At 45.2% G+C, this 288,358-nt stretch overlaps 1 protein-coding gene and 1 long non-coding RNA gene across 3 annotated transcripts in view; both read right to left on the reverse strand.

Moving 5' to 3' along the window:
* Positions 1–482: 482 nt before the first annotated feature.
* On the reverse strand, positions 483–164,966 carry ECHDC2 (enoyl-CoA hydratase domain containing 2). 2 transcript variants are annotated; one of them, XM_078670527.1, is made up of 10 exons: positions 164,577–164,966; positions 133,396–133,463; positions 130,991–131,078; positions 116,693–116,779; positions 67,073–67,165; positions 31,563–31,619; positions 31,208–31,395; positions 22,191–22,241; positions 15,711–15,758; positions 483–2,170 (listed from the first exon to the last, which is right to left on the reverse strand). In XM_078670527.1, the coding sequence occupies exons 1-10, from the start codon at positions 164,956–164,958 to the stop codon at positions 2,093–2,095; spliced, it is 1,140 nt and encodes a 379-aa protein (XP_078526653.1). In that variant the 5' UTR covers positions 164,959–164,966; the 3' UTR covers positions 483–2,092. The 2 variants fall into 2 exon arrangements, with proteins under 2 accessions (XP_078526653.1, XP_078526656.1); XM_078670530.1 differs by lacking the exon at positions 116,693–116,779.
* Positions 164,967–169,310: 4,344 nt separating this feature from the next.
* LOC144799304 (uncharacterized) overlaps positions 169,311–288,358 on the reverse strand; it is a 175,471-nt gene continuing 56,423 nt past the window's right edge. The window contains exons 3-5 of the long non-coding RNA XR_013603789.1: positions 239,547–239,602; positions 239,244–239,356; positions 169,311–170,308 (exon numbers count right to left, since the gene is read on the reverse strand). This is a non-coding gene — a long non-coding RNA (uncharacterized LOC144799304). The remainder of the gene's footprint in view (positions 170,309–239,243; positions 239,357–239,546; positions 239,603–288,358) is intronic.

Below are 288,358 nucleotides of genomic sequence, written 5' to 3' on the forward strand. Positions count from 1 at the left end.
GAGAAAAAAAAGCTGCGCTGATGCGTAAGGACACATGGGCTGTATTCATACAAATGAAATCATACACAATGAGCCGTTATGCACCAGCAGCCATTTTTTTGGGTGCGGGGTGGGGGTAAAACTAAATCCTATCAATCTTGCCAATGCTTGTTACTTTTGTCTTAAATCATAACTTGTTTTATTTCAAAATATTTTTTAAATATTGTAATCAATATTTTTACTTTTACCTTTGACCTCTTCCATCAGCCTTTCTTCTAGTCCTAACTAGTGACTTTCTCATGCTGTTGCTATGGGTCGAATGTCAATGTCACCACTTTCAGCATCATCAGCTCCTACCGAGGGATACTCTGCAACATTTAGAGGGAATTGGAGTCATGTTGGCACAATATAACTAATGTGTGCCCAACATGGCTCTAGGATGGAAGAACACATAGTGGTGCACAAACAACTAACAACCATGCAAAAGAGTCCAAATCAAAATGTAGAATGTTCCTTATCTTCTTTATTTTGCTTGTACGATAATCATATAAGTCGAAACGCTACAGCCAAAAACAGAGCCCACGCGTTTTGTTCACCACCGTGAACTTCTTCAGGGCATTCATATTATGTATAACCAACATGTCATAATGCAAATCTCGTGAATATATGTTCCACCATGAAAGGATTTCCATGTGTATGTGGGGTCCCTGTTCTGTTTCAAACCCTGGATCCTTTACATTTCAGGCCAGGCTGCTCCCGTAGTTGTCACCGCAGTCCTTGTCCCAAATGATACACAAGCCACAACTCACACCACGTAGATCCAAAGAGGAAAGACAGGCGGATCGATCCAGATTTCACCCTGCAGCTGGAAAGCAGGTCCACAAAGGTGCTGCTTTTACAGGACTTGTGTACAAGAATACTGAAGCTGAACCTTGAGGGCCCAAGCATCAGGCATCATGCCAGTGGTCTGTTAATTATTTCTGCTGCAGGTGTAGACATGAAAAATCTTATGCACCACCTTCTGGAGCTCTTCCACTAGCCCCGGGGCCTGCTGTGCGCAGGCGTGGAATGATCAGCTTATTAGCTTCTAAGTACCTCTGACTGACAGAGGCTTTGAGCTTTCCACCATTACTAAGACCATATCTGTTACTTTATAGAAGCAGTGCTTAGTTTGTAATAGAAAGAGTGCCAGTGCCCAAAGCTCCGCGTAGAAATCTGCGACAGGGGCTTTTAAACATCTGCACACCGAATACTCAGGCTGCCTAGGCTTGAATCAATCTCATAGTGTACCATTCACTACCAGACACCTCCCCACCCCCACTTTAGCTCTCCTGCAAGTTCTTGCTTTCTCCTTTTGCAAAGATTTTTCCATCTTTCTCTTACTATTTTCTTCTTTGTAGTTGTCCCCCTCTTACTCGCGGCCAATGTCAAATGAGGAAAAATGAGTGTCCCCAAAAAATGGGTGGTGGCCCCACCACCAAATTAAACACTGTATAGAAGTGAGTAAGCGACAAGCACAAAATAAACTGCATGATTTGCTGTTGGAAAATCTACAGAGAACTGGAAAAGGGATCTGCTCTGACTCAGTCACCTGTTGCACAGGGCTGAACAGCCATGTCGTGTATGGCTTCCCTACCAAGCCTTCAGAGTGTACAGGAGTTTCAAACTGCGACCTTTCACTGCTCGCACATCACAGCTCTGAAAAAAAGAGAATTCTATTTTCCAAGTTAAATTAACCATGTTTTAGCTAGCTGAAGATGGAAACAGTACACCAAAGTATTTTCAAGAGAAGTAAGATACATTGTATTTGGTATCTCTGTACAAACTGTTCAAAATGTTCAAGAGCATATGTAAATATTTACATTTGCTTTTTCAGGCTGCAAACAAGTTGCCAAAACTTGAATTATATTTATTGTACTGTGTTTAAGCACATTACAGTATTAGGAGCTAGACAAGCGTTTTTATTTTTTTTACGAAAATGCCACTACTGTAGTGCATGGTTATTTTCAGTATTCTAAAATATACACTGTATTTTAGACTATAAAGGTTGTGTAGTTGAATGATTTGTGAGCTGTGAGAGCATCTACGGTCGTCTCAGCCAGGCTTCATGCCTTTACTCTCCCGTGAAATGCGGAAGTCGTTTCTCGGAAAAAGCAGCCATTCCTTCGATGCGGTCCTTCGTAGGAATAACCTGTGTTTTGAGGAATAAAAAAAACGGTGTGGTTATTTGGTGGGGGAAATCAAAATGTAACTTACAAATCATTAATTGCATGTAAGCATGACAAAAAAAGACAATTCTTATAATACTGCAGCTTGTGAGAAGGTCCACAAAGTGCCAGAAATCAGTTAATTATTTACATTTTTTCAAAGATTTCTGCTGCGGCTGTTCATATGAAATAACTGTTATGCACTGGTGCTGTTCTACTGGCCACCAAGTCCTGATCCAGAGCAGTGGCGGTTCCTCCGCTAAGGCAGAGGAGCGTTGCCTCAGTGCTGCAAGAAAGAACAAATAAAATGATACTAACCAGAGGTTATTATCATTGCATTTGTTCCTGCTCAGCAGTTTTACGGGGCAGGAGGGGCTGCTCTGCTCTCAGGGCAGGGGAGGAGCAATCTGCATACTCCAAGGCCAGTCATGCGCACTTCGAATGTTCTCCATCCAGGTTGCATTACTGCCTGCAAGGAGAACATGCCCAGGCCCCCTGGCTGAATGACGATCCATGGCTCAGACCAATCACAGTGCTGCATTGCAGCACTGTGATTGGATTTGGGGAGGGAACCTGGCTGCTTCCTGTTCCGGCCACGGAAAGACTGAGACAAAATGGGAGAGAGCGGCAAGAGGTACGTTTTTTTTCTTTTCTTGGCTCAATTTGCAAAATATATTTAGCGAGAGTGTGCAGGGGACAGCTCATGACACTGTGGGGGAGGCTGAGGCAAAACCAAAAGATTTTAAAGAGGTGTAAGCACCAAGTGGAGGAAGGTGCTGATTTCAGTACAAGAGCGGTTCTTTTGAGTGGAAGGCAGGACTCCGCGTGAATCAGAGGGAGCGCTGGAATCCCATTGATTGAGATAGAGGTAGCTGGCTGGAGAGTGTGCCTACTGGGGTCAAGGCCCATGGGCATGTGAGGAGCAGGAGAGACGGGGCAGACAGAAGGGAGGACATTAATTGTCTGGTGCAGATCACACAGTGCGACTAGAGTTTAGGTGGCAGGTCAAACCCTGCGGTGTTGGTAGCTGGCTTAGAGTGCAGCAATGAGGATGAGGGGGATGAAGACAGGGGACTGGAAGATGCCTTTATGCCAAGGAGGGGTGCATGGCAGTCAGCTCGGGGGAAGCCCCCTTTGAAGGTGTATGATAAGTCAGGACAGGAAGGTGCAGGGAAGGGAGTGGTAGTGGGAGCGAGGGCCGGTGTTCCCCGAGTCAGGACACAGTCTGTTAGTAGTTTTAGACTACAGGTTATTCCCCGGCCAGCATTTATGGAGTCACGAGCGGTGTAAGTTAGTTAGCATGAGTTGGCGGAGTCACAGGTTTTTCAGAATAGGGGTTATACTAGCACACCAGGCCTGTGTCCTTTTCCGCAGGACAATAATTAAGCTGGGGGTTTGCAGACTCAGGGGAGCCTACTGTGACTTGTTGACTCTGAGGGGGAGAGAAGGCTTGGCCTCGTGCAAGCAGCTAGACAGCGACATTGGACGACAAGATCACCACCTCCAAGAAGGACTGTTGTGACCTCGGTAATGCAATGCAAAATGCGGAAGGGTTTAGTGCAACCGGCACTAGAAGCCAGCTGACCGGTGAATGGGATGAGTCGTCCTACATCATTGGAGAGGTTGAAAGGGCAGGATCCATGATGCATTGGTGCAGCATGATATGTAGTGGGCGAATGAAGATGCTCAGCGAGTGGTTGAAAAACACGCTGTAAATTTTGATGGCGATGAAGAGAGTTTGGAGGACGGGGAAGTGCGGGATGAGGATGAGAGTCCGATTGTGGAGTCGAGATGGTGACAAAAAAGCTCGGGCAGGGGTTGCCACTAATCAATCTGGCTGTAGTTTCTCACAGGATACAGGCTCTCTACCCTTTCGAGACGGACGTGGTTGAACCCCGCGGCAGGAAATGATGGCGAGGCCGCGGGCCCCCGAGCAGGCACTGACCTTTGTGCCATGTAAGGTAACAAGGGGCGGGGCGAACACCACCAACATGGAATCTGTTTGGGTGGAGGCAAGGAAGCCTCATTTGAGCTGGTAGCCCTGCCGACGGAAAAGTGTTTATGTAAGGGATACTGGTGTTGGTACCGAAGAGCATAACCTAAAACGGCAGTGGCACTGGTGCCGAGACAAGGGGAACACAAACAGGAGGTCCTGGGGGCAACAGGAAAAACTGGATCGGACAAGGCACAGCCTGGATCTGGAGCTACAGTTTCAGGGAAGATTGCAAATATGGAGGGTGGGTGTGAACACCGGGAAAAGAAGACAGAGTTGGCAGGGAAAACAGACAAGCTGGAGAGCAAAGAGTTGGAAATCAAAAAGCTGCCTCATAAGGTGATGTCTAAACCATTAGGGGCTCACCTCATGCTGGACACTAAGGAAAGGATATGGAAGGAGGAGTGCGTTGGGATGATCAAAATCTTACATAGGGAACTAAGGGCCAAGGAGGGTGCTGGAACCAAAGAATGATCCTCTATAGGCAGGGCACGTAGGTTTTATGATGACATTTATTCGAAGATAATAGTCCCTATTATAGGCTGCAGATGTCATGTAAATGCTATTTCAATGTCTAACCAGGAGCAGCCTCCTGCTGCTCAGCCTGCTCTCTCTAACTGAGCTCTCAGGCATACATAAACATACCATGGTATAACACACAGAGGTTGAGCAGCAGGTATCATGGCAACTAGGGAGAGAATGCATTACACAATTACAGGATATAACAGAGGATTCAAAGGAGGAGGAATTGGAGCTGTACAAGTGGCCAAAGGTGCCAGTGACCATAAAGAATTGGACGACAGCATTTCTGATTTATGCTAGTGTGTACTGTGAGAAGTACCTGGGGAGGTCGATCACACTATTTAAGTATATGGAATTCATCCAAATAAATTACAAAGGTTGTACGTGGGTGCAATATGGTAAATAATTTTGGGCCTGTATGGCCATGTACCCAGAGGCACAATGAGGTGAGCTTGAAACTGACTTATGGAAGCACACTATGGGGCCCACAAAATTTGGTAAAATGCTTTTTACGGCAAGCAGTTTGCTGATAGTCAATAAGCCCTTTCAAGTGTTGCTCCACCCACGGAGGGGTGGGAGGTGTACGGAAAAGGACAAGGCTGGGATTTCAACAAAGGTCTCTGCACTGGAGAATATTGTAAATTCTGGCATGAATGTTCCAAGTGCATTTGAAAGACACACCTTGGTCAATTGCTTCAGGGATGGAGTTGAAGCAGGCTACTAGGCAGGAGATGGGAAACAGGGAACCATAGGGGCAAAACATCGAAGTCAGGCAAAGGGTTTACAGGACAGGGAAGGGTGGACATGCATCTGCTGGCAAAGGCTCATAACGCTATTAAGTTGGACAGGTTAGAATTTTACCTTTCCCAAGACGAATGGAAGGATAACGCCAGGCTATTGCTACAAGGATTTATTTGGGGGGTTCAGGCTGGGTTAAGAGGATCCGAGGGTGCACCGCTGGGTGGCTAACTTGAAATCAGCCAGCGCGCACAGACAAGTGGTGCAGGACAAGCTGGTCAAAGAGATTCAGAAATGCAGGATGGCAGGCCCCTTTGACAATTGGCCAATGGACGACCAAAGTGGTACCCAAAAAGAAACCAGGTCAGTTCTTGTTAATACAACACCTCCATGACCGTATGCCAATCAGTTAATAATTTTATACCAGAAAAGCAAGTTTCAGTGTCCTATTCCTCAGCTGATGAGTCCTTATTCTTGGCGGAAAGAGTGGGACAGGGCTAATGGCTGAGAGCGGCATTAAGTCAGCTTCCTGTTTGCTTCTGGTACATCCTGCCAACGTTCAGCTTTTGGGAATTCAGTTTGAAGGAAAATGGTATGTGGATACTGTGCTCCCGATGGGCTGTTTCATTTCGTGTGCTCTCTTTGAGTGCTTCCTCACATTCTTACAATGGCTCTTCACGTGGCATACAGGGATGAGCATATTACGCATTACTTGGATGACTTCTTTTTTGTGGGGAACCCCAGTTCCCAGACTGCCAGCGTTTGCTGGTAGCTTTCCAGGAGCTCCTGGGGGACCTTTGGGTGATGCTGGCACCAGAAAAGACAGTGGGACCCAGTACGGTGCAGTCCTTTCTTGGCATTGTTATTGATTCAGGGGCTGTGAATGCCAGAGGGCCAGAGGATAAAAAGCCAGAGGATATAAAAACTGACCATGCAGCAGCTGTTAGATGCAATGCTTGCAAAAGCCACGGTGTTGGTGAAAGAGATGCAGGTGCTCATTAGGCATTCAAATTTTTTATGCTGGGTGGTGAAAGCAGGGAGGGCTTTTTGTAGGAGGTTGGGATTGTCACTGTTGGGACTGCCTTTACCACATCATCATGTGAGGCTGTCAGCTGGTGTCAAAGAGGACCGTAGGATATTGCAAGTCTTTGTCCAATTCTTCAATGGGAGTCCATTGACTGCCTTGACGGAAGTAGTCTGATATGCACAGATATTTTCAGGTGCAGCAGGAAGGTTTAACTTTGGGCTGTATTGGCAGGGTCAATGGTGCACAGAGTAATGGCCATTGGAATGGAAGTGGGGTGACTGCAGCATTAGTGTTTGGGAATTATTTCTCTTGGTGGTAGCAGTGACATTACGGGGAGACCAGTTGTCAAATGAGAAATGTTTCTTTAAGATTGATAATATGTGGTACAAGTGGTCAGGTCAACAGGCCGTCTGCTAGGGATGCACACGTTTTGAAGTTGATGAGGGTCTTTGAGTGGAGATGCCTGAAACTGGACATTGTTTGTTGGGTCAGACATTTGCTAGGTGTGAACAACGACATTGCTGATGGTTTGTCTCTTTCACAGAGGGAAAGATTCCATGGGCAGGTCACGGAGGAGAACACAATCGGGACCCAGATGTGTCAGGACCTTCGGACAAAAGAAGACAGGCGATGCTTACGTTTGTAGTGCTCATCCATAGGCTTGGTCGGAATTCTTAGCAGATGGGCCTCAGAAAAGGAAGGAGGGGGGCTTGGACGGATGATTTGGTGTAATTTATCATGTCACTTGTAGAAAAAGGCCATTTCTGGGATACCGTTTCAGAGAAATTAAAGGGTCTATTCTTTATGGGGACACTTTGGTGGGGTTATGTCCCTATGGCCAGTGAGCTAGGGACATGCATTCTAGAAAGTTGGGTTAGGGAAGCTGGACGTTTTGGTCCAAAGAGGAGGACGTTGACTCTGGGTATATTGTGTGAGGTGATTAGGTTTCTGTCAAGGAGAGGGGGAGACTGTGTTATTTTCAGCATTGATGACCTGGAGGTTCTTCGGTGCGCCGTGGGTATCTGAGCTTTTAGGGTGTAGGGGGAGTCTGGGGTGCTCTGGGAGGAAGTTTTGCGTTGTGAGGAAGGCCTACAGGTATGGCTTTACAGGACCAAGATGGATCAGAGAGGGCAGGAGGATACTGCGCCGGGTTTACCATGTGAACACACTTTGCCTGGTCCGCTGGGGTCAGTTCTTAGGTTTCAGAATGTTCCGGGGGTGGGGGGGGGGGGCAGTCTTTCAACTTGGGTAAGCCAGTGACAATGTTCCAGCTTTTAGCAATACTGTGCAAGGTGCTGGTAATCCTGGGCCTGGATGGTCAAGGTTTTGGGACACATTCTTTCCACATAGGCATGGCAACAGAGGTGGGTAGGTGGGGTTAGAGTCAGGAAAGGATTATGGGTCTGGGAAGGTGGTCTTCAAACGTTTTTCAGTGCTATGTTAGAGCGGGAAGGGGGTATTTTGAGTAATTCTGCTGGTTGTCAACTCTTGCTTATGTTTTTGCAGGTTCAGTTCCCGGTCCAGAAGTCGTCTGTTTGAATATCTGGATGGTGGGCCATTCTCTCATAAAGTGGGCCGAGAGACATGTGATGAACAGCAGTCATGGTGCAAATTTGGGCTTTGATGCAGACATGTATTCTGGTAGCTGGTATGGGAAATGGGGCATGTGGCGGAGGAAGCTTTCTTCCATGTCTGAATTGGCTGTTAATAGGAGGCAAGTGTCCTGATAGCTTGTTGGTACACTTAGGAGAAAACAATTTGGTAGTGGAGAAAGGTTTGGCATTGATAAAGTCAAAGAAGTAGAACGTAAAGGAGATTTGGAGGCAGTGGGCTGGATGCCATGTGTTATGGACACAGTTTGTGCCCTGGAGGGTCTGGCGTGGGGCCCTAAGGCTGACAGTAACAGACAGGGCCTGGCAATAGCTCAACACAGAGATGCACTAATTTTGTAAGGATGCTGGTTTGGCTGGAGTGGAGCATTCGGATCAGCATTATGATAACCGGGAATATTCCGAGGGGATGGAGTACGGTTGTCTTTCATGGGCAGGGAGTTGTACTTGTTGCAGTTGAAGTTAGTCAAGCATCCCAAGGTGGACAGGGGGAGGGGGGCAGAAAAAGTTGCAGCGGGGGCCCTCCCCCCTTTTCCTGGGTGGCGGGTTGCAAGAAGTTGCCATGGTTTACCAAAGTTTATTGCTGTTAAGAGCTGTAATGCAGGCTGACAGGGAAAGGGTAGCAAGTTCACACCAGGAGGAGCCAGGAAATTAAAGGTTATGTAAGATGTTTAGTTAGTTAGAGGTTAATAGTTGTAGGAAAAAGGGAGGGGAGTTTAAAGGTCTCAGTTGCAGTTAGTTGATCAGCTCTGGAACAAGTACACAGTTACAGAATTAAGTTATGTGGGGTATATTTAGGAATGGGGTTAGCTTAACATAGGTGAACAACTTTGAACAATTTTGTATAGTGAGGTTTGTAGTTTTGTAAGGCAGAGGCCCAGGTAGTTTTTGTGATTGTGCACCTATTCCAATAAATGGGCCTTTTTCAACAAACCTGGTGTCAGTGGTAGGTGCTGCTCCCCCTCTTCCCCAGCCGCTCTCTCTCACAGAGCCACAACCAAGGTACACCATCTCTGACTTTTATAGAATAGAGAGGGGCTTCCATTGGTGGTGGTGGTGGTATGGGGGAGGTGAATGCACAGATATGGTGTAGAGATGTAGGAGGATACGAGAATTAGCTTTTTTGATCATGCCTTTAAGGCTGCTTCAGCTGTCTAGGCAGAACTGCTTTCTTAAAAAAAAGAAAATCAAACATAATATCCATACAGAGAGGGGGTTTTGCTGAGTGGGCTTCACACATTGGTCTGTTAAATGGTCATTCACATTTTACTACCACCCACCTCAGCACACAACAAGGGACAGTGGCTCAGCCCACTTTAACCATTGTCTCCCATCTCTTTAAATGAATGCACAAACCCTCTGCACATTGTTCTCAAAACCTAAAAATCGTTAATTTCTCTTCCCTGACAAATCTGGTTCAATCTGTATTTTCTTACATGATTTATTTTACATACTAAGTTTAAACACAGTTTTTGTATGTTGTCTGCACTTCGGGTACCCAAATAAAATGGCAATTTAGCAATTGGATGGGATAAATAATAAAAAATATCCAAATACAAATTCACCGAAAAAACAAAGGGTAAAGCGAAGCGGAGGTTAGCTTTGGTTACAACACTTAAATGTAGGTTTTTAAAAACCTCAGATATACATTGAAAAAACTAAATTAAAATAGAGTTATCGTTACAAAGTTGAAACAAAAAAAACACTGAAATTCTCAACCTATGGTTAGGATCACAATTAGTAACTCACAACAACCATCCAAACCATAACTCACACCACCAAATGCAATGTTTATGTCCTCCTAAAATGTATGCCTATTAATAATAATAATAACTAAAAGCGCCATGTAATTAAATAAAAACACATACTCAAACCAACAAATGATAGTACTGGATACTGGTCTTTTCAATGTGAATTCTTTTAGCTATGTTGTCTAGCAGCACAACTGCTGTTTACCATGGCTGAAAGACCCTGAAAGCCCAGAATCCCAGGATGTTGAGCCAACGCCGAGTCTCTTTGCCTCCCATATAGAGTGTATTGCCCTGCCCCTCGTAACACATAAAAGCGCTATGACATGACCTGTGCTGGCAGTTTCATAGTGCTTTTTTCAGTGACTTTCAGCGCTGCTGAACAGCAGATGTGCTGCTAGAAAACATGGCTAAAAACATTCACATTGACAAGGCCAATAGCTCTGGCATTGCCGAAATCTACTGGCTCAGCCAATGCTTGTTTGGTGTTGAGGTGACTTGATGAACAAATGTGTAAGTGATAGTGAAAACAGTTGAGGAACAGTGTAAGGAGACATGTAGTTGGTCAATGCGCTATGAGAAGGCCAAACAAGAAGAGGGCTTGACGCCTGCATGCCATCAAAGAAATTGTGAGTGACGCTGAATTATACCAGTGGTATGAGATGGGCACCCTGTAAGCCCACAGATAGAACACAGCATGTCTGTTCGGGACAGCGCATGCGCTGTTTAGCCGTGCAGCGCATGTGCTGCCTAGCCGAGACCTAAAAACAATAGATTTCACCCATGTGAAACCTACTGGCTTTGCCAATGCTTGTTGTCTTTAGAAATGGGGAGATTAAGCGGTTTATCCATAATCACAAATTGTGGAACTAAGTCTGAGGCTAGGGAGATGGTAAAGAACCCTTTCTGGAGAGGATGTGGCATAAGGCCCAGAGCTGCCACTATGGAGCTGGTACACCAGGTTTGAGTTTTGACGTCAGCTTAACATCCTTGATTTTGGGCAAATCACTTAATCTTGTCATGTCTACAAAAATTAATGTGACCTTGTGTAAAGTAACTGGTGCTAATGTAAAGCACTCCAATACCTTCGGGTGATTTGGGTGCTATATAATACTGCACACAAAAAAGTAACTCCCGCTAATGTAAAGCGCTTCAATACCTTCCAGTGGTGTTGAAGTTATATAAAACTGCACAAAGAATAGTAATTGGTGCTTATGTAAAACACTCCAATACCTTTGAGTGGTGTTGGCGCTACATAAAACTGCACAAAAAGAATGTGAAAACGGAGTCAGTGGAGGAGGGGATCTGTGCAATGGAGTTCAAGGGGACAGGCAGCATCGGGAGGAAGGTGAATGGGCAACCAACAGCAAATGCGGGCAGCCATGGGGAAATTAAGTGCTCTGGCCGTAATCACAAAATGTGGAACTGAGGCCGAGGATAGGTAGACTATGTGGCATCCTCTTGGGAGAGGATGCACCTTAAGGGCAGTAGCTACCGACTATGGAGCTGGGAAAACTAGTCTAGTCTGGGTTTTGGTTTCTGCTTAACACCCATGGCTCTGGGCAAATCACTTAATCTTCATGTGTCTACAAAATTTAATGTGTCCTTGTGTAAAGTAACTAGTGTTTATGTAAAAGCTCCAATACCTTCGGGTGGTGTTGGTGCTATATAAAACTGCATACAAGATACAAATGTGAAAAGCAGAGTTAGGGGAGGAGGGGATCTGGGGGAAGAGGAGATCTGTGCAACTGGAGTTTAGTGTTGGCAAGCAGCAACGGGTGGGAGGAGGATGGGCAACCAACAGCAAATGCTGGCTGCCACCGGGAGATCAAGTGATTCAGCCTTAATAACAAAATGTGGAACCAGGCTGAGGCTGGGGAGGCGATGTGCAATATTATGGAGAGAGGAGGTGGCATAAAGGCCAGAGCTGTAGGCTATGGAGCTGGGAAACTAGGTTTGAGTTTCAGCGTTGGCGTAACATCCTTGATTCTGGGCAAATCACTAAATCACCATGTGCCTAAAAAAAATGAATGTGTCCTTGTGTAAAGAAGCGTGTGCTAATGTAATGCGCTCCAATACCTTCGGTTGCTGCAGTATCCAAACACACTTAATCACAAAGAAAAAAGTAGTACCATAAAAAGAGGAGGACATGTTCAAAGCGAGCACCTGGTCGAAGCTCCACTGAGAAGAAAACATACAAAAAAGACGAACACAACTGGAAATAGCATACTTCAACCAACAGCAAGCAAGGAAAACAGAGTGGCAAGCATACAAACAAATGTAAAGTAAATGTGGGCTGTAAGCCCTTTTTAAGATTCTTTTTTAAAATACAAAAGACTTTGCCAGCTCAGCGCAACCACTGTACAGGTGAAACCTAAAAAGGGGGGTTCTCAACTGATTTACCTTGTTAATTCCTATGGCAAACTTCAATCACAGATACAGAAAACAACAGCTGAACAGAATATCATATCTGGCAAAAAGTCAGAACTGATTTTGGAAAAGGGGGGTGGTGATGGACAGAGTTTCTGAATGATGCAGAATACTCTTACCAAGTCAAGAGATCATGGTTTTAATCCATCACCGTTATTTAGCTCAATGCACCATCCCAGCTCAGAACTTGGCTATATGCAAATTAGTCTGTTCCTGTCCCAGTGCATGCTGGGAACAGGGCAAACCAAACTACCAAGCCAATTCTTACACTGGGAAGGAAACAAGCTTCCGGGGACCGGTTTCTGGCATCGCAGCCTTCTTCGGCCCGGCTTGCTTGAATCCTGATGGTGCAATGAGCAAGGGACTCACGTCTGAGCATACCCTCCCACACATAGTGTGGATAAAACCGATTTTGGAAAAGGGGGGTGGTGATGGACAGAGTTTCTGAATGATGCAGAATACTCTTACCAAGTCAAGAGATCATGGTTTTAATCCATCACCGTTATTTAGCTCAATGCACCATCCCAGCTCAGAACTTGGCTATATGCAAATTAGTCTGTTCCTGTCCCAGTGCATGCTGGGAACAGGGCAAACCAAACTACCAAGCCAATTCTTACACTGGGAAGGAAACAAGCTTCCGGGGACCGGTTTCTGGCATCACAGCCTTCTTCGGCCCGGCTTGCTTGAATCCTGATGGTGCAATGAGCAAGGGACTCACGTCTGAGCAACCCCCTTTTTCCAAAATCGATTTTATCCACACTATGTGTGGGAGGGTATACTCAGACGTGAGTCCCTTGCTCATTGCACCATCAGGATTCAAGCAAGCCGGGCCGACGAAGGCTGTGATGCCAGAAACCGGTCCCCGGAAGCTTGTCTCCTTCCCAGTATAAGAATTGGCTTGGTAGTTTAGTTTGCCCTGTTCCCATCATGCACTGGGACAGGAACAGACTAATTTGCATATAGCCAGGTTCTGAGCTGGGATGGTGCAATGAGCTAAAAAACAGGTGATGGATTAAAACCATGATCTCTTGACTTGGTAAGAGTATTCTGCATCAATCAGAAACTCTGTCCATCACCACCCCCTTTTTCCAAAATCGATTTTATCCACACTATGTGTGGGAGGGTATACTCAGACGTGAGTCCCTTGCTCATTGCACCATCAGGATTCAAGCAAGCCGGGCCGACGAAGGCTGTGATGCCAGAAACCGGTCCCCGGAAGCTTGTCTCCTTCCCAGTATAAGAATTGGCTTGGTAGTTTAGTTTGCCCTGTTCCCATCATGCACTGGGACAGGAACAGACTAATTTGCATATAGCCAGGTTCTGAGCTGCGATGGTGCAATGAGCTAAAAAACAGGTGATGGATTAAAACCATGATCTCTTGACTTGGTAAGAGTATTCTGCATCAATCAGAAACTCTGTCCATCACCACCCCCTTTTTCCAAAATCGATTTTATCCACACTATGTGTGGGAGGGTATACTCAGACGTGAGTCCCTTGCTCATTGCACCATCAGGATTCAAGCAAGCCGGGCCGACGAAGGCTGTGATGCCAGAAACCGGTCCCCGGAAGCTTGTCTCCTTCCCAGTATAAGAATTGGCTTGCTAGTTTAGTTTGCCCTGTTCCCATCATGCACTGGGACAGGAACAGACTAATTTGCATATAGCCAGGTTCTGAGCTGGGATGGTGCAATGAGCTAAAAAACAGGTGATGGATTAAAACCATGATCTCTTGACTTGGTAAGAGTATTCTGCATCAATCAGAAACTCTGTCCATCACCACCCCCTTTTTCCAAAATCAAAAAGTCAGAACTGTACTCAGAAAGTGTGCGTTTTGTAATTTTGTGTGAAATTCGCCCTTTTAAAAAAAAAAATTTGCATTTAAAGAGGTGATCTGGTGGTCACGAAGGGGACTATTAACACCTTCGGTGCCCATAACCGCTCCCGGCCGTCATGAGTCACAGTAGACGTGTGCTCATGACGGCTGTGAGCCGTCAGAACGTTGCCGCTCCACCCACGTGCGGTTAATTCCCTGCCTGTGGGCAGAGTTCTGATGGCTCTCCGCCGTCATGAGCACACGCCCACCATGATTTATGATGGCTGTGAGCCGTCATAAGTACCTGAGCGCCGTGCCACGCCCAACCCCGCCCCCCTCGCACCACGGCGAAATTCGTGCTGCAGCGAAGGGGTTAAGCTCTGATTGGCTGAAGGTTGTAGTCAATCCTGATTGGCTGGCCAAAACATGACAAATATGTAGAAGCAGCCATTAGAGGACTCTAAGACATTGTTCCTGTGTCCTGAAACTGAATGAATAAAACATATAAGAGGACAAGGTGAGCATACCCTAACCCCCAGGGGCATGTGGTTGATCCCTGATGGAGCTCCCATGTTGTGACGGCCATTACATGACTCAGGGTCACCATCCTCACTGGAATGCATTCAAGTGAATAGCAGGTTTCGAGGGTCACAGATTCAGCAAAAAGGAGTGTTGGGTCCAGAGCCTAGCAATGAGTCCGAGTCCTATGTGTGTTCTGGCCGAAGGCTATGACTGAGATGTTATGTTTGGTGTCATTTAACATGTCATAAGTGATGTAATATGTGAGGTCATAAACAGTGCATGATGGAGGAGCAAGTTCTATTTAGTACACTAAACTAGAAATGTCGTATTTCAGTGTTTTTTGTTGCACGTTAGGTTGTGCCTCATTCCAACACCTAACTATAATGTCACTTTAACCGCTGGGATTTTCCATTTTAAACATTATTTGTGTGTGTGTATCTATAAGATTAATAACGCCCAGCACTACAGTTGAACTGGATAGATGGTTGACAGACAGTAAGGTCAGATCCTAGATAGTAGCTAAAATCTCCCTTACCTCAGAATCGCACAATATTATTGACTCAATTTTGCCAAAATAAAGACATAAATAGCAATCCATCATCCATAAATATTTCTGTTCCACAAGCAGAGGGATCTGTGTGTTGGCTGCAAATATCTAGAAAGACAGATGCCGCTATTCATTTACCTATGGCAGTGAATGCACAAGGCGCTAAATGAAGCGGGAGATGGAACATAGACCTAGCACTTGAGAGATCCAATGGACTTAATGCCTAGGTTACTTGGATACAGTTCTCAAGGAATGATTGGGCCACCTCTAGGGAAGCTCCTGAAATCCCATTCAGCATTCAAGGAACATCAGAGCTGTAGGTTAACTTTCATCTAGGGAGTCCCCCGTATGTTTGCAAGGTGGTTGCCTGGTCTGTGCATACGAGTAAATATTAGTGGACATGATTATACAACAGCACAGATGTAAACACATCAGTTGCATAGACTCAGACTGGCAACAGCATTCATGGACAAATATTCAGCTGCCTTCCATCTAGTGGAGTGCAGATGTCAGGTTGCACCTGCAAAAAAGGCTACCATGAGCATGAAATGCCTCATAGGTTTAGGATTACATACCTGTGCATAACACATTCCTTCGATAGACATTCCTGATGCAATGTCAACCTACAAAAAACGATGAAGTGATGATTAGAAATTATACAATTTCGATATGATGTAAAAACAAAAGCCTTAGAAAGATGTTCGCATTAGTTCCCATTACATTTACATTCTGGACTTATGAAACATAACTTACAACAGCTCGTATGCAAAAGAAAAACCACCACCAGACAATTATTCTTTTAAATGCATTTTTCAGTTGTCGTCGGCATACATGACTACCTTTAGCACCTTTCGGCATAAAGGTAGCCATGTATGCCGACGACACCCAACTGGTTGTTTCCCTAAACCAGTCAGCCCAGTGTCAGGAAAACCTATCCGCGTGCCTCATTAACATCTCTAACTGGATGAGCGAATCTCTCCTCAAACTTAATGGGGAGAAATCCGAGATCCTATTGTTAGGCAATCCATCCAAACTCCCCACCAATCTTGTGTGGCCACCCTGCATGGGAACAACCCCCACCCCAAAAAAAGAAATAAAGAACCTAGGTGTCTGGCTCGACCAGGACCTCAACTTCCACACACAAGCCAGGAAAACCGCTGGAACCTGCTTCGGCCTCCTGCGCACTGCACGCAAAATCCTCCCCCTCAGACCCCCTCAATCCAGGAAACTCCTCATTCAGGGCCTCATTATGTCGAGGCTGGACTACGGAAACGCTCTATATCTTGGCGCTCCGAAATCGGTCATCAACAAACTCCAACATGTCCAGAACGCAGCAGCCAGGCTGCTTACAGGCACAAAACACCGATGCTCTGCAAAGCCCGCCCTTAACTCCCTACACTGGCTTCCAATCTCTGAAAGAATCACTTTTAAAACCCTCTGCATCACTCACAAAATCCTTCAAAACAAGGGACCCCCTATCTTGAGACCCCTGGTCAAACCACACAAAGCCAACAGGAAGCTAGGATCTGACCACCTCTCCCTGGCAAGCGTCCCCAGACTCAAAAGAGCACGATCAGGGGGACGTCTCTTTTCATATAATGCCCCTAGGCTGTGGAACTCCCTACCCCTCAACATCCAGAGGGAAACCAATCTACTAGCTTTCCGCAAACTATTGAAAACTTGGCTGTTTCCCTAGGTCACTCCGATCACAGACACAATCTGACGAGTCCAGCGCTGGGACGCCCACGGGTAGCTACGCGCTTTAGAAATCCACTTCCAATTCAAGTTCATAGTTCAAGATTTTTTTTTAAATAGTGTCAGTTTTTTATATATATTTGTTTCATATAGTAGAAATATATAGTTGTACTCTGCATTTCTTGATGCTAGGGTGGAAATTAACAGCAGTTACGGGTCTGTATCCTGTGCCTGACAGCAGCAGCGGCTCCTCCAAGCAGTAGTTAAAGGAAAACTAAAATGATAATAACAAAGGAAGTGTGTCCTTTTACTTCCAGTTGAATGCTAGGCTCAATTTTGCAGACCCCACACACTGTAAAAACCATTTGCCACTCACACTTAGCTTTTGCCTTAGGGGGAAGTGGGGGAATCCTTGGATATTACCACCAAGTGTGTAATAAGTCTCCTATGGCATCACACCCCCTGCAGCATCTGGGATTTGCATTAGGAAACATCCAGTAAGGACAGAGGGGGAGGTGTAATGCCGCCGATATCATAATTTGCATGGGAGTTCCCTGCCTGCTATGGATCTGAAAGTCCCTGGCCCTGCCAACTCTCTTCACTCTAATCGAAGGCCTGCCTACTCTGTATCCATTCCCATTCCCTGTTGTGTCGTCAATGTTGCAATGTCTAATGTGCAACTAATTCCCAATAAAAACTTTAAATGCTGCCTGGGTACCTATTAGTTCAAGGAAGAGTATCTCAAAAGCCATCTTCTCTTTAGTAGCTGCCTGTCAGATGCATGGATAAGGGATTCAGTGTCTGATTTATGCATGTCGTAGGCATTCCTTATAGGGAGGCATAATTCAGCTTTGGATTGTTCAAAACGTTTAGGATAGGTAAACCAATACATGCCAGACATTATTCCACCCCCCCTCCACCATTGCGGGACTGTCCCACTTAGCAGGGGTAAGTTCCCTTGATTACCCATTAATGTGGATGGGGGTAGGAGACCACCGATGACCACGCTGTCCCAGATCAGTATGGTGGTAATAACTGGTGTACTCAGATAGGCACTGGGAGGCCCGTGCTTCTAATTGGCCCATAATTAAGTTCCTTAAGGGCCTATGTATTATTGCATGGTCCATATGGATACAATTCTTCCAGATTCTGCCTTGGACCATTCCACAGCTATTCTCAATTGGGCCATAGCGTAACAATGGGGAATACTAAGCAGGATAATCCCACCATTGTCTCTTGCATGAATGAAAACATTCTGGGAGAGCCTAGGGTTCTTATCCCTCCACACAAGCTGGGAGACAAGCTTTATAATACTATTCAGATAACGTCAATCTGCCCAAACCAGGAGGGCCTAAAACAAATATAAAAGCTTCAGGAGGACATTTATTTTGATAGTGCTAATCATTCCAAGCCAGGAAATCATAAATAATCTCCAGGCCTCTAGGTCTCATTTAATGGCGGCTATTAGAAAGGGGTGGTTGGTGTCTACAAGAGCTGTGCAAGATTGAGTGATATTGTCCTCTAGGAATTTAATGTTTTACTTGTCGCATCAGAATGGAAGCAACTGTTCTAATTCTTTAGCTTCATCTTCTGGAAGGGTTAGATTTACAGCCTCAGACTTCTCATAGTCAATCTTGTAGCGTGAGACTTCTTCAAAAGATTTAAGAAGATCAGTCACTACCAAGAGAAGAGTGTGGATTCCAGTGCAAGAAGATCATCATCAGAATAAAGAGTAATTTCGTGTTTTTTGAGGTGCACCTCTTTAAAGAACACAACATAATGATGAAGTAACAGTCCACTTTCGCTCTTGGAAATCAGCTACCACTCGAACCAACACTTTGACTGCGTCTGTCTTTGACCCTGTGCAGTGCTAAGCTGCCTTTTGGCTAGGTTTGTGCTGTATGAATACCAAATACTTACACACACACACACACATGCATGCTATGTGTCAAACTGAAGGGAAATGTTCTTGGAGGAAAACTGTTTTGCAATACAGAAAAGTGTTTCTGACATGAATGAAGAGGGATTTCTTAGCAACCTGTGTAGCAAAGCTGGATGAAAACAAATGGGCCTTAAAAGGGGACTTTATACATATTTGGGAATATCAAAATCTGTAGACAGCTCCACAGAGTTACCAGAACCCACAGGAGCAATCACTTGAAGTGCAGAACAAGAAAGGAAACCCAATGTCCCACTTCTTGTCATTTACAATCCAGAAAAAGAGTACCAACACAATCATTCAATTAATCAATCAGTTCTTGTATAGCACAGCTGATCACCCATGAGGGTATCCAGACGCTGTGCTGCAGGAGTTTATTCGAAGAGCCAGGTCTTGAGTCCTTTCCTGAAGTATGTCAATGATGGTGCGGTTTGGAGGTGAAGAGGAGAGCGTTTCAGGATTTGGCGGTGAGGTGGGAGAAGAAACATCCTGACGGATGCGGGATATCTGGGTGAGGTGGACGGAGCAGACATTTCTGGGTGGTTGGTGTAAGTTCACTCGGTGGTTCATGTATGCAGGTCCTTGGTCATCGAGCGCTTTGTAGGCATGAGCTTGAATTGGCATCTCTTCTTGATTGGGAGCCAGTGGAGGGGTCTCAGGTGTTGGGTGATATGGGTCCTTTTGGGCAGGTTGAGGATCAGTCAGGCTGCTGTTCTGGATCATCTGGAGTCTTCTTATGAGTTTGCTGTTGGTTCCTGCATAGTGTGTGTTGCCGTAGTCGAGCCGGCTGATGAGGGCCTGTGTCACTGTTTTCCTGGTGTTGATGAGTATCAATTTGAAAATTCTATGGAGTATGTGGAGTCTGATGTAGCAGGTTGAGGAGAGGGAAATGTCCTGTTTCATGGAGAGTCCGCTGTCAAGGATGATGCCACGGTTGCAGGCATGTGCTTTTGGAGTGGGTGCAGGGCTGAGCTCTGATGGCCACCTGGAGTCATTTCAGAGAGTGGTGTGTCTGCCGAAGATCACACTTCAGTCTTGTCCATGTTGAGCTTCATGTAGATGTCTTTCATCCAGGCTGGGCGCTCCTTATGCAGTTGTGGAAGTTGGCTTTCATTGCAGTGGGGTAAGCTGAGAGGATGAGTTGGGTGTTGTCAGCATAGGAGATGATGTTGATGTTGTGTGTTATCAGTGAAAAATGTTTTAGTGTGGGCATTAATGGAAACAGCTTAAGAAGTACATGAGTGAATGAATCACCACAGCTTCAAGAAACAAAGAATATAGCTTGAAGGGTCAATATTTTTCAGGGCCCACACACAGCATCTGAGATTTGAAGATTGTATAAGGCAAAATGTAATTTCAAGACAGACGGAAAGAAAAATATAAGGGCAAGTGACTGTTCAATATATTTAAAGACGGCTAGGAACAGAAAAGGCATCTTCGTGATTAACTGTCTTCAGTATTAAAAGTCTACCACTCCCCCTCACAGGCTGCAGGATTCTGAACTGACATTTTATACCTTACTGTCTGAGGCACTTCTCCAACATGATTGACCCCATCCAAGACTTACAGGCATTCTCCTAACATGCCCTAGTCAAGACCAGCCCTATTATTCTAATCTTCAGATATACAGGGCTTCTTGAAGACTGATGCCACCAGATGCATGATTCAAATTGCTCAATCCCAATCAACAATCTAGAAGCTTTCGACCAACATGTGACTATTTGTGACTCTGCAGCCTTCCAGAGCCACTGATATGACATGTGACTGACAGACATAGCATAGCCAGCCTTGCAGAGGAATGCTAGATGGAATGTGACGGTCTCCACCCTAACCCTGTCCTCTCCGGAACCTCTGCCTGGCAAGCGATTGACCTCCTTTAGACTTTGAAGTCCCCAAAGGCTTTGGCCTGATACATGAACGACTTTGGCATAAGACCATAGTTTCCTATGAGACTCATTGCTCCTCAGCCACACAGGTCCTAACTTGGCACAGACAGGACATAACCGTAACTACACCCATGTAAAGCAACCTTCTAGAAGCCTCAAGTGTGCATTCAAGTGACACTAGATTTTAGAGGTGCTAACCAGAAGTGCGACTGTCTGGCTAGCGATCTGAGTGGTCTTTCAGCGGTATCACCCACAGATGTGATCTGCTCTGCCCCATCCGTTTGGAGACATCACATAGATATTTGATTGATTCTGCTTCTCAGAGGAGGTAAGTCGCGTTACTTGTAGTCTTCATGACAGCCAGAAATGCCTCCTATTGGTTCTCTTTCTCCGCCACATTTCAAGACACACTCCACTAAATTCTATCCTTAGCTGTCCTATTGAAAAGTTGGATATCAGGATGTTTACAAACCTCATACAAACATGAGATAATATTATGTAAATTGATGCATTTATTAGGCTCCAGCGAATAGGAATTACAATATGTATTCTTTAGTACTTTTCCATCATAATGGGTAAGGGGATAGTCTCCCTCAACATTACAACATTAAACATGCCAAACTTCAATTTCTCCCAGTGAATCGCAGGCTTCAAGAAAAACAGAAATAAGACATCTTGCAGTATAAAGCGGTACATATTTTTTCAGAGACCATTATTGCGCTACTACGCATCTAATTATCAGAGAAGATTGCACAATTCTTGTAGCCTAAACAGGGTACACATTATTTATTTTCAATTAAATGAAATGATTACCCATGGGTGCTGATGCAGAAAGATTTCACTTCCAGAAGACATTCCTTAGTCTCCAAACAAGGTTCTACACTATTGAACAACCATCTTCTTCTCCATCGCTCTATGTAAGCCACTTGAGATTCGATCCAGTTAGCCAATAAGTGATCCTTGCTTCACAAAGACTAGCCCAACTATGTGGCTTGACGCTTAGGAGTCAATATTCTAATTTCTTCACAGGCTAAATATATTATCGCTTAACTTTTATTGCTCAATCCAATGAAATGTCCACCATGAAACACTTAGACCATCTTCTATATCTTTCGTAAATCCTTTTTCAGCCCGGTAAGCGCCTAAAGCAGATTATAATCTGGGTATAAATTGTGCATACAGGAGCTTTAGCAGGACAATTTTTGACCCGATAAAACCTGAAACAGGGGATAGCATGCACCACTAGCACATCATTCCACATTCCAAGGTGTATTTATCATGATAATACACAAATTGCAAAGCCATAAACAGAGACCCCCACGCATGCCATTGGTATTTATCAGGTGTGTTATTTGCACCCAGGATTGTGCCACCATAGTATAGGCCTTATTATGCTAAGAGTTAGCTAAGGATGTATCTGCTTGTCACTCATAGTTAAGATCGGGTGAAGTAAGAAAGAACTGTTATCCGAGGTGTGCAATTATCAGTTGCATACTAGGTCACTTGTTTTACTAATATCAGACATAACTAATTACCTCAAAGCCCTTGTTCATGGAAAGTTTTGCCATTTTCACTGCCACTGGAGCCTTTTGAAAAAAAGGAGAAACAGGCATAAATATAAATAAACAATTCAATGGACTTAAAAAAATGTTGCTGGGTAACACAAATAGTTTGAGAAACTCCAACATTCTGTCGAATGCAATGCTGGCTGCGGCTAGAATTCAATATACACTTCCCCAATAAACATTAAGATGCTGAATTAAATTTAGCCCGATGGAGTAAGTACCATCCCCATGGCGGAGTACTCCATCCGCTGTGCTCAGAGATAACGCGCTACCTTTGCGGCTATCTCTTGTATTTCCTGCAGCCGCTGTTTCAGCGGTCCCTGGGAATGCACTGAAAGTTTGATGGGCCACTCAGTCAAGGTCTACACACTGAAGGTCCACCCCACTCTAAATAATGCGGTGGAACTTTAGGTTGGCGGAAAGGGTACTCCGTCATCATTAGGAAGTACCCCCTTCTGCCAACATATAATTCAGCCCCTACGTCTTGTGTGTACCTATGCAACTATGCACAAGACTGAGTGTACATGTCTGTGGATTTGCCCTGATAGTGAGCTGGGCCTTACACTCTCCTTCCACCTGGGGTACCCCAGCATCAGAGCCCCTCTGCCACTAAATGCCCCCTTGAGGTGGCTTCATCCCTCTTACTCTGCTGTTCATTAAACAGGGGCGGCAGCCTCACTTGTTGCAGCAGTACCAACGCTAATGTTCCTATCAAGAACAGTGTTCTGTCCTCTCTTACGTATATTTGGCTTCAGGGCTCCACATTCTCCAGCTCACGGATATTAATCCTGGAAGAGCTCACTCAGAAGTACACATTATACATGATTTAAATCATATGCTCAGTGGCACCAAACATCTGTAAACATCGTTAAACCTGCAAAGTTCGTTGTTTCTTAGTACATAATAGAAAGTCAACATATGTAAATGCAGATAAAGATAAACGTCCATCAATGTGCTTCCATACTGTCACGCAGTGGTATACATTTCTGACGCTTGCAAGGAAGACTGCCTCCTACATATCTGATTTGTTTTCTAAACGCGGTGACGTATCCATGAATTTATTCACTATGGATACACCAACATTAGGACATTTTCCTCTCTATCGTTTGTTTTTTTATGGCATTTCGGGTCTGCTAAAGCTTTCTTGTTACAATAGAACATTATTTCTACCCTGTCAAAGCTTGCGTGTTACAGGAGAACAATGCTTTTCGTTCTGTAGGAGCTGTCGGGTTATAGCTAGGGTGACCAGGCGTCCCCGTTTTGCCAGGACGGTCCCTGTTTTTAACCAGCTGTCCCAGCAAATTTCAGGAAATTTAGCTCATGTCCCCGTTTTTGAAGATGGTCGACTGAAAATGGTGGGAGGTGTTTTTTATGTTTTACAAAGCTGGGATACTGAGCAGTTCTCTGCTGAGGGGCAGTCTCATCGCTTGAAGTAAAATTGTAGTCCTTCTATTTTTGTGAAATGTCCGAGTTTTTGGCTTTAAAATTCTGGTCACCCTAGTTATAGCATAAACATGTACGTGATTCAAGCGAATGAATAAAACATGCATTGAAACCACCTTAAAACATCAATATACTCCCGATATTAAAATTACAAAAAACAAGTATAAACTTTAGTAAATTTATCAGAAAGTAGCCGAATGTTTCTAAACATGAGAACTCTAAGGGACAATGACAACTTAGGTTCACCCTGTGGTAACGTTCTAGTGTTCCGCAGCAGGAACAGGAAGGGAAGAGCACAGGAAGCGGAAGGCGGCCATATTGTGGTGGCGCCGACCGCTGCAGCCAGTCGCATTCTCCCGGCGCTCCGGGAATAAAGACTCATAAATCACCCCAACGTGTGTGCATTCTTTAATTTTACAATGGCGACGAGTTACGGGATGTAGTCCCAGAACACACGCGACAGCACCACTAGCTCACGCATTCCGCGTGAGTGCAGAATATTCTACCGGAGCGTGGCAGAGGAGCAGAAATTGGCGCGCAAGAGGCAGACAAACCCCTGAGGCCACCGCAGCACTCCAACCACGTCCAGGGCAGCTGAGAGAGCCCCTACTCCATACTACCCGGACCTAAGTGCACCGAGGGTGCTGCAAAGCAGCTGGAGACCGCCCACTCCATAGAGGCACCCAGAACCCGGACCAGCAGACCATTGGGGTCCCTGCAGAGTGACCAGGCACCCTGGCAGACAAGCAGGTACGGGCGGAAGCATCAGGATCCTCGCACCCAGGTACAGGAGGCGGCTCGCTGACTACCCCACGAGGAGAGAACAAGGGGAAGGGAGTGACGAGGAGCATAGAGAAGAAGACGAGGGGGAACAGGACGCTCCAGGGAGTCCAACTAGGCGGGCAGGTACTGCGGCAGGAAACAGAAGAAACGCGCCAGCGATGGCAGCCCAGAGCACGTCCCTCACTCAACTTGTACCATTCTTGACGAAATGCGGCGAACCAGAAAGAAAGTGGGAAGACTGGAAAAGGTACTTTCTTAACTATCTGGAGGCGCTAGAAGAGGAAGGTGACACCCCGTTTTCCAGCAAAAGAAAGAAAAAAATCTTGCTCCACATTTAGGCCCAGAAGGGCTCAGGGTGTATGACACCATAGTCAAGAGTGAGAGAGATGCCGGTGACGCCGAGGTATTCGATCACGCCATCGCGGACTTAGATGCACACTACAGACCGGTGGTGTGTGTCGCCATAGACAGATTCAATTTTTTCCAAAGGAAGCAAAAAGGCGGCGAAACGGTGGACGAATACGTGGTGGCGTTAAGGAAATTGGCTCTCACGTGCAAATTTGGCGGGCTGCAGGATGAATTCATCAGGGACCAAATCATTATGCACACTTCAAGCTCCCACATTCAAGAGAAGTTGTGGGTGAATGGCGATGCCCCACTCAAAGAAATATGGGCAATGGTCAAGAAAGCGGAGTTATCAAAAATGTGCGCTCAGGCAGCGAAGAAGGAGGCCCAAGAGTTGCAGGCTGTGTGCAAGATAATGGCGCCAAATAGAAGTGAACGTTCGAGACAGAACGAGACGCGGAGAATCCAAGGAGGCGGAAGGTATGACAACTCCACCAAACATCAGACGGAAAGCAGGTCCAATAAAGGAGGAAAACCCCAGTGTTACAGGTGTGGTAGCTATGCCCATCTGGGCAACGACAAGGCATGCCCCGCTTTTAGAGCCAAATGCTCTTACTGCAATATTTTCGGACACTACGAAAAGGTGTGTCGCAGGAAACCCAAGAATGCCACGGTACGATTAGTAGACCAGGAACAGAAGGAGGAAGCTAGCGACCGGGACGACACGGCGGAAGAAGAGGAGTTCCTGTACATCGATGTCCAAATACTAGAAATGGATGGTTCGGACTCCGACAGACCCCGACTCGACATGCACATTGGGGGCATGCCACTAGAAATGATAGCAGACAGTGGAGCGCCCATTTCCATCATTCAAAGGCGAGTTTGGGAGGACAACTTTGCGTCACGAATCAAAGAAACTCTTCAGCCCATGGATGTGAGGCCAGTCACGTACACGGGGCAAAAGATTCCCATGTTGGGGTACTGTCCTCTCATGTTTGAATTCAGAGGCAGGCATGCAAATTGCAAGCTGTATGTCGCGGAGAAAGGCCCATCGGTGCTGAGTTGGAAAGACCAAGGGGCGTTAGGAATCCAGCTCAACCCGGGAGGCATTGAAAAGATCTTGCTCATGGACATGGAGGTAAAAGAAGATGTGGCGTTGTGGCAGTCGGCGTATCCCAAAGTATTCAACGGCCAGATCGGGGAACTAGGGAAATACACACACCTCAAAGTTGAAGGAAGGTGCCGTGCCTGTGGTGCACAAAGTGAGAAATATCCCGTTCCGAAGCAGGGAGGCTGTACAAAGTGAACTGGACAGACTGGAAAGGGAAGGCGTTATCAAAGCCATTGAGAGCGCAGAGTGGCTTTCGCCCCCTAGTCGTAGCCCAAAAACCCAACGGCAAGGTACGTCTCTGTGTGGACCTCAGAGAGTTAAACAAAAACATCATCATAGACAAGTTCCCCTTGCCACGCATTAATGAGATGTTGACGATGACAAAAGACGTCAAATGGTTCTCCACGGTCGACCTGTCATCGGCCTATCACCAAGTGAAGCTTCACCCATCATGCAGTCACCTTACGTCATTTATCACTCCATTTGGGTGCTACGAATTTGTGCGGATGCCCTTCGGCCTGGCCTCGGCCGCAGCAGTTTTCCAAAAGATCATGCACAAACTGTTGAAAGACTTTAAGGATGTCCTTTTCTTTCAGGACGACATCCTAATAATGGGGAAATCCAAGCATGACCACAATACGAAGCTCCACAAAGTACTACAGAGACTGCAAGACAACGGACTGACCGCGGAATGGTCCAAATGCAAGTTGGGAGTCCAGTCCGTCACATACCTTGGCCACGAGGTGAGTGGACAAGGCATCACTCCCAAGAAGACGAACATGAAGGCCATCCTGGAGGCACCCACTCCGGAAAGAAAAGAAGACGTTCGGTCATTCCTCGGAATGGCCGAGTATTACAGCAAGTTTATTCCTCATTTTGCAACGAAAACGCACTTCATTCGTCAACTACTCAAAGAAAAGAACAGATTCCAGTGGGGAAAGGAGGAACAGATGGAGTTCGAAACCCTCAAACAGGAGATGAGCAAGGCCATTCCCCTCAAGGGATTCGATCCGCATGCTGAATCCATTCTAACCACAGACGCCAGTGACCGAGGCCTAGGGGCAGTACTGATGCAGAAGGAGAAGTCAGGGGAGCTGTCGACTATCTGTTTCGCTTCCCGCTCGTTGGCCCCCAACGAAGAGAAGTTCAGCGTGGTGGAGAAGGAAATGCTGGCCGTAGTTTGGGCGATGGAGAAGTTTAGACAATATTTGTGGGGAGCCAAATTCCTAGTGAAGACGGACCACAAGCCGTTAGTCCAGGTCCTCACATCAAGCGGTCATGATCACGCAACGCCCCGAATCGCCAAGATGACCCTCAGGTTATTGGATTTCGTCTACGAAGTGGAACATATACCAGGTCCACAAAACAAAGTGGCGGACTTCCTGAGTAGGGCAGCGGCCATGGATGAAGCAGGGAGTGAAAGGAAGCAGAACTGGGAAGGATATGTAGTGGCCACCATCCAGGACGCAGAAGACGTCATAAGTGTCCAGGACTGGGAAAAGGCCTACAAAGAAGACACGGATCTGGAGGCCGTTAAAGGGTATGTAGTACATGGATGGCCAGAAAAGAGACACCTGAAGGAAGAATTGAAGAGGTACTGGGAGGTCAGAGATGAACTGTCATTGGCAGAGAACCCGGTTTTCCTACTCCGAGGCGACAAAGTGGTCCCGCCACAGAACATCCTGGATCGCCTGATGTCTTTACTCCATGAGGGGCACCAAGGGATCACGAAAACGAAAGCTTCGGCCCGGACGGCGTACTGGTGGCCGGCCATAAATGCACAGGTGGAACGGCATGTGCGCACGTGCGAGTCATGTGCGAAAGCTGACAAGACTCAGAGTATGCTAAGACCGCCTTTAGGAAAGTTCCCTATCCCGGATGGCCCGTGGGAAATGATATCTGTGGACATAATGGGTCCGGTCCTAGACAAAGAAGGGACTCAGAAGTACGCAGTAGTGGTCATTGACAAATACTCTAAATGGCCGGAGTTGGAAATTGTAGAACATGCAGACACCGAAGCAGTGATTCGCTTCTTACGTGCCACGTTCGTTAGAGAGGGCATTCCAAAGGTCATCACTTGCGACAACGGCCCCCAATTCACGTCAGCCAAGTGGACTGCTTTTACCGACAGAAACGGCATCGAAGTGAAGCACACGCCTATTTATCATCCAGCGGGCAACGGCCAAGTAGAGCGTTTCAACCGTGTGATAATGGGCACCATACAAGCAGCCATTGAGGATGGACTGGACTGGGAGAAGGAGTTGGAGAAGATGATTTGGGCCTACAGAATCACACCTGGGAGCACAGGCTACAGCCCCTTCAAGGTTTTACGAGGCAGAGAAGCGTTCACGAAGGACAACACAGCGTGGAGGAAATTGGTGGTACAGAGCAAGTGGTCGCCAGCCGTAGTCAGAAAGAATCTGGAGAGAGCACAAGCAATCTACACTGCACAATACAACAAGAGACGTAACACCAGAGATGCTGAACTAGCCAAGGGTGATTGGGTTAGAGTGAAGCAAGCAATCATGAAGAAGAAGGGAGAAAGCAAGTTTTCACCACCCCTCAAGGTAGTGGAACCCTTTGCCCGGTCGGCCCTCCTGAGCGACGGAAAGGTTTGGTCCATGGACAGAATGGCGAAGTGCAGCAAAATACTGAAGTGGGAAGAGGACGTAGAGGAAGGAGCGGAGCAAGTATTCGAGGATGGAGGAAGTGAAGATCGAGAAAGGCAAGGAGAAAAGATCTATGGTGCGGAGAATCCGGCGGCAAGTGGTGAAAGGGAAGTGAGAGAGACTACGGAGGGAGGAAGTAGAAGCAAGGATGGAAGTAATGCAGTTGTGAAGGACAGAGAAGAAGGGGCGAAAGAGAAGACGGAGAGCAAGGCGACAGGAAAAGAGAGAGACAATGAGAGAGTAGAGACCCGAGCAGGAAGAAGAGTAAAGGTACCAGAGAGATTCAAGGACTATGAAGTGGACTGGAAGTAAGACTTTTGTATACAGTTTGTTGTTGTTTAAAGGGGGGAGATATGTGGTAACGTTCTAGTGTTCCGCAGCAGGAACAGGAAGGGGAGAGCACAGGAAGCGGAAGGCGGCCATATTGTGTTGGCGCCGACCGCTGCAGCCAGTCGAATTCTCCCGGCGCTCCGGGAATAAAGACTCATAAATCACCCCAACGTGTGTGCATTCTTTAATTTTACACACCCGTGTTAAGGGTGGGACTAAAATTGCTACACAGCGCAGAGAACTCTGCATAATACACCTATTTGGCACCAGACCTGGGGTGTGTTACATAAGCGATGCAATACAATAAAGCCCCTATTTGATAAAGCAATGGCAAATTACTTTCTCCACCATCATGCGCGGCCCATAATCGACTGGATGAAGGGCAGAAACAATGCAGGCACGGAGGCAAACGTTTTTATGTGATGCTACAACTCATAAATGTGAAAAACTGCCGATTTTGTATGGAACAATTCAAAGCTAAAAAGTGATGTTTATGAGTGAGAGAAGTTAGAATTAGGAAAGTTGTTATCAATGTGTCCATGTGATCTTTTGGGCTTATGTCACTGCCAAGTTACACAATTGCTTGGTATTTAGCCATGTGATGAAGTCTGAACACTGCTTCCGCCCATGAGCACTCTTCTCTTCCTCGCTTTTTAGAAGTAACAACTCTTTGATCTTCTAACCTTCTGCTCCAAATCACGGACATGAAAAAAACAAGCTTTAGTAATTGCATTGGTTTCGCCTATGGGATTCTTAATAAGAGGTATGGGAGCAGTGTATGAGTGCAGGGAGAATTGTATTAATGCTCTCTGTGCAGGGTGAGTGGTGCATGAATGAAGGTTAGTAAGTGTGGGAGTGCACGGTGAAAGTGCCTTAATGCACGGTGAGTGATATGTGTTCAGTACAGAATAAAAGACTTGTGTCAGTGTACATTGTTCACCTAACTATAACGTTACTTTAACCTCTGGTTTATTCAATGAAAAAATAAATGAATAAAAAAGCAGTTTCTCGAAACAACAGTTTTCATTCATCAAGTGAAGAGGAGCAAGAGGAAGAAAGAGAGATGGGGAAAGCAGCTGACAGCGACTGAACAGGAGAAGTGGACACGGTCCTTACCTTCTCTGGACAGGAAGGAAAAGAGAGAGTCCTTTTCCTTCCTGTCCATCCTTCCCGTCCCCGAACGGCCGAGCCTCACGCCGAGGACTCCCTGTTTCTGCCGTCCTGGGACGCATTTTTAAAATAAGAAAGAGTAGGGGAGCAGATTCTAATAAATTGAAATGATGATGTACACATACATCGAGTTCAGACTTCTAAAACGACAAGGATGACGCTCAGTCTGTATACTGATGTGAAGAGGGGGAAAAGAAGTATGTACCGCTGCGATTGTTATGCTAGCCCGTTGTCAAATTTAATTTAATAAAATAAATAAAAATGTGTTTAAAAGCTTTTGATGTAAGACCCTTTGAAAGGATGCAGTGTAGGTGTAATTTTGGTCAAGGGAACATAGTGTACGCTGTAGTGCTACTTTTATTGCACAACGTTGCTGGAGGGTTGGGTTTCTTTTCAATGGGCCATCCGCCTTTCGAAACATCTTTACCCTACCTTTGCAAAGTTAAAAAAAAAAAAAAAAACATCTTCCGTAAGTATACTTTACTTTTTCCCTAAGCACTTCTTATTTATGCTGTTCACCATTTTGTGGCCTGGCTTTATCCTATGCATCTCGAAGTAACAAAGCACGATCGGAAGTGTCTTTTCTAGATCCATTAGATGATTAGAGCAACAAAGGCGCAGAAGAAAAAATCTAATTTACTTGCTGACAAAGTAAAAAAAATAATTATCTTTAACGCTGCACTTTGGCCGCTGTTGGAGCTCTGAACACTGAAGCCCAAGTCCTTCTCTGATGCCATTTTATGTTCCAAAGGTTGAAGATAGCATCCAACTTGGCAGACAACATTTGCAACAAATACAAAACAGGATGAACGGAAATATCCTTGTGGCCCCTTTAAAGTAAAGACTCAGGCACGGGGAAGCAATGCAATGAAGTTCAACTGGAACAGAAATACCTTATTTTGTCAAGAACTAAACTGTCACAAATAGAAAATGCTGCAATTCAATAAAAACCAAATCCAAGTGGGTATATCCAATTGCATATGCTAAAACACTATGTACATACAGTGATAGAAAGACGGCCCATTGCACATCACACAAAGCGTTGATCAGAATTGAATGTAGTGATTCATTAATTAATTAATTCATTTAGTGCACTTTAAGTAAGCCATTAAGAAACAAAGAGATAAGATACTGACCTGAGGAACAATCTCCTCCGCTAAGGCCATTGCCTTATGGTAAGCGGCGTCCCCAGACTCCTTCTGTGCTACTGCGTGGTTAACAAGCCCAAGGGAGAGTGCCTGGTCGCCAGTCACCTGTCTTCCGGTAAAAATTAGCTCTTTGGCAAGACCCAGTCCTATGAGACGTGGTAAACGCTGACTGCCCCCTGCAGACAAACAACACACACCAGATAGTACCTGATAACGCCTATGATGTCATTTCAATTCTATCAACTCTTGGGGAGAGATGTACAATTTGACTAGACCAGGATGGAATCCTGCACCAGTCTCGGACTAAAATCTACAAATAAATAACTAGGTGACAGTAAATTACCTGCACCAGGGAGAAGTCCTCTTGTCGTCTCAATGAGGCCTATTTTTGCTGACGATGCTATTTGGAAACAAAAAGTGCCCATAATAAGCATAGCAAAGTTTCTGCTTTTTTAACACAATTTTCCAGAAACCAATTGAGTGTACACGTCCTATGAGATGACTAAGTGGTTTACTCAATAGTAACATTGACCAGACATATACATGGTAATATTACAGTAACAGGTCAGAAAAACAGCGTATGCGATACCGTACAAAGTTGTGATTGCAGTTTGTTCACATACATGTCAAGAATTACAAAATACAAATCCTGAGTGTGATCACATACACTGTCTGACTCAATATAAAACAATTGAACTTAAACAATTTTTCAAGAACTTGAAAATATGCATTTCATGTATTGCTTTAAATGTTTCATGAGGGGTTTTGCTGGTTTGAGGAGGAAATACAGTTCCATATGAACCCACCAGAGGAAACATGAGCTAGGCATGTTTGATTTCTAGTTAAAGGAAGCACCAGAAAGATTCTGAGGTATAAAATAAACAAATTCCATGACAAATAATCAATATTTGAAGCAAGTATTTCGGGGCATTGGTGTAAAAAGCTTAGTGAATGATAAAACCATTCTAAAGATACTTAATTGTCAAGAGGACAGAGTTGAGGTGCTTGAAGTATAATATTTTACAATAGAAACGTCAGACTACAAAATATCATACCACCACATCAGGAGGTGGTACAGCTTTAATAACCCCTCAATCGATATTGCTTACCATCACATCCTGCCAATTTTGTCAATGCTCTTAGGCAGTGGTGATACATTTTGTGCCTTCTACTTTTACCCTTCAAAATTATCCTCCTCTGTAATTTTCCTGCGTCAGAACCTCCTTGTTGCCTTATCTATTGATGACTTGATCACACGCTATGTATTCAAAGCAATGTAAACTATAATATTGTGTCATGAATGCGTGGATTAAACTTGAATCATTTAAAAGCTAATTTGGAGCTAGCGACACTCAAGCTAGTCTCAGGTGCGGCATACTCTTGATTTACTCTTTGCTCCAGAGTGCTTGGCATCATTTGAACAACCTACTATGCTTGTGCTTGTTGCAGTGGCGGCTGGCAACATTAATTAATGGTGAGCACTCTCAATAAATGCTGCCGGGCACTCCAGACAGAGGCTCCTCTCCCCATGCCGATCCTGGGGGTTGTGCATGGAGCAGGAAGGAAAGGGAGGGACTTTATTCCTTATTTAACGCGAACCCAATCAATCCTGGAGCTCCAGTCCTCTTCGGTTCTGCCACCGGTGCAGAAAGTGTTCTGATAAGCTGGAGATCAGGTGCCACATGTGTAGGTCTTGCTAGCCAGTGGGTGGGGTTGACTCCTGCAGACTCTCTAACAATTAAGGAAAAAGTTCCCACGGGCAAACCCTCCCACTTTTGCAGCACATCCTGTTTGACTTAATGCAACCTGTCCCACAGTGCCCTATTCTAAGTGAATTCCAATATAATAGAATCCTTTTGATTTTGGAAGTGGCTGGTGTCCAAGCCAGGGGAATGCCTAGGGAAAAGTTCAATTCCCTTAATCACAACAAACTGGTTCGAAGACCAGCTCCCTCTCCAATTGAGCTGGTACCATGCTGGCTGCATTGAATCCTCGGATCAAGGGTTTTTCTTCCCCAAGTTTTACTTTAGACTTAATTACCCATGGGTAGGTCACCGCATCTTTCCTGTCAAGATAATGCCATTCCTGAACTAAGAGGAGTCACATGGAGTCCCCTACACTAGTAGATCCCTCCTCAAAACCTTTCTGTTTACTGAGGCTTACAATTAGTCCTGATCCTCACTTTTTTTTCTCCGTTCCCTCAGCACAAGCGCCAAGAAACCTTCAGGTGTTAGTTGCGCTATATTAAATTTTTTTAACATAACATAACATAACACATGTTATGTTATGTTATATGTGGTTTTGTAGCGCGCTCAAATACTCAGGAGTGTCCTGGCGCGAACTCATGCAGAGAAGCATAAGAAGTGTGAATTATAGCGTCATAGTAAAAAGATGAGTTTTTAGTGATTTTTAAAAAAGATTAAGGTCCTGGATGGCACGAATCTGCGCAGGAAGAGCATTCCATGCACTGGCTGCTTTCACGAAGACGGATTGTCTGCCTAGACGTGCCTGGTGAAATCGTGGCCTAACCAGCCGGCACTGGTTAACCGACCGGAGGGGGCGGTTAGGTACATACAGAGAGAAGAGTCTCCTCAGATAGAGAGGTCCTTAACCGTGAATGGCTCTGAATGAAAGAACCAGGGTCTTAAACAGGACCCGTTGGACCACTGGCAGCCAATGCAGACTACGCAGATGCTGCCTTACACTAGACCTCTGCGAGATGTTAAAAAGAAGTCTGGCTACAGCATTCTGGATAATCTGAAGGCACGTGGTCAAGTAGGCGTGGATGCCAATAAACAGGGCGTTGGCTTCACACTCAGGTTTTCGACCTAAAGTCCTTAGCCATTGTTTCTACTCTGGAAGCAGTTTTCATACTTCATTAGGAGAAACACACTAAAAGGGAGCAACTACTGTCAGGCTTATGCCAATTAGCCTACTTGAGCAGTAGGAAGGCAAAGTCTTAACTTTCTAAAAAGTATGTTTACTGAATATTTAACAAAAATCTACCTTCACCATTTAATTTGATTTTTAAAAAATAACTATTAACAATAGTGGTTGAACCATTTCTGTAGCTTATCCCAAACCAAAATTGAAAATAGAATTTTATTTGAACTTTAGTTTTTCTCATAGCATCAGCTGTAGACTTTTACAGTGAAAATTGTGTTTGGGGGCTTGTCACTTTAAGAACATGCCACGTTCTTGCACCTACTTTGTGGGCTAAAAGGCCTACTAAGGGACTACTTACTTAACATTAAAAAAATAGGATACCTGCCTGTTAAAAGGGCTATGCTGAGAGGTCTGTCTGCAGGATTAAAAGCTGCAGCCATCAGGCCACATGTAGACCTGAAACCAGGTTTTTCCCTCGTCAGCATAGTGGATGGTACAATAGTTGCTGCAGTGACATTTAACTTTTCTTGCCATTGGTGAATTTTCCTGCACCAATTACTATTGCCTTACAGTAAAGTTAAATAGTTAACAAAAAATGGAAATGAGCACACAAAAAGGGGGTTGCTCACAAAAGGGATCAATCAATTCTATACATTATGTCACCTTGTAAAGCACCATTATTTGGTCTTTCACAACAATATATATTTTAAGGCTTTCTCCCTTTTTGTGTGCGCCTCTACTGCACACCGGAAAAAGCATGTGATACATCATAACTGATGCTCATGCACGTTTCCCAAATTAAGACAACCAGAATAGTAGGCAGGCCTTCCTCCTGCCTATGAGAGCAACATCCTCTCAAATTGAGATGAACTGATGAATATCTGACCTCTTACAAAATCTAAAGGCAGGGAACATAAAAGGCATAGCTCCTATTGCAGAGGTATGAAGGCCTTTGGACAGGCAGTGTCATTTATCACACCAAATACAGTGAAACAAAAAATAATTAACCAGCTCCTGAGATCAACGTGTGCCATTATAATAAAAGTGACAAGTAACGGAGCCTAACACATTAATAGAAAAGGCCTAAGAACGAACATTAAAATATAGGCACTATGTTCTTCTCAGGCTCTGTGTCCTATTTTGGAAATTATCCTGTTTTACGCTCTGCCAATCAAGGTTAAGGGCTGCTTGTTCTGCCAAAGAAAGGCTTAGCAGCTTCCATTATTTGTGTTTTACTGACATGGTTTAAGAATGTTTTCTTTTCTGTGGTTCTCTTCACCACCAAGGGATTTAGAAAGCTGACATGGCCACTCGGGTATCTGGATGCTAGAGGGTTACTCTTTTTTGCCGGGAATATATACATTATCCTTCCAGTTCAATGGCTGTTGGGAGGTTTTTACATGTTGCTCTGAAAGAAAAACGCTATTTGCTTTTTAAATTAATGTTTTTATACATTATGGTAAATTGGATGCCATATATTGTGTGTGGCTGCATGTGTGTGTGTGTGTGAGAATATATATATACCAGTCAAGTTTATTTTATTTGCTTGGTTACTTGAAACCATTGCAATAAAATACAATAGACAATAAAACCAAGGGCATATAACAATATAAAAGAATATGACTACATGTGTCCGGTATCTACAGCAGATTTGAATAGATTTGAGAATCACCGCCATCAGATAAAGTGTGAGCAGAATTCCAGTCAATTTAACCACACACACACATAATATTTGGTTTATTGGATATATTTGTTACAAATTTTCATTAAATTTTGATTGTATATTGGGTAAAATGTGGAGTAACATTTACCAATGTTGGGGCAAATATGTCCATTGATTTATCTCTGCTAGAATGGTATTGGGTGTGCATATCAGTGTACTTATGCATAGGAACCATTAGAGTTCCCCGGAGCTAACGAGTGGGCAAAGACCAATTGACAAGGAATAGCTCTCGAACAAAAACACGAGCACTCACCATGGTTATAATGTTTACATACGAACCTAGAATATAGTACAATAGAAAAGTTCTAAAAATTAGAAAATAGATGCTAAACATCAAGTCTGGTGAGAAATAGATAGTAACAATGCTGATGATGAAACAGAACAAGTGTATTTGTCTCCTCTACAGTGTGACGGCGAGAGGCACGTCCCAACAGAGTTCCGGGTTCAGAAAAATTTATATGAACTCGTGTAAGTACACTTGACTACACATTGGGCATTATGATAGATTGTTTGTTGATTAGAATGTGAGAGTGTGGTGCTCTCCAGGAAAAAGGACACACGGTCACATGATAGGGTAAGTGTGGGCATTTTTTCGGATGGCTGCTTTTAAATGTGTGTTTGAAATAGGGAGATGGTACACGCATGGTTGAAACTGTTGAGAAATAAAAGGATACACAGAGAGGGGAAACTTGGTTACTACTATGTTCCCTGTACTATGTGTGCTCTATTTAAAACGTTCTCTTTTCTAGGAAGTGGTTCCCTCACAGAAATTCTGGAGAGACCCCAGTGTAAGAAAAACTTACCTACAGACCAAAAGGTAATACTAACCCAAATTGGGTAAGGATTATAACAAAGGTACCAACACCCTGATGAAAGCCAGTGCCACCCATGTGGGGGCCTTGAGTTGGCAGAAACATGTTGGTATTTGCAGTGGGGATATAGGGACCGTCACTTTCCCTTTATACTCCTTTCTTTGCGGTTTTAATCCTTCCAGGGGCCCACAGCCAGAATAAAAATACATATGCTGGCCCTTAGGTTGTTTTAATTAAACAATACTGCATTATATTGGTCTCGCTACAGAGGGGATAGAAATCCTCCCACTCTGGCCTCCTTTTTTGTTTGTGTAATACGTCACGTTAGTTTTCGTGTTGTATGTGTTCTATTACATTTTCTTACTTCCTCTAATCTCATCACTTTTCTTCATCTCCCAAAAAAACTTGCGCTCCATCCAGTGTGTTGGTCTGCACCTGGATGTATGATGCGGCCCAATGATGAAGCATGGCACTGCAAAGTGTGTGAGGGCAGTATTAAGACATGTGTTGTCTTCCCCTAAGTTGTTATATGGTCAGATAAACATTGTACTGATGTGGGCCTTGATGTAATGTTACATGGATCTTCGTTTTGTCTTAGAACTAGGATTAATTTTTTGTCCTGTGTAATAGCACTTCTCTGTTGTGTGAGTTGAAAAAGAAAAGGTTTAACCTCACACACACACAATGTTTGGTTTATTGTATAAATTTGTTACACATTTTCATTAAATTTTGACTGTATATTGGGTAAAATGTGGAGTAACATTTACCAATGTTGGGGCAAATATGTCCATTGATTTATCTCTGCTAGAATGGTTTAATGCATTTTGCCAAAATATCGACACACTGTGTATTCCAAAAGACATAATTCTTCTATGTTGTTTGAAGTATACGGTTGCCATGACAACCAGCCAGTTATAACCTGTCAGCTTTGAAAGAATATAGTTGATGTAACTGTGAGACCAGATGTAGTGAGCAAGGCGGTGAGCTCTGTCGAAACGCGTCTGGGCTGTTGAAACGGAATAAAGAAATCTTACTATGGAATATATTCACAGAGTAAGCGCCTTCTTTGGATTGAAAGTTATGACTGGTTTTGGATATTTGGGATTCACCTTCCTGGGAATCCCTACGCTGACCCTCCTCGCTTCGGTGCTCTGTGTTACCAGGAAATCGAGTGGTATTGCTTTCACAGAGAGAGAAACACAGTGCCCCCTGAAGCCGTTAATCTGGACCAAAATGTACTGACACCGTGCACGGAGCAGCTCAGCCTGACCTCAGTGATTGCTGGAGGGTAATCAGAGTCTCAGGTAAGAGGGTGAGTGTACTGCTTGACAGCGTGCAGGTCCCGCAGTGGTTTATGGGAGAGGTAGTCCCGTAGTGAAGCTAACACGGGCAGTGAATAGCAAAGCGAAATCAAGAATTCCGATAATGGCAGAGGAATGGATTAAGGAGTGGGAAGAGGCAGCTTTGGGCATTTTCAGCACAGCTGATACAACCTCATCCGCCACATCTAAATCTGCAGGCCAGAATGCTGAGCCTACACAGAGTGATGTCAAGAAACTGACACAGGAACTAGAAAAACTCAGCAAAAGTGAAGTCCCTAAGTGGTGGGAGTGTAAATCATCAGAACGATATCTGAATGTGGGGCGGGTGCCAAGAGGACTCAGGATCCTGGTGGCACCAACGTATGAAAACCAAGACCCGGCAATGTTACAAGAGTGGGCAGATAACAGCGCGCAGTTCTACCAGAACATGTTGAATATGCTGATCAAATATGCGCCAAGTGACAGGGAAAAAATCTTAGAATGAATATCGGAAATTTACAAAGAACTAGAGTCACGTGAATATCAGGAAGAAATCCAAAAAACCATGAAGAAATACAAATATGGTTAACAAAATATGAGGAAGGCATAAAAGAAAGGAAAGCGATAAAATTCCAGAGAGATAGAATAGAAATGATTATTTAAATGGAAGAATCTATACATTTTCAAGGAAATTTGGAAATATAAGGTGCCAACAGCTCTCAGCAACTGCAGGTAACCCAAACAAAAATGTGGAACAGAGCGAATCCGAATGGAGTTCGGAGATAGAATCGGATTTAGAGAGCAATGCAAGTAGAAACCCAATGCGCAAGGCACCAACACCAGTGCAGGAGTTTTTTTTTTAACGCATGTAGCGGATGATGATCCTGCGCCCACGGCCACCTCGCCAGGAATAGGTAAAGGGCAAACAACAAAACCAAAAACAAAAAACAGACGCAGAAAGGACAGACGCTGGGGAAACCACAGAACCAAAACAAACAAAAACACAATACAGACTAAACAAACGCAGATAAAGCAAAACATTGACATTGACAACACAGTGATTAATTTAACCAACATGGAGCTTAACACTAGAGAAAAGGAAAGGTTATCTCTTGGACTCACGTACTGTACAGAAACTAACTTTGACTATGAACAAACGAGAATCGACCTCTTCCAATTTGTGCGAAAGTTAAAACTACAAAAATACTTTATCAATACAAACAAAAAGGCTGCAGAAACACCGGCTGACACTGCTCAAAGCGGCTCTCTGATGACAGCAGACATTGGTTTACTCAGAGACCTCACAAGTTTGGATCAAGAAGAAACACTCAGTCAAATATCGCCCAGTGAGGCAGCTGCCAGATCTGAGTTCAACATTTATCAATCAGTGCGCACACCTTTTAAGCCTAAATCAATCTTCATACCAGTGTTACCTAAAGATGGTCTTGATTTATTTGCGGACAATGTAATTAAAGACCTAAAAACTTTGTCACTACAAAGTAATAGGGAATTAAACACTAGAAATCACAAACAGAGACTAGAATACAACAACTTGATCACGAAAATCCAAGCCGGACCGGACATCGTTGTGAGATGGTCAGACAAGGGAGGGAACATAGTCTTGTGGCCACTGACTATGTATAATGACGAAGCTCTGTCGCAATTGCAGGACCAAGAATGTTACAATAGGACCCGTCTAACAAACATTGTGGGGATAAAGGAAAGATATCACAATGAACTGTACCGATGGAGAGGAACAGGGCTCATCAGTAAACCTGAATTTGACTTCCTGAAGAATGATTACCCCATAACCCCCCAGTTATACCTTATACAAAAGGTGCACAAAAACGCAGAACAGTCCCCGGGGAGACCCGTCATCTCTGCCATAGGGAGTCTTTTTGAGAATACAAGCATTTTGTATTCAAAAGCAATGTGTATTCAGGAGCGCAGCGGACGAGCGCAGCGGGCGCGACGAATGCGCGCCGAAGTCGCGCATAAGTCAAGCCCGTCTGCGCCCGTCCGCGGCAGACCGGGGCCTGGGGTCAGAATCCCTGGTCAAAATTACAAATACTCCTCCCTAGAGCTATTACAACTCAGACCCTCAGATAATGCGGTACCCGCCCCACCTGCTTACGCCTTAAAGCGTGCCGCCACCTATGGTATTTTGAACCCCGAGTTCATCACCGACAAAGCCACCAGGCCTAGTCCCTTTTTCTCTCCCTCACCCTCTCTTGACTTAGAGACCACTCTCAAATGCTTTTACTTAAACATTAGGTCCATGGTTAAACACCATATGGACATTTTCCTCCTGCTTCAAGCCAAGCAACCTGATATCCTACTCCTCACAGAGACTTGGCTTAATGCAGACTCTTTGCCCGACATTTTAGCAGCAGTTCCCTCTAATGATTACATTCTGCATGCTGACAGACCTGCTGACAAAAGGGGCGGAGGGGTTGCTGCGATCATTCACAACTCCCATAAAGTCTCTCTTTTACCGCCCCTCGACCTCATAGGATCAGATAACCTGATTTTTAAAATGGACACCAATAGTGGATCTCTTCTTATGATCCTCATCTACCGTCCCCCTCAAAACATGCCCACTTTCGCGGCATCTTTAGCAGAACAGCTTGCCCCTCTAATAATCTCTCACAAAAAAATCGTGCTGCTGGGCGATTTCAACCTTTGGCTGGATTCGGATGAGTTAAGACACTCAGGCAGCAGCGCTGAAAGAGACTCTTTTAGACATGAATCTTACCCAACAGATACATCTCCCAACCCATGAAAAAGGGCATAGCCTTGATCAAATCTGGTCTCAGAACATCTTCCTGGCTATCAATTCCATCACGCCCTGCATCTGGTCGGATCACTTTTTGATCAACTTTACCATGATTACCGGAAAAAGTAGGAGGCCCCCTTCTCAGAAAGGAGGAAAAACCAGAATATGGAAGAATGTCGACATTCCCGCTTTTATTGACACCTTAACTACTTCCCTTCCCCCATTAGACCAGGATATCGAAGAGATCGAAGAAGCCTTTTCTAGGTGGCTACTTCAGGCAGCTGACGCACACGCCCCCTGTACCAACTTTCCCCGCTCTCGCCCCAATGACGCTCACAGGTGGTTTCCACCCCTTTTGAAAACTTTGAAACTTGAAGTCCGTCAAATGGAGCGAAAGTGGCGAATAGCGTACTCAGAACAAGATAGAGCCAACTATCACAAGGCCCGAAAGGACTATCAAAAACGTATCCATAAACATAAAACAGACTATTTCTCGAAAAAAATCCTTAATGCCCACAATAAATCAAGAGAACTGTTTAACATCGTGGAAAACCTTAGCGGCAGCGATAGAACTTCTCTCCCGGTGGTCCCCACTCAGGAGCTCTGCAACTCGTTAAACTCCTTTTTCTTTGACAAAATCTGCACCATTAAACAAAGTATCCCCACCACTCAGTCCCCCCTCCTTCTGGCTGACACCTCTCACAATTCTGCGACCTTGGAATTTTTTCCCCCTATTGATAGTCCCATCTTATCTAAACTCCTTGCCAAGGTTAAATCAGGTTCCCCTGATGACATTTGCCCCCCTCACATTCTGAAAGAAGTGGGAACCAGCATTCCTGCGGGCATACTTTCAATGCTGAATGGATCGCTCGCACAAGGTAAAGTTCCAGACAATTTTAAAAAGGCCCTCTTTATTCCCCTGATAAAAAAAGCAGGAGCCAATCCGCTAGATCCGCTTAACTACAGGCCCATATCCTTGCTGCCTTACTGCGCCAAACTACTGGAGGCTCATGTTTGTGACAGCATTTCCAAATTTTTGGAAGAATCAGAATTTCCCGCACCTAACCAGGCGGGCTTCCGCCCTTGTCATTCCACTGAAGCAGTCATTCTTTCGGTGCAGAATACTTTGAGGCGGAATGTGGATGAGGGGACCCACTAGGCTCTGGTGTTACTGGACCTCTCAGCTGCGTTCGACACGGTCGACTATACCATCTTGGTCGACCGTTTCGAGCAGGCAGGTCTCAGGGGCCCTGCGCTGAGTTGGATCCGCTCGTTCATCACTGGCCGTACTCAATCTGTCAGACTGGGTTCCTTCACTGCCCCCACTATACCTACCATCTGTGGAGTACCTCAGGGCTCCTCTTTGTCACCTTTGCTTTTTAACTTGTATCTACGCCCCCTTCTGTACTCTCTTAGGAAAGCGAAAGTTACCATCTTCAATTACGCAGATGATTTGCAGCTCATCTTCCCTTTAAACACCAAGGACTCAGTGGCAGAATTCCAAAACACCATGTCCCACATCCTGAGTTGGATGAACTGCAATCATCTGAAGCTTAACCCAGGCAAGATCGAACTGGTCTTGCCTGGACAGAGTGCACTTAGTTGGAACCCCAGCTTTTGGCCTTCTAGCATGGGAGCCCCTCCATCCAAGTCATCCTCGGTTAAGAGCCTGGGAATCTTTATCAGTGAGGACCTCTCCCTAAAAAAACAGGTAGGAGCAGTTGTGTCATCTAGCTTTTTCCAGCTGAAGAAAATTAAGAAAATTGCCTGCTTCTTCTCTCCGGCTGCCCTCACACAGATCGTCATCTCCCTGGTCCTGTCCAGATTAGATTTTTCCAACAGTCTCTATTTTGGGCTTCAAACTGGAGAGCTAAAGCGCCTCCAGTTGATTCAGAATCAGGCAGCCAGGCTTCTCTTGAATCTCTCTAAGAGGCAGTCTGTTAGACTCGGCCTGAAACAGCTACACTGGCTGCCTGTTGAACAGCGTGTAGCTTTCAAAGCCGGGTGCATTCTATTCAAGTCTCTGCACGACTCTGGCCCTCTATTCATTAGAGATTTATTCAAGAGATACAACCCTTCCCGCAATCTCCGGTCCACCCACAAATCCCTTCTGACTGTTCCGTCCTACAAGAGGAAACGCCTCGGTGGCAGCTGTTTTGACCATCTCGCAGCTGTCTTCTGGAACTCTCTCCCCCTTCAACTAAAACTGAGTGACAATATCCTCAGTTTTAGACACTCTCTGAAAACTTGGCTCTTCTCTAAGGCGCACTGCTGAGCTGCCTCATTTCTACTGTGACCGACGCGCTACGTTCCTTCCTACAGCGCCATGAGGCCCCCGGGCGTACGAGCGCTTAACAAATCCATATTAACATTAACATTAACATTTTCATTGACTATTTTTTGCAACCATATGTTCGTGAATTGCCTGCTTTTATCAAAGACACTAGTAACTTCTTAACGAAAATATATGACTGTGATTGGAGTGAAAATTATGTATTCATGACCCCTGATGTGCAATCATTGTACACGAGTATCAGACACACTGACGGTCTGAGGGCAGAGAAGAAGTGCGGTGAGAGAAATAGGAAAGATCTCATATTTCCAGCAGGGAGCATTTCTACACACACGAAGGACAAAGGATCAAACAACACCCCAAGACTGATTACAGGCTACAATATGTATCACGCCAACCTACGTAAAATACTGAATAGGCACTGGCCGTTAGTACGGAATGACCCGTGTTTAGGCCCCACATGTGATAAATCTCCATCAGTCACATTCAGGAAAGCTAAATCGATGAGAAACGAGCTAGTGTGCAATGCGCCCACAAACATCAAAGGGACCATGTGGCTACAAGCTCAAAGAGGGTTCAGGTAGTGCGTTAAATGCAAGGCCTGCAAACATGGAGTCAATACCAACTCAGTCAGGCTTCCATTTAGGCACACACCATATACCATCAGAGGAAGCTACACCTGCAAGACAGAGTTTTCTGTCTACGTACTTGAATGCACATGTGGCAAGAGGTACGTAGGCAGCACCATACATCAGGCACATGTCAGAATATTACCGCACCTGAGGGCTATCATAAATGACGAACCAGGCATACCCTGTGGCAAGGCACATGAACTCGCATCACGCAGGAAACACACAGGAATTGATAGCGTACCCAAGAACATCAGGGGAGGCAATCGGCAACTGGCATTGAGAAGACTAGAGTCAAGATATATAATTATGCTAGACTCGAAGATCCCCAACGGGTTAAATGCAGATGAGGCTCTTAATGTGCATCTCTAGTCCTCATTTGCTTGGCCCGCTAACCTTTAACCATTCCGAAAACATCTAGATCTCACCCACTCTAATTTTAATTGATTTTAATTGACACAATGCACATAACACACAATTCTTTCATACAACACATTTGACACTTAATAAAGCACAACAGATGTGATTCACCGCGGTCACTGTCACCACAAGTTCACTAGCGAGCAACAATCACCAATTAACACGAGCTGGAGGTTAGTACACACAAACCTGCCTCAAAACCCACTTGGGTAGGATGTAACGACCAGCTGTGGTATTAGCAGCAAGGGCAATCCGTCATGTAAAGTCTTGTAAGATGCACTATAGATAAGGATAGCACCGGCTTGATTTAAACTTTAATATGCTGTCATGGGAGAGCAAGACATAAGAGGAATGTTCATGATGGAATACGAACGGCTACTGTTGATTATGTGTAGGTGCATGCATGTCATACACAACAGAAAACAGGTGGAGTAAGGCACAACACGAGCGTATCCTCTGAATTATTGTTTTCAGTACAGGTTGTTAAAGGCTGTACGCAAATATGAGCACACCGCTGAAAGGGGTGCTAGCTAGTGACATCACCTAGAATGTTCTTAATAAGTGAATGAGCTGACTCACGAAAATGTTTGGTTTATTGTATATATTTGTTACAAATTTTCATTAAATTTTGACTGTATATTGGCTAAAACGTGGAGTAACATTTACCAATGCTGGGGCAAATATGGCCATTGATTTATCTCTGCTAGAATGGTTTAATGCATCTTGCCAAAATATCGACACACGGTGTATTCCAAAAGAGATAACTCTTCTATGTTGTTTGAAGTAGGACGATACAGTTGCCATGACAACCAGCCAGTTGTAACCTGTCAGTTTTTAAAGTATATAGTTGATGTAACTGTGAGACCAGATGTAGTGAGCAAGGCGGTGAACTCCGTCGAAACGTGTCTGGGCTGTTGAAACGGAATAAAGAAATCTTACTTTGGAATATATTCACGGAGTCAGCGCCTTCTTTGGATTGAAAGTTTGGACTGGTTTTGGAGATATATGTGTGTGTGTGTATATATATATATATATATATATATATATATATACACACACACACATATATCTATATATATATATATATCTATATCTATATCTATATCTATATATATATATATATATATTCGCTCCCAAAAACACCAGCTTGCTGCACTCGAGAGCGGGTGCTTGCTGAGCGGGGGTGTGCCCGCTTAAAAATCACTGCTCCCAGGTTTCGTCAGATCCTCCTCGTCTGATAAAGAAACAGCACTCGCAGGGGGGGTTTACCAACCAAGTTTATTGGAACCCCTAGCACAACAAGACGCGTTTCGGCAATTAGCCTTCGTCAATTGTAACACAGAACGCGCCGCGGTCTCATAGTTATATACACATAGTTTCAACCGCGTATGCACTCCATAGACATAGAAAGGAGACAATCCCTATTTTTACATCGCCATCTTGTAACATGCAAATGACAATTGATACAAGAGCTGTGAATACATTCCTATTCGCTTGATCTCTAACAATATACCACATTGACAAACTGGGTATAGTTGCAATGAGTAAACACATATGACCTTTTGGCCTATGTACGTGCACTCTCGCCCTAAATGGGCTAAATGTATACTTTGTATTCATTCGCATACATTGTCATGAACATGCAATCTCGTCCTGAATGGGCCAAGTCTCTACTTCGTATTCATTAGCATACATGGTTATTCGAAACAACGTGTCAAGTCCCAGATATTCATTTATACTGAATTCATTTGACCAATACGAGAATTAATACCAACATCTGATTTTATCTTATTTTATCATACACATTCCACTATGTCCTTATCCCAGCTACAACTCAAATGCACCGCTAATTCCTCATTGCTGTTAAGACCTGTAGGGCTCTTACTCTGTAGGTCTATTATGTAGCGTGATTCTAAACGCCTAAGTTTTAGTAGGCGATCACCACCTCTCGGATGTGCGGGCACACTGTCTAGACAAAAATAGGCCAATATATACCTACTGTGGCCATGAACTTTGTTAAAGTGTCTAGCGACTGGGTAAGCTTTGTCTATGTTGTTAATGGCCCGCATATGCTCTAATATGCACAACTTCACTGGATTGATAGTGCTGCTGATATATCTCAGCCCGCACGGGCATACCAGACAGTATATTGCGTAGGGTGTGGTGCAAGTGAGAAATTTGTTGATTTTTTTGGGTTATTTAAGACCTGGTATCTTATATACCAGAGTCCGTTTGCTGATTTTACAGGCCTTACATCGGCCACAGGGATAAAAGCCATTCAAAGGTTTCATTTTCGGTGTGCTGGATTTTGTAGCATGATGGCTGTGAACCAAGTGGTCTTTAAGTGCCCTGGCTTTTCTGAAGGTGACTAGGGGATTAGGGGGCAGGTCATCCTTGATGATGTGATCAGTGAGCAGGATACTCCAATTTTTTCGTAGTATCCTTTTCAATTCGCCTGCATTATCAGAAAAGGTCGTAATCAGCCTAAAAGTCCCCTTATCCACGTTGGTTTTAACCTTGGTCTTTAGTAGGTCACTTCTTGATAGATTGTTAACTCTAGTTAAGGCGTGTGTCAGTACCCCCTCACTATAGCCTCTTACTTTAAAGCGATCCATACTCTGTTTAGCTGCCTTCTGAAATTCCAAGTCACTAGAATTGTTTCTTTTCAGTCTCAACAATTCACCATATGGAATGCGGTTTATGAGTTTTTTAGGATGGTTGCTCGTAGCGTACAAGATAGAGTTTCCTGCCGTGGACTTACGGAACAGTTTAGTGTGTAGCTGTCCCTCCTCTATGTACACAGTAAGGTCCAAATAATTAACACTGGAGATACTAATCTCCCCACTGAATCTCAAATTGACATGGTTATCATTTAATACATCCACATATGATGTTGCTTGTTCTATAGATCCCTCAAATATAATAAAGAGATCATCAATATAGCGATGCCATGCCTTAATTCTGTTGTTCCACATTCGATTTGTATCGGCCCAGGCCACCTGCTCCTCCCACCAGCCAACGAAAAGATTTGCGTAGGTAGGGGCGGAGCAGCATCCCATGGCCACGCCCAACAGTTGCCTAAACAGTTGACCGCTGAACAGAAATTTTTTATTGTTAAGGCTAAATGTTAAGAATTCCGTTAACATTTTGTTGTGTTCATAGAACCTCAATTTCCGGGTGTCTAGAAAACTCTGTACAGCTTTTAAACCATAAACATGTGCTATGCTGGTGTAGAGACTAGCAATATCTAGTACGATCATGCAATATCCTTCTTGCCACTCAATCTTGTTGATACAATTCAAAAAATGTGTAGTGTCTTTTAGATATGATTTTAATGTAATCACATGTGGAAATAAGAAGGAATCAATATACATCGAAAGATGCTCTGTCAGACTTCCTTGTGAGGCCACAATAGGTCTTCCCGGAGGATTCACTTTGTCCTTGTGTACCTTCGGGAGGTAATAAAACGTGGGGGTGGTGGGATTCAGACATCTAAGAAATAGATATTCATCTGTATTCAACATGTCTTATTTGTACCATTTAGAGATCATATTATGAAAGTCTGTAATACTCTGCTGGTAATTATGATCTGTAATCTTCATGAAACATGTTGCATCATTCAGTTGACGACAAGCTTCAGTTTCGTACTGGATTTTGGTTAACAGAACAATGTTCCCCCCTTTGTCTGAGGCTTTACAGATCAGGGAAGAGTCGTCACACAGTTTATTTAATGCAGTTTGTTGAGATTTGGAAAAATGTCTAGGTTTATCCTGATGTTAAATATTATGCCTTAATCGTACAAGGTCTTTAATTATTGCATCCGAAAAAGTATCTATGGCATCAATTGATGTGGGGGGTATAAATCCAGAGGCAGGTTTAAACACACTCATACCACCTTTCTGTTGAATATCCATCTCTCCCAACAATTAGGTGTTTCTGAGATCAGTTTCATTCCCTTCATTTACTCCTATTCTAAGTTCTTCCATAGTTCCGATACCACCCAGATCTTTACAGGAAAAAACATCTGCTTCTTTATTGCTTGATTCTTCTGTTGTTCATCTCAAAGGGGCAGGTTTAAGTTTGAAAAATTTATGCAGCTTCAATTTGCGAGTAAACTTGAATAAGTCTATTCTAGTCTGTGCAAATTCTAGATTTTTTTGGGGACAGAAGGAAAGACCCAATTTTAATATAGATTCCTCTTCCTTGGTTAGTACTTTAGGCGTCAAATTAATGATGGTCAAATTGTCTTCTTCCTCTAATTCCTTTTGTTGAAGGTCTTCTTGCTGCGAGTTACGGGAGGTGAGCCTTGAGCTTTTCCGGCCCCCTCCTTGTCTTCCTCTTCCCGCTCTTCTTTTGATGTTCCGTGGTTTACGGGACCGGACTCCATTTTGTTTTACGTTGTTTGAGACGCCATTTTGTGCTGCCCTCACATAGGCTGTGGTAGTAAACGAACGAACAAAGTTGCATGGGCCTCGTTGTTCATGTACATATTAACGTGGGCCTTTTCGACTTGCGAGTGAACTACAAGATGCTGACCCCTTCACCTGTAACTGACCCTTCTACAAAACTAGTTTCGTTAGCCAATAGTAATCTGGAAATCCAATCATTGTTCAGGATATCGTTAGCCTTCAGTTTCTTACACATATCTTATCCTACACTGTATCTGAATTGCTCTTTTCTTTATGTCTTTTCATTACATGGGTAGTGCTTTCAATTATGGGTTTGTCCGGCTCTTGGTAATCGAATTTGGGACAGTCCTAATAATTAACTTGTGGGTTGGTACAATGTAAAGTTAGCTTTTCGGAATGTGATAATGTGTAGAAATGTGTTTCTATTGGTCAGAATTTGCCGCAATGGGTGTGCATTCGTAAAGGGTTGAAACTGAGAATAAAAGAAGATGTCTTGCTCTACCAAAATTGAGCAGGTTCCTGAGTTGTACACCGTGTTGTTTTGCTTGGTTCACTGTTACTAGCTGCAGCTAATAAATTTGATCTCTGACGCCACCTAGAAGTATTCCGTGTCTCTGTTTGCCAGGACAGGAGAACTCGAAGACATCGGGCGTGTCCCTGACGACGCCGGTTCTGAAAAAGACCCGGATCTTCAGTTGGCGCCCAACGCGGGGCGACATCAAGCGGTACCGGTCCAAGCCTGAGGATCGTGAGGAACCACGTGAGGAAATTCTGGAGGAAGGCCGCCACTTCATCGACCCCTGCATGTCGACGTGGACCGAAGGTGTTTTCTGCGAGGCTTCCCGCTTTCCGACGGCTACGAAGGACTGCTGCCCTGACTGTCACCCTGTCTTGGACCCTCGATAGATGCTTTGTAGAGCGAGACGATAGACGGTCTTCTGGTGGCGTGACAGATACCTTGGTTAAGTATAAGTGGGTCGCTCCCACGAATTTGTTTGGTTCTTGGTATTGGTTTGATTCGGTCACTGCAGTAACCGAAACCGAGGGGCTCGTATATTTGCGAGAGTATCGGTAGTTGATAACCCCTCGAAGTTGGAAGCTAGATTAGTGAGCTATAAGATGCCTGGTCTTAGCAAACTTAGAAAATGGTTTCGTTGTGGTTGCAACAAGGATTCCCGACTAGAGGACTCGTGTCCGATACCTCCGGTTGGAACTCCGACTTATGAGCTCTATTCTAAACACGGAGTGGGTCCTATTACTTATAATGAAGTGTGGGTCCGCTATACTAGGAAGGATGGTGTCTTACGATTGCCCCAACATGGCAGCTTTGAATTAAATATTTTAGACAATCTGGAAGTTGCGCTATTTAAGAAGAAAGCCCGGCCGGCAATGTTTGACTCTTTCCGCCTCTGGCGAAAGGAAGCCAAACAGAGAGAAATTAAGCAAGCGAAAAGAGATAGGAAAGATAAGAATATGTCAGTACTACAAGCTGCTAGGCAGTTGAAAGCAGACGAGGAAGATCGAGTGAGTGAAGTGTCAGATAGACAGCGTTGCATGGCCATAGATAAATGTTATCCGGCCTTGCCGTCTCCTCCTCCGAAAGTGACGGAAGACCTTGAAAAAGATCCTTTGAGGTCTCATTTGTTGAGATTACCACCTCCTTATGTGCAGGGTGCTACTGCGCCTCCATTACCCCCGGTTGTTCCAGCCTTTGTTGTTCAACCTCCTGCTGTTGTTCAGCCACCCGGTACTCCACAGATGGTTTTACCTCCTCCTGTGCAACCCGCTCTAGGGTCGCCAGCTTCGCTACCAGCTTTGCCTCAAACTCCTTTGCCTTCTACTTCTACATCTGAGACTCCTACTGTTCTTATTCCTACGCCTTCTTTGCCTCAAAATACTTATTCTCCTGTTCTTATGTCTGCTTCTTCTCCTTCTGTTAGAAAACGAATGACAGAGACTGTTTCTAATTTGTTGTCTCCATTGTTTGGGTCACTAAATATGACCCCTGTTTCAGAACGTAAGCAGAGTCGTAGTCAGCTTCCTAGTTCCGAGGAACGGGCTGTGTTGGATTTGTTGGCTCGTAGATGGATTATAAATGCCTCAAGGTATAGTTTGCCAGCGGTTATGGATGTTTTCTTTCAGTGGGAACCGCCTAAGCAAAGGTATGTTTTTGATGTGATGTGTACTTTTCTGCGTCAGGAATGGGAAGATAATGAGTTGGGTCCGATTCCGCAGGATGTGCTCGAAGTTCAGTCCGATTTTGCTAAAGGGATGATAGTGGAATCTGATGTTACAGATGCTGTAGAGACGATACTTGCTTTTAGATCCAGACTTCCGCCTCAGCCATTGTATGAACCTGATCCTTCTGTTAGGAGGAAAGTGAAGCAGTATCCTATAAGAGAAGTTCCCCCTGTCTGGAGAGAGGCAGTCCAGGCTGATGCCGCTCATAACATTGATGCTGTACCGCCCCATTTTCAACGGGTGTGGGTACATGTTCCTTGGAAACGAGCAGAGGTCTTGGCTCTTAAGCAGACCTTACCTGACCCTCGTAAGAATCCTGCTGGTTACGACAAGGAGTTGTCCCAGACAGTTGAAGCGTGTATCATGAATTTGGCTGATATAGATATGTTGATGGGTAATGTAGTTCCGCAGCCTTTGTGGGCGAAGATTCGTCATGAGAATCATGCGGCAGAATTAGGTGATACATGGGCTAATATTGTTGCCGCAGATGGTAGACAGGTTGGAGGTGCCAAACCTGAGCCTTTAGTTGCAGAACTACCTGGTAGGAATATTATTTTAATTAAAACTATGATGCCTGCTTTACGAGTGAATTGGGACAAGTTAGCAGCATGCAAACAGAAGAAAGACGAGAGTGTGTCTGATTTCTTCACTAGGTTTGAAGAGACGTTTATTGATCATAGTGGTCAGGACATGAGTACGGAAGGTGGGCAAAGATTATTTGTGGACAAATTTGTCTTCAATTTGCTTCCCGAATTATCGAATAAATTGAAGGACTCATAGTTCGTGGGCTGTTTCTTCGTCGGCCCAGATATTGGCTACTGCCCAATAATATGAGAATAGGGATAAAGATGAGAAGGATAAAGCAGAGAAGAAAACTAAAGATTTAAAGACGAAAGTTCTTTTGCAGCAAGCTTATCCGCCTCAGTTTCAGCAACCTCCACAGTTTCAGAGATTGCTACAAAAACCTGAGCCCTATGTGCAGCGATTCTTTCCTGGCCCTAATCAGTGTGCTTATTGTAGAGAGGAAGGTCATTTTAAGAATAGTTGCCCGACTTTGTTACAGCATGTGAATGGTGTGTCTGGTCAGAGAGGTCGTGGTGGTTTTCAGCAAGCTCCTAGAGGTAGAGGACGTGGTGTGATTCCACAGAATGAGCGTTCTTCTTCTCTTCAGAATTCTGCGAATTATTTTGACAGACAGAATGTTCCGAGTGGTCAGTATGCACAGTATTATGTTGAGGATTACTGTGTTGAAGGTGAGTGTGTTGGTTATAATGATAGCTAGGACAGCCATGGGCAAAGTAAGGGAGTAGTGTCAGTTCCAGTAGATCAGAGTGGACCGTATGTTGAAGTGATTACATCAGGTGTGGTAGAACCTTTTCTTTTGGATACTGGTGCGACAAAGAGTTCCATTATGCATTCTAAACTCTCTGGCGCACCTTTGTCTGGCTTGACCAATGTTTCCGTAGGATTTTCAGGCGCCCCAGTTCGTAATCCGGTTTCTAGTCCTTTGTCCCTTTCCATTCGCCCTTGTGAATTGGAAGCGCCACTTATTCTAACGACTGGTTGTGGTGAGAATCTGTTGGGTTTGGACTTGCTGAAAAGATTGTATGCGACATTGCATTGTTCTCCTTCGGGAGTACAGCTTACCCTTGGTAAGAAAGTGATTTCTCCTATGTATTTGTCTAAGGATTGCTTGCCACTGGAATTGCGTTCGCTTCCTGATACGCTTTTGGCTACGGGTCCAAATGATGTTGGCCTTTTGCAGATTCGACCGTATGTTGTTACGCTCAAGTCAAATGCTAGATTGCCTCGTATTCCACAATATAAGATCTCGAGCGATGGTGAGAGAGCTCTTCTAGCGATTGTCTATGATCTGGTTGAGAAGGGTGTGGTTGAGGAAACGAGAGGAAACGTGTGTAATAGCCCGGTTTTGCCTGTCCTTAAGCATACTGATGCATCTAAGCCACCTGTGTATAGGTTTGTGATCGACCTTCGAGAGGTCAACAAGATTGTGGTGCCACAGTTTCCTGTTGTCCCTGATATCACTGCTTTGTTGACTCTGATTCCTGCTTCGGCAGCTTGGTTTTCTGTCATTGACCTAAAGAATGCTTTCTTTAGTATTCCTATTGCTGAGGAGAGAAGAGATATTTTTGGATTCTCTCTAGGAGGACGAAGCTTCAGGTTTAAGAGAGCTCCCCAAGGTTATTGTGAAAGTCCCTCAATCTATAGTCAAGCGTTGAAAACTCAGCTTGATGGTTTTGTGTTGCCTGTTGGTGCGACTCTTATTCAGTACGTCGATGATTTGTTGATTAGTGCTGATGACGAGAAGACTTGTAAAGAGGCTACTCTTTCGTTGTTACAGTATTTGTCTGAACTTCATCATAAAGTGTCGCCTTCGAAGTTACAGTATTGCCGACAAGAAGTAACCTACTTAGGTCATCTCTTGTCGAAGAAGGGAAGGCGATTGACCCCAGAACAAATTCAAGCGATTGCGCAAATGAGTGTACCATCCACACAGAGAGAAGTTCGTACTTTTTTGGGGTATCACGTCGTATTGTAGACAGTGGATCCCCAATTTTTCCCTGTTGGCGAAACCTCTGTTAGCATTGACTGTGAAAGATACTCCGTATCCTCTCCCTTGGTCTGATGAGTGTCAGAAAAGTTTTTCTGAATTACGTGATGCATTGTGTTCGGCTCCTGTGTTAGGTACTCCAGACTATAGCAAGCCTTTCATGTTGTATGTGCACGAGAGAGAAGGTTGTGCGTTGTCAGTGTTGACGCAGTGTTTTGGAGACAAGCAGCGTCCATGTGCATATTTTTCAGCGACGTTAGACCCAGTTGCTAAAGCATTACCGAGTTGTCTGAGAGCTCCAGGGCAGCTGCGGTTTCTATCCGACAGTCTGCTGGTTTGGTATTGGATAATACATTGATTGTGATGGTTCTGCATGCAGTGGATACTTTATTAAACAGGACTAAGACACAGCACCTTACTAGTGCACGTCTTTCAGGTTACGAGTTGACACTGTTGGCTAGTCATGTTCACATTAAAAGATGTAATGTGTTGAATCCAGCTACGTTGTTGCCGATCTCTACAGAGACAGATGCTCAAGAACAGCATGATTGTTTTCTTCGTACAGAAGAAGAAACAAAAGCTAGAGTTGATTTGAAGGATACTCCTCTTACGGATGTTGATGGTACGCTGTGGGTTGATGGTTCGTGTTTCAAGCTTCCGAATGGTGAAACGACTGCAGCGTATGCTATCACAACTTTACATACAGTTGTTGAGACAGCACGCATACCACAGAATTCTGCACAAGCAGCAGAGTTGATTGCATTGACACGAGCGTGTGTGTTGTCCGAAGGAAAATGAGTGAATGTTTATACGGATAGCCAGTATGCGTTTGGTGTTGCTCACAGTTTTGGGCGTTTGTGGAGAGAACGAGGGTTCCTTACTTCCCATGGTACTAACATTAAGCATGGGCAGTTAGTGAATGAACTTTTGGAATCTCTCACTCTCCCAAAGCAGATTGCAATTGTGAAGTGTAGTGCGCATAAGAAAGTTGTGGATGATGTTGGTCGAGGGAATGCGTTTGCGGATGAAGTTGCGAAGGAAACGGCGAAAGACATGATGAGCCGTATGTATGTTGCAGGCCCTGCTAATTGGGTTATGGCTGGTGGAATGTGTGAAGACACAATAGAAAGTGTGAAGATGATTCAGGCTGAAGCTACAGAGAAAGAAGTGAGTACGTGGAGAGAAAGTACAGGTATGTTGTATTCTACAGGTTGTTGGATTGAGTTGTCGGAGCATCAGCGATGGTTGTTGCCAGATGCGTATGTGCTCCCAGTGGTTACGATGGCTCATGGAATGGCCCATATCAGTTCGAAGGGAATATGTAAGTCGTTGGCTCCAGTTTGGCGGAATGCTGGAATTCCGAAATGTGCAGAGAATGTGGTGAAGCATTGCATGATTTGTCTAAAGTATAATCCTGGTAAGGGAACTCCAACTCCAGCTGGTCATTTTGCTCCTCCGACGTATCCGTTTGAGGTGATACAGCTAGACTATATTCACATGGAGAGATGCAACAATCTGAAATACGTTCTTGTGGTTGTTTGCGCCTTTTCTAGATGGATAGAGGCTTACCCCCTAAAGGATAATACTGCCTTGTCTACAGCCAAGGTTTTGTTGAGAGAGTACTTCCTTAGGTAAGGATCGCCGAGAATTGTATGGTCGGATAATGGGAGTGAATTTGTGGGCCAAATCATGAAGAAAGTGTGTGCTGGTTTGGGAATAAATCCGAAGTTCCATGCAGCGAATCACCCCCAGTCTGCTGGACTTGTTGAATGTTATAATGGTACCTTGAAGCTGAAATTAGCTAAGGTACAAGCGAGCACTGGTCTTACGTGGCCGGATGCCTTGCCGTTGGCTCTTTTGTCAACAAGGATGACTGTGCATTCTCGAGTGGGACTTAGTCCGTATGAAATTGTGTTTGGTCATCCAGCAAATGTTTGGGGTGTGCCTCGTCCGAAAGAATGCAGCAGTATTGAGTACCCTATGTTGGTGGATTACTTACATGACTTGACTACTAAATTACGTGTTCTCCACCAACAGGTCTATGATAGTTTGCCGACAGCTACTACAGATCCCGGACACTCCATCGAACCTGGTCACTATATTTTGATCAAGAATTTTCAGCACACCAAGAACTTGGAACCGAGATGGACTGGTCCTTATTTGGTGTTGTTGGTTACTAGAACCGCTGTTAGAGTAGCAGGCAAAAAGAACTGGGTGCATGCCACCCACTGTAAAAAAGTTCCTTTGCCTTTACCGTATGATCAGTGGGTGAGGGATGGTATAGCTGATTCCGAATGTGAACGAGTCCCTAGATTTGTTCCATTTAGGGATGCTCATTTGACATGGACTCGGTCAGAACACGAGGATGATGATGTTCTGCAAGCTGCTGTGCCTCCTCATCTGAAGATTGGCACCACCAATCCGGAACTTTTGTTTCAAGACCAGACTGTGCCTGATAAAGAGTGCTACGAGTTCAGACCAAGAAAGCTTGTACATATGGACAAATAAACGTGAAGCTGGAATTTCTTTTAAAAATAGCGAATTTACACCTTGTCAGATCAAGAAACTTTTTTGCTTTTTCCTTTTTCGAGTCACCATCCGGACTCCGCTGCAGGGTCACGGTAGGAAGTTCTTAAGGAGTGAACCGCGCAGTGACACAAGGTCCGTGGTCCAGGGTTGTTAGTACGATCTTGGCGCACACTTAAGTGAAGAAGGTAACGACCTTGAGCAGCAAGTTAGAGGATGGAGTTTTTTTAGTCTGACCAGAGTATTAGGAAAGTGGATTCTAAGGTCCGAATATGTATATTGGTTCGTAGCAAATGTTTTTTAATAATGTGTTTTCTAATGCTTTTGAATATTGCGTTAGCTTGTGTGGGTTTGATTTTCTATGTCACACAACAGCCGCTTACATCTACCTCCCAACCTACCCTTTCTTTTCCTACTGTTTCTCCACATGAGTTTCATACGTTGCCTGAACATGAACAGACACGAAGATCAGAATTTGTGAACAATTCGTTTATACAAATGTTGCATCAGCATCAGCTAGTCATAAATACTACGAATTGTTGGGTGTGTGGTCTTATGCTACATACGATAGATAAGGGAATGCCATATTTGGCTTTGCCTTTTTCACCTAATGGGTCAGTTTGGGCACTCCAATCGATGTTTATCTATGCGAATGAAGCCTCTCCAGTGCGTTCTGTTAAAGATAACGTGAGTAAGAATGCTTTGATACGGGGAATAGTCGATATGATTAGAGATATCGACCCATATAATGGTATTCCCAAAGATGAGGTACAAGCATATGTTAGTTGGAATAAGACGACATATAGTGTTAGTTTGACTGAGAAAGAGAGACAGAAAAGGTCTCCTCCGATTTGGATTGTACCCCATCGTGGTCATCTTTGTTTACAAGGCAATGGTCAGAATCCGAGAGCTCAGCTTGGTAAGAGTGTGTGTGTTCACACATACGTTTATACGTCCCAGAAATCTCCTCCGTTCGTGCCAGCCAAAGGCACGTATTTTGTCTGTTATGACAGAGCATATACATGGTTGCCGTCTGATTTTTCGGGCACATGTTATGTAGCGTTTTTGCTTCCCCCTACATACACAGCTGCTTTTGACTACCATAAGACAAGGTATGCTCGAGGTGTTATTGATGTGGAAGACACTGCTGCACAAGAAGTTGGAGACTTCTTTAAGGGTTTCCTGCCCTTTTGGGGTCCCATGGCCAGTAGTAGGAATATTCGTCAGCTTACGAGAGTGGTTGAGGGCACTATAAATGAGACCGCAGGTGCCCTTAGTAACAAGCGGATCGCCTTATGACATTACAGAACCGCTTTGTTCTAGATATTATACTGGCAGATAGAGGTGGGGATATGCAAATTGATTGGATCTAGTTGTTGCGTTTTCATACCAGATAATGCCCCGACGGTGTACCAAGCTATCCAGAGGTTGCATAAGTCTGCTGAGTCTATACATGTGGACGAAGGTAACTGGTCGTTGATGGGATGGTTTTGGGAATTGCTGTCCAAATGGGGATGGAAGATTCTAACGTTCCTTGGTATGGTTTTAGCGATCCTTTCTCGTGTTGCTTATGCATCCAGTGTGGTCCTGCCATTTGTGGCCTTTGTGCTACGATTTGTGTGAGAAGACCCGTTTCGAGAGAAGCGAGAGAGAATAAGATGATGTTACAGCAACACCTTGATGATCTGATGAGAATACATATAGACCTGGATTCAGATTGACATGAGTTTAGGTTATTGCCTACGTAATGGCAAAAGGAGGGTCTGAGGTTCCGTGGTTTACGGGACCGGACTCCATTTTGTTTTACGTTGTTTGAGACGCCATTTTGTGTTGTCCTCACATAGGCCGTGGTATTAAACGAACGAACAAAGTTTCATGGGCCTCGTTGTTCATGTACATATTAACGTGGGCCTTTTCGACTTGCGAGTGAACTACAAGATGCTGACCCCTTCACCTGTAACTGACCCTTCTACGAAACTAGTTTTGTTAGCCGATAGTAATCTGGAAATCCAATCATTGTTCAGGATATCGTTAGCCTTTAGTTTCTTACACATATCTTATCCTACACTGTATCTGAATTGCTCTTTTCTTTATGTCTTTTCATTACATGGGTAGTGCTTTCAATTATGGGTTTGTCCGGCTTTTGGTAATCGAATTTGGGACAGTCCTAATAATTAACTTGTGGGTTGGTACAATGTAAAGTGAGCTTTTCGGAATGTGATAATGTATAGAAATTTGTTTCTATTGGTCAGAATTTTCCGCAATGGGTGTGCATTCGTAATGGGTTGAAACTGTGCATAAAAGAAGATGTCTTGCTCTACCAAAATTGAGCAGGTTCCTGAGTTGTACACAGTGTTGTATTGCTTGGTTCACTGTTACTAGCTGCAGCTAATAAATTTGATCTCTGACGCCACCTAGAAGTATTCCGTGTCTCTGTTTGCCAGGACAGGAGGACTCTAAGACATCAGGCGTGTCCCTGACGCCGCCGGTTCTGAAAAAGACCCGGTTCTTCACTTTCTGGTGGCTTGCCTCTGCCACCCTCCAGTTGTTGCTTCCTCATGAGTTTGCACTCCTCGTGAAAAGGAGAGGGGTCCTCCTGTCCTTCTTCTATTCTATTGAAAACCCAGACCTCTTATTATTGGACGCCTGGAAAACATTGCAAGTTAAACATAATCTTACCATCACCAACAACATTTTATTATGTTGAGTATAGTTTAGATTTCGTTCTTTCAAAAAGTATTTGCATGCTGAAATACCAATTACGTTCTCTATATTGGTATATAAGGATACCACATCCATTGTGATTAATGTGTATGTATCTTGCCACGGGGTTCCTTGTAAGTGTCTTAAAAGATCACTAGCATCTTTAATGTAAGAGTTCAAGTTCAAGACAAAGGGCGAAGAAATCTACATTTAGAGTAGCAGGAGGAGTTTCCCTTGCACCTGAGTTGGCCTGGTCCGCATTTGGAGTGGTGGGAGGAGTTACACCTGCAGCCGAATAGGGCTGTGCATCCTTCTACAATGCTGTCTCCAACCCCTGTGGTTTGTCTGGGGCCAGGGCTTACAATGTGAAAGGAGGTTGTTGTGCACTTCTACAATGTGTCTGAAGTGTCCCCAGAACACAGACTTTGGCACTATAAGAACAAGGGCTGTGACCCCATGAAAGAAAGGAAGACACTGCATATACTGCATCTGGCCAGAGGACTGCCAGGAGGAACCGCCATTGGACTGGACTGCTAGAAGTGCAGCCCTGCTGCCTGTTGGGCTATGGGAAGGACTACCACTTTGCCTAGAGAACCCTTGTGCTGGCCTACCTGTGTGCACCCTGCTGGTGTACCCCAGTGAGCTCCCAGGAGGGCTGCTTAGGCCCCTGGTCCAGGCCAGTAGAGCACTGGGTAGAGCTTCTTGTTCCCTTTACTGTCTTCAGGGTGGAGACAGACTGAGCACTATATTTTCGCTGTTCGGAGCGCGCTGAGTGAGCACTGTAAATTCTCTCGCCACGCCCCTGTAGCAAGGAAAGGGCACTTTGTGTAGCCATGCAGCGCATGCACAGCATTGCCTCAGTGCGGTGGTTGAGCCACGGGAGGGGAGAGCTACAGCTGCAGAAGCACTCTACCACATCCCTCTCTTGTCCGGCCATAGTTATTGGTTTTGGTGCAGCCGGGGCTTGGCTATGTGACCAACTGCACAAGGAGAGCAGGGATTCCTGGCCCGGGAAGTCCTCTGGGTTGCCCTACAATGCCCATGTCACAGAGGGGCAGGGTCAACGAGAGCAGAGCCGACGGAGGCTTTGCTCTGTGTTCTGCCTGCTACTGCCCCCTTCACGAAACATAGTAGCTGCACCGCGTGGTTGCGGGCAGCTGCTGGTCAACGAGCCAGGGCGGAAGGCCCTGGCCCATGGGAGACTTTTGCTCTGTGCCTTCTTGGCCCAGAAGGGTGCCAGACTTGAATGCTACAAGTGAGACGCCTGCATTTTTGTGCTCAGCAGCTGCTCTGCGGCATAGCGGGCAGCTGCCTTACGTGTGGGACGGGGCGGCAAGGCCACCCTTGAACGCTGCATTCCTCCCTCACCGTGATAAACACATGCCTTGGTGGGCCTTCTCCTGTTTGGGTGATTTATCCAAGGGGATTACTCGACAGTGGCCCTGCATCATGGAGCAGGGAACCATCCATGAATTACCAGGTAGCATATAGTAGGAGCACCGGTGCCGCTCATTGGGTGGATTAGGGTATATTCTGTGGCACCTTGGGCCCGGATATGACAATATATGTTGTCTTGTCTAACAGTAACAGGTTACTGCTTATTATGTCAGGAAGTGGCCTATAAGTTCAATGATGGTGAGTATGCATAAGGTTTTTATGCTATTTTGTAACATGTGCGCCCTATGAGCAAGGCTTCAGTGCATCCATGTGTTATGACAATGGCCAGACTGGCCAAGTGATTTATGCGATTGTGGTCTAATGTGATTCATGTGCAATACAAAGGATATTTGTATATAGCCTTGTGTGGAGTCTCTTTTTGTGGTGTGCCTAGTGTGTCACTGGTGTGGGAGTGTGTTGCAAAAATGCTTTATACATTACAACTGGAATATGCCTGACTGCTTTGCCAAGCTACCAAGGGGTTATTTTGGGTGTGTGACTCCCTTGCCCGGACTAGAGTGGTGGGTTCTGCCTGGCTTAGCTGCATACCCTAGCCAACCAGAAACCCTATTTCTAACTCTACCATATCCCTAAGGTACACAAATATGCCAGCCACCTCCCCGGATCACTGCACAATATCTCCTAAGGCTAGCCTTCTGGAAAATGTGTCTGTCTATGTTGATTATTATTTATTTCCTTTTGTTAAAGACTTAAGTTCATACATCAGAAACACTAAGGACTTTTTATGTAAGATTGAGCACATTAGGTGGAACGTGGATTTCCTCATGATCACACTTGATATCACAAGTCTGTACACAAGTATTATACATAAGGACGGAGTAAAGGCAGTGGAGTAGTTTTTTCGAAGCAGAGCACTTAAGCACTTTGAACACAACCATACGGTTGTACAGTTCATGGAGTATTGTTTAAACCAGAATATATTCCTATTTGGAGGTCAGTATTACAGGCAAAAACAAGGGATGCTATGGGCACCTTCTTTGCCCCCAGCTATCTGAATGTATTTGTCGGCTGGTGGGAGAAGCAGGTGGCGTGGGGAGATGAGCACCATCTTTTGTATAGCAACTGGTTCTATGGATCTGCTAAATAGATGACCTTTTCATTGTTGGGAAAGGAACGGGACACTCAGTGGAGGAATATACAGCCCTCTTGAATCAAAACTCAATTCGTTTGCATTTTACCAGCTATATAAGTCAGAATGAGGTACATTTCTTTTACACCTAACAGCATATGTTACACCCATTCACATACTGATACATACACTCTGACACCCACACTTACACCAATAGATATACTCTCACACCTGCACATACTTACATACACTCTCATACCCACACATTCATACATACAGACACTCTCACACCCACTCTTACACCTATAGAGATACTCTTACATCCATTCACATACTCATACACTCATGATCACTGACATATACATACAGATACACCCATTTACATACTCATACAGACACTCTCTCACCCACAGTTACACTTGTTCAGACACTCACACACATACTTACATCCATACAGACACTGACACCCACACTTACACCCATACAGACACTCACAAATTCACTCATACATACACTCAGAAGCCCTGGGACTCACCATAGATATACTGACACAACCAGGACACACTCGTACATATACTGAGACACCAAACCGCACACTAATGCATTTGCTGAGTCACTCAGACACTCTGTCGTACATGCCCCTAAACACCCCAAGACACACACATACTTCTAATATTGTGTTTCGTCATCCCCATGTACCGTGGTATTCCACAAAGGGTATACTATGGCCCAATATATAACTATATTTTTGTCCCTTATCACTTAAAAACAACTGAACAAATTCAGATCAGATAACAACAAGCATTGGCATTGCCAATAGGTCTCACCTTTGGGACCTTTTAAGTGTTTAGCCATGCAGTACATACATACACAGGAGGAAGGACACTGAAAAAAAACATGCAACTATGCTAAGAAAAAAACATACTTGGACATCTCTACTCACAAAGACCAAGAGACCTGCAGCCTAGAACACTAACTTACCACCTAATAAGCAGGGACTTTGTGTGCTCGTAGCTCGCCGCATGCTCAAAACTAACAACAAGCACTGCTAGTGTGCTCCAAAGGCTTCAATTATAGCATGGAGTCAAACAGTTCTTGAGATTACGAACAGACTCCTGCTTCACCATAATCAGAGGCCTGGCAATCATCCGTAAAGCATCTATGGACAACACAATCACGTGTGCAGACCCATTTGAAGTACTTGCAGCAATGTGATGCTGAAGGCACAGCAGCCTGTCCTGCAGTGCAGCCCAGGAGGAAGCCACGCTGAGGGCAGTCCCATGGATGACTTGAAGGAAAGGATAACCTTAGTAGCCTTAGTAGCCACAAGCACCAGGATAACGAGTGGAGTCGGAGATATTGTGCGGCAGGCCAACCCATCCCCCTGAGGGCCAGGCATTCACTGGAAGCAGAGTTGAGTCAGGGTGGGGCTTCAGACGACAATAACTGGATGCTTTGAACCCTACCACAATGCCCTGCTACCTTTCAAAGACGGTGTAGGGATGGAGAGCGAGCTGAGGCTAAACAAAAAGTAGTGCGCCCAATGTGCATAAGTGGCTAAAAGTGCACTGATCCATGTAACTGGGTCGGTCGCGGGGGCGGAAACAAACAACAAAATGGCGGCACAAAGACAACAAAAGGATCATTCTAAAGAACCTTTTATAAGTGATGGGTGTGGCCAAACACCACAGATGGAATACACCATGCCTCGCAGAGCAGCGCATGCGTGCTACCTAGGCTTGACCTAGAAAGGACCTTTTCCACGCCATATTCTAGATTCCGGTCAAATTACATGTAAATCTGTTCAGCCATTTTGTCACTATGTCTGTTTAATTACTTTATAGAACATCCATTGGTGGGAAAACGTGTTTTGAAACCCATTTTTTCTTTGCAACCCCTTAACTAATTACCACATAACTTTGCATCATCAGCCAACGTAGAAAAAGGAATAGAACGTTTTGTGGCAGGAGATTCATCAAACAGTGACAAAGTTATTATCAATCACATATCAGGGAAATTCCTAACTTGGATTCCTAACTGTAACTACAGAATGGCTAAATCTGTAAAAAAAGAAGTAAATAATAAATAAAAAATAAATATATATATATTGATTTTTTTTCCAGAGGTAGCCACTCTGTAGAATGTGTGTGTATAGATATATAGATATTTAGTCAGGCAAGAGTTTCCTTTGTATAATAGTACAAAAAATAACATTTAAAAACAAAAAAACAAACACAAAACACCAGGTGTATTTTACAGAGATAAATATAACTTGCACCCCTGTCATGCCCTGGTTATGAACTCACATATTACATCACTCATAACATGTTATATGACATCATGGATTAAATCATTGATGACATCTCAAAATATATCATTGAGGCATCACGGATCACAAGCTGCCATTAATTATGGTAACATTTATGTGGTGCACACTTTAGCTATCTGTGAATTTTCAAGTGTAAGCATGACTTCATTAAACCTAAGTATAGACTCAGTGTAAGAAGAGTCAGTTGCAGTAATACCTTACAAATAGGTTGGGCCTTAATTCAAAAGTCTCTCACTAGAAATATGTAATGAAAAACTAAAGGTTCTCTATACAGTTAATTATTTTCTGTGAACGTGTGTGTAAGCTGACATAAATGAGTTGTCATGTTGTGCCATAGATCGTTCCAATAAAAACTGAAATTTTTTAAAGTGGAAATACTCATTTCCAAACGTTCAGAGGTAAAACTTTAATACTCTATCCAGTTATAGAAAAATAATTGCATGTTTCTGGGCTCTAGAGAAATTTGGCGGGATAAGAAATTTACAAATTTGCACTGACTGCAAGTCACCTGTCTTTATACTTAGTAGGGAGCATGTGAGGCGGTACACGCCCCACAATGTTTGCTTGGTATTAAGGATGTTTCAGTATCATTTTGACATTCACCACATTTCGGGTAGTATGAACCACAAATCAGATTATTTATTGAGATTTCTTCTTTAGGGTGAGGGGGACATTGAAGACAACAATGAGTATGAGAGTTGTTTTATTGTGCCTGTAGCTGTTGAGTGATCCTGTGCAATATCTGAGAATAAGAGGCTTGCTGCTGATAACAATGCGGTGTTACAAGGAATCCATTTTGTGCAAGATGGTTGGCCGAAGAACAGAAATTTCAAGCTGGAATGCAACCATATGTAAAAGTTGCAGATGAGCTAACTGTGGGGGATGGGTTACAGATGCGAGATGACAAGATGGATCCTCTAGAAGATTTGAGACCTATTATTCTCAATATTGTTCAGGAAGGATATGTGGGATTCAGAGAGAGCGGTCTGGGTGAATGAAATACCAAAAAGCAGAACAAGGAAAGTTCTCAATGTAATTTTTTTTTCTGTTCATAGTATTGTACAGACATGCCATCTTATAAGGTTCAGGCACCCATGTTCAACGTAGTTGAATCCATATGTTTTTCATCTTGTCATAGTTTTTCCGAAGCTCCTTAGTTCTAAGTTTAGTTTACCTGTGCCGGGTAAGGACTGTCTGGTGAGGCCTTCCTTGGCTTCATCCTAGACCTGGAAAGCTACATGTGTCATATGGAGGATAGACTAGCCTTAGGCCCACAGCCGACAGGTGGAACTTCTGAGCTTGGCCACACTTGGTGTCGAGAGGGACTGGGACATGAATCTCAGATGCATTTCTGACTTGACCATTTTAAAACCCATACTACATTGGCTCAGAATTTGGCACCTCCACACACTGAAACCTATAGGAGCAGCCTTAAAGAGCTACTAATGACAAATAAGGCATTACACTTTGGCTCAGGCATGTATAAACCTGACTTTACAAGACTGGCATCAGCAACCTGTGGGTTAAACCGGAGACTTACAGATCTATCAATATGGAGTTTAAAATCTGCCTTTTGGAAAGAACATGTGTATTCAACCCATATAGATTCTCTCATAGGCAGTTTAACTATCCAGTATGTAGAGTACAAACTTTTTCCATGTTTCTTTATCATTTCTAGACAGAATTACGCCTTCATTTGGCAAGTCACTTTGTATTAAATTCATGCTGGGTAAACTTCCATTAAATGCTTTCACAGTCAAATGGAAACAAGGTAACTCTCTCATGTCCCACATGTGGGTACCGTCAGGAATCAGTGGAACATTTCTTATTTTTTCGCCCACAATATGGCTACACATGCCATGAATGGCTAAAACCGATTTGCCTGAAACTTGAAATCAATTATTATCTTTCGGCTTTAAGAGTGCTAAAATCAGATACCACAGAGCATATAGTTTTCTCGGTAAGCAAATTTCCACACTCTGCTTGCATAGAAGGCTCAAGGTTTTATCACGTGTGTCCTAGTGGTGATTTACTATATATTGAAATCAATTTATGAATTTAAATACCAACTAAACTTCTATTTTGTATTTACTTTACAACCAATGTGTGATTACTAAAGATTTTTTGAATGTTGCTATGATTGGATTGATGTTGTTTTATGGTCTCCGTTTCCGAAATAAACAAATGTAATTTTATTGGATTTTTGAATTGTGACAGTTGAAGTGGATGCTTGTTCTGGTGGGCACAGGGAGGCCCATTTGCACTTAATTCGTCTCTTACATGCTTGAGGACATCATAGTTATGCTCCTGTGTTTGACACAACATATATATATATATATATATATATATATATACATACACACACATATGTGAAGCCTGAAACGCGTCATGGCGGCCGAAAAAAGCACGAAATAAACAACGCTGCACTAAACAAGTGGAGTCCGATCCGTTATTTCTTTAACTAAGTAAGATGAAAGGAAGTATTGAATATATATATATATATATATATATATATATATATATATATATATATATATATATATATATATATATATATATATAAAAAATCAACCACTACTTAATATATGGCCTACCATGCTTGCTGAATGTGGCTGCATATACAATGCTACACCTCCGACTTAAAGATCATGTATGCCCTGATGACACAGCTTGTCATTTAAAAGATGAAGGGATAATGGAGAGAAAAGAAGCAATTCTGTCTTGGAGGGAGCTGCTTGAGGAAGCGCATGGCATTCTACAATGGACTCTAACCCAAAGTTGAGATCATTCTTGGCTTGGCAGTGACTCATAGAAGTGGTACAGTGTACTGCCAATCAACATCCCTGAAAGAGAACTTAATACTGGAAAATTGACCTACATGCACAGGTGTGGGGGGTCTCCTGGGAGCTCTGCAGTCTCCAAGAGCCTTAGGGTACCATAGAAATGGTAGAATGACCTTATCTAGGGTAAGAATACACCACCAGCAAAAGAGACCACAGTGATTCCTTTACCGCAGTACCTTAGGGTCCCCGTGGCTATGGAAATCTCTGGCAATGCAAGCTGGGGAAATCTTTATAGTTGGGGAGAATGTGCACTAACACCAGCCCCGAGCTGCCAGGCCGCACCATCACCCCACTGCCATCCTTTGTCTTCTCAGCCAAGCCATGTAAAAACAGGATGGCAAATGACGTAACCACATTGCAGCATAGTGGGGGGGGGGGGGGGGGGGCGGGCGCAGCAGGAGACGGAAACACTGTCATATGATTGACACATAACCGCCTCTAGCCCTCTCTTTTAATTAGTGACTGAGAGACTAGCAGCAATAGACGAAGGCTCATTCCTCCTTTTGCCACAGTTTAAATATGTCTCTGTTGGCTGGCTTCAGGCAGTATTTCCGATTTCTTTGCTGCAAAGTCCATATATTCAATAACATTAAGCTGGTATTTGTGGTACCGTTATTTTCAGTTCAGCTGATGGTTTGGTTTTTAAATGTCAAACCATTACTCAATATTTTCAAACAGCAAGATGTTGTAATTCTGTATAACTGCACCAACATGTATTCCACAGTTGTTAGCTTAAAAAGTCCCCTTGAAATGATCTGTGCATACTTGCATCATGCTGTTGAAGCCAAAAGAACAAGAAAAACAAATGTAATAATTCAGCAAAAATGCATTTGGGAACTTGGTTGTGTTGTATTCATTCATACCTGCTGTCCTGAGATCACATGCTAAAGCCAGCTCCAAACCTCCTCCCAGTGCATGGCCATCAAGAGCAGCAATTGTAGGCATGGGCAGTGCAGCTAATAAATAAACACACACACAAAAATAACATTTTAATTAAACCTTAACAATGAAAAGATCCTGCCAAGCAACATTCGAGCCTAGTTCATTAACTTTCACTTGCAATCGGCTTTGAGACTGATAAGCAATGAGAAAAAAACGTTGCAAGGAGTCATCAGAATATTCTATTTGCAGGGCTGACTCTACTTGTCTATTAGAGCATGGATGTGACTTAGGAAGCTCAAGGACTGTTGGCCAAATAGGATCAATCAAACATGGTCTGTTCTGATGCTGCTTTGAGACTGAAGGAGCAGCCAAGATCCGGCCATGAAAAAGCCCAAGACCCTATTCTAGCCACAACTCTCCGCCCGTGTCCACATATGGCAGAGTCGAGCATGCACTGCTGACTCAGAGCAGCTCACTTTTACATGTAGCTAGTTTACCTAGTTCTGGCTTTGAAGAACAAGACGCATGTGACAAACGTTGGCAAAGCCAATAGGTCTTGCCTTTTAACCCGTTCGTTGTGTGCGTCTGCCAACGACCGTCGCACGTCTGTTGGCCAACACAGCCCCACCCATGCACGGACACGTCCGCATCACAGCGGATTCTACGCCGCGCTTAAGGGGTTAAGCGCGGAGGCCCATAGGAATGAAGGGGAAATTTGCGATTAGCAATTTGCTAATCGCAAATTAGGAATATTTTCAAGGGTGCAGGGGTGTCTCAAGAACACCCTGCTGCACCCCTGAAAATGACATGTGGGGGCATATGGCGCACATGCATGCCCTAAGGGCATGCATGAGCGTCATATGGCACCTTTGGTTTTTTTTTAAATAGCTTTTTTTAAAGAATTCGCAACTTACCACCAACTAGAAGTTGGTGGTAATATGCGAATCCTTATGGGCATTTTTGGAATATTTTTTCTTTGATACATTGCATTTAAGGAATCGCAAGATTTGCGATTCCTTAAGTGCAATCGCAAAATAAGGAATAGCAAATTTTGCGATTCCTTATTTTGCCACAAAAATGTTACATACATATCATTTAGCAATTTAGCATTCGCAAAGGCCGAAAGTCGGCGAATTTCGGCCTTTGCGAATGCTAATTAGCTTGATACATATGGCCCTTAGTGATCCAAGTTGGATTGGTGAAATAAAAAAAAAAGGTGCCCCTTTTTTTTTTTAACAAAAGGGAGCTGGAAGGAAGCAAGAAGGAGAGCATGGGTGGAAGCAACATGGAGGCTACCAGTGGTGGGGGGGGGGGGGTAGGGGGGGAGATCTCAGAGGACGGGGTAGGAAGTAACATGGAGGACTGTGGGAGAAGTGCACAACGCAGGCAAGAGAGAGCAACATGGAGCAAAGGGGAACAGAAGCACATGGTCAAGAGAGCACAATGTGGAACAGGGAGAAACCCAGGGGCCCAAAAGCAATGCAGGGGAGAAGCACAGAAGCGCAAGCACAACACGACAGGGCATGAGTGAGAAGCTCACAGGTGAGATCAACATGGAAGGCGATGGAGGGGCAAAGAGAAGTACATAAGGGAAATACTTGGCTACAACATGCACTCTCATGGAGTGCTTAATTAAAAAGAAAAAAAGGAGTGTCTGAAAAGTAAGCAGTGGAAGAACATAAGTTATGAGGATATGCTCCAGGGGAGGGAGAAACACATAAAAGCACAAACAACCAGTCTTCAAAGCAAGATTGACTGGATGTGTAGGTTGCTTTATTAACAGAATGCAATGTAATCCGATTAACACTACATTTTCTTAATCCCACTGCAAAGCAATTAAAATGTACAAGGCAATCAAATAAGAATTTTATGTAACTGTGAATCTGCTCAGCGAGCACTCGCCCTAGGGTTCACAGCAACATCAGACCATAAAGTTCCTTCTCAACGTTCACATATTGATTTCCATGACTGAGGCCAACATGTTGATAGATATAGACAATATGTTATGGGTCTTAATCTTTGATATGAATTCGCTTTATTGGCTAATCAGATGCATAGTTTCAGGCGAGAACAAGTTACTCAAGAGTAAGTACACGTAAACATAGGCCTCAACTTTCCATGAAAACAACATTCAAGTAATGAATTTAGAATGCTTGTTAAAAAATGAAGAGCTTTTATAGGAACTGAGAGCCGTGATTAGTGAAAAGGGGGTGGTGGTTTTGGCAGGGAGGTTAGTGTGGTGGTGATGAGGTGGTGGTAAGGCTGGTGAGGGTGGTAGTAGGTTGGTGAAGGGTGTTGATGGTTAGGGTGGTGGTGGTGGTATTTAAGGTGGTGGTAGTTTTAGGGGTGGTAGTTCTGGTTGTGGTCAGGCTAGTAGTAGGGTGTGGCCATGGTGAGGATGGTGGTGGTTAGGGTTGTTGTGGTAGTTAAGGTGGTGATGGCGGCTGTGATTAGAGTGGTGGTACGGGCATTTGTTGGCTGGGTTGGGGTGATGTTGGTGATGAGGTTAAGGGGTGTGGTTATGGTGGTGATAGGGATGTTTGGTGTCGGTGGACAGGGTGGTGGTTAATAGGGTGGCGGTGGTAGTACAGTGGTGGTGGTAAGGAAGATGGTGGTAGAGTGGTGGTGGTAGGATGCTGGTGGTGAAGAAGGGGAGAGGAAGTGTTGCTGAGGGTGGTGGTGATGGAGGCAGAAAGGTGGTAAAGGGGTGGTGGTGAAGGTAGTGGTAGTGGTTATGGTAGGTTGGTGGTTAGGGTAGGGTGTTGGTGGTTATGGTGGTGGTGGTAGGGCGATGATGGTGGGGTAGGATATTAGTAGGCTGGTTATGGTGGTGATAATCAGTGAGGTGGTTAGTTGTGGTGGTTATTTTGGTGGTATTTAGGGTGGTTGTTAGGGTCAGGAGATGGTTGTGGTTAGGATGGTGGTAATTAGGGTTAGGTGGCAGTGGTTAGGACGGTGTTGGGGGTTGGAGTGGTTGTGATTAGGGTTACATGATTGTTAGGACTGGTGGATAGGGTGGTTGTTGCTAGGGTTGGTAGCAGTGGGTAGGATAGGATGGTGATGGATAATAAGGTGGTGGTGGTTAGGCTGATGGTAGTGGTGGCTCTGGTGTTGTAGTTAGGGTGGTGGTCTGAGTCGGTGTGGTTAGGGTGGGGATGCGGAGGTGTTTAGAGTGATGGGAGGGGGAGTGGTTAGGGTTGTGTGGAGTTGATGGTTAGAGAGGTAGACGTTCGGTGGTTGTTTGGGTGGTGGTTAGGGCGGGGTGATGGTGTTAGTGTGGTTTTAGTTGGGGCAGGTGGTGGTGGTTAGAGTATGGTAGTCGTGGTTAGGGAAGGGTGGTGGTAGTGGTGATGTGGTCCAACGCCTGACAAATGAAGTGAATGCTTCCTCTCTCTCTCTCTGGCTCTTCTATTAGAAGTGGAGTGAGCACTCCTTTCCTTCTCAAGACTCCAGCCATCCGCACAGTAACCATTTATTGCGTTAGCGCCATTTTAGATTTTAACCTACCAAACAGTACATCTGTCTGGTTGCGAAATACTTTTTAAGGACATTCTGAAAGCTGACTTTGGAATGCATTCAGCCTATTATTTACCATTGGCTTTGTGTTTTGTCACTCACATGTGCTTGCTTTCTAGCCATTGCTTTGCTTTTAGAACTTTGAGCATTTTTTTGTCCTTCCGATGGAGCATAGCCTTTTTACCAACTCTCTAATTGGTTCAGTCCATTCTTCCACAACTGCTCGCTTTTCTGGAAATCTTTTGAACTTTTATGCAGCTCTCCATGAGTGCATTTGTTTTTCAGTTGGGTCCGTTATATGCTTCTCCGCTCCTTGTACTCTGTTGTATAAAGCTTTGTGTGCTTCTGTGCACTCCCATGTCCACATTAATGTTTCACCCAAGAGATTCCATCCCCCTCTCCCATATTGCTCTCTCAATTCCATGTGCTTCTCTGCTGCCTCCGAGTTGTTTATTGTAGCGAATAGTAATGCACTAAAGTGCTTGTGCTCTCTCTTTAAAACATAGTAGATTGGGCGTATACCCAATCAGCATATTTAATTTACTTTTAAGACCCTAGTAAAGTGGCACATAATTGTACCCAGTGCCTGTAAATTAAACGTTACTAGAGGATCTGCAGCAGTGATTGTGCCACCAACTTAAGTAGCCCTTTAAACATATCTCAGGGCTGCCGGCTGCCGGCTGCCACTGCAGAGCCTGTGTGTGCAGTTTAATCTGCCATTTCCTGGAAAAATAAACCTTTTGTCAGGCCCAATCCTTACTTTTCAATACATATCTTAGACAACAAACTAGGTCAAGAAAACTCAGAGGGCAGTGTGCAATGTATTTAAAAAAGTAGGACATGCACATTTTTAAGTTTTATATGTACTAGTAGTAAAAAGCACATTTGTTTTTCACTAGAAAAGGCCTATCTCTCCCATAGGATAGCATTGGAGTTGCCTTATTACATTTTATAAGTGTAATTTCCAAATAGGAAGAGATGACTGGTTCATGTTTGGGGTCTCTGGAATCCTAATTTAAAATCCAAATTTATGGCGAAGTCAGATTTAAATTACAATTCTTGAAATGTAGTTCGTCTGGAGGCAAGGCATCTGTGCACTTCAAAGGCATACCTGTAGAAGTTTCTCCTCACTTAAAAGTATAAAAGTGTATAAAAGAAGGACTTCTGAGACTTCCACTTGAGTACATTTCTGGACCTGTGGATACGCTGCCAGGAAGAAGGACTGCTGTGCGGCTGAAGAACTGCCACTCTGCTGGACTGCACTCTGCCGGACTCTGCCGGACTCCTGGTTTGCTGTGCTGACCTGCTGCCTTCCTGTCTGGGTGAGAAGGACTGGACCTGCTGAACACAGAACGACTCCAAGGGCTGGCGTCCTGATCTGAAGCCTCGGAGAAATAACAGGCTTCCAACAACTTTGAATCTGCACCTGGACTCTGCTATCTATGAGACTACCCTTCCAAGTGGGGCCACCCCAGTCCCTGACCCTTGGGAGTGGGGTTGAGGTGCTTTGCCATCCTCTGTGGTTCCAGTAGAACCAACACATCTACTCTGTTGCATGACACAACCCTAAGCAGAACAGATGCATCTCCGCTGCTGCATGAATTGGACCCATCATGAAGACCTGAATCGCCTTGCGACTTACAATGCTTTCAGAACTACCATTGCGAAACGTAGCCTCAGTGCCAGCCCTCGCATCCTTCACCGTTGGCTGTATCAACAACAATGCCGCACCAAGCATCGCAGCCTCACAGCTCTTCAGAACAGGCGTATTGCCCCCACTGCGAGCTGCATCCTCAACACCGGACTTCGCATTGTAAGCCCCAGCAACGGGATCCTCAGCGACAACTGAGGCCCTCGCATCGCAGCCTCACTGCATCTCAGAACTGAGACATTGCTTTGGTTTCACAACGTATCTTCAACGCGGATCCTCACAATGCTCAGCAAACCAATATTTAAAGTTCTTTGTTCAATAAGCCTCATTGGACTTTTGGCATTTTTATCTTGTGTTTGAATAAATTAAGCTCTATTTTTCCTAACATAGTGTGGGGTATTTTTGTATGGTGTTTTCACTATTTTACTGTGTGAAATGTTTCACAAATACTTTTCTCATTGCCTATGAGTTAAGCCTGTCTGCACTGCCAAGCTACCAGGGGGTTGAGCGCAGGTTAATTTGGGGCTTGCTTGTGCTTTACGCTGACTAGGACTGTGGTCGCTGCTTGACCAGGGCTTAGACCCCAGTTAAACAGTAAACCAATTTCTTTTTTAAGTAATATTTATTGAATAACAAACAGGGATCAGGACATAGTTATCATAAGGGATGAAGAAAACATTGCAAAGTGTACAATAAATGGAATCGATAATACATAATATAGATAAAAGAGAGTAACAAGTGCAGCCTTATGTAACAACAAAAAGATAGATAACATTAGGATACCTGGCAAATAATTTATCTGTCTAAATAATTTTGGGTTGATAAAAGAAAAGAAGAAAAAAAGAGGAGTGGGAAGAAGGGGACGATACAAGAAAGAAAGGAAAGGAAAGGAAAGGAGAAGAGAACTCATAGGAAAAATGAATGTAAAGAAGAGTGTGTAGATAGAAAAGTAGTAAAGGGTAACCAAAGTAAATCAGATTTAATTCTTTGAGGTACAAATGAAGATGAAAGAGTAGAAATTCTACGTTTGTCACAAATAAGATTCCACCATATTAATATACATATCTTAGAATTATCTTTCCAAAAAGTAAGAATAACGTTAAATGCAAGTGCAAGAAAAAGATCAAATAACTTCAGCTTAAGCAGAGTATCATGTGAATGAGGGCGGATAGATAGTTGAAAAAACGTGGAGCATTTAGTCCAAATGGATCCCCAAGATTTTAGAACATTAGGACAATGGTAAATCAAATGAGATAATATACCATTGATGGAAAGGAATGACCAGCAAAAAGGGAGGAAGATGCGTTAATTTTGTGAGTAAATATTGCGGTTAGCAGCTCTAGAGGTGGAATAAACGTTCTGCCAAAGTTTATCACATTTTTGAGAAGAAAGAGTGATGGAGAGGTCTAGTTCCCAAGCTAGTTCAATATTGGATTTTGGTCTGTCAGAGATAGAAGTATGTACAAGTTTGTAGATAAGGGTCGCTTTAGGATTGGAATCGAAAGAGATGTTGTGAAGAGGAGTTGAGGGAATAAATACAGTGTCAATAGTAGGTAAACATTAAGATTAAAGAAATGATTGAAGTGCCTGTGACAGTTGAGAGTATTGAGCGAAAGAGGAAGGTACGTCATAGTAATCTTGTAGCGCATCAAAAGGCAAGACTGAATTATGAGATACAAGTTGGTGTGCGTATATAATATTCTTCTCTCTCCAGTGTTTGAAATAAAATGATTTTTGGCGAAACTTGATACATTTGTTGTACCAAATAGATGAGGTGAGAAAGGCTTGGTGAAAGTTAGATCCATCTAAAAACAATGAACTTAGCACATATTTGGAATATTTCAAAGTAGGGTATTTAGATATGAAAGTACAATTGGACATAAAACAGATGTCATAAAAAGAAAAGTCATGTAAAAAAGAACGTTCAAACTTAATCCAACTAGGTGTCGGATCATCATGGTATTGTCTGTCTAATGCAAATACTTGTCTAATTAGAAAAGCAGTATGGTATAGCTTAAAATTGAGAAATCGTACACCCCTTCATTCTTTGGTTTAATTAATTTAGTTAAAGCAATACGAGCAGGTTTATTGTTCCAGAGAAATTTAGTACAAATTTGATTAAAATAGTAATTGTGATCTTTAAAGGGTAACATAGATAACAGAAATAGAATAAGCGGTACAATCATCATTTTAATAGTATCAAACCTGCCCCACCAGGACAAGTGTAGGGTGGACCATGAGGAGAGAAAGTTTTGAATCTTAAGTTTTAAAGCAGTAAATTTATGGGTTTGAGTTTGGGGAATGGTAGAGGACACCATTTAAAATTGGTGTCAGAAAACATGAATTGGTAACATAAAGGGTTTAAGGGTAAAACTGCAGTTTTAGAGAAATTTAATTTGTATCCAAATACTTTAGAATATAAGTCAATCTCCTGTAAAAAAGGAGGTAAGGAAGTTGAGGGATTTGAAAGGTACATTAAGATGTCATCTGCATAAGCAGATCATTTAATTTCATGGGAGTTATGGAGAAAGCCAGTTATAAGCGGGTTATGGCGAATGCGCTCAAGAAAAGGTTTTAGACATAAAAGAAGCAAAAGAGGAGAAAGGGAACATCCTTGCAGTGTACCTCTATTTAAGTCAAAGTAGGGAGATAAAAGACCATTGACAAACACACATGCACAAGGATTAGAGTATTTAATTTGATAAGTGAAATACATTTGGGGCCGAAACCAAACAATTGGAGAGTTTTGAACATGAATTACCAATTTATACGGTGAAAAGCTTTTTCAGCATCAAGAAATAATGCAGCTAGGGGATCAGAGTAGTTCCTCCCCAGCATGATAATGTTGGAGGGCATCCTAGCATTATCAGAGGAGAGTCTACCTTTAATAGAACCAGATTGATCAGGTTTAATAATATGGCGAATAACCCCTTCGAATCTGGAAGCGAGAATTTTTGCAAAGATTTTGCAATCGTAGTTGATTAAGGAGATTGGGCGATAATTTTGACAAAGGGAAAGATCCTTATCGGGTTTGGGGAGAATTACTATAAGAGCTTCGAGAAAGTAGCCTTCAGGGTTGGAATGTAATATAAAGTAGGAAAAGAGCTCAAACAAATGCGGCACAGAAATAGATGAAAAGGAAGAAATAAGTTCAATAGAAAAGCCGTCAGGACCAGGGGCCTTAGCTCTTTTTAAAGATTTAAAGTAAACCAATTTCTACTATCAGGTAATTCTACAATTACTATGGTGCCCTGACCCTGGCTGTAGAAGGGGGAGGATAGTAAGGGAAGAGGCAGGCAATGGGCACTAGGGTATGTGGGATATTGGTAGTGGTATTTACGTTTAAATGAGCTTCACATCATAGGGCAATTTGGTTTCTGGCAAGACAATGGTTCCAAAGATTACTTACTTATGCCTACTACCCTGGGGTATAGGCTATCAACCCGGACTACCACCCATCTCTGTCCTGGGTTTTTCTGTCAATCTAACTCTAGCTGTAACCCATCACCTCCAGTCAGCCATGAGGCCTCAACGCCAGGTGTTTTTTGGCCTTCCTTTTTTCCATTTCCCTTGAGGGTTCCAGGTGAGGGCTTGCTTGGTGGTGGTTGATGCGGCTTTACAGATGGTGTGACCTATCAAGCCTCTGCCTTTTTTCATAATTTTTTCATGAGTAGGGACTGGAAAGTCTGCTGCCATAGGTCATTGTTACTGATAGTGCTTGGCCGGTGGATTTGGGGGTTTTCCTCAGACAGAAGTTGATCAAAGTCCAGACTTTGTTTATGGTGGTCACTCTTGTCCTCCAAGTTTCTCTTCCATACAAAAGTACTGATTTTACGTAAGTGTTGAAAACCTGATCTCGGTTTGCATCATTAGATCCTTGGAGCTCCAGATCTTCTTTAGCTGAATGAAGGTAACCCTTGCTTTGCCGATTCTTGCCTTGACGTCCGATTCTGTGCCGTCCTTTTTGTCTATGACACTGCCCAGGTAGATGAAGGCCTCCACCTCTTCCAGTGAATCACCTGCAAGAGTGACTGCAGTTGTGTTGGCAATTTTAGCCTTCAGGATCTTGTTTTTTTGCCCTGTGGATGCTGTTGTGCTGCGACGTTGTCAATCTTCTCTTGCATCTGCAGATGGGTGTGGGAGAATAGGGCCAGGACGTCTGCAAATTCCATGTCATCGACCTGCATCCAAGGTGACCACTGGACCCCATCTCGTTTCCTTGCTGGGGAAGTCTTCTTAATCCAGTCGATGGCCAGCAGGAAGAGAACAGACAAGAGCAAACAACGTTGGCGGACTCCGATCCTCACTTCGAAGGCTTCTGTGAGATGTCCTCCATGGACTATCTTGCGGGTCATTCTTACGTAAGAGTAAATGAGGATTCTTATGAGTTTATCTGGCACACCAAAATGGTGGTGGAGTTTCCAAATAGTCTCTCTGTCCATGCTGTCAAACCTTCTCATGGGGAGAGGATGAAGGATAACGGCCAGAGCAAAAGACTTTGGACCTGGGGATCCAGGTTCGAATCGCAGCCTCAGCTCATCATCCAGCGATTCTGGGCTAATCACTTAATCTTCCTGTGCCTATGAACAGCGCCTGGATTCCCTCATGGGTGATAAGCTGTGCTCTACAAATCCAAGTATTTATTATTTAGTTATTTATATTCAATGAAGTTGACATGTGGGGTGTAGTGTAGTTCCTATAATCCCAATAAGCTCTGCGCATTGGAATAATATATCCTATAGATTTGAAGTAGGACTTAAGTCAATAGGTCTCTATCGAATATACTAAACTTAATAGTGAGTGCCAGCTAGCTCAGAGGTCACTAGAAACTTTCTCGAATTCACAAGAAGGGATTCGTTTCTGACAACTGCATAAACTTGACAACTTTGTTTCCCAAAAATAAGAATATATCTCTCAGAGTCGTGGAAACAATAGATAAGTATTTCTAAGAGTCAATCGTGCATGCTTCGTTTCTACAGAGTTGCAGAGGAATAGTGAGACGGGCGTTTTCAATAAAAGGTTTATTGAACAGTCTTCTTTCTCATGCAAGAGAGGTGAACTGCTACAATCGTTATGCAGAATGCAAAGTATAATGCGTACAGCGTAAACAGTAATATGAAATAATACTGTAAGAGCATTGTATGGTTTCTAAGTCATATAAAAATACATACATATAAACATAGACTAAAATACTCAACTAGTGCTTCTAAAATACGTCTACCACAGTGTAACAAACCTAAGTCTAGGACGAGGGAGGAAGTAGGTGTTTGTCTTTTAGCATAGGTTTAGTTTTTGCCAAGAATTTACCAAAGGTTTCTCTAGGTTCTAATCAGCTCCATACCTTAGAATGAAGGAGGTCTGGTACCTCTGTCTCGGGACTCGATTTCCTAACACCCCGCAAGGGGAGCTGGAAAAACTGGAGCTGGATTCTCAGCAGAGAAGGGCAGCTTCCTGATCAGTGCGTCAGCTGGAGAGTTGGCTTCCTTTGGCACTTGCTGTAGCAAGCTGCGTCGGGCAAGTAGGTCTTTGAACTGCTCTGAACCACCGTATCTTGCTATAGCAAGTAAAGGTATATTTATACCTTGAAGGTGTTTAGGAATGGCATAGTTTGACGTAAAGTCGGGCATATGAATGTCATTAATGAACCCCTAAGGAATTGATGTTCATTGTAAAACTAACAGTTCTTGGAGAAATCAATATTCAAGCAAGGGGAAGTCCCTAACGGCTTAAACTGTTTTTTGCAAGAAATCGTTGTGATGTTTGGTGAACGGATGGAAGTAGCCATTCCTGTATTTGGGTAGCATGGACTATGCCTAAATAAGGGCTTAATTTAAAATGCCTATATAAGGGCAACAAGAATTGTACCTATATAAGGGCATGAATCTGGAAAATTCAATCGGAGCCTAACACGCCACACAACAGGGGGTAGGAGTTCCATTCCATCGACTGCTCAATGATGATGTGGAGTGGTGCAATCTGGTCTGTACAAGATCTATCTTTGTGAAGCCAGCTTGCTGGTCGCATAACTGACTGTCAACTTGTTCCTTCATTCTGTTCAGGATGACTCTGTTGAACACTTTGCCTGGGGTTCATATAAAAGTTTTCCTTCTGTAGTTTGTGCAGTTACTCAGGTCAACTTTCTTGGGGATTTTGATTAGATATCCCTGCTTCCAATCAAATGGCACCTTTTCCTCCTCTCAGATCCTTCTAAACATGGGTAGAGCATGTCTTCTGATGGTTCAATGTCTGCCTTCAGTGCATCTGCAGGAATGTTGTCAGGTCCTACTGCTGTCCCATTTTTTGGATGCTTGATGGCTTGCCTTATTTTTCCTTGGTTGTTATGCTGAATTTGAATGGCAAGTCCTTGTCAGCTGGCTGTATGTCTGGTGAAGACTGTGGCATCGGCAGGTTCAGCAGTTCTTCACAGTGCTCCACGCAGCTTCATTGTTGGCCTTCGTTAACAATGATTGTCTTCCCATCTTTGTCTTGAACAGGTCTTTCTGGCTTGCTGTATCTGCTGGAGAGTTTCCTTGTTTTGTCAGAGTTCTTTCAAGTTATCATGGCTTGCTGCTTCCTGGGCTTCTGTGGCAAAACCATCAATAAATCGTCACTGGTCTGCTCTTAAGTTTCTCTTTGGTAGCTTGTTGGCTGGAGATTTTTCTTTTTCTACTCTTGTTCTGCTGGTGTTGACTGCAGCTTTCTTTTCCCATTGTGCCATAGATACCAACACAGTATATGATCTATTTACATGATTTACAATGGTGCTGTACAAGCCAGGATAATGGATACGCAGAGTGCAGTGGCACTTTACCTAGTGGAACCACCTCCTGTTTAGAAGATTGAACTCTTCAAACAGGCTTTCCACAAATCAATGGAATCAATGTGAACATAGCTAGAATAATACTGCACAGGGATGCTTCATATTGCATTCAGTTGGACTGAACCTCTTCTATTAATGCTTCTTCGTGCTCCTTCTCTTTCCTGCAACACTCAATAGTGGCCAAAATTACGCATGTTCAGGCACTTTATGAGACACCTAAATACATTAATAACTACTGTGAAAATTCAGTTTGTACAATGAAAACTGTGTGCCACAAACATGGTCAATGTGGGTTCTGTCATATGTGGAAACTAACATTATGGCACTTCATATAAACTAATGGCTAGCTACAGTGGCTCAGTCCTATGACCCTTGACATCAGCCTGTGCACTGCGATTGGCTCCGTACAACAGCAAGAGGTTGCCTGCCACCACAGCAGGACTGACTTTTTTTTGTTGAGCATCAATGATCACGTCTCACAGACTGAATGAATGAATGAAATCTTTATTGTTTCAGTTAATAAAAACCATACAATATCTAAAGAATTTATATTCTCTTTTCCTTAAAATTTTGCAAACGTTTTCAACAGATTATAAAAAAGAGATTTCATACAAAAATATACAGTGTTAATGACTTTTTGGAAAAAACAAAAACAATTCCTTTTACAACCTTTCTAATCTAAAAAAACGATATATCTAACCCAATATATATTTACCAAAAATCAGGGCTTCCATTGCTACTTGTTTTAGTCCCACAATTATAGTCAATGATGCTTTCCCTACTAACAGTTCATATTAATGTTTGCCAAACACTACCCCATCAATGGCATGGTGATTGTGTTATCCTTTTTCATTATTATCTGTTTATATTGTATCAAACATTTCATAATCTTACAATTTAGACGGGGATCTGTTGCGTCCAAACCCTTGATTATTGCGGTTCTACAAGACCTAATGCCCCTCTCAATAAATATCTTTTTCAAAAGCCACACCCGGGTCTGCTTTAAGCCAGGGCATATACAAATAAGATACATAAGGTCTTGCTTCTCGGTGCCACATAGTGTACATAATGTTGGGCCATTGTATCTCCAGACTGGCATTTTCAGTAGTACTCTGGAATACCTGTTTGGAAAACCTTTAAAACTGGCATATTTAGCATCATTTTTTACAGCATTAGATGTTTCATGAACTCTTCACTTGCATTGGAAGACTAGTTAAATTCATGTCCTGATATATAATTTAAACATGGATTTAGTTCTCGTAGCTTTGGGTTTTGTATGACCATGTATTCATTGGGACACATCACATTACATTATTATTGTTTTCTCCAGTGCATCCAGTTTAGTTTTATCTGGTACATATGTCATTTACAGACAATTTCATAATTTCTGTTTTGAAAAAATATTTCTCCTGGCCACTGTTGCAGACCCCAAATTATTGAAATAAATATCTGTCATCCGGGGTTCATGGTATGGCTTAGTCAATGTATGTTTGAAAGATGTGTTGTAAAGTTCACTGTTTAGCCCTAAATTAGCTAGAACTGTTTATTTTGATGAAATACCCCTCAGTTTTCCCGGGATTCAGTGCCTCATTAGCCATTCCGGCTTTGTATGCGACGCAGACGGAATCCTATCTTCAGAAAAATGGCTGCCTGTGCACTTGTTGAGAATGGAACACTGGCAGAGGGGACAAAACCCCAATTGTTATTTTTTATTTTAAATATGGAGTAGACTCCTTGATGGGCAGAAACTCTTGTGACCTGAGAACAAGTCTTCACCAAAGAAGAGATGATATGCACCACACTGGTCTCTTTTAAGGTGAGGCATTGGCAGCCTTGACTCTGGAGGCCTGCACTCTGTGTCAGCAAATGCCTGAAGGGGTCATTTGTTTTCTTTCCTAACTGCTGCCAACAAAGAAGGAGGAGAATGGTCACTTCTGTGGCGTAATGCAAAATGATGGATCACTTGCAGAATGCAGAGTCTCCCATATCTCAAAGATATTCATTCATATTCATTGGCTGTTGGCTGAATGTGGACCCCATGAAGGGTTGCTGCCAAGACCACATGGGCCTCCATTAGGCACCTGATTTGCTCCAAGCCATCTGGTTAAGAACACATCACTTTGCGATAAAACAGTGTTTGTTGGATAGGATTTAAGAGGACTCCAAAAAACGTAACCTGTAAGGTATCATTCCCCCATTCAGATCCACAACCAACAAGATCCATGCTGAAATGTGTCTACTTTGCACTTTAATCCAGTTCTCCTCATTCTGGGAGACTGGTCAATTCCCTAGAATTTGCTTGTGCCTTCCCCCATACACCTACTTGGTCTGCATTTCAAAATAATGAAGTCAGAAGTGTGATCTTGCGCAAACAAATCTACTAATCCAGTGTACTCCAGGTCAGAAAATTCAGGTCGTTTTTAACCTGTGAAGTTGGGAAATTGAGCTTACACTGTGTTGATTGGCCTGCCCTGGTGTCTGTACTGACAAGTAATGTTATTACACTGAGGTTATTTTCAGTTTAATCTACCTTCTGATTGACATAAACTGCTTTTCAATTCTTCTCTTGTACCTCTAACTGTCAACAACCAGTAAACCTTGCGGCCCAGGTGGTACTTATACATCCTACTGCATTCAGTAACCCTAGCCAGTGTGCATATTCACATCCAGTCAGGAGGCTTACTTGCTAACAAAACTCTTTACAAGTAAACTTTTTATAAATCTCTGTCACACTAATGTATAACTGTTTGTGCACTTTACTTCATTTAGGTGCACAGAACGTAATAGGTGGCTGGGTATTGGAGATTTGGTTCACAGAATGAGGATTTGTAGACATTAGCAAATAAAACATTGTGCCAACAAACACCGGTCAGTGCGACTCATTCTCAAGTCATTACTTTAAGAAGCAGTCATTCAAAAAGTTGTGCTTCCATAGAGAAGCAAAGCGTGGCCCCAGTGAAGTCTGTAAGCAATGAATTTCTACACGTACACTTGGTGCCAATAAAGGCTGGCAAACGTGTGTCAATTGGAGGGGGGATAAAGGAAAAGAGAGCCACCAAACCTTCTGTAGGAGCTTACAAGTGTTAGAGTACCATTGAAAATCTACTTTGTTTGGTTTCAACTACAACTCCACAGAATTTTTAAGAACCCTACAAAAGTCAGAAATCTACTTAAATTGATTTCTAGCTTTTTAAATATAGCTTGAGAATTGTTCTCCTGGAGAGCAGTAAAAGTGTTGCCTGGAGCACCCTTACTTAGATAGCTCAAAGTAGTTCGTTTAAATGATTTCACCTTCCCTTTAGGGAGGCAGTGACACTGGATATATCTAGGCACCCAGTGGCTAATTTGTCAACTAAATAATATATATGAGTGCAGGGTCCCAATGTATTTCTTAGGTGCATGGTGCTGTTGAATAGTAAGGCTATTCTTGATCCCATGTCTTGCCTCTTCTTACACCACCCTCTACTTTATGCCCCTTTACCATTCCTGCCTTCTCTCTGCGATACTGTTTTTCTATATTTCGCTTCTTACAACTTTCTCCCTTTTCTGCCTTTCTTTCTCTTGCTGTAGGTCAAGGTCTCTTGGTGAAAAAAGAGCTCCATCCTCAAACATGAGCTTGGGTGCTCACCACCTGTAACCACTAGTACAATTTAAGCACTATGCGTAACCGGGTCGTGTGTAGGACTGTAGCAGCTGTCTGTACATATGCAGATGTCAACATGCATGCTTTCTTTTTGTCAACAAAATGGACTGGGGGGGGGGGGGTTGGTAGAGTCAAGATGGCAAATAGGATGGACAAGGAGTGAAGGAGCTCCATGCCTGTAACCTGGCCGACAACATCCTGTAAACTTCACACTACCAGAGGAGGAACCCGTAGCCACTGCGGACCTCTGGAATTCCAGCTTGCCACAATCCATGAGTCTGGCACCTTTTGGCTTACTTGTTCCTTTTGAGTAGTCTTACACCACCAGAACCCGAGGCACTGCTTCTTTTGTCTCTGGGATGGCAGTGCGACACATTCAGATATTTGGGGATATGTATATACCACTCTGAGTAAGAGTTGGTACATGGGAGCCTGGAGAAGGTGTTGATCAGCACGTGCAACTCCTTGACATTCTAGCGATCACTGACCCTCTCTTCCATGGGCAGAGTGATGATAGCTAAAATGCTAGTATCGCTGAGGCTATTGTAGCATTGCTTCAACAAGAGGAGAGGTAGGGAGAGCTAAGCAACACTCTTATTCCCCGGTGATAATCAGTAAACAAGAAAAGAATGTCAAATGGTTATACCAGGCCACAATCAGGAGCAGCTAAGAAAGGGGTTGACGGCCTCACTCAGGACGTTAAAGAAAGCCCTCACTCACCACCTGGTGATGACATGTTTCATCATTGGGCCCCACCAAAGAGACAGAGTGCCTCTTTGGTGTGCCAGATTTACTGCGGAGCAGGATAGTGAGATTCAGACGTGTTGTGCAAAGTAAATTTAACTAATGAGTGGTGAGGGTTTAAAAAGTCAGTAGTGTATCAGAAATAATTTTATTCTTTGATCACTAAGAACAGGTTTATTAAAATGTATGTGTTGGGAAAAGAGTCCACAATTAATTAAGTGGTAGTTTCCTTACAAATCAGTCGACATGTTTCAGCCATGAAACGGTGTAATGTTACCAGGCATTCTTCAGGACATATTGGTGTATTAAACCCTGGCGGTATGGACGCGCTAAGGCCCACCCTTACCTAGGGACGTGAAAGTGAAAATAACAAAAAAGAGTGAAAAAGTGCAAAACAATTAAGAAGAAAGATTTGCTTCCTAATTACACTACTGACTTTTTAAACCCTCACCACTCATTAGTTAAATTTAATTTGCACAACACGTCTGAATCTCACTATCCTGCTCCGCAGTAAATCTGGCGTTTTAGCACACCAAAGAGGCACTCGGTCTCTTTGGTGGGGCCCAATGATGAAACATGTCATCACCAGGTGGTGAGTGAGGGCTTTCTTTAACGTCCTGAGTGAGGCCGTCAACCCCTTTCTTAGCTGCTCCTGATTGTGGCCTGGTATAACCATTTGACACTCTTTTCTTGTTTACTGGCTATTGTAGAATTGTCAGCGCTACCTGGCCAGTCCCAAAATCCTTCTTTCAAGACCTGAATTCTACCCACACCAAACTGATAAGGAAATCAGGCTGGAGGAGTCAGTGCTGAACAATATGTATGCTTCGCTTGAATGAGGGGGACTGGGAGCCCCCACCTTCAAGGTCTATTATACCGTGCCCCAATTGCAGTGGCTGATCTGGTGTCTATGTGGACCCCAACCCCTAGTGGGGTTGGGGTCTTAAGTTCTTCAGAATTTAAGGGGCTATCAAATAGTGGATGGGCTCCTAGACCTCGGCAGACCCCAACCTGCATTGGCCACATGGCCACGACGGCAAAGTACTGCTGGCGGACATAAATCCAACCTAAACATGATCATGCACCATACTCACTGGCTCTCTCTTTGTGGGAACACACTGATCTTCACACCTTAAAATAACACCATAATGTTGGCCCACAGACTGAAGCGGGTCTAGACACATTGGAAGAATTGTACATGCACACAACTCTACTGATGTCCCAGGAACTTATAGAACAATACAATATAGACGGGGGACAATTTCTCTGACACATTATGAGGATCAGAGGCTCACCCTCCCTTGCCTGCTATAATAACACATGGGATGACAGACAAGCAATCATAAAATACCCTCAGTTCAACTGATGCCAGACATATATCTCGCCCTTGCACATACACCGAATGTTCCTCAGGATTGACCTCATATGCCCCCACTGTCTGTGCCTTGCGACATACTTTTACCTCATGGCGGTGTGGACCTGCCCTGTCACAGCAGGATTTTGGGCATCAACACTATATGTATTGGCTGTAATCACTAACCCATGGCTCTCGACAGTGCATATTAGCAGTGCCTGCGTAAACATTCAAGCACAAATATGTGGTCAAATTTATCAACCTAGCTCTTACGTGTCAAAAAGTGCATAGTGCTGGCTCAACAATCAGTAGGGCCCCCCCCTCCCCCCAACATACTCCTGTGGTTGCAGAACCTACTCAGATGGGCAACTGTGGAGGTCATGGCCTGGTACACATTGCCTAATCTCAGAGAGAAGACCCCACACAGCGATGCATGGGATACATACCTGGAAACGCTAGCTGCAAAAACAGACAGGCCTCCATGAACGCCCACACCATACTCACCTTCGTCACTGCAGCACAAAAAACTAGGGTAAGAGGCAAACTCATTCCATCCCCTTCTCCATTCCCCACCCCTCTGAAGAACCGGGTTTTCAAGTACCCAGCGGCGTCAGGGACACGCCCGAAGTCCTCTAGGTTCCCTTGCCTTGGTATACAGAGACACGGAAACTTCTAGGTGGCGTCAGAGATCAAATTTATTAGCTGCAGCCAGTAGCAGAAATCCCAGTAATACAACATGGTGTACAACTCAAGAAACTGCTCAATTTTACTAAGGTGAGACATCCCTATTTATACACAAAAGGTACATTTAAAATGCACGCCCCTGCACCAAAATTCAACCAATAGAAAATACATGACATCACACAGCATCATACAGTATAGCTCATTTTACAGTGTCCCAACCCACAAGTTAATATTTAGGCATATCTAAATAATAATCTGGAGGGCCCGCACAAACCCTTAATTGAAAGCGTAACCCATGAAATGAAGGAATAGTAGAGAAAAGTAGTTTCAGATAATGTGCAAGATAACGGATACGTAAAGAAACTTAAAAGTTAACAAATGTCTTGGATGATGATTGGAAAAGTAAATAACGATCTTGCAGGGAAATTGGCTTGGCAGGGTCAATTCCTAGGTGAAATTAACTCGAATGCAGGAAGGAATCCTTGGTTAACGTATATATATATGATTCACAAAAGGTCAGACTGCTGTGCTCACAGACTAACTTCTGAGGCCTACATAAAAAGTAACACCAGATGGCAGTCACGACACATGGCAAAAACCCATGTTTCAGAAAAGAAAGTTTTAAGGAAAGAAACCATTTAGATATTGTTTAAGATAAGATATGCGCAAGGAAATTAAAGGTTAACGAGGTCCTGAACAGTGATTGAAAAACTCAGACAACGATCAGCTAGTGAAACTGGTTTTGCAAAAGGTCAGTTTCAGGTGAAAAGGGTTACTCTCTCTGCAGTTCATTCAGAGTCAGAGAAACCCAAATTAATATATGCACGAACTCAGAAGGCAAGGCCACTTGTTTTGGGCCTACTTCACTGGCCTACGTGAGGGCAAAACTAAAATGCAGTCAGGTTTGAGAATTACAGAACCACACCTCCCCAGACTCACACCACTGATATTGACCGCATCATCCTACCCTGCATGCTACTGATATGCACTGAACCACGACGTAACTGCTACTTGACACCAGAGAGCGGGATACCCCCGCTCACAGGGACATTAAAGCAACTCCAAGGACACGTTGTTCTCATGGTTTCAGCCTCCCCAGCCCAACCTTGGTCGATTCATTAGATTACTAGTACCAAACTTCTTTTGCACAGTATGCACAGCCTCCTTTGTAGAAAAGTCAGCCCATAACGCCCCGGATGCCCAGGTTGCTGGCGCAGTGCGACTCTTCGTTTCCATCTTGAATAGTTACCAAATAAAGAGACGGGCACTGAAAGTAGGAAAACAAGAACAGAGTTTATTACTCATGAGGAGAGCCTGTCCTTTGGGACACTCACATAGTGTCTTCGGGAGGTGCTCTAACAAGTTCTCTGAGGTTTCGCCTTTTATACACAGGTTCGTGACACACAGGCATCCTATATTACAATCAATACATTGTATAGTATGAAGGTATTTCAACACGTGGCTACAGTATGGGCCCTTATCCTCCATGCAAGAGGAGGGGCTGTCACGCAGCTGAGTGTTCTGCTGATTCCATTGGAATGTGTGTGTCTGATCGAGTCTCAGGGGGTGGGGTGGCCATGATCAATAGTAGCTTCTTCCAAGAGAGACGAGTGCATAAAGTAGTGGGCAATAAACTGTATCCTCAGGCTAAGGGATGACCAGTGGTCCGTGCAAACATTCAGGCTCAGAGGAAGAGGTCATCAAAGGAGAGATATCCATGAAAGGGAGGGTCAGTGTGGACAATCGAGTGCTGTGGAAGGGTTGATCACAAGAGGGGTATTCAAGGGCGGGAAGGAGGTGTTGGTCAGGCGCGGGGTGCGATTCTTTAGGGACAGAGTCATGCGGGAGGGGAGGGCTCATGACTTGGGCATGAGAGAGCGGGGGCAGTCAGGGTGCACGGGGGATGCTTGCAGGGTCAGGGAAGTGCGCTTGATGAGTGATTGTGGACAGGGAGACCATGGTACCTAAAATGGCTGTCGTGTACGTGTGTGCATGGGTCTATGCTAGTGAGACAACACAGTCAGAGTTTTAGCGATATTCGTTCTGTTTACACCAAGGGGCACTGAGAACACAAATGAACGCCGCTTATGTACATACATATTGCTAATTTTAACACCTTGTCATGCAACATGAACCAATACATCTTCCTTACTTATAATGCAGAGTGAACGAGCTTGTGTGGCCTCACATAATGCATTAATCATGCTATATTATCATGGGATTTTTTAAAGAAGTACTGTGAATTTTAAATGTTCCATCACTGTTGTACCATGAGCATTCCATAATTTAATAAAAACCAAAAATGACTTACAAAAAATTCAGCAGCTTCAACATTTTAATTTAACATGTGTTGTTGAGAGGACATTTCTGTATCATAGCTTTATATTTGACTGGTAATACAGCAAATATATCCATATCTCTTCCCAGAACTTGTGATAGAGCACACCCACAAAGCCTAAGGGCCAGATGTAGGAGGCCATTTACCGACCGGTAAATGGGTATTTCGGATGTAGGGGCATCATTTTACAGATTCAGTAAATTTACCGAATCGGTAAATTTACCGATTCTGTAAAATACCGAATCGGTATTTTTACCGATTCAGTAACGGCCAGATGTAGGTGGGACTCTTCAGAGTCCCTAAAGCCTTACAGATTCGGTATTTTACCACCCAATCCAAAAGGGTGGTAAAATACCGAATCCAGGTGTGCATGCACATGTGTGCATGCACACCTAGCCATGTGACAGACAGACATGCCCTTAGGGCATGTCTGTGTGCCACATGGCACACATGCCCGTCTTTGGGGTGCTAGAGGGTGTCAAAGTGACACCCCCTGCACCCTTGTTGAAATCGGTATTTACCGAATCGGTATTGCCCATTGATTCCTATGGGCTTCAAGGCCCATAGGAATCAATGGGCATTACCGAATCGGTGTTTACAGAATCAGTAAATACCGAATCTTAACGATTCGGTATTTACCGATTCTGAAATACCTACATCCCCCCACCTCTATTTTACCACTTCTTAAATACCGAATCGGTAAAATTCGGTATTTAAGAAGTGGTAAAATAGTATTACGTACATCTGGCCCTTAATTACATCTATACCCTGATGGGGCACATCTGATATTTAACCCTCATTTCCCTACTTATAGTGAGTGTCAAATATTATTGCATCAAAAACTAATCCCCTGGAGGCATCTATTAAATTTGTACAGGTCCAGGAATCGGGGCTCCAAGCGTGTCAGTTAGGGTCTCTGAAGGGGCAGCTGAGCAACTACTATCACAGGAAGACTCACAGGTTACTAAAAACATGGGCTACAAAAGTAACAGTAAAGGGATCCAGGTCAATGGCACAAGTCAAAGCATGGAAGTCAGATACTGTAGCAGCCCAGGACACCCCCCCCCATAGCTACAAAGTAGCACAGTCTTCTTGAAAGCAGAGTCAGAGAGGCTGAAGAATTACCATGAGCTATTGCAGAGAAAAGTGATGTGCTCATTACCCCCTTCCCCATATCAGATGGCCGTCATTTGTCCTAGACAAGGAGAACTTCCCAAAAGCTTCTTGTGCTTTTTAAGTTTAGTTTACAAAGAATTGAAATAGCTTAGATAAGAAAGCTCAGATAAAACAGCATTGTGTATTGAGGGCTGAATTATAGAAACCGGAATATGATGTGGCAGTGGGGCGAGAACATGTAATTTGGTCAGTGCAAAGGAACTTGTGGTACACTGTGTTTTTTTTTGTTACATATTTGCATTACATCTCTTTAGATTCGTGGCACAGAGATAAAGGGATAAGTTAGCCAGAACCACACAATTGCTGTGGTCTAGTCTGAAGCTGGAATTAAAACACGATTCCAGGGTCCATTAGTCACCAAACAAAGTTTCCACCAGAAATGAATTCTGTGAAACTACAGGATACTTATTTGATATGCAGGTAAATTTAAAAGTGTCTGATAGGTGAGTTAGGATTGTAAACTGCGTTGCCTTAAACGCGGTCCATGGGAATGTGAGCAGCGAAAAGGCTAGACAAATAGAGGGCACAAAGGACATGCAATGTAAACTTATGTCACAGAACGCCAAGGGAGGGCTTTAACAAGCAACAAATCTATCACTCTGCCTAGCGCTTCTGTAAATAAGGGTCACTCCGCAAAGCAGCCACTTTCATCAAGTGTCCCTTGACAATACTCAGCTGTAATGGTAAAAAAATGTCACTCAAAATGTGGACTTCTCAAGTATGTTCCTTGAACGTTCTACATAATACGGATGAGGAAGTAGTGCCTATTTTCTGACTTTTTCTTTCCCAGTCAATTTGTGGATGTATTTAACCTTTTCTGTGCGACCGCGATTCCCCCTCCGGTGCTGGGCCCTAATAGAAACGGGCGTGGTCATGACGGAACGGTTCCGTCATGAGCACAGCTCAACCGTAGCTCATGACGGAACCGTTCCGTCATGAGCATGGAAAGGGTTAAATGCTTGCTTGGCTAATAGAACCTTCTGGACTCCCTTTTTCAGCTGTGAAGTTCCTATAACTTCAAAGGGAATCCAACAATCAAGTGAACGTCCGGTCTGTTGCAGTAAAAGAGTCAAGTACACCACTGTAACAAACCTACGATTACCTGGCGTTTTAGCAAATTCCCACTCAGGAGTAATAGCATTGGTGGGAACTCATGGCAGTCATAATCACAAGGAGTTTTGGAGAGTGCAGATTTAGCTGTATTGTTTACAGGCTTGATGTATGATGAGATACAACCAGAGTGAATTAGCAAAAATATAGCCATCAATTTGGATCACTACTGTTTGTCACTGTGTTGATGTAGCAACTGTTGACTTAGTAATGCAGAGCTTTTATCGCATAAGACATATTTTCTGCCCCCTATTATGTGCACTGTAAGGTAACAGGAAGTTTATTCAGATTAAAAACTATGAAGCTATTCAAACATGGGCAGTCATTGGACTTTTGAATAAAATATCCTTTGAATATAAATAGGTATGGATAGCTTGACGGCCATCTTCTCAAAGTTTGTGAACCAATATGAATTTGTTGTGAAAATAATGGCCAAAGCCCATCACCTTTGTTTTTGCAGATTAAGATCTTAATAGCTTATCTTTCAGTCTGTCTTAATTGGAGGTGGGCGGAAAGCGCAGAGTTACATAAAAATTCTGTGGAGGTCCACCCACCAAGCGCAGTGTGGGAAACATGCACTAAACAAGCCCTTGGCAGATCACATCAAGCAACTGCATAGTTACACTCCACTCAGTAATTAGCCCCAGTACTGGGGGAAATCATTTCAGCAAATTATCTTCATTTTTTTACTGGAAGATGGGGGGAGGGGGGCTCACCGGCATCTGCGATGCACTCTTCTCCAAAAAGCTATTACACGGGCACTGAAATCCCTATCTGGCAGCTCGAAGACTCTCTGGGCTCTGTAACCTTGTTGGACAGCTTTGTCTCCCTCCCGCCGCCGCATTTGCCATCTTACCGCGGCCGCTGTGTGGAGGGGGACATCGGACTGCATATCCCGGCTTCCCCTGCTGGGACTGACGTCACCATCATCGCGCCAGGCGGCGCATAAAACAGGCGTAGCCCCGGTGGAGCGGGCGACGCTATTACACGGGCACTGAAATCCCTATCTGGCAGCTCGAAGACTCTCTGGGCTCTGTAACCTTGTTGGACGGCTTTGTCTTCCTCCCGCCGCCGCATTTGCCATCTTACTGCGGCCGCTGTGTGGAGGGGGACATCGGACTGCATATCCCGGCTTCCCCTGCTGGGACAGACGTCACCACCATCGCACCAGGCGGCGCATAAAACAGGCGTAGCCCCCGCTTCGCGGGACGCCAGGCGAAGCCCGGGCAAAGGGCGGGCCCTCTGTAGCCCTCAGGAGCCAGAGGAGGCCGGGCAGGGCCTATACTCTGACATACCGGCCAGGACAGAACGTGCCACATTATAGTAAGCTTACACCTATCACTGTGTGATCATAGGCTTCCTAGAAATACTGTCTGTGCTCCTATTTCTTCTGATATCACTCTTATGCTCAAGTGTGCTTAAAATTGTCCCCGACTAATCTTGCCACGCACTATGACCTCGAGCCTTATTAAAGGAACATTTACATCGGTATGAGGAGCAAATAGAGGAACATTAGACAACTATGTTATTAGGACCACTTCGGACATCGAAAGGGAAAGTATACTTGCAGAGCGACGGGCTGAGCGACGTCGCTCAGTTGAACTTATTAAAAACAAACGCTCTTCTCTGGGCCGGTTACAGCTAGCCACCTCACCACACACGAGTCGTCATACTGATAATGAGGACCTTGACATATCAAGTAACGACAGCATCCCAATGCTCTTGCGAGATACAACTTCTTTACCCGATATGACTAATGAACTGCATAGAAATGTTTCACCTTCCCTTTGTAACTCGATACCAGAGGTAGAAGTCCTAGCTGAGACGCCCTCACCAGTGGTAGAGGTTATTAAAAAAAAATCTAAAAATTCAAAGCAACCTCGAGTACAAGGTTCACCACCAAGAAAAAGGAGAAAGAGGGGGAGCGAATTACAGAGAAGTAAGACTAGCCACATCGACTTTGGTAAATCTTCCAAAGGCCCCTCATCAAACACAGCCACAACATCAGGCTTAGTTACTTTACCACATTGTCCGATAAAAGAAACATCTAGTACCGATTTAATGGGAAGCATGGAACAACTAATTAGATCCTTTACATTGCCGTTAATAGAGAGATTGAAAGGAATAGAGCATCGGCTGGGGACTCTAGAGCAGGCAATAGGTAAAAACACAGGGCTAATCAAGGATCTAGCGAAGCCTGTACTGGCGCCCCCAGCCACTGTATCATCTCCTAATCTTTCTGCCCAAAATGAAGCAAAAATCAATAAGTTAATAAATTAAAAATCCCTAAGGCCAGTATCTTCTAAACTAACACAGCAATCTGTACAAAACACTGATAGAGAGGCTCAGATGGGAGAGAAATTATTCCACCCAGGAAATGCACAAAATAAAAAAGGCGGTAAAAGTCCAGTCAGGGTAATAAAGCCTAAGGGGCGCCAAGTAGAATTGCCACCGGAAGCGGTTCCGTTGGGGGTGGTCCTTACGGGAGTTCCAACACTAGAGGATGGTAAGAGGGAAGGCTACTCCCAGCTAAAAAATAAAGCTATGCATTGGCTTAGCCAGAATCGACCACTTCCCCCAAACATAAATGGTGAGATTTTACACGTCCGGCGTCTTCCCTGGTTGGGAAACAGAACAAAGGATAAAAAGGGGGAAATAATTGTTATTAAATTTTAGAGATCACAGAGCCATTAGTTATATCTTAAATTGGTTCCCAGAAAATTGTAACAACTCCATTACAGCTTGTGAATTGACCTATTTTTATCCCAGATCTTTATCGGCTCCCACAGCCAATCCCGAGGCTCCAATTCACTATCAGGCCAATCGTCCTATACCCCTCAAAAATCGATACGTGGCTCTTTCGGGTCTGGAGGGAGTGGACTGACTTCACTATAAGAGCACAGCGAAGGACACTGTCGACAGACCGTTAGACGTGTCTTTTAAAAATATCGAGTCAAATTCTATTTACAATGCCCTCGAGCCCCAGTTAAAACACATACAGACCCAGGTTATAGCTACTGATTGGTTGGCTAAATCCACTGGGCCTAATCAATCCCTTTCTGTTTCTGCCCCTGAACAGGACCCAAATTCTATACCGGTCATTATAAACAACACTGGGACTGAGGGATGTAAAGAGAGGGGAATTAAGCCTTGTATTTCGGCTTTATTCTGGAATATAGCAGGGCAACGTTCCAAGGTAACAAATGATGAGTGGAAGGCCTTTACTTCTAATTTTGATATTATAGCGCTCCAGGAGACATGGTTACTTGACGCAATACATATAGAAGGGTTTAAAACCTACTTCGCTTCAGCTCAACCATCGACTTCGGGTAGAGCGAAAGGAGGTTTAACCATCTACGTCTCTAACCTCCTGAAAGCAATGGAAGTAGTCCCTATAAAACTGGAGTCTAATTTTCAGATTCTTGGCCTAACTTTAAACAACAGGGACAATTTCCTTATAGTGAACTATTACAACAATCTCCCGGATAAAGAGGCAGTGAATTTGGTATCTTTGATCCATTCTATCTTATTATCAAAAACAAGGAAGTCTACCAAAGAGGAAGTAATAATTTGGGGGTGGAGGGGGGGGGGGCTTAAATTTGGGACCCTGCCCAGCGGGTAATTACAACATCTGCGGCATCCTCAATGAGAGGGATAATCCCATCTCACACTTTAGACATTCTATCTTTGATAGTCACCTAAATGAAACCTGTTTGAGTTAGCTTTGGTCCAAGCAAATAATCTGGAAAATGAGGAGTCACCATTGGCCCCTACATTTCATGGGCGAGGTTATCAAACAACAATAGATTACATTCTGGTTTCAAATGGGGAGAGGATCAAAGAATCAGTATTCACTAGGTATATAATTGTGCTAAGTGACCACTACCCACTCAGCATCTCTTTCCCACTGTCCTATAACCCAAAAAGTAATCTTGGTTCTATTTTAGTTCAAAATAATATGGAACTGAATAGGTTAAACCGATACGCGCTGAAATGGGGGAAAGTAGATCCCATCGAAATAACAAAGATAGTGACAGCAAGGGCCCTCCCTTCCATCATGAAATGTCTTGCCCTAGACACGTCAGAAACAGAAGTTATTTCTAACTTTGGCCCGATTATTAATGCCATAAACTAAGCCCTGTGGATAGAAATTAAACATAAATCAAAGCAGAGGAAGGGATGGTTTAATCACGAATGCACGACCGCTTATTTGAATCTAAAATCTGCATTAAGGAAAGTGGTTAGGATCACACTCGAGATAAGAACTCTCAGGAAAATATATAACACTAGTCTAAAGAGCAGGAAAAAAGAGTTAAAGACTTATCTCTGGCCCCAACTCCATGAAATCTGTGCTCACAAAAAACTCTGCCGCTTTCTGGCAAGTGGTCAAGTCTCCTTTTCTAGTTGATAACACCGACCACCCAAAACTAGATGTAGCAATAGAGGAAAAGGATTGGGTTCATCATTTTTCCAAGATCCTTGCGGTCACTTTAGAGGATGCTCCTCTTATGACCCTAACTCCCAGAATTCCAAACCCAGTGATAGGTCTGAAAGTCCCTTCCCCATTGACCTCCAGTTTTCATTGAAGCAAGTAGATCTGGCCCTGTGTGCAAGTAAAAGTGGGAAGGCACCGGGCCCAGACGGTGTTCCCATTGATCTTTTTAAAGCACAGATGGACCTCTGGACTCCTCTTTTAACTAGAGTACTGAATGCAACATGCAATATAGGCCTACTGGATTCATGGTCCAAATCCATACTAGTCCCGATTTTAAAAAAAAGGGGACCAGGGGTCGGTAACCTGCTATCGCCCAATCTCTCTTTTAGACTCCCTTGGAAAGGTGGCGGGTCGACTTATTCTAGAGCAATTGCAAGACTGGACGGACGATGGCAGGATTATCTCAGATCTCCAGTATGGGTTTCGTCAAGGGTTGGGGACCATCGAGCAGGCTTTAAATCTGTCACTTCTGATAGATAAGTATGTGAATATTAAAAGAGGTGATCTGGACATGGTCTATGTGGACCTATCGTCTGCTTTCGACTGTGTCTCCCATTTCAAACTTTGGACATTACTGGGGGACATGGGAGCACCATCGAATTTGGTTACGTTTTTGAGGGAACTCTACTCTAATGTCACAGCAAGGGTTCGCTATGGGGTGGGGGGGGAGTTGACGGGGGAATTTGCAGTAGAAAAAGGGGTTAGGCAAGGTTGTGTCCTGGCCCCCTTGCTCTTTACTTTATATACTAATGGCCTGGAAAGAGAGATGATCAAGGGGTGCCAGGACCTTCCAATGGTGAATAATCAGCCAATACCCGCGTTGCTCTACGCAGACGACACCGTCATACTAGCTCGTAACCCCCTCAAGTTCCAAAAGAGTTTGAACAGATACTCCACATTTATGGCAGGCCTTGACCTAAAAATTAACATTAGTAAAACTTTTGTTATGAGGGCAGGTACTGGCCACAAATGTAAAATGAGGGATATCTATTTAAACGAGCAAAAACTAGCGATAACACAAAATTATCCGTATCTGGGCATAACGATAGATCACAAACTATCCTGGAAACCGGCAGTAGAAACCAGAAAACTTCTTTTTATAAGAACTACTACAGCCCTTGTAAATTTTTCCAGGAAGTTGGGTAAGAGAGCCCCCCTTGAACATATTACGATTTATAATGCTAAATGCTTATCTGTGGCCTTGTATGGGGCAGGGCTTTGGGGTTTTGTGGCCGCAGACGGTATACAGAGAGTGGAAAATTATTTTCCGAGGTATCTTCTTGCGGTTCCTAGGAGTACGGGTACCTTTGTCTGTCACATAGAGTTGGGACTCCCATATGTAACGGACTTAGCGAAAGTTGAACCCCTTTTATTATGGCGCAGAATTTGGACATCGGATAAAGCAACACTTACACAGGCCTTTCTTTCCGATTGCTTAGCCTTGAATAATGCTCACAATTCTAGGTGGTTGTGTTATATCAAAAGGTTTCTCCATGATTTGGGTTGGGAGAGATACTATTACGATCCCTCCCTTATTTGCGAAGTACCAAGGAAGGCACTAAAAGTGAAATGTCTTGCTCATCTTGAGGAACTGAGACTAACGAACGAGGTCATGAAACCAACTGTTGTTCATAGCCTGCTAATACAGACGGCAGCTCCTATTCAACCGTACCTTACACTTAACACAAGTTATGAGAGCTACCTTTTGGTAAGGTTCAGGATGAATTTCTTTCATCGTTTGGTTACATTCCCCACTCGAAACAACTGGAATAAAGATCTCCCGTTCTGTCCTTGTGATGACTCCTCTTTGCAATCCACCTTGCACACCATTCTCTTTTGTAAATTTTATAATGACTTTAGGAAAAAGTGGCTAGTCCCATTGCTACGGCAAACTGGCTATAGACAATGTCGTTCAGCATTACTCTTTTTGCAGCTATTGGAGGGAGAGAAGATAGTTTACCTAATAGCTAACTTTCTGAAATGTATTGTCCGTCATCAAACGAATTTAGACTAAACATTGCATAAAAGCTAGCGTTGATTTATATTAATACAATTATTGATCAATTTTATCCAGTTTCTCCTATATTTCTGTAAACAGTTTTAATCAAGTGATAATAAGATGTAATAGGAAAAGTTTTTATTCTGATTTTTAAAATGTTTTCTATCAATCATTGAGCTAATACCTGTGAGGTTGGTCTGATATTTTAACCTGTAAATATTTTGACTTTTACCAAAATGTATATTTATGTAATTGTCTATTATATGCTTTTATGATTTATAACTTAAATAGAAATAAAGCTCAAATTGAATTAAATTGAACTTATGTCACAGACGACAAGGGAGGGCTTTAACAAGCAACAAATCTATCATTCTGCCTAGCGCTTCTGTAAATAAGGGTCACTCCGCAAAGCAGCCACTTTCATCAAGCGTCCCTTGACAATACTCAGATGTAATGGTAAAAAAATGTCACTCAAAATGTGGACTTCTCAAGTATGTTCCTTGAACGTTCTACATAATGCGGATGAGGAAGTAACCCCTATTTTCTGACTTTTTCTTTCCCAGTCAATTTGTGGATGTATTTAACTGCTTGCTTGGCTAATAGAACCTTCTGGACTCCCTTTTTCAGCTGTTAAGTACCTATAACTTCAAAGGGAATCCAACAATCTGTAAGTGAACGTCAGGTCTGTTGCAGTAAAAGAGTCAAGTACACCACTGTAACAAACCTACGATTACCTGGCGTTTTAACAAATTCCCACTCAGGAGTAATAGCATTGGTGGGAATTCACGGCAGTCATAATCACAAGGAGTTTTGGAGAGTGCAGATTTAGCTGTATTGTTTACAGGCTTGATGTATGATGAGATACAACCACAGTGAATTAGCAAAAATATAGACATCAATTTGGATCACTACTGTTTGTCACTGTGTTGATGTAGCAACTGTTGACTTAGTAATGCAGAGCTTTTATCGCATAAGACATATTTTCTGCCCCCTTTTATGTGCACTGTAAGGTAACAGGAAGTTTATTCAGATTAAAAACTATGAAGCTATTCAAACATGGGTAGTCATTGGACTTTTGAATAAAATATCCTTTGAATATAAATAGGTATGGATAGCTTGACTGCCATCTTCTCAAAGTCTGTGAACCAATATGAATTGGTTGTGAAAATAATGGCCCAAGCCCATCACCTTTGTTTTTGCAGATTAAGATCTTAATAGCTTATCCTTCAGTCTGTCTTCATTAGAGTTGGGCGGAAAGCGCAGAGTTACATAAAAATTCTGTGGAGGTCCGCCCACCAAGGGCAGTGTGGGAAACATGCACTAAACAAGCCCTTGAAAGATCACATCAAGCAACTGCACAGTTTCACTCCACTCAGTAATTAGCCCCAGTACTGGAGGAAATCATTTCAGCAAATGATCTTCATTTTTTACTGGAAGATAGGGGGGGGGGCTCACCAGCATCTGCGATGCTCTCCTCCAAAAACTGTGGGTTCATCCTTTTAACTGAATTATGTCCCTACTCTTTATCTGCCCCTGTTCTATGGCACAATTCCTTGGGTGGGGGGTCCCTTTTCGTGCTGCCTCCCTCCGATGAGGGTGTTAACCCCAGTTAGTTGCCAGACTTGCTGCTATGGACCATAGCTAGAATGAGATGGTTTAATGAGGGCAAGAGCAAACACCTGTCAACGTCATCTGTCAAGACCGGAATGTCAGCCTGCCATGCAAGTCGTGTCTTGTCAAGTGTTGTTGGTGTGGGGGTCGTCAGGGTCTGATTTATTTGTCTGATCTTGTGGAGGCCAAGGTCGCCCATCAGCAGGCGGCCCTCCAGGGGGTGAAATTCCGGGATTGCCTGAAGTGTGCGAATCAGGGGAGTGAGTGCATGTTGAAATTGAAGGAATTTGTAGAATTGTGTTTTGTGGAGGTCAAAGTCGGTCTGCAGTTGCTGGAAGGATTTCAGTGTGGGGCCCCGTAACACATCGCCGAGGGTCGAGATCCCCATGAGGTCCCACCCATCGAACCCCCTCAGAGCGCCCACCGGACAGAGATACGTACCCTGCCAAAGTGGGGTTTTCTGGGTGAATTTCCCATACAAGCCCATCTGTCAGACTTTAGCCCGCCACAGCTGTATCACAACTTTGTCGGCAGGTGACATGAAATCTAGGCATGTCGCACTGTATAGAAGATGGAGGGGAGTCCGCTCCATCGCCGCGTGCTCTATCGCGTATGCCGGATCTGTGAGGGAGCTATACCACCATTCATTCTTCATGAGTATATTGGACGCCACATAATATAAGTAAATGTCCACTGCTGCGATCCCCCCCACAGTATGTGGATTACGCACAGGTGCAGAGAGCGACCCTAACTGCGTTGTCGTTCCAAAGGAATTTGTTTTGTATGGTGTCGACTTGTGCGAACCAGGAGCACGGAATAGGGTATGGGAAGTTTTGAAGGCAATACAAGATCCGGGGTAGTGGCACCATCTTAAAGATGGCAGAGCGCACATATAAAGACAGGGGAAGAGATGACCATATTGCTTCGCCGCTAAGACTGGTTAGCAATGGGGTTATATTGTGCGCCCAGGAGACTTTGAGGCACAGGGACACGAAAATGCTGAGATATTTAAAACCATCCATTGCCCGGGAGAGTTGTGAGGTCCACGTATCGCGACCCTGGTGACCGCACACCAGAAACAGTACGGATTTGGCGGGATTTGTGTGCTAGCCTGTAGTTTCTCCAAATACCTTGAGGATTTCTAATATGCGGGCCCAGAGTACCAGGGATCTGTTATAAAAAAAGAGGACATTGTCCGCGTATAACGCAATGCAGTCCGATCTCGACCAGTCGAAACCCCGGAGCACCGGGTCGTTTCTAACCCATTCTGCTAAGGGCTCGACCGCAAGGGCAAACAATAACAGGGACAGGGGGCAGCCCTGTCGAATACCTCTGTGGATAGGCAAGGGGTCGGAGCGGCGCCCGTGATGCGCACGGACGCGGGAGCACAGCCCAAAGTTGATCGCTTCGAGCAATTGGAAGAGATACACGCAGCTCAGCGAGCCGAATGCTTTGTCAATATTGGCCAAGAGCATGGCGGCCGGCCGACCGAGTGCTGGGGCCGTTGCATAGCGTTATGTACTCTACGGATATTGTGGCGAGTGGCTCTATTTTACCTCCTTTTTAACCTTACCAAAGGGACCCCCGATAAACTCGTCACGAGCACCCTTTAGATGGTTATAGATCACGGAACCACTCACTTGTCAGCTCCTCACACCGCATGAATCATCACAGCTGTTTTACAATAAAGATCTCCAACAAGGAGCCCTCTCGCAGGGCCCAGGGGGCATTGCAGCACTGGCCCCACAAGGAGCAAAACGTCTGATGATTAAGCATGAAACCTACATGATATGTGAGGGCATCACTTCCTAATAAGGAAGACAGCCTCACATTTTTCTATTTCCAACCTCTTTCTTTAATCTTTTCAAGACATGAACAAGTACCCAGTTTGGTTGATACACATGTTAAACCTTTCTAAGGAGCATGGGTACTGGACCTTGATTACGCTCATTGTCCCTCTCTTATTTTGATAAATGCCAGTAAACTCCACGATGTGGCGGAGGGTGGAGTTTTTTTCGAACTCCATGCTCCAAGCAGAGCACGGAGTGGCAAAACTCTGCAAACTCAGCCAGCGGAGTGGAGTTTCCCAGTCACCCCTAGTTTTCATCAGATCAATCTAATATTTTAGAGGGAATAGTATGCGATTCAGTAAGATTCCACTGTCAAAATGCTTCACCAAAGGACAACAGCCATTAAGGATTAATGCGGAAATGTTTATCTTTTTGAATGTGTTTTTAAACTCAATTAAGAAGGTTCCTAGTTTCGTACACCTTTGTAGACTACGTAATAAGTGGTCTGTTCAAAAAAGTCAAAGTGTGCGACAAAGGCGGCCAAATTGTTTTGCTTTATCCACAGTGATCAGAACTTTCACAGCATGACAAGTACATAGTGTCTCGATCAGCAATTAATGAGGATTTTTACTTTTAATTGGATGCGCACAACTCCATGTCTGTTGAGACAAGGCCAAGTGATGTGGAGGCAAAACATGTTAGCAAAACAAAAAAAACAACAAGCTGAAGGATGAACTAATATAATTCCAAGCGTATGAGAATGGACTTCTTTTTTCACCCTGTAAGAGATCGTTTTGACAGCCACAGTATCTTGAAATTATGTTTTACAATGTGAACAGGAAAATATTTTTTTATGGATAGCCTCACTGATGTTACACAGGCTATATGCAGTTGGTCACAATTTCCAAAATGAGGACTGTATTGATGGCCAAGCTGTACATAGCTGTAACTACAGGCTAAGAAGTGGTCATTGTCCTTGGACTTCGATCTGATGTACAATCTCCCTTGCAGGATCGCACTATCTGGGAAAAACTTGGAAAAAAATGATAAAGCCACTTTACAACCAGAGATTAGTTTTTTTAGTGAGGTTAGAAAAGAAAGATTTTATCCAAACACCCATGCTTTAAAGGACCTTTTCTACAATTAACTTAAATACCCTTGCCCTGGTCCTCTAATCGCTGCTCGATTTACATGACGTATGATTAGCTCAATTTTCAATAGAGGGATATGCATCAGACTGGGTCTGTATTTGCTTCCTAGCTTTTTAGAATCCTTATGCACCACAATGCTGGAACTTTTCATTATGAGGCATCCAGGACCGACGCAGCAAGATCTTCAACCCCCTTCCTTGAACATCTTGAGCAGAACCAAAGGAGTGTATAAAATCAGCACCTTGAAAATCATTGGAGGACTAATAGCACAAGCATTGTTACTTTACACAACTACAAACAGAAGGGTATTTGATAGCTTAAAATTGTAGGGTGTACCAGGGGAGGCAGAAGATAGATTGACGTTGTCATAATTACTAGACTGTAATGATATGCACAGTCTTAAATGTAGTTTCCAGCTTTATTGCGAGAATTAATCCAATACAGGTGAGCGCCAGGGAGCAGCCACTATTCAGCCCTACTCCTCTGCAACCGCTCCTCAGTTCTAAAGATGCAACATCAGCATTCTACATAACATCATAACATTCCTACCTCGAGGCAAAAGCCTTAAAGGTAAAGACAAATAAGGCGACATAACACATCCCCCTCTCTTCAAACAAGAGAAAAGGAAAACCACAAAATAACAAAAAAAACAAAATATTGAAATGGTAAACGAATGACAATAAATAAAAGATTAATATATATATATATATGTATATATATATATATATATATATTTATACGTGATAATCAACTCATGACATAGTCCTTGAGCCAAAAGGGTAAAGTAGTAGTTCTTTTACCATTACCACTCTCAACTAAACTGGATTCACTAGAATTACCACTGGCATTGTTGAATCACCATTGATACCACTACTACAATGACCAGCAACTCTTCCCCCCCTCCTCACAAAAAGATTGACCCACAGTAAGTGAATCACGTGCAACTCCATTCGTGTTCCCCTCAGTACCAGCAAATTGTGCTTGTAGACAACTGTTCTCAAAATGGTCTTCCATCCAATCATACATGTTTTGATTATCTGTCATTTCTCCCTCAACTTCATCAGATTTATTGCGACTAATAGCAATACTCTTCATATTCCATACTTTTCCATCACTTAATCTAACAGCATTTCTCAAAACCTCAATTACCTGTTTCTGTGGTTCAAAGCGACTTTCACCTTTTGGTACCTTAAAAGGTTTCTTGAATCGTACCCAATCACCTACTTTAATTTCCACACTTTTCGTACCATAGCGTTTATCATAAAACTCTTTACTTTTAGAGTGGAGTAACTCCAAGTCATTCTTTACCTCAGTTGGAGACCACTGCTTAATTTTACCTTCCATTAACCAACCAGGATTGATTTTGCTCCTTGGTAACCTCCCCCTCATCATAACAAAATGGAGATAATCCTGTGCCTGTTTGTGATGTAATCCAGTAAGACCAAACAGCCTTTTGTACTTGAACTTTCCAATCCAATTTCTTATTAACCGCTGCTTGAATAACTCCCTTGATCACCCTATTGAACCTCTCAACAGGGCCGTTCCCACTAGGATTGTATAACGCGGTTGTCTTATGTTTAACACCACACTTCTGAAAATAATTACCAGCCATGTGTGACATAAACTGCACTCCATTGTCCGTAAGGACACAAACAGGTAAACCCTCCATAATAAAAATCTTGTCCAAAAATGTTAACACACTACATGTGTCTGCTTTGTCCACAAATCTTACAATAGGCCATTTTGTAAACAAATCAATAGCCACCAACCCAAATTCTTTCATTTCACCAATAGGTCCAATGATATCCACTGCAATAGTTTCCCACGGAAGTTCTGGAATAAGCCCATCACTCATGCAAGGTTTCAAGGTCTCAAGGGTTTTATCCGCAGAACTACAAACTTCACAGTTCCTAACAAATAACTCTGTGTCCTTATCCACACCTGGCCACCAGAACATACTTTTCACCATAATTTTGCTTCTCCCTATACCAAAATGTCCCTCGTGACACAGCTCTAAAACCTTCTTCCTTAAAGGAATTGGAGGAATAACCCTTTCGCCTCTGAAAAGTATATTTTTTTCTAAAGACAATTCCATCCTAACCTCCCAATATGCTCTAAAATTACCTTCCATAAAACATTGTCTTGGCCAACCTTTACAAATATACTCATTAACTTCTTTGAGTTCCAAATCCTTGTCCTGTTCCTCCAACCACTCTTTATTACTGATAGCTGGGACACCTGAATCATGAATCAAAGCAATATTAACATTACCCCAGGGGTCATCCACACACTCCTCAAGTGGGGATGGCAACCTAGATAAGCAATCTGCAATTACATTGTCTCTTCCTGGCAAATAAACCATCTCATAAATAAATTCTTTCATTCGCATAGACAATCTTGCCATTCTAGCTGAAGCTCCAGAAATGCCGTCAGATGACAAAATCTTCACTAATGGACGATGATCTGTCCTAATAGTCACCGGTTTGCCCCACACAAAGGCTCTAAAATGTTCCAGTGCCCATGCGCATGCCAACGCCTCCCTTTCAATAATGGGGTACCTGACTTCAGTCGGGGAAAGTGCTCTAGATGCAAAAAGAATAATTACTTCTTTTCCCTTAGAATCTCTCTGGGATAATACTGCACCTATACCCTTATCGTTCGCATCTGTTGTTAATAAACATTCAACATTAGGATCAAAACTTGCTAAAGCATCAACACTCTGTAAATCCACTTTAATCTTATCAAATTCATCCTGGCACTCTTTTGTCCAAACAAATTTCATATTCTTCTTAAGCAAACTCCGAATATTAAATACTTTTGACGCAACATTTTTCACAAACTTTGCGCAATATTCTGCCATACCCAGAAACGCTCTTACCTCCTTAGTACTCGGTGCCCCTGAATTCACAATGTTTTCAATCAATGCCGGTTTTGGTTTCACTCCTTCCTCACTTATGATGTGCCCTAAATAAGATACACTTCTTTTGCAGAACTTACACTTTGATAACTCTACTGTAAGTCCTGCCTTATCTAGAACACTCAAAACTTGTCTTAACTTAGAGTCATGTTCCACTTAGTCCTTAGCTGCCACCAAAATGTCATCTTGAAAAAATGCAATCATATCCATGTTCCCCAATAACCTATACATCAATCTCTGAAATACCGCCGCAGCCGACGCTAACCCAAATGGCATTCGTCTAAATTGATAACACCCGAAGGGTGTGATAAAGGCTGTTAAATACCTAGACTCGCTTTCTAATTCTACTTGATGGTAAGCAGCAGATAAGTCTATGGTTGAAAACCATGTTGCACCTTTAAATGAGGACACCATCTCGTTGATCTTATGTAAAGGAAATTTTTCTATAACAATGTTGTTATTAAGATGGCGTAAGTCTATGCATAAACGGATCTTTCCGTTGGATTTCCGTGCAACGACAATAGGACCGATCCACTCAGAGGCTTCCACTTCCTCAATGATCCCTTTACTTAACAGTCCTTGTAACTCTCCTTTCACCTCATCTCTAATTAACATTGGGATGGGTCTAACTTTGTGTACTTTTGGTTGTGCATTGGCTTTGAGTTGTATTTTGTGTTCAAAGCCCCTTAACTTTCCCAACACTGTACCAAACACTCCCGGAAATTCTTTGTTCAAAACATCACTCAATTTGCTCTCGTCATCCATAACTAACACCTTTTCTTCACTATTGGGATCCAAAATAATACTTAAATTTTTCTGATCCCATCACCCCAAAACTGATGGTCCCACTTTAGACACGTATAACTTTCCCCTTGTGCTCCTTCCTTTAAATAAAAATGTGAGCCATCTGTAACCCAGCATCTCAATTCTCTTCCCTGTATACCCTACTGGACAAATATCTGATACTCTTAATTGATCCCCAATTTTTCCTAAAAAATATTTCTTCCAAACCTCCTCATTTACAATAGTGTAAGGAGATCCCGAATCTGCATATACTTCCACCACCACACCACCAAAAGATACCTTTCATAAAGGTTTCCCTTCTAAAGCCTCATCTGATATGTTGATGACATAATTACCTCTCACATTCTTTACCCATTCCAAACTTTCATCATCCTCTTCAACAACTACTTCTTCTTCATCCCAAACATATTTTACATTGCTACGTTTGCGGCACATTTTTGAAAAGTGCCCAACCATCCCACAAATTCCACATTTCTTATTAATAGCAGGGCAGGTCCTACTAAAAGCTAAGTGTTCTTTGCTATCACAACGATAACATCTTCTTTCTTCTCCTCTAGTATCTTTCTTCTGAAATCTTGCTGGTTGACTATTCCATCTTCCCTGTGAACTCTGTTGATACCTTGTTTGGGCCCTGTTTTGTGGTAGAATTTTGCAAATTGCGCCCGAGGTTTTTTCATGTTCAGTTTCTTTAACCACATTAGAACATCTTCCCTACCTTTCTCATAATGGCTAACACATCCTCTAATGGCGCATCGCCATTCACCCATAGTCTATCCTGTAACGTCGTATTATTATTATGCATTACTAGTTGGTCCCGTATCAATTCATCATGAAGAGCTCCGAATTTACAATCAATCGCTAATTTCTTCAAGTCATCAATCCACTCATCAACCGTCTCTGTTTTACTCTGCTTCCTTTGAAAGAATTTGTGCCTAGTCACTCCCATGCACACCTTAGGTGCGAAATATTTATCCATGTTACTAATGCAGTTTCCAAAAATGTTCAGATTAACATCTTCCACTTTACTCATGCGAGAATGAGTTTTTAGACCAATTGCTCCTAAAGAATGTAATAAAATTATTTTCTTTTGTTCCGGTTTCATTTTCTTTTCCTCATCAACTGCCTCTATGTAATTTATAAAATAGTCTTTCCACTCGATCCATTTTATTTCTGGTTGGGTACCAGTAGCCAGGAATGGTTGAGTAGCACTTATACTGAAATTCTATTGTGTCATTCTCCCCTCTGTATTCTCTGTATAATTGTCTTCAACAATATTTCCACTCGAGTCTCCTCTCTCCATAAACCTCTCCTCTCTTTTTTTTTTTTTTTAAACCGTCTCTTCCTCTGTATAAAATTCATTACTCCCCGACAAGCTCACCTGTATTTCCTTTGTTTTCTCTTCGTTTTCTCTTACAAATTAGCCACAAAACATATTCCTTCACAGTGTACAGACCCTAGCGTCTCGGCTGTGTACACTCTCGCGTCTCTGCTTCAAATTAATATTTCCACTTAACTAAAATGGCCGCCGCGCAAGGTTACGTTGCGTGACCCTGCGCCACAGCGTCATATCCACCGCGATCCAGAAGAGCTTCAACAGTCAGCTTGCTGCCTCGCGCACTTCCCGCATGGAATCTCACCGGCTGTTCATAAGATGCAGCACTAGAGATTCAGCAGGCACCGTGCGTAAATCAATTTAAAACTCTTTTAACAAGAGGTACGTTGCTCTAATCGCTTCCGCTTACCGCCGATTCACTGTTGCCATCAGATTCTGTGATTCCGCTGTTATTACTGTCAAACGATCCTCCACAACAGTAATTCTTTTGTCGGCTTCCTCAATTAATCGTTCTAATGCTTTTTGGGTCCTTCTCCATGTTCCATCGTCGCCAATTGTAATGATATGCACAGTCTTAAATGTAGTTTCCAGCTTTATTGCGAGAATTAATCCAATACAGGTGAGCGCCAGGGAGCAGCCACTATTCAGCCCTACTCCTCTGCAACCGCCCCTCAGTTCTAAAGATCAGCATTCTACATAACATCATAACATTCCTACCTCGAGGCAAAAGCCTTAAAGGTAAAGACAAATAAGGCGACATAACATAGACCTAGACCTGAAATCATAAATTGGTATTTTAGTTCAACGGTTGCAACCATCTTACTAAATGTTGTTTAATGTTGTTTAAAGTGAAAATGCTTGTATGAAGAAAAATTGCTCAGAAGTAAACACAGTTAGGGTCTAATACATAAAAGTAAATTCAGTCATAAAAGTTAGTTTATGACAAAATCAAACTTACTTACACCTTTGAAGAATTCACAAATGGGATTTTTGCCTGGCATAAGCCCATTTAAATGCATCGAGATCTCAGCCATTAGTGCAGACAACTCCACACCTATAACTCTCACTTTTTGGGTGTGAATATGGGTGTATTAAGCATTCCATGTGTTGGCGAACTTTGTAAGTTTGGGAACACCCACAAACAACTATCTGTGGGCATTCACATTTCCCTTTTTCAGAATGAAAAGGGTTGGATTTTTACTCCAGCACAGTGCTAGCATATATCAATGTTCAAGGTTGGAAATAAATCACCCCCAGATGGTGTGGGGATTAGGTGGAAATTAAAATATCTGTTTGCACACAAGATCCTATTTGCCTGCTTCAGATTTCTCCACTAAGGAGAGCTCTGCACAGCAGAAATTCGATCCCAATTGAAATATCACATGAACTTTCTAGGAATCCACCTGAAATCATGCATCTGGTGCACCATTCCATGTATATTGCCTGGAATATTTCTACATTTCCAAAAGTAGTAAATCTACACTCGGACATAGGTGTACATTTTCGAGTGCCGAGTTGCTACTTCCTTGAAGAGTGGGCCCTCTGTCTTCAGTCCATTCCTTTTTGGAAAATTCCTATGATAAGTGATGGGGTAAACCTAGATAGTACACCTCATAATGCAAGTGGAATTCAGCAAGTTTACAATAATATTGCTAAAAATTTCCATACTGTGAGTTTATGACACGCAATCCGTTAAAAAAAAAGTAATCTGTGGCAGCGTTAAAGATTTTGCCAGACAATAAAAAAACTTGATGAAATATTAAAAGACGCACTCTGGTGTCAAAAAGAAGCTGTTGATGAATGCCACAGCATCGGATGTATGCTATAAATCCTGGTAGTGTCAACCACCTGTGATAAATTGTGAGTAATGTTACTAATTCCATTCGAATTTCCCTTGTAACATAATGCTGCAAGGAAACTGAACGCAATATCTCTAAGAGAAGTGTGTATCTATAAATGTATCTATTTTAACGAAATGCATTTCCAGTCTATGTTAGAATGAGTTTTATTAATGCCATCAGGGTCTTTGAACAAATAAAGAGCCCTGGATCTGTTGGGATTGCAAATGTGGTATAACTTATGGGTTTCCAACATAAGTCCTTGAGGGCAGATGCACAATAGATTTGCAGGCTAACACCTGCATATTAAAAAGAGTTCCATAAATATAATACAAAGTAGATGAATTATATGTGATGTTCCTGAGTCTGAAGTGGACATGGCCCTTCAAGACTTTTAGAAGACAACACTGCAATAGTTGTTGGAATCAAACTTCCGTTTTTTCTTTCTCGTACTGAACATAGCTGTGTCATAAAAATACATTTTTATATAATTCATAAAAGGGATCCAAAAATTAATTTAAAAAAATCATAGACTGTTGACACTGCATGACTCTTGAGGCATACTCTTTGCTAAGAGCACCTTCTCGCTGTATAAAAGATCATCAACAATGACAAACTGCTCTATACTGGCTTTGTTATTCATAATTCAGTAATTGGGCGCCTATGGATTGATAAATGGAATCAGTGTCTTAGCCCAACAAGTGCAACAGAATATTGACCCTAATCTGAAGACATTCAGGAGGAGCTTCGCGCGCAACCAAGATGGCCGCGTGAGCTTAGGGCTCCCGAGACCCTCGCAACCTCCCGCATCTATCCTGTCTTATATCCTGTTCTTCATCGATGTTCTCGTGAAGACGAACCACGCGTGAGGCAAAATCTGCATTCTGATTTTTAATCGGACCCCGGGAGCCGGAGTTACGGTGCCTTCAAGATTGCGGACTATGCCTCCGTGATGCCCGGCTGTGGAGTGCCCATGCTACCCGAGCTGTAATTGAACAACATCGGCCTAAGGGGATTGGTACGACCAGTCCGATTGGTTTCACTTTCGGTTTTGACTTCGAAGTGACCTGTGACTGGGAACGAGCCTACCCCTGTGCCCACAGACAACTGTCTGGTCACCCACGAATGCGATTCTGACTGTTTTGGCCGGATTTGGAGAACTTTCGACTTGTGCCCTCTGGCTGGGGCTGTTTTTGCCCGAGGTGGCCAGGGGTCGCCATTTTCCTGCCTTATTTCATCGAATCACGCTGGCCCATTTACCCTAATGGCGGGTAAGCCAGAGGGCGACAGGCTGAAACCTAAGAACACTCGGCGGGGTGGCTCTACTCAATCTAACAGTATGGATCGCTATACCCAGGTTAAGGGTTCTCCCGGTGGAGCTGGCACGAGGGAACCACCTGCTTCGGCGACCGAACCGACTTTGCAAGATGTCCTGGCCGCAATTGATGGCATCAAGTCCTCAAGAGGACACCAAATTGAGGCTCTCGCACATAAACTTGACACTGTGGCGATTGATGTCAATCTGATCCGTGCAGATCTGGGCAAAACTAATGAGAAAGGTAAATCTTTGGACATTAAGACATCCAGTCTGATGGGTGATGTCACTGATCTGCAGACAGATGTCCGTCGCTTGAAGACCAACAGCGATCTCATTATACGTCGTTTCGAGGATTATGAAGGGAGGGCTCGCCGGAACAATGTCCGTATCATAGGGGTCCCGGAAAAAGCGGAGGATCCGGCAGCTGACCTCTTTGTTGAGGACTTAATTGTTCGCCATCTTGCACCTAAGGGACTGAGTAAGTTCTTTACGATCGAACATGCCCACAGAGTTCCGGGTGGCCAACCGAAGCTGGGAGCCCCGCCGCGGCCTATAATAGCCAAAATCCTCAATTTTCGAGACAGGGGCGCTATCCTGCAGGCCTCACGGATGAATGGCCCTACAAAGTTTGAAAACACCACTGTCAGCTTCTACCCGGACTTCACCCAATCGGTCCAGAGGCAAAGACTTGGCTTCATGGGTGTGAAGAGAAGATTGCGAGACATGGGCCTCAAATATGCCACGCTTTTTCCGGCCAAGTTAAGAATTGAACATGCGGAGCGGACATATTTTTTCGATCGTCCAGAGGTGGTGGCTGACTGGCTTGACACTCTATCGAATCAGCCTCCATCGGAGAAACAGTCTGGTGGAGCGGAGGGAGGACCGACAGAACAGGAATAAGTTCCGGCAGATGGTATCCTGAGGTCTCTTGCTGGCCTCCAACTGTGGTTGGATAATCCTGACAATTGACTTGATATACATTTTGGGGGTTGCGGGGTCAGTAGCGGGTCTATTTCCTCCTCAGTGTTTCTTCTTGTAGCTTAGTTAGATGGGGGGACGACAGGCACACTGTAAGTTTGGGTGGTTTTCTAGTATTATGCAGGGGTGCAGGGTGGGGGGTGTTGTAACGGGATGTTGCCGGGGGGTTTTGTTGGGGACTGTGTGTGTTTCTTTGCAAGGCAATGTATTCATGTCTAGTTTGAACGAGGTGCTGTATTCTACCCAGGGTTGGATCCTCTTTCTTTTTCGGGATGGGGGTAGAGGGCTGAAATTGATGAGTTGGAATGTAAATGGTCTGGGGGATCGGATAAAACGTAGTGTAGTGTTGCAGCTGTTGAAGCGTCTCTCCCCAGATGTAGTCCTCCTTCAGGAGACGCACTTGATTGGCAATACTTGTCGTGCTATGAACAGGAGGGGGTACCGTTTGGCTGCACATGCTGGGTTCTCCTCTGGCTCCAGAGGGGTGGGTATCCTGATCAAGACTTCTCTCCCACTTGAAATTGACTCCACAGTCCTCGACGAAAGAGGGCGCTATGTTGCTCTTACGGGTAGGTGGGAGGGCCGGACCATTTCCCTGGTTTCTGTGTATATTCCACCTGGCCTGCAGTCGACCACTTTCGCAGACTTGGGGCAGGTTATCCTAGCTCTCCCCGAGGGATCATTGCTCTTAGGTGGTGATTTTAAGGCGGTGGTTTCTGGTATGGTAGATCGGCACCCACCCAGGGATCTGAGAGGTGCACAAAACTGGTTATCTGATTTCCTAGATACCCTGGGTCTGGTTGATTGTTGGAGAATGTTGCACCCAGCACAGCAGCAGTATACTTTCCATTCTGGTGCACACGGTAGCCTTTCCAGGATTGACTATGTATTGGTACCGGTGGCGCAGGCCCTCTCCGTCACCGAGGTTAAACATTTGGCCCGTGGTATTTCGATCACTCTCCTTTGTGGTTGCGGATGGAGCTGGGCTCTGAGGCCGAGGGCCGGGTGGCCCCGATCAACCCCTGGTACCTCCGAAACCCCAAAACTCGTATGGCCTTGGTAAAATCTCTTGACCAGTATTTCCTGGAGAACGAGGGCTCGGTTTCCTCGGCTGTATCTCTTTGGGAGGCTTTAAAGACCGTCCTTAGGGGTCAGGCCCTGTCATTAATAGTGGGTGTTAAGAAACAGAGAGATGAGGATGTGGTTAAGATTGAGACGGAGATAGCGGGCTTGGAGCTTGATCTGGAGCGGGGGGTCACCCGTACTGCGACGCATGTATTACGACTAAAGCAACTCGAATACAGGGCTTTGGTCACTGACGCAGCTAAGGCCATGAGTAGAGAGCAGCAGGGACGCCTATATGATGTGGGGGATAAGGCCGGTAAATTAATTGCGTGGTTGGATAAGAAGGATAGAGCTAGTCGGGTGGTGCCTGTGATTGAGACGGCTAGTGGTACTCGGGTTTCTGACCCTACAGAGATCGTTCAGCACTTCGCGGATCATTTCCAGGCGGTGTACTCCTCTGTATCGAATAGACCGGAGGAGGACTCACATCTCTTGTTACGGGATATTTCCTTGCCGCGTCTCTCTGACATTGATAGGGAACAAATGGACGCTGCAATAACAGCTGATGAGGTGGCTCTAACGATTCGTTCCCTGCGTTCGGGGAAAGCGATGGGTCCCAACGGCCTACCTATTGATCTCTACAAGTTGAAACCTGATAGAATTGCTCCCTATCTGCGAGATATGTTTTTGGAGTCTCGGGAGTGTGGCTCTCTCCCCCGTGATCAGCGTTTAGCGACCATAGTGGTGATTCACAAGGAGGGGAAGCCCAGAGACAAGTGTGCATCGTACCGTCCCATTTCCCTTCTGAACGCCGAACCTAAGATTCTGGCAAAGGTCCTGGCGAATAGATTGATCACTGTTATTGGTGAGCTGATACATCCGGATCAATCCGGTTTCATCCCGCATAGGAACACCGCCCTAAATCTCAGGTGTCTGCATGGTGTTCTCGCGAGAGCATCGACGTTGCGTGAGCCGGCCCATCTTGGCGTCATTGGATGTCACGATGGCCTTCGATACCGTGGAATGGTCATACTTATGGGCCGCGTTGGCTAAGTTTGGGTTCAGACCAGGTTTTATTGGTTGGGTTAGGTTGCTCTACGAGGACCCCCTCGCGCAAATTGTTGTTAATGGCCGTGTCTCGGCTCCGTTTGATCTCAAGAGGGGGACTCGTCAGGGTTGTACTTTGTCGCCACTCCTGTTCGCCCTGGCCCTCGAGCCCCTCGCCGCGTGGATCCGATGGGAGCCCTCGATGAAGGGTATTCGGTGGTCCTCTGAATTTGAAGATCGTATCTCGCTTTATGCGGACAATATTTTATTGTATCTGACTTCGCCACGAAAATCTTTGATAGTATTATGTGATGTCTTGAACTTATTTGGTAGGAACTCAGGCCTCATTATTAATTGGCCGAAATCCTATTCATACGTCCTTTCGGGTGACGCCCCTCTTCTCCCACGTAACTGTCCCATCCGGATTGCGCAAACAGGGTTTAAATACCTCGGTATTTATATTTCATTGGACCCTGCAGTTCCTTACGACCAGAATCTCCTTCAGCCTTTGTCAAGATTGAAGCAAGATGTTGCGGGTTGGCGTAAGCTTCCACTTTCACCGCTCAGTCGTGCTGCCCTCTTTAAAATGATGTCTTTACCTCGTTTTGTCTATGCTCTTCAGAACACTTTCTATATTGTTCCTGCTAGCTATTTTCGAGCAATTGAAGGTCTTCAAAGGAAATTGATATGGGATGGTAGACCTCGTATTTCGCTTGCTAAGCTGACGCTTCCGTGGTACGATGGGGGTATTGCTCTCCCGGATATAAAACGATACTATTGGGCGTCCCAATTGGGAGCTATTAATCATAGCATGTATGGTCCCGACTTGAACCCCGCCTTTGCCATGGATAGGTGGCTTCTGCCCGGTGGCAACTACTATAGGGCGCAATATTCTAAATCGTGGTCAAGACTTTGTCGGGACCTACGAGGATAGCAGTACGCCTGTGGCAGGACGCGACTAGCGCGACAGATGGACGGATCATTTCACTCGGGCGACCCCGCTTTTTGGTTCTGATAAACTTGGCAAACTGTGGAATACCAAGGGGTTCAATAAATGGGACCTCATTGGTATTAGTAAGGTGGGAGACCTCTGGGTTAAGGGTCAGGTTAAATCGTTTGAGTTGTTGCAAGAGGAGTTTGAACTAAGTAGCTCTGAATACTTCTGTTATATCCAGGTTCGGCATGCTTTGCGGTCGGTTTTCCCGGTTGGGGAGGTAATTCCGGAGTCGTCTCCACTCGAGGACAGATTGTTGGATGGCTATGTGCTGGATAGCACCATCTCCCTAGTCTATAAAAAACTAATCAATGATAGATCGGACCGCCTATTGCATCTTCGAGATTTGTGGACCCGTGACGGCCTTGAACTGGATGAGGAGGACTGGCAATCTGTGATCTCCTCTCCTAGGGAGGTCGCAATCCCAGCTCGACTCCGGTTGGTTCAACTTAAGATTCTACATAGAATTTATGTCACGGGCCCTCGTTTGGTCCACATGGGTTTTTCTGAGGATGGTCTGTGTAAGCGAGGAGGTGGGCAGGTGGGGACATTCCTCCATATTATCTGGGAATGTCGTGAGATCGCGACCTACTGGAGCGAGGTACATGATGTAATGAATGAGGTGACGGGAATCGCCCTCTTACCGGAGGCTAGACGCTGTTTACTGAATGTTTGAGAACCTAAGGATCACAGTGTAGCTCAGACACAGTGGGTGACCCTGTGGGCCATGATTGCTAAGAGAGCTATTGCTCAATTGTGGGGGTCCCCGAGGCCACCTACGGTTGTGGCATGGAAGGAAAACATGGACTGGTGCATGTTCAGGGAAAAGATAGTGTACCTGGCCCGGGGCCGACCCCGGAAGTGGTGTAGAGTGTGGGGACCCTGGAATGGTTACCGTGGAAATATATGTACACCACCTGTAGTGGATATCCCGGATGTCCCACTTTCCCCCTAAACCTGCATTCCACTACTGTACTATATATGCTTTAACTCTGCCCTGTCCCTCTCCCCCCCCCCCCTTCCCCCTCTCCTACATTGATTGCTGATTTCGTTGTATTGCTTTTCCTTCCCTATCTTGGACTCGGTACTGTATGTAATATATTTCTTTGCCTTGCTGTTTATATAAATTTTTCAATAAAAAGAAATATAAAAAAAAAATAATCTGAAGACATTAATAAACTCCTTATATGTGTGCCTTCCGATAATGTTTTTGCCCCCTCTTTTTATTAATATGTATATCCTTCCTGGAGCTCTACCAAGATAGATGGTTTCACATACCTGATTAGGAAGATTCATTATTGCAAAGTTGCACATCTATAACCTTACTAAGAGCACTTACACCTCTAGCTGAAGATACTTCAAGAGTAATTTTTAAATAAATGACACCAAAACAAAAAGGTGCAGATATTTAAAAAAAATCGCTGAGCAAATGTACATGATCTGTTGAGGAGGTCGAAAAATAAACAACCATGAGGTATAACAATTTGATTTAAATAGGTCTTAGAAATATTGTATTAGTGTCTAACCTAGTTAAATTGCCTGTTTGAAGGATCATACGGATTTAACACGATAAGAATTGGATATGCGTCTTCCCACTGGTGAGGTCTTAAAATGTAAAAATTATATCACTACAAACTTATGGTGTACCAATTCATCTGTGCTTCTTGTTTAAGTGACCCACATGGCTAATGGAAAACACTGCCAGTGGTCATTGTTCCCCACATTGGTTCCCACCATTCAAGTGATCCATAATCAAACAATATGGATGAAAGAGCAAACATACTTATTTCCTTCTCTGGTGTATATGTATGAGATGTGTTTATCGTAAAAAGTTAGGCAAAGGCAGAGGAGCACTATTCAAAGGTCAAAAACAAACAAAGTCAACGAGTAAAAGGAGAGTTAGGTGATTATTGTAGTGTTACTGCCTTGTAGTGTCTTGTGGTTTAAAGAGGTGCTTCTTCAAGTCTTACTCATATTGAAGCAGCATTGGGTTGTTCCGGATTGATACAGGTATGTTGTTCCAGATCCTGGATAAATGGAAAAGGCCTGATACCTTGTTTTTTTGTTTTTTTCCCCTTTTTTACACTTCTTTGTCTCCAGTCTCCTAGTGTTCTGGCCATGGGTGTGGAGATGGTGAGGAGGGCCGGACTGGGAACCGAAACTGGCCCTGGCAAACTGCGCGGCCCTCCCCCGGGGGGGTTAAGGGGGTGGGGCCGAACTCTTTGCAAGGGTCAGTTACGGCTGATTTTGTTACAGAGGGCCGATATTACAGGCCCCGGTAACAAAAACGGCCTATCTGGGACCCAAAACCAGCCCCCACCCTTGCGGCCCACCGGGGAATCACCGGGTGCCCGCCACGCCAGTCCGGCACTGATGGTGAGCTTGTCCTCCAGATCAGCAGGAGTGCCATAATGGCTTAATTTTTTACTATACTCTCATTTATTTACTTGGACATAAAAACAAAGGGCGATCAAGGGTATGCAATTCAAATAAAGGTTCTGTTGTTTTACTTTTCAAAAATGACAGGGATTATGGTCTAAAGGGCTTGGGATGTCTGGCACCCAAGGAAAGAATTGAGTGCTATGTAATTCTGGACTTTAATTCATTAATCAAATTTGTTTGAGTCACAATGAATAACAAGTTACATCGCTTAAAAAAATTCCTTATGATGGGTAGCAAAAGAGTTCACAATTTTTCAGACTATTTTAATAATGTAATGAGTTGGTGTAAAATGTGTTAAGGAAAGGAGATTTACTCACAGTAAAACTAAATGTTTTTCTGTTAATAATCTTTAGTTCATAATCTTTAGTTCAGCAAGATGGCTAAGTGAGTTAAGCGCTTGTGCGATTTGCAGGTCTTGAGTTTGAAACCTTACAAAGCCTATGCAGACATTCATCCTACCAGCATAAATAATCTGGGTATCATTAAATTGAATAGCAGCAACTCTGCAATTTACAGCTCTTAGAAATTAAAAAACTGCACAAACAAAGCAAATTATTGTTACTGTATTTGTGCCTTGTGGCTAGCATAGCCTTCACGTAAAGTAGGTTTGAACTTGAAAGGACCCTTCAAAAATAAAAACAACTCACCAAGTTAAGCAGCAGCACTATGAGGAGGAAAAGCACATAGGAAACGTTGTTATAAATCAAACTGAGGGTATCTAGATGAGGATTTGCATTCAAAATCACCATTTGTGCCCTGCACAGTTAGAGTTCCAGTACTTACCAATCTCATTCATCAATTTTCTGAGCCTCTGAACAAAATGTCCAACTTCTTCATTGCTCATCCGTGCCCGTTCTTTTAAATCAGCACCTAATACAAGAAAAAACATTTTTCTTTTACAAAATGTATAGAAAATGATGATTTATTTGTGATTTATTTTATCTCCCCTCTCTGCCTTGACACATGTAGTTCTCCTCCTTATTTATCAGAGAAGGAAAAACAAAGAGACCAATTCGGAAAGGCACGTGTTGTTCATAAAGTAGTAATCCTGCAGTACCCTTTTACGTACCCTTACAGGCTTTTGCGAATTGGCTCGAAACTGCGAATAAATTGGGAATACTTGGAGAATATTCATATACAATTAGTACAAGCAGAAAGGACGGTGCCCTGTTTACACTTTTACTATCTGAGAGTTGGAAGTTTCAGTGCATTTTCACAGAGGCATGCAAGAGTATGATTTAAAAAAGTGTACTCCAGGCAGTAGTTCAACTTGCCATACACTTAATCAGCCCCAAGTTTATAGGTTGGAGCTTTCAACCCCAGAGAATAGCTGGTAGCTACTGGAAAGAGACATACGAAGTAGGAGCCCCTCAATCATAAGCCCTGGAAGTAGAGTGCTGGTGTTGTGAGTTCCCTGTAGGGCAATCTGTAGTTTTTCCCCTATGGGAACTTAACTGCACTCGTAGTAGGCCGCTTTTGCTTTCCGCATGTTATGGAGTAACACGCTTGTTTTGGTGCCACACTGTTTTTTTTAAATAGGCTACACGTTTCGTTATTAAGCTTTTCTGCTGGGATTCAGTCTGAAAAATTTTGTGCAAGGCCAAACAACATTGTGCCCTGTTTTTGACAATAACATCTAGATATATCAGAGAAATCCAGCCGCTGTTTTTAAAACAGATAATTCTTATCATATAAGCCGAGACATGTCGTTGTATAAAGAGAGAGGAGCGAGGCTTGCAGAGAAAAGGTCCTTAGATGAAAGAGCTGCAAGCCTGAGATGTAGACCAACTGATTATGACCGTAAGGCACTAATCCCAGAGATCTCCAACATATCACTGTGCTCGCAAAGTGAGAAAGGGCTTAGGCAGATCTGTCATTCGCTATTACCGGCCTTTCATTGTGTACAGTATATTAATTATGCTAATTGCATTGTTCACTTGTATACGTTCATGAAAGAACACAATAGCTGAAATAAATATTGTGAGCTTTCTTCTGGTCTCATTTCTGTTTATTGGGGAAGCGTATGGGTGCGAGAAAGGTTTTCGCGACTCCGGAGAGGATTCAGAATGTTGTGTTCTGGGGTGCCAACTTACTGGTCACTCTGGAAGGTAAGGAGGGCAGGTAAAGCACCATCACTTAGTCTGGATTTGGACCCATAGGTACTGAGGTGATATGGTGACTAACAGCCTGATTCATGAAAAAGACAATCTGCGATTCTCAAATAGCGATTTACAGCGAATCGCTATTTGAAAAGCGCAGATCGGCATTCATCATAGTTAGCGAGAAAATAAAGCGATTCGCACACGGCCGCAAAAAGCGTTAGCGACTTACTAAAATCGCTAGAAAATCGCAATTACCCTAAAAATCCGTGTCGATTTAGCGATAGCGCAAATAGCGGTAAATGCGATTTCGCAAGTAACGAGATCGCAAAAACGGGAAGTCGCATTTCGAGCACAGTGATGACATCACAACCAGGAAGCAGGCAGTTCCCACCCCCATTCAGAACTGTGAGGCTGATCACGAGGCTGCAGCTGAACAGAGCTCCTTCCAGGACACCTCCAAACTTGTAAATCCAACCCATTTGTGACTGCAGCAATGCCAGAGGAGCCAGCACCAGGGCCCAGTGACACCGGGCGCAAGAGGAAGCTCAAGTTCTCTGAGCAGGAGTTGGAGCACCTGATTGAGGGAGTGGTTGATAACCACTCCAAACTATTTGGGAAGGACTCCAGGAGGGTGCCGGAGGTGGAGTGACGTCGAATCTGGCTTGGGATAGCTGCTAATGTGAACGCTGTGGGCGTGACACACAGGTCACTGGATGAGCTTAAGAAGAGGTGGTACAGGAGGAGCTACGCGCGGATCCAAGATGGACGCGTGAGCAGAGGGCTCCCGAGACCCCTTCCGCCACCCTCGTCTATCCTGACATTAATCCTGAATTGGTCGACGGGTATTTCTTGCTGATGCCCTGCTGATATTAAAAGCATTTTTCGGAATTTGATTTGGCTGCCGGGAACTGGACTTGCTGCTCCCTGCAATTTGAGGCCTACGGTGACGACCATCCGGGGGCTTGAGTTCCCGAGGTGCCCAGGTGGCAATCGAACAACAACGGCTGGAGTGACGCCTCCGCTGCCCCTGTGTGTACTTTCGGTTTCGATTTTGGTCATCGTGGGTGCCGACTCATTGTTGACGGATGCTGCTGCCCTGGTTTCGTCGCTGACTCTACCCTGGCTGTTGTTTTTTGACCTCCCGACTTGCTGTGCTTGCCGTGGTGTGATTCATTTTGACCAGTTTTCGGAGAACCCTTTGGTGGTCACTGTTCGTCATGACGGGCAGGTCGGACGCTGAGAGACGCAACACCAGAGGCCCGAATCGAGGGGGAGCCGCTCAGTCCCAGACTATTGAACGCTTCACTCGCCCTAAGGTATACCCGGGTGGTCCGGGCAAGACCCTTGGAGAAGCTGGCGACGGTTCTCCTGTGACTGAGGAGCCGACTCTGACGGACGTCATGGGCGCCATTGCCAGTGTCCAGACTTCTAAGGGTCAACAATATGAAACGCTTGCCACCAAATTGGACACGTTTGCGATTGAGATCAACCTCATCAGGACGGACCTGGGGAAAACTAATGAACGGGTCAAATCCCTGGACGTTAAAACAGCAAGCCTGATTACGGATGTTTCGGATCTTTAGACCGAGGTCCGCGATCTTCGCTTGGCCAGAGAATCGTTTGCCCGTCGGCAGGATGATTTTGAGAGCCGAGCCAGACGGAATAACGTTCGCATTATAGGTGTCCCGGAGACATCTACGGAAGTGCCAACGGATCTCTTGGTGGAAGACCTTATTCAGAACTATTTGACTCCTAAGGGCCTTAGTAAATTTTTTGCGGTGGAGCGTGCTCATGGGATTCCAGGTGGGAAGCCCAAGCTTGGGGCCGCCCCGAGGCCTATCATAGCCAGGATTTTTAACTTCCGTGACCGTGACGCTATCCTGCAGGCCTCCCGCACCCATGGTCCTGTCCAGTTTGAAAACGTATCGGTCAGTTTCTATCCAGACTTCACTCAAGAGGTGCAGAAGCAACGTATGGTCTTTACGGGGTGAAACATCGCCTCAGGGACATGGAACTGAAGTACGCCATGCTATTTCCGGCTCGCTTGAGGATTGTGTATAATGAACGTACTTTTTTCTTCGATCGCCCTGGGATAGCCAGTGACTGGCTGGACACTTTGCCGGCACAGCATGCCGATCCGGAGAGTTCGAAAGGTGCCGAAGGCGGCCCGGAAGAGCAGGAGTAGTGAGTCGGTGCCGATGAGCCATTATGGGACGCTTTGCAGTGGCTCTGTGATAGTGATGTTTTATACGTTGTAGATACCCAGGGGTGGGGGGATTCGGGACTCTTGCTCCTCAGGGGACGTTTCTTCTCTCTCTTCTTGTAGGTTAGTTTAATAGGGCGACAGGCACACTGCAAGTTGGGGTGGCTTTTTAGTCTACCGCAGGGGTGCAGGGTGGGGGGTTGTGTGTTGAGGGTTTATTGGTGGGTGGTGGGGGGTCTTTTCTTGTTTGTTTGTTTCGAGGCTCTGGTCTGATCGCTATTTTATCCTTTTTGTGCTTGCTTTGTGGCGGGGGGACTGTTGGGTTTTGTCTGGGATGGGGGGTAGGGGGCTGAGGGTGCTGAGCTGGAATGTTAATGGACTCGGAGATAGGTTAAAACGGGGGATTGTTTTGCAGTACTTAAAGCGGCACTCCCCTGATATTGTTCTACTGCAGGAAACACATCTGGTAGGAAACACATGCCGAGCGCTGAATAGGAGGGGCTACCGTTTGGTGGCCCACTCCGGATTTACCACTGGTTCGAGGGGGGCGGGTATCTTGGTTAGGAACTCCCTCCCCCTAGAAGTAGATGACGAGGTTCTGGATGATAGGGGACGGTATGCTGCAATCGTGGGTCGATGGGAGGGGAAGACGATCTCCATTTTGTCTGTGTATGTCCCCCCTGGTCTACAGTCTACCACGTTTTCCGATTGGGGGGGGGGGTGGTCCTGGGGCTCCCCGATGGCATACTGGTGGTGGGTGGAGATTTTAATTCGGTTGTTAGCGGAGAAGAGGATCGCAGTCCTCGTAGGACCCTCCCCGCATCGCAATTATGGTTGGGCAGTTTCATTGATACACTGGGTTTAGCAGATTGTTGGAGACGACTTCACCCTGGACAGCTCCAGTACACCTTTCATTCGGGGGCCCATGGTAGTCTCTCGAGACTTGATTACATTCTTATACCAGCGGCGCAGATGGTCTCCGTGAGAGAAATTAGGCATTTGGCTAAGGGGATTTCAGATCACTCCCCACTGTGGCTCACTATTGATGTGCGGCTAGAGTCCGGAGGTCGTGTCGCTCCTATTAATCCTTGGCATCTTCGTAACCCCACCATTAGTAGGGAAGTGGTTAAATGTGTAGATTACTTCTTCGCTGAGAATGAAGGATCAGTATCCTCTCCTGTGACCCTCTGGGAGGCGTGTAAAACCGTGATTCGAGGCCAGACTCTCTCTTTGATTGCCAGCGAAAGGGGGCGAAAAAATGCTGAAGTGGTGGGACTTGAAAACGATATCTCTAAGTTGGAGGAACGGATGGAATCTGTAATTACGCCTGATAGTCTGCACTCCTTGGCGCTTAAACAGTTTGAATATAGGGCTCTGGTGACTGATGCAGCTAGGACGATGCATCGTGAGCAACAAGGACGTATGTATGATGTGGGTGATAAGGCAGGGAAATTGCTAGCTTGGCTTGATAGACGGGACAGAGTGAATCGTGTGGTGCCTGTTATTGAGCGTATGGATGGTGTGCGGGTGGTGGACCCGGTCGAGATCGTTGAGGTCTTTGCCCAGCATTTTCGGACGGTGTACTCGCCGGTCTCGGACAGATCTGAGGAGGACTCGCATCTGTTGCTCCACAATATCACGCTGCCCAGTCTGTCGGATTCGGATAGGGAGCTTATGGAGGCGGATTTTTCTACCGATGAAATAGCGCTCGCTATCCGTGCACTTCGCAGTGATAAGGCTTCGGGCCCGAACGGTTTGCCAGTCGAGCTGTATAAGTTGTGTCCCGACAAAATGGCGCCGTACCTTCGTCGTACGTTTTTGGCGTCACGTGATCTCGGGCTTCTTCCCCGAGATCAGAGACTGGCGTCCATTGTGGTCATCCATAAGGACGGAAAACCCCGGGAACACTGTTCGTCTTATCGGCCGATCTCGCTTTTGAATGTAGAGCCTAAGGTCCTTGCAAAAATTTTGGCAAACCACGTGATCACGGTGATTGGCGATCTGGTGCACCCTGATCAGTCTGGGTTTATCCCCCACCGTAATACTGCACTCAATCTTCGACGCCTCCATGGTGTCTTGGCGAGGGCGGAGTCTCTTGCTGAGCCAGCCATTTTGCTTTCCCTTGACGCCTCGATGGCCTTCGACACGGTGGAATGGCCTTATTTGTGGGCTGCCCTCGCTAAATTTGGTTTTGATCCTAAGTTTATTGGATGGGTAAAACTTTTATATGAACAACCGCTCGCACAGGTGGTGGTTAACGGACGGGCCTCGGATCCTTTTGTTCTCGGGCGTGGCACACGACAGGGCTGCCCTTTGTCGCCCCTCCTTTTTGCGCTTGCTCTTGAACCCCTTGCCGCGTGGCTCCGCTGGGAGCCCTCGCTCAAGGGTTTACGGTGGTCGCCTGCCTTCGAAGATCGGGTGTCGCTTTATGCCGATGATATACTATTATACCTTACCTCTCCCCGTAAGTCGTTGGGTGTCCTGTTTGATGTCCTGAGCTCTTTCGGGAAGAATTCGGGTTTAGTTATCAACTGAACTAAATCCTGCATTTACCCACTTGCGGGTGGTCAGCCTTCTCTGCCCCGCTTTTGCCCTATACCGGTTTCCAGCGCTGGTTTCAAATACTTGGGGATCTACATTTCTATGGACCCCAAGGTCCGATTTGAGCGGAATCTGTTGCCTCCGCTTGCTAGACTTCGATTGGATGTAGTGGCGTGGTGTAGACTGCCTCTTTCCCCCCTGAGGAGGGCGGCCTTGTTTAAAATGATGTCTCTTCCCCGATTCTTATATGCCATTCAGAATACGCTAGATCTGGTTCCAGCTAGTTACTTCTGTGAAATCGAGGGCCTCCAGCGGAAATTGGTCTGGGGCGGGCGGCCACGCATAGCGCTGGTGAAATTGACTGGTATGACGGTGGTATAGCATTGCCTGACATCAAACGCTATTATTGGGCGTCCCAGTTGAGTGCTATCAACCACGCCATGTATGGTCCTGTTCCTAATCCCGCTTACGATATGGATAGGTGGCAGCTGCCGGGGGGTGATTATAATAGAGCGCTCTATTCCAAGTTCGACAGGAGGTGTTTGACGGGCCCCACTGCGGTGGCGATACGTGTCTGGGATAGTGCAACATCGGCTACGGGCTGGACTGGTAAACTTACCAAGGCGACTCCTTTATATGCTTCTGAGAGATTGGGTGGATTGTGGTCTTCAAAGGGATTCAACAGATGGGACCTTATCGGTATTAGCAAAGTGGGGGATCTTTGGGCCACCAATAGAGTCAAAACTTTTGACGAGCTGAAACAGGAATACAAGCTGAGTGACAGGGAGCACTTCCAATACCTTCAGCTCCGCCACGCGCTGGACTCGGTCTTCCCCGCCGGTACCTCGATCCCTGAGTCATCTCCCTTGGAGGATAGAGTGCTGGATGGGCATGTCCCTGACAGCACCATTTCCCTCATATATAAAAAACTTATTAATACCCGTTCGGACCTTCTTATACGGCTGCGTGAGGTGTGGACTGATGACGGGCTGTAATTGGATGATGAGGACTGGCAGGCTGCAATATCCTCCCCTAAGGAAGTCGCTATTCCGGCGCGTCTCCGACTGGTGCAGCTAAAGATTCTTCATCGCATCTATGTCACGGGTCCACGTTTGATGCATATGGGCTATTCTGTGGATGGGTTGTGTCGGCGTGGCTGTGGCTTGCTTGCTACCTTCCTTCATATTATATGGGAATGCCCGGCGGTAGTGGTTTTCTGGAATCGTGTACATGTGGTGATGAGAGAAGTGACGGGCGTCGGGCTACTTCCGGAGGCCCGACGCTGCTTGCTGAATGTCTGGGAACCGAATGACTGCACCGTTGCTCAGGTCCAATGGGTCACTCTGGGCAACATCATTACAAAAAGGGACATTGCTCAACTCTGGGGCTCTAATAGGGCACCACTGGTCTCGGCCTGGGAGGAGAACATGGATTGGTGCATGTTTCGGGAAAAAATCGTGTACGTCTCCCGAGGCAGGCCCAGGAAGTGGGTTAGGATCTGGGGTCAATGGAACTCCCATCGCGGAGGGATTTGTGACCCTCCCCTTGCTGAACCACCTGATACTATGGGATCTCCTTGAATTTGACGTTCCAGCACTTTGCCTAGTATTGTTCGCTCCTGGTCCCCGCTCCCCACCTCCGTGATTTCCTGATGCTTGCTTTTATTGTCTCCCCCATGCCGCACGTAGCAGCACTCATACTGATACTTTTGCCTCGACTTTTTCTTGTGGGTTTTCTTTTTGTTGTTTGTATGTATAAAAATATAAAACCTATTATTTATCCTCCTTTGCCAAATGCTCCTAACTACATCCTGCTTCTATGCTGCCGGACCCTCGGGTTATCGGCAGTGAGCTCTGTACTGATTTTTCTTGTTGATTTGCATTACTGACCGGCCTCGATGGTTGTAGGTCTGTATCTGTCTTCATTTTCAAACAATAAAGGTTTTTCAAAAAAAAAAAAAAAAGGAGGTTGTACGACCTCCGAGGTCGTGCCAAGGAGAGGGTGGCAGAGAGGCTGGGCGAGACCCAGGCTACTGGGTGCGGAGATCATACAGTCCCTCCCAACACCCCCATGGAGGACCGCGTGGAGGACACTCTGGAGCCAGAGGCGTGCATAGGGGTCCTCAATCTGGACTCATCCCGACCCAGCCAAGACAGCCAAGGTAAGTGGCATGCGACTGCGACCCTGTCCCCTAACAATGGCCATGGCCCTATAGCCTCCCATAATCGTCCCAAGTTATGCAAACCATGCACATTAGGTCATGCCCAAAAGCATTGTGGGACATGTAGTCTGCCCACAATGTACAAGAACCCCAATGCAGCCTCACATGTCCCAAAGTACACAATGCCAAAGCCAGGCAGGGAATGTCATCCAGCATGCATGTAGCAACTGCACGTGTGACAGATACATGCAATTAATGTACGTCCAATTCCCCTCACAGGTGGCGCTGACAACAGCAGCGACAGGCTGCTTATTGTTGAGGCACGAGAGGATGCCGAGGAGGTGCCAACACCGACACTTCCTGCACCATCAGGCGCAGCACCTATCCCCGCAGCCAGGGCAACACCAACTGCGCCAGCACCATCAGGCGCAGCACCTATCCCCGCAGCCAGGGCAAGACCAACTGCGTCAGCACCATCTGGCACAGCACCTATCCCCGCAGCCAGGGCAAGACCAACTATAATCGAGAATGCCACCTCTCAGCTCTCACGACGGTCCCTGGCGCAGCTGCAGCAGTTGATCCAATGCATTGAGGATGTTGGACGAGTGTTGGAGCAGGTCACCACTGCCGTGCTGGCACTCCATCCTACTGGGCCAGGCAATGGGGGCGGGGGGGGACGACACCAGTGAGGGCACCTCCAGTGTCAGCAGCCTGTCTGCCTCACTGGTTGGCGTGTTACGCCGCAGCACCAGGCCCACTGCAGGGACACGTGCCGTCCCAGAGGAAGAGCCAGAGAGGCGTTTGGGCGCTGCGCGCCGGAGGCGCAATTGAGTTTCATGTACATTGGCTGGGACATGCTGCTGATACAAGCATGTCCAGTGTTTAGTTAGGAGCAGTATGGCGCAATACTGCTAGCATTTGATGAATGGAGACATAACATTATTATCGTGCATTTAACAATAATATTTATTCCTGCATCATACATCTGCCTCCTGTCATTATTTCCATTGGCATGCAAATGTGATTTGTTGGGTGAGGGGAGTGGGTGCATTAGAAACTGTTCATTGTGATGTGGTTGCGGCGTCTGTGTCCTTCAGCTGGGTTCTCCCCGCGTGCATGACGCACATGTGCAGGTGGCCGGTCGTCCCCTTCCGACTCACTGCCAGAGATCTCTACAGGTATCCGGCGCTTGGTAGCAATGTTGTGTAGTATTGCACACACAGCCACAATGCGGCAGCACACATCAGGACTGTAGTACTTGGCCCCACCAGTCTTGTGCAGTATGCGGAATCTGCTTTTCAGTAGCCCAAATGTCCGCTCAATGCAATTCCTTGTGCGTATGTGTGCTACATTGTAACGCCGTTGCTGTGGTGTTGCAGGGTTGAGGTATGGGGTGAGGAGGTATTCACGGAGGGCGTAGCCACTGTCACCTTCATGAGAGGAGCAGAGGGTGAGTGCCTGTGCAGCGCAGATACTACATCACAGTGTGATATTGTGGGGCAAGTGTACTTACCAAGCAGGTGTCCTTCACCAAAGTCTCCCCTGGCCAGTCGTGTGTGGAGGCCGCTGTGCCGGAATATGAATGAGTCATGTGTACTCCCCGGGTACTGTGCCACAATGTCCGTGATGTATGTCTTAGCATTGCAGACCATCTGGATGTTGAGGGAGTGGTAAGACTTGCGATTGCGGTACATGTACTCAGTTGCAGCTGGTGGGCAGATGTGGATGTGAGTACAGTCAATGCATCCTATCACATGTGGGAACTGCGCAACATTGTAGAATTGCTGCTTGGTCACATCCAAATCCTGTTGGCTGGTGGGAAATTTGATGTGCTGGTGTAGCTGGGTCAGCATTGCGTCAAGGAAACTCCGTAGGCAGCGGGACATGGTGGGCTGGGATATCCCCCCAGCAGCCGCAACTATCCCCTGGAAGCTCCGGGAGGCCAGGAGGTGCAGGCTACACAATACCTGGACATGTGTAGGCACGGCATTGGTCCGCCTTGTTGGGTGCTGCATCAGGGGGTCAAGGTCCTGTATTAGCTTGATAATCATTGCCCCATTCAGGCGGTACTTAGCATAGATTTGCTCTCTGGTTTGGCCCAGCAGGGTGACCCGCTGGCGGAATATCCTCTCCTGGATTCTGCGTCTCCTCCGTGCTGCTCGCTGTAGCCTTCGCCGCCTGACCACCATGTACAGTCCTGGCATTGTGAGACTCCTAATGCTGCTGCTGCATCTCCTTATATGTGTTTGGTCAGGCCTGCACCTGTTACTGATTGGGCAACGTTTTTTTGAAAAAAAAATTCCATGGCTTTGATGGTTACCACCTGCTTTGGGTTGTCCTTAATTTGCGCCTCGCAAACAGCGATTTTGTTTTTTTTCCGCTATTTGCGACTTTTCATGAATACCGATAGCGATTGTATAGCGAATTCGCTATTCTATTCCGATTCGCAAATGCTCTCCTGCCGGGAATCTGCGAATCTTTTAGCGAATTCGCTATTCAGTGATGAATGCCGATTTTGTGAATTGCGCTCGCAATAGCTTTTTCGCAGCTGTTGCGAGCGCAATTTCGCTTCATGAATCAGGCTGTAAGTCCTTACATTCTGATGTTCTGTGATCCCAGGCATAGTTCGATTTCTAAGCAGAATTCCTGCCACATTCAGGTGGGCCAGCAACCCTAAAATAAACAGGCTGGTGTTCAGAGGGTGAATAAGCAATAAAGATGCCTTTGAATTTTGTTTTTATCTTGTCACATTTGCTATGTGTTCAAAGACAGAGGTCAGACATCAGGCTTTGTCTTCCGACAGTTTGCTGCTGATTCTATTAGCATGAAGCAACATTTTTTTTGTAATTCGGAAGTATAATAGAAACATAGGGCCATATGTAGGTAAAACGTTTTTTGCGATTCTCAAACTGTGATTTTTAGGGAATCGCAATTAGAGAATCGCAAAACGCAATGTAGGTAGGATTTGCAATATATTTTGCGAATCCTACATATTCCTTATTTGCTAATCCCAAATTGAGATTCACAAATAAGGAATACCTTCCCATTCATTCCTATGGGCTAGAAGGCCCATAGGAATGAATGGGAAGACATTCTCAATTTGCGATTCCCAATTAGAGAATCGCAAATTGAAAATAAAATTTCAAGGTTGCAAGGTGTCATTAGGACACCATGTTGCACCCCTGAAATAAGTATGTGTGCACGTGTGGCACATATACATGTGCTAAGGGCATGTATGGCACTATGAAAAATGCAAAAAAGTGCATTTTTCAAGGAAATCGCAAATTAACACCAACCTGAAGTTGGTGGTAATTTGCGATTCCATAAGCCAAAATCGCACAACTTGGGTGCTTCCTACATTGCATTTAAGGATTCACAATTTGGGATTCCTTAAATGCATTTGCAAAATAGAGAAGCGTACATTTTTTGATTCCTTATTTTTGCGAGTGGGTTTTTGTCTGCTACATAGCACACTGCCCAAATTGCGATCGCAAACGCTGAAATTCTGCGAATTTCTGCGTTTGCGATCGCAATTTGGCTTCCTACATATATCCCATAGTTCCTGATAGGTTTATAACAAATCAAGGTACTTTAATTGGTGATGTGCAAATTAAAAATATTTGCTGAAACCGGAGTCCCACATAATATCTTTTGTGCACTATATTGTTTTATTAGTAAAATTACATGTCAGTGCAAATTCTGTTGCCATTTCAAAGGAAATGAGCAGTCTGTAAATGACAGTGTGGTATCACATCTTTCTTTACTAATATATTTGTGCTTTAAAGTACCCCACTGGCTACATATCACACCCTTCCCACTCTCTTGCTGTATTGGTGAAGTTCATTTGCCATGCTTGTTGTTTGCATGGCACTTGGATTTTTCACAATCCCTTGACTTCATTGATGCAACATCGATGGCAGCATCCCCACTCTGAACATTGTTTCAGCACCACTACCCTCAATAGGGTGTTAAGCTTTATAGGGGAACATGCAAGGAGGAATGATCTACTTTGGGTCTTTTTCTCAACGTGGTTCCTCGCAGGCTGCTGTTACTCTATTGAAGAGCCTTTAAAAAGGCAGCAACCAGTGCACACCCCTTCTGCTGAGAGGACAGTCACCACCTCATCCAGCAGGCATCACCGGAACCTACTGACCCAGAGTTTATCAACCTGTCTACAGCAGATGTCCAAATACATTGGCAATGCGCTCAGCCCATTTTGGGAGATCCAGAAGATTGGGAAAAAGGAAAGAGCTATGAAAACCCAGGGCCGAGCACTATTTAATCAGGTGGATTGGCCATCATCCCATGGCTCAGCAGAAGAACTCTTGGCCCAGTTTCCACTGTTTCAGTGATTTTCAATAATGTGCCAAAGTTACTTGGGTACAGGTTTGCTCCTTCTTCCCAGATTTTCTGCGTGTTTCACTCCAGACCGTAGTGTGTTGGTGGTACTTCGGGTATCCTGGAGCAGGAGGCTCCACAGGAAGCAATCGATGTAAAGAATGGTACAACCATCAAGCGTGATCACTGCTCTCATGCGTTCCCCTCACTACACTGGGTTTTGTAGTTGCATTTGCCCACTGAACCCATGATTTTGAGCAAATCTCTACCTCAAAGACAAGGGACCTTATTCAGAGGTCCACACTAACTTCACAATTGAGTGCAAATTGTATACACACATCATTTGAAATCACAAATTATGTACAGATTGTGCCCTGTCTGGAATTTTCTGCATGCACCATACCCTCCTGGTAAGATTCGTAGGAAATTGTCCACGTAAAACTGTGCATTACAAGGAATACCGGTTATAAACAGTCCCTGCACATTTTTACCTCATCACTCAAGGTAACCAACAGTACACTGCATGCTTGGAGTATTGATCTCGATATGTTCACAGCGCTTAGAATGAGGCCATAGGCGTTAGTGCCAACTCCAGACTTGCTGTGGGTGCAGAGGATATTCACCTCTCACTGGAGTAGTTATCCTGTGAGCCAAGAGATCCTTTCATGCACTGTTCCTCCTCTCAACCTCCCCAAGCCCTACATTACCATCTTTTCCAGAGTACATTTGGTGGATGGGTTTCGGACTATATCAATACATTGTGTACAAAGAAGTAAGCTCAGTTAAGATATCCACTACAGCGTGCATAGTTGTATTTATTTGTCTAACCTCGTTTTACCCCACTATGTAAAGTAAAAAATGGTTTACGTTTTAATAAGACGAGTAGTTATTTGCAGGAACTGTGTTTATAGTATTACCCAGCAGTGTTGTTCATTTTACAGACCACCTACTCGATGTTCAGCTCATGAGCCCCCTCGCTTTCAGGGTAACTTGCAGCTAGCTGGTGAGGACAGTGCTTAATTTGTGCTGTTGCACTTTTTATGACAGTCATCCACGTGGTGGCGCTGTCTGCCCATTTCAGCAGAGCACGTTAGTTCAGCAATTCAAAATACACTAAAAATGATTAATAGCAGCGCGTCCATCTCCTTGGTACTGGCAACTTGTACCACTGGAAGCGGCAGTGGGTGGTGCAAGCTGCAGTCCCATCCTAAGCGATACCCTGAGCCCTGGCAAGTCTTATTTTTGTTTGAAATTAAACACATACCCCACTCAAGAACCCAATTTGTTGGAACCCTATTCCCAAACTCCCATGAAGGCATGTTTGTTCAACACATCTACTTCCAAACCCTGATCTTAGGACACACGGTCCTCTCTGGATCTGTAAATTCTAGAGTAAACTGCACCCCAGGAGTCCTGTGTCACATGCGAGGTTGATACATTTATACAACCTGAAAAAAGAAATGGAGCAAGACAAGCTAAAAATCTGGGGTTTTCTGTCGCACTCTCGTGGGCCTAAACATCTCTTTCAGAAAATCCCAAAACGTGCTGTTGAAAACCTTTCTTTTACACAAATTCTAAACCTCTGTCTCATGGGTGTGGCCGTCCATAGACAGGCAATTTTTTTACTGCGCAGAAGTGTCCAAAAGTAATGTGCCATTTACTGCATTGTATAGAACAGCATTAGCTCGAGTTCCTACTAAATAAATACTTAAATAAATAAAACACGTTTTGCTCACCTGAACAGAAGACCCCTTTAATTTCACTTTTTACAATCAGCACTCTGACGCTGGGGTCATGTCGCAGGCTCTCCACAGCTTCAAACAACTACGACAAAAGATATTTGATTTAAATCATGTGCACCCCAAAGTGGCCAAATGCAAATACTCTAGGTTAGTCCCCCAATGTCAGGTTCACCCAATATATTATTTTACAGGTATATTTGCGGAAACAGAAATTGCACTGGGTCTGGTGGCTCAGTGGACTAAAGCAGCCGCTGGAGGGGCCTTGGTTCGACCTCATGGTCACAGGTTCAAATCCCGGCGGGTCCACTCGTCCTTTCATCCAACTGAGGTCGATACAATGAGTACCATTGAGTTGGGTAGTAATAAACATCTGCTATTCAGCGCCAGGACACCTACGGGTAATCGCACGCTTTACAAATACACCTGTTATGTTTACATTATAAATGAATAGGGTTGTTTGAATAAGGGTACATTAAAGGAGGGGTCGCGGTGTGCGCATTTATTTGGTGCAATGTGTGAGGAGGCCAAGCTCATACACTTCAATGTTTCTTGACGCTAGCAGCAGGGTAAATAGTAGAAAAGCAGAAGACAATTATTAAGAGATTAAGGACTACATGTATCAGACTGTTTTCCAGTCGCAAAAGGGCCGATTAGCAGAAAATCGTAATTAGGTAATCGCTATTCCTAATATTGATACATCTGACCCTAACAGAGTACTCAGATTGTTTTCTAAAGTTGATGTGAAAGGCTGTGGTATTCTGACACCTAAGCACACTATTCCAGAGTCAAGGTGCAAGAATGGAGTAGCACATCCCTGGAAATGTTTTTTCAATCATGGGGTACAATAAGGAGGGTGGAGTAGTAGATGAGCAGATTCAGCATTAAGGCGCGTGTTTGGAGGCTCCAGTAAGAATGGATCAATGAGTATGCGACTGAAGAGATGAAAAGGTGAGAGTGAGGAAGAATGAATATATGTGTGAGGTGGGCGGATTGGCAGGTAGATACAAATGTAAATAATGGATTATTGGAAGACGGTGAGGAAGGATGTGCCATAAATAAGACTGAGAAAAAGTATCAGTAAATGATGAAAGTATGAGGATGGATTAATTTTAGTTGAAGATGGGTGGGAGGATTTGTGTGCATCCATCAGTCCTCACACTCCCATTTACGAAGGAATGGGTGAAAGTGCAGATAGATGATACATTGGAAGGTGAAAGTAAGTTACAATAAATAAATGAATCAATGAATGGGATGGATGAGGACGGAACACAAGGATGGATGGGTGAACAACTCTATCTCCATTACCTACTAGAACGTATGTCGAGCCTACAGCCACAAATGTGCAACCATAAAATTAGTATATTTCAGTCGATTAAAAAGCGACACCTAATAGTCAAAGAGATACAAAGGCACAATCATTTATGTGTTAAAAGGTAATTCTTTCTTAGTACTGGTTTTACAAGGGTCCAGCATAAATGTGTTAGCGTTCAGAATTGTTAGACAACATTAAAAAACAAGAAATTGTCTTGGTTTATTTTATCAATATTCTTTGTATTTTACTTAACCCAGGTGGGTGCCCAAGAAAATGCTGTTGGCAAAGTTCAATTGGGCTCCTCAAGAAGCATCTTCTCAGGAAGACGCAGGAATGGACTACCACTAAAAGAGAAGACGCATACTAGTCACCTTGACCACTACGAAGATGAGGTTTTCTCAAACTAGTGAGTAAGTGACCCTAAGGGGTCAGCAGTATGCATGATGTGGAATCCTGTCTGGACCAGAAGAACCAACTATAGCATAACTCGTTTTGTGATGTTATAATGGAGATTGCAAAGGACACTGTCCTGGACACCCTATGTAAACACTTTAATCCCCTTTCTCTTGAACCTAGTGTTTAATTCACTTCAATGATTCAAATGTTCAACTCTTTTTCTAAAATACAATGACCGCATGCCAAATTACACATGTTGAAGAAGGGAAACATCATTTACCAAACAGTCTGAACCACGCAGTGCCTTTACAACGCAGGCACTACAACGAGTGCAACTTTACCACATGCTTCTTTAGCCACAAGTCATTATGACAACTTGCTTTAGGAAACGCAGTGTCGGATTTAAAGTCCAACCCCTTCCCTACTGATACAGAGACTGGAGTTCAAAGAGTAAATTATACTATTCCAAAGTCCAGCGCTGCCCTAAAGCAAGTCGTTGTAACGACTTGTGTGCTACAGGAACACATGGTAACAACACACTTGTTGTTCAGACTGCATTGTTAAGGCACACGTGGTTCTGTCATACAACAGTTTAAGAACATCAGCAGGACATTTGTGCTTTTGTTATGAAGACTAGTAAATACAGATCACGTGCATGGCACAGTAGAGTAACAATTAATGTAACACTTACCTCGTTAACAAATACTTTCCCTAGTGCATTTTTGGCAGATGCTCGGTGCATTAGAAGTTCGGCTATTCCTGCAAAGAAACAAAGTAAAAAGGTAAATGCCCGGCTCACCATCAGATAAGACTGTACATCATTCATTACAAAACTATGTATTGTCCATCACAGACGGGAGCCTTGGGCCTGTTCCTTCAACAGAGATCTCCTGGACAGATGAGGCGGTCTGGTCAGGCCATTCACAGGATGGCCGTCTTGTGCCTTTCCCTTAACTGTAGGAACAGTTTGATTTTAATTCAAGCAGCATGGTACCTTTATTAAAATTACATTTGTACCTAAAATCAAACAGTCACTGAAAACTACTTTCTGCAAATTAGCACTTACACCATAGCCATCTCTAGACATTTTCAGGTAACCTCACTCCACGAGGAGACAAAACGCTATTCATCGAATCCAATGCAGTTTACAGTGGAACCTTCTGATACTTCACACACGCTTCATCTGGAATGCAATACACTGCCTGTAAGACATCTGCCTTTTCTTCATATTCACACCCGATCTTTTGTCTTTTTCTGTACTTTACTTTTGCAGTTATTTTTAAATTTTCTTTAACACTGTGCACTTTACCCCAGTAACCAGCAGTAAAGTGCACTCCTTCTTTAAACATTGTTAAACTGGTACACCCCTGATTGACATATTTAACTTTTCTATATGTCCCTAGTATAAGGAGTAGGGAATAGTCCCAGGGCCTAGAAGTTAAATGCCACCGGTGGGCCGCAGCACCTATTGTGTCATCCATAGGTTTGGCGTGCAAAACATAGCTTCAGGCCTACCATGCGTAACCGGACTACAGCAGCCTAAAAACCGGCTTTCAAACCTGTCAAAATTACCCTTCTTGGCAGACAGCGTTGCCTACATTCAGATATGAGCAAGCTGCAACAACAACAAGGTGATAGGTGGAATGCTTGAATTAATCTCTGCCACTGGCAATTGCTAGGAACCGCATCCCAGTCCATCGGTTCTCATGCACTATGCTACTCTAGACAAAAGCCCGCCTTATGCATTCAGTACCAACCCTGCCCCTCATGGGAACAGCCTGTTCACAACTACCAGGCGAGGCCCCTTTTACAAGGGACCACACACAACGCCAGACAAATTTGAGCTGGACTGTTCTTATTGGAACACAGTCAAGGCTGATTTGCATGTGGCTGGGTTTATTCTGAGGTGGCATTGAGGGCAAAAAAGAATAGACTGGAATGCCAACCAAAGTAATTACCAGTGGCTCAGATTAATTTAAGCATACCACTCATCACTTTTTGTTAACTTCAGTGCGATGCCCTAAGTGCTACGGGTATACAACATGTTTCCCCTGTTGACTTTAATACTGGAACCAAGCTGGACTCAGCTGTAAAGCTGATTTTCATATCACTGGGTCTAATCTGAGGTGGCATTTTGTGCCAGAAAGTGATGGACTGGAATGAGGCTACAGTAATTAGTAGTGGTCGAGATTAATTCAAACATCCCGCCATTACTTTTTTCTTTGTTTAAATGTTAATAAGTCAGCCCTATGTACACAAGATAGGCTGCCTGATACTTAAAAGTGGGACATGTGCAAAATTGATGTTGGCATGTTTCTCAAGTGACTAGCCCCCAAAAGCTATTTTCACTGGCAGGGTTGTGGCTAAATCCAAGAAAATTTAAAATACAGATTATAAACTTTAATCTGTAACTTTGACAGGAAATGGCTAAAATTATCAATTTAGGACTTTTGCTTCATATTTATTAAAATTCCAATACGTAAGTGAAGTAGGATTTTTAATAAATACGTAGAAAAAGTAACTGTGAGAAAGGTTTCTCTATCTGAAACTCCAGCAGGTTAATTTGCATTAGCCTGCCAGCAGCTCCCCAGCAAGTGATTGACCTTACATAGGAGTGAAAAGTACCCCAGTGTAGAACAATGGCTTAGGCCTGGCGACAGAATTAACTGGATGTGGAGCATGTTTATTTATTGAAGTTTTGTATAGCGCCAGCTAGACCCGAGGGTATCAGAGCGCTTCTCAATATGCACAGCTGTGAACAGGCGGCAAACAAGAACATGAAAACAATAAGAGAAATAAAAGTCTGCAGATTGTCCACTTGCGAGCAACGCGGGGCATAGATCGAGAGCACCCGGTTTCGGGAGAGGAGGGTATCTGGACTGCCCCCAGATAGAAGTGAGAATGTCATTAAGCCAGAGAACGTTCTAGGAAGAGGGCTTTGAGTAATGTCTTGGTAGGAGGTGGTCATTCTGATATGGGGGGGATGGCGTTCCAGATCTTGGGAGCATTTCCCGAAAAGGAATTGTTTGTGGTTTGTGTTTCCGTGATTTGAGTGGGGTAAGAAGAAGAGTGTTGGAGCTTCTGAGTTTCCTGGTCTGGCCGGCCCTCTTGAGTTTCGCGGCCAGGTATACTGGTTTGCCTGTGTGCAGGGCTTTGTGCGTGAGGCACGCTGTACGGAAGCTGGCTCGCTGGATGGGAAGCCATTTCAGTTCCTTGAGTGCCGGGGAGATGTGCTCGTTTTTCTTCGTTCCTGTGACCATTCTTGCTGCGGCGTTGAGGGTTGTGGAGAGAGGACCTAGGTGTGATGTTGCTGATCCGGTCAGTGCTGCGATGCCGTAGTCAATTCTGGAGAGCACCAGTGCCTGAGTGGCCTGTTTAAGATCTCTCGGGGGCAGGAAGGGTTTTATTTCTCTATAAGCCCAGGAAAGACAGTTGGGGTGACTCCAGGAACTTCCTTAACTAGAAAGGGAAAGAGGCGAGGCCTGCCAATCATAGTTTAGTGTAAGTAGAGAGCTAAAGAGGGGAAAACCCTTGTCCTCAAGGTCCACGCTAGCCAGGCTGGCTCCTAACCCAGCGAGAGGGAAGCTACCCCAGAACTGGCTTATGGTGAACACAGGGGAGGATATTGCTAATTTCTTTGGCCACCAGAAACAACAGCTCTGTACGAGGGAGAACAAGTTTCCCCATCTTGGTACTGTGGAAATCTTAGTAGTCGGGCAAACAGGAACTACTGGAAAAGAGGTAAGGGTTACCCCAGCGAACATTTACTTCATTGGTTAGGGAGGAGCCAGGAGACAACTTCACCCATTTGCTGGTGCCAACCATTAACATCGCATTCTGAGGAACCCTCCTCAGAACACTTTCTGTACCGGCTGAATAACAGAAGAGAACTGGACAATGCTATCTGTGACCTCGGAGAAGCCTTGGAGAACCTGTTCCCTCTTGTGACCAGAACAAAGGAGTGGACTGCAAGGGTCCGTGGGCTAGCTACGGTGTGGCTACAGGCACACAAGAAGCTGCAAGAAGCCTTTTTCCTGAAGTGGCCAGTACCAACTGGACAGCACTGGATCTTGCTGGTCAACTCTGTTGGGGAGAGTCGTGGCCCCCAAGTGCTGTCTTAGGTCCTGAGAGTTTCAGAAGTGACCCAAAAGAGTCGTTCCAGAAACTCCGAAAAGTTGGAATTCAGAAAATGTTGGGATTTCAAGGACCTCTAAAGCTGACCAACCAAGGAATGGATCTTGTGGTAAAGATGTTCAATTTCGTTGCTGTAAAGGGGGGACAGGAAGAGGCTGTAAACGCCGTTTAGGTAACGCTGGTTTCATTTTCATGTACAGCTTTTTATGACGGAACGTCAGTCTTTCTTTGGCAAATTCTGCTGGATCCGTGATGACTCTGCTTGTGCTCGTCCTTTAGTGACAGTTTTTTCCCTGTCCGGGCCCTCTGGTATCGGCAGGTGATAGTAGCCTCTCTCGTGGTAACCGTAAAGGGAAACACAAAACAATAGGGCCGTTTTAGTTCTTGTCCTTGCACCGTTTTTATCCCATGGGGAACCAGGGTAGTGAAGGGACACCGCTGACTCGTGCTTGGCTATAACGGCTTTGTGAGCGATTCGTGGGGAAGTCGTGTAAGGAGAGGGAGGAAGACAAGGGAAACGGGATACCGGGAACTTAACAGGAGAGTGTACCCAGTCCTATCACGGCACCACACTCTTCCTCCACACCCAGCTCGAAAGCTTCTCCCGTACCCGTCTCAGCCACACGCCTCCCTCGGGAGTGTTAGGTTATAATGAAGGGGTTCTGCCCACATCACCCTCCCATACCGGAGCAGGGGTCATCAAAAAGATGAGAAAGTAGAAAAAGACGGTATAAAGGGATACATTTCACATTTAATGTTAGGAATCAAGAAAAATTTAAATTACCTTGTTCTATACAACTTAATGTAACCACATCTAATTAAACAAAATTTATATGGACATATAAACGTATCACAAGAACAAATGGCACACAGAATTAATCCATGGAAACACAAATCACAAGATATACATATATACAATAGTTATATACAACATATACAATATATAAACAACGGCGTACCCTAAGAGAGGTAATAGAAACCTTTCTCAAAATATATATACACACACTCCCACTTATGAGTGATATAGATCTGAAAGGAAGTCCTAAATGGCGCCTGAGAAAAGAATTCTCTCACAAAACTACCTAAATAAGGCACAAGGAGTTGAAACAAGTACAAATATGATAGGGGGACTCCTTCAACACAGAAGTGTCGACGCAGTCGCGGTCGCGTTTCGCCAGTAGACTCTTTATGGCTTCATCAGGACAGGAGTACTTGCAGAAAACCTATCAATAAACACGCCACTCCCACCAAGGGAGGACAACAAGGGAAGAAATCCTCTCAAAATAATGCCTGGGGCCCTCTCGGGCACTCACTGGCGTGCAGGGTCCACTTGTCCAAATAAATGGGGAGATAACACGTGTGGAATGCGTTAAATGGCTCAGGGAAGCAGGGCGGCGAAATTACGCTCCTACAGCTCCTTACAATGGAGTCGCACTAGCTCAAAAAGCGGCATCAACAATCCACAGGCAAACAACTCACAGGTTCGGGAGTGTGGCACGGCGCAGCATGGATCCGTTGGCCTCCTGGCTCGTCTGCTTCTCCTCCTGGCTCGTCTGCTTCTCCTCCTAGTAAACTTCGTCCTTTTTCCGCGTCCTCTCCCGGTCTCTGTGTCTCCTCTCCTCCGGTGATGTCACACGCCTACTGTGGGGCTTCTGCATTTTTCACCAATGCTGTGAAGCTGACGTCACGGTGGGTTGGGTCTCCCTCGGAATCATGCGTCAGGTTAAAGGCGCCGCTTGCATTTCCTTCCGACAAGGTTTGCCAAGGGTCCTGTTCATCCTGAAGGGAAGGAGGTGAGGAATCGTAATCAGTGAGCTGCCACCATTCCACTTCTTGTTTTTCCCCTTGGTTGAGGTATTCCGCGTTACAGTTGCACTTTCCTCTGAAAAGATTCAGGGAGCTTAACTAGAGGATTTTGGGCTCCATAAAAAGAAGACAAAGTCAAAAGGTATTTTTACTTAAACATTTAAAAATTCATATCTCTGGCTCTCCTTGTTGGATTTTTGTCATTTTGGCGTTATTTTGTTTGTTAAATTTACTCAATTTTTCTAATTGGGATTTTTCATTGTTATAACGGATTTAGTACTTAATAAATACTTTACACAGTGCCTTAAATTAAGCCGCGTTGTTCTGTGACATAGCTAACAGGGGGTGGAGCTCAGGTTAATTTTATTACTTCGGGCATTGACCAGGACAAGTTAGTGTCATTATTCCTTGAGGTGGGTGACTGTCCACCCAAAATAATAAACCCATTTCTTATATTGCCATTCTGCAACAGGTCAATACATGTGACCAGCTGGATTACTAAGAAACTCTGACTCGACAAATAATCCAAAGGAAGATCAATACTTGGTGCCAACAATCCCTTGAGGGCTCCCAAATTATTAACGATAGAAGCAAACAAGTTAATTTTACAACCAACAAATAGACCTAAAAATGCACTTCAGGTTTTACTTCTGTATATCATTCAAGCTTCCACAAACACGGCATTGACTTCTCCCAAGATTATGCAACAAAACAGCCAACTTCTTCCTATCAAAAATTGATTACTAGAAACGGCACCACAAGATCAACAATACCACCCTTTGCACTACCTCCATTGTTTATTATTATGGAATTTGTAAAGCGTATGGCTACCCAAGGCTTCCCAGAGCTACCAAGAGGAGCATACAGTTGATGGGGAACAACCAGGTTTTTAGTTTTTCTCTGAAACACCGTTAATGTTTGACCCGTCTTAGTTCTGCAGACATTGAGTTCCAGAGTTTTGGGACCGGGTGTGAGAAGGATCTTCCCCCATCATAATTTTTTTTATCTTTGGGATGTTCATCAGGAAATCGGATGATGACATGAGGAGCCTGTTGGGGTCGTATGGGGTGACGAAGGATTGTATCATGGCTGGGTCTCTCCCCTGCATGGCTTTGTGGGTGAGGCAAAGGGCCTTGAATTTAACCCTGTATTGAATGGGTAGCCAGTGCAGCTTTTTCAGCGAGGGTCTCACGGATTCGTGTCTGGGGATCTTCAGAAGGGTTCTAGCTGCAGCGTTTTGGACCACGTGCAGCCTGCCTGTCACATATTTAGGAGAGCCCAGGAACAGGGAGGTTGCAGTAGTCCAGCCACGAGACCACCAGGGCCTAGACCACTGTCTTTCTAGCTTTTTCTGGGATTAGATCCATGATTTTACGGATCATGTGTAGCATACCGTAACAGGTTACCAATCATTTTTTGGCTTGTGTTTCCATGGAGAGATGTTGGTCTAGCCAGATCCCCAGGGCCATTGTCCAGGAACATCAACTCTGTTTTGTCGCTATTCAATTTTAGGCTACAGTTAGTTATCCATTTTTTTCCAAGAATGGTACAAGCTACAGATGGTTCGAGTTCAACTCTTCTGACACAGAGACCACCAGCTGAGTGTCATCAGCGTAAGAGACAACCGACAAGCCATATTTCTGTACAATGTATGCTAGAGGGTTCAGATACATGTTGAACAGGGTCAGACTTAGTGACAAACTCTGAGGTACTATGTAGGTAGCCATGAAGATATCTGAGAGGATGCCGGATTCCTAAAACTGGAATGATCTATCCCTGAGGAAAAAGGCCACCCATTGATTGTTTTTTTCCTTAAAACCCTATGTCTTGAGTCTATGAATTAGGATCTTGTGGTCCACGGAATCAAAAGCAGGGTTTTGGTCCAAGAGCAGAATAGTGGCGGCTCTGCCTTGGTTGAGTATAATTTTTAGTTTCTCGTGATCACTAGCAGGGCCGACTCAGTACTGTGTTCCGGACGAAACCCCATCTGCGGCTGGTGCAGGTTGTCATTTTCCTCCTGGAACTGGGAGATGGTGCTATTAACATGTTATTAACGTTCACCTCAAGAACAACAATATACTCTACCAGTCACACTTCTAAGCTCTTACGCAAATGACATAGAGATCAAACACCCTCTGCATGGTAAAAAGTAGGAGTGACCCAGCATCTTTAGATACTACATAGGCCTTACAAGTTTGTTCATGCACAATCACCCACAGATCACAGCAAAGGCTGATTTGTATGCAAACACGGCCTAGTTCCTGACCATTCAAAATCACATCCATCATCTGGGTTAAAATCTTCAAAAATATCAATGGATCAGAAAAATGCCTGCCAAAAGCGAACACCCAGCGCAAGTCACAGACCTGAAACCCTGCTGTTAAACATTTGGAGTTGCTCCCTCCGCAGATTGCTTTAACGTTTATGTTCTGCTTCACTTAGAATTGCCTGCAATGTTCGACATGTTTGACAATGCCGCCACAGCAAAATGTAAATATAGTGGTGGCCTAATGACTCACAATAGTTAGGGACATTCTTTAAAATGCAAATACACCTGCTGCATGCAAGTGACTGCAGCATCCTAACAGTGCACCTCTTGGACTGCGCATTGATTTGCAATAAGATAGCTGTATATGAGGGCACCCACATCTGGAATTACACTGCTACAACTCAGCAGCAAGTAACAGAGCCCTTTCAGCACGAGCCCCCAATCAGAATCTACACAAGAGGAGATACTCCATCTTGAAAGTGGAGGAGTGTGGCTCAATAGAGCGGCAGACCCCGATGCAGAGTTCTGGCCAGGGACCAGGGTTAGATTCCCGCCTCGGCGGGGTCTCGGGCTCAATTTCCTCGGACCTGTTAATTCTCGCCTCGGTGCCTATTCTAATCACGGGACCCACGCTGCAACTCTGGGCAATAGCTTGCTCAGCCTCCACACCGGCCCCCACAGCGCTAAGGATGCCTGGCTTCACCCTGGGTGTGCCCAGGAGTGGACACTTCACAGGGAAAGCCAGGAGGAGTTCCACAGCGGTATGAGCATCAGCGCCAGGAAGCCGTATAGGCGACACCGCAAGGTGACCGTCTGGTGACAGTGCGCTCTATAAGTACCATGACATTTACATTTACATTTGAAATCACACTGGCGTGAGCCACAAATTAAGTCACACAGCCTTATGCAAATCTGAGGGGACAATACACTGATATCACACTACCCTAATCTGCTCATGCTAACTACGTATATCAAAACAAACAATACTTAATCAGTCAGCCATTAAAGAGCAAATGATGTGCAAAGAAAATATAGAAATAGCAGCACAAGGTTCTTTGAGAGCAAACGGTGTAGAGCCAGCACAGTTGAGCATAACACCCTCTGGGTATGGACCGAGTATTCTGAAATCCAATTGCTATGACCCAGTGATAAAATAAACAGAAGAGATTATCTATATAGAAGCATAATAATAATAAAGTATTCCTTATATAGTGCTTCCGACTGGACGTTTTGCTATTACATAACAGTGTACAGAGAGGCTCAACTACAGCTCAACACAAAAGAATGTATCAAAGGAGCCATGTTGTGTACTGAAGACAAACCTCTCTTTACCCGGCCCTGCTGCACCAACAGCAGGCATTCAACAATGCTGCTTAGTTTGAGGATATCAACTGGGGTTTTGTGATATCATTCACAGGGTAGCCTTCTTAATTTGCCAAAGAAGGACATAAAGTTGTAATCTGTTTCAAATATCAGACCTCCGGCTTAACCAAAGATTTCAAGTCCTGGACCGGTCCACCTGTACTTGGTCGTTACAACATAAATTCAGAACACCATACACCATCACTGGTACATAAAATAAGCTACAAAGCATGGGTCACTTTTAATAAGAATAATACCCCTCTGACCTAGCAATGATGTGGCACATGTTGTAAACGAATCCTACAACGAATTATGTTCTTTAGCTAACAGCACGTTGAATACTTGAGTAATGGTAGGTGAGTGAAAAGTTAATGAATGACCTCTCGATTCTACCAACTTTTTGAGGTTAAAAAAAATAATAACTCTGGAAGGTTCCTGGTTTTTGTTGAATTTAAAAAACAGGTCTACGCAAGAGTGATTTAGGAGGAACAGAAGAGAAAATAATTGGAAGGGTTGTTAAACCACCAAGGAGCGGCAGCAAACCGATCCATTGGAGGAATATATGAAGTACACCTAGGATCGAATGAAGAGGGGTTTGGCTAAAATAGGAGAGGGCAAGAAGGCCCTGATTCTGGCCCTAGCCTCAACCTGGCCCAAACAAGTTGACCGTGCAAAGAATCAGACTTACAAACTTCAGGCCAACAAAAACTTTGGCAGCAAGCGCCTAAGGGCCATATGTACGACCCACCAATTTGTGAGTCGCAAATTGCATTGCATTTGCGACACGCAAATTGGGCTGCAAAACAGTGTCTTTCACACTGTTTGCAATTCCTAATGGGGTCGCAAATTGCATGCCTCGTGCATATTAATGAGGTTGTCACAATTTGCGACCCCATTGGGAATGGCTGGCACTCCCAGGGATGGTGGCCTCCTGGGGTCAGCAGACAACCATGTCTGGGACTGCTTTTGAAATAAGGCAGTTTTTTTTAATGCAGCCCTTTTTCCTTAAAGGAAAACGGGTTGTATTTAAAAAATAAAATTTAACTTTTCAGTTTCATTTTTTAAGGGCAGGCAGTGGTCCCTGGGACCTGGGGACCCCTTCCCGTTCGCAAGTGGTTTACCACCCTGCGACTGTTATACATTGCTTCAAGAGTCGCTATTAGGAAGGGACACCCTTGGAATGCCCCTTCCTAATAGCGAGTCGCTAATCCTATTTTGCGAGTTGCAAATTGATTTGCCACTCGCAAAATAGGATTAGTACATGGGCCACACATTTTTGGGTGGCTGCAAACAGGTCGAAAACCCATTTGGGCACGCTAAAATGTTAGTACATCTGGTCCTAAGATACTAAGCTATCTTACAAACTTAACTAAATGAACCCAAAAATGTTTGCAACTTAGGGCTATCAAGGACCCTCCAGCATCTGTTTATTGCAACAGATATCCAAATTCCAAAGTAAATGTTTCGTTTGCCTGCTGAGAAGTGTTGGTACTGGCGCACACAACTAGGAACACCAAGCTGAGCAGTATTGATACATAAAAGCTCTGACAAAAAGTGTTGAACTGCCAGTGAAGGTAATGGTAGGAATGCTGAGAGATGCTGGTTGCAAAACGTGTGGCATTCTTTCTGAGAAGTGTGGAGTCTGTCCAATACAAGTATGACAGTCCTGCTTAAAAGTACTGCTATTGTTACTTGAAATGGATGTTCTCACTGCAGACAAATATTGTTCATGTCCTTGAAAATTAGAGCAACCCTGCGAAGTAGTGTTATTTTTATAACATTAATGGGCAATCGTGTTGGGAGGTATTGTAACTGTTAGCCAAACCTATGTAGGCCTCTTAAGAAATTACATTTTGTCATGTAATCAGTCATTTGATACCAAAAAGCACTTCAGAATTGTAAGCCCACACACTTCGCACCATGATTGTGAATTTCTAAAATATTTTTATTTTTTATTTTGAGCACTAGTGGAAGGCCTTTGCCTTCTGTAGTGACCTTCTAGTCTAATCAGCAGCATGGTTTTCAAAGAAGGGTAGGTAGTTGCTGTAGGAAATAGGGTATTAGTTGTGTGGCCTGCACACATAATAGGTCCGCAATTGTCCTTACAGGGAGGGAATCAAGCAACTCAATCAGGGTAGTGAGGCAGAGCAGTCCAAGGCTTACTCAGGGGAGGTGATGTGGGCTAGTAATCACTGTTCACTGGCATGCAATAATAACACTCAATAAATTATTGTTCAGTAAGCGCCTTTTCCTTAGAAAAAAGAAAAAGTACATTTATTACACATCCACCACTAAATACTTCACAGTAATTTGCAAATATATTCATTGGTGGACGTAAAATAAAATAAATGATGCTGCATCATAACCTCTGACCTGCTGAAGGGGTCATATACACATTTAATGCAAGTCTATAGGCTTGGTCAAGGATTCAAGAGTAGCAAACCACATGTTTAAGACAACATTTAATACTATGTGTCTGTGTATTTTAACAAGCACTGGCGTTGCCAATAGGTTTCGCATTTGGAAAGTTGGAGCTATTGGTTTTGTAAATGACATTTTATATTTATATATCGTTATTGGCATTCTCAATAACAATATATAAATATAAAATGTCATTTACAAAACCAATAGCTCCAACTTTCCAAATGCGAAACCTATTGGCAACGCCAGTGCTTGTTTTTTATACGTGCACAGGCAGCGCTGCACGAACAGCTCTTAGGATTGCCTTGCCTGTGACTATGAATTGGCTGTGCATGCAGGGGCAAGCCTGAGCTGAACCCTAGTATCACATAGTTCAACACTAATCTAGCCACAATACATACTAGTTGTTAAACCGTATTCCACTGCAGTTCTTTTTACATCTGATCCGACTCATGATACATAATTTTTTTTGGGCCAGGACAAACAACTTTAAACACAGAAAGAACACTTAGGGTGCTGCAGTGGCAAACTGTGTGTGTGGATAATATGGTAGTAGTAACCTGAATCTCTGGCATGGACATCCTCTATCCTTGGCAGTTGATTTTTGCATCCTTCACGCTGTGCCGGTGTGTGTGCACTTTCGAAAGTGAATTACAGTGACAAGCAACCACTCGTGATAAGATAACACCAGCAAGAATTTTGCCAGGCCTCATTGATGGATGCCAGATGTCGCTCTATAGCTGCCTTCTGCTCGTGGGAGTTAATGTAAACGTAAATGTTCAATCCTTGTAAATACAGCCCGATTAAATCATAGGACAGTTCATCACATGTGTTGATGCTAATTCATCAGGGGGGGAATTTTCTGGGAAGTAAAACAAATGAAATACGTGTCTGAATCCAAGAAGACAGATTGCGAGCAAGACAAAAATATTCAACTGTAGCAAAATGCAAAGTCTGGGGTGAAGAAAACAAAACTACAGCAGTAAAAGACTCTAGGAGAAGGTGCAGAGTAGGACGCCCCGTGATGCGCCAAGCGTGTGGGTGAAAATACTAGATTTAAAAAATACCCGAGTGAATTCACATGTTCAGAGGCATTTATGCACGGAAAACAGGAGAAAAAGTAATGGGCTTAGGACACACGAACGTGAGGGTTAAGAACTTGAATGGATCTGTGACACTAATCAGTGAGTGAGCTCTCGAAACAAAGAGAAGGAATTTTGCTGAAAAAAGCAAACGTGTCTTTAGATGTGTGACACGGACAAAAAAAACAAGTAACAAACGGGCCAGTGAGGGGATGCGAGAGAGAAGGCAGGCGCTGGAGAGGGAGGGGGTGGGCTGCCCATATGGAGAGGGAGGGGGGTGGGCTGCCTGCTGGGCTGGGCTGCCTCTGATCATCTAATGCGAGTCACGGAAGGCAGGCGCTGGAGAGGGAGGGGGTGGGCAACTCGAACGACCATATGGCTGGGAGAAGCTGTGTGAGGGAGGCTGGGCTGGCTGGGCTCGTTCACGAGAGGCTTGTGGTCACGTGATTCTCGTGGTGACTCACATGCACTGTGAAGAAACTGCAGTGGTTTGACTAGTCGATCAAGCACTTGAATTTTCGCCTATTACATTCGCAAGCGAATGATAATAGGCGAAACCTAAAAAACTTTTCCAACCATAAAAATGGAATCATAAAAGCAGCCCCTAGAGGGCATCACATTTTGATTATATTACATGCAACCATAGACATTAGCCCCTAGAGGATGCTGCCTATACATCTATCTTTTTATACACCGCCAGGCTGCTATCATTGTATCCATAGAGTAAATCTCTAGAGGGCACAGCAATTCCAGCTGTAGAGCGGAAGCTCCAGCCTTAGGTGTGTTTGAAGCATTGTAAAATCCTGGAAGAATCCTGGATTCACGACACCCATGGACAAAGGGTCAGTGCTTTAAAAACACTGTTTAGGGGGAGCTGCTGCACTTCTACAGCCCCCGCTCCATGCTTTCTGAAGCTTGTTGGTTGTGTCCCTGCCATCCTGGAGGCCACCACAAGTCGAAAAACATATCTAAATTGAAGAGCCCTGCAAAGCATTATGGCAAGCTCCTCCGGGAGCAGTGAATATTAGAACAGCCGCTCTTCCGAGCCACAAAGCTTTCATTTTGTGTTGTCTGCCTGTTTTTAGGGGGTGACCGGTCCCACCCAGGCACCCCCATGCCTGGTCTGCTTGTGCCTAGTTCTGATGGATTAACCCACATTGGCATGAAGAGAAAACTAGTCGCTCTAGAAGCATACAGTAAACAGAACCTGCTGAAAATTAAGTTAGCAAAGACCAAGGTGTTGGTCTTTGGGAAAAGGGTGCAATACTTTAAGTGGTTTCTGCATACTCAGAAGGTAGAGATAGTGGATACTTACAAATATCTTGGCCTGTCTTTGAACAGGAATTCGAAATGGGACACTCACATGGGTTGTATTAAGCAGAGGTCATTGCTTCAAGCCAGTTGCCTGATCAGGTTCAAATGGAAATATGGAGGTCTGGCCAGCGGCAGATGCTACTTAACGGGGGTGGCAGGGTGAGCGGAGGTCACTTTTTTTTAATCACTAATCTGCAGGCCGGCTGCCACCTCTCAGTCCTCTTTGACTCTTTGGTCGACTCCAGAACTTCAGGAGCAGGAAGCAAGAAGCGCACAGGCTCCCAGACACCCCTAACCAATCACAATGCTGCGTGACAGCAGCATTGTGATTGGCCTGAGAGCGGTGGTTCAGCGCTCAGACAGAGTCTGGGAGCCTGTGCATGTTCTCCACCCAGGCTGTGCAATACAGCTGGGTGGAGAACATGCTAAATGTGCATGACTGTTTGGCAGGCCCAAACATAATGGGCGTCCAAACTGTCATCTGCGTTTAAGAGAGTGTTCACCACTCCTCCCCTTCTCCTGTGACCGCCCAGCACCACCCCTCCCTGCCCCAAACCAGCTGAGCCACAACAGAAAAATGAAATAATAACATTGTGTTATCATTTTATTTTTCCTTTTTGAACTACTCACAGAGCATTGGGGCGATGCTTCTCCACCTTGGTGTAGGTGCCGCCACTGGGTCTGGCCCTTACCCCATTGATGAAGGAAAACAAAGGTTAAATTCCTCCTTAGGGGTTGTATGGTGCCGAGGTACTTGCCCTTGACCTGTCCTGTGACTGAAATCACTTGGAAGAGGTGGTTCTTAGAAGGCTCTGGACGCTGCCGCCTGGCACCATGGTACAGGGTATAAGGAGGGAATTGTATCGGACCTCCTGGAATCTGTTGGCGTATTCCAGGGCTTAAAAAAATTTCAATAAGCTCTCTGTGGACAGCGAAACCTCAAAGGTCTTCAAACTGTGTTGGGCTGAGATCCAAACCAGTGAAAAAAGGTGAGCTAGGGAAATAAGGAAAAGGTTAATGGTTCTCAAAAATAAGAATTCCAAGTGGGGCTAAATTGTAGCTTGGTCCCCTTTACCCAGCAAATACGCATTGAAACATTTTGCGGGAGAGGTTGCTAGATCTCTTGACCTGGCATACCTGAGGTATAACTTGTCCATCAGCTTCTCTTTAAAGACTCTCAGACTCAAAACGGGTTTCTCTTTCTTGGCTCAGTTTACAGACCCCAGATTGAGGAAAGAAATTCCAATGGTGAAAGTGGGATGCAACCCAATTTACTCATCCTGACTCCAGTAGAATATGATTTGGGATGGTAATGGTCTTTGTCCGTGCCCTCTGAATGTAAAATATTCCTCAATGCATGTTCTTATGGACTGTATTTTTTATATAGGGACAGGCTGGCATGGAAAATAAAGCAGACAGAATACAAGAAGGAGATTTATAGCGCTAAAGCATCGTATTGTTCCAACAAGATTACCGATGCCCCAAATAGCTCCCGCAGTATTTTCAATATTTTAAATAGCATTATCAGCCCTGACTGTGTCAAGAATGAGATCCCCCCCTCCCAGGAACTGTGTGAGAACCTAGCTGGATTCTTCCAGGATAAAATCAATAAGATCATTGAAGACCTGGGGATGGGTCAGCAACAATCCAGAGCCAGTCTAGACTCCTCGGTACTGACTGAGTGTGATAGGCCTTTGAAGCAGGACCTAGTCATCCCTCCCTCCCATTATTACAATCTTGGAGTGGCCTGCGTACAGGGAGGAGTTTAGTCCCTTGTAGAATTTCCGCAGCTGACTGCAGATGAGTTTAGGAGTGTGGCTTCGGTTATTGCATCTGGGTCTCCACTTGATCCGCTCCCATTGAAAATCTGGAAGGAGTTTGAGGATGAGCTTTTTCCCACGCTTCGGCTTGTTTGCAATCAGTAGCTCTCCACTGGAGTGGTTCCTTCGCAGTGGAAGAGGGCGGTGGTGACCCCGTTACTGAAAAAGCCCAACCTTGATCCCAAGTGCTCGAAGAACTTTAGACCCATCTCGCTCCTACCTTTCCCAGCAAAAATCATTGAGCGGGTGGTGGCAGGCACTCTTTCCAGACATCTTGAGCAATACAAGCTCTTGGATGAAGTGCAGTTTGGCATCCGGCCAGCCCATGGTACCGAGACGACCTTGGTGATCGTGCTGGATGAGCTTCGTTGGCGAGCAGACAGGGGTCAGGCAGGTGTGTTGATATTGCTTGACCTGTCTGCCGCCTTCGATACGGTGAACCATGCCATCCTGTTGGACAGGATGAGAGAGAGGGGGGTTTCTGGCAGGGCTCTGGAGTGGTTTGAGTCCTTCCTCAAGAACAGGGAACAAGTGGTGGCCCTCCCTCCCTTCCAATCCACCTTCTCTGCTACCCTGCACGGCGTTCCCCAAGGCTCAGCAGTCAGCCCGGTGCTGTTTAATATCTATATGAGGCCCTTAGTTGCTCTCATTCAGAAACATAATATCGAAATTGTCAACTATGCCGACGATACGCAGTTGATTCTTTCCCTGGAGGGAGATAATTCGACCTCCTAGGAGGAATTTCATAACTGTCTGCGAGATGCGGCGGGGGGGTTGAAAGCAAAATCACTGCAATTTAATGCAGAGAAAACAGAAGTGCTTTACTGCCCTAGGCCTATGGTGCAAACTTCTTTACCCTGTAACCCTGTAACTTCTGGCCTGGGGATTTCTCCTCAGAGGTACAGCCAGTGAAGGTAGTGCGCAACTTAGCTGTCATGTTCAATACGGAGCTTTCTCTGGAGGCGCAGGTATCGAAACTTGTAGCTGGCTGTCTAGCTGTCATCAGACTTCTAAGAAAATTCTTCCCCTACTTCCGCCCCCAGCCCGGGTTGAGGTGGTACGTTGCACTGTGCTCAGCAGGCTAGATTATTGTAACTCCCTGCTGCTGGACTCTCCAGGCTTTCTTATGGATAGATTTCAGAGAGTCCAGTCTGCGATGGCTAATCTAGCCCTGGGGTGGGCAACGAGAGCCTCCTCCTCTACGGCTTTGGCCCAGTTACACTGGCTCCCGGTGAGACAGAGGGTACAATTTAAGTCTCTCTGTCTGACCTTTGAAGCCCTGCATGATCTTGGTCCTGTGGGCCTACAAAGGAAATTTAGATGGTATGTTCCAGCCCGCAGCCTACGCTCCTCCTCTGCCAGGTTGGTGATAATACCTCGGTTTAAGAAAATCAAAGCAGGAGGAAGAGCGTTTGGCGTAGCCGCGGCGAAACTGTGGAATGCTCTCCCGGCTGAGCTCACACACATTTCCGTTCTCCTTCTGTTCAGGAGGAGATTGAAAACATTTCTCTTCCCTAAACTCTAATCTGCTACCACCCTCCTTCTTACTGCTGTCTTGAGTCTGCTAGCGCCAGGATGCCTTTTAGGTGACAGACGCGCTTTATAAATGAAATAAATAAAATAAAATAAATAAATAAATAAATAAATATTGCCATTCACATCAAGTTGGTTTTTAAGGCCCTTTTTAAAAAAATACAAAACATTGCAAAGATTGGAGGTGAGAGCTGCGGTCAGAAATAAGCTAGTTTGATGTGGCAGTAGAAATTGCTTGTTTTATGCTTACTGCTATAGAGTCTCAAGAATGGGTTTTATTAGGGCATAATGTTGGAGGAAGGGGCCAACGGGTTTTAAGTCTATCTTATACTGTATAGGTGTTTTTATGATTTTTAGAATGTTTTATGGATAATTGTCCTAAGAATCTTCATTCTACCTACCTACTTCGCAATAATTTGCAAATATATACATTAAATACCATAAATGACACTGAATCATCACCTCAGACACCCTGAAGGGGTCATACAAACATTTAATGTAAGTCTATAGGCTTTACCATGAGTTCAAGAGTAGCAAATCACATGTTAAAGACATCATTTTGGATGTGAATGCATTCATCAGTAATAATAATCATTTGGAAATGCACTTATACATGTGAATAAAGCATATGCACCTTGTTCAATAATCATTGTCAACATTGTCGCCCACGTGAGAGTATTTTTTCTAAAATTTCCAAACATGGAAATGTAATGATAAAAGCAGCCCCTAGAGGGCATCAGATTTTGATTACATTACATGCAACCTGTTGGATCCGGCCCTTTTTGGCAGGTTCACCCCGAAACTTTTTGCTTTTTCCCCAGCCTGTTTCTGTAACCTGGTATTGGTGATTTTAGGTCTCTGCGCCCTTTTTCACTGTGGTCCAGTGTAAAGTGTGTAAAGTGTGTGCACTCTCTGTGTGTGTGGTGAGAGTGACCTGCCCTCCCTAAGGAATGCATGGGGAAAATGTGTGACCATGGTAGTTCCTGATGTGTGGGAAGTGCAGGGTCGAGTTTGGTATGTGCGAACTCGTGAGAGTGAATGCTGCGCAATGATGTGCGGCATGAATGTGTCTAGTGTGGAAGTGCCACTTCTAGAAGTTGGCATGTTAGTGTAATTTGTGTCTGGCGTGTGATTGGCTGGAGCTGGCTGGTGAGCCTGGCTCCAGGAGTCAGGATGGGTCTGCCCAGTGGTGAATGAAGCGATTAGTATGCTGATGTGAGGGAGGGGTACACCTGGGACCTGAATAGGGCTGGGTTTTCCCTCCACAATGCTGGCTCCACCCCCTGTGGTGCGTCTGATGTCCCTAGCCTGGCCAGTGAAAGGGAGTTCCCCATAACCAGTTGTAGCTGGTTCTCACATTGCCTACACCCTGATAGACAAAGGGATTTTTGTGTATAAAAAGGGTGCTGTGACACTCTGAAAATGTTCTTGTTTTTAACCTGAATCTGCCAGGAGCGTGCTGCTGCTGGGGCCCAGGGGAAGGCTTGCCTCCCTGGGCCCTGCCCAGTCCCTGGATACTGGAGGACTCTGCCTTAGTCCTGGGACCCATTGCCTTCATTCTGGATTTTACCAAGGCTTGTTACAGCCTTCCTGCGCCTTATTTATGGGCTTGGGCGAAGAGAGAGCCTGGGGGCTGGGCAGCGTGGCGCTGTAGCCCCGGGCTGAGGGAATCCCCCTCTACTCGTGGGCTCGTTGCGGGTGTCACCCCGCTTCTGTAATTATTTATATTCCCCGGCAGGGGGGATCCCCCTTTTGGTTGCTGTGCTCCCAAGCCGGTGCCCACCCGGCATTTGCCCAGGATTGCTGATCATATCGAGTACCCACCTCGATTTATTGTTTATTTCAAAGGAGCCGGTGCCCACCCGGCATTTGCCCCAGTTGTTGTGCGCTTCTCGAGGGAGCCTACCCCTCATCTTGCCCAAGCGCCGCTGGTGATTGTGAGACAAGGGCCGCCGCGCTGCCCGCGGTGACCCGGAAGTTCTGCATGCCCAAACCGGAAGTCCCGCCCCCGCAGCCCGAGAAGAGAAGCATGGCGGCTCGGCAGGGGTCGGAGGGAGCCCTGCCGCGTGGAGGAGTTGCTCCTGGTGAAGCGCGGTACAGCTGGTCCCTGCGAGGCCCTGTCAGGAGCGAGAGAGCCCCGCCCGCTGCCGCACCGCCGAGAGAAGCATCACTGCCTCAGGAGGAGGTGCTTCCGCGCTGAGGGCCGGTAGAAGGAGAGGGATCGCCAGACCCGGTGAGTGTCGCGGGGGGGGGCTCTGTTTTGTGTACTGGGTGGCCCCACCTGACAGAGGGCCGCCCCAGCAAGGAGGACAGAGGGCCAGTGAGGGTCCGGTGGCAGTCAGAGTGGCCCCCATCTAGCAGCGGGCCGCTCCAACGTGTGCGGGCAGAAGTTCTCGAGCCCCGGTGGCTCCCACCAGGGGCAATCAGTCTTGGAGAGCCAGAGGGGCCCGTGACCCCATGTTCCGTGCCCCAGTGTGGGGGCAAGTTGCTTCTAGAGCCAGTGCGCTCCAATGTCCGGGGCCAGATTGGATTAATTAAGGAGCCCCATTGTTTCCCTGAGAGGTGCCAGAGAGGGCACCGTGCTTTTTCCTGAGCGGCCCCAGATGGCAGCGGGCCGCTCCCACGTTTTGGCGCAGTTGGCTCAGAGGGCCAGTGCTTTGGCTATGAGGGGCACACAATGAGTTTAGGAGCCAGAGTGCCCCTGGGGGCATGTTTTATTTCCAGAGCCTTGAGGGCTCCTACGGTTGGTCGCAGTTTCGCTCCTGAGGGGCTAGTGAGAGCCCCAGTCTCAGTTTTGAGTCTACAGCTGCCCAGCAAGTAGTGGGCAGCTGCACCGTTTAGGCGCCAATGGAGAAAGAGTCCCTGAGATGGACAGAAATGGCACAGAGGTGCCAGGCCTTCTACAGCTGCACAGCACTTAGTGCCAGCTGCAGCGTTTAGGCCCCTGTGGTTGTTCCCAGCTGCCCAGCAATTAGTGGGAAGCTGCAACGTTTAGGTTTGCGCCGGTGGCGCACCCCTGACTGGCGCTGCATTGGCAGCGCGCCCTGACATTCTGTACATAGGGCATTTGAGCCCCTTCTTGAGATGGCCAGTTGGCCAGGGGGCTGGTATGTGGGTAGGGCGCAAGGCCCTAAGGTGATTTCTGCGCAATGTGATTTTACTATGTTTATAATGGTAATTGCCTAATGTGATTTTTGCGCAATGTGATGTTACTATGATTATGAGGTTATTTTACCTATGTAGGTTTATGTTAGTGAGAGTTTACTTCACTGTGAGTTACGCCCCTAAATGTGATTTATTCTTAGGAGGCAGAGTCTAATGTGTTTAGACTAGTGAGAGATTGCCTACTGTAGTTATACGGTTTAGGCCTAAATGTGATTGCTGCGTAATGTGCTTTGCCTTTATGCTTGTGTTATACTTCTAAAGGTGCTCATGCTTAGAAGTTTGCTTTGCCTAGTATGTTATACTCGAGAGGTTATGTGTCCATGCGTGATCTATGCCTATGGTTATTAGTATTGCGTAGTGTGTACTTACCTGTTACCAGTGGTTACTGGTTGTGATCTATAATTATGATTTGGTGTGACAGTTATTCTAAGTACTAGTTATACTAAGTGCTGATTCTGATAGTGGCCCATGTGGCCCTGTCCTGGTGTAAAAAATCCCTTGTGAATATTGCTCGTGCCAGTTGGCACCATGTATATTGTGTGATTACTATCTGATGTGTTTTGACAATACAAAAGTTATTTTTACATAACCTTGTGTGGAGTTCCTTTTGTGGTGTGCCTAGGATGTTGTTGCTGTTGTGTGCGTGCGCAAATGCTTTACACATTGCTTCCGGGATAAGCCTGTCTGCTCGTGCCAAGTTACCAAGGGGGTGAGCAGGGGTTATCTTGGCGTGTGACTCCCTTGCCCTGACTAGAATGGTGGTTTCTGCCTGGCTTTGGCGCAAGCCTTAGCTAACCAGAAATCCCAGTTCTAACATTGTTGGTCAGCGGTGAGGATTAGGACTTGTGTTTGCGCAGTGCCACAGCGACAGCTGGCTACATTACAAAACTCTGCATTTTTTAGATAGTCACATGTTTGGGATTATTTTTTGTGATTTTGTTTTTCCTCAAGAGTGTCATTTTCAAATGGTGTTCCTGCGCTTTTATGTTTAGTGGCAGATGAGAGAAAATGACAGGGCGGGACGCCAGTAGAGGGGGAGGTTCCCATAGATAAGGAATCCCTTGCTGGGTCCAGTGCCCAATCCCTGTTCCTGTCCCTGTGTGGGTAGATGGAAGAGAGGGAGTGTGGAGGAGAAATGGCGAGCTAAGGGAGGATGGTTATCTCCTGAGTATAGTGTGTGTCTGGATTCCCCAGTATGGTAGGGTCCAGTGGTGGCAGCTAAAATGTGTCCAGTGCGTGAAGTCCCATTCCCAGTTCCCAGTGTATGGTGCCTGGTGCGCAGTAAGAGGGGTACAGGTTGAGAGTCAGAGGCAGTGAGGAACTGTCTCACCAGTCTGGAGGTACAGTGTGTGAATGAGTGGTGTGTTGAACTGGAGGAGTTGGTGTGAGTTTTTTTTTGGTAATAAAAGGAGCTTGCATGGGAGGTGTACCTCTGGTGGTGTGCAGGAAGTCCTGCAGAGGCACTGGACGAGAAGGTGGACGTCTGGCGGTGTGCTAGATGTCTTGCAGAGGCATTGGGGAGTGATTCTAAAAGTAGTGGCTTGTGTATCTGATGATCCTGTGTAGGGGAAGAGGTTCATGTGTAGCCCAGCTAGGTCCCAGTAGGATGGTAGGGGTGTAGGGGCTCACGTCCTGTCTCAGTGGAGGAGGAGTGAGTGTGGGACGGTGTGTCCCACGTTGGCCCGAAACCCTGTCTCAGGGCCTGGAGGGTTTCCTAAGGGAGCACCAGGTCAGGGTCCTAAGCTGTACTTACAGGTCATTTGAGGAGGATCTTCCTGTGTCTAGAGGACGGGGAGTAACCAGAACTCCGGTGGTCCTGGTGTTAGGAAGTACCGCTCCTAAGTGGAGGGTGCAGAATTCCTGGTTGAGGAGTGAGAGGGGGAAAGAGTCCCCAGTGGAAGAACCAGTGGGTCAGGGGCCAGCCAGGAGGGCTGGGCCACCAGTGAGTGACCATGGTGATGCCACTTCTGTCCTGGGGGATCTCTGCGCTCTGTCAGGTGGACGGAGGTCACGAGGTTAGAGCCAGGCAGACTGTCACACGACACAGTAGTTATGTGTCACCCTCAAGGGGGGGGGCATGCGTGCTCCCCGTGAAGTCCTGATTCGCTGGGCATTTGACCGTCTAGAGTGCTTGACCATTTGTGGGGCCTCAGGAGGTCGTTCCCCGAGGAGGGAGGAGGCCAGGTTCAGGTTCAGCCTGACCTGGAGGGAAGGGCATCTGTAATCAGTGTCCTGACCGGTTTTGGCTTCCAGGGGTACCGCTCCAATGTGGGAGGGTGCAGAACTCTGGAAGGGGGTGCAGAGGGACGGTGTCCTTGCCTCTGACCCCGGTGCAACCTGAGGGTTTAGACCCTAGGTTGGGAGATTAGGAAACTTCCAGGTCAAGAAGGAATCTCTGCCAAAGTAGATCAGCTGAAGAGACTGAGGGGGCTGCCCTTGCTGTGTGATCTGGGGCTCACCTGCAGTTTGTTGTTTCCACTAAGGTAGAGGAAAGGGGACTTTGCTGTGTGCTGTGTCCCCCCCACCTGCTTGAAGAGGGACTGTGCTGTGTGCTTTGTACCTCCAAAGTGAAATCGTTTCCAGATCCCAGGTGGTAGACCAGTTGATGGAGAGAGGTCCTGAACTGGTGGGAGAGTTGTGTTCTGGTGGGTGCTTCCCTGGGAGGGTGCGGAACCCCAGAAGTAGAGGTAGGGTGGGGCATTCTTGCCCGTGACCTCTGGTCAGCCTGAGGGTATGGTCCCTAGGTTGAAGGATCAGTGGTAGATGTAGCTATTTATGTATTTATTTATTTTTTGCATTTGTATGGCGCTCAGCTACCCAACAAGTGTTTCCCAACAAGGGTTTCCCAACAAGGGTCTCCCTCTCAGGCTACCCTGAGAGGGAGAGTGGAGACTGGCTATTGTGTGCCAGGGGTTACTGCCCCCCACTCTGTGAAGTGATCAGGACCTGTGACATCTGGATGGCCTAGGGCCTGGTCCTGGCCGTGGACGACTAGAGAGTGCCAGTGGGGTATCCTAGTTGGGCCAGAGAGCTCTTGTTGAGAGAAATCCATGTGGGTTCAGAGTGGCGTAGAACCGGAAAGTGTCCCTGCCGTGCGGGCCCGTGTCCGTGTTTTGTCACCCAAAGCAGGAAGCCCATCAAGGAAATGATTGGTCTACCCTGCGTTTTGGCTGGAAGGGGGTTGTGGTGGACCCGGCCCTTTTTGGCAGGTTCACCCCGAAACTTTTTGCTTTTTTTCTAGCCTGTTTCTGTAACCTGGTATTGGTGATTTTAGGTCTCTGCGCCCTTTTTCACTGTGGTCCAGTGTAAAGTGTGTGCGCTCTCTGTGTGTGTGGTGAGAGTGACCTGCCCTCCCTTAGGAATGCATGGGGAATATGTGTGGCCATGGTAGTTCCTGATGTGTGGGGAGTGCAGGGTCGAGTTTGTTATGTGCGAACTCGTGAGAGTGAATGCTGCGCAATGATGTATGCGGCATGAATGTGTCTAGTGTGGAAGTGCCACTTCTAGAAGTTGGCATGTTAGTATAATTTGTGTCTGGCGTGTGATTGGCTGGAGCTGGCTGGTGAGCCTGGCTTCAGGAGTCAGGATGGGTCTGCCCAGTGGTGAATGGAGCAATTAGCATGCTGATGTGACGGAGTGGTACACCTGGGACCTGAATAGGGATGGGGTTTCCCTCCACAATGCTGGCTCCACCCCCTGTGGTGCGTCTGATATCCCTAGCCTGGCCAGTGAAAGGGAGTTCCCCATAACCAGTCGTAGCTGGTTCTCACATTGCCTACACCCTGATAGACAAAGGGATTTTTGTGTATAAAAAGGGTGCTGTGACACTCTGAAAATGTTCTTGTTTTTAACTGGAATCTGCCAGGGGCGTGCTGCTGCTGGGGCCTAGGGGAAGGCTTGCCTCCCTGGGCCCTGCCCAGCCCCTGGATACTGGAGGACTCTGCCTTAGTCCTGGGACCTATTGCCTCCATTCTGGATTTTACCAAGGCTTGTTACAGCCTTCCTGCGCTTTATTTATGGGCTTGGGCGAAGAGAGAGCCTGGGGGCTGAGCAGCGTGGCGCTGTAGCCCCAGGCTGAGGGAATCCCCCTCTCCTCGTGGGCTCGTTGCGGGTGTCACCCCGCTTCTGTAATTATTTATATTCCCCGGCGGGGGGATCCCCCTTTCGGTTGCTGTGCTCCCAAGCCGGTGCCCACCCAGCATTTGCCCAGGATTGCTGATCATATCGAGTACCCACCTTGATTTATTTTTTTATTTCAAAGGAGCCGGTGCCCATCCGGCATTTGCCCCAGTTGTTGTGCGCTTCTCGAGGGAGCCTACCCCTCATCTTGCCGAAGCGCCGCTGGTGATTGCGAGAAAATGGCCGCCGCGCTGCCCGCGGTGACCCGGAAGTGCTGCAGGCCCAAACCGGAAGTCCCGCCCCCGCAGCCCGAGAAGAGAAGCATGGCGGCTCGGAGGGAGCCCTGCCGCGTGGAGCAGTTGCTCCTGGTGAAGCGCGGTACAGCTGGTCCCTGCGAGGCCCTCTCAGGAGCGAGAGAGCCCCGCCCGCTGCCGCACCGCTGAGAGAAGCACCACTGCCTCAGGAGGAGGTGCTTCCGCGCTGAAGGCCGATGGAAGGAGAGTGATCGCCAGACCCGGTGAGTGTCATGGGGGGGGGCTCTGTTTTGTGTACTGGGCGGCCCCACCTGACAGAGGGCCGCCCCTGCAAGGAGGACAGAGGGCCAGTGAGGGCCCGGTGGCAGTCAGAGCAGCCCCATCTAGCAGCGGGCCGCTCCAACGTGTGCGGGCAGAAGTTCTCGAGCCCCGGTGGCTCCCACCAGGGGCAATCAGTCTTGGAGAGCCAGAGGGGCCCGTGACCCCATGTTCCGTGCCCCAGTGTGGGGGCAAGTTGTTTCTAGAGCCAGTGCGCTCCAACGTCCGGGGCCAGATTGGATTAATTAAGGAGCCAGTGTGCTCCTGGGGCCCCATTGTTTCCCTGAGAGATGCCAGAGAGGGCACCGTGCTTTTTCCTGAGCGGCCCAGATGGCAGCGGGCCACTCCCATGTTTTGGCGCAGTTGGCTCAGAGGGCCAGTGTTTTGTCTATGAGGGGCACACAATGAGTTTAGGAGCCAGAGTGCCCCTGGGGGCATGTTTTATTTCCAGAGCCTTGAGGGCTCCAACAGTTGGGCGCAGTTTAGCTCCTGAGGGGCTAGTGAGAGCCCCAGTCTCAGTTTTGAGTTTACAGCTGCCCAGCAAGTAGTGGGCAGCTGCACCGTTTAGGCGCCAATGGAGAAAGAGTCCCTGAGAGGGACAGAAATGGCACAGAGGTGCCAGGCCTTCTACAGCTGCGCAGCACTTAGTGCCAGCTGCAGCGTTTAGGCCCCTGTGGTTGTTCCCAGCTGCCCAGCAATTAGTGGGCAGCTGCAACATTTAGGTTTGCGCCGGTGGCGCACCCCTGACTGGCGCTGCATTGGCAGCGCGCCCTGACATTCTGGACATAGGGCATTTGAGCCCCTTCTTGAGATGGCCAGTTGGCCAGGGGGCTGGTATGTGGGTAGGGCGCAAGGCCCTAAGGTGATTTCTGCGCAATGTGATTTTACTATGTTTATAATGGTAATTGCCTTATGTGATTTTTGCGCAATGTGATGTTACTATGATTATGAGGTTATTTTACCTATGTAGGTTTATGTTAGTGAGAGTTTACTTCACTGTGAGTTACGCCCCTAAATGTGATTTATTCTTAGGAGGCAGAGTCTAATGTGTTTAGACTAGTGAGAGATTGCCTACTGTAGTTATACTGTTTAGGCCTAAATGTGATTGCTGCGTAATGTGCTTTGCCTTTATGCTTGTGTTATACTTCTAAAGGTGCTCATGCTTAGAAGTTTGCTTTGCCTAGTATGTTATACTAGAGAGGTTATGTGTCCATGCGTGATCTATGCCTATGGTTATTAGCATTGGGTAGTGTGTACCTACCTGTTACCAGTGGTTACTGGTTGTGATTTATAATTGTGATTTGGTGCGACAGATATTCTAAGTGCTAGTTCTACTAAGTGCTGATTTTGACAGTGGCCCACGTGGCCCAGTCCTGGTGTAAATAATCCCTTGTGAATATTGCCCGTGCCAGTTGGCACTATGTATATTGTGTGATTACTATCTGATGTGTTTTGACAATACAAAAGTTATTTTTACATAACCTTGTGTGGAGTTCCTTTTGTGGTGTGCCTAGGATGTTGTTGCTGTTGTGTGCGTGCGCAAATGCTTTACACATTGCCTCCGGGATAAGCCTGTCTGCTCGTGCCAAGCTACCAAGGGGGTGAGCAGGGGTTATCTTGGCGTGTGACTCCCTTGCCCTGACTAGAATGGTGGTTTCTGCCTGACTTTGGCGCAAGCCTTAGCCAACCAGAAATCCCAGTTCTAACACAACCATAGACTTAGCCTCTAGAGGATGCTTCAATACATCTATCTCTTCTATACACCTTCAGGCCACAATCACTGCAACCATGAAGTAAACCTCTAGAGGCCACAGCAATCCCATCAGTAGATAAGAAGCTCTAGCCATTGAAGTGCTTTGAAACATTAGGAAAATCCTCGATTTTTGTACTCCATAGAGGTAGGGTCAGTACATTATAAACACTCTTTAGAGGGGAGCTGCCGCACACTTACAGTGTCCCCCATGCTTCCTGCAGTTTGTTGGTGGTGTCCCTGCCCTCCCAGGGCCACAGTGAGTGTAAAAACATATCTAAATTGAAGAGCCCTGCAGGGCATTTTGGGGCGCTCCTCTGGGAGCAGTGAATATTATAACACCAAAAGTTTTCATTTTGTGTTTTCCTGTTGCCTGCATGTATTTGGAGTGCATGGGCCCGCCCGGGCACTCTCAGGCCTCCTCACAGTGGGGCATCTGAGAGAGCCCATCCCTCACTGCCCCGCCAGCTCCCACACGGCCTCCACCTCCATGTGCGGCTAAGGGAGGCGGCAGCTTGTCTCTCCCTGTCCAGTGCGGCCTTCTGCAGTGCCTGCTGGGGGCGTGGGGAATGGGGGCGCGGCCACCACATTTTGAGGGGGACACGACGGCACTTCCCCATACACCCTTTACTTGGAAGGGCTGGGGATTGGGTCCCGGCCCCTACCTTTCGTAGAAAAGATCCAGGTGATGGGGTCTCCAGGTCAATAGAGAGTCTGTGGAGGAGGCCCCAGGCGTGCCCCCTCCATGCAAAAAATGAATTACATTCTGTGCCGACTCCCAGGCACTGACCCAAACCCAGTGATAGATTAAGAAAAGGTGGCATGGCCTTATGCGCTTTGCCCCCTGAAAAGGTAATAGGCTACCAAACTTAAAATGTCATAACATGGGCTTCATTAGGCCTATTTTGATGATATTGGCTCATTTTACTCCTGGTGGTGAGCTCTAGCCACCACAGGCAGTTACAGTAGACCTCCTCACCTCCAAAGTGGTGCAGTCCTCAGGGAGCTTGTTCTCCTTGTGCCATCCTTCCTCCTTGTCTTGGTTTCTGGGTGCAGAAGTTTAGAGCTTTCCCTCCCAACTGGTCCTCATGGGGTGTGAGGTGGCCAGCCTCTCTGGACCATGGGAGACTCACTGGTCAGAGACATTGGTCCTTTCAGAGCTTCAGGGGGTTTTTACTTCCAGTTCTGGATGGCGGACTCAAGGTCCAGCAGTGAATCGCAGAGAAATCACTAGGCAAGAGAGAGTGCCCTTGCGCATGAGTTTTTAAAGGGGAGTGGAGGGTTCCAGAAGCCAGGAACCCCTGGCCAATCTTAAGGTGCCACGTCACCGCTCCGCCCCTGTCCCAACCCTGCTGCACAGCATGCTGGTACAGTTCAACATGGCATCACCCAGGAGTCACTAATCACATCTCCTCTGGGGGCCTCACCTCTGCCCCTCGCTGACATCCCTTCCAGGGCCTGTCTAACTGGATTTTTAAAAGGGAGACCTCCTCTTGTGTTGGTTCCAGATGTCTGGGCTCCCTTCTTTGTTCATTGGGCTTAGCAGGCCCATACCAGGCACAACATGCCAGATGATTGAAGGATGCAGACCATTCTGCCCCAACACTTTCCTCCCTAGGAGCCTGATGAAGCACTGTTAATTGCTCCCTTTGTTGCCGCTTCTGGAGAGAAAAGTAATTAACCTGGCACAACAGGGTGACAAAAGGCCTGGGCTCGGATTCTGAGCTGAGCCAGAGAAATAGGACCATTCTGGATGACCCATAAATGGCACAGATATCTTTTTGGAGCTTGAAGAATGGATTTTCCAACACAGGTTACACCTCAATTCGATATGTCACTGGTTTCTGTAGGTCAAAGGGAAGCAAAACTGCACTCAAGGCAGTTTTCATCCTATGTATATAATAAAGTGTTACTACAGACAAAACAGTAAATCACTCTCCCTTTTAGTGTACACTAACATTATAAAGCCTACCCCAGATCAGAATCTAGTCCTGCAGAATCCCCACTGCGCCAGGCTACCTGTGCGCAGTTACCAGGCTGCGAACAACTGTAGTCTCACATTCGTAGCCCGCACACACGTGGACATGCTTGTACATTTGTGTTCACATGTAACCAGTCAAGAGGCTATTACCCTTGTTGCATCATAGGAGCCTTATCTTAAAAGGCAGACACTGCGGGAAATATGCCCAGTCCTTTTACCATGTGATTACCGTGGGTGAGACTCACCCACAGTAAAATGTCCAAAATTGGGTGATCCAAAAGTAAAAAAATCCAGGCGTACCGACTGGGCAGAACCCAAACTCAACAGCTGCCTAATGGACACTACCGTGAGGAAAGACACAACCTTTACACATAGTAGAGAAGTGGAATTCTTCATACTGTTGGCACACCGGCCACCTTTGCCATTTTAATATCACTGCAAGGTACCCAACCAGCCATGGGTAAGGGCCATGGACACAGCAAGAGAGACAGAGTGCCTAGTGGAGTTTACCATGGAATTCAACCATAGCCTACAGCAATATTTTAGGAATTACTGGAGTGATTAACAAGCTACTGCTCCTGTGATTGGAAACATAGATAAAATCAGTGTTCACAAACCTGGCCAAAGAAGAGGCGGGTGAAGCACTGAAAGATAAAGCCAGGCGCAAGCCTAATGTTTGACTCGGGCTCCCCACGAGGCCAAAACCAGCCAAGCTTTCATGGGGGGGGGGGGTGCTCATGGTTTACTGGTTTAAAACTGACCATGTAACATGGGAACCAGATTTGAAACCCAACTTGGGCTCCGTATCTTGTAAATTTGTCATTAAAAAACAAAAGTGTAAAATAGTTTGAATCTGTTGTAATATATATATATATATATATATATATATAAAAAATTCACGCCATGTGAAAATGGCAAAACCACATGTTGATTCTGACTGTCACCCACCACTAACCTTCTCTTCCAAGAATAGTGAACAAACCATTAACCTTTGATGTCAGAAAGAGATACCCACCTAGAGACGGAATTGCCCAGCATGAAACTGGACAACCTGGGATCAATCCCAGCTTCACCAAATGGTGTAATCCTAGGCAATAAGTTTGTCACCAAGCCTCCTTTTTTTGCTCATCGTCGCATATCAGAGCACCTTAATATACATAAGCTGAGGATGTGGGCTTTACAAAAACCTATTTATTGTTTTATAATAAACTGTAACGTTGTTCTGGGTATAATAAGAATCTCGACCACATATAGGGTACACATGGCAACTGACTTGCCCCCTATCTCAGGAATAGCACGGTCATCATTGCTGGAGCAGAAATGTTTCTCAGTTTCTGCTTAACAACTACCAGTTCTCAATGCACTGATACAATCTGATCACGTGGTAAAGAAATATGTTTTTTTTATTTTATTTTAAAGACACCTTGCTAAATCCTAACATGATGTTTGTTGCATGATTTACACGCCAAACATGTGTAGGGCTCGGCTCGTGCAGGTGCTCTTAGAGCCAGATCCGACCCTTGGCTCGGCTCTCCCTATTCATGTGTTGGCTCGCCTAAAGGCCTTCTGCGAACCCGCTCAACACTCCCCTACACCTACCCCCACTGCCTGAACTGTTAGCATAAATCTTTACAATGTCACCAAAATGTATACTTGAAAAAATAAAAACAATCTGGGAAGGAAGGTGATTGCCACATCCCCCAACCACCCTTTTAAGTTGTCATTACGCGGGGGCGGGGTCCCCTCAAAACATGTATTTCTGCCTACGGGCTTCACCCCAACTATGCACCTGTCGGCAGTCTAAACGTGAGAATCGCAGGCGTCTGAACTTACACTTCCATAAGGCCCTCTTTGATATGTACGCATGGCTGCTATACATGTTTAAAGCACTGCATTTTGAAATCACCTGTAAGGCGAGGAGATAAAGTGTCCCTAACCCGCCCTTTCTTGGTAGTTCAAAACGACACTTATGTGTGAGAGCCACGTTATCCGGAAATCACGAATAATTAAACCAATGTCATAATCTTCACTTTCTTCCAATTCTTTCTTTTAGCCAACAGAGCTGTGCATGCTGGGACTTGAAGTTCTGCTTTCTCGGCGTGCAGGGTGATGCCTAGTTAAGTACCAGAATTGAACAAGGCGAGCCTCGTGACACAGACCTCAGGTTCGCCTACTTGAATTCTACAGGAAACTACACCTGGAATCAGTGCTTTCCCTGCCATTTCAAAGTTGCTCCACTACTTGTAAGTTTCCACTTCCCCCGCCTCTTTCTGGCTGCGTCTGCTGGCAGTGGCGAGGGAGCTGCCAAGCGGTTCCGTGTTGCAGCATCAGACACATCTGGCTTCTGGTCAAGCACGGTTATTGCTATATTATAGAACGCCTGTTTACGGTTAACGTAACATTTCAAGGCCTTGCATGCACAGCCTTGTCTGATTAAAGAGGCAGCGTTGGTTGACGCGTTTCACGTGGCATAAAGCCACTTGTAGCTGTCTGAAAGTCTCTATGACTCAAAGTGTCGCCGCCGCTCCAGTTCAGGTCACTCACCCGCGTGCTCCCCCGTCAGGTGCCGGACTTTGATCTCTCTGCCCCCGGCGCTGGACGAGTGTCGCCGCTGCCCCCCGGCGGTGCTGAATCCAGAGCCTTCAAGGGGGGCGCTGGACTGCCTGCGCCTGCAGAGTCCGGGCAGGATGCCCGCCGCATGCAAAGCCCGGGCCCCTGCTGCTACAGTTCCTGGCACCACGGGCTGCAGCGTCACTGCAGACGCCGATCTGAGACCCCTGGTCAGCAGCAGCAACATTGAACCCGCAGACATGTTCTTCCGTTCTTTCTTCCTTCTTTCTGCCAAACTTAGAGACTGTGTTCGAGCGCCCCCTCGCGGCTGTAATGTATGATCTTCCCGCGGGTCTTTCTCCAGTCTTTCGGGCATACAGGCAACATGCCCAAGGGGACATTGCAAGTGGCGGGCACCAGGGATATCTAAAGGATTGTTGGGGCCTTGGGCCGAACATATTTTGGGGCCCTTTTTGGGAACAGCTTTGAATTTATAATGCACTTTCAGCTCTTTCATGATCTTTTTGGCCAGGTCACTCACTGACAGTGTACAGGCACACTTGTGCAAATTCTAAATGTATTTACGGGTAGTATTTAGGGATCGTTATGTTTTCAATATTGCAACACAGCAGCAGCACACTATTATTGCACAGAGAATGTCTGTTACTTATGAATATGCACGGTCCTCTTCTGATCTAAGTGAAACTTTTCTAAGGATGTTGCAAGACACTTTAACACAATATTTCTCTGCAAAATATCTGTCATAGAAAACGGTATTTGAAACAATCTGTTTACGAATTATTCAAGGTCATCAGGGCCAGACTCTCTTAAAGGGGCTCCCCGAAAGGCTGAGGCCCTCGGCCAGAGCCCCTTTTGCCCATGCCTTAAAACGTATTTGCGACAATGTACATATTTGCAAATTACTGTGAAGTATTTAGGAATGTATGTGTAATAAACCTTTTATGGAATTAAGGGCTTTACTGCCATGTGCCCGCCGGTAAAGCCCCTAATTTCATAAAACGTCCCATTGAAATGCATAGATTATACTATAGCCCTAAAAACGTCAGTCTTTCTCTTGAACCGTAGAAGGAACCTATGCACAATGGTTTACCTACCGGTTGTGGCACTCGTTACATTTTCTAATTATACAGCCTTTTATCCTTTCGATGTACAAGCTTCCCAACGCCAGCTTAATAATAACTAAAGGTAGTTAGTAAATAGGCATACAAATAGGAAGGTTGAGGCCATCTCGAAAAAAGTTTTTACTTCCGTTTCTACTGGAATTGTGAGCATTCCATGCCTATATATTAGTTGCTATTCTTCAATGGAAAGGCACAGGGGGCATGAAACCCAATCCTGCCTGAGGTTCGCATCAGTCCCCCCTTCGAAGCCTTCAAGAAGAGCCTAGAGTAGCTACTGCCTCAAGTTCACCTTCAAGATCTACTTTGTGGTCCTACGGATGTTTTCCTCTCTGGGCTGCACTTGCAACCTGCGAAGACCCGGAAGCTGGGAGCCCTCAGGTGTTCAGTGTTGTAGAGCCTTCTGCCTCCCTGTTCTGTGTCCTTGACGTTCCACTCCTGCCAGCCAGACAGGCGTCTGTGGAGATTTATCTGTGCCGGTCAGTGACTGCATGATATTCGTCTTGTTGTGAGTAGACCTATCTCTGCTCTCTGTTGTATCTTTATGTTTTACTTTAATGCACTCTAGCACCCTCAGGTCTGGTATGGTAGATGAAAAACTGCAAAAATCGATCGAAATACATCTATTATGCAAGTTATGTGTGTGTCTTCGCCAATTACAATCACAAAGCTTGTGCGTCACATCAACCCATCTGCTTTTTGTACAATGTACATTGCCCCCATCCCCTCGAGTTTCTCTTATAAGCCCAAGGCCAGCACTGGTATATGGGAAGTTTGCTAGTTTTGATTCCACCTCATGCCCCTTCTTCCACCACCCTATCATTCCTGACTCTTTATCTCAATCTTGTAGTTTCTTTCTTAGTCCAGTTTTCTTCTTTGATCAATGTGTTAATATATTTCTATTCTTTCTAACTTTTCCGCCTTTCTCTCTCTCTTTCTCTGTAGATGAAAGTCTCATTAATTATGAAAAATAAAGACCCGGTTCCCACATATGAACGCCAGCGCCCAGCACTTGCAACCCCGGCACAAATTAAGCACAGCTTTCTTCATATTATATTCTTCTGCTATACTCCATGCTCAGTAAGCAAAGCAGGTATTTCCTGCTTCATGACCAACAAAAAGGAAAACCCTGTACTATCCACCCAAGGTCTGCAAAGCGACTATATATGTAATCCAATGGTCTCACACCACCAGGTGCAGAATTCCGCCCAAATCTCACTTCAACCTTCCTTTCCTGTGGGCAGAAACTATTTTGTTCAATCTGATTGACGCGCAATCAATAAAGTTGGTAAAAACGCCCTCAGGTCAACGAATGCTAAGGCAATCCATGTTTTCCTCATAATGATAGATTTGCCACAGAATGCATTATCTGATTCAGAATCTGCAGATTTCAACAAAAAAAATGTTTCTAGCTCAAATGGATCAAAAGTTACTAAATGCACAGCAGCGTGTGTTGCTGCTCAATGGAAGTCCCTTAGCAAAGGGTGACTGGCCACCTTTCTGTTGCTTATTTCTGCATTTGAGTATCAAAGTGGTACTATGGAGGTGAAAACTTTTCCCCAAATAGTGTTAACGAACGTGTAAAAATCTCAAATAATGGGGTAATACTAACAAATGTGCTGCATTATGCTGCATAGTTTGCCATTTCTTCCAGCATAATTTAGTGAACCAAGCCACAAGATTTGGCCCTTCTCTGCTGAATAATTCTAGTGGCCTTGGATATAGGGCATTCAGTGGAGCAATATTCAGGGATAGAGAAGACAACAAACAGAAACCAGGATCCATTGGATTCCATTGTCTGGTGAACTTTGTGAAATCCAGTGTATTCAATTTGTTCCAGTTTCAGCCTCTCCCCAGTCATGCTCCTAAGATAGGTATCTGGCCAGTTACTCTGTCGCAAGCCTTTGCCCCATGATGCTGTGCATTATTTTGAGGGTACAGCCTTCTAAAGCTTCATGTTCACACAGTGCTTTGATGAGGGCCATGGACAGGGGATGCAAAGCTTTGGTATGGGTGTGTCTGGAAGCAGATGTGTGTGCTCAGCTTTGATCTGTGGTTGAAATAGAAACATGGAAGTGTAGTTACTCGCTTCCCCGGGGTCCCTTTTTGTTACTGAGAACTGACATTAGTCTTCCATAAAGAATATTGCAAATCTGCAAAGGACTATTGCTACTTGCCCATTACAAGTATTGCACCCCATGCTGAGAAGTGTTGAGTTTCATCCATTATACATGTTGAACTCCTGCTTAGAAATATTGGTACTCTTCCATTAAAAGTGTTGCATCCTTGATCAGAATCTCGAATGTACACAAGAAAGAAATCCGCAGGATCAGAGTGACCAATAATATGGTCCACCTCTTGGCATTCCCAACACTGAGAAGCAAATATGAACAGATTTTTAGATCACTCAAGCAAGGGAAATGGTAGTAGGTAAGGAACTGTAGGGAAAGGGAGACCTGAAAAGAGAAAATAAACGAAGGTTAACACAAGAAGACTTCCTACTCTCATGAAATCCTAACGAAAGGAATTAACTAGTTCAGTGATTCCATTACTTGCCTTTTGAACCACGAGGTACCCTTTTGTACTTTAATTAGAAACCATTATTCCATAAAAGTGTTTGTAATGGATTATTGACCATCCATCCTCAGTAAATTACAAAATAAAAGAAGAAAATATGTAGACACAATCTCCCAATTTCTAGTGCCTTTTTACCCATCAACACCCATGGTGTATTAACGCTGTATCTGTTATGCAAAATATCACCTCCTGGATATGTCCTCTGGAAAACAAAAGAATTGGCCAAGAATTCTAGAAACACACGTGTTCCTAGAACGAAGTCCTGAATCCACATAAATGCCACAAAAATAACCACTGAAGACTCCCTATCTGTAAATCGGATTACTCCCCAGCAGACGAGCACTGAGACGAGATCAAAATGCAGCAAAAACAGGATGCAAGCTTCTGAGTTACTGTGCAATGCCGCCCTACTCTGCTGGGATTCTGATTTCTCCCTCAGTCGAAGGAGCCCCTTGTTCATTAAGCGGCTTGAAGTCCACAGCTACAAACAAACAGCCCCCAGGCAGCCGATGCGAGTCCTCTGAAGTTCAAAACCAACGAGTTATGCACGCGGGATGGTCCTCTGTCCTCACATATATATGTCCTATGCTCCTTTAACCCAATTCATTCCTTTTCAGGCTTCATGGGATTGTTGTTGTTTCTTCTATAGAAGCCTCGTATATCCTGCTATGAAGGCGTTAATGGAGCTAAATCCTGACACTTTCTGATAAATGTCAGTAGCCTCCGATTTTATATATTGCACCACTCCTGGAAAGTGCCAGTACTCTCCCATTAAAAGTATTGCACCCCAATGAGAAGTGCTGATACTCTCCTGTTCAAATTGAAAGCACTCCGTTCCGGACAGTTCCCACCCATTTAAAGCATTGCTTCTAATTACTGGTGGGCGGCTGCTGCTGCCGTTGTTGGGCCTCTAGGCTCTCTCTCAGATATGTCTCTTGGGTGAGAGAGGCACAGCACAGACCACTGACCAAGGTTTGGGTGGAAAAGGCCGCTTTTATTGAAACGGGTGCACTTCACACATTTGTCTTTGCATTTTGCCTTACAAAACGAATGCCTTACTATACAAAACGTTACCTACATGTTTCTTCACCTCCACCCCTAAATATTCCTCCTCACATAACCTAACGCAGTAACTATCCACATCCCTACTGTAACTGAAACTCAAGAATTGTGACCTTTAACCTCTTCTACTGATTATCAATGCACCTACTAACTAATCTATAACTAAACCAACTTCCTATATTGTAATCTTTCATTTCCTGCCCTATTCAGATGTGAGTTTGTTCACAGCCTACTTTTCAGCCTGATTCACCGATGGCAACAACAATAGACTTATCTAAACCCATGCAAACGTCTCGGCCAACAGCCAGTCAGGAAAAGGCCTATCCCCAACACTTTTCCTGTGATCCCCCTCCCTCCAATGAGGATTTCTTCTTCTCTCTCTCTTTGAATTTTTTTTTAATAACTTTATGTTCCAGGCCTTAGCCAAAACCTCCCTCAACTGCAGCAGATCCATCCCGTACTGGGAAAGATGCACACCATCCCCACGAAAATAGGCAACATTATCATATCTGAGGACTGCATGCTCAATACCACCAAAATCTTGCTTTCTACAAAAATACTTCATTGCCCTATCAATCTTGCGCCCTGCTTTGCCAAGTATGGGCAGCCTACTAGGGCCATACCAAAGTCTCCTGGCATTAATCTCTTTCAAATTTTTATTCATGGTTCTCAACAGTGCCAAACCTTTTTCCACCACCAAATCATTCTCCACCAGATGAATCAACAGCACATCCAGACACCGCTTACCCTTAAGCATCTTGTTCAAACATATCAACAAACCTTTCCAGGGCATACTCCCGTGCCACGCCAATGAATTGGAATTAACCAGGAATCAAAACACAAATTTACCTTGTGTCCCCTCTTAGCTACTTGTCTCTGTCCACTTTAAAAAAAAGTGAGCCACGATCCAAATGGCAAGGTCCTCGCATCCTGGACCCAGAACCAAACCTGTAACAAAACAAAAACAGTAAACCAAGTAAGATCATGAAACCCAGATCTCAACATCCATCATCGTCTGTTCTCACATACCTCCTGTAACAATTAGAAGACCACTGCCCCAACTGCATAATGTTCTCCTGGAACCAACCCCTCCTACCCGCCACTGTTGCCACCCCAATTAGAAAATAATGAGTGCTATACTCACCCACCGGTTCCCCTAACAGTACTAAAGCCTTCCGCAAAGGTGAGAGCAGCTGGAATGCCTACACACCCAGACCTTCCCAGTGTCTGAATATCCCTCCACTACTGCAGTCCTCCAGGGCCCACAACCTGTCCCTTCAGGGCATTGTTATATATATATATGTATATATATATATATATATATATATATATATATCAGTCTGCTCCGAGGAAGGGTCCTTCCGGGATCCTGCTCCCTTGATCAGGTGGCGCGTTTTTCGGCAAACCCAAATGCCGAATCGATTAATTCTAATCCACAATTTGCTTGGAAGCATAACGCGCACTCAGTAGTATAGATGCTTAAGTATTTATTTCTCAGAAAAAGTTTTCTGAGAAATAAATACTTAAGCATCTATACTACTGAGTGCGCGTTATGCTTCCAAGCAAACTGTGGATTAGAATATAAATATATATATAGCCTCAGAACACTCCGCCCCCGGATACCACAAGACCAAAGAGAGGAATTTGGGAGGAAAAAACAAAACCAAAACCAACAACCAAAAGCCGTAGGAGAAAAAACAGGAGATGGGGCAAAACAGGTGCAAAGGCAGGACAAACCAAAATACAGAAGAAACAGACGCCGATGAATGACACAACAAAAGACAACACAGTAATTAATTTAACCAATATGGAGCTTTCACAAGAAGAACTTGACATTTTATCTCTGGGATTGACTTTCTGTAGCAACACAAACTTTGACTACACACAGACCCGAATTGATTTGTTTTTATATGTGCGGAAACTAAAACTGCAAAAGTATTTTTCCAACTCAAGCCAAAATGATGCCGAAATACAAACTAACACTGTGTCTGAACCTATGCTCAATGTGGAACACATGGAACTGTTACAAATTCTTATAGGATTGGAACAATCCAGTGAAATCACCAATGAGGAAATCACACCCAGTGGTGCGGCCGGGAGTGCAGATATTGACATTTGGCAGTCTGTTAAAACAGGTTTCAAACCCAAATCCATTTTCCTCCCAACTATGCCCAAAGATGGACTTGACCTCTTTGCTGAGTACGTAATAAGGGATCTCAAGGAACTTTCTGTAGTGAGTACTAAGCAAAACCATCAAGACAACCTAGACCACAATAGAAAATACAACGCTCTGATGCAAAAGATCAAATCAAGATCAGATATAGTGGTAAGGTGGTCGGACAAAGGGGGAAATATTGTCCTTTGGCCCTTGGAAATGTACAACAATGAGGCTCTTAGCCAACTTAAAGACAGAGAATGTTATTCGAGAATCAGCCCAACTCACCTAATCGGAATCCAAGAGAAATACCACGTGGAACTATACAAATGGAAAGGGAAAGGATTGCTAAACAAAAAGGAGTTTGAGTTCCTGAAGAACGACTATCCTGTGACTGCTCAAATGTACCGTATCCCCAAAATTCACAAAAACGCCAAAAAACCACCAGGAAGGCCGATCATATCGGCAATGGGGAGTTTATTTGAAAACACTAGCATTTACATTGATCACTTTCTGCAACCTGAAGTCCGCAAGCTACCAGCGTACATTAAAGACACGGGAGATTTTTTAACCAAAGTGTATGATGTCAAATGGAAAGAAGATTATCTATTTCTAACCCTGGATGTCCAATCGTTGTACACGAGCATCAGACACAAAGATGGACTCAATGCCATGAAACATTTTTTGGGGAAAAGACCAATAACACTATTTGAACACACCAAAATGCTTCTGGAGATGACGGAATGGTGCTTGACCAATAACACGTTCATCTTCGATAGACTGTTCTACCAACAAGTCCAAGGATCAGCCATGGGTACTTGCTTCTCTCCCAGCTATGCGAACCTCCACATGGGCTGGTGGGAGGAGCAAGTACTCATGAAAGGGTATCAAGAAACCATGTCGAAAAATGTTATTATCTATAAACGTTTTATAGATGACATATTCATTTTGTGGGAGGGCAGTGTGGAAAGTGCTGTTTTGTTTACTCAAAAACTAAATGAAAACGCTTTAAATTTGAAGTTTACTTGCAACACTAGCAGGGAAAACATCCAATTCCTAGATGTAGAACTCTTCATTCAGAATGATAAAATCCAATCACGCACATACCGCAAACCAACTGCTGGTAACTCCATCCTCCATGCCAACAGCTTCCACCCGACACCACTTAAGCAGTCGATCCCCTACGCTGAATGCCTTAGGATGACACGAAACTGTAGCACCGCTGATGGACTTACTGATGCCAAACGTAATCTCTTCACAAGACTCAAACGAAGGGGTTACTCTGAAACAACATGCAACAAAGCTGAAACTAAGTGTAGCACTAAAAACAGACATGATCTACTGTTTCCCCAGACATCGGAAACACCCGCACAACAAAGACAACCTCCAAGATTAATCACAGGGTATAATCGACATCATGCGAACCTTCGCAAAATCTTGAGAAGGCACTGGCCCTTAATAAGTAATGACACCACCATAGGTAATCTAATGGGCAATCGCCCATTGGTGTCATTTAGGAAGGCTAAATCCATGCGGGCAGAACTAGTATGCAATGCCCCGGCAGTTAAAAAGAAGAAAAACTGGCTGCAATCACAAACCGGTTTCAAAAAATGCAGTAAATGCAAGGCATGCACGCACGGTGTAAACACAACCAGTGTGGTGACACCGTTCAGAAAAAACCCACTTACTATTAGAGATCAGTTTTCCTGCAAAACCGAATTCGCAGTGTATGTTCATACATGCGAATGTGGGAAACGGTATGTAGGATCCACCATCCATCAAGCACACGTCAGGATACTACAGCACTTGCGTGCTATAAATAACAAAGACCAAACCTACCCAGTAGCGCGCCATATCCATGAAGCACATGGTGGAGATTCGTCTGGTCTAACATACTTTGTTATTGACAACATTCCCAAAAATGTGAGAGGCGGGAACCGCAAATTGGCCTTACGCCGATTGGAATCAAGATATATAATCCTCTTGAATTCCAAGATCCCGTCAGGGCTGAATGCTGATGAAGCCCTTACTGTCCATATTTAGTAGCCTCCTTTTCTTCCCCCAGTACCCGTGAAGTACGTTTCACCATCGTTCAACTTCACTACACTCACTAGACTGCGGTCGAGCACAAGTAAACACATATCGAGCACTGAGGCATACAATCGCAATAACGAATCTCCGAGGCACACTCTGTCATCCCGCGCTTACCTGAGCTAAACCATCAGGGTAGGTACATACCCGTAACCGTAGTTTCCCACCGGCATTATGCCGCAATTAGAAACCGCGCCTCAGACCGACACAACTCTCGAGCATACTGTCTCCGCGCATTAGGAAGCAAACCAGAGTTGTCGGCATGGTTGCTAAGGTTATACGCACAACAATAGCCCTTAGCCAATCAGGGACCCACACGTCTCCCAGTTTACTGAAGCCGACGTATCAGAATCCATTAAAGTTTAACGAGGGCGGACATGGGAGGGCGTAATGTGGATGACACAATTAGGACGGAGATTTGTTTACATGAACCTGTAGAAATAGCCTCAGTGTACGATCAGTATTTTCACTCGTCCAAGGGCAAAACTGACAATGTAAGATGTGATATTATTTTAGACATGACGTAATGTTTAAATATCGCACAAGTGGTTAAACTGTATGAATACACTACGGCCATGCAGTTAATGTGCCTATTGTAGATAACTGTGACGTCACTAGCCAGGATGTAATTGAATCACCTTAGCAACAAGCAATGCTAATTATGTGTGTGACGTCTGTGCTCCAAACGCTGTATGTATATATAAGTGCACTGTGAGATGGTCAGATGTTAGTGAGCAAGGCGGGAGTGAGCCGCCGAAACGCGTCTGAGCAGAAGCTGTAACTGAGAATAAAACGCTTGAATATTGATACACGGAGTCAGCGCCTTCTTTTGATGGAAAATTTGGTATGGTGAAAATATATATATATATATATAAGAACTGGATGTATAACAATATACATCGGCTCTACAACATAGTGTGAGTGTGTTTTTGAACTGAGACAATTGGTTGGTTAGAGAATGATTACTCATTGATGGACTAATTTAGGTTTCCATCATTTATGTAAATAATTGTTGCTGTATCCATTCCACTGCATTGTTTTGGTTTTTGCTTGGTCTTTCTTGCCCAGATGCAGGCGGATTATTAGGGCAAACCCCCGATTTTGGTAAAAATGTCCATCACCACTTTACAAGCGAAATTCAAATGACCCAGCAGCACCTGCAGCTATTTCACTTGTTCTTCACCATCATGGTATCCAGCAACAACTGCATTGTCAATTTTTTGTCTACTGGAAGACGTGCCTCCATAGCCACTGCATCAGTTTAAAGCCCCAGAAATATCATGATGGAACTGAGACCCACTGGTTTATCTGGAGCCAACAGGACCTCAATGTCCCCAATAAACTCTTGAATACTTACCAGCAGCCGCTGACGGTCCACCGACCCAGGTTGGCTGACAAACATTTTTTTTTCCGAGTAATGTGTCACATCTGCATGCCCCATGGGCCAGGTAAATAGCCACTGCAAGAAGGATAGAAGGAACTAAACCTCTCAAATAAGGCCCACAACATTGAGCATCCCATACGCAATGCCATGTCCACATACCACTGTCCATTAAACTGAATTCCTAGAAGATGGAAGTCCTCCGGATAAACTGATAAGAGATGAAAAGCCGACCTAATGTAACACGTCACCATTTTTAGTTCCATGTCCCACTCTCTCCACCATTGCCAGTCTGACAGTAATGCCAGTTCCCTTAAGATAAAATCATTCACCAAACCCCCCTCAGGCCAGGACAAATGCTTGATTAATCAAAATTATCCCTTCTTAGGGACAACCCCTAAGGGTGATACAGTCAAATTGTCCATGGGCCAAGTGTTATAAAGCCCTGCCATCCTGCCCTCCAGTACTCCCTTCAGTAGTTTCTCATGCACCACTTATAGATGTTGTCGAACTGATTTCAGCTTTTTCGCCCACCTTCTCACCGGTGGGCTATTGTATCCTTGCCTGATCCCCCAACGAAACCCCTCTCACTGTACTCTGATACCTTCCCCTTGACTATAAAACTGCAACCAGTATGCCAGTCTGTCCAAGCTAAGCGGCATCTGAGCCCTTTCCAACAAATCCCAGGGCCCCCGATCGCTCCTGTGAGGGCTGCCGAGCCGAGTGTATCCACTGTTGCTGCCACTGCCCAGTGTGTCCCCCATGAGCTCCTCCCACGGCACCACCACAGTATATTAGTGCTTCACTCTCTGCACACCTGAGCACCGATGTCTGAACTTACAATACTCTCTGATGCATAATCCTTTGTTAAAATCCCAATATGCCCCTGACGTGCTCCCTTGACTTTTTGTAGACGTCCCCACCCCTCCTCCCCTGCGGCGGCCCTGCAAGGGCTGATATACTAAGAGTAAACTGCTAGCAGTAAAAATGTTTTTTTCCGTACTTGCAAGGTCCATAGTGTGCTGCCACAAATCAGAATCAATCTCCCCCCACTTAGGGAGCACGCACCTTCCAAGCCCTAAACTAATTATAGTAATGTGCCATAATTTATCCTGGTCTTTTTTATTACATCCATATATTTTAGAAGAGCAACACTCCACTCTGGTAACAATATGCTAGCATAGATCAAACATGCCCGTCCAATTTTCAATAGTCAGTGGCAAACTGGGCTTCTTAGATCATTGGTATTCCTCCTCCGTGAACACCTCTTTTGCCTAGTGCTGCCTGTGCAAAAATGTGTAATTTGTATATCTTCACCTTCTTCGCTAGTATCAAATGAACCCCCAAATGCTTTGTCATGCCCATGTAGGGCAGCTTTTTAATCTTCAATTCCTTGCTCTCCTTGTCTCCCGTTTTCTCAACCTGCCCTCCCTTTAACATGTCAATGTCAGCCCCTCCGACATTGTCCCCAGAGCCACCTGTCTGATCCTTTGCCCCTTCCCAACACTGATCCTGGATGGTCGCTAGATACTAATGACTTACAAAGACCAACTACCTGTTCGGCTCCGACATGCGATGAGCCCACCTAAGTCTGGTCTTTTATGCCCACCTCTGTATCTTTTACATACAGGCCCTCCTTACACAACTTCAGCAGAAGCGCCAAAATATTCCATCTGGGATGATTTGTTGTGCTATAACAAGAGATCATAACATAAAATGTTCTCCAGCTCCACCAATGCATCCACACCTTGTGAAACCATATTAAGGGTGTGCTCCCCGTCATTCCTAGCTTGCCTGGCGTCAAGATCAGTGCTCGCTCCATAGCCTGACACCTAGCTAGCTCACCACCTCTTCTCTGCAATTGCATACTGCTTGACACCATATGCTTCCTGACAGCACCCGGAAAAAGATTAGGCATAGACAGGTTACCGGATCAATCCCCCAATAGATTACGGCTGTCATCACCTCTGTTCTACGGCAACAGGCGTCTCATTGTCCACAATCTCTCTGCCCTCAAACCTTTTTCGTCATAATCCAAAACCGTATGGTCCAAAATTACTAAAACAGCCCAACTAGTCGTCAGGACTGATTTTAAAAATGTGCATTGTAAAACGCTTCATGCAATAAGTGTCCATGTGCATCGGCATAAAGTGCACTAGTTTACAGTTCTATGCTGCCGCTCTCGTAGATCTGGGACATATAACTTGCATGTGCGCATTCAAAGACGAAGCCCTTCATAGCTTGGCCTCCATCATGCTTCCAAGCAAACTGTGGATTAGAATATATATATATATATATATATATATATTCACTGAAAAAACCATAGGTTTGACAACAGTTATAGTTAGCTGGAAATTTTACTGATATAAAACCAATGAAATTCCACGTTATAGTTAGTTTGACTCACTATAACTTGCGCGTGTAATGCACTGCTGATGACGTCACATATTACATCACTCATGACATCACTGATGACACCATCCAGTGAATGTGTGTCTTTCTGAAAAATATATATATGTTATATATGTATATATTATTGAATATCTTAGTGAATACATATATTAGTGAGTAATGCTTAAATATTTAAATATATGTATTAGTGTTTCACTTTGTGTATAAGTGGCTGCATGGGTTGATGAGTAGGTACATGTGTATGTATATAGGTTATTAGATGTTTTTCTTAGTATCAGTATAAGTGTTTGCATGGTTTGGTGGGGGTATTACTTAGTACATAGATGCAAGAATGACTGAGTCTCTGTTTGTATGTGTTTTGAAGACAGCATATGTGCAAGACTGTATGGGTGGATTAGTGTGCATATGTCTGTGTTAGTGAGTGAATGACTGTCTTATTAGTGTCTTTATCAGTAACTACATATGATTTAATGTAGTATATGTGAATATTGATGTATATAAGTAACTATATGTGAGAGTGAGGGATTATAAGAGTTCCTCTTTAAATTAGTATGTGTTTCTATAAGTGATTTTTTAAGAGAGTAAGTATGTGTAAGTTTCCTTGAAGTAAAGTGGTAGTGTGTGTATAGCTGTTTATGTAAATAAATGGATGTTCAATAGTTTATTTGCATGTGTGAGTATGTGTGTGAATAACTTTTGGATGACTGTCGGTGTGTAACAGGATGTGTAGGTGTATCACTACATATGATTAGTGAATATATGTATGAGTGACTATATAGAACTGTTGGTGAATTAGTGCATGTGTATATAGATGGTGGAATTATTGAATTGGTTGTTGTAACTGGTATGGGTATCTCCATTTTTTTCAAAATTTTAGTTTCTATTTTTGAATGTGTTTCAAGGGTTAGATTACAGTGAAAGGAGGTCTGTCACTGTGTCACAAGGATGGTGTCATCAGTGATGTCATGAGTGATGTAATATGTGACGTCATCAGCAGTGCATTACACGCGCAAGTTATAGTGAGTCCAACTAACTATAACGTGGAATTTCATTGGTTTTATATCAGTAAAATTTCCAGCTAACTATAACTGTTGTCAAACCTATGTTTTTTTCAGTGAATTTCATAGGTTTTGTAAATGCTACTTCCTAACTATAACGTGTGTAAAACCTATGGTTTTTTCAGTGAATTTCATTGGTTTTTAAAATGCTAATTCAGAAATATCTCGTGTATACAACCTATACTTTTGTCAATAAAGTTCTGGCAATATTTTTTTCGGAAACAAGCCGTTTTCTTCACTGTTCAAGTTGCATAGAGACTCCTTGTAAAGCGATACAGAATTAGAAAGTCTGTACCTTGCCTTTTTTTCAACGCATTAAAATTTGTCTGTAAATAAAAATAGCCTTTCTAAACTTTCGTGCACGACCCGGTGTGCGCACTCTCGGCAACAGTTCTCAATAAAATGGATAGCGCATTTCCAGGCTTTCGTGCGCGACCGACTGCGCGCACCCGCCTATATATTTCGTGAAAACTTTGCAATCTGAACTTATTGAATTTCTTCATAGACCCATCAAAGAACTTATAATACGTCAAAGAGACTAAACCTAGGCTTCTTTTTTAATATTATGAAAATTTTCATTAAATGGAGCCGAATGTCTTTTTAAACTTTCGTGTGTGACCGAATGTACACACCTTGGTTTTAAAAAAAAAAAATATAAAAGGTTTTATACTTTAACAATTGTATGCTTGATTCGAGCTCAGAAGATATATTAAATCCGGATATGTTTGGATTTACTCCTTTTCACGTTTTGAAACTTCGCTGAATAAGACCGCTACTTCCAAATGGCGTACGTGACCAGATACTATCACCGCGTACACGTCCTGAGACGCCCATGTGAAGTCATGTGACTTGAAAACAACACTTCCAATTGGTTCTTAGTAGTTTCTATTCTGCAATTTACACGGAGAACTCCACCCACTTCTCTCACTATCTTTTCTACTCTCAAAAGAGAACAACGTTCAACACCCTTCGGAAGACTTTGCTGAAATGGCTGCCGCCCCGCATTCATCTTCCGAATCTGAAGAAAATGAGCGACTACCTTTAAAAAGAAAAAAGGAATCTTTTATTTGGCAATTTTTCACTTATCCTGAAGAACAAAAGAAAGTAAATGCGCCAAAAGTTACCTGCACGATATGCAATTCGGTTCTCTCAAGAGGAAATCCAAGAAAAAAATATTCCTTTTCCATACATACCATGGTGCGGCATGTCAAACAAGTGCACCCTGTGGAATTTGCAAAGGCATCGACAAGAGCCCTGGCCATGCTATTACCATCAGAGGTGGCCAGCACATCTTCTGGTGGACGACCTGTATCTCCATCGAGTGCTGTGATGGACTTGAGACCATATCTTGCAAAGGTGCACATGAAATGCAACGAGTGTGGAGAAATTCTTCTGTATGGAGAGCAGAGCCTCATTCTTACTAAACTAAAAATTGAGAGTCATAAATGCCCCGAGAAAAGATACATTTCTTCATTTCATTTTCATCCTGTGTCACACTTGAAAATGGTGTTGCAAGTTTAAAAAATCAAAAACAACATACCAGTTGTTTAAAAAAAAAAAAAAAAAAAAAAAGTTCTTTTCAGAACTAACTCATTGTACCAAAAACAGCTCCAGGAGCATATTATAAAGCGGGTTTATCTCCGCTGTTTTGCCTTTCGTTCGTGCGCGACCGTGTGCGCGCACCCGCCTATATATTTCGGGAAAACTTCGCGATTGCAACTTATTAAATTTCTTCATAGACCCATCAAAGAACTTATACTACGTCAAAGACAGTAAACCTAGGCTTCTTTTTTATTATTATGAAAATTTTCATTAAATGGAGCCGAATGTCTTTTTAAACTTTCGTGTGTGACCGAATGTACACACCTTGGTATTTTAAAAAAATATATAAAAGGTTTTATACTTTAACAATTGGATGCTTGATTCGAGCTCAGAAGATATATTAAATCCGGATATATTTGGATTTACTCCTTTTCACGTTTTGAAACTTCGCTGAATTAGACCGCTACTTCCAAATGGCGTACGTGACCAGATACTATCACCGCGTACACGTCCTGAGACGCGCATGTGAAGTCATGTGACTTCAAAACAACACTTCCAATTGGTTCTTAGTAGTTTCTATTCTGCAATTTACACGAAGCACTCCACCCACTTCTCTTACATCTCTACCCTGTTATCTGCAATTGTGAACATCAAAAGGAGCTGCGCTACGCCCCTGTAAGAGGCCTCACTCCCACTGCTGCAACGGCTTGGCAGTCCTCCAGATGCACAGGAACAGCCCCACCGATCCATTGAAGTTCTGTGTCGGTCTCAATACCACTTACGAAATGAAAATAAGCACTGAAGAATATTTATGCTGTAGCAGGAGGAGTACTACATGCTTGCAGAATGCATTCTATTACCTATAAAAAAGTGAAACACCCACGCTACAATCATATAGAATACTTCCTCTAAAGAAGCCTGTGAATAACTTTAGAACATCAGGTTAACCTTTTTTTACTCTCTCATCATTGTTAAAGATAAGTATTTACAATACTATATTAAACAATGCCATGGTTTTTCCTTTTTAATTTTAAAAATCTTGCAATCTTTCACAAACCCAATACTCATGGCTTCTTTTTCGTGACAAAAATCTTGCAATATTACATACCTACATAGAATAACAGAAAAAACATAAAACTACAAAGGCCAAACAGTCTACTAAACGCGGATTTGTAACCTATGGGGCAGATTTATGTTAACTACTTCATAACCAGATATGCACCAGTTAATGTGCACCACAGTATGCTAGTGCTCCGTTACCCATGGTGTGCCACATTTGAAATGTGGCGCACCATGGTACAAAAACACCATACATGCGTAACACATCTGTGCTCAAAAACTAATACATTGCTAGAGTTGCATCGCAACTGTGATGCAGCTCCAGCAAGGCTCACCAATGCACTATATTCACAATGCTGCGTCAATACCTACGCCTGCTTCAAGCACATGCACAGTTTTGAAACAGCATGGGCCTGAAAGTCACTGAGTGAAATATCATACATTACAGTCAGCCACTTTCAAGACGCATTCCTTCAGAGGAACACTTACCGGTTATTAGAGGTAGATCGTCCGACTCCACCGGAGGAGACCCCTAATAAAAAAGACATATATATAAAATGCGGACTAGCCGCTGTATCGTGCTAGCAAACTTTAACGTAAAAATCGTTAGAAAAAACAAAAGGAATCGAGCAAAATCAGTAGGCCACTGATAGGATCTCTTTTTCACCTCGCTAAAATAGAAACATTAGGAACAACCCCTCATGAGAAATATGAAACTAGTGAGAGAAACCGAGCTCGACGCCATGATGGCTGCAAGATAGCTCGGCTCCGCCGCCCACCCCGCCCAAAATAACGACAAACCCTATACAAATGTTATAAATAAATACAACACACCAGCAAAGTAACACGGTAAAACGTTTTATTAAATAACTATTTACATGGCAGCCTGCTGCAACATGAAAACAACACTTCCAATTGGTTCTTACTAGTTTCTATTCTGGAATTTACACGCAGCACTCCACCCACTTCTCTCACTATCTTTTCTACTCTCAAGAGAGAACAACGTCCTACATTTTTCGGAAGACTTTGGTGAAATGGCTACCGTATCTCATTCATCTTCTGAATCTGAACAAAATGATCGACTACCTTTAAGAAGAAAAAAAGAATCTTTCATCTGGCAATTTTTCACTTATCCTGAAGATCAAAAGAAAGTAAATGCACCAAAAGTAACCTGCACGATATGTGACTCGTTTCTCTCAAGAGGAAATCCAACAAAAAAATATTCCTTTTCCATACATACCATGGTGCGGCATGTCAAACAAGTGCACCCTGTGCAATTTGCAGAGGCATCGACAAAAGCCCTGGCCACGCTATTACCATTAGAGGTGGCCAGCACATTTTTTGATCGACGACCTGTATCTCCATCGAGTGCAGAGATGGACTTGAGATATTTAACTATATATGGTCTATAACCTATGGTTTTTTCAGTGAATTTGCTCCGCCGCCCACCCAGCCCAAAATAACGAGAAACCCTATGCAAATATTATAAATATATACAACACACCAACAAAGTAACAGGGTAAAACGTTTCATTAAATAACTATTTACATGGCAGCCTGCTGCAACATCGATCCAAATGCATGGTTTTTTCAGTGAAATTCCTCCGCCGCCTACCCCGCCCAAAATAACGAGAAACCCTATGCAAATATTATAAATATATACAACACACCAACAAAGTAACAGGGTAAAACGTTTAATTAAATAACTATTTACATGGCAGCCTGCTGCAACATCTCCGCCAGGAGACGGCGTGGGGTGCACTGGAAGGGAGAGGCGGCACGAACGAGCCTCCCCCACCTCCCCAGGTGGAGGTTTCTCAGCTACACCCCAGCGCTTCACTGATCTCCTTGTCCTCAGTCAAGCATCAATAGTAAGATTTTCATAGGTGAGTGTAGGTTCATAGTTTGCCATCCACAGACTAAAAGCCTGGAGTGGCAGTGAAAAAACCATAACTAGGTAAGAAGGAACGCAGAGGCTGTAGGAAGGACTCTGGATATGCTTGGTCTCTGAGATGCTTCGATGTCACAGCCTTCCACAAATGTCATAAGTCCTGGATGTTGGGTGCCATAGTTGAGGGTTTGACCTAAAGACACGTCCTGCGGTGCCCTGGTCCAACCATCACATATACCTGCGCCAGGAGACGGCGTGGGGTGCACTGGAAGGGAGAGGCGGCACGAACGAGCCTCCCCCACCTCCCCAGGTGGAGGTTTCTCAGCTACACCCCTAAAGACACGTCCTGCGGTGCCCTGATCCAACCATCACATATACCTGCGCCAGGAGATGGCGTGGGGTGCACTGGAAGGGAGAGGCGGCGCGAACGAGCCTCCCCCACCTCCCCAGGTGGAGGTTTCTCAGCTGCACCCCAGCACTTCACTCGACATAGGCGGCCGGCTCCCGGGGTCCGGCGGAACTTTTAGCCTTTTGGTGACTCTTCCATTCTGGACCTTGTCCCACAATCCGTTTGACCTGAAGACACGTCCTGCGGTGCCCTGGTCCAACCATCACATATACCTGCGCCAGGAGACGGCGTGGGGTGCACTGGAAGGGAGAGGCGGCGCGAACGAGCCTCCTCCACCTCCCCAGCTGGAGGTTTCTCAGCTACACCCCAGCGCTTCACTCGACAAGCTGAGTTGCGCCCGCTCCTGCGGCACAGTGCCTCGCTCGGCCAGCTGAATTACGCCTGCTCTTGCTATACAGCGTCTCACCCGCCATCCGGCTGAATTGCACCCACTCTTGCGGTACAGCGACAGGCGGCTGCCACGGAGCTCAGGAAATGGCGGTCGGCTCCACAGACTTGGGCCTGGCCTGCAAGGATGGCTCTGGACAACCCTGGAACTCGGACGCTTGACTGCTACGGCATGGGCCCCATTCCCAAAAGCGTCCCATCAGCCTTGAAGATTCTACAAGAGTCACCGGGGCCCCGACTCCCGCAGAGTTCCGGTGGGGAGCTTCTGCCATGATTGCTCGCAGAATGGCCACGACGTAGCCACGGGGTGCTCTCATGCTGACGCCAGCTTCAGTCTGAAACTTCCAGAAACACTGTAGACTACCAATTCAATCAGTTCCGGTGGAGCCCCAACGACGTATCGCGTTGTTGCATAATGCGTCATATGACACGCCGCGTTAGCGCACCCGGAAGTGCTCCGGTGCGCGAGGCGCAGCTTCCCGGAAGCAATCCGGGGCGCGGAGCGCGTAACGTAAGCATAACAGGTCATGTGACTTGTTAATAAAACTTTTCATTGGTTTAGAAATATTTTTTGTCCCAAATGATGAAAACCCCTCCTTGTTTCCTCTTGGCTCCTGCCCCCTCCCCAAGTCTTGCTCGGCCAGCTGAGTTTCGCCCACTCGTGCAGCCTACGACATGGATACGCCGGGGCGTTATGGATCAGTATGAGCAAATATACACTTGGGGATTCACAAGCAACAACAAGCCTTTGTATTTGGGGCTCTAAATCAACAACAGTGAGAGAACAGAACCGAACTAAGCACTCAGGGGCTACGTTTAAACGTAACATCATCTCCCCAGAGGTACATCACCTTACACACACATGCACTCTGATCTCCTTGGCCTCAGTCAAGCATCAATAGTATGATTTTCATAGGTGAGTCTAGGTTCATGGATTTCCATCCACAGACTAAAAGCCTGGAGTGAGAGTGAAAAAACCATAACTAAGTAAGAAGGAAGGCAGAAACAGAATCTTCCTCTGCAACATCCGGCTCTGCATCGCTACTTACTTATAAATGCAGAAAAAACTCAATTAACACAAGGGCTCTTTTCAGAGCCACCTTATGTCAAAGCACTCAAACTTCTGATTTATCTCCATTTTCACACTCTTCTCAATTAGTGTGCGCGCCCGAGTGCGCGCACCCCGCAACTTTTTTCAAAAAAAATATATATATTTTCGCCTTTAAGGACCTTACTGCACACCCTGAGAAAACCTACGCAGCAAAACAATCTCTACCTTCTCCCCTTTCCATGTTCCAACGCTTTCAAATGAACAATATATTTACTCCCAGTGACAAAATGGCGGTCAACACTTCCTGATTTCCTTCGAATCGAACGTTAACACACGTCACGCAGCAAAAAAAAATTCCGCTCGCGCGCAGCCGCTTGAGTGCGCGCACCCGTGCGCGCTTACAGATATATAATTGACTTTAACTTTAATTTTCTCAGCAACTACTGAACGGATTTACACCATTCCAAAAAAAGCGTAATCTGCGAGCCGGACTCTACAGTTTTGCCAAATTTCTTATAAACCCATTCAGCCGTTCGACCTGTAGCCGTGTCTAAACGTCCTATGGAAAATAACATGGAGAAAACACGTTTTGGGACCCCCCTTTTATCTCAGCCCCCGCTTCACCAATCCCCCCCAAACTTTCCGGGAAGGAGCGCAGCGGACCGAGCCATCTTCTTTGAGAAATTCGCAAAGATTCATCCACCAGGGCCAAAGTTAATCCAAATAGAATGTTGAGGATTTCCTATGGAAACTAGGTCCTAACTATAACTACCTACTGGCGACCGCCAGTAGGTAATATATATATATATATATATATATATATATATATATATATATATATATATATATATATATATAAGAACTGGATGTATAACAATATACATCGGATCTACAACATAGTGTGAGTGTGTTTTTGAACTAAGACAATTGGTTGGTTAGAGAATGATTACTCATTGATGAACTAATTTAGGTTTCCATCATTTCATCATTTATGTAAATAATTGTTGCTGTATCCATTCCACTGCATTGTTTTGGTTTTTGCTTGGTCTTTCTTGCACAGATGCAGGCGGATTATTAGGGCAAACCCCCGATTTTGGTAAAAATGTCCATCACCACTTTACAAGCGAAATTCAAATGACCCAGCAGCACCTGCAGCTATTTCACTTGTTCTTCACCATCATGGTATCCAGCAACAACTGCATTGTCAATTTTTTGTCTACTGGAAGACGTGCCTCCATAGCCACTGCATCAGTTTAAAGCCCCAGAAATATCATGATGGAACTGAGACCCACTGGTTTATCTGGAGCCAACAGGACCTCAATGTCCCCAATAAACTCTTGAATACTTACCAGCAGCCGCTGACGGTCCACCGACCCAGGTTGGCTGACAAACATTTTTTTTTCCGAGTAATGTGTCACATCTGCATGCCCCATGGGCCAGGTAAATAGCCACTGCAAGAAGGATAGAAGGAACTAAACCTCTCAAATAAGGCCCACAACATTGAGCATCCCATACACAATGCCATGTCCACATACCACTGTCCATTAAACTGAATTCCTAGAAGATGGAAGTCCTCCGGATAAACTGATAAGAGATGAAAAGCCGACCTAATGTAACACGTCACCATTTTTAGTTCCATGTCCCATTCTCTCCACCATTGCCAGTCTGACAGTAATGCCAGTTCCCTTAAGATAAAATCATTCACCAAACCCCCCTCAGGCCAGGACAAATGCTTGATTAATCAAAATTATCCCTTCTTAGGGACCACCCCTAAGGGTGATACAGTCAAATTGTCCATGGGCAAAGTGTTATAAAGCCCTGCCATCCTGCCCTCCAGTACTCCCTTCAGTAGTTTCTCATGCACCACTTATAGATGTTGTCGAACTGATTTCAGATTTTTCGCCCACCTTCTCACCGGTGGGCTATTGTATCCTTGCCTGATCCCCCAACGAAACCCCTCTCACTGTACTCTGATACCTTCCCCTTGACTATAAAACTGCAACCAGTATGCCAGTCTGTCCAAGCTAAGCGGCATCTGAGCCCTTTCCAACAAATCCCTGGGCCCCCGATCGCTCCTGTGAGGGCTGCCGAGCCGAGTGTATCCACTGTTGCTGCCACTGCCCAGTGTGTCCCCCATGAGCTCCTCCCACGGCACCACCACAGTATATTAGTGCTTCACTCTCTGCACACCTGAGCACCGATGTCTGAACTTACAATACTCTCTGATGCATAATCCTTTGTTAAAATCCCAATATGCCCCTGACGTGCTCCCTTGACTTTTTGTAGACGTCCCCACCCCTCATCCCCTGCGGCGGCCCTGCAAGGGCTGATATACTAAGAGTAAACTGCTAGCAGTAAAAATGTTTTTTTCCGTACTTGCAAGGTCCATAGTGTGCTGCCACAAATCAGAATCAATCTCCCCCCACTTAGGGAGCACGCACCTTCCAAGCCCTAAACTAATTATAGTAATGTGCCATAATTTATCCTGGTCTTTTTTATTACATCCATATATTTTAGAAGAGCAACACTCCACTCTGGGAACAATATGCTAGCATAGATCAAACATGTCCGTCCAATTTTCAATAGTCAGTGGCAAACTGGGCTTCTTAGATCATTGGTATTCCTCTTCCGTGAACACCTCTTTTGCCTGGTGCTGCCTGTGCAAAAATTTGTAATTTGTATATCTTCACCTTCTTCGCTAGTATCAAATGAACCCCCAAATGCTTTGTCATGCCCATGTAGGGCAGCTTTTTAATCTTCAATTCCTTGCTCTCCTTGTCTCCCGTTTTCTCAACCTGCCCTCCCTTTAACATGTCAATGTCAGCCCCTCCGACATTGTCCCCAGAGCCACCTGTCTGATCCTTTGCCCCTTCCCAACTCTGATCCTGGATGGTCGCTAGATACTAATGACTTACAAAGACCAACTACCTGTTCGGCTCTGACATGCGATGAGCCCACCTAAGTCTGGTCTTTTATGCCCACCTCTGTATCTTTTACATACAGGCCCTCCTTACACAACTTCAGCAGAAGCGCCAAAATATTCCATCTGGGATGATTTGTTGTGCTATAACAAGAGATCATAACATAAAATGTTCTCCAGCTCCACCAATGCATCCACACCTTGTGAAACCATATTAAGGGTGTGCTCCCCGTCATTCCTAGCTTGCCTGGCGTCAAGATCAGTGCTCGCTCCATAGCCTGACACCTAGCTAGCTCACCACCTCTTCTCTGCAATTGCATACTGCTTGACACCATATGCTTCCTGACAGCACCCGGAAAAAGATTAGGCATAGACAGGTTACCGGATCAATCCCCCAATAGATTACGGCTGTCATCACCTCTGTTCTACGGCAACAGGCGCCTCATTGTCCACAATCTCTCCGCTCTCAAACCTTCTTTGTCATAATCCAAAACCGTATGACCCCCGGCCTCCATCATTCACTGCCCAACTGGACCCAGATGGGTCCTGCCACTAGTATCTTGCCATGAATGTATAAAGCTAAATAGGATCCAAAATGTCGTTCCGGGCTGCTGAAGACCCTTCTGACCGTTCTGCTGAGGTAGGCCGTCCCGACCCGTACCTCCGCTCGCAGTGAGTCGCCCTTAGCCTTTCCTCCTTCTGTACCGGTGAGGTCTAATCAGACCTTCTGCCAGTGAACACCCTGTCCTAAGAGACCATCTGGCTGGCGCCCACATACTCTGCCTTCACATCCCCTCAGGGCTTCCAGGTCACACTGTGTCCTCTGTCCTCCCAAGTCCATTGCTGCGCTGGACCCAGCTTCCTGGTCCCTATGGGCAAAAAGTTGACCCTGACTCAGGCAACAAACACCACCTACCTTGCCTCGCATTTCCAGATGCCTGCAGGCTGTCTGTCTCCTTGCTCACCTTGTCCTGTGCAGTGTCCTGGAAAGCCTCCTTGAGGTATGGCACCCACCTCAATGTTTGCTCCCGAGTAACTGGCTCTGCCCCCCTCCCCTTCTCCTTCCGGGAGTAGGTCCTTCTGGGTCGACTCCCTGCTCTAACTGGCAATCTACCGGCCGCAACTCTTGTTCATCCCCCAGTTCGACTGCTTCTATCCCATCCAGAGGTACGGCCTCTACCCCTGACTGGGGCTCAAGCGGGGCCAGTAGCTGCCTCTACCCCCACTCTCTGGTAGTTGCCCCCTCAAATGGCCTGTACCCTTGCAGCCCTCTCCGCTCCTTCCCCACCCAAATATCCTCTCTCATTGTTTCAAAGGCCTGGGGGGGCTCTGTCCAACCATCTCTTCTTGTCCAAGGGCGCCTCCATAAGCCATGTGGGCCACCCAATCCCAGCCCCCTGGACACCATGCTGATCTCCCTGCCCTGCTACTTCTCTGGTTGAGCTCCCAGAGTAGCGTGTTAAGCTCTGCCAAACCCCTGCTGACCCCATCCACTCCTCGCACTGACAGAGGATGCGGGCCCGAAGTCAGTGGTTAATTTGTAATAGAATAAGTGCTGGGGTTCTCGTCAGGAGAAAGTGTCACAAGCCCATTGCTCCTATTAATGCCGCCTGTTACAGTACCAACTAGTAACTATGAAACCCTACAAGCGTGGAGATAATGTGGTGTAACAGCCAGAGCTGCCGACTTTGGAGCTGGGGAATCTGGTTCGAGTCTCAGCATAGGCTCATCGTCCTGTAATTCTGGGCAAATCACTAAATCTCTCGTGCCTATCAAAAATGAATGTGTCCTTAACTGGTGGTCATGAAAAGTGCTCCAATACTTTTAATCGAGTTTGTGCTATAAGCGCCCGTGTTGGCGATTAAGTGCTGGTGCCGAGAACCGGTAACCACCAGCTCAATTTAAGCACTGGTTAAGCCTCAACCCTGAACTAAAGGTCCACTACTCAAGTGCAGCTTCTACTTGAATTTGCGACTAGGATCTGCATGGTGTAAATCCCATCCCACTGTAACACTGGATATCTACCAAAAGCTCACAAGCTACTCCTTAGAGAAGCTTGCACTAGTCTCTAGTCTTTGTTGCTTTGGCTGCGTCTCTGCCTTGCGAGCATCACTGAAGGCGTGGAGGTAAACTTGCACAATGAATTAAGTCAAGTGAAACATCCCCAAAAATACTTAGTGAAAGAGGCCATGCAGAAACAGATGGCATAGCCCACCACCCAACAGGTCCATGTGACATCAGGAACTAATGACCACCACTGCACTGCTGCATGCAGAAATAACCACGAGGCTTGGTGATGACGGTAGTATAGAAATAAACTTTCAACTGCCGCATCACCACCATTTTTTTTTTCCAATGCACATCACGGAGAAGTAAAGTTAAGAGATGAAACGCAGGGAAAACCAGCATTTTTCTATGAATCAATGACAGAGGTAAAGCCCTGCCCTTTCAGCCTCCTCCTGGCCGGGGCATTGTAGTTGAGCACGGTGCCCAGCGCAGGAGGCATGATTGCTCAGGGCAGGCCTCCGACTCAGTTCCCTTCACACTTCATAGCATGTCAGTCTGTTTATTAGCAAGCAGCATTGGTTTGGCTACTTACAGTTACTGGTGGGCGGCACTGCTGTTATCAATAGGCCTGCTGCTGCCTGCCCTTGATGTTGAGCTGAAGTGCTGGTGACTCGTTGGGTGCCTGTGTGCCAGGGCGTGGCATTTTGGAAAAAATCTACGCATGCTGCTGCAAAGCCCCTACCCTGCAGAACCAAATCCAGCCCAATCAATGTCACGCCCACCGACAACACTGAACTAAGAGCTTAAGGTAAGTTTGCATCATGGATATCCATGGTTGGAATCTTTCTTTTATTGGCTCCCACAGCAATAACAATCTTCATGGAGACTCCGGAGAGGAACAACACTGTCTGGGGTGAGTCAGTGACGTAATTATATTTACCTTGCACGTCCTAGGGCATTGTGGCAGATGCGTACTGTAGACATATAAATAAGTGATAAATAAGTGCTGGTGCTAAGCACCAGAAAGCACCGGCACAAATTAAGCACTGCCCAAAGTAACTAGGCCCATGCCTCCCTGCTGTGTCTCCACTAGTGCTGGCCACCGTACTGTGCAGCCTTTACACACTGCCGCTCCCTTCATGCAGGCTGAGCGAAGCTGCCTTCTGCTGCGCTCCTCTACTGGCTGACTTTGCGGGAACTACTATCACCGGGCACACCTGGGGCACTGATGAAGATACCACTCCTACCTCTGCAACCCCTAACCCACCCACCCTTGACTTTGGGGCCACTCGCTGCACCCGGGAGCGGCCCCATGCTGCTCCCCAAAACCCTATTGTGGTGGTGCTCTACGTGGAGTCAGCGACCTTTCAAGACTTTTGCAGCCAGAGACCCGATTCTGATAACAGAGAGGTTGGTGGCAAGAAGGCTAATGGGGCATTTGCACTCATAGCAGAGCTATAATTAACGAATTCAAATCATCTTGGTACAATACCGCAGCGGAGGTACACAGTACCTCACGAAAACAAGTGGCTTTGGCACTCGTCATGTCCAGGTTGGATTACTGTAATGCCCTCTACCTGGACATTAATAAGACTGTCCTTAAGAAACAGCAGCTTGTTCAGAATGCTGGAGCCAAACTGATTCTTGACATCCCAAAGTTTCAGTCGGTCTCTGAGGGGATTCGGAAACTTCACTGGCTTCCTGCGAACAAGCGAATTACCTGCAAGGCTCTTTGGTTGGTTCACAATGCCCTGGACAACAGGGGTCATAAACAACTTAGGAATCGATTTCAGTGTTACACTCCACCAGACAGCTGCGATCTGCAGGCAAATATCTTTTAATTACTCCTATGTATAGGAAATCCAGATGGGGAGATAGAGTTTTTCGGTGGCTGCATCCAAGTTGTGGAACTTACTTCCCCTTTCGATTTCCACTCTTCAATCTGGTATTGAAGTTCCAGCTGTGGGCTGCTTTTTGGCAACCGGGGGGTGGGGGTTGGTGGGGGCAATTCAGGCTGTGTCTGGTGTGTTCAGATGTTACCAGCGTCCCAGTGGGGCCCTGAGTGGCCTTTCTGGAGGCAGAAGAGCGTCCATTACCTCCTTTTTGGGTTTCGCCTGCCGAAGGCTGCGCTCTGCGCAGCTTTTCGGCGCAGGCGAAATCGTTTGTTTACGATAAGGACTTCGGGAACGTCCCCCGGCTCCCATTGGCTAGCTCCATAAATGGAGGCTAGCCATTGGGTGCCGGATCTGTCCGTCAAGGCCGGACCAGATTCGGGGGCGTTCCCGAGAATATTTCTCTTTTGGCCACGTCATGCGGCGGTGGGCGGGGCTTTTTTTTTTGGCTCGTCGAGGTTGTTTGGGCCATTTGGCGGCCGACCGCCGGCCGAGAAAGTCCAGGTGAGTGGTTCCTTTAAAGCCCCCCCCCCTGGCCGTTCCTTTCCCGCCCGTCCCCCCTCCCGCTGGCCGTTCCTTTCCCGGGCTTAGGCAGTGAGGCTCATAATGGTGCGCAGCGCTGCGGCAGGGGGCCCCTGCGAGTATGTTTGAGATGGTGCGGGCAGGGCCCCGGTGGGCCCCCCCTGGGAGGCTGGCTGGAGTGGGACAGGGACTGGAGGAGCTAGTAAATGGTGCGCCTGCGGCCGCCGGCCGGGGCCACCCACCCTGAGACAGTCAGTCTAATCAGTGAAGTGACAGTCAGTCACAGTGTTCGAAAATAAATGATTTCATGCCATGGTGCGTGCGGGGCCCCGGTCGGGCCGGGCTCGAGTCAGGGTCTACTTCTTCGATGGCCTGGGGGGCCGGCCGGGGCCCGAGAAGCAAGTCCGAAATGGTGGAGGGGCCCCCGCCGGCGTCACCCTGTGAACTGGTGAGTGTGTGTCGGACTGTCTGGACTGGAGTCACTCTGGTTAGAAAGTGAAAGAATGAAAGGCCTGTCCCGCGGCAGGCTTATACTAAGATAACTGTTATCATTCTTAATCTAACTAAGCCCGCCCGCCTGATTCTATGAAATGGCGGCGGGCCGTGGGACAGGCCTTTCATGCTTTCACTTTCTGTTCCGCACTTCCGCGTATGCGCGTGGGGGCGTGGGCACTAGGGGCTGGGTGCTGCTGAGTGGTGGTGACACGCACAAACATCATGCGCCAGCCAGCCGGGCCAATAAGCAGCAGCACTCAGGTGCGTGTGGGGCGGCCGGCATGTGCGTGGCATCAGGGGCGCCCGGCGGCGCGCATAGCCATAATTTATGTTAACATAACAACAGAAGACAAGACAACGAACTCGAACAACTTTTGCCTAATAATCCTTCTAACTAAGACAAAACAAAGAAAGCAGCAGCCCAGGCAGCCCGCCCACGCTCAGCCTGTCCCGCTGTCCGATTTCCGAATCAATTCCAATCCGAACTCGAAGTTCAAGTAAGTAGTTTGTTTTGCTGTTGCAGCTTGTTGTGCCCCGGTCCCGGCTTCAAGGAGGTGCATGGACCAGGCGAGGCCTTGGTTTAGAACATTGTTTTTCATAGCGGCCAGGACGGTTTCAGATTGCTATGTGTGTGACATTTTCATAATTTCAATGCAATTATCTGTGACATTTCAATGACTATGAGTGTGACACTTTCGCTCGAGCAAAATCAAGCAAGGAAGCAGAGGGAAAAATATAGATAATCAGAAATTATGGCTGTTTGAGCAACGAGAAACTCTAAGAAGATCTTGGAGGGGCACTAACCAGAGACAGACTGATGATGAATGACTGCAATTCTTAGTAACATGGCAGGCATTCGCTGCAGCTGCTCAGTATATTATCTCATCAATCTGATCATTCAACCATGTGCTAGCCTAAAAACAAACTTTATAGCATTGCAAGTGCACCTAGGAGATTGTACCCTCACTCAGTCTCAGGCTCTTCTTTGCAAGCCTGGTGAGCCGGGCCGGCGCTGCGCCAACACAGCTGCTTAGGTTTCAGATTGCTTATGTGTGACAATACTTTAGCTCAGTGTGCTTGTTTGTGATATTTCATTCTCTTTGAGTGAGACTATAGAAACCAGTAGTTATGCTTTGTGCCAATCTGCACACTTATTGCACCCCCACCGCAGCGAATTGCAGAGGGCGTGAACTACTGATGCAGGCCAGGCTAGGACTAGGACTAGAATCTGCTGGGGCCTGCCCCCGCGGCAATTAACCCCTTGGCACCCTGAAATAAGTGTCATAGTAGAGTAGGAATTAAGTAGTCCCAAATAGAAAGTTCATCTACAAGAATTTACACTTTACAAACAGTTCTCTGCAACAGGAGTGCTCACCTAACAGTATCTCTGATAGCAGATTATGTTGCTATCGTACGTTAACTAACAGTAACACAAATAAAGAAACACATGCCTTATGGGTGGGCAAAATAACGAAAAAGGAATAGGGTTAGCGAACATTCAGCATTTTGTGTGAAAGGCAGTTAGTTGTCTCTGGTCTCCGGTAACAACTGACTGAGAGGTTACCTTTCCTACAAACCTTCAAGCAGGAAATGGCTCGAGGCCGGGGCTTACATCAAGAACTCAGCTCCAATGAGGTATTTTCGACTTGAAACCGTCTTCCCACTGGATAAAAAATAATGCACAAATTCATAAACACTTAAAAGAATAAAATGATATGAATTACTCGGAAATTGTGCGGGATCACCCTTGCATAATAAAATTTCCCCACCAGGCCTACTTACAGTACTCTTCTTTATAAAAGCAAATTCCTTACAGGATATGCCTAAAGAAATGGTCTTGTTAGACAACAGCCAGTTCTGCAAACATCGTGTTAACAATTCATTTGTTCGTGTAAGTGGCAGCGCACGATCAGCTGCCGCTTACTGAGCCTGAAATTCAGAATCCCCAGGGCTGCTGGGCATGGTTGCAGGCCCGAGGGTGCAGGTGGGCTGTAACAAGTGTGTGCCCTGGTGCCTCCTTCCACAGTGGAGACATTAAGCAACAGGCTTCTTGCGCTATGCCTTAAAACAGTTCTGTAAAGGAATGGGTTATTTGGAGCTGGTGGACAAAGCCTGGGGACAATGGTGAATGCATGATACACTCACGTATCCTTGATTGTAAATAGGTCACACCACCCAAAGCTTCCTGCATTTCCACACCCTTGTATTCTCTGTGTAATCACTGATTTTCCTGCAAGAAAATGGTGCCAGTCAAGGTATTCTTCCATTCTTTATGGATCGAGTTTCTGTGTCTTTGCCTATAAGTCTCATTCCTGTTCAGGTTTGGATGGAAAAGCAATTGTTGGCTAAGTATTTTTCAGTGCGTGGTAGATGACAATAACGGGGTGGCTGGCCGTTGCTTTTTCCTCAGAAACCGTGGATTAGCAATGTATATGATTTTTCTGTGAAGAGAGGTAGGGAGAACGTAGCAATACACTCTTAGTCCCCAAATATATTGTTCAAACAGCAAGAAGTGAGATGTGGGCTGCCCTGCCTCTGGGTGGGTGTGTGTGTGTGGGGCTCTGGGTGGGTGTGTGTGTGTGTGGCTCTGGGTGGGTGTGTGGGGGGGGGCTCTGGGTGGGTGGGTGTGTGTGGGGGGGCTCTGGGTGGGTGTGTGTGTGTGGGGGGGCTCTGGGTGGGTGTGTGTGTGGGGGGCTCTGGGTGGGTGTGTCAGGGGTGTGGAAATTTTTTAATAATCTACTTGTCCATGGGACAAAATCCAACATAAACCTACATGTCCTGTAAGACAATCAACTTGTCCCACATATTCCCAAATCAACGTGGGATGGCACAGAGCCATTAATGGATTTTTGTTTTAATAAAACTGACCAGTGATTTATCAATGATTGCAAAAATGTTGGAAGGATCTTGAATAGTTGACTTTAGGTATGGTATTTTGGATATACTGGTCCAAAAATAAGCTGCAACATATTTGCACATCGGTCCATGTTGGTTGTATGTGGAAATACCTACTGCAGAAACATCATGCTGCCAAATATTGAGAACCAAAATATAGAGTCTGGCGTTAAGAATAGTAAATCTTTACTTACCAATTACTTTCTCAAAATTTTGGCCCTCAATATTTTGTATATAATATTCTGGTAGCACGATATTCTGAAGTCAAAATTAAGGTAAAGTACCTCAGGGTTGTAGTAAAAAAGAAATAGATGGGAAATTCTTTGCAGTTGAGGAGGTGCTGTCTGTCATGAGACATCTGGCCTGTTTCTAGCCTAATTGGTTCTTCCCCCTTCATCTTGCCCAAACTGACATACCCACTGCACATACACACAACCCAACTACAATGACACACCCTCCCGGGACAAACAAACACACCCACTGCACACTCAAACACAGACACATAGCTAAGCTATAGATGCATAGACTCATACATCACTTAATGGACAAACGCACAAAGACATGCAGGACCACACCCCTAGAGACTTACCCCAGCGCAGACATAAACACACCCACTATAGATAGACGCAAGCGCTCTCTATAAACAAGCTGTACCTGACAGGAACAGTTTGCATCACATGTGCCGAATTTGGCACTGACTGACTAGAAATACTGCCCGCACATATACCACGGATTTCCAAAAAGGCTGGAAGAAGCCACTCATTTTTTCTTCTAAGGTAGGACGTTCTACAAATGCATAAAAAATACAAATGTATGTTGCAGGAGGGGAAGAGTTCGTAGGAAGTTTAGGATTAGGTGGCAATGATGTCCAGCATAGGTCCATGAGGGCAGGTCAGAATAGAATCCATGGCTAGACTTTCAAAATGACCACTTACTATTTAAATTCGTTCTAATGAGATTAAGTTAGTATCTGTTTATTTTATGTGATAATCCTGAAAATCTAGTATGCGTTTGGCTGTCCTTGGCACACGTTGCACACACCCAGTCTCTTTGGCTGTTTAAGGCTCTTGTTTGCCAATGCTTGCTTCAACTTCGGTTCACAAATAGCACAGCTTTTCAGTTTGTTAGGCTCAGAGTGCAGATGTGCACTTGTAAAAGATACACCTACATTTTCTTGTGAATTCATATTTTCTGAGGTGTGAGAAGAGGGTGTTTCAGTGTTGGAATCCCCTGGGAAGTTTGTGCACACGCACAAAATAATGCATTTGGGAGTTTTCACAAATCTTGCCACAGCCTATTCGCATCATGGACATGGGCAAATACTTGCTCATATCAAATTTAGGACAAAATCGGTGGAAGTGGAAAGAAAACACCACCTAATTTGGTGGGATTGTAGGGAAAGGTCTCAATGCTTGCTTTGTAGTTCCTTTCCCAGAGAGCATGGAGAAAAATGGGGACAGTATTACTGTTGGGCAAAGTACGTGTTGACTAAAAAAGTATGTTGTTTTCACTCTAATGCGTAATATATCATTAAATGTTTCAATCAATAACTCCCTCGTAGAGTGCAGCTATGTGTTTTGTTTGTGCTTAGAAATGGCAGGAGTGCAAGATGAAGCACTATATTAAAGATTACTGCTTCTTTTTAAAAAGGTATTCTTCCAGACCATTGAGGATCCATACTATTCAGATTTGAAAAGAATATCCTGCCCGGACCCTTATGATGGCAAAGTATTTTTGAGATGTTGTAGATATTGTAGATTATATTAATTCCTAATATTAGGCATTGGTTCCTCAGACAGACAGCCTCACGTTCTTTACTTGTTTTGTTTTCAAAACATGGCCTGTAGGCTAGCTCGTCTATTTCAGGTGTTTCGCTGCAGTTCGCATTTCTCAAAAGGGTTACTTTCTGATATGCATTTCTTTACATGTCTTTGTTATTTATTTACTTACAATAAAATGTCACTTGAGGTGGCCAACATTTGGCAGCAGAATGTCACTCATTTTAAGTACACTGCAACCACGGAAATGTCACCCATAAGCAATGAAAAATCGGCAGCTACAAGTATCACATCACACAAAAGGCCTTCAAAATGCTGGGCTAAGTGTGTAGCTAAAAGAGCCAAAGCTAAAAGAGTCAAAAGCATAACTCTTACATTTTACACATAAGACAACGTTAAATTAAAATACCCTGAAATGCCTAAGCACAGTGACAACTTGTCAGCGCCTCTCCCAAACAAAAGCTAACCTTTCAGACGCTGAATAACAAGGTATGTGCCCTCCGAGCAGCAAATCAGGGTCTCTTGGTCCGGAACCTGATGCACCATCCAACTCCACTGCTCTCTTTATCACAGCTGACTACTCCAACCCCTGCAGAGCCGCCATAGTCAGGAGAATCTGAGCCAAATGGGACCCCACACGCCAGATGAGACAGTCCTTTCCGGTGCTACCCATGCAGGAATGCTTCCTGGCGCACCAGCAAATGAGGCTTGTAAATGCAAACTCGCTATCCTGCATGAGCAATCTCCAACACACTTTCGATTTCTTTCAACAGCCGCACCACTGGAGCAAGTGAAAACGGACAACAAAAAAGACAGAAGAAAGGAGTTACCATGCCTCAGCAGATTTTATATTGCGTTCTTATTCTCATCTAAAGAACGAAAAAAATAACTTTACTTTGGAGTTACTTCGTGTGTTGTTGTGGCAATTAGTGAGGGAAAAAAATATATACCGGCAGAGTCTACGCCCGCTCTCAAAGACCCCCTCCTTGCTCATCCCGGTTTCATTCTCTTTATGCTGCTTCTATCCCCTACTTCATAAGCTTGCGGAGCAAAAGTGTCCAGTTTTCAGCACTAGCCACACAGGCATTAGCTGCTGGTAAAACACAAAAACGTGTTTTTAAAATCCTAGCCTGCAAGGAAAATATATTGTGCATTCATTCTGTATTCGGCATGCCATGCCATCACGAATACGATGGCATTGTAAACTAAGCGAGAGAGACTTGTAGAGCTCTCATAGGCAGACAATTATTTTTGTGCCCACAAGAGCTATGCATGCGTGCAGAAGCCACAACCAGTAACGAAGAGAAGTTGCATCTGAGAAAACACTACCGGCCTCTCACCGAGCCGATAGCTGTAGGGGCGTGGCCAAGTAGGGACGTCTCCATTTCCTTTGATTTACTGTCTAGTTGTCCGTGGGACAAAATAGACATTAAATCTTCTTGCCCCTGGCAGAAATCAACTTGTCTCGGGCGTCGGGCGATATGAATTCCCCTCCCCTGGGTGTGTGTGTGGGGGGGGGCTCTGGGTGTGTGTGTGTGTCTCTGGGTGTGTGTGTGTCTCTGGGTGTGTGTGTGGCTCGGGGTGTGTGTGTGTGTGTGGTAGTAATTGCTGTCTGCTGAGCTCGTCCGTAGGGTACAATAGGTCTCACATTGCGAGAGATTAAGCTAATGGCAATGTAAATGACAAAACCAACACATAAATACAAAGTTTGTCATTTACAATGCCAATAGCTCTAACTTTTCCAAAGGCGAAACCATTGCATTGTAAATGCTTGTTTATCAATAGGTCGAGATGTCACTCCCTTTCTCTTGCTTGGCCGGCCAATTAATGTGTGCATACTGAGCGGGGGTAGGAGAAGAAGTGGCCTCACTTGTTTTCAGGTGTTTATAAAACCTCGCCAAGCAGTGTTTTGCGGAAATGCAATATGCAAATGTGGGCCACTTTTTTATGCGTGCCCGGGCTGATTTCTAATCCCAATCCAAGCCTGCACACAGGCACTGATTAGTGCTGCTGATGGGAGAACAAAAGGTGCGGAAGCACACAAGTCTCCTGGCTCAATCAGTGATGCTAGAAAGGAACACAGTGAGACAGTGACAGAGTGCAGAGGCAGACTCTCACACTCCAGCAGCAACCCTCAATAGTTGTGCTTTTTATTCAAGCTGAGCAGTAGTCATCGGCCTTCTGTCTTGATAGTCTTGACCCAAGCAATCTCATCACAGTAACACTCTAGATCTATGAAAAGTCTGAAGTCAGGCTAATTCTCTACATGCCAAGCAGTATACTGCCTTTTTATTTATTTTATTTATCGAGTTTTATAGGGTGCGAACTTGACCCAAAGGTATCAGAGCACTGTACATATGGAAAGAAACCACAAACCCATTGTAGTACATGAGATCGATTAGACGGTGCATTGCATGTCGCATAGTAAATCATATACACCACGGAGAAAAACCGGATAAACGAAATGTTCATAGACTTCAAAACAACACCTCTGTTGACAGCGATGTGGCAAAACTAATATGCTCTTCAGAAAATATCAATTGTGCTCTTCTTGACCTATTTTTTTAAGTTGTGGGTCGCTGGGTTGAACTGAATCTTCAATGGTAGTGAGTTCTGTATTCGCGGCACAGATTCTGAGAAAGTACAGGTGTAGTTCTTTTTTATGTGTGGAATCTTGAGAGTTTCAGCAAGAAGGAATAAGCACTCCTTAGTGAGTGGCTGCCTCTTGAGAGCGACTTGAGAGAGGGTGTGATGTGAGTGAAACGACTTATGCCTGTTAGCAATCTGGCTGCAGCATTAAGGGTAGCCTTGCATAGTGGTAGGCTTGATTTGGGATACCCATTAATGGTGCGCTTCCATAATCCGGTTTGAAAAGGAATCAAGGCTTGCACTATAATAATAATAATTTCTATTTATAAAGCACAAACTTATCACCCCTTAAGGTTTCAAGGCACTGGGGGGCGTCAGGAAATTAAGTGAGCCATTGCCCAGTGTCATATGATGCTGAGCTGCTACCGGCGCCGTGGAGCAAACCATAAGCTGCTCTGGCTGCTGCCCCACACTTCTACCACTGCATTTTTTAAATTTGGAGGTAGGATGAAAGGTCCGGCCTTCTAAAGTATGCTCAGTAGAAAAAATGCATTGCCCATGGATGAGTTGATGTGTGCCTGCATGTTAAGGTTCTTATCAAGGGTAACTCAAAGAGGTTCCCTCCTGTTACGTCCAGTAAGTCCCACACATTCAATGTGATTGGTTTACAATTGAGGGCATCAAGGTGTGAGATCCAATCTTGAAGTAGAAGGGTATTGTGTGTTGGGGATCAGAGTAGGAATTCGTTTTTTTAATGGTTAAGTTTAAGGTCGTTACATGTCAGCCAGGATTGGGTTTTCACGTGTGCACCATTAAGTCTAGTGATATGTTCTAGGGAGGTGATCCTCTAGTATATATATTTTTTCAACTTGTTTTTATTTAGTAATCACACACCACAGGATTGCATAGAATGGCACGCAGAGGAACAGCACATAGGTGAGGACCATATAACCCTAGACAGCCAACAGCATACATTACAGTGAGCCATTGTCATAGGCCACAGCGTACCGCCTCTTGCAATCTCGAGGTACTCCAATCATATGCAATAAAATGACAACTAGTACAGTGTATATGCAAAATAGCGAGAGAATACAGTGCCAGGACAGAATAATAAGCAAATAATGGACAATTTCAATGAGTAAATCTCCCAAGCAACAATGCAATATCTAGCACCAGTGGCAGGAGTGAATGTTCATTCATCCATGGCAGTTGGGCGGGCTATGGGTTGGCAGAAATGGGGACCCATTCAGAAAAACATTGAATTCCCATAACATTTTTTTGTAAAGATCAAATATTCTCATTTGGTCATCCAAAATGGGATGGTCTGTCTTTTGATCATCAAGACCTTTCCATAGCCCACTCTGAGTTGGGTCACCCCCACAATCACTTTCTTGACCATGAACTTAAAGTTTTCACATATAACTGCAAAAAGGGGCCCCTTTTTGCAGTTATATGTGAAAACTGCTTCCTTTGCACTGTTCTTGTTTTTAGCTAGGGAAAGGGCAATATTCATTAAAGTTGTTCTTTTGACTCTTTACCCTATTTTAAGTCACCGCATATTTTTGTTTTGCACTGCACATGCTTCCATCAAAACTTTAAGCTTCTGTTAGCTCTTATATAGACCCCCAGTTTTTCTTGTTGTCACAATTCAGAGCCTAACCCATCAAAGCAGCCGCGCCCCCACCGAGGCACAGCCACTGCAGCAGCTGTGGGGGTAAACCTATTTATTTTCAAGTATAGTTGGGTGTAACAGAATACATAAGGTATGACAGGTTAGCTTGTGTGAAGATCTCTGTCAGTGGGTCCGTTTTTTGGTTGAAAAGCATGGGGGATATGGTGGATCCTTGTGGAACTCCCATTTTCACTGGGGATGCATTAGATAAAGAGTTACCCAACTTGACACGTTGCTGGCTGTTTTGAAGCAACAAAGTGATCCAATTGAGAATGGTGCTAGATAGACCAATCTCTGTTTCAACGCCTCTAAAAGGCAGTCGTGATTATCTGCGCTAAAGATGATGACAGGTAAAGAATGATGAGAAGGCAGAGAAGGCAGGAGTCGTTAAAATCAAGGGTACTGAGCACGTTATCCATGAAGTTAAGAATGGCCGATTCAGTTTTGTGACCTGGTCTGAAGCCAGATTGGAGCCTGACTAGGAGGTTAAATTGTTCAATGTGTTGGCATAGTTGGTTGTGAATGCATTTTTCCAACCGTTTCGCAAGGAAGGGGATGTTCTTCGTTGGGGAAAGTTATTTAGGTCTATCGGATCCGCACTTGACCCATCCTAAGGCAGTCTGGAATGGTTCCTTGGGTAATGGTGCATTCACGGATTTTGTCCAAATTGTTGCAACACGATGATTGGCATGTTTTAAGATTGTGGTGGGGATTGGGTCATTAAAGTGTGTTGTTGGTTTCATAGCTTCTATGATCTTGCTGATCTCCTCTTCACTGAAGGTTCTGAATTTGTTCCAGGTCCCCTCATTTTTGGTAGTAGCGGGGTGTTTTTTAGTTTGATTGGGGGTGATTGTTGTAGGTTTGTGTGGCAAATAGTGTGTGTGAAATTCTGGAATCATTTCAAAGTGTAATGAAAACAATTTTTCTGTTTTTACTCATTTATCATCAGAGAAGGTCCACATCTTAACAGTTCTCAACAGGGATGCTATTGGCTACAGTGGGATTTTTGGTTCCAGATGGCTGTTCTTATAATATCAAATAGTATCCCCGGCCAGTTATTGGCTTTGTCTTGTTGGAATCTAAATAAAGTTGTTTTGGCATTCCATAGGGTCCTACTTTTATAGGTAGTTCTTTGCTCCCTAAGGTGGTTCAAATTTAAGGTGTAGGTTAATTTCTCCACAGTCTTTCAGTTTGTCTGAGTCTTCTCCATTCTTCGATTAAGTTCCTTTACAAAAGGTAATCCAAATCACATACAGAGGCAGATGGGCTCCAGGCAACTGGCCACTCAAAATTGTATTTGGCCCCAAGATTTTGAAAAGAGCTAATCATATAAAAGAACGTTTCCTTCTACTAGCTACCTGGGAACTTTTTACAATTGTTTTGTTCATTAGGTACTGTTTGTGCTCAGGCTCGACAGATAATGTGTCTGAATCCTTTCTCCATGAGGAGGAAAGGACACAGGACACTTGGTGTGCAATCAGTGCTTCTTCTTTATTTAATGTGTGCAGCTTCATTATGCCCTTGGCCACATTCATTGTTCAAGTATAACTCTTTTCAGGCCAACAATTGACTTGCTGGGCCTAGCTTGGTCAGAGGAGGTAAACACAAAAGCATCTTCTGGTTCCCTCAAGTGGAGGTAATTTCCAAGCAGACACTTGCACTTAACTTTACAATGGTTTCTACATGGGAAAAGAAAGATAAAGAAGCAGTGCAAGGGGGAGTGAAAGGGAAGACCACTGCTCTGGCTACCATCAAACCTTATGGACCACGTTACAACCCTATGGAGCACAAAAGAACATATACGGGCAGGTTCAAGACTGGGGTTATCCGCTATTCATGTACCGAGTTCTACTTGTGGAGACCACATACAATCAGGTAAAATCTGGCCCAAGGATTACACATGTTGCAGAATTACACAGGTACGGCTGGTAGGTGGTCTCCTCTCTGCTCTCTGGGGTGCAGAGGAAAAAAGCCTCTATCCCATATCTACTAATCGGCTGCTACTAACTGTTCTTAACCTTTTTCAAATGCTCTCACATCACATCATAGTACGCCTGGTTGCTTTACAGTGGTACAAATATGCCATCGGAAGGTAAACTGATTTCACATGGTAGGAACATTGGGGGCATTAGTCCATCTGTCTTTGACGCAATGTGAGTTCAAGGGGAAACTTGGGGGAGATAAACGGAGAACCTTGTGCGGTAAAGAGAAAAGACAAAAAAAGGGGGGGGAGCGGAGACAAAGTCAGGGAAGTAGGATCATGAAGGATTTTCGGGGCACATCAGCGAGAGGCTGTAAGGTGAGGTTTACAGTGCCCACAGAGATTATTCGAGGAGGAGTGTCGTCAGGTGCGGCAGAAAGGGCAGTGTGTTCTGGCGCGACCTTACCACTGCTGCTAAGGCGAGAGGGGGGTGCGGGGGATCATATTACATAAGCTTTATTGCGGCAGTGGCGCTGTCAGTACCACAGGGTCACATTGAGAGGCGCTGGGGGTAGCGCGCATATGTGCTTGTTTAAACTGGTGGGATAGCATGGCCCACTCTAAGGATATGGGGTGTTTGCGTTGGCCTTTTGCTTCCTTCTCCCTTAGGGCTTCCTCCTCTGCTGCCGCCCATTTCTGCATCGCTCCCACCCATGCTTCCAGCGGGGGTCCTGTGGTTGCTCGCCATTGCATGGCGATGTTCCTCTTGGCTAGGAGCAGGGACAAAGCCGCATAGCAGACCTGTACTTTGTGTGACTTCGGCCTACGGAATATTCCCAATGCTACCGCTTCCCATGAGTGTAGCTCTGTGAGTCCCGTGAACGTGCGGATAGAGTCGAGTATGGCAGACCAGTATGGCTGCAGGTCTGGGCAGCTCCAGAACATGTGTTGGAAGTGTGCGTCTGGGGAGTGACATCTGGGGCAGAGGAACTGGGTATCGGGGTAGAACCGTTAGAGATGCGCCGGTGTCTGATACGCTCTGTGCAAAATGTAGTGCTGTATATTTTTGAACATCGCGTTTCTGGACACTTTCTTAGGAAATTCCAGCGCTCTGTCCCATTCCTTGTCGTGCAACTCTCGGCCGAACTCGTCCTTCCAGGTGGCTCTCAGATACTCTGAGAGCCACCTGGGAGGACGAGTGGATGGCAGTGGTCTGTGAGCAAGTTCTCTTATTGACTTATACAGCCATGTGACAAGGTGTCGGCCAATGCCCATGTACAGTATAGTGTGGACGACTGGGTGTATTGCAGGCTCGCCGATTGTAAGATCACTGTGTGGGCGGAAACAGTCTACAAGTTGTCGGTGTGTCGAAAACTGTCCCGGCGGAAAGTCGTACTCCTCCATGAGCTGTTCATATGGGCGAAGTTGCCCCTCCGTGAACAACCCCTCCGCTTCCGTTATCTCGGACTCTGTCCATGCATGGAGCATGGCGCGTGTGAAATAAGTGTCCCCCTTTGGCCAGCCGACCAGCGGTAGACGCGGGGAATAGCATGGAGCCTGCGCCGCGATACGATGGATCCATTGCATACACCGGCGGGCCACCGATACCTGCAATGGGTTCATCCGGTGAGGTTTGGTGCCAGGGAGCAGTAGGCGACGAAGTACGGGGACGGGGACAGGGCCCCGTGTTGTGCAAGTCTTCCCGTTATGCCTGCCCGCTGTCCAATACGACAGTCATTTAAGGTGTGCTGCTAGGAAATACGACTCGAAGGCAGGGGCGCCCAGACCCCCTGGGTGGTGGGCAGCTGCACTTTGTTGAGGGCTATACGGTGGCGGCCATTCCCCCACATGAGTGCACGAAGGAGCATATCTAATTTGTGGAAGAAGCTTCCAGGTGAGATTACTGGCAGATTTGTGAAGTACTACAATAGTCGGGGAACGATGATCATTTTGGCTATAGCCACCCGACCGATTGGTGCCAGCGGGAGGTTTTTCCAGAAGCCCACCGATGACCTAATGCCGGCTAGCACCTTGCAGTGATTGCCCTCGTAGATGTAAGCAGGAGAATGGTAGAGGCGGACACCGAGATAGCGGGGAGCGACCGTGTTCCAGGGCAGACTCTGCGCGCCGATTCGTATCTCCCGTGGTTCGAGGGACTGGTGTAGGGGGTAAACTGTGAATTTGTCCCAGTTCACCTGGTGGCCAGACGCCTCCGCAAATCCAGACAAGACTGTCCATATGGGGGTCAAGTCCTCAGTGATATCTCGGATATACAGAAGGAGGTCATCCACGTACAGTGGATAATGTCCGCTATGGGGATGCCCCAGGCGGTTCCCTCCCAGCGTAGGCGTATCACCAGGGGTTCCACTGCCAGGGCAAAGATCAGGGGTGATAGGGAGCAGCCCTGTCTGGTACCTCTTTCAACCCGCAGGGGAGACGAAATGTACCGACCAAGTCTGACCCGAGACGTGAGATCAGTGTAGAGCACCCGTGTGTATCGTAGCTGGGTTGGACCTATTCCCGTCCGTCGCAGGACATCAAATAGGTATTGCCAAGTCACAGTGTCAAAGGCCTTTTCAAGGTCGAGGATGATACAGGCCGCGCGGCGAAAGGCATCTCCCACCTGATCCTGGACATGGAACAACGTCTAATGTTCTGGGACGTGTTCCTGCCGGGGACAAATCCGTTTTGGTCCGGGTGAACCAAGGGGTGCAATGTTTGTTCGTATCCAGTGGCCAGTATTCTTCTCAAGACCTTGCAGTCAGCGGATAGGAGTGTAATGGGGCGGTAGGAGGACAATTGTTGTGGGTCTCGATGCGGTTTAAGAAAGGTCACAATGACTGATTCCCGAAGTAACCCCGGGAGTTCTCTCCTTTCAAATGCGTCTGCAAACATCGTGGCCAGACGGGGGACTAGGAGGGCAGAGAAGGTACTATAGTATTCGAGGGTCAGCCCATCTAGGTCAGGTGCCATGTTTCGCGCCAACGCGTGTATCACACAGGAGACCTCAGTTTCTGATATTTTAGTATCCAAAGAGGCCCTAGTTGCATCTGTAATATGTGGGAGTGGTAGCGCGTCAAGGAAACTGTTTATCGCTTCCTGCCGAGAATTTGTCGGGGTGCTGTAAACCGCGGTGTAATGCTGCCGTAACGCATTTAAAATGTCCAATTGGGAGCGCACCAGGATGCCTGCGGGAGTTAAGTACTCGGTAATGGGTGTGGTGTCAGTGTCTTGTTTTGCCAACCACGCCAGAAGCATGCCCGTTTTGTCCCGTTCCTTGTGTACCCGGGCGGCATAAGAGCGAAAGTTATATTTGCGCAAGTTAGCTAGGGCGGTAGAGTATTGCGTTTTGGCCTCTGCTACCTGGGCCACCGTTGCGGCCTCGGCATTCTCCCTCTTGGAAAGTGTCGCCAGCGTGCGTTCCGTGTCAACGAGTGTTCGCTCTAGTGTGCGACGTGCCCCTACTACCTGTTTGATGCATGTCCCCCAGGTCACTACTTTAAAAGCATCCCATTCCACTAGTCTGGAGGCGGTGGATCCTGCGTTGCAAGCGAAATAATCTTGGATACTCTGTGCATGATCGTATCGGAATATCTGGTCAGTGAGACAATCAACGTGGGAGGCGCCAGGTGGACACTGGTGGGTGAGGGGGCCTCCATTGAACACGCAATATGTGTGCATCGTGGTCTGAGACTACCCGGCCTAGATAATCAGTGTGTTGGACCTTAGGTATTAGTGACGGGGTGCATAATAATCTGTCTTACTGGGTCCGCAAGTTGCGGGGGATGGAATGAAACAAGTACAGCCTCCGTTTCTGATATTTTAGTATCCAAAGAGGCCCTAGTTGCATCTGTAATATGTGGGAGTGGTAGCGCGTCAAGGAAACTGTTTATCGCTTCCTGCCGAGAATTTTTCGGGGTGCTGTAAACCGCGGTGTAATGCTGCCGTATCGCATTTAAAATGTCCAATTGGGAGCGCACCAGGATGCCTGCGGGAGTTAAGATCTCGGTAATGGGTGTGGTGTCAGTGTCTTGTTTTGCCAACCACGCCAGAAGCATGCCCGTTTTGTCCCGTTCCTTGTGTACCCGGGCGGCATAAGAGCGAAAGTTATATTTGCGCAAGTTAGCTAGGGCGGTAGAGTATTGCGTTTTGGCCTCTGCTACCTGGGCCACCGTTGCGGCCTCGGCATCCTCCCTCTTGGAAAGTGTCGCCAGCGTGCGTTCCGTGTCAACGAGTGTTCGCTCTAGTGTGCGACGTGCCCCTACTACCTGTTTGATGCATGTCCCCCGGGTCACTACTTTAAAAGCATCCCATTCCTCTAGTCTGGAGGCGGTGGATCCTGCGTTGCAAGCGAAATAATCTTGGATACTCTGTGCATGATCGTGTCGGAATATCTGGTCAGTGAGGCAATCCCGTGGGAGGCGCCAGGTGGGCACTGGTGGGTGAGGGGGCCTCCATTGAACACGCAATATGTGTGCATCGTGGTCTGAGACTACCCGGCCTAGATAATCAGTGTGTTGGACCTTAGGTATTAGTGACGGGGTGCATAAGAATCTGTCTTACTGGGTCCGCAAGTTGCGGGGGATGGAACGAAACAAGTACAGCCTCGTGTAGGGATGGTGAGCTCTGGACGCGTCTACTAACGCCCAGTGACTGACCCAGCGGCAGAATCGTTCTGACCGTGCAAGGGCAGGAGAGTGTGGTGGTGGTGGGTGGGATCTGTCGAGTGTTACATCGAGTTCACAATTGTAGTCGCCCCCTAAGATCCATGGGAGAGATGTAAACTGGGCCAACATGCCTGTGAGGGAGTCCCAGAATCTGTCCTGTTCAACATTTGGCGCGTATATGCTGCCTAGCAAAACTGGTTGTCCGTCCAGTGTTCCTTCTAATAGGGCGTACCTACCCTCCTTATCTACCACTCTGTGCGTTTCCTGAAAGGGAGTGCCTGGGCGGACCCAAATCAGTACGCCTCGTGCAAACGCTGAGTATGATGTGGCGCATATGGTGCCCCGCCAACGGGACCGCAGTTTGTCTGTCTCTGGCGCTGTGAGATGCGTTTCTTGCAGGAACGCAATGTGTGCATGCTGGTGTTTGATGTAAGCATAAGTTGCGTATCTCTTGCGCAGTGTGTGGAGACCTCGTGTGTTCAGGGTGAGAATACTGACATCTGCGTACTGCATTGGGAAGCTGGATAAATCCTACCTGCGCCTTGGTGCGCAATCTTGATGGTTGAGGTCATGGGTGCCGAGAGCGATTTGGTCGCGCTGTCCTCATAGAGAGCCCTCGTAAACCCCCCTCCAGATGTGCTAGCTGCCCAGATGCCCAGATGCTCATGTCTCCTGTGGGGTATAAGGGGCGGAATAACAGGGTGAGTAGAACGTGTAACTGGGTGGGAGAACTATCCCAATACCTGGGGCGCATCAGCGAACCCGATACGTCCAAACCAACGCTCATAAAACCAGAGAGTGAACAGTCAATTCGTAGGGGTGGCAGGTCGCGTCTGCGAGGTGTGATCCCGTCGGGCCATTGGAAGGAGAAATGTTCGTCGTTGAAGAGTGTAGTGCGTCAAGTGCGCCGTGACGCATAATGCGGGCAACTCCCTGTTGGGAGTACCCGCTGATAGGTGCCCTTTGGTGTGGCATGCTTCCGGACGACATCTTGCAGTACCTTCAGTGTAGGGCATCAGCAATTTGTGGAGTGCCCGGGGGTAGTGTAATAGAGTCAGCTTTGGGATGGGCCTCGTTGCTGCCTTCTTCGCTACCCAAGGAGACGAGGTGGGGGATCCCCTCGATGTCCTCCTTAGAAGGGGGCCCCCTAGATCCGCAACAGCCTGAAGGGCCTTGCGATGCTCCTGCATGAGCTGCTCCAGGTCCGGGGAGTTGACCTCATGTCGCCTCGTGGGCTCCCTCTGTTGTCCTTGTGTTTACGTCTGCTGCGGGGTACGTCTCCTGTTGCGCGGTGCCCTTTGACTGCGTCTTTGCGGCATGGTCGTAGCTGGTTCCTGTGTGCAGTGGCCGTCCGCCCATTCGCAGGCCTCTGCTGCAGTGGGGAAGAAGTGCGTGGTACCAGCATGAATGACTTTCAGGCGGGCTGGAAACAACAGAGAGTACTATATGTCATTCGCCCGCAAGCGTTGCTTCACCTCCAGAAAGGACGCCCTGAGCTTTTGCACCGCTTTGGCGTAATCAGGAAAGATCATCACATGCTGGTTTTCAACTTGCAGTGGACCCGCACGTCTGGCGGCTTGTAGCACCGTGTCGCGGTCTTGAAAATGAAGGAATTTTGCGAGCAATGGGCGAGGTGCGTTGCCGGGTGGCGGTTTACCGGCTGAGACTCGATGGGCTCGCTCTATAGAGCAAAAAGCTGTGCGGTCTTTAGTTGGGGTGAAGGATTTAACCCAGGCCTCCACGTATTTAATGGGGTGTACCCCCTCAACGCCCTCCGGAAGACCCAGCACGCGTATGTTGCAGCGCCGAGAGCGTCCTTCCAAATCATCCATACGTTCCTCCATGGTCGCCAGACGATCCAGGGCTGTTCGAAGTGTTTGCTGCTGCGTCTTCAGGGTGGGCAGTATATCAGCGAGGGATCTCTCTCCCTCCCTCACCTTATCGGCTAGTTTCTGCTGGTCATCGCGAATAAGGTTTATGTCTGTAGTGAGAGTGCCCAGACACTCTTCCATTGAGGCGCTGGAAAGTTCGATGGCCGCCAGGACCCGGTCCAGTTTGTCAAAGATTGTTGGGTCCGGCTGGGTCGTGGGTGTTTTAGAGAGGGTGCTGGTTCGGGTTGATTTTTTGATGCCGTTTCCGGGACCGACGTCTGTTGAGTGGCCCTTGGCTTCCCCATGCTACTGGCCGCAGGTGTCTTTCCCTCTTTCTGCAGGGTCGACCGTGGGGGCGAGGCCGAGGTATCACGCCCCTGGGGGTCAATCGTCCTGCTCGTTGCCTTTTTGTTATAGGGGGCGTGGTGCGCCCGTAGGTCGCCAGCACCCCAGCGGGGCCTGTTCCACCGCACCGCCAGCCGCGCTACTTAGGAGGTGCCCGTATTTCACCGTTGTTCCCCGTCCAGGCTGCCACTCAACACCCCACGTGGGGGGGCCCACCAAGGAGTATAGTAGCGCTCAATCCGGCAATCTCTGGGGGAGTCAGCACATAGAACCACTCGGTCGCGGCCCGGTGGTACTTGTCCTGAGTGTGGAGAACTTGGGCGCCCACTCACTGAGTCAAGGAGGGAGGTGGCTGCCCGGTGTCGGCCTATTCACTGGGCCTCGGCCGCCATATTAAAGTCAGGCAATGGTGGGCTGTGGTCTGGCCTCCCAGACGGTGTGGCTGAACAAGGGGGGTCCGGAAGGGCAGCGGGGAGGTCAGTGTTGGGCGTCGCTCACCCTCTGCATCGGCGTACCTCTGGTCCCTGGGGAGATCCGGCTGCTGTGCGCGGGCTTCGTCACTCCGCGGGCGCCATTGTGGAGTCAGGCGCGCAAATCGTGCTGCTTGTAGGGCCGCTGGAGATGAGCTCTCATGGTACCTGCCCCCGGTCCGCCGTCCCTAGACTGCAGGAGATGATTACGGTCCCTGCCGAGGGGGAAGAGCCTCGCGGTGGTGCCGCCGCTGCAGGGCCGCCGCCGACAGCCTCCGACCCCCCTCGGTCCTCTGCCGGCGTAGGACAGGGCTGCAGTTCGTGGTGTCAGAGGATGAGGGGCCAACAGCAGGCCCAGTCCTGGCACCAAGCACCTATCGGACACGCCTGCAACCGAAGATCGTCTGGCCAGGCTTTGCTCCGCAGGTCAGTCTGGGCCAGGGACAAGTGGCCGCCATTTTGAGTCCGGGCCCGAGGCCAGATGTCGTCGGCCCTATCCGCGCGGGTACTGCAAAGTGCCACTGTTTGCGGGCATCCACTGGTGCTGCTGTGATTCCGCTGTCCGGGAGGGTGTTTTTCCCCCCTGGTCGACGAGATGTAATGACCTTCTGGGCCGCCCGGCTGTGGAGCCTCAGCAGACCGCGGCCGCCATCGTGGCTTGCTAAGCCACGCCCCCGGCTGCTACTAACTGTTAGCAGTGTCAAGGGTCAAGGGGATTGTAATAACCTATAATAATAATAATAACCTATATTAAAAGGAGCACCAGTTTGAGGTGCAGGCCTATCGCCAAGCAGAGTCTATTTGTTTATTGCTCAACTGACAAATCATGTAGAGCGCCCGTCAAGGGATTCAAGACATGCATTTTCTACACTAGAATATATACTGGATCACTCAAAATAGAAAATAAGGAGAAGGCTGTCAAACAACCCTATTCCTGCTCCAGCACTAAATCCGACATACGAGTGACTGCTCCTGCCAGGGAGAATGTCTGTCATTTGAAGAGGTGAACATCTGAGAAAGTCTATGAGAATTATCATGTGATAATGTGGCCATGTGATCTATGGTAAAGTCTAATCCTTGCATTGAAATAGATGAGTAAAGGAAATGTGGGTTACTCCCCTTTCTCTGCTATATCAATGGTGTGAACTTTACAGTTCCAGTCACCTTGGTTGTGAATTATGACCTGCTCCTACCCAGGCTGGCCTGCCGGGTGAATGTTTCATTGCCCAACTGGACTTCAAGGAAGTATGACATTCTGGCTGGTTTCATATATTGTACCGAGATGGCCAGAGTTCCTTCATTTAGTCTCTTCACTCCTACGGGAGGTGTTGGCTTGCCTCTGACGGGAGCCCAAGTAACCATCTCGAGTGGAGGTGAAAACATTCTTTGGTGATTTCTTGTGTCAATCCAGGATCTTTGGAATTCCTTAAACATGGGGAACCACTACTCTCAGATTTAAGATCTGTCAGCCAGAGTGCCAATTCTACCTATCCATTGCTACAAATAGGTAAGCGAGCAAAACCCCTTCTTCACACTTCAAGTCAGAACAAAGGAAAGGCCAAGATCCCAAGTCCTCATTTTCTCTTTCCTTGGCTGTCTACGTGAAAGGCCATAGTCATAGAAAGTTTCTAGTGACCTCTGAGCTAGCTGGCAAATCTTAAGTCTAATATAGTCAGTAGAGACCTAGTCGACCTCAGTCCTACGTCTACACTGCTGTTTATATTATTCCAATGCGCAGAGCCTATTGGGAATATAGGAACTACACTACATGGCGCCCAACGTTTGGTAAGGCGATAAATCTAACGCAAGACGTTAGAGTAACTCAGTCGTGCTTTTTCACACAGACCCCTTTTCCCGTAAATACTCCAAAAGACGTCTGGAGTGGGTAAAAGGTTCAAATCAGCCGGAACTTAGTAGGAAGAGATTCCTGTGTATAGTTTTTGATTTAGTCAACGTTGAAGGATACAGTGTTCCAAAATATTGTGCACCTAATCTTTGTTCCCTTGAAACCTGATCTGCAACCAAAAAACTTTCTGTCAGTAAAATGCCTGACGGAGACAAAGAAAGAGATGCTACAGCATCTCAACTGTTGTTGGATGACACAACTATCCAACAGAATGACCCGAATGTTATACTCATTCCGGTCAACGTAAGAAGAACTATAACTATTAAACTTATAGAAAATGGACTGACATCGCGAGGTGGTACAGTCATATTCGTGGTAGAGGCCCATGAATATCGGCAGACAGAGGTATTCTATTCATGGATACACTTTCCAGCAGCAAATGCTGTGACACACGACTTCCACTATTGCAAAATAGAGGAACCTCCGGATGAATACACTCCTTTCGAGGAGGTTGAAATCCCATTAAATTACCAAGAGCACCTGCTCTGGTTTAAAGGCGCCCTAAAACATAATAATCACATCACCAGGCTCGGTCCACTAGGTAGACCAGGAGCAACGTGGCCTGGTCTAGCCAGCTACTCACCACATCCAGACATCGAAAAAATGTCAGACCGGGAACTTTTAGCCCAGCTAAAAATACGAATTAAAATACATAGACAATTAGTCCAATATGTAATGCGGACTTCAACAGTCCAACCAGCAATTAACATTCCACAGCTGACCCCTCATCAGGGGAACACAAACAAAATTACACCACAGAGCATACAATCATGTCTTGGTAAAACACCCGCAAAACGGGAACAAATTCCATTCTGGTTAGCACAAAAAATCCCTCAAATAGAGGCAGTATTTCCTGATACTACACCTACTGAGAAACACAGAATTCTGACTGTCTGTCTTCCAATGGGGATCGCACCACATGTGGAGGACTGTGACACTTGGGGCACAGTCTTTGCTTCCATCTACACAAAAACACATGGTGTTCCGTCCATGGCGGTTATACCAGATGTACTAAGGCAGATTCAAAATGAATACGGTCCAGAACCTGCTTTAACTCTGGGTATGAAATTACTGAAAGACTTCAAGCAGGTCTCGGCTATATTATTAGCCAACATAAAAGGAGAAGCAGCATCTGTGGCGATCCGCCAGAAATTGAAAGAAACAGATATAGCAGAACAGCCATTTGAACTTGCCAGAATCATAGAAAAATCCTATGAAGAACTAGGAAGAGATAGTTTGGGTGGGAAACCAGTAAAACCCCAACTGAAAATCCTGAAAAAACATTTATTAAAAATAATCTAAACACTCCAAAAAAGAGCTGGGATGGAAATAAACAATCTACTCCCAAAGAAAAAAGATTCCAGTCCAGAGGAAGGTCTCAATGAAGAGAAAGATCTCCTGACCGAGGGAACAAGTCTCCCCAGAGGGAGCCCTCTGAGAAAAGATACAACCTTAGAGATAGGGATAAAATAAGAAAGCCTGATAGATATCAAGATATTGATACACGTCCCTCACGATCTTTTCAGACTTCCTCGCAGAAATCGGAAAGAAGAGGACGGTCAGAACACAGGGAAGAGCACGTCAAGTCCAAAGTCAAGGAACCTGCTCATCAAAGTAAAAAATTACAATTTCTAAAAAAGAAGGTAGCCAGTATTAAAATAATTAAACATGCCGAGAATACTGAGGACATAGCTGAAAAACAGAGAGTGGGCCCAGACAATGTTAGACAGCGCAGCAGAAGTGACCATAGCTCGCAAGATCCTGATGAATCTTCTAGAGACAGTGGACACGAATGAATACATTCAGGAGGAAACTGCAGATACCAGAGTTAGCAAACCTCATAAAATATACGAAATAAAATTACGTATAGAGGGAGATAAGACTAGGAAAGTAAGAGGTATTTTGTGGGATAATCTTTCAAAAGGCTATGACATCCTTTTAGCTGAGAAAGACTGGCCACCAGAGTTTGTCAGGGAGTGCCCTCATGGCAAAGAAATGATTATGCCTGCCTTCTCAAATCATATTCCAATTCATAGAAAATATACATATGCAAGAAAATGGGCAGTGGCCCAAGCTCCTGCATTATACAAAAATCATGTAGGATGGGATGAGGACTCTCCTCCTCATAAAATCCAGTTAAAATGTCAACCCACTGCACAAAGGCAGTACCCAATGAAGCAAGAAGCTAAAAAACAAGTCAGGGAGATCTTAGATCAACTTGAATACCAGGGGGTGATTGAAACATGCACCTCACAAATGAACAATCCTTTGTTTCCTGTCTCCAAGCCAGACGATTCATATCGTCTAGTTTTGGACTACAGACACCTTAACTCATGTTGCAAAACATTTGCAGTACAAAATTCACACAGTACAGCACTAATGAATAACATTGTGCGCAAAAAATACAAAACAACATTAGACATCTCTAATGGATTCTTTTGTCAAAACATTGCACCTGAAAGCAGGTATTTGACCGCTTTCTCAATAATGGGGTCACAGTAAATTTCTGTCGACTCCCACAGGGATTCAAGAATAGCCCAGGATTATTCTCAGCAAGGGTAACAGAGTTACTACAAATATATGATGATGAGGCATTATCTTATGTCGATGACATCTATCTCACAGATGATGACCTGGAGACTCACTTGAAAAGAGTAAACACCATAATACTTGGGTTTGCAGCTGAGGGTTACAAATTCAACTTTAAAAAGTCACGAATTTCCCATCTAACAGTCCTGTTTTTAGGATATGAATTATCAAGTGAAGGCAAGAGCCTAGCAGACAACTTCTTAGAGAAGTGCACTGTACTCCAAGCACCAAAAACGCTGAAGAACTTACAATCAATACTAGGTTTCCTGAATTTCGGAAGAACATACATTCTAAATTATGCAGAGAGGGTCAAACCTCTCTATGAATTAATAAAACCTGATTTCAAACCAATCTATTGGACTCAGAAACACACAGAAATTTTAAGATCATTGCAAACAGACATGTTAGCTAAAACAAAATTGCAAACTCGCGAAAACATACGCAACCTTGTAAACCGAGTCATCCCAGGAAGATGCGGATTCACGTACCTGACCTCTAATGAGGGAAAAACGGTACCAATAGCTTACAAATCACACTTGTACACAAAAGCTGAAAAGACATTCAGTCTTACGGAAAATATTGTAAATGCGGTTCAAACAGCTGTAGCAAAAGAAAGAGCCCAAGCCCAAGGCAGACAGATAACTGTTTTAACAGCAGAATCAGCCTTTGAGGCATTAACAAGCCCACGCAATTTGACTGCTGTGGCATTAGATCCAAAATGGATACAATGGGAAAATTCTCTTGCTGCAGACAAAGTGAAATACTATTTTGACCCGAAAATGAAAAAATGAAAGATCTAACATATGAAGAAGAATATGCTCTGCCAATCGAAATTTTGCCTCTCGAACAGTACACATGTGTAATCTACATGGATAGATTTGCACAACACTACGATGTAGAGAGGAAATACTACAACGCAGCGTGCGCGTTTGTTAAAGGTCGCTGGCGCTTTGGTAAATTCAGACCAATATTCACCAAAACTGAATCGTTCAGAAACTGTTCAGCTCAGCGAGCTGAAATCAGGTCTTTAAAGATCACGCTGGAAAATGCCGATCGTGAATTCCCGACACTAATAGTGTGCGATTCGCATTACTGCGGCAAGTCCTACATAATGAATTGACGAACTGGGTTCAAAACGATTACAAAGATGACACAGGTGCCACAATAAAGCATAAAAAGCTTTGGGAACAGGTAGTTCTTTTGCAGAAAGAACTACAAAAGGCTCACGTGATACATACACTGAGTCATCAGCGTGATGGCGTTCACGTTGCAGGGAATTCATTGGCTAACACAGCCACAGCGGAAGCAGCTCAAACGGCTTCCGTAGCCACAAAAAAGCGTTTAGAAAAATACATAGAAGGGGAAACCATGCTGGCGGTAAAAAACGTCTTCAAAAGGCGACTGTGCAGCCCTACCTGTGAACTATCCACTCAATTATACATACATAATCGATGCAAACTCCGTTACTTTTGCTCGAATCCCTGGAGTGGGGGATAGAGTAATTCCAAACACGAACAGGAGAATCTTTTTAATAGCAGACGCACACATGGGATTGGGTCTAAGGCATCAAGAGATCTTGAAATCTCTGAAAGAATTACAATCAGAATACTGGTGGCCGGGGATGAGCCTGCATAATTACAAATTTGCAATGAGCTGTCCAAACTGCAACAGAGATCGCAGTGGTGAACCGACCGGAGTATTGCCAGGACCCTTCTTTTAGAGAGCATAAGGCTATCTGTACGCAAAAATGCATTACCATTTATGTTTAAGACCAGAATCACTTAAAATGTAGACATCAACACTCGGCTGACGCCAGAACTGTTATAAAAGATTTGCGAGTACGTATCGGCACATACGCAATTGCCATGCTACATTCTGACCAGGGTCCTGCTTTTAGCTCTCGAGCTTACAAGGAGGCCATGACCAGCATGGGCATTGAATTGCGGTACTCTTGTCCCTTCCATCCTGAGGGAAATGCGGTAGTGGAAAGAAAAAATCGGGACATGAAGCAATCTATAACGGCGAGGGTATTAGGTTCGGGTGATGGGTGGGTCCAACATTTAACAAGTGTCCAACGTAGTCTTAATAATCTGCCAAGAAATTCTCTAAAAGGTTTCAGTCCGTACGAACTATTGTTCGGGACTAGAATGCATATTCAGGACCTTGATAGTCAGACTTCAGTGGTAGAAGAAAAATGCTTTGATATCAAAGATCGTTTGGCTATTTTACAGGACTTAAATGAAACAAGAAAATACCTGAGCAACGTAAAGCTAAAACAGCAGCCAACAGCCACTGAAGAGAAACCACCTGTCCCAGCAAGGCCTGTCTGGATTCCAAAGATTGGGGATCTGGTCAGAGAGAAGATCGCGGTGAAGAAGGAATTTGGGCCTTCTTACAGAAAAGCAGTACCTGTCTTAGCTGTCAGCAGAACAAGATCAGTTGTACTACCGCCCCTTGCTGGTAAAAAGGAGAACCAAGTTGTATCCATCGACCTGGTAAAACCACAATCATGTGGCCAATAATAAGTAGTAGGCCCAGTGGACTCCCAAGAAATAGCAGAATACCAAAATTCGCTACAATACAAGAGGTTCAAACTGAGAGACTAATCACATTTGAAAAACCTGCAGTAAATAAAAAAGGACTATGCAACAAAGCCATGGAACTTATGCCTCTTGAAACCCAAATTGCAACAGTACGTCAAGAAACACCTGTCTACAACGATGTAGCCTCAGACTATGCTAATGAAACAAAAAATGCAAAAGCAACTGAAAATCCGGAAGCAATTCCAACAATTGACAGAACTGAATCTGGCTACTTCATCAATTTCGATAGCTTTTCTGAAGATCCAAGCGAACCTGAAGAAACGCCAACAACAAAAACTTTCAAAGACAAAGTAACTGAACTCATTCATCAACTCAAAGAAACCTACCTGATTTCTCCATGGATTGAATTTTGGATTGTGTTAGGTGTACTTTTCCTCCTGCTTTGGCTCATCATGGTACTTTGTTTGGGAAAATTCATTGAAGGAAAATACAGTACAATGGACACAGCAAGTCAGAACATTAACTTGGTCCTAAAGCCTCACAAGTCATCTCACATCGAGAAAAGAGAACTATCATCAGCGAATGTCACAGCCAATCCAATACCCGGTGGGGTAGCACGGGACAAAACGGATTATGAAATCTATGGCCCGGTTGAGCTCTTGAAATATCCACATCAGTTCAAGGTTTCATTAAGTGACTTTGTAAAACGAGTACATTCTCTGATGATTGGGACTTTGAAAGTATTAATGATATGATGTCAGATTTAGTAATGTCAGCGAAATTTACAGAACATGATTACTTACAGGGTTCATCAAATTATGAAGAAATGTATTGTTATAATCACTTTGCACATTACTATTTGCATAAATCTGCTCAACCTAGAAATGTTTTTAATTATAATCAATGGGAACATTGTGCAACTCCGCCTCAAAGCAGTTCGAAAACATTTTACGAGAAATTCCCATACTTCTCAGGGTTTAACACAAGTGATGCAAAAACGTTTTATTTCAAACTATTAAATAAGACAGGGGTGAAAACAATGCTGACAAATACTAAATGTATCTATTCGGAAACATTTTATGAAAAATTGAATACGTTTGGTTTTGATTTCTGGAAAAAGAACATTGAAACAAAAACCATCTGGGGTACAAAAGATTGGCAGGTACAAGGTTTAGAAGCATTATTTAGAGCATGCATGATCCCAGAACAAATAATATTCTTGAATGATACCATTCAACAGACTACTTGTCTTGGCCTAGCCAAGATAAAAGATTTAAACAAACCGTCTATTCCAAAGCCAACACCTGACAGTAATAGCACTACAGATGTTGAGATAGACGTATCCCATATTTTTAACCAAAACAGAACACATCCTGATTGGAAAAATGGTTGATCTGGCCCACAGACACAAATAACTGTCAAGATAGATTCCTGAACAAAATACAGGGGTTAAAAATGACCAGGCCAGACCCTAGATACTCCCAGAGACAACATCCAGGGATAGTTACAACATACAGTGTAGGCAAACTATGCCTTGAGTGGCTACAAAAATCCACACTGGCTGAAATCAAGCAACACTTGACTTTACTTAAAGACGGTGCTGACTTGCGTGATTTCATAATGGGACCACGCAAACAGCGTCAAAAACGTTTCATAGCGGCCGGTATATACGCTGCATACAACGAAGCTTGGAAAGTAATGCAAATTGAAACAGCAGAAAAAATACGAGAAATTGATCGTATTAATTTGGAAAAATCACTTTCTGTTGTGGACAATGGGTTAATGACTCTGTCCTCCAGAATATATTCACTGGACAGTATTGTATCATCTGCTATTGATATAATAGAGCAGGACTTACTAATGTTACAACACGGTCAGTCCCAATTACGTTCTATTGTACAGCTTGGCTGGACGTTGCAAAATCTGTGTTCAGGCTACGTACCATGGCGTTTAATCAACACAGTCTTTATTCACTATCTTTAACCTTACTGATAAACAAATCAGTTTGGCACAAAAAGGAGCAGACTATACGATTCTGAGCATTGAAAAACTTGAGAGATTACCATTGACAATGTCAGAAAGACCTGTCATTGAATGGATAATACACGGAATAATTACAATTCCGATAACAACTTTCCAATTTTAAATACTGCCAAGAGTATATACCAGCGGGCCAGTATGAAAGGTTGGGTAAAGGGTACATCAAGTCATCATGGAAATTACCTTATACACACACATGTTACAGTGAAAAGAAACAGAATGTATTTCTTAGTGGTAAAAATTGTAAACGATCACTAAGCGGTATACTTCTGTGTCAAGGTATTAACCTGCATGGGGCCTGTGAAGGGACTTCAAATAACCTTTTATGTCACCTGCATGGCACTCCTACAACACAGATAGAGCCATTTTTTAGACGGCTTTCTAACGGGAGCTATATTCTAATAGTGGACCACAGCTGTTGTGGCATGGTGCCAGGGAAAGCCTATCTCATCAGCGTGAGTTCCATGGTCACTTGCTGTATGCAAGTATTGTATCCAAACAGCACTCCAGATACGGAGGCAACAATTTGGCCTTCTTTGAATATCTCTTCTATTCGAATTGATACTTTAAGCAGAATAAAGTCTGTTCTTTTACAGACAACTGTGCCCTTAACGTCATCAAAAGAAACGTATGATCTGCAAGTTGCAAGGACAACGGCAGAGATACATAGCCTTTTATCAACAAATTGCCCAGTGCATTTCGCAGAAATGCTATGCCAAATCCTAAATATGTCAGATACCAGTGGCATCCCACATGTATTTAAGACAATTTTTTCGGGACTGTTAACACCCTTTGAAACAGTTCTGGGCATTTTTCCTAATTTTGTCCATTCTGTCTTTGGCGGCCTACCACTTCTTTTGGGACTCGTAGCAGGAATTTTGTTTTTGATCCTTCTGCTCCGATATGGCAATCCAAGTCACAGACAAGATTCCAGCAATGATGGAAGAAACGATCCTAGCTATACGCTATCGGGACCGCATAACTAAAGTCCTCGGATTAGCCCGGCTAAGAGATCTGAATATGACCTGGTTTCTTTCATTCAGACCCATCTGGCAGAATTGCATCTTACCTGTGCTTCGATGTATGCTATGCGGAGAAGAATGCGTGTACCATTGGATACAGATACTTTGCTAAGTCCTGTAACGCTCATGCATCGTGTTGTCCCCAGCGGCTACCCATTCTGATGATGGCATTCGTTGAGACTTCAGCACTACGAATATGTGGCAGTGAAGTGCGAGATGAGAGAAGCATCACCCAGGTACGACCTTCTGTGAGCATTGATGATCTTGACATCGATGATAGCAATCATGCTCACGACTGTACTGTTGCGGCATTTTCAAACTTGGTCGAACTTTCACCTGAAGCCGTAGACCAATTTTTTGAGAGTCTGTCTGAAATGATGTTCTCCCCTGAACAGAAAGAATAACTTTTAAGCAACGAGCACACAGCGTTCCCTGAACTCTGAATTCGGCCTTCAGCTTTGATAAACAAAAGCTACTGAAAACATTTGGAACTATTTTTTCCCCTGAAAGCGAAATTATTTTTTCTTGACCTTCGAAAATATTTACCTTTTTCCTGGCACATGTACTCTGCTTAAAGTAGAACTATTCTTAGAGAACAGAGCTTCAATTTTGGAAACTCTAGAGACAATATATTACCTCAACCTCTAGCACATGTACAAGCATTTGTATTATTATGTGATGGAATGGTCTCGACCTTTTCTTCTGTATTAAGAGCCATTTCAAGTGTAATTTTCGCAATCCATTCAGCTGATAAATATATGCAATCCTTTTTTCTGAATGATAACACTGCTTACAGTACCAATAATCATTTTCGTGTATTTACCATATACCATTTCAAATGCAAAGTATGTATTTTGGGGTGGGTTGGAAAAACACATGCACTTTTACATGTTTACTATTGCTTAGTTTTAGTAATGATGGACATTGGATCGTGGAGTGGGTATTGTGTTTCTATCTAGGAACCTAATTCGATATTTCTATTTTATGCCCATGTACGGTTATAATCAATAATATCCTTATAAAGGCATAGGAATCGTATCCATATTTAGTCGTAGTTGAGTACGTTAGTCAATATATATATATGTATGTATATATATATTTTATCTATTTTAAAGTATCATATGGCTAAGAAACCATATCAATGCTTTTACAGTATTATTTCATAATACTCCTTTTACTGTACGCACTTTACTTTACTATGAGTATTGCAATTGTGGCAATTCATTTCTCTTGCATGAGAAAGAAAACTGCTCAATAAATAACACCTTTTATTGAAAACGCCCGTCTCTCTTTTCTCTGCACTCTGGTGAAACTAAGTATGCACACTTGATTGAGTGAAATAGCTGTCTATTGTTTTCACACAACTCTAGAGATACACTCTTATTCTGAGGGAGCAAAGTTGTCATGTTTTATGGTTGTCAGAAGCTAATCCCTTCTTGTCTATCCAGGGAGGTTAAACTCCTCCTCGTTTATTCGACCTCAGTCCTACGTCTACACTGCTGTTTATATTATTCCAATGTGCAGAGCCTATTGGGAATATAGGAACTACACTACACCTGGAGTGGTAAATGGCTTTTGTCATTTTACAGCTTGGCAAGGACAGCACTGTGCTAGTCCTATGCTTAAAGACTTTGCTGTAGAAATCGCAAAAGACTTTGTCCTTTTCTATCTCGGCGTGGTTGGCACTGTGCTAATCCTATGATTGAAGACTTTGATGGAAAAGCAGACATTTGAGGTGAGCAGATCTAGAGTGTCGCTGGTGTTGAGAGTGCTATATACAGGAGCTACTTTCTGCCTAAACTTGAGAACTTCCCAGAGTTCTCTGCTTCTTTTTTGCATAATTTATTCGTCACTCTATGCCTGAAAGGGTATTTTTGTGACTTATTCTGGGTGCTCCCTTATGTCTGGACAAAACTATACCTCTCTGAAGAGCCCTAATTCGAGAGAAACACTGTGTCAGGGGTTGCTTTTACTCATTTCGGGTTGGCTTGGTTGGTATTTTACCAATTCAAGCCGTAATACTGTGCCTGGAGGGATAAATGGCTTTTGTCATTTTACAGCTCGGCAAGGACAGTACTGTGCTAGTCCTATGCTTAAAGACTTTGTTGTAGAAATGGCAAAAGACTTTGTAGTTTTCTATCTTGGCATGGATGGCACTGTGCTAATCCTATGCTTAAAGACTTTGCTAGCAAAGCAGACATTTGAGGTGAGCAGATCTAGAGTGTCAATGGTGTTGAGAGTGCTCTATACAGGAGCTACTTTCCACCTAAAGTTGAGAACTATCCAGAGTTCTCTGCTTCTTTTTTGCATAATTTATTTATCACTCTATGCCTAAAAGGGTATTTTTTTAATATATATATATTTTTGAGTGGGGGTCGAAGCGAGTAATGGGGGACTTGCTGGGCACTAATAAATCACTTTGATTGGCACTAAGAACTTTGGGTCTGCTTATCGTCATTCCTGTTCAAGTGAAGCAGCTGTTGGTGGCGAATTCTACATATATATATATATATATATATATATATATATATATATATATATATATATATATATATATATATATCCAACAAACAGGTAAGCCCCAAAGACGAAGTAAAGCCACAAGAAGTTTAATCAGGCACTGAAAATTTACATCCATTTCACAGCTTGCCAGCAGAAAACACGCAACTGCAGTCTTCGAAGGTTAATGTCAGCCTGACGAGTTTCAGGATTTCCTCAATCCTTTCATCAAAGGCAAAGTTCAAAGCAGATTAGAGGACAGTTTTTCAAAGCACACATTAGTAGATATTTCAAACATCTGCCTCTGTGGGCGTGCCATTTCACAAGGCCTTCTGGTCATAGCAGTGCGCCAAAAATCTTCCCCTCGTGGGGCTGCCTCTAATGCCTTAAAATTAGAACTGAAATAAAGTTCCAAGTGAACAGCATCTTTGGTGGTATTTCTTTCCACTTGGAACTTTAATACAGGTTTAATTTGTAAGACTTGGGAAGCTACCCCACTTGGGGAGGACTTTCAGCGCACTGCATTGTCCAGAAGGCCTTGCGTAACGCCACACCCACTGTGGCAGGTGTTGGGAATATCTATGTAGGTGTGCGAAGAAAAGCTGCTTCTTACTCTTCTCAACTATGCCTCTGAAGAAAGGATGAGACGATCCTGAAACGCGTCAGGCAGACGTTCATTTTGAAAGACTGCAATTGTGTGTGTATCTGCTGGCAAGCGGTGAAATGGATACAAATTTCGAAATTGCCTATTAAACTTCGTGTGGCTTTACTTCAACCTTGTGGGCTGACCTGTTTTGTTGGATGTATTGACGGCTGTTGCCCAGCCGTGAAGTATTGTCCACTGCTTGGAGGTGGGTCCGTGTAGGCTGACAGAATTTGCATGCAACCACGGAACGAAGACAAACAGCGCCAGGACAGGATGGTGCTGGTTTGTGGCACTGTTACGCTGCTTGAAAGCGAGGCAGACAGCACCTTTGGTGGTATTTCTTTCCACTTGGAACTTTAATACAGGTTTAATTTGTAAGACTTGGGAAGCTACCCCACTTGGGGAGGACTTTCAGCGCATTGCATTGTCCAGAAGGCCTTGCATAACGCCACGCCCACTGTGGCAGGTGTTGGGAATATCTATTTAGGTGCGCGAAGAAAAGCTGCTTCTTACTCTTCTCAACTATGCCTCTGAAGAAAGGATGAGACGATCCTGAAACGCGTCAGGCCGATGATCATTTTGAAAGACTACAATTGTTTGTGTATCTGCTGGCAAGCGGTGAAATGTGCATTGTGTAATTAATTACTTGTTGTGTGCTCGCTCACTCCCCGGTCCACCGCAGCTACCAGTGCTGTTTGTTGTGGAGGGAGGCAAGCAGCACCACTTCCTGGTTGCTCCATTGGAGGCGGCCATACTTGGTGGGTTGACGCGCTAGTCTCCCACTCCGCCCTGATTACTAAAGGGCCGGCCAGAAGCGCGCTCGAAATTGACTTACAAATTTATCGCGCTAGCGCTTGGTAGCAAGTAGGACTGCTACAAGCGTGTTCTTGTAGTCCTGCTAATAATTGTTTTTAGACCGTTTTTAAAAACATTGTGCATTGTGTAATTAATTACTTGTTGTGTGCTCGCTCACTCCCCGGTCCACCGCAGCTACCAGTGCTGTTTGTTGTGGAGGGAGGCAAGCAGCACCACTTCCTGGTTGCTCCATTGGAGGCGGCCATACTTGGTGGGTTGACGCGCTAGTCTCCCACTCCGCCTAACCTACTTAGCCCCTCGCTCACCCGCGCAGCGGTAGCGCCGGAGACGTGCCGGAGAGGCGCCAGAGAGAAGCCAGTCTGCGCCAGTCCGCGTCCAGACGCTTCCTGCTACCTGTGGTAAGATCTGCTTATCATGGCTGTACCCACGCTGGTCTATGACTGTTTCACACTCCATGCCCTACGTCACGCTACTAGTTCGGCATGTGATCACATGTTCCTTCCTACTCTCTCTGATTTTATTTGTAAAAACTGTAATTGGAGTCCCTCAATCTGCGTCAATCGACGTCCACTCTCTGTTCAGGAGTGGAGAATGTTCCTACTAAATTGTAGGTCTTTTAATAAACACCACACCGAATTGCGCCTACTGATTGAAGAGCTTAATCCCCATGCCCTCTTCCTAACAGAAACATGGCTTCAGGCAGACAACGACCCGGCCGTTGTCGGGGCTATTCCACCAGGATTCACTCTTAAGAGATTGGACCGCCAAACTGGGAGAGGTGGTGGACTGGCTATTGTTTATCGGGACAGTTACAAGTGCCGAATCACCCCCACCACATCATCGACCTGCGAAAGTTTTCAATTTTCGCTAGAACTCTCCCCCACTATCACCTTTTCCGGCATTCTGATCTAGCGCCCTCAATAATTTTATTACTAAGATTACTGAGCTAGCTGCCAGTGTCATTTTATCTTCACCTAATTTTACCCTGTTGGGGGATCTCAACTTGCACCTCGATGATCCTCTCGATACTGCTGCTAACTCGCTTTGTGCTAATCTTCAAGCGTTGGACCTCTATCAAAAGGGATTTCATGTAACGCATAACAGAGGTCATCTTCTCGACACTGTCTTTAGTAATATTAACGACATTACAGTGGAGCCCCCCATCCCTTTACCTTGGACGGATCATTTTGTGATACCTTTCATTTGGCGCACAAACACCCTCCCCTCTGCCCACTGTCTCGCCAAACACCAAGCTAGGAAATGGTCCTCTCTTTCCCTCCCTGCATGGGAAGCTGCTGTGGCTAGAGACCCCCCTGGGAAGGTGATGCACGCCAATATAGCAGCCAACAATTTTGACGGCTGGATCACCTCCTCACTTGATATGGTTCTTCCTGTTCAAAACAATAATCTTACAAAAAAAACAAAAGCTGCTCCATGGTACACACCCGCACTTAAGATCATGAAATTAGCCTGTCGTAAGCAGGAGAGAGCTTGGAGACAGGACTACTCCCAAACCAGGAAGGATGAATATAGAGCCAATATTAGGCTCTATAAACAGGAGATAAAACTAGCACAAACCTCCTTTTACGACAGCAGAATTCAAGCAGCCGCCAATGCCCCTAGGGAAATTTTTAAAATTGTGAAATCCCTCATTTCCCCTCCTGCCGAATGCCCCGATACTGAGGGTGCTCAAAACCGCTGCAACGATTTGGCTAACTTTTTTTCTCAAAAGATTTTAACAATATACTCCTCATTTGGGGATGCCAATAATGAGCTGGAACCCTGCACCCCCCCAACCTCCGATGCCTTAGCTTCTTGTAGGCTAGACACAATTCCACTCTTGGATGCTCCGGCACTAGATAAACTGACTGCTAAAGTCACCTCTGGATCTCCCAACGATCCAGCACCCCCACAAACTCTCAAATTGGCTATGGATATGATCCGCCCCATCATATTGGATGTTCTTAACATCTCCATCTCCTCCAAATCCGTTCCCCCGCCATGGAAGTGCGCAATGGTAAGAGCGCTGCTGAAAAAGCCCAATCTTGACCAAAGTAACCTTGCAAACTATCGTCCCATTTCCCTGCTCCCCTGGTTGAGCAAACTGCTTGAGAGGCACGTAAATAACACCTTAACGAACTATCTGGAGTCAAACAGTCTCCTGCGTGCCTCTCAGACAGGGTTTCGTCCGCTACATGGGACAGAAACTGCTCTTCTAGCGGTCACGGAAGAAGCAAGAGCTGTGCTGGATCAGGGTGGGAAAGTCGCCATTATCCTATTGGACCTGAGTGCCGCGTTCGACACGGTTAACCATGTCACCTTGTTGCAACGACTGACGGACATGGGCGTGTCGGCCGCGGCCCTGGAATGGCTGACGTCCTTCTTGACCGACCGGTTTTTCCAGGTCTTTGAGGGTGAGGCAGTGTCTCCTAAACATCCACTCAGGTGTGGGGTCCCTCAGGGCTCCTCCCTGAGCCCCACCCTGTTTAATGCCTACATGGAGCCCCTAGACAGGATAGTCCAACCCTTCGGTGTGCGTATTGTCACCTACGCGGACGATACCCAACTGGTGGTCTCTTTAGACCACGCGGAGGGTTCGTCCCACACCTTAGGTCCCTGTCTGGAGGCGGTCGCCAGATGGATGCAATCCTCCTGTTTAAAACTTAATGGGGAGAAGACGGACGTCATCCTGTTGGGGAATTCTTCCCCCTCCGCTTTTGCATCCATCTGGCCACCATGTCTGGGTGAGCCCCCCACTCCCAAGCCCCAGATAAAAAGCCTGGGGATCTGGTTCGACTCAGCCTTGAACTTTTCGGTACAAGCCACTAAGATTGCAGCCACCTGTTTTGGGTTGATGAGGATGTTGCGGAAGGTGCTCCCTCTGCTCCCTTTTCAGGCCAGGAGGATCCTGGTCCAGGCCCTGATATTATCGCGCCTGGACTATGGGAACGCTCTTTTTATGGGAGCCCCTTCCTTTGCTATTCAAAAGCTCCAAGTCACCCAAAACAGTGCGGCCCGCCTTCTCTACAATCTTCCTCGCTGGCAGTCAGCTAGTAATGCCTTAAGAGAACTCCATTGGCTCCCTATTGCAGCGAGAGTACAGTTCAAGGCTATGTGTATTCTACACAAGGCCTTCCATCACACTGGCCCCGCAATTCTACAGACCTTGGTTACCCCCTATGTCCCTTTGCGTTCCCTCCGCTCTGGCTCCCTCCAGCTGGCCACCTCCGTCAGAGTCAAGAAGGCTCGATGGGGTGGCCGCTCCTTTTCACACACCGCGGCCAGGCTCTGGAACGCCCTCCCCTTATCCCTCCGGGAAACCACTAACCATCTTTCCTTCAGGAAAACCCTTAAAACACACTTGTATGCGAAAGTACGCTGATCTGCCCTGAGCCCGCGCTAATAAAGTGTCAGTCATGAGCGCTACGAGGCCTCCGGGTAGATAGCGCTACACAAGTGTAATTTAATAATAATAATAATAATAATAAAATGGATGCAAATTTCGAATATGCCTATTAAACTTTGTGTGGCTTTACTTCAACCTTGTGGACTGACTTGTTTTGTTGTATATATATATATATATTTCACACTGCTTGGCTCACTTCCCCCTCGTTAGGCGCTCTTTCTCTTGGTCGCGTTGCTCCTGCAGTAGAGCCCACCGCTGTAAATTCTCAACAAGTTTCCCCGGTCCCGGGGATGGGCGGAGTCGCAGACACAAACGGTGACCACTCGCTTTCAATTCAGTTTTAGTGTTTATTTACACAATGGCATCGGGGGGTCAAACAAAAAACAACCAACGCGTTTCGACAGCGTCCGCTGTCTTGATCACGGTCAGTTTCGTGAATGAGGCTCACAGTTTAAAAGGACAAACCAATGTTTGGGTTACACCTCCATATTTTCTTGTACCCGCCCCCATATGCTAAGCATTCTGGGACCAGTAGTTTTTTAATACATTCTGATTTTTATAAACAAAAACATTAATTATTTCTGCAATTTCTACTGAATTACAAAGTTTATGAAAAGACTTATGTCATAATTGGGTACAATTTCGAAGGTTTATATATGTCCCCAATATTATGTCTAGGGTGAGTTCTGATTGAATTCCGCCCTCCAGTGGGCTATTCACCAATGTGCCTGTAATTGTTAGTTATTAAATTTTACATCCATACTGCCCTCCAGTGGGCTTAGTTGACAGGCATTTATGTGACAATGATTTCCTTTATGTGAGCTATTTACAAGGTGGAAAAAAGTGAGGTAGTGAAAATTAAAAGGGACAATTAATTAAAATGAATAATTGGTAAACAGGATGCTATTGGAAGGTTCAGTAGTTCATAGTTACGGTTTTCATTCTTTTAACAGTCTTTTTACAGTCTTTTACAGGTGTATATATAGTTCTTCTGACTGGTTAAGCCCAAAAGGTGTCATGGTTCTGAAGCTCAGAATATGTTTCGACTCTTTTTGTCGAAGAGATTTTTCATGGTGACCACCCCTTGCTGATAGGTTCATAGTCTCAATGCCCCAAAAGCGGAGTTGTTTCCAGTCCCCATTGTGGCTCAGCTCCATATGCTTGGCAACTGCATTTGCCCTGTCCTTGTTAACAGTGGCCCGAACATGCTCCAATATACTTTTTTTAACTCGCAGATTGTACTGCCAATGTATCTGAGTTTACATGGACACTCGATCATGTATATTGTATATTTGCTGTTGCATGTGATGCATCGTTTGATTTTCCAAGTTTTGTTATTTGGCATGATTATTTCAGTCGTCGGTTTTGCAATTTCACAGCACTTGCAGTTGTAGCATTTGACAAAGCCCTTCGTCTGTAGCCATTGCTTCTTTTTTGAGCCTGATTGAAAATGACTGTGGACCAACTGATCCTGAATGTTTCTGGCCCTCCTGTATGTTATTATAGGGTGGGTTCCCATTCTTTTGCCTATTACCGGGTCCAGTTGTAGTAATTTCCAATTTCTTTTCAGAATTTGATTTACTTGCTTGGTTTCACTACTGTAGTCCGTAATAAATCTGATTGGTTCATCCTCAGTAGGAATATGATTTTCTTTCGGCAACATACAGTCCGCCCTTGAGATTTGGTTAGCTCTTTCCCAGCATTTTTTTATGGATTGCTGATTGTATTGTCTTTTGTGAAAACGTTGTATAGCCATTTTACTCTGTTTTTGCCATTCTTGTTCCTCACTACATATCCTTCTTAGGCGTAAGAATTCCCCGTAGGGGATACTCGATATGAGTGATTGCTGATGGAAGCTGGTGGCCTCTAATGTAGCGTTGGTTGCAGTGTTTTTTCGGTGAAGGGTCGTTTCAATCCGGTTGTTCCTGATATAAATTTCTGTGTCCAGGAAAATGGCTTTGACCTCACTGATGTTGAAGGTGAATTTTATGCCCGGGGTGCTGCTGTTTAGTATTTGGAAATATTGTAGGAATTTTTCCTCACCACCATTCCACACTATAAACAGATCGTCTATAAATCTTTTCCAGACGATAATATGCTGCGTGAATGTTTGAAGGCTCTCGTTCCATGCCATCATTTCCTCCCACCATCCCATTGCGGTACAGGCATAATTCGGGCTAAAGGAAAAGCCCATGGTAGCTCCATTTTTTTGCTTATACAGCATATCTCCGAACATGAAAGTGTTGTTGCATAGCAAGTAGTGAATCATTTCAAGTAACATGCAATTATGATGTTGATAATGAATATTCCGTTCATTGAGGACATGTTTGCATGCATTGAGACCCATATCATTATCAATGTTCGTATACAATGCGATTATATCCATTGTGATCATGATAAAACCCGGTTGCCACTCAAATTGTTCCAGGTTGCACAGGAAATCGGTAGTATCCTTTATGTAAGATTTTAGACCCTTTACATGAGGACTTAGGAAAAAGTCAATGAAATTCGACAAAAGTTCCAATAAAGAGCCATTGGCCGACACAATTGGCCTCCCTGGTGGTTTAGTGGCATTTTTATGGATCTTAGGTAAGAAATAAACAGTAGCTGTTTTGGGAAAGTCAACTGTTAAATATTTTTTCTCGTCCAAATCCAAAAGTTCATCCTTTTCCCATTGGTTTATTTTCCTGTCCAATTCTCTCTTTATCTTGTCAATGGGATTGCTGTTCAATTTCTCGTAATATTGTGGATTATTCAGTTGGTCCATTGCTTCCATAGTGTATAATTTACGGTCCCATAGGACTATGTTCCCGCCCTTGTCCGCTGTTTTGATTTCAAAGGTTTCATTGTTGCGTAATAAGGCGAGAGCATCCCTTTCATCTTTGGATAAATTGTCTCTGGTCTTATTTTTGAGATTTATTTTGTATAGGTCGTGGATGACTGCCTCCTGAAACATGTCTACTTTATTTCCAGGTGTTAACTGGGGATAGAACTTGGATTTAGCTTTTAGTCCACTAGTTCCTGCTCCCAATTGCGGTAGTGCTGTCTCCAAATTGATTTCATGGCCCTCTTGAGCATTTAAATTCAGTAATGTCAAATAAGCCTCGGACTCCTTAGCCAACAGGGTGGATGTAGGTTTGGGTTGATTTTTTAGTATTTTAGGTCTGTTTTTTCTTTCAGCAAAGAATTTCGCAAGCTTAATTTTTCGGATATAGAGATAAAGGTCAATTCGTGTTTGCGCTAGATCTATGCGCGCTGTTGGGCAAAAGTTAATTCCCTTCTTGAGTAATGATGTTTCTGCTTCGGAGATTTCCTTTCCAGAAAGATTAATTATTTGTAGTTCCTCATTTACTTCCCCCTCTTTTGTTTCATTAGCCTTGTCTCTGTGCCAATTTTTTCGCTTGTAACCGTTTCGCCTTATGCCCCTCCTTGTGTGGGCTTTGTGAATCCTGATTGCCACGATCTCCCCCTTCCTCTTGCTCGACCACGTGCATTTCTTTGCGCCCCGCGGTTTTGTTCCCATTTCTGTTGTGATAGGACCAGGCGCATATCCCCTAAAAAAACCTTTTGTCGAGGATCTAGGTTGGCATCATCCTCACTTAAATCTGCTGATGTCAAAGATGCCATACTTGACGATGAACTGGCTGTATTTGTTTTGGGGGCTCTGAAGGGGTCATATTTCCGGGCGAACGTAAATATGCGTCCTTGCGCATAATCATTGGCATCCCTCTCAAATTTTGTTTGCTTTCTGATTCTAACTTCCTCCTCGTGTTTTTCTATTTGTTTGTTTAAATCCTCTTTGAATTTTGTCATTTCGGTATTCAATTTGAGACCATCTAGTTCTTTTTCCAGTGTTCGCAACTGATCCTTTATTTTATCAAGAGTTATGTCGATATGTTTTACCAATATCTTTAATAATCCCAAGGAAGAGTTAATTGTGTATTCACCCCACTCCTGAAGCAATTCATTCGAGACATCCTGCTGGTTTGGCATTATTAAAATTCGTAAGCCACGAGGCACTCTCTCCACTTCCAAATATTTTTGTAAGGAGATTAATTCCCATGATTTGTTAATCTCTTCAAGGACAAATTACGCCTCTGGGAAAAATTAAACAAAAAAGAGATTAACAAATCATGGGAATTAATCTCCTTACAAAAATATTTGGAAGTGGAGAGAGTGCCTCGTGGCTTACGAATTTTAATAATGCCAAACCAGCAGGATGTCTCGAATGAATTGCTTCAGGAGTGGGGCGAATACACAATTAACTCTTCCTTGGGATTATTAAAGATATTGGTAAAACATATCGACATAACTCTTGATAAAATAAAGGATCAGTTGCGAACACTGGAAAAAGAACTAGATGGTCTCAAATTGAATACCGAAATGACAAAATTCAAAGAGGATTTAAACAAACAAATAGAAAAACACGAGGAGGAAGTTAGAATCAGAAAGCAAACAAAATTTGAGAGGGATGCCAATGATTATGCGCAAGGACGCATATTTACGTTCGCCCGGAAATATGACCCCTTCAGAGCCCCCAAAACAAATACAGCCAGTTCATCGTCAAGTATGGCATCTTTGACATCAGCAGATTTAAGTGAGGATGATGCCAACCTAGATCCTCGACAAAAGGTTTTTTTAGGGGATATGCGCCTGGTCCTATCACAACAGACATGGGAACAAAACCGCGGGGTGCAAAGAAATGCACGTGGTCGAGCAAGAGGAAGGGGGAGATCGTGGCAATCAGGATTCACAAAGCCCACACAAGGAGGGGCACAAGGCGAAACGGTTACAAGCGAAAAAATTGGCACAGAGACAAGGCTAATGAAACAAAAGAGGGGGAAGTAAATGAGGAACTACAAATAATTAATCTTTCTGGAAAGGAAATCTCCGAAGCAGAAACATCATTACTCAAGAAGGGAATTAACTTTTGCCCAACAGCGCGCATAGATCTAGCGCAAACACGAATTGACCTTTATCTCTATATCCGAAAAATTAAGCTTGCGAAATTCTTTGCTGAAAGAAAAAACAGACCTAAAATACTAAAAAATCAACCCAAACCTACATCCACCCTGTTGGCTAAGGAGTCCGAGGCTTATTTGACATTACTGAATTTAAATGCTCAAGAGGGCCATGAAATCAATTTGGAGACAGCACTACCGCAATTGGGAGCAGGAACTAGTGGACTAAAAGCTAAATCCAAGTTCTATCCCCAGTTAACACCTGGAAATAAAGTAGACATGTTTCAGGAGGCAGTCATCCACGACCTATACAAAATAAATCTCAAAAATAAGACCAGAGACAATTTATCCAAAGATGAAAGGGATGCTCTCGCCTTATTACGCAACAATGAAACCTTTGAAATCAAAACAGCGGACAAGGGCGGGAACATAGTCCTATGGGACCGTAAATTATACACTATGGAAGCAATGGACCAACTGAATAATCCACAATATTACGAGAAATTGAACAGCAATCCCATTGACAAGATAAAGAGAGAATTGGACAGGAAAATAAACCAATGGGAAAAGGATGAACTTTTGGATTCGGACGAGAAAAAATATTTAACAGTTGACTTTCCCAAAACAGCTACTGTTTATTTCTTACCTAAGATCCATAAAAATGCCACTAAACCACCAGGGAGGCCAATTGTGTCGGCCAATGGCTCTTTATTGGAACCTTTGTCGAATTTCATTGACTTTTTCCTAAGTCCTCATGTAAAGGGTCTAAAATCTTACATAAAGGATACTACCGATTTCCTGTGCAACCTGGAACAAATTGAGTGGCAACCGGGTTTTATCATGATCACAATGGATATAATCGCATTGTATACGAACATTGATAATGATATGGGTCTCAATGCATGCAAACATGTCCTCAATGAACGGAATATTCATTATCAACATCATAATTGCATGTTACTTGAAATGATTCACTACTTGCTATGCAACAACACTTTCATGTTCGGAGATATGCTGTATAAGCAAAAAAATGGAGCTGCCATGGGCTTTTCCTTTAGCCCGAATTATGCCTGTACCGCAATGGGATGGTGGGAGGAAATGATGGCATGGAACGAGAGCCTTCAAACATTCACGCAGCATATTATCGTCTGGAAAAGATTTATAGACGATCTGTTTATAGTGTGGAATGGTGGTGAGGAAAAATTCCTACAATATTTCCAAATACTAAACAGCAGCACCCCGGGCATAAAATTCACCTTCAACATCAGTGAGGTCAAAGCCATTTTCCTGGACACAGAAATTTATATCAGGAACAACCGGATTGAAACGACCCTTCACCGAAAAAACACTGCAACCAACGCTACATTAGAGGCCACCAGCTTCCATCAGCAATCACTCATATCGAGTATCCCCTACGGGGAATTCTTACGCCTAAGAAGGATATGTAGTGAGGAACAAGAATGGCAAAAACAGAGTAAAATGGCTATACAACGTTTTCACAAAAGACAATACAATCAGCAATCCATAAAAAAATGCTGGGAAAGAGCTAACCAAATCTCAAGGGCGGACTGTCTGTTGCCGAAAGAAAATCATATTCCTACTGAGGATGAACCAATCAGATTTATTACGGACTACAGTAGTGAAACCAAGCAAGTAAATCAAATTCTGAAAAGAAATTGGAAATTACTACAACTGGACCCGGTAATAGGCAAAAGAATGGGAACCCACCCTACAATAACATACAGGAGGGCCAGAAACATTCAGGATCAGTTGGTCCACAGTCATTTTCAATCAGGCTCAAATAAGAAGCAATGGCTACAGACGAAGGGCTTTGTCAAATGCTACAACTGCAAGTGCTGTGAAATTGCAAAACCGACGACTGAAATAATCATGCCAAATAACAAAACTTGGAAAATCAAACAATGCATCACATGCAACAGCAAATATACAATATACATGATCGAGTGTCCATGTAAACTCAGATACATTGGCAGTACAATCTGCGAGTTAAAAAAACGTATATTGGAGCATGTTCGGGCCACTGTTAACAAGGACAGGGCAAATGCAGTTGCCAAGCATATGGAGCTGAGCCACAATGGGGACTGGAAACAACTCCGCTTTTGGGGCATTGAGACTATGAACCTATCAGCAAGGGGTGGTCACCATGAAAAATCTCTTCGACAAAAAGAGTCGAAACATATTCTGAGCTTCAGAACCATGACACCTTTTGGGCTTAACCAGTCAGAAGAACTATATATACACCTGTAAAAAGACTGTAAAAAGACTGTTAAAAGAATGAAAACCGTAACTATGAACTACTGAACCTTCCAATAGCATCCTGTTTACCAATTATTCATTTTAATTAATTGTCCCTTTTAATTTTCACTACCTCACTTTTTTCCACCTTGTAAATAGCTCACATAAAGGAAATCATTGTCACATAAATGCCTGTCAACTAAGCCCACTGGAGGGCAGTATGGATGTAAAATTTAATAACTAACAATTACAGGCACATTGGTGAATAGCCCACTGGAGGGCGGAATTCAATCAGAACTCACCCTAGACATAATATTGGGGACATATATAAACCTTCGAAATTGTACCCAATTATGACATAAGTCTTTTCATAAACTTTGTAATTCAGTAGAAATTGCAGAAATAATTAATGTTTTTGTTTATAAAAATCAGAATGTATTAAAAAACTACTGGTCCCAGAATGCTTAGCATATGGGGGCGGGTACAAGAAAATATGGAGGTGTAACCCAAACATTGGTTTGTCCTTTTAAACTGTGAGCCTCATTCACGAAACTGACCGTGATCAAGACAGCGGACGCTGTCGAAACGCGTTGGTTGTTTTTTGTTTGACCCCCCGATGCCATTGTGTAAATAAACACTAAAACTGAATTGAAAGCGAGTGGTCACCGTTTGTGTCTGCGACTCCGCCCATCCCCGGGACCGGGGAAACTTGTTGAGAATATATATATATATATATATATATATATATATATATATATATATATATATATATATACACACACACACACACACACACACACACACTCACTGGAAAAAACAAAGGTTACAGGGACTTTAAATTTAGGCTCAAATTTTAATCGTACAAAACCAGGGAAATTCAGCAGTTATAGTTGCCTGGTCCAACTCTAACTTATGCCCCCCACAATGCACTGCTCATGACATGATTAGTGACATCACTGATGACATCTCAAATGACATCATCTAGTGAGTGTAAGTATTTTTTAAGAGTTTATGATTGTTAAACATATATACTAAACTACTACAAAAGTTAAATTACTATACTAGGTGCACTACTTCTTACATATAATATGTGAGTGGCTATGTGACTGTACGTTTTCTTGTGTTTATTGGCGTGCGAGTTTCTGTATGGGTGTATAACGGGGTGTGTGAATAGCTGTGTGGGTGAGTGAGTTGCTGTGCGAGTGGCTGCATTGGTGAGTAAGTAGGTGTGTAAGTGGCTATATGGGTGAGTGAGTGGCTGTTTGAGTGGGTGTTTGGGTAAGTTAGTTGGTGTGTGAGTGGCTCTATTGGAGAGTGAGTGTCTTTGTGAATAGCTGTATGGTGAGTGAGCAGATGTGTAAGTGCTTGTGTGGACTGGTGAATAGGTAGTAAGTGGGTGTGTGAGTAGGTGCGCAAGTGAGTGTGTAGGTAAATAAGTGGGTGTGTGAATAGCTGTATGGGTGAGTGTTGCAATGTGACTGGCTGTACGGGTGAGTGACTGGTTCTATGAGTGGCTGTATGGGTGAGTGAATGGTTATATGAGTGGCTGTAAGAGTGAGTGAGTGTGTGTGAATGGCTCTATGGAGGAGTGAGTAGGAGTGAGTGAGTACTGTATGGGTCTGTGAATGGGTACGTGATTGGTTGTGTGGGTGTGTGAGTGGGCATACAAGAGTTTGCATAGGGTATGAGTGGGTGTGTGTGAGTGGTTTTGGGGATGATGTAATCCGTGATGTTGTTTGAGATGTCATCAGTGATGTCACTGACCATGACATGAGTGATTTAGTATGTCAGGTCATAAGCAGTGCATTACGGGGTGTAAATTATAGTTAGATCAAGTAACTATAACTGCAGAATTTTACTGGTTCAAGCAACTGTAACTGCTGAATTTCACTGGCTTTGTACGAGTGAAATCTGAGCCTAACTATAATGTCCCTATAACCTATGGGGTTTTCAGTGAATCACTCAGTTTTTTTAATTCTATTTCCTAACTGTAATGTCCCTGTAACCTTTGTTTTTTGAGTGAATGTCTATGTTTTTTTTACCAGTAGTTGCGTGATAAAGAAAGGGGGCAGGCCATCTGACCAGCTTTCAAGAATCCACTGCGTTACACTTACTGGAGATAACAGGAGGGCTTTTTGGCCCCCAAGGACACTCAGCATCCAAGGGCACCTAATCCCTCAACCAGCAGTGTGTCAGGAGGTGCATTTGCAGAGTGGTTTAGAACGGGGCGTGGTCTTCAAATACCTCGCAGCAATCCCACTGTGTGGGACTTACTGGAGGTAATTGGAGGGCTTGTTGCTCCCCAAGGACTTTCAGCCCCCAAAGGGGCTTCATCCCCTAACCACCAGAGCACCAGGAGGCGTGCTTGCAGAGTGATGGAGAAAGGGGGCGTGGCCTCTGAAGACCTGTCAACAATCCTTCTATGTGGGACTTACTGGAGGTAACAGGAGGGCTTGTTAACTCCCAAGGAGCCTCAGTAGACCCCATCCCCTAAACAGTAGGGCTCCAGGAGGCACATTTGTAGAGTGGCAGAGAAAGGGGGTGTGGTCTCTGAAGACCTTCCAGCAATCCCACTGTTTGGGACTTAATGAAGGTAACAGGAAGGCTTGCTGGCCCCCAAGGACCCTCAGTATCCAAGGGGACTTCCTCCCCAGCCAGTAGTGCACCTGGAGGCGCATTTGCAGAGTAGTGGAGAAAGAGGATGGACCCCCAGTGACTTATCATTTATTTATTAGTGGTGGTGGGCAGCGTGGCCCCCATTCCTTGGGCCGATTTTGGCCTAAGGGGCCCGCTTTCTGTGGCATTGCCTTTTTATTATTTTTTTTAAAGTAAAATTAGGGGGGTTGGGGTGACCCTACCGGTCCTATTTCAGCCCCGGGGAACTCATCCCCCGGGACCCAGCCTTCTTATTTTATTTTATTTTATTTTTTTAAATAATGGGAGGGGCTACACGTCCCGACTCCTGGGCCGATGACAGCCCCGGGGACCCCTTCTCCCAGGGTCTGGCCTTTTTCTTTCCTTTTTTAAAATAAGCAGAGGGTGGTCTTGTGGCCCCCCTCCTGGGCCGATTTTAGCCCCGGGCACCCCAGCCTCAGGGACCCAGCCTCTCTTCTAGGTGCCCTGCCCCAACCCAGGCCACTCAGTTGCTTTCGTTGGGGGTCATGGTGGGAGCCTCAAGGACACAATGGCCACAGATGGCTCCCGGTCTTCTGCGGGAGCCAGCATTGCTTTCACAGAGATGGAGCTGCTAAAAATGCAGCTCCCTCTCTGTGTCCCGGGGTGGGCACCCCGGTACAAAGCAGGAGCCGACACTGGATGGTAGTGGGGCCCAGGGCCATGCAAGGCTCATGGAGGGGGGCTGCACGGTTTCCCTTCTCTTAGTTTTTTGCCCAGAGTTGGTGGGGGTACCCGGGTGGCAGGAGGTCAGCGAGACCCCCCTACATTTATTCAACTTAAAGTCCTGGGAAGGTCTGGGGGAGTCCAAGAGGCCCCCATTTAAAAACAAAGGGGCCCCGGGGACGTAGAGGTCCCATGGGCAGTGGGGGAGACCATACGGGCTGGACTGTTCCTGTCACGACTGCCGGGCCGGGATCTTGGGACTACAAACATGACCGCCAGCGGTGAACGCACATGCGTAAGAATGGGTCAGGCAAGCTAAAACCCAGCCTTCCTCATGCAACAGCGCTTCGCGTTCCAGCTCTTGGACTCGATTCCGCTTACCTAGTTTACTTCCGGGTCGTCCCGTCACTCACTACTTCGTCGGCATTGGTGTGGCAGTCGTCCATTACCGGTGGTCGTCTCTTCCGTTCTCCCTTGTGTTTCTTTCCTGGTTCCTGCAACGGAAAAGCAGAAAAAGACTACAACTTAAGTTATTGTGGTTATGGTAACAGCGCGTTGCGCTGCCCTTTTATGTTTCCTGTTTTTGTGCCTAAAAAGACTACAACTAAGATACCGTGGTTACGGTAACAGCGCATTGCGCTGCCTTTTTATGTTTCCTATTTACCTGGCTATACCTTCATTTACCTGATCCTGTACTCTGGGCGTGGTGGGCATCCGCTCCATACCCTTACAGGGGGCATCTAAGAGGGAAAAGAGAGGTTATCAATACCTGAAGTCAAGGTTCCTTTGTTAGTTATCAAACCTATGTTGACAGTTTGGAAAGGATTACTACTAGCTACATCTGGTTCATGGGTGGGCCCAGTTTAACACTTACCTGTTATAGTTATTCCTTCTCCCATATTTCTATATTAATTAATATATATTTCATTGTTTCTTCCAGCATCAGACACATGTTGTACACAAGGGGGCAGATTTACTAATTCTGGCGCATCTCTGCTAATCATCAGGGATGTGCCAGAAGAGTTGCGATGCATCTGCGCACCCGTGCGCCACCACTGATGTGCCGCATTTACAATGCGGTGCACCGTGGCGCACGAATGGGCAGATGCATGTTGCATCTCCCGTCGGAAAGGCTGTGCATTGCCGGAGTTGTGTCGCAAGAGCGACGCAGCTCCAGCAAGGCTCGGGGCTGCCCTATCCCTAACATGCTGCGTCAATCCTTACACCTGCTTCTGTCATGTATTCCTATAGGTTCTGAATCGATCCCCCTATTCCTGACCCTATTCTAGTTAAACAAACCAACAAGTTAACTAGCAGTCAGCCCATGAGGCAGAAAACCCCCATGATGCAGATACCGTTATCTGACGCAGTCACACTACGGCACAGGAACGTGTTATCTGATTAGGTCATAACGCTTGCGATCTAATTAGACAAGCGATATTCCTCCAGCCCCTGATAAGGCATACGGAGTTCTCATAACAAATCAAACCTATGACAACCTGGGCAAAACCCTGCGGCCATTGTTTTGATTTCACCGAGAACTTCAGTAAAAGAATGTGCTAACGAGCAAGTCGTATGACATCCTTATTGACGTATCTATGTCCATCCTTACGTCAATCTCGGCACCTTAAAGGTATAAATATTACCGATCTTGCCCTATGCAAACACACGCGTGGTGACGAGACGGAGCAGCCATACTTGCCGAAGCCAAGAGCAGAGCAGACCCCGCTGGCAGCAGCCCCGCCTTCCTGACGCGCTGAGAGAAGCTGCTTTCTCCTGCCGAGAATCCAGCACCGGCGTTTCCGGGTAGCCCTCGCAGGCAGCCTGGAATATCGAGACCAGAGAGAGAGATACCATTCCTCATTCATCCTAACTTCCAGGTACAGAACTGAATAACCCCTCACAGAGAATTCTTTAGTTATTCACTTGGCAAAAACAAACTTAACTTAAACTGTAACTTTCTATTCCCGCCCACGTATTAGGCTTAGGTCAGGTACACGGGGTAGGCGTATCTAGAAACACCAGTTGAGCACGTTTAGTCAAATGTATATGTGTATGTAATATATTTTATTCATTTTAAAACATCTTATGGCTTAGAAACCATATCAATGTTTTTACAGTATTATTTTATACTATTGCTTTTAATGTATGCACTTTACTTAACTATAAGTATTGCAATAATATCGATCCATTTCTCTTGTATGAGAAAAGAGACTGATCAATAAATAACACCTTTTTATTGAACACGCCCGTCTCTTCCTTTTCTCTACATTCTGATGAGACTAAGAATGCACGTACTGACTGAGTAAAATAAATTGCCTTTTGTTCACACGACTCTCGAGATATACTCTTGATTAGGGGAGAGCAAAGTTGTCATGTTCTATGGTTGTCAGAAACTAAATCCCTTCTTGTCTAATCAGGGAAGTTAAGTCCTCCTTGAACATTCGAGAACGTTTCTAGTGAACTCTGAGCTAAGCTGGCAAACCCAAAACTTTAAGTCTAGTATCGACAGTAGTAGACCTAGTTAACGTCTGGCCTAGGCCTTTACTGCTGTAGGTATTATTCCAATGCGCAGAGCCTATTGGGATGATAGGAACTACACTACATGGCGCCCAACGCGTTTGGAAAGGGCGATAAAACTAACGTAAGACATTTAGAGTAACTCAGTCGTGCTTTCTCACTCAGACCCCTTTTCCCAAATACTCCAAAGACGTCTGGAGTGGGTGAAAGGTTATATCCGCCAGACCTCGCAGGAGGGAACTCCTATGTATGGTTCTTGGTATAGTCAACGTTGAAGGATACACTGTTCCAAAATATTGTGCATCTAATCTTTGTTTCCATAAGAGACCTGATCTGCAAACAAAAGAAATAACCTTCAGGACAGTAAAATGTCAGACAATGAAGAAGAAAGAGAGGCAGTTAGATTAGCAGCTGAACTCGCAGCGGCTGATGCTGCAGCACTAGATGCGGACGGGGATATAATACTCATCCCGGTCATCAAAAGGAGATCTATAACCCTGAAACTTATAGAAAATGGACTGACACCTAGAGGTGGCACAGTCATATTTGTAATTGAGGCACACGAATATCGGCAGACAGAGGTATACTATTCATGGATACATTTTCCAGCAGCAAATGCTGTAACAAAGTACTTCCACTATTACAAAATAGAGGAAACTCCTAATGAGTACACTCCTTTCGAGGAGGTGGAAGTACCACTCAAATTTCAAGAGCATTTGCTCTTATTTGATGGCGCCCTAAAACATAACAATCACATCACCAGGCTCGGTCCTTTAGGTAGACCAGGAGCAACGTGGCCGGTCCTAGCCGGATACACACCACATCCAGACATCAATGGGATGTCTGCAGCAGAGCTGTTAACACAGCTAAAACAATTAATAAAAATTCATAGACAATTAGTTCAGTATGTGATGCGGACATCAACAATTCAGCCAGCGATTAAACTTCCACAGCTGACCCCTCACCAGGGGAACACAAATAAAATTACACCACAGAACATCCAATCCTGCCTAGGTAAAGTACCGGCTAAACGGGAACAAATACCATTCTGGTTGGCACAGAAAATTACCCAAATAGAGGCGGTGTTTCCTGACACCACCCCGCTAGAAAAGCACAGGATTCTGACTATCTGCCTTCCAATGGGAATCGCACCACACATTGAGGACTGTGACACTTGGGGTACAGTCTTTGCTTCCATCTACACAAAAACGCACGGTGTTCCATCCATTTCGGTAATACCAGATGTGCTAAAACAAATTCAAGATGAATATGGACCTGAACCCGCTTTAACTCTTGGTATGAAATTACTAAAAGACTTCAAGCAGGTCTCGGCTATATTATTAGCCAACATAAAGGGAGAAGCAGCAAACGTGGCGATCCGCCAGAGGTTAAAAGAGACAGATATAGCAGACCAACCAGCTGAAATTGCCAGAATCATAGAAAAATCCTATGAGGAACTAGGTAGAGATAGTTTAGGTGGAATACCAGTAAAACCACAACTGACTGAAAGTCCAGAAAAAATATTTTTTAATAACAATTCACCAAAAAAGAACTGGGATGGAAACAAACAATCCAATCGTAAAGAAAAGAAATTCCAGTACAGAGGAAGGTCTCCTAGGCGAAGAGAGAAATCTCCGAACCAAAGACACAGGTCACCTCAGAGTGACCCCTCTGGGAAAAGATATAACCTTAGAAATAGGGATAATATTAAAAAACCTGATAGATATCAAGACATTGATACACGTCCCTCTCAATCTTTTCAGACTTCCTTGCAGAAATCGGAAAGAAGAGGACGATCAGAACAAAGAGAAGAGCACACCAAGTCCAAAGACAAGGAACCTGCTCAACTAAAAAAGAAATTACAATTTCCAAAAAAGAAGGTAGCCAGTATCAAGGTAGTTAACAATGCCGAGAATACTGAGGACACAACTGAAAAACGGAGAGTGGGCTCAGACAATGCTAGACAGCGCAGCAGAAGTGAGCATAGCTCGCAAAGTCCTTATGAATCATCTGGAGACAGTGGACACGAATGAATATCTTCAAGTGGAAACTGCTGACACCAGAGTTAGCAAACCTCACAAAATATACGAAATAACATTGCGTATAGAGGGAGATAAGACTAGGAAAATAAGGGGACTTTTTTGGGATAATCTCTCCAAGGGCTATGACATCCTTCTAGCTGAAAAAGACTGGCCACCAGAGTTTGTAAGGGAGTGCCCTCATGGCGAAGAGGTAATTATGCCTGCCTTCTCGAATCATATCCCGATTCATAAAAAATACACACTTGCCAGAAAATGGGCAGTGGCTTTAGCTCCTGCCTTATATAAAAATCATGAAGGATGGGATGAGGACTCTCCTCCTCACAAAATCCAGTTAAAATCACAACCAACTGCACAAAGGCAGTACCCCATTAAGCAAGAAGCTAAATAACAGGTAAATGAAATACTAGATCAGCTAGAATACCAGGGGGTGATTGAAACTTGCACCTCACAAATGAACAACCCTTTGTTTCCGGTCTCCAAACCAGACAATTCATATCGTCTAGTTTTGGATTACCGACACCTTAACACATGTTGCAAAACTTTTGCAGTGCAAAACTCACACAGTGCTGCACTAATGAATAACATAGTGCGCAAAAAATACAAAACAACATTAGACATCTCTAATGGATTCTTTTGTCAAAACATAGCACCAGAGAGCAGATATTTAACTGCATTCTCAATAAATGGCACTCAAAAACAATTCTGTCGGTTAGCCCAGGGGTACAAGAACAGCCCGGGGGTATTCTCAGCGAGAGTAACAGAATTACTACAACTATATGATGATGAAGCATTATCTTATGTCGATGACATTTACTTAACAGATGATGACTTGGAGACTCACTTGAAGAGAGTGAACACCATAATACTTGGGTTCGCAGCAGAGGGTTACAAATTCAATTTTAAAAAATCCAGAATTGCCCATCTGACAGTCCTATTCTTAGGATATGAGTTATCAAGTGAAGGCAAAAGCCTGGCTGACAATTTCCTAGAGAAATGTGCCGTAATCCAAGCACCTAGAACACTAAAAAACCTACAGTCGATTCTAGGCTTCCTAAATTTCGGAAGAACATACATTGCAAATTACGCAGAAAGGGTCAAACCCCTTTATGATCTGATAAAACCAGATTTTAAAAGATCCAATTGGACTCAAATACACACAGAAATTTTGAGATCCCTACAAACAGACATGCTAATTAAAACAAAATTAGAAACACGTGATAACACACGCAATCTTGTGATTCGAGTCATCCCAGGAAGATGCGGATTCACATACCTGACCTCTAATGAGGGAGAAAAGGTACCAATTGCATTCAAATCACACTTGTACACAGAAGCTGAACAGAAATTCAGCAACAAAGAAAAAATTGTTCATGCAGTTCAAACCGCAATAGCTAGAGAAAAAGATCAAGCTGACGGTAGACATATCACAGTCAGAACAGCAGAATCAGCCTTCGAGGCACTAACAACACCGTGTAATTTACCAACAACAACATTAAATCCAGAATGGATACAATGGGTGAATTCAATCACAACGGACAAAGTATACTACTACTTTGATCCAGAACTAGAAGAATTAAAAAATCTAGAATATGAAGAAACATATCCTCTGCCAATCGACATTCTGCCTTTATGACATTACGCCTGTGTAATCTATACAGACGGACATGCTCAACCCCCCGTTTGGGGAGAACAGGCATACAACCCCACATGTGAGATTACAAAAGAAGTGTGGCGCGGAGGTAAACTAAAACCTCTATTAACAAAAACACACTCAGTAGAAACTAATTCTGAACAACAAACAGAAATAATAGCATTGAAAATGGCGCTAGATAATGCGGATAGCGAATTCCCGACACTTATAGTGTCAGATTCATATTACTGCGTCAAATCATATAACAAGGATTTGCAGACATGGATTCAAAACGGTTACAAAGATGACACAGATGCACCAATAAAGCAGAAACTGCTCTGGGAACAAATAGCTCTTTTACAAAAAGAACTACCAAAGACTCACGTGACACACTCACTGAGTCATCAGCGTGATGGCGTTCACGTTGCAGGGAATTCATTGGCTGAGACAGCCACAGCGGCAGCCACTAAATCGGCTCCCGTAGATCGAAAAAAGCGTACATTAAAATACATCGACGGTGAAACAGTGCTGGCAGTGAAAACGTCATCAAAAGGCGACTGCTCAGCGTTACCGATCAACTATCCACTCAATTATACATACATAATCGATGCAAACTCCGTCCCTTTTGCTCGAATCCCTGGAGTGGGGGATAGAGTGATTCCAAACATGGACAGGAGAAACTTGTTAATCGCAGACGCACATATGGGCGAGGGTCTCAGACACCTCAAACTAAAAGATTCTCTGGAAGAATTACAATCACGGTACTGGTGGCCAGGCATGAGTCTGCGTCACACCATGTTTGTAAAAAACTGCCCAAACTGCAACAGAGATCGCAGTGGGGAGAGAAACAGTTTAATACCTCGTCGGTTTACTCCAGGAAAAATCAGGAGTAAAAAGGAAGGGTTGCGATTAACTTATACAGGCTAGTTCCACTTATAATGTAGATCACCAGCACTCGGCTGACGTCCGGACTGTTATACAAAGATTTGCGAGTCTAAATGGCATATACGCTAAGAGCATGCTACGTTTGACCATTGTTTTCACTCTAGCCCTCCAGCCTGAGGGGAAACATGACCAAATGAGCATAGCCCAGCGGGAATCTTCTCACTTCCTTCCTGAGGGTACGGGATGGTGTAAAGAAAAAACCAAGGCATAAAGCAATCTATAACGGAAAGGATATTAGGTACGGGAGCTGGGTGGGTCAAACATCTAATAAGTGTCCAACGTAGTCTAAATAACTTGCCAAGAAATTCTCTGAAGGGATTCAGTCCGTACGAATTATTATTCGGAACTAGGATGATTATCTCTGACCTTGACAGTCAGACTTCAGTGGTGAAAGAAAAAAGCTTTGATATCAAAGACCGTTTGGCTATTTTGCAGGACTTAAACAAAACAAGAAAAGACCTGAGCAACATAAAGTTGAAACAACAGCCAACAACCACTGAAGAACCACCACCTGTCCCAGCAAGACCTGTCTGGATTCCTAAAGTCGGGGATCTAGTCAGGGAGAAGATCGCGGTGAAGAAGGAATTTGGGCCTTCTTACAGAAAAGCAGTTCCTGTCTTGTCTGTCAACGGGACAAGATCAGTTGTACTACCGCCACTTGCTGGTAAAAAGGAGAACCGAGTTGTATCCATCGACCTGGTAAAACCACAACATGTGGCCGATAACAAACAGTAGGCCAAGTGGACTCCCAATAAGTAGCAGAACACCAAGGTTTGCTACCAGTACAGAGGTCCTAACGAAGAGGCTCATCACATTCGAAACGCCTACAGAAGAACAACAAGGACTATGCAACAATGCAATAGAACTCAGACCTCTGAAAACCCAAATAAAAACATTTAGCAGAGACACACCAATCTATAATGAAGTACCAAGTGAAAATGCAAGAAACAGTAATCCTGAAGCAATTGGAACAATTGACAGAACAGCATCTGGATACTTCATAAACTTCGATGATTCCTCTGAAGGCTTCAGTGAATCAAAGACACAGCCATCATCAAAAACCTTTAAAGATAAAGCTAAGGAACTTTTGAAACAACTGAAAGAAACATATCTGATTTCTCCATGGATTGAATTTTGGGTGGGTTTTGGTGCATTTATCCTCATACTTTGGCTCATCATGATACTAACATTGGGACGCTTTATTGAGGGAAAATATGCAAAAATGGACACAGCAAGTCAGAAAATCAACTTGATCCTCAAACCACACACATCTTCACACGTCGAGAAAAGAGAACTTTCCTCAGCCAACTTCACAGCCAATCCGATACCTGGTGGGGTAGCCTGGGACAACACTGACTATGAAATTTATGGTCCGGTCGAGATCCTGAAATATCCACACCAAATTAAGATCTCCTTGAGAGACTTTGTAAAACCAAACTCATTTGCTGATGATTGGGACTTCGAAAGCATTAATAATATGATGTCTGATTTAGTAATGTCTGCTAAATTTACCAAACATGATTATTTGCAGGGTTCTTCAAATTATGATAGTATGTACTGTTATAACCACTATGGTAACCATTTTTTACATAGATCTGCACAACCTAGAAATGTTTTAAACTATAATCAATGGGAACATTGTGCAACACCTCCAAAAGGGAGCTCAAGAACCGTTTACGACAAATACTCATATTTTTCAGGTTTTAACACAAGTAATGCTGAAGCATTTTATTTTAAATTATCAAATAAGACAGGGACCAAGACCATGATAACCAACACAAAATTGTTATATTCAGACTCATTCTTTGGAAAAATGAATACCTTTGGATTTGATTATTGGGACAAAAATGTTGAATTGAAAAGTGTTTGGGGTACAAAAGATTGGCAAGTACAGGGTATAGAAGCTTTGTTTAGAGCCTGCATGATCCCAGAACAAATGATATTTTTAAATGACACTGTTCAACAGACCACCTGTCTTGGCTTAGCCAAAATCAAAGATTTAAATAAACCGTCTATTCCAAAGCCAACAATGTTTAGCAATAACTCTGACACAGATGAAGAGATAGACGTAAACCATATATTAAACCAAAACAGAACACATCCTGATTGGAAACAGTGGTTGATCTGGCCCACAGATACTAATAACTGTCAAGACAGATTCCTGAACAAAACGCAGGGGTTCAAAATGACCAGGCCAGACCCTAGATATCCTCAAAGACATCACCCAGGGATAATAACCACCTACAGTGTGGGCAAATTATGCCTTCAATGGCTACAAACTTCCACACTGGCAGAAATTAAGCAACACCTAACTTTACTTACTGATGGTGCTGACTTGCGTGATTTCACTATGGGACCACGCAAACAGCGTCAAAAGCGTTTCATAGCAGCCTCTGTATATGCAGCATACAATGAGGCCTGGAAGGTTACTCAAATTGAAACAGCAGAGAGAATACGGGAAATTGACCGTATTAATTTGGAAAAATCACTTTCTGTAGTGGACAATGGGTTAATGACTCTGTCCTCCAGAATTTTTTCTTTGGACAGCATTGTGTCTTCAGCAATCGATATATTATCGCAAGACTTACTGTTATTACAACACGGTCAGTCACAATTGCGTTCTATTGTACAGCTTGGCTGGACGTTACAAAATCTGCGTTCAGGCTATGTGCCTTGGCGTCTAATCAACACAACGTCATTATTCCAAATCTTTAACCTTACTGATAGACAAATCAGTATGGCACAAAAGGGTGCTGATTATACAATCTTGAGCATTGAAAAACTCGAAAGATTACCAGTGACAATGTCAGAACGACCTGTCAGTGAATGGATAATACATGGGATAATAAATATTCCAATCTCAACCTTCAGGTTTCAATACTGCCAAAAATATATACAGGCTGGCATGTACGAGAAATTGGGAAAGGGGTACCTTAAAACAACATGGAACCTGCCCTATTCACATGCATGTGTCAGTAATAAAGGACAGAAAGTGTTTCTTAGTGGCAACAATTGTGCGATGTCACTAAGTGGCACACTTCTGTGTAACGGAATTAGTTTGCATGGAGCCTGTGAAGGGAATTCATACAACCTTTCATGTCACCAGCAAGGCGCACCTGCAACAGAAATAGAACCATTCTTTCAAAGACTCTATAATGGGAGTTACATTCTAATTGTAGACCGCAGATGTTGTAGTCTTATGCCCGGGACTCCTTATCTAGTAACTACTACTGCGAAGGTCAAGTGCTGTGGACGCTCGTTGTTCCCCAGCTCCTTTCCAGACAGGGAGGCAAGGGCATGGCCCGATTTGAAAATTACTTCTATTCGAATAGATACTTTAAGCAGAATGAAAACAGTGCTTCTTCAGACGCCTACCAGGCTCTCGTCATCAAAAGAGAGGTATGATCTACAAGTCGCAAGGACGACTGCAGAGATACATACATTATTATCAACTAATTCCCCCGTACATTTCGCGGAAATCCTGAATGAAATCTTAAATATTTCTGATACCAATGGGGTCTCAAAGGTATTTAAGACAGTATTTTCAATGGCATTAACACCATTCAAAGCCATACTGGGTATTTTTCCAGATTTCGTCCATTCGATTTTTGGCGGACTTCCCCTGATCCTGGGACTAATTGCAGGAATCCTATTCTTAGTCCTTATTTTTCGTTATGGCAACCCATGTCACAGACAAAACTCTGGCGACAAGAGAAGAAACAATCCTAGCCATTGGATACCGGGACCGGATATCAAAAATCCTGGGACTCTCCCGGCTTAGAGACCTGAACATGACTTGGTTTCTATCATTTCGACCAATGTGGCAAAGATGTGTTTTACCTGTATTAAGGTGTCTGCTATGCGGAGAAGAATGCGTGTTAGACACATGTCTGACGCTACAATCGGATGCGCCGTTGGATGCAGAAACATTGTTGAGCCCGATCAAGGTTCATGCTTTGTGCTGCCCTCAAAGGCTACCAATCCTGATGACGGCATTCGTGGAAGCTTCACCACTGCGATTGATGGGTAGTGAAGTTCAAGATGAAAGCAGCATCGAACAGGTACGACCTTCTGTCAGCAATGCGAATCAGAATGTCAATGGAGACAATCATGCACAAGAATGCATGATTACACCTATTTCCGAGTTAGTGGAACTTTCCCAGGAAGCTGTTGACAGTTTTTTCGAAAGCCTAAATGATATGATGTTCTCACCCGAACAGAAATAGAGACTTTTGAGCAAGCTCGCACACGGCGTTCCCTGAATTCGGCCTTCAACTTTAAATAATAAAGTCACATGAACTATTTTTCACTCCAGTTCACGGACAGCAACTCTTTCAGAAGCCCCAATTCATTTTTTCGGTTTTTCAGGACACTTATCTTCTGCTTAAAGTAAGAAACTATTCCTAAAGAACTAAGATTTCTATTTTTAGATACTTTATAGACTTTAGCTGCCCGCTGGTATGTTCACAAATATTTTATTCTGTGATGGAATGGTCTCGAAACTTTTTTCTGTATTTAAGAAACCATTTCATGTGTAATTCTCATATACCAAATAAGCAATAATGTATACAAATGCGTGATTACTTTAGCATTATTCCATAGCTTGAGTGCATACAATATATATGTCTGCAAATTTCCCGTATATTTGAAGAATTTCAAAATGCATTTATGTATTTTGGGGTGGTAAGGTATACACACTACTCTATAGTATGTTGTACTATGTTATACTATGCCTAGATTAGTAAATATGTCCATAGTTAGCGTGGAGTGGGTGTCATGTATTCCTATAGGTTCTGAATCGATCCCCTTATTCCTGACCCTATTCTAGTTAAACAAACCAACAAGTTAACTAGCAGTCAGCCCATGAGGCAGAAAACCCCCATGATGCAGATACCGTTATCTGACGCAGTCACACTACGGCACAGGAACGTGTTATCTGATTAGGTCATAACGCTTGCGATCTAATTAGACAAGTGATATTCCTCCAGCCCCTGATAAGGCATACGGAGTTCTCATAACAAATCAAACCTATGACAACCTGGGCAAAACCCTGCGGCCATTGTTTTGATTTCACCGAGAACTTCAGTAAAAGAATGTGCTAACGAGCAAGTCGTATGACATCCTTATTGACGTATCTATGTCCATCCTTACGTCAATCTCGGCACCTTAAAGGTATAAATATTACCGATCTTGCCCTATGCAAACACACGCGTGGTGACGAGACGGAGAAGCCATACTTGCCGAAGCCAAGAGCAGAGCAGACCCCGCTGGCAGCAGCCCCGCCTTCCTGACGCGCTGAGAGAAGCTGCTTTCTCCTGCCGAGAATCCAGCACCGGCGTTTCCGGGTAGCCCTCGCAGGAAGCCTGGAATATCGAGACCAGAGAGAGAGATACCATTCCTCATTCATCCTAACTTCCAGGTACAGAACTGAATAACCCCTCACAGAGAATTCTTTAGTTATTCACTTGGCAAAAACAAACTTAACTTAAACTGTAACTTTCTATTCCCGCCCACGTATTAGGCTTAGGTCAGGTACACGGGGTAGGCGTATCTAGAAACACCAGTTGAGCACGTTTAGTCAAATGTATATGTGTATGTAATATATTTTATTCATTTTAAAACATCTTATGGCTTAGAAACCATATCAATGTTTTTACAGTATTATTTTATACTATTGCTTTTAATGTATGCACTTTACTTAACTATAAGTATTGCAATAATATCGATCCATTTCTCTTGTATGAGAAAAGAGACTGATCAATAAATAACACCTTTTTATTGAACACGCCCGTCTCTTCCTTTTCTCTACATTCTGATGAGACTAAGAATGCACGTACTGACTGAGTAAAATAAATTGCCTTTTGTTCACACGACTCTCGAGATATACTCTTGATTAGGGGAGAGCAAAGTTGTCATGTTCTATGGTTGTCAGAAACTAAATCCCTTCTTGTCTAATCAGGGAAGTTAAGTCCTCCTTGAACATTCGAGAAAGTTTCTAGTGAATTCTGAGCTAAGCTGGCAAACCCAAAACTTTAAGTCTAGTATCGACAGTAGTAGACCTAGTTAACGTCTGGCCTAGGCCTTTACTGCTGTAGGTATTATTCCAATGCGCAGAGCCTATTGGGATGATAGGAACTACACTACACTTCAAGCAGGCGTAGGGTTTTGACGCAGCATGGCCTTAAAAGTGACTGAGTGAAATCTTGTAGATTTCACTCAGCCACTTTTAGGAGGTGTTTCTGCTCCGGAACGCACCCCGCACCGGAACTCCTACATGTGGCGCAGGGCTTTACAACGTGACGCATCTCCCAGATGGATCACGTTGTAAATACCCCGCAGCATGGCGCTGGCTTTGCGCCACCGCTGCGTCACAAAAGTGACGCAACGGCGGCGTAAAACTGATGCAAGGGACTTGTAAATCTGCCCCTATGATTCTTACCTGTCTGTCCAGTTAAGGAAGAAGGGAATAACAAGGTAGAAGAAAGAAAATAACAAAATACATACGAGAATAATGTGTTATTCTATCCCTTAATGTGTTTATTAATTTCCTTCTGTCTCCAGCCTTTTATTTTAGACTGACGAAATCCTGTGGCTACTGGGTGGCAACGAGGGACCTCTTCCCCTTCTTTCCTTGTTTTGTTTACCTCCTTTGTTGCCTAGACGTTGTCAGGCGCAATCGGTGATAGGGAGAAGTTGGGGACCTTGCTCCAAGTTCCGTGACGTTCCTGTGGAAACTCAGGTGAGATTCTTACAGTTCCCATGGGGAGCAGAGGCAAGACTGATTAACACATGACTAGGTCCAAACTGGAATGGCAAGCAAAAAATGAGATTAATTTAGGCCCAGATCTGTATACTGGGGGTGAATTTTGATATTGTTCAGCATTTTGTGGATCAATCGTTCTTTTTGCATTTGTCACACCAAGCGGAGGGGTATGCTCGCCATCCCAATGGAGTTAAGCTAGCCTGGCTAATGATTGGCGATACCCCAAAACCGTCCCCAGGATGCTTGTTTCTGGTCCAGGGATGACCTGGCCAGGCAGTGCAGGCTAGATTATTCCCTGGGGAGGAGGCTCAAGACTGATTTGCATATGGCTGGGTCCAAACTGGAATGGTGAGCAAAAAAACGGTGGATTTAGGCCCAGATCTCCATACTGGGGGTGAAATTTGACATTGTTCATCATTCCGCCCATCTTTTGTTCTTTTTGCATTTGTTACCCTCGAGTGGGACGGATATGCCCAGACATGGGTTCCATGCTCGCCATGCCACTGGAGTCAAGCTAGCCTGGCTGATGAGGAGTGATCCCAAGATGCTTGTTTCCGGTCAATGGAGGACCTGGCCTGGAAGTTTGGGCTGGACTGCCTCTATGTGGAGCAGGCTCAATACTGATTTGCATATGGGTGGGTCCATACTGGAATGGCATGGTGAGCAAAAAATTTGATTGATTTTGACCTGGATTGCCGTACTGAGGGTGAACGTTTGAGATTGTTCAGCATTCCGCCGGTCAATTGTCCTTTTTGCATTTGCTGTCTTGGAGACTCCCTCTGATGACCCAGATCGTTAGGATCTGCTGCCACGGTGGTGACCTAGACCTTCTTCAAAGCTGCTCACCAAGGACATGCAGTGGTACCATTTCTTGCAGTCTGGCGGCGCTCCTCACATTGCTGCTCTGGACTGTGGGTAACAGTGCACCTAGGTCTCCGGCCCTCCTAAACGGCACCACCTTGGACCATACTCACATGCCCAATACTATGCTCCCATGGACGCAGCACCTGTCAGTTGACCTTGCAACATCCTTGGATGTGGCTCTTAGCATGCCAACAGTTCTGAACATCCCTACCAATTACCATGCAGAGGGATCGGGCAGAAACATAATATGGCCCACAACTAGTTTGGGCCCAGACGCTGCACCTGGATGCCAGTGAGGCAGGAGTAGCTGCATGTTAAATATTGCTTCCCTGCTACAATATACAGGGGCAGTCCAGCTACTCCATGGGCCTCCTGCAACCCCAGTCAGCTCCTTTATTGCTGCCCAGCGACCATTCTACTCCACCCCACTGAAACTGTGGGATCTCTGAACTATGGGCCTGCAAGGTTTTCCTGCACCTCTGGCTCTTGGACATATCACTGGTGATAGTGCACCTGCTCCGTAAGCAACCAGCCACCACACCGGAGACCCTCCCTCATTTCAGTGCCTCTGCAGGGGTCTTTCTCTGAACTGAGCAACTGCGGAACTCTATCAGTCTCTCTTCACCACTCCGCTTGCAGAGGGATGGAGAAATATGAAGGCCACTGCCAATGCTATAGACAATCTGAGTCGGTGGTCCCCTGGCTACACTCTCTGGCGAGAGACCCCAACCTTCTATCCTAGCACTCCTGCATCATATGACTATGTCTGCCCAGCATTGCCAGCTCACAAAGAGAAACATTCAGTACTCCCCTTGTTCCACTACCAAGAGCCCTTCCCACTCGCCCACCAAAAATGATGAAGGGCAAAGCTCGGATAGAGACCTCAGTGGCAGATTTGTGAAGCAGACCCTGCAGGGAGAGGGGAACGGCTGCAGCAGTGACCCCCTGTGAAATGCCAAAGAGAAGAGGCCTCTGCACTCCCCATAACCCAAGGCTGCATAGAGCTTTTTTATCAGGTAAAATGGCTCTGATATAGCCTCCCTAAATCTGACTTCAAATCTTGCCCTCAAGAACCACGTAGAGACATCGCAGAACATCTGCCAGTTCATCTGACGCCAAGATGGAGCCCATGAGATGCTCTGGCACAGAGTGTAGGCACTGTAAGAGCAGAAGGCGGATCTACAGTTAAAGCGAGACATGGACTGGACAGGACAAGACAAAACAGAGGTATTGATCTTCAGAAACAAAAGCCCCCCCATGGGACGCATCCTGGTGGCCCTCAGAACTCTGATCTACACCTACCCCCCAACAATCTAACCATGATGATGCAGGTCAACTCCATATCCTCCTCCTCCTTTTTCATTCTCCACATGCTTCATAGGATATTAAAATTGCTACCCCAAAGCTCAAGACACAGCGTCACCCAGGCCCTCATCTCCAGCTCAAAGGACTAGTTATGTTATGTTATGTTAATTGGGTTCTTCTATAGCGCAACGGCTACTCCCGTAGGAGTGTCCCGGCGCTTTGGCGAAGAGGACCTTTATTGGAAAGGAAACATAACTGCAAATAAAGAACATCACAATTCACTAGTAAAAAGCCAGGTTTTTAATGCCTTTCTAAAAGACATCAGACTGGAGGCCTGTCTAAGAGCAAGAGGAAGTTCATTCCAAGCGCGCGGGGCCAGGTAATGGAAAGAGCGCCCCCCTTGTCTGGTTCGTTTGATCGATGGAACGACCATTTTAGACAAGGAGGCAGATCGCAGAGCTCTGCTCGGTTTGTAAAGAGCAAGACGCTTTCTAATGTACCTAGGACCCAAATCATGAAGGGCCTTGTAGGTTAGCGTCAGACTTTTAAAGAGAACCCTCTTGGCTATAGGGAGCCAGTGCAATTCCCTCAGCAAATTAGAGGCACTAGCACGTCTAGGGAGTCCATAGATAGCCCTGGCAGCTGAATTTTGGACAACCTGGAGTCTCCTTACGAGATATTTAGGGAGACCTAAATAGAGGGCGTTTGCATAGTCCAGACGCGACCCGACAAGTGCTTGGACAATAACCCTTCGATGGTTCACAGAAATCAAAGGGAGAAATTTCCTGAGCATCCGCAGGATTCCAAAACATTTCCCCGAAAGACAGGCTATTTGAGGTCCGAAAGTCAACTCATTGTCAACAACGATACCAAGGTTTTTCGCCTTGGTACTGGCATTAGCAGGAGGAAACAAATCCTGAGGCCACCAACTTTTCCAGTCTGGCTCAAAGACGCACCCAAAAAAAAGCAGCTCCGATTTATCGGAGTTGCATTTCAGGCCGTGTCTTTTGAACCAATCGAAAACTGCTTCTAAGCAGCCTCTGATACGGATCCCATCAAACACCTCGTTCCTGTTGTAAGTAAACAAGAGCTGGGTGTCCTCAGCGTAAGACACGATCTGAGCGCCAAACGACTCCGCAACCTCTGCAAGGGGGGCCATAAAGATGTTAAAAAGCAGGGGACTAAGAATGGACCCCTGAGGGACCCCCACTTCCAGGGTTGCCATAGCTGCGGAGTGAGGTGGCGCCCAGATCGTTTGTCGACGGCTGGCTAGGAATGATTTAAGCCAGTTCCACACCGTCCCCCTAAGTCCACAATCCCAGAGTCGAGTTAGGAGGGTATCATGGGGAACGGTGTCGAACGCCGCCGACAAGTCTAACATAACCAGCATGGCCTTCCCTCCAGAATCTAAGACCTCTCTAATGGCGGTGGTGACTTCAAGTAACGCGGTCTCTGTGCTGTAATTCGCACGGAACCCAGATTGCGTAATGTGCAATAAGTTGTTATTCTCGATGAAGTCAGAGATAGATCGGTGCACATGTCTTTCCGCCACCTTCGCCAGAGCGGGAAGGAGAGAAATAGGCCTATAGTTGGCATGTATGATGGGATCTAGATTTGGTTTTTTTATTAGTGGAAGAATGAGAGCACTCTTCCAAGCCTGAGGGACTATGCCAGAGGACAGTGAGGAATTAAGAATGGAATTAAGTGAGCCTATTTAACACCGGGGCTATTTTATTGAGGCAGGAGACCGGGCAAGGATCTAGAGGGGAGCCTGATTTCAAACCAGTCAGATGGTCTAATGAGGCAGTAAGACTTAGCTGCGGAAATTCCCAAAGGGTGGGTTTTACAAAAGGGAGGACATCAAAATCCGCAACCTGAGGCTGTTTGGAATAAGTAGCAAGAGCAGTTTGAATAGATGTTATTTTGTCAACAAAGTAATGTGCCAGTTCATTCAGCCACGGTTCTGAGTGAGACTGAGCAGAGATGCCTAGGGATGGCGAAGTAAAATCCTTAACAATTTTAAAAATTTCCTTTCAGGAATTATCAGATTCATCTATCCGACGTTCAAAATAGGATTTTTTCCCACTCCAAATCATCTTGTGATAGGATCTAATTAAGTTTTTAAACTTTTCTTTCTCAAGAGGATTATAGTCTTTCCTCCAGGTTCTTTCTGCTCTCTTGCAGTTTTGACGAGCTTCTCTAAGCTGAGATGTAAACCAAGGAGCGGAAAAACGTTTATTTCCAGGTTTAGAGGCTTTCTCAGGCACGAGGTCCGCCAATATGGTTGTGAGCCATTCCGTGTAACGAGCTAGGTCAATTTCCACGTTACCTGATAAAGTGCAAGGCGAACGTGCCAAGGCCTGAACTACCATCTCATTCGTTAACAAGTGAAAAGGCCTGGAAAAACGTTTAGCAAAGGAAGTGGGATTAGATCTAACGGAAGAGACACTTGATAGGCTAAAAGTGATTAAGAAATGATCCGACCATAATACCGGTTGAGGAACAAGTACGTTAATCGGAACGGTGGAAAAAACTTGGTCCAAAATATGGCCCTTATTGTGTGTAGGATCATGGATAAAAGGTATAAGTCCTAATGTTGCTGTGACCTCCAAAAGTTTCATTGTGTCAGAGTTTGTAGCCTCATCCATGTGTATGTTTAAGTCGCCTAAAAGTAGGCAATGTTCAGATTTAAGGCATGGAACTGAGAGTGCTACCTGTAGATCATCCAAAAAAGAGCCTAATGGACCAGGGGTGCGATATGCCAGAATACCGGTGCATGCTTGATGGGGAGACAAATGGAGAGTGAAACCGAGTGCCTCGGTGTCCTGGATATTATTTACCGGGAAGGTAGTGCAGTGCAGCTGGTTGTTAACTATTATAGCTACACCGCCCCCACGCCCAGATGTTCTATCCCTCCTAATGATGGAATAATTAGGTGGGATGGCGTTGGCTAGGTCAGGGGCCGAGGTGTCACTCAGCCATGTCTCAGTGAGAAAAAGACAGGATATATCGGAATTGTCGAGCAAATTCCATATATCTAGCGCATGGCAACCTAAAGAACGAGTATTAAGAAGTAGGCAGGTGGTAGTAACTAACGGATGAGTCAATATTGGTTTACTATGTATAGGAGCACGCCAGCCACAGACCTCACAGCCTTTTTTAAGGACACGACGGGCCGGAAAAACAGAATGGCAGCGACCTACCGGAGGGCGGAGATTGGACAAAGTCTCTGATGAATAAAAGTAACACATTACTAAAACTAATAAAAGAAAGATAACAGCCAAAAGAATGAGCCAGCCAGCCGTCCTGCCCCGTCCGCTGCCGGAACGCTGACGGGCGCAGACGGGCACGACTCAGGCGCAGAGAAGGCGCCACCGTGCGCGTCCCCGCTGCGCGTTGAACCAAGTGGAGCTTTAAGTAGGCCGGCGGAAGTGAAGAGAACCAGGCGCCACGACCCGCACCAATATGGCGGCGTCAGGCTTCACTAGTTACACCAATATGGCGCTCCCTCACCACCCCAGAACCGGGCCCGCAAAACAGCGGTGCTAAGGTAAGTTTTTAACGTGCAAGTGAGGGGCCAGGAGAAGCGCTAAGGCACACAAAGTAGTAGCAATTTAAAATTACAAATGCGAAAGGAAAAAAATTACAGCGCTATGTAAGCAGTCTTAAAATCACCGCGTTAGCGCAGAATTGCGCAGTCCTTAAGCGCAGAATACACAGCCTACCCTTAAGGCACCTATTGCCAGGAGGATTCGCCGAGCAAGTTCCGCCTTAAGTAGGCCGGCGGAAGTGAAGAGAACCAGGCGCCACGACCCGCACCAATATGGCGGCGTCAGGCTTCACTAGTTACACCAATATGGCGCTCCCTCACCACCCCAGAACCGGGCCCGCAAAACAGCGGTGCTAAGGTAAGTTTTTAACGTGCAAGTGAGGGGCCAGGAGAAGCGCTAAGGCACACAAAGTAGTAGCAATTTAAAATTACAAATACGAAAGGAAAAAAATTACAGCGCTATGTAAGCAGTCTTAAAATCACCGCGTTAGCGCAGAATCGCGCAGTCCTTAAGCGCAGAATACACAGCATACCCTTAAGGCACCTATTGCCAGGAGGATTCGCCGAGCAAGTTCCGCCTTAAGTAGGCCGGCGGAAGTGAAGAGAACCAGGCGCCACGACCCGCACCAATATGGCGGCGTCAGGCTTCACTAGTTACACCAATATGGCGCTCCCTCACCACCCCAGAACCGGGCCCGCAAAACAGCGGTGCTAAGGTAAGTTTTTAACGTGCAAGTGAGGGGCCAGGAGAAGCGCTAAGGCACACAAAGTAGTAGCAATTTAAAATTACAAATACGAAAGGAAAAAAATTACAGCGCTATGTAAGCAGTCTTAAAATCACCGCGTTAGCGCAGAATCGCGCAGTCCTTAAGCGCAGAATACACAGCCTACCCTTAAGGCACCTATTGCCTTAAGGGTAATGCTCTCTACGCAGGGATCGCAGCTCACCTCCTCCGATGACTACAGACTCGTCCTACATCTCCCTAGATGAACCCACATCACCCCCTGCCTCAGGGAACTCCACTGGCTCCCTGTAAATAAAAGATGCCTGTTCAAGCTCCTGAGTCCCGCATACAAATCCCTATACAACTGTGGACCCACCTACTTGAACCACTACCTGAACTTCCATCAGCCCACCAGACACCTCCACTCTGTTTCCCTTCTGCTAACCCTTACCCCCACATCCAAAGTGGCAGATGTCTCTCCTTTTCCTACTTAGCAGCAAAAACATGGAACAAACTACCCTTTCATCTCTGGACCGCTCCATCTCTTCCAGAGTTCCGAAAGTGCTTGAAGGCAAGGCTATTTGGATGATCAATCTAGACTCTGCCAGCACCTGCATACCCTCAGGGTGACTAGAAACTCTCTACAAATCTACAGATTGATTAATTGAAGCAGGAAGACCTAGAAAATAGGAATAGATGCAACAACCTCCAGATTTTCAGAGTTTCTCTAGCCGCAGAGGAGGACAACATCATGTATTTCACTAGGAATTTCCAGCAGCCAATTAGGGGTGATTCCGAAGCTTGCCCTCTGGCACTGGACCATGCTCATTGAACCTCGACTGCGGTGTACAGAACAAACGGGATCCCAGATATCCTGACGAGGGTACACTTTTATTTACAGAGAAGAAGCCTATAGTTGGGAGTCAGGGTTGCCCTACTATGCAAGGCCTATATCGGTTCCTGGCCTTTATCACAAGAGACCCTGAGTGCATCAACCTGACACTCACCCTCCAAAGGAGTACATCGCCTCTGACACTCATTAATATCTAAGCCCTCAACGTAGCACAAAACATCATCCTTAGAAGGGTACTGAGGGAGCAGCCGGGTAGATCACAAGGAGATTTCGTAGCAGAGGGGACTTCAACAGGATCTGGGACCCCAATATGGATAGGAGCAAAAACAACTACCAGGGGATGGGAGTGATGTCAGCCTTACTTAAAAAAGAAATCTCCGAGCTGGGATTGGTGGATGCCTGAGGCTACATACACCCGGATCTGAAAGACTTCTCAAACTACTCCCATGTCCACTCCCGTATTGATTACCTTTTTTATCACCCACGCTCTTCTACACACAATGGTTGCTGTCTCTATTTCGAATATCTCCCAAGATCTCCCCCAGATAGCTTCCTATCTGACCAAACACATAGGGCCCTCACCTTGCGAGAGGGATCACACTTGGGTGTGATTCTCCCATGGCGGCGCCTCCCCCTTATATCCTCAGCGACCTGGTGGACAGGCATACTACATCCGAAGCAATTGCAGAATATTTCCAACTCAGGTCATGGTTTTGGGTAAAAATTCCCAATTATGGGGGCCCCAGCACTGACCGGAGACTCTCGGTAGCCTTCTGGATTTTCCATCCAAGGTAAAGAACCTCTGCTTTTGGCTGGATGAGAGGCAAACCATGAAACCATACATAGCCAAAGTGGCTTCTACCTGTTTTGCTGTATAGAGGTGGGTAAAAAAGATCATCGAGATAATACCACACTCTGCCCAAAAAAAAGTGAGTCAAGCTCTGATCTTGTCGAGAACTGAGTACGGAAACATCTTCTATTCAGGGGCTATACGTTGTTTATAATGCTGCGGCCAGGCTGCTGTTTTGCCTCCTAAAACATGCATCAGTGTCTAGTCTCCTTAGAGAGTTTCACTGATTGTCTGTGGATAAAAGAACACAGTTCAAAGTCTAGTGCTATATGCACAAGGCTAGATTTGGCACAACTCCACGCTACATCCAAGATCTGGTGGCGTCTTATCGGCCCACACCTATGCTCTGGTCATCAAACCAGTCCCTCTGTAAAGTGCCTAGAATTCATCTAGTGCGCATGGGAATTGTTGTGAAGTTTCTCCTCCCTACGTTTTTTGCTAGTGATTGAAGACCTGGTTGTTTTAATTAGGGGCTGATTTCACCTTACCTGAGTCTAGCACTGGTAAACCTCCTGAGATAGCTGAGCACTTTATACAACACAATAATAATAATATTACAAAACACCCTCCCTGACACCCCTCCCCACACACTCTAGGCCACAGTTAAAACCTCTGTACATAGGATGATTTCCACTGTGGCAATCGCCAGGAAGAAAGAATCATTACTCCATAGACAATTGGCTATCTCAAGGAGCCAAATCCGCATGCCTAGCACAAACCAAGGGAGTGCTCCCTGCCGGCCCTTAAACAGAGGTACTATGGCAAGGGTGACGAGGTAGGCATGTTAATGGCACAGAAACTCCGCCAGCAAAGATCAAATCCCATACAGCCTGCATCCGCACTAGCCCAGTGCCTTGGACTATCTCAGAAAAAGATAAACAGCATTTCAAAACCTTTACCAGGAGCTCTACATATAGGCGTCCCAGCAATTCAACCTTACCACTGAAGTGTGAGTCGCTGCCCATCACAAAAGTCACAGAGAACCTCTAGAACAACCCATTTGAGGCTACTAAATTGCACCTATCCCTGAAGGCTATGCCACTGCATAAGTCCCCGGAACCTGGTGGTCTTCCGTTATCCTTTAATAAAGCTTCCTCTCACTCTTACAAGATTACCTACTCGCTCTTTTCAACTCTCTTATCTCACCATCCTCACAATGTGCGAGGTAGAGATACGGTTATTCCCAAGCCTGGCACACCCCCAAAGCACCCTGCACCATTAAGTCCAATAGCCCTCTTGAAAACAGTTGCCAAAGTTTACAATATATGCTGGTTTAAGATTAGACCCTTGTAACGGCGTAACCCCATCACAAGTCCAGGGGTATGTACAGGACTCACCTCCTAAATTGTCCACTATCTCTTCTCCTTCTTTACACTTCCCACAGAACGTCGACATTGACTTGGAAGAACAGGAGATGGTACAATACAGTGGCCCTTTAATTCTGACTGGAACTACGAGTGGGAGGAGTCACGGCCTGACGTGGAGGCGTCATATACGGAGAGCGAGAAAGCAACGGTGTGCTTGTTCACCAGGAGGGAGAGAGGTGTCGACCTGAGCGAGGATAACGGGAGAAGCAGAGCGGAGGAGAGAGCGGAAGTACTCGACGACGAAGAGGAGACGGGAGACGACGAACAGAAGACGGAGAGGGAGAAGCCGGGAGGCCACCGTGTGGAATTTTAGTTTCGTGTACTGAACATCATCTACGCCATCTTGCAGACTCACGTATGAGCATACACGACAGCCATTTTAGGTACCATGGTCTCCCTGTTCACGATCCCCCGTCAGCACACTTCCCTGAACCTTGCAAGCCTTCCCCGCGCACCCTGGCTACCCCCGCACTCACATGCACAAGTCATGAACCCTCCCCTCCCATGACTCTGTCTCAGGGAATCACACCCCGCGCCTGACCAACACCTCCTTTCCGTCCATGAATACCCCTCCTTTGATGACCCCTTCCTCTGAGCCCGACTGCCTGTACGAACCGCTGGTCATCCTTTAGCCCGAGGATATAGTTTATTGCCCACTACTGTATGCACTCGCTTTTCCTGAAAGGAGCCACTATTGATCATGACCTCCCCACCCCCTGAGATTCGATCAGGCGCACACATTCCAAAGGAATCGGCAGAACACTCAGCTGCGTGATAGCCCCCTCCCAATCATATGAGGGGAAAGGGCCTCTACTGTTGTCATGTGTTGGAAGGGGCCGGAACTGGGGGGTGCCGGGGATGTCGTTCTCATACTTCACAATGTCCTTGTTGTAATAAAGAACGTTCACATGTCTTAAACCAGTGTATAAAAGAGCAGGTCTCAAAGAGGCTGAGAGAGCACCTCGAGACGATACCTTGTTGTCCGATCTGATGTGTTCTACTCCGTCGGAATAAAACTTGTTTCCTGTCTTCCTGTCCCCAGCGCCTGCCTCTTTATTGAATAACTTCGTATGGTATTAGAGGCGTTTTTACGCCGGGCAAATTTAACTTAGGAAACATCTACTGAAATCGCCTGACCATTTTGAATTGATCTTTATCAATTGGCGTCCCAAACGCGGGGCCCATCAGCGACACGTGGATCCAGTGGGAGAGGTCCCGACGACAGAGTGAACGACTGCAACGATCGGGAGAGCTCCTGTCCAATAGACCCTCGTCTGACAGCCGATCATCTGAACTTCACTGATTCCGAGCAGACATCTCCCGAGTGATCGACGGTCCTGACTGGGAACCACCAGGAGTGCCGCGATAGCAACAGAGAGTAGAGGACGATCGGGCGCTGGAAGCGGAAGACGAGAAACTGTCGATGCGGTCCGGGTAAGGTCGTGACACACGACAAATTGCGAAATTGATTGATTGATAGTTTGAAAATACTAGTATTACTTATTGATTGTCTCCGAGAGATTCTCTATTTGCAAACAAGCACAGAATCGCCATACTCTGTTTAGTCTTTGCAGATAGTGAAGGATAGGTAACGCGGACTTTTGTCCCCCATTGTAATCTGCCGTGCCTATTTTTCTCCCCATTGATTGATTGTTTGAATCGAGCATTGAATTGTTCGAAGTTGGTTCTCTTAAGGATCTTCTCTGCCTGCAAACGGGGAAGAATAGGAATATTCTCTCTCCCTGTGCAGATAGTGAAGGGTAGGTAACGCAAACCTTTAACACGTTGTGCCTATTTCGTTCCTCATTGATTGATTGTTTGTCCAAACATTGACTGTTTGGAATTGGTTCTTTCTGGAGGTATTCTCTATTTGCAAACAGCGTAGAATAGAATATTCTGTCCAGTCTTTGCAAGTAGTGAAAAGATAGGTAGTGCAGGCTTTTGCCCCCCATTGTAATCCGTCATGCCTATCTTCTCCCCATTGGTTAATAGTTGGGTCAACCCGGACCGCTTATTAGAGATGAACCATCCAGCTCCACTGGAAGGCACCCCTAATAAGGACATGTTTACTAAGCAAGGACTAGTCGCCATAGCTTATAGTAAGTTATGGCATAAATATACAAAGAAGGATCCTGAAAGTCAGTGGCCACTGATAGGTTCTTTTGATGAAAATAAAATAAAAACACTAGAAGCAGCTGTAAAAATAAATAAGGCAACGCCCACTATGCTCGATAGTATTGGCATGTGGCGCAAAGAAGCAGAACAGCGAAGGAAAAGAGAAGAAGCAAAAATAGCGAAAGAATTACGAAAAACAGCCCATCTGGCCGCAAAAGAACTAGATGAAGAAATAAGAAGAAGAGAGGAAGTTAAACAAACACAAGAATCAGGACTGGCAGGCCAATGCCCTGTCAGGACCACCCCTACGCTCTACCCGGAGATGCCCTCCAAACAGCGGGCAAATGACGAGTTACTGCTCGGTCCTCCAATTATCTACATGCCCCCTCCTTATGCTCCCTGCCAACCTATAGCACAATACTCACCAGTTCAAAGTGCAGGCGTGGGTGACTCTAGCGCTAGTGCCCCGGCTCTTACGGCCTTCGCACCAGCCGCATTGGTAACAACACCAGATGAACTCGAGACTGGCAAACAGCTAACAGCCAGACCAAATAGGTTGAGCAAAGATGAGCGGGATGGAATCGACCAGATAGCAAAGACCCTGGTAGAACGGAAGGAGAGCGAAGAATATACGATGAATATGCATAATTCACATGCCGGTAGTCATAGACGGCATTTCATTTTACGGTTCAGCTACCACACCCTGAACGCATATGAGGATAGGTACCAGAATAAGGGCCCTGCAAAACTGACGACTCTATATAGAAGGGTCGATGTTGGAGATGGGACTGAGAGCGATGTGACGGACCTCTTCATGCAACAAACGCTTGAGGTTTTCCGCCACCTCGCGGAACAGAAACCAGAGGTCAAGATCACAGTCCCTGAGACGATTGAGCCCTCATTAGAAGCAGCCAACACTATGATGCCTATCAGAGAAGCCGCCCCCTACTGGGTTCCCCCAAGAGGTCAGGGAACAAACGATGATATCAACCACGCAGATGCAAAAGGGAGGGTTGTGTACAACTGGGTTTACCAACCATGGGATCGGCAAGATATTTTAACTTTTAGGCAAACCCTGCCCGATTTAAGAAAGAACCCTACAGCATTTTATACCGAACTAGGCACAGCCTTGGGCTCAACCATAATGACTCTATCGGACATTGATTTGTTTTTCGGGTTGTGTCTACCGGCTGATGTGTGGAAGCAAATCCGGAAAGCCGACCACACAGATCTGTTCGGACACACCTGGAAACAACTCGATGAACTAGATAGGCAACGAGAGCCCGGAAAGAAACCTGTAAAAGACATACTGGAACTCCCCGACAAAATAGTGCAGAAGCTAAAGACGTTGATCCCAGAAAAGAAGGTAGACTGGTCGGTAGTCACGGCTTGCCGCCAGAAACCTCAGGAGGACGTATCAGAATACTTCTCCCGATTTGAGACGGTTTTCTCCGACTACAGTGGCCAAGACATGACCACCGCAACCGGACAACACCTATTCGTGCAAAACTACGTAAAAGGGCTATCGCAAGAGGTCTCCCAAAAGTTACAGATGAGTGAGAGTAGTTGGGGAGCCTCCAAACCTGCAGCTATCCTTCAGATGGCTCAGTATTACGAACACCAAAAGAATGAGAACGAGAGGGCGAATGAGAAAAAGAAAAAGGACTTAAAGGAACGAGTGATGATTGCTCAATTACAAGAAGTGACTACAGGAAGGGAACGGTATAGGGGAAACTACCAGTCGAATGCCCCTAGGAATTCGCCCCCTAGAGGCCGCAACCCCACACCTGGTGCTCCACGAACCGACCTCGATGAGAACCAGTGTGCATTTTGTAAAGAATTTGGACATTGGAAGTCCCAATGCCCGGCCCTTCGGGAAATGATTAAAAATAAAGAGACAAGGGACATGACAAATGGCCCAAAAACTGGAGGGCAGGGGCGAGGGCAGACCTACGACACCACCAATGACCGACCTCGCAGACCAAACGCATTTGACCGCCCCCGACAGAATCAGTGCCAACAGTCCGACTGTAACAATGCTCACGACTCTGCATAGGACTGCCAGGGGCAAGGGAGGGATCCAGTCGAGCTCTGTGTTGACCAGCAAGGTCCTTACGTCACTGCTAAGGTCCTGGGTACAAAGTCTCCATTTTTGGTAGACACTGGAGCGACACGTAGTGTATTATCAAAACGACTGATTCCAAGGGCACCCTTGTCTGGCTCACACATTACCTCGATAGGTTTCGATGGAACGCCCTCCACTAATCCCCTGTCTGTACCTATCTCCTTTGACCTAGGAAACAATCCCACTGACACCACGTTTCTGCTCTCCTCCAACTCCCCTGACGCCATTATGGGTATTGATTTACTGAAACATTTCCGAGCTACTATTAGGTGTTCCCCAGATGGAGTCCGAGTCATCCTGTACGACAACCCGAGCATGTCCAGACCCTACCCCGCACGACATATGTACGCCATAACAGATGCTGACCTATCCTTGCTCGATACCCTACCCCTGTACCTATGGGCCAGAAACGACTCGGATGTAGGACGAATGATGATCGATCCTGTACACATAACTGTTCGACCAGATGCAATACTCCCGAAACTCCCACAGTACCGGATATCGCCCGAAGGCGAGAAGGCATTGGTAGCGATTATTCAGTCCTTGGTAGATGCAGGAGTGGTAGAGGAAGTGGTTAGTAATGTCTGCAATAGCCCTATCCTACCCATTGTTAAGAAGCAAGGTGAGGGAGATGAGAAAGCGTACCGCTTCATCATCGACCTGCGAGAAGTCAACAAAGTGGTGGTGCCACAGTACCCCGTAGTCTCAGACATCGCCACCATTCTGACTCTCATCCTGTCCACTGCCACCACCTTCACTGTTATTGATCTTAAAAATGCATTTTTCTTTATCCCCATCCACCCAGACAGCCGTTATCTCTTCGGCTTCACTTTAAAAAACCGTTCATACCGATTTTGTAGAGCTCCCCAGGGCTACACTGAAAGTCCCAGCATTTACAGCCAGGCCCTCAAAAGACAGCTGGATGCCGTCCAGCTACCAGATGGAGTAGTGTTGATCCAATATGTCGATGATATCCTTTTGGCGGCCGACACCACTCCACTTGCAATCACAGCCACTATCCAACTCTTGCACTTTCTTGCGGAGAATGGCCACAAAGTTTCCAAAAAGAAACTGCAGTTCTGCCAGCCCCAAGAGACATACCTAGCCCATCTCCTGTCCAAAGAAGGGAGGAAACTTACGCCCGACCGAATCCAAACCATCCTAGACACCCCCATTCCAAAAACACAGAAGCAAGTCCGTTCATTAGTGGGCCTTACTTCTTTCTGCCGACAATGGTTACCAAATTTCAGTCTCATTATAAAACCCCTACTTTCCCTGTTGGCCAAAGATGCTCCGTTCCCACTCCCTTGGACCCCCGAATGCCAAGCATCCTTTAAGGAGTTGCGGGATGCCCTTTGCTCGGCACCCGTTCTAGGAACACCAGATTACTCCAAGCCCTTCTCCCTCTTCACTCACGAAAGGGAGGGATGCGCATTGTCTGTTCTAACTCAGCCCATCGGCGCCAAACAACGCCCTTGTGCCTACTTCTCTGCCACTCTTGATCCAGTCGCCAGAGCCTTACCTGCCTGCCTTCGAGCAGTAGCCGCTGCTGCTGTCTCTATCCGCCAGAGTGAGGGAATCGTGCTTTCGAACTCTCTCGCGGTATTAGTGCCCCATGCAGTTGACACCCTTTTGAACCAGACCAAGACTCAACACCTGACTAGTGCACGACTGACAGGGTACGAATTGACTCTACTTGCACCCCACATCACCCTGAAGAGATGCACGACATTGAATCCTGCTACACTGTTACCCCTGCCCGAAAATGACCCCGATGTGCCCCCTATACACGACTGTGTGACCCTCACGGACGAACAGACTAGGAGTAGAATTGACCTCCGAGACATTGCTTTTACAGATCCTGATGGAGAACTATGGGTAGATGGCTCCTGTATCAAACTCCCAGACGGCACCACTTCTGCTGCCTATGCGGTGACGACAGCTCGAACAGTAGTTGAAACAGCTCGCATCACACAACGATCCGCACAGGCAGCAGAACTAATTGCCCTCACACGAGCATGTATCATAGCAGCAGGAACCACGGCAAACATTTACACGGACAGCCAGTACGCCTTCGGGGTGGTGCATCATTTTGGGCTCCTGTGGAGGGAAAGGGGATTCCTGACGTCCCACGGTACGCCCATCCTTCACGGAGATTTAGTCTCCACCCTGATTGAAGCAGTTCTTCTCCCCAAACAATTAGCAGTGATCAAATGCCAGGCACACAAGAAGGTGACAGATTTAGTTGGACAGGGAAACGCACTAGCCGACATCACTGCCCGAACCACAGCTGAGAATAGGACAACGACACGCATGTATGTGACCAGGTCACAAGCAGAAAAATGGACCGACGCTAGGGAAACGATCAGGGACATCCAATCGGCCAGCACACCTCTCGAACTGACTGAATGGGCACGGGTGGGTCTAAGGGACGATGAAGGCTGCTGGCGGACAAAGGACACGAACAAATGGTTGCTGCCTGATGCATATTTGATCCCCATACTGACAATGGCACACTCCCCTGCACACATAGGCTCTGCCCCCATGATTGAACTCATTTCCAAAGTCTGGCACAATAACAAGATCCCCGACTCGGCCAAACGCCTAGTCCAGCAGTGCCTTATCTGCCTACAACACAACCCCGGGAAAGGAACTGTGGTACCCCGGGGAGGGTTTGGGATCCCCGACCACCCCTTTGAGGTCCTCCAGATGGATTACATCCAATTAGAGAGGTGCCAAGGCTTGAAGTACGTATTAGTCATTGTATGTGCCTTCAGCAAATGGGTGGAAGCCTATCCGACCCGTGATAACACTGCCATGACTACTGCCAAAGTACTACTGAAAGAGTTTTTCCCTCGCTACGGCCTTTGTCGAATTTTATGGAGCGACAATGGCCCCCACTTCATAGCTGAAGTTATCCAACTAATCCTGAAGGGGTTGGGGGTAAAACAGAGGTTCCATGCAGTCTTCCACCCCCAATCCGCTGGCCTGGTTGAACGACACAACGCTACACTGAAACTGAAACTGTCAAAAATAGTGGCCACCACAGGACTTAAGTGGCCAGATGCCCTTCCACTGGCATTACTATCGATGCGCTCCACTCCCACTAAGCACCACTTGACCCCCTACGAAGTGCTGTTTGGGCGGCCTATGAACCTCTGGACTGCCCCCAAACCGACCTCCATTCACGACGTCCCCGACGTCCTGCTGTCAGATTATTTGTACAAATTAACTAAAACGTTGTCTGTCATTCATCAACAGGTGCAGCAGGCCATCCCCGATGCTTCCAGGGGTCCCGGTCACGATATCCAACCGGGGGACTACATCCTAGTCCGGAACTTTCAACGAGCGAAGAGTCTGGAACCCCGGTGGACGGGCCCCTGGCAAGTACTGATCACCACTCGGACGGCTCTTCGAGTGGAGGGGAAGAAGAACTGGCTGCACGCACACCACTGCAAAAAGGTTTCCTCGACCCTGGCCACGACAGACAACGTCAGCACCCAAGAAGAGCTCCTGAACAAAGACCGACCATCACTGAACTGCTATCCTGATACCGAGGCACTTGAACTTGCAAAACACTCTGATCCCACTGTGCCTTCCCGAGAAGGGTATTTCCTGCGTCGAAAGGAGGGAGCTTCGGCTAAGTAGGCCACTGACTAAGTTAAAAATCTCAGAACGGTGACCCAAAGCAACCAAGGGTTCCCCGGAGAGAAGCTAAACAAAGTCTGTGGTTCTGCCCACTACCGAGCACCTTGAAGATGAAGATGATGGAAATGCCAGATAAGAAGATGATGGAAGCGCCAGATAAGAAGACGTCGGAAGCAACAGGAAATACCCGCTACAGGAACCCAAAGACTGATAATTTGCACAAATCAAAGACAATCGCTTTCTTCATTGTCTTCCTCTTTTGCCTCCTCCTCATGACTTCCTTCTGGATCTTGGAGGAAAGCACACCCGCTCACCAGATGTTGCCAACCACTGTCCAGCCAACCACCATGAAAGAGCACCACCTGATCACCCTTTCACCTCAGCTCCGAGAAAGGCGTAAGGAGTTCTGGAACAATTCCTTCGTACAACTGTTGCACCAGCACAACCTTGCTGCAAATGCCACGAACTGCTGGATCTGTGGGTTGCTCCCACATGCTACCGGACACTCCATCCCCTTCATCCCTTCTCAGTTCACGGCTCCTGCCTCGCCTGGTTGATCCTCATGCAGGAAAGCCACAAGGACAACGCCGCTTCTGGTCAAACAGTGTCACACTTCTACTATGGGTTCTGGCTGAACAAAACAGGAAAGATGTCTGCTCCCTTTTGTCCTGCAATTTCAGGTTCAACCTTCCTTACGAACATCCCTGCCAAAGAAAGGGTCGAAATGCAAGTGCTCCACAATCCAGCCAGACCCACCTTCTCCCACCTGCGGAAACAAACGGCTGCCACCCTGACCGTGGCCCTGTCTGTCATCAATGTCACAGGACTCGTATGCCTCAAAGGACAAGGAACGCAGCTGGTGGGTCACAGTTCTTGTCGCATCACCAAAACATTGGTCTCAGCTGACCCCTCCTTTGTTGCTTCCCCGAATATGTACTTTGTTTGTGGCACCAAAGCTTACACTTGGCTCCCAAAAGGCTGGAGGGGTACGTGCTACATCGCCTTCATTCTTCCTCCCACGTATGTGGCTTCAGCCTACCACCACCGGCAAAAGCGCGCCGGAGATGTTGAACAAGCCGACTCCACCGGAGCACAGTTCCTGGATGCAGCAAAGGGACTTGTTCCTCTGTGGGGACCAATGGCAAATAGCCGCGCTATCCGACACCTGACTCAGGCAGTAGAAACAACCATTAACATCACCGCTGGCATCCTTGCTAACAACACGGCTGAGCTTCAGGCAGTCCGCCTGGTGGCTCTTCAAAACCGTCTTGTTCTAGATGTGGTTCTGGCTGACCGTGGAGGTGCATGCCGCATCATCGGCTCCAGCTGTTGCACCTACGTGCCAGATAACTCACCTTCAGTCTACAAAGCAATCGAACACCTCCACAGACTGTCCTCGGAGGTTCACCAGGAGCAGGAAGGATGGTCGCTTGGAGGCTGGTTCTGGGACACTTTGAAGAACTGGGGATGGAGATTGTTCACATTTTTATTGATACCAATCATGATACTATGTGGGTGTTGCTTGGGTATTCAATGTTGACCACCTTTATGTGCACTCATTTCCAACTGTATGTGCCCAAAGACTTTGAACTTTAAAACTGAGCACATGAGTCCCCTATACGAGATAGAGGTGCATGGTCTCATGGGGATCGATCCGAACTGACAAGCTGGCGAGACATGTTAAAGGGAGGACTGTGGAATTTTAGTTTCGTGTACTGAACATCATCTACGCCATCTTGCAGACTCACGTATGAGCATACACGACAGCCATTTTAGGTACCATGGTCTCCCTGTTCACGATCGCCCGTCAGCACACTTCCCTGAACCTTGCAAGCCTTCCCCGCGCACCCTGGCTACCCCCGCACTCACATGCACAAGTCATGAACCCTCCCCTCCCATGACTCTGTCTCAGGGAATCACACCCCGCGCCTGACCAACACCTCCTTTCCGTCCATGAATACCCCTCCTTTGATGACCCCTTCCTCTGAGCCCGACTGCCTGTACGAACCGCTGGTCATCCTTTAGCCCGAGGATATAGTTTATTGCCCACTACTGTATGCACTCGCTTTTCCTGAAAGGAGCCACTATTGATTATGACCTCCCCACCCCCTGAGATTCGATCAGGCGCACACATTCCAAAGGAATCGGCAGAACACTCAGCTGCGTGATAGCCCCCTCCCAATCATATGAGGGGAAAGGGCCTCTACTGTTGTCATGTGTTGGAAGGGGCCGGAACTGGGGGGTGCCGGGGATGTCGTTCTCATACTTCACAATGTCCTTGTTGTAATAAAGAACGTTCACATGTCTTAAACCAGTGTATAAAAGAGCAGGTCTCAAAGAGGCTGAGAGAGCACCTCGAGACGATACCTTGTTGTCCGATCTGATGTGTTCTACTCCGTCGGAATAAAACTTGTTTCCTGTCTTCCTGTCTCCAGCGCCTGCCTCTTTATTGAATAACTTCGTATGGTATTAGAGGCGTTTTTACGCCGGGCAAATTTAACTTAGGAAACATCTACTGAAATTGCCTGACCATTTTGAATTGATCTTTATCAACCGACACCACGAGCCGCCCAGCCATACACCCGGGGGAGGTGTATGGCTCACCCAGGTACGAAACAAAATCAAGGGCTGGGTCACTAGTAGGAGTGTCTTTACCGCTTAACTTGGGCGTCCACCAACCCCCGGTTCCCTGTACCCGACCCTGAGCACATTTCCCTCACTGCGACGTTGTAGATAGTTGTGTGGCACGGTTTGGAACTCCCTCACTCCTTTTCCCCTGAGAGTGCTAGAAAAAGAGAACAGTTGACTCACCACCTCTTGTCTCACTCTGTTTGTACCGAGCGGCACGACGGAATCCGACAAGACGACAACCCGACGGGATCCAGAGAGAAACCGTCTCCCCGAAACTACAGGGCGTGGGTCCAGAAGACCTGAGAGAAGCCGCTCACCTCGTCGAACTACACAACCCAAGAAGAAGAGTTCTGACCTATTGTATTATAAAATAAAACCCATAAAGACTAAAACCCGAGTATTACCTTTTCATCCTGCGCCCGTCACAACCCTCCTGCTCCACGGCCTGGTCACCCCAACCAGATCAGCTTTGTGTGACACCGAAAAGGGTGTCACCAATATCAGATAAATGGCACACCTGGTAGATAAAAGGCACACATTGAATATTCCAGTTATGATCCTTAAGCTCGACACTCAGAAGGCACTCAATCAGGGGAGCTGGGCCTTTCTAGAGTCTGTCCTAGAGAAAATCCGCATGGCCTCAGGATGAGGGACAAAATCATGTGCCTTACTCAACGGCACACTGACACGGGTCATCGCACTCTCAAGGGGCACCAGACAGGGATGTCCTCGCTCGCTCCCCCTATTCGCCCTGGCTGTGGAGCCGCTCACTGTTAAAATCTGACAATCCCCAGATTAACGGTGCTACCTTTGTGGGTAGGTCACAAAAGAGCGGTCTCTTCCCTCTATAGCCAACACCTCATAATCGTTACCTGCATTAGTGGTGACCTTAGCAGACTTGGAACTCGGACATTCAAATGAACATAAAAAAGTCACATATACTTAACCTGAAAATTCCCCTCTAGGACACTCCCTCCTTGCAGACGCCTGCCCCCACACCATTTTGTATTTGGGTCTCAGCATCTTCCCGGGCTGAAGCTACATGACCTGAGTCCCGCCGGCAGGTCCTCCGGGAGCTTAGAAGATAGAGAAACCCTCTATATTTCATGGCTCAGTGGCATCCACGAGATGTATATCTTATAGGGACTTCTATAATTTTCCGACTGCCTCCCGCGTCCGCCTCCATCATCGACATTTTATCACTTCAAGCCAGAATCCTCTCTTTCACATGGGGAGGCTAGAAGACCCGCGGCTGCGCGCGGCACACTCACTGTGCCCCTCAAGATGGCGCCCCTCTTAGTGCTGCATTAGGTACATCCCCGCGCACCATTTGCTGGGACACCTTCTCACGGGAGTCCCACCCTATGTCCGGAGCCTCTGCGGCATCTTTTCCAGCGCGCAGTGGGTTGGGGCCAGGTATTATGTTGAGCAACTTAAATGGCCTGGGAAGATTATGAGTAAACCGAGTTCTGGCATTAAAATGGCAGCCAGTGCAGCCGCTCTTATAACCAAACAGCCTTTGCCATGTGACAACACAAGTTATTTATGGCCTTTAGCAAAGATAGTACTTAAGCGAATTTGCCTACACCACACCAGTGAAGTGTAAGGTAATATCAGGCTGGGGTCCGGAGAGGGGGCAATCTATCTCCTATAACAATAGGAATCCTTGGCTGGTGTCCCAGCTGGCACAAGGTCAGTCGAAAGGGAGAGCTCCGCATCCCTCCCGGCCCTTATACCTTTAGATGGCTCTTCTGAGTTGTGAGATGGGGGATGGTAACAGAGAACATCAGTGACGCCATAACCAATTATTCATGTCTAATAAGACCATTAATAATGTGGGCGGCATGGTGGTACGAGATTGGGGGCAAGCCACTGGGAGTATATAAATATGACTTTAAAAGGAAACATCATGGGTATACACCGCTTTTGACGGCACCACTGGGCAAGAGCAGGTGTAATGTAGTAAGACTAGAGATATATATCCCATCGGGTTGGCGACTCCTACTTGAAGGGTTCCTGATATGAATGGTGGTGTCTCCAATGTACACAACCTCCCTGAAGGATGAGCAGGGCTTATGCTGCTGTTGAGAGCATTAATTGATTGAAGGATGCCGTTTGCCCTGTAGTGAATCAGCCACTTTAGTGGTCTGATGCCCTGTGATGACCCTCGATCACCACCATTGTGTACTGATTTTAGTGTGCTATGTTACCTTAGCCTTAATGTAGGATGGTCTTGCATATGCCTGTTTCTCTTCTGTTCTATACTCTTGCTGTTTTTCAGTAGACTAATCTTGCCAAACAATAGAAGGTATGGGATGTCGAGGTGCAGTGTTGTTGGTGATGGTGCACACATGTGCTCCATAGTGGATACTGAGGGATTAAGTGCATAGTGTTATTTGAGTTAGGTGAATTATGACTTTAGCCTATTGGCTTTGACGTGGTCTAATATCATTCTGTTTTCCAAGTAGTAGAGGCCTATGCTTGAGCAACTCCATATTCTAAACTGCAGCCATCTTCTGAGCCTCTTTAGGTGAGAGGTTATATTTTAGATTCCATGTGTTGTTCCACCAGCAGTGAACCAGAGAGGACCGGTTCTTATCAGAGGAATGTGCTCACTCGATACCGGAGTCATAGCAAAACGCTTGGCCAGCTGCTTGTTGTGCTCTCTTGGTACGAGGTGGTACAGCAATCCAGTGAGAACTGTAGGCGGAGTTTGCTAGAAACTTCGATGGAGAGCTGCATTCTATATTAGAGAAAGGGGGTCCGAGAGAAGGTGAGATGCTCGTCTGGTGGTTTTGGTGGTCTGATGATACATCACGGTGCAGACGTGCAGTCGTGCTTGTGGAACAGAGAGTCCGGACCCAACCTGAAGTACTGGGTTTTTCAGAACCGGTACTGAACCGGTAACCCAGCGGTGCCAGGGACAACACCCAAAGACTTCGGGTTCTTCCTGTTTCAGACTACAGAAACACAGAGTCTTCTAGGTGAAGTCAAAGATCGAGTTTATTGGCTGCAACCAAGTAACAGGTATCCTAGAAGTACAACACGGTGTATATTCTCAGGAGACTGCTCAATCTTACAAAGCCAGCCTTCTCTTTTTATACAAAATATTATGCTTCAGGCAAACATTCCTATTTTTACAGTTGACCATTCACATATTTTCACTACAAAGAAAAAGCAGAGTCATGATGACAATCCCACATTTCAGTTTGTTCAGCCCACAATCAATTACCCGGCAAGGCCCAGTATTTTCATCAGATATCGACGGACCCCCAATAAAAACGGGCACCTCCTCCTTGTAAAGCAAGTCATAAAGAAGGAAACAGGGACAGGTGTGTGCAAGATTAGGCGTGGTTTGTGTGCGAGGAAAGGTTTATGGCATGTTGTGCCTTGATGCTATCTCGACCGGCCACTGGGAGAGGAACTGCCCAAACAGGTTCTGCCCTGGGCAGTGGAATCAGCTTGCCCAGGTCGCAGAGAAGTCAGCAAAGGTGTACGTGTCCTTCAGAATCATGTTTGGCCTTAATCATTGGCCTATGTGAGGGCAACTCACAAAATGGCTGCCGTACACAAAATGGAACCCAAGGGTTCAGGACGAAAATGACGATTTCAGGGTGAAATCATCACTCGAATATGACGAAAATGCTTGTACATAGTATACTGGCCATTTTCGGTCTGCTGATATCAAAATCGTCATGATATGACGATGTTTATAACACGGGTCCAGAATTTTCAGTACCACAGACCCTCCTTTTGCCCTTACATAGGCAATAACCTATACTCATGCTAATCTGAGTCCAGGTCTATATTCGTAAAGTCATTGAGATGTTGCTGTAGCATCATCCTATTACTTAGCTCGTCCCTCGATACAGGCTTCCTTACACATGATGTAGCACAGAGGCCACATATAGCAGGAGCACACTGTACGCACAGACAGAACAGGAAAAGGACTGCTAAGACCATCCCAATGACCATCAGAATTTTCCATCCCCAGCCGGATACCAGTTCCCAGAACCATCCCATTAATGACCAATCTCCTTTGTCTACATGAATAGATTCGGAAATCTTATGCAGTTTGGAGATGGCCTGGTACACTGTTGGAGCGTTATCTGGAATGAAAACACAGCAACTCGATTGGATCACCCTACATACCCCACCTCGGTCTGCAAGTATGACGTCTAACGCAACCCTGTTCTGAAGGGTCATAAGACGATCCGACTAGAGCTCAGCAGTCAAGTTACTAAGGGCACCAGCAGTTTCAACCACGGTGGATTCAACCACCCTTGTCAATTGCCTTATGTTCCTGCTGTTAACCATGGATCCCCAGAACGGCAGAAAACCCCTCATGAAGTCTCCAAATTCTTGATCCGCAGTATCCTCTTCACTGAAGACACCTCTAACTATCCTTGTCTTATGGTAATCTGCCGCCGCTGTGTAGGTGGGAGGCAACAGGAACGAAACAAAGCATGTGCCCGAAAAGTCAGGGGGCAACCATGTGTAGGCTCTATCATGGCAGATGAAATAGGTACCCTTAGCTGCTAAGAACGGAGGGGAAGTCTGAGACGCAAAGACATATGTCTCAGTGCAGACACTCTTTCCTAACTGAGCTCTGGGATTCTTGCCAATACCTTGCAGACATAAGTGACCCTGATGGGGTACAATCCAAATCGGGGAAGATCTCTTAGCTTGCTGTTTCTCACTCAGAGTAACTCCATATCCGGTCACGTTCCATCCTATATATACTAGTGTCTCATCTCTCGGGATAGTCTCATAGTAGATATCTTCTTTAATCATGTCTACTATACCCTTCACTGGAGCACTATTCTTAGGATTATCTTCCACTGAACGTAGGGGGTAGGTCTCAAGTGCGTAGATGAACATTGTTCGGTATGCCCACATGGAACCATTGTGGCTGAAAGGCAGGACCAGATAAGGGATACCTTTATCCGTTGTGTGAGGCATAAGACCACACACCCAACAGTTAGTTGTGTTCATTACTAGTTGGTGTTGGTGCAAAAGCTGAACAAAGGAGTTATTAATAAACTCTAATCTCCTAGCGGATTCATGTTCAGAAAAAGGGTGGAAAGAATGCGAGGAAACAGTAGGAGGAGGTATGGGCGATGTAGTGGGTGCAAATGTCACTCGAAAAGAGAATAGAACATATCCTACTAAAAACATCATAACGCTGAACAACATGAAAATACATAATATCAAAAAACTTTTCTTGGTCATCATTCTGCAAATTGTAGTCTTAAAGTTCATTTGTTTGGCAGGTCTCTCCACCTCGAAAAACTCCATCCTCTCTAAAATGCTGCTCGCGATGGTAGGGTGTTCTATGCTAAGGAATGCTTCTGTCAGTCCAGGGCAACACCCTTAGACCAACCAGAACTGTCGACCTAACGTCTTCAGCTGCACCCCAAAGACTTTGGGCAACCGCGACCCTACAGCTGAACCCGGATGGTGGTTCGAAAAACAAAAATAAAAAAGTTTCTCAGATGAGAGAGCTGCACTTTCAAAAATGTTAGTAAAGAAAAGGAGAATTTATTTGTCCATAGTTCTAGGCCTCAGATTATAGCGTTGTTTCCCAGATACTGTCTGGTCTTGAAACAGGAGTTCAGGCTCCGTAGTGTCCAATCGATTTGATGGTGGCACAGCTTCTTGCAAGAGATTGTCACTTTCTTTTTCAATAATTGTTCCTTTCACACGTGCATCACTGAAAGGCAGAAATCGCGGCACAGTTTCAGTCTCTGAGTCAGCGACACCCTCCTGGACCCACCGGTCGTACGGTAGAGGCAAAGGAACCCTCTTGCAATGTACACCGTGGATCCAGTTTTTCTTCCCCTCCGCTCGAACAGCTGATCTTGTTGAGAGAAGAACTAGATGAGGGCCGGTCCACCGGGGCTGGTCATTCTTTGTTCGCTGGAAATTCTTGACCAGCACCCAGGATCCAGGGTCGATCAGATGTCCTGGAGCTTCAGAGACCTGAGGCAGAGTATCGTGAACCTGTTGGTGTAAAACACGCAATTTAGCCGTCAATTCGTACAAATAGTCAAGCAGTACAGGGTGTTCGATCTCACTGAATTTTTTCGGCCTTGGCACTCCCCATATGTTTGCCGGACGGCCGAACACTATTTCGTACGGACTAAGTCCCACTCGCGAGTGCACAGTCATTCTGGTTGATAGGAGTGCTAAAGGCAGAGCGTCAGGCCATTTAAGACCAGAGCTCGCTTGAATTTTGGCCAATTTTAGCTTTAACGTGCCATTGTAACATTCTACTAGTCCAGCTGATTGGGGGTGATTTGCAGCGTGGAATTTCTGTTGGATGCTTAGCCCTTCACATACTTTCTTCATCACTCGACCCACAAATTCACTCCCATTGTCACTCCAGACCATTCTCGGCATTCCAAACCTAGGGAAGAACTCTTTGGCAAGGGCTTTAGCTGTGGACAAGGCAGTGTTGTCCTTTAAGGGATATGCTTCTATCCATCTTGAAAAGGCACAAACAACAACAAGTACGTATTTCAGATTGTTGCACCTTTCCATGTGGATGAAATCTAGCTGCAAAACCTCGAACGGATACGTTGGAGGCGCAAAATGACCAGCTGGAGTTGGGGTTCCCCTACCAGGATTGTATTTCAGACACACCATACAATTTTTGACCACATTCTCTGCACACTTGGGAATTCCAGCATTTTGCCATACTGGAGCCAACAACTTACAGATCCCTTTCACACTGATGTGAGCCATTCCATGAGCCATTGTAACAACTGCAAGCACATACGCATCGGGCAACAGCCATCTCTGATGCTCTGACAATTCGACCCAACAACCATTCACATCCAATTTCCCCTTACTCTCTCTCCATGTACTCAACTCTTTCTCTGTAGCTTCAGCTTGAATAGACTTTACACTCTCTATCGTGTCTTCACACATTCCTACGTCACCAATCCATCTTGCAGGGCCTGCAACATACATTCGACTCATCACATCCCTCGCTGTTTCTTTTGCGACTGCGTCAGCAAATGCATTTCCACGACCAACATCATCAGTCACTTTCTTGTGTGCACTGCATTTTACAATCGCAACTTGCAATGACAAAGTAAGTGATTCAAGGAGCTCATTCACCAATTGACCATGCTGAATCTTAGTTCCATGCGAAGTCAGGAACCCACGTTCTTTCCACAATCATCCAAAACTGTGAGCCACACCAAATGCATACTGGCTGTCGGTATATATGGTCACTCTCATTCCTTTCGACAACATACACGCTCTCGTAAGTGCAACCAATTCTGCTGCTTGAGCTGAATTATGTGGGATACGTGCAGCTTCAACAATCGTATGCAAAGTCGTAACAGCATAGGCCGCAGTCGTATCACCATTCGGAAGCTTGAAGCATGAACCATCCACCCATAAGGTACCATCACACTTTGAAAGAAGAGTGTCCTGAAGGTCTATTCTCCCTTTTGTTTCTTCTTCTGTTCTGAGAAAACAATCATGCTGTTCAGAAGTATCTAACTCTGTTTCAATCGGCAACAACGTGGCTGGGTTAAGCGTGTTGCATCTTTTTATGTGCACATGACTCGCTAACAGTGTCAACTCATAACCTGACAACCGAGCACTAGTTAAGTGCTGTGTCTTGGTTCTGTTTAACAACGTGTCCACTGCATGTGGAACCATCACAATCAATGTATTACTCATCACTAAACCAGCAGACTGCCGAATAGAAACAGCTGCTGCTGCTGTGGCTCTTAAGCAACTCGGCAACGCTTTAGCTACCGGATCGAAGGTTGATGAAAAATACGCGCATGGACGCTGCCTGTTCCCAAACAACTGTGTCAACACTGACAATGCACAACCTTCTTTCTCATGGACATACAATGTAAAGGGCTTACTGTAGTCGGGGGTACCCAACACAGGAGCCGAACATAATGCATTGCGCAATTCGGAAAAACTTTTCTGACACTCTTCAGACCACGGGAGGGGATTCGGTGTATCTTTACAAGTTAATGCCACCAAAGGTTTGGCCAGCAAAGAAAAATTTGGTATCCATTGTCTGCAATATGATGTAATACCCAAGAAAGCACACACTTCTCTCTGTGTCTTTGGCACACTCAGTTTTGCAATTGCCTGAATTCTTTCTGGGGTCAGTTTCCTTCCCTCCTTCTATAAGAGATGACCTAAGTAGGTCACTTCTTGTCGACAATATTGTAATTTCGAAAGGGACACTTTGTGATGTAACTCTGACAAGTGATGCAACAACGACAACGTGGCTTCTTTACAAATTTCCTCAGTATCTGCAGCAACAAGCAGATCATCAACGTACTAAATAAGGGTAGCGCCATCAGGTAAAACAATTGTGTCAAGCTGTGCTTTTAAAGCTTGACTATATATCGATGGACTTTCACAGTAGCCCTGGGGAGCGCGTTTGAAGCGGAAGCTTCAACCTCCTAAACTGAAGCCGAAAATATCCCTCCTCTCTTCGGCAATCGGGATGCTGAAGAAAGCATTCTTCAAGTCAATCACCGAGAACCAAGTCGCAGAAGCTGGAATCGTAGTTAATAGGGCAGTGATATCAGGAACAACTGGAAATTGTGGCACAACGATTTTATTCACCTCTCTAAGATCAATCACAAATCTGTAAACAGGTGGCTGAGAAGGATCGGTACGCTTCAAAACAGGCAAAACAGGACTATTGCAAACGTTGCCTCTTGTCTCTTCAATTACATCCTTTTCAATCAAGTCATAAATGATCGCTAGCAACGCTTTCTCACCTTCACTAGAAATCTTATATTGGGGAATTCGTGGCATTTTAACATTGGCTTTCAATGTCACAACATATGGCGGTATTTCCAAAAGACCTACATCATTAGGACCAGTAGCTCAAAGAACATCAGGAAGAGACGACAATTCTGTCAGAAGTTTATCCTTCGACAAATACATTGGGGAGACTACTTTCTTACCTAGTGTAAGTTTCACTCCTGAAGGAGAACAATACAAAGTCGCATGCAACCTTTTCAACAGATCCAATCCCAACAAATTTTCACCACAACCTGTTGTCAGAATAAGGGGTGCTTCTAATTCACAAGGTCCAACAGAAAGGGACATAGGACTAGAAATCGGGTTTCTAACCGGGGCGCCAGAAAAACCTACTGAAACATTCATTTCGCCAGACAAAGGTGCGCCAGGGAGTTTAGAGTGCATAATGGAACTCTTTGTAGCACCAGTATCCAACAGAAAAGGTTCTGACACACCTGATGTAATCACCTCAACATAAGGTCCATTCTGATCTACTGGAACTGAAACAACTCCCTCTCTTTGTCTATGGCTGTCCTAGCAATCATTACCTTCCATATTCTCATCTTCTGCATAGTAGTCATCAGCATGGTACTGAGCTGTCCTATTAGACGCGTTATTCTGCTGATCAAACCTATTCATTGAATTTTGAGGTGGAAATGAGCGCGCGCTCTGGGGAAAATTTCCACGTCCTCTACCTCTAGGCGCATGTGGAACACCTCGACCTCTTGCACCAGAAGCACCATTCATGCGCTGTAACAAAATAGGACAACTATACTTAAAATGACCCTCTTCTTTACAATATGAACACTGATTAGGGCCTACAGGAACACGCTGTTGGGGATACTCGAACCTTTGCGAGTTCCTCTGAAACTGTTGAGGTTGCTGATAGTTACTCTGACCACCACGTGGCGGATACGCTTGTTGTAGAAGAACCTTCGTTTTTAATTCTTTCGTTTTCTTGTCTGCTCTGTCTTTCTCATCTTTATCTCTATTTTCGTAATACTGGGCAGTAGCCAATATCTGTGCTGAAGAGGAAACGGCCCACAAACTTTCGGAATCTTTCAATTTCTTACACAATTCGGGAAGCAAATTATGTACAAACTTGTCAACGAACAACCGTTGACCACCTTCTGTACTCATATCTTGACCACTGTGGTCGACAAACGTCTCTTCAAACCTAGTGAAGAAATCAGACACTGTTTCATCTTTCTTCTGCTTACACGCAGACAACTTGTCCCAATTCACTCGCATCGCAGGCATTAAAGTCTTCATGTAAGTAATGATCCTACCAGGGAGATCTGCTACTAAAGGCTCGGGTTTAGCGCCACCAACTTGTCAGTCATTTGCAGCACTAATATTAACCCATGTATCACCTAACTCCTGATCATGATCCGCATGACGAATCTTTTCCCATAAAGGCTGTGGAACAACATTTCCAAACAACATGTCTATATCCGCTAAATTCATAATGCAAGAGCTTGCCATCTGTGTCAATTCCTTGTAATACCCTGCAGGATTTTTACGGGGATCAGGCAAAGTCTGCTTAAGGGCCAATACTTCAGCGCGCTTCCATGGAACATGTACCCAAACACGCTGAAAATGTGCTGGTACCGCAGCGATGTGATTAACGGCATCCGCTGCAACGGCATCCTTCCATACCGGAGGAACTTCTCTCATTGGATACTGTCGCGCCTTCCTTCTAACAGAGGAATTATGCTCAAACAATGACCGGGAAACACCCTCACTCCTAAACGATAATAAGGTCGCAACTGCTTTTTCAACATCAGAACCCACAATTGTGCCTTTTGCAAAATCGTACCGTACACGACACAGCTCAGGTGGATGACATTCTAAATCATTTTCCTCCAATTCCTCACAAAGAAAAGCGCACATTTTCTCGAAAACGTATCTCTGTTTCGGTTCTTCCCACTGATGGAAGACATCCATAACAGAATCTAGCTCATACCTTGTAGGCTCAGTAACCCATTTATGTGCCAAATAATTCAATGTTTCCCGCTGTCTAGAGTCGGGCAGTTGACTACGCAACTGTTTGCTTGTTGAAACAGGGGTCATACTAGATGCCCCAAATAGAGGATATAGGAGACTAGCGACAGTGTCAGTCATTCTCTGTCGAACGGAAGGAGAAGTCGACGAGAGAACAGGAGAAAAAACAGTGTGAGGCAGGGTAGATGCAGATGCAGACGCAGAGGCAGTATCAGGAAGAATACCAGAAAGGGTAGTCGATGTAGTAGGCAAGATCGTAGGAAGTACAGATAGAGCAGGTAGCAAAGTCGGCGGCCCTTGAGGAGGCTGTGCCATAGGAGTAGGAGCCAACTGAAGGGCAGCTGGCGGCTGTGGAAGAATCGGAGGCACAACAACCGGAGGTTGCACAACTAAAGGCTGCGGAGGTAGCACTCTGCGCATAAGGGGGTGGCGAACTCAATAAATGCGACATTAGGGGATCTTTTTCTAGTTCTTTTGCTGCATCCTGCTGAAGAGGCGGCAAAACTGGATAGCATTTATCGATCGCCATTTTACGTTGCCTGTGCAACTGTTCACTCGCTTGTTCTTCCTCATCATCTTTATATTGCATAGCAGCTTGCATTATCGAAATACCCTTTTCTCTTTTATTCTTTTTAGCTAATTTAATTTCTTTCTGTTTGGCTTCCTTTCGCCATAGGCGGAAAGAGTCAAACATCGGCGGCCGGGCTTTCTTCTTGAAAAGTCTAACCTCTAGATTATCTAATATCCCTGTGTCAAAACTACCATATTGGGGCCATTTTAAAACACCATCTTTTCTGGTGTATTTAATCCATACTTCATTATATGTGATGGGGCCTACGCCGTGTTTCACGTAAAGCTCATAGGTTGGAGTTCCAATCGGAGGAACCGGACACAAGTCCTCCAATAGGGAATCCCTATTACAACCAAGACAAAACAAATTTCCAAGTCTGCTAAGACCAGGCATCTTCGCTCACTAGTCTAGCTTCAAACTTCAAGGGATTATCGAATACGATATTCTCGTGAATACACGAGTCCCTCGGCTTTGGTACTTGCAAGTTCCAAATCAAAGATCCAAAGGGGACACTCAAACTAAGAACCAACTAAGGACTGGGAGACGCTCCACTTATACTTAACTGAGGTATCGATAACTGCACCAGAAGACTCGTCTATCGTTTCGCTCTACCAATCATCAAGGGTCCAAAACAGGGCGATAGTCAGGGCAGCAGTCCTTCGTAGCCGTTGGGAAGCGGGGAACCTCGCAGCAAAGACTTTCGGACCACGTCGACATGCAGGGGTCGATGAAGTGGCGGCCTTCCTCCAGAATTTTCACACGAAGCTCCTCACGAACCTCTGGCTTGGACCGGTACCGCTGAAATCACCCTACGTTGGGCGCCAACTGAAGTACTTGGTTTTTCAGAACCGGTACTGAACCGGTAACCCAGCAGTGCGAGGGACAACACCCAAAGACTTCGGGTTCTTTCTGTTTCAGACTACAGAAACACAGAGTCTTCTAGGTGAAGTCAAAGTGGAATCAGCTTGCCCAGGTCGCAGAGAAGTCAGCAAAGGTGTACGTGTCCTTCAGAATCATGTTTGGCCTTAATCATTGGCCTATGTGAGGGCAACTCACAAAATGGCTGCCGTACACAAAATGGAACCCAAGGGTTCAGGACGAAAATGACGATTTCAGGGTGAAATCGTCACTCGAATATGACGAAAATGCTTGTACTTAGTATACTGGCCATTTTCGGTCTGCTGATATGAAAATCGTCATGATATGACGATGTTTATAACACGGGTCCAGAATTTTCAGTACCACAAACCAGAGAGGGAAAGAGAGACGGTCCCTTCTTCAGATGAAAAGATGCCTAAGATTATGGTGAGGTGTTCCATGTATACTTATTGTATCTAACTATGTCTTTTATTCTCAGGCTCTATGTATATGTATGTGTTGATGATCGCTACTAATCTTTACTGTGATGTTTAGTTATTTCTTTCTTTTGTCATCCTATTATCATGTAATAAAGAACCCTTGAAGCATATAATTTGTCTTTATTCCTTGTGAAGGAAGGTAAGGCCCCTTTTTTACCAAGTACTTACATAGGGATGGGCGATTCCCCTCTAATGGGTAATTGTTGATACAGAAGGGAAATTGGCTCCTAGCAGGGATGTCTAAATTTGAATTATTATATGCAATACATTGCTAGGAGGAGCATGCGCTGTGTACCCTCTCGGATGGGGAGGTGTGATTTGCTGCGTACCCTCTCGGATGGGGAGGTGTTGTGACTTGTTGTTATTTGCGAGCCCCTTGGCAATGGTCTTATATGTTGTCAGTGTTTATTCCTTTCTTGGGTAAGTATTGTGAAATGTGGTGTCTTTCTGGATCCTGAGAAAGGATGTGGTAAGTAATGGCCTGGTGACTGACAGAAGCACCAAAACATACAGAAAGGTAGGTCATTACATGCCCCTATTATTGTAGAGGTTCATACTAGGGAGGTTCAGAGAAACAGGTGACCTCGGATTATAGGAAAGCAGCAGGGCAATTCGTATCCAGCCCAAGGACTACAATTGGGCAGAGCCAGTTCACAACGTGTCTGGAGCACCTTGCGGGAAGAGATTGGTAGAACAGCTTGGGTCCGTCAATCCACATTCCGGGTATGTGCACAGCCATAACTTTACTTGCCATAACTTTACTGGCTGTAGGAGGCACCTCACCCCTCCAGGTAATAGGATCAATTAATGGATGAGGCATGTAGGTCAGAACTATTTAAGATGCTTTTACACCTGTAGTTGTCCGGGCACAGGCATAATAATACGGTTGAACAAAGCAAGGGATTTACTTGGTGATGCACAACAGACAATTATCCACTGGAACTGGATTACAGCGCAATATAGGTTCAAGAGATTTGCATCAGTAAACTATGAGAGGTGCAAACTCAGTGGCCAGTCAACGTAAATGTACTCTCAGCAAATCCAGTCAAATAACAGTGCATGTCACAGTATGCTTCATTTAAGTTAGAGCTCCCTGCCCCATGACTAGCACAGCCAGGTGGTGTAGGAAAGGTTGCCCTAGAAGAGTGGCATGGTTAGCAGGGTTTTGGGAACACAGGTAAGAGAACAACGACTGACAAAGTAGTTAAGCAATTCACATTTGGATAATTTAGGAGAGGGCAGGCAAGATTTGTAATTTTTTTATTTATTTATTGTGTTTTATAGAGCGCGAACTTGACCCGTGAGGGTATCAGAGTGCTTTACATGGTATACAGTGCTACAAATAAGAAAAGTTTAAAGTGCAGAAATAAACAAGATCAACATGTAAGGTTACAATCACGAAGAAAGTTTGTAATCGCGCAGGACTCTTAAGTTCTCGGTGTAAGGAGTTGGTGATCTGGGAAAGCGGTAGTCTTGGATTAGTCAGGCAATGCAGTGGTTGCGAGTATGCCTTAGACGAGGAATATACCCATGAGAAAGGTTTTGGCCTCGTCTTTGAAACGTGCTAGAGAAGGGATTCTTCTGATGGCAGGTGGGAGAGAGTTCCAAATTCTTGGTGCTGCTCCGGTGAACACCCTGTTGTAGGTTCTATTTTTCTGAAAGGAGGCGGGTTAGAGTAGGAGGTTTCTAGCGGACCGGGAGTTCCTGTTTCGTCCAGATATCACTAGTTTCTGAGCCAGATAGGCGGGGGAGTTTGTGTATAAGGCCTTGTGTGTAATGCATGCACGCTTCAGCTGAATTCTGGCCTCTAGAGAGAGCCAGTTCAGTGCTTTCATGTGTGGCGAGATGTGGTCAAACTTCCTGGTGCCTGTAAGTAGCCTGGCGGCCGCGTTGAGGCAGGCTTTTAAAGGCGCTAGGGAGATCTTGGGCAGTCCAGTGAGGGGGGAACAGCCATATTCCAGTCTGGAGATGACTAGTACTTAAAATGCCATTTTTAGGTCAGGAGCATCGATGAAAGGTTTCAGCTTCCAGAGGTAGCTCTTTACCCAACGTTTTCTCCAGTGCTAAGCATTCCCACTTGCCAGCACCTCGGCAATATCTGTTCAGAATTTTGGTGCCTGGCCAACTACGCTAGGGTTGGTGCATCTGCTAGTACACCTTGGGCCTCACAGGTTATGATTTATGTTTCTCTGCAGACCCATAGGTTTGCCAGCTGTGGGAGGCACCACACCCTTCCAGGTAACAGGAACAGTTAAAGTATGGGGCGGGAAAGTCCAAGTGAAGCAATTATTCTGTTACACTCTGTTAAGCATATTGTTTTTTGACCGCCAAAGAGTAATTAGGAGGCTATGCTGCCTGAAGGAATCTGTTTAGATTTATGTATTTAACACTGGGATTGGGGCTCAAAACTGCTTCTGCTGCACTCATAGGAAGAAAAGAGAATGTAAAGAATGAGCTGTCAATGGGTTGGGCACACTCAGCAGTCATGAAAGCAAAAATGAAGTCATTTCTTGTAACCCCAAAGGGTGACGGAAGCGACGATTGTAATATGGCCAAAGCATATCTAGGCACTTTACATGGCATTGCACATAAAACAATTATTCACTGAAACCGGATTTGACACATTATTAATTTGTTCAGTATAGTTTTAGCTATAGAACTGTCTTCGCAAATGTATGGCCCACTTCAATAGAAAATGTGCCCTCTGTGAATGAGAGAGCATATCACAGGAGGCTTCCGTTAAGCGAATGATCACCCGCCTCTTCATCATTAAAGCTAGGTGGGTTGCGTAGTTTGTCATTATAAGTATGTTCAGAGCACTAATGCTGACAATT

Source organism: Lissotriton helveticus, chromosome 1_2 (assembly GCF_964261635.1).
Source record: "Lissotriton helveticus chromosome 1_2, aLisHel1.1, whole genome shotgun sequence".
NCBI classification, from domain to species: Eukaryota; Metazoa; Chordata; class Amphibia; order Caudata; family Salamandridae; genus Lissotriton; species Lissotriton helveticus.

Excerpts from the sequence above, each read along its gene's own strand:
- ECHDC2 (XM_078670527.1), bottom strand. The coding sequence starts at position 164,958 with ATGCCCGAAAGACTGGAGAAAGACCCGCGGGAAGATCATACATTACAG. Across the intron at positions 67,166-116,692 it reads AAAATTGATGAATGAGATTG|CTGCACTGCCCATGCCTACA; the intron begins GTAAGTACTGGA and ends TTTATTTATTAG. Across the intron at positions 31,396-31,562 it reads AGGACTTCTCCCTGGTGCAG|GGGGCAGTCAGCGTTTACCA; the intron begins GTAATTTACTGT and ends GTTTGTCTGCAG.